General features: G+C 39.7%; 2 long non-coding RNA genes across 3 annotated transcripts; both read left to right on the top strand.

Annotated features, from left to right (window-relative positions):
• Positions 1-37,803: 37,803 nt before the first annotated feature.
• Positions 37,804-46,789, top strand: LOC148183596 (uncharacterized). Its single transcript, XR_015773424.1, has 3 exons — positions 37,804-37,866; positions 39,749-39,843; positions 46,671-46,789. It is a non-coding gene; the product is annotated as an uncharacterized LOC148183596 (long non-coding RNA).
• A 37,356-nt stretch (positions 46,790-84,145) lies between these two features.
• Positions 84,146-253,059, top strand: LOC148183595 (uncharacterized). 2 transcript variants are annotated; one of them, XR_015773453.1, is made up of 7 exons: positions 84,146-84,282; positions 129,075-129,243; positions 202,452-202,527; positions 226,545-226,662; positions 235,355-235,546; positions 252,375-252,546; positions 252,862-253,059. It is a non-coding gene; the product is annotated as an uncharacterized LOC148183595 (long non-coding RNA). The 2 variants fall into 2 exon arrangements; XR_015773454.1 differs by lacking the exon at positions 202,452-202,527.
• Positions 253,060-254,899: the final 1,840 nt, after the last annotated feature.

Here is a 254,899-nt window from a genome sequence, read left to right as displayed (position 1 = left end):
TTTTTAATGAAAGCTTGTATATATTTATTTGCAATGAAGTAACAACATAAGAACAACTCACCCTCAACTCCTGTGCCCAGTCTTCTCCATCTTAGTGAATTAAATTAAATGTTCACCGTGTTGATTTGGTTGCTAAATATTAGCCTGTGTTGATGTTTAAGTGCCTTGCATAGAAAAGCATTTAATGTCCGTTGTTCCAGGTAATTTGCAGAATCTGGCAATTACTAAAATCACAAGTTTGGAGGTGCTGGAAGTTACTCTTAAGGTTTAAAAGGCATCAGTAAGTTCATTTAACATTGGTAGGAATATTTCACAGTTATACCTCTGTGTGCAAATTTTGTTCACAAAACAAAATGAGTTCTACAAAAGTGTAGGAATTGACAGTGGTCATTAGGGATGGCAGGGGTGATGGTGCTGATCTGGTGGGTTTCCATTCATCTTAATGATAACACATGGGGGCAGAGAAAGAGCTTGTTAAAGATGTTAATGTGCATGGGATTTATGTTAATCATTATTTGTTCCTAAGTAAAATTAAAGATGCCTGTTCAGCAAATGTTTTGAAAAGACTTTTGCAACGAAGTGCATTCATAACCAAGCCTAAAACTTGATTATTGCATAGATTTTTATTCTTATGAATTACAAACTTTAATAAATAGATGATTATGAACTAAACCCTTTTAAATTAAAGCAAAAATGCCTCAAAAATACAGTCCTATATTATCTTATCTCTTTATGAATTCTTTTGCACTGTCTGCCACAGAACAGATTGTCATTTCTCTAAGTTTGAAAATGAGCACGTGGGATCTGTCCTAGATCAGCTGGTAACACTCAGATGCTCGGGAGTTTATTTTGCTTTTAATTTTTTTCAAATGGATGTTTCGGGTTATTATTTAAGTTCCTTTCTGGCTCTGTTACTGGCACAGCTTCAGTGTCAAAAACTCTCTACTGAATGCATTTTATTAGTGCTATTGGTTGAAAATGAGAGGGGTTGGAAAAGCCATTTGAAGCAGTCTCCAGGAACACAAGGAGCATTAACACACTTGGGTTTTGGCGAAGATTGCTATGTTCAAGTTCAGTTTGATTCTGAGTTGATGTATATGTTGTGGAACTCTTAATAAATTTTTGTCCTTCTAGTATTTGATACTAACCTCTTTACTTAGTATTTAAAATATCATGTCTTCCATAAGTATTGTTTGGGTGGGGTTTTTTTTCGGTAAAAGTACAAATTCAGAAAGCAAAACGAGAGCTCAGGCCATGTTTTATAAGCATGTTCTGGTGCTGTAGCGTTACTTTGTGCATATTTAAGAACCAAGCACTGTGTCCGTCTTGCTAGCAGCTGACTTTCAGCTGAAGCTGTTTCACTCCAGGGCTGGGTTGTGCCGGAGTGTTTGAGCTGTGTAACTGGGGCACAACGGAGCCTCAACGGGTGTTTCTGCAGGGATTAGCTGACTCCAGTATTTAGGAGCAGCTTGAGTACAGCATTTGACTGCCCACTGAACCAATCTGGGGAGATGCTGGAGCACTTGTTCTGCAGCTTCATTCACCTAGGCTAGTGCAGTTTAAAGAAACAATACTGAAAATAAAGAAGTCGTGGCAAATTCTTGCCCATCTCCTCTATGGCCTCCAAGCCATCTTTGGGTGCAGATTTTGGGGGCCTTTTTTGTTTGTCTGATTTTTTCAACCTGCAGACTTTGAGGCTAGTTCAGTGGTGATGGGGAAGTGTAAATACTGTAAAGTGACAGTATTCACCCTTGTCCAGTTCACCGTGTATTTATCTGCCTGTCAGTATTTGCAATGAGATGTGAATTTGAAGATACTGTAAATAAGTTTGTGAACTTAGCAGATCCCCATTAAAAAAAAAAAGAAAAAGTGAAAGTGGAAAAAAGTTCAGGACTTTCAGTTTGGAGAAAAACTTATTGGAGAAAAAAATGAAGTGCTCATTTAATTTGAGGAAAATTACCTCACTGTAGAACATGCTTTACAGTGTTTGTAGAAGATAGAGCATTGCAAGGAAAAAGCATTAGAGCAGCAATGCTGCTACAGAATTAATAAAAAATGATAATGTCTTTGATATTTTTACCAGTAATTTTTGAAGAGAAGTTGTGACTTACAGCTCTGCTCCTATCTGTCCATCCAAAGGCTTGTGGCATTGAATATGACTGTCACAATCTGTGCCTTTCTTTTTTATTTTTTTAATTTCAAAATCAGTCTGGCAACATTTGGCTGTTGGATGTCATGGCTGAGCTCTCCTGGAACGTCAGCAGGGAGAAAGTTCCTCCTGCTGCACATGGTTCTGCTCATGGGGCTTTTCCCAGTGTCCACCTCAGACTGGGAAGTTAGAGCTCTTTCTCCTCTTGTTTGCTTGTGTTTGGTTGTTTTAATTGCAATAACAAATTGTTAGTTAGATTGAATAAAATACCAGTTTTGTTGTGAATTATTTGCTGTCAGTAAATTACAATAAAGCTGAAATGTCAGGGGTTTTCTCCTCAGCTTATTCTGGACATGGCTACTGTCCTGCTGAGTGTGGTCATTGCAGTGATAGTGCTTTGTTCTTATGCCTTTTTGAAGATGGACTGAAAGAAGAAATGATAATTTTAACTATCTATCAATTTACTGTTTTACCTTTAGCTTGTGAATTTAAAACAGCAGTTTTTTTTTTTTTTTTAAACTGTTTAGAAATTTGATTAGGGAAGGAGTTTGAGAGCAAAACAAACCCAAATTTCTCTGATTCTGCAGTCAGCTGAGCTGGGTGCAAGGCAAACTTGTCACTGTTTCTTCCTCAGTAATCTGTATCTCTTGAAGTCCAGGTTGGCTTTTGTTTTTAAAAGGCTGATGGAAATTAGGTGAGTTGTGGTTGTGGTCTCAGTCCAAAACATGCATTTGAGCCCATGCAGGGCCAAACAGTCATTATTTGTCCTTTAACTGACTAACTTCAGGGAAAAACTTGTCTTTTAACACTAAAGTGGTGTCTTCAGACACCTCTGTGTTTTCAGTGCAGCAGGGCTTGGTTTTGTTTCCTCCAGAGCAGCCCCAAGGCCTGCCCTGGCTCTGGGTGCTTCGCTCCCCTCAGCAGTCACTGCCCTCCTGCCCAGCCGCCCTTTTCCCACAAGGTCTGGCTTTCCTCAGCCACCTGGCAGCGATGTGGCTCCTCCTGACAGCCTGCCCTTATCAGTAGCATTTTTTGCATTAATTTCAGCCTCCTCACAGCGTGCTGTGGGAACGTGGCCCACTGGTGGAGAGTGTCCATCTCCTTCAGCCACACGTCGCTGCCGCCTCAGCGGGATCAGGGAAAGGTAAACTGAAATTCTCTTTCTGCCAGGAGGCAATTTGCCTGGATTTCTTCCCTGTTAGGCTGTGTGAAGTGGTTTGGTAATCTGTTGGCTCATCACCAGTCTCCCAGTCACGTGGGTAATCTTGAGGGTTGTCATCTGAAGTGAAAGATAAGGAGAAGGGCCTGAACGTGACACATGGATGTGAAAGATCAAGAGACTTCTGCCTGCTGTGTTATTTTTAAAATTAGAGCTGTTTAGTTTTGCCTCTTCCAAAGCATTATAAGAATGTGAATAAATAATTTGGTATTATTACATTAGTTTTCTGTATGCAAAGCAAAACTGATTTCTACTTTCTTCATTGAGGTGTTAGGAGAATTAAGTAATGAGTAAGAAGTACTTAACTCCTGTAGTGTTGGGTAACAAAGAAATGCTGCTAAGGAAGCTACGTAAACTGGGTCCTTGTAGAACAGTAGTACTGTCCAGCCTTTTTGTCCCTCCAGATTTCAGTTTCCACTTCAGTGCTTCCTCTGTTCTGTTTAATGCCATCTTGCTTGCTCAGAAAACTCAGTTGCTGGAAAGTTTCCTTCTGTGTTTAGTCCATTCCAGTCCTCAGTTTCATTTCTAACTGTTGTACAGCCAAGGTATTCTCACCAGAAGATCTCAGCTGCAGTTCTCAACCCCCTTCTTTGCAATCTATTAGTGGGAGTCACACTTATCCCTGACTCAGGAGGCTGCTGCGATTCTGGAGGACCAGTTCAATGCCTGCTAAAGGTTCACCAAAGTGATCTCTACTAAACAAAGCCTATAAGCTAAACACAGAAGCTTAAAGCAAGTGTATCCTTAAATTAAGAATGGTTCTACAGACACATAAGTGCTTTGGGGAGCCTGTGTTTGTTATTCCAGCAGTGTCATTGTGAGAGCTGGAGCTCTATGAAATGCAGATCTTCAAAGATGCCTTGAAGATATGATGCCTCTGATTCTCCCTGTCAAAACAGAAGTCTCTTTTAAGGTCACAGTCAGCAAGTTTTCTTCCTCCTAATACCTCCTCCCTTGGATGCTTCAAGAAGGGAACTTCTTATTGTTGAGCTCCTCACCTCTTCACCTTACCAGTGAGCTCCTAGTGCCTTTCTGAGCTTTTCCTTTGCTTTCCTCTTTTCTGTGAAGCACTTTTAGCACCTGAATGTTCTTTGACTGCCATATGCTGACTCTGGGGACAGTGCTGCCTTAGTGAAACAACAAGCCAGCAGAACTTTCTGGAGACATCCTGTGAGCAGCACTGGCTTGGACTTAAATGACCCAAGAATAGGGGAAAGTGTGAAATCCTTAACTTGAAACTGCCATAGTAGGCAGTGGGTCCTGCAGGCACCAGTTTTACTGTGAGTAAATGGGCTTACAGCCTAAACATGGGAGAGGGGGAGGAGAGGTTTAGGAGGGAGAAATAAGATTGTTTTTCCACGTAATAGAATTATTTTGATTTTAAAAATTTGATCTTCTCTGGTATCTTCAGCTGGAAATGAAGGCTTGATAGAATACTGTGAGGGTTTTACCTGCTTGAGTAATTTTGATCCTGACTAGATATGTGGAATGATTTAACTTGAAATAAAGAGAATTCACTGTTTGTTTGGGATTTTTTTTAAACATCATTAAATAAACACAATTTAGAACATGGTTACACAGATAATAACGTTGCTCAAAAGGCAGAACTTTCCAGTGTGAGGTAGCATCCTATTAAGCTTATCCTGGCTTTGGAGTAAGAGAAACAAGAAACCAGAAGACCAATGGCTCAGAGAACATTTGTTTCTCTTTTTGATGGGATCCCAAATGAGCTTGGTGTGCAGATCAGAGGCACTTTCCCACAGTACGTGTTACACACCTTGCTGTCTAGCAGTGCAGTGGAAGTGTTTCCTAATGAAACTTCCATCACTGTAAAATAATCACATATCCTTGCTAAGCAAATAATGTCATAACTGTGATGTGGGTTTGCAAGTCCATTTGTTTAACAGCCTTGCTATTTAAGCAGGATGTTTGGCAAATGTAACAGTAATATAAATTGATGCTGAATAGGTGAGATTTTTTGAGAAGAGCTGTGCTCTAACCTGTAAGAATTTAATGGCTTTTTGAGGTGTTTTTTTCTTTGTTTTCTTGAGGTTCTTTTGCTGCTTATTAGGTTTGTGTTTCTGCAGAGTAGATGTGACTTTCAGTGAAGGCTTGTCAGTGAAGAATCAGTGACTGATTGTGTTGTAACAGACATTGAGATAGGTGCTCTCTGATAAATTTATATTTGATCTTTGTGTAGACATTGCAAGTGTCACTTTCCAGCACGCAACATCTCTTCTAGCTCCAGTGATCGCCAAATGTTATTTTGGGAAGTTACAGGAAGTACGTGCTTAGTCTGAAAATAGTTAAGGCCAGTTCTTAAAAAGAGGAGTTAAGCCATCTATGACTTACAATTGACATAGATAACTGTCATTATATTATAATTATTCCCTAAGAATATTTCAGGAGCTATAATTAGAAGGAAACAAGAAGTGAAGTTCAGAGGAAACAAACTGCAATTCCAATGTGCTTAAATTCTCCCTTTTTCATCTTTGCATATTTTGTTGTTTTCAGTATTTCCACATATTTATTCAAAGCAAACTTTACCCAGCAAACAAGTCAGATTTCTCATCCCTAACATTTGCATTCCATGGTTTCTTCTCTGTTGTTCTCAAAGGTTGACAAAGATGAATTTAGACTGACTTTGCTTGGTTAAATAGCCGTGGTATTATAGCCTAATTCCACCTGTAGTGCAGCTTTTTGGTGTCATTGCAGTACTGTTATCTGTCTAGGTATAATGTTGAATGCATTTTCTTTTGTTATAAGGGAAAATAATTCAAAAACAAACTTGTGAGAACTCTTAAGGCAGTGCCTTCAGAAACAGGTTTTACCTCCCGTGCTCCTTCACAGGAAATGAAAGGTCAGGAGAGTTAAACAGGAGTGTTGATTTTGCTGCAGGAAAATGCAGTGCCTCTGTATGATCACGATTTTAAATTACTTCTCCAGCTTTGTCACTGCCAGAATTAATCAGGGTAATGTATGGCAGAGTGAACTGAAATACATAAACACAATAAGGTACCCTGACTTCCTAAGACAAGAAAAAAAAAGCATTAATTTCTGAGAGATGGCTGAATTAGCAAGAAAATTCTTTACCATATGAAGCAGTCCATAAGATATTGTTTTGTGCTGTGTTTTGTTTTAATGGTGAGACTTAAAATGAGGCTGCTTTATAAGGAAGTTCATATCATAAAGATTCTTTGGGGGTGGGGGGAAAAAATTCATGATTCCCTGCCAGGTTTTTTATCTGAAAACAGGGTTGGTGTGAGAGTGTGTTGAGCACAGGCTTCCATAAACCAGTGTCCTGAGGCACACAGCAAATAAACACATTGGAGGTTGTAATTATTGCTGAGCTGATGCCCTGTTTTAGATCCAGTTTAGAGAGCAGAGAATAGACATCACCATTCCTCCCACGTGCAGAATTTGAAGCTGGGTGCAAGGCTCAAGCTTGAACACGTGTTTATGGAGGGATGCAGTGGGGTAAAAACAGACAACAAGGATTGGAAAAAGCCTAACAATGTCCTCAAATGCCATCTTTGCCCAGGGAGATGATATGATCCGAGTGGAGCTTGGATGCTGAATTTGACTTTGCTGATATGGTTCTGGCCTTACCTGGTCTCTGCTAAGCAGAAGTGGCCTCAGAGGAGGGTTGAGCCAGAGGTCAGTGCTGTCCTGCCCCTGCCCATGGCCCTCCCCCTGGAGCAGGAGTGTTTGCAAGGGCTCTGCCAGGCCCAGGCAGTGGCTGCACCCTGCCCAGCTTGGTGGGAAATCTCAGTGCTGACGATCACTCATCCCTGACACACTGAGTTCAGTGGCACTGTTCAGGTGCACCGTGGTTATAGACCCGAACAAAACAAGTGGGAATTAGGCTGGTTGCAGAGCAGTCAGAACATGTCACAATGAAGTAATTTCCTGCAGTCCACACAGTTAAAGTGGTCCTCCTTCAGTTTTATAATTTATGAATATGTTTCTAGGAATAAACACAGGACTTGTGTGCTCGAGGCAATTGTTTAAAGCTCTAGCTTGCTCTTGTTTCACTGCATAACAAAATCCCGATCATAGATGGTAGTCAGGCCAGAGACAAAGCTTATAATGAACTGATGCTAATTTGGTTTTTTTCTATCACATACCGTTGGACTTCCGTAAACATTTCTTTATTATTACCTTCTTGTGCACAGAGTATTCCCACCTGCATGGAAAGTCTGCCACTGCTACGAGAATGACTTGACCTAGATTTTAAAACAAAAACTGGACCCAGGAGGTTTCCGGCTGTAGGCTTACATTTTCACTGGAACTGAACTTTCCCAAAAGTACATTGGCCTTGATCAAGGTCTGGAACGGGTGAGCTGAGAAGGGAATTCTTGCAACTCAACCCTGACTTTCTGATCCAGCCAGCATAATTATAGTTTAGCTACCGGCCAGTAGCACTGCTCTGGATAGCATCAAAGCATTCTTGTGAAGCGTTTTGAACTACTCCCAAGGACCACTTTTGTGGTCGCTGTGCAGAAGCTTCTGAGCACACCCTGAGCCTCTCTGCCCAGAGAGCTGCAGCTTCTGCACACAGAGCCCAGCTCGGAGTGGTGTGAAGGGCTCATCTACCAAAGGCTCCCTTGTAAAGGCCTGATAATTTGCCTGCTCGGGCATTGTGGCATCCATTGCATAACTGCACTTCAAACGCTGTCTGGAGTCCGTGGCAGCTTCCCAAGCAGGATCTATGGGATTGGATAATGCATCCGGAACGGGCTCTATCAAAAGCTTTAGCAAATCAATGCCTACAGAAATGAAATTTGTCTTTAATCAATTTTATTGTTAAGAGTAAAAGAGGAAATCATAGATAAAAGCTTTAGGAATACAGAAAGGAAAAAATTAATTTGCAGGAAGCTAATTTCATTTGTTTTTAAGATGTGTTTTTCCAGTCCTTTGCTGGTGTGCAGCTTGTTGAAGGAAACTGACATGCTGGACGGAAAAGACAATGTCCATAGCAATGTTTTTGTCTGTGCAAAGAGTAGTGCAAATTATCTGTGCTTGTTTCTTCTTTCTTGAAGGACCTAAAATACACTATTGTATAGGTGTGTTCTGATTCAAGAGAAAAAAAAGGAAAAAGGGAATTAGGTGAAACTGTAGAAGATAAAGAGGGAGAAAATGGGGAAACCATCAGAGTGACTGTCAGAGAAAGTCTGTGTATGAATGTATATGTGTAAAACCAGTAAATGCTCCAACAGCACTGACTGCAGCTTAACCAAAAGTCACAAATTGCCCTTGAAAGTCAGTTCTATTTTTATCCCACAACAGCGTTAACATCTGTATTTCATAGGTATTTTTTTATTAGTGCATTATGTGACGTGACGGGTTTTCTGTGGGCTTCAAGTTATGATTTGGTTTCTGTTAAGATGCACATGTCTTATGGGATGTGTTTAAAGCTGGATATTCATCTGTTGGAGGAAATTTTGAACTGTTTGTGTTTCAGAGGATGTTGAATATTCACCCAGGACTCAATAGCCCACCCCTGTAAGGTGGGCTGTGGTTCAACAGTTTCTGTTGGCCAAGGTAACTTTGGAGTTGCTTTTCTGCAGGTGAAAGCTCACCTGGACCTCTGCCCATGTGAGAGAGGCCTGTGTATAGTTTTTGCTTTTGTAGCAGGCTGCTCAGGAAATTAGATAATCCTCTTCTATTGCTGTTTGATTTGAGGGATGTCTTCTGGGAAAGAAAAATATATATAAATCTGCCTACCTGTTTAGATGATATCTGAAGAACGCCTATGAAATTAAGAGGCCATATATTTACATTTAACTGTAGTCATTGTTTAATACTTCCTGTTCCATGTGCAGTGAAAGAAATGAAATAATGAAATTTCCTATAGATGTATCTAAGATTAGCTGTCAGTCAGGCTATCCTGATAATTCTGTGAACCCAAGCATTAATTTTCACATGTTCTCCTTTTCCCAGTTTTCTATCAGCTTGCTGCTGCTATTCTTAACTCCTGAGCAGTCAGCGTTTGGGTTGGGGGAAGGTGGAAAGTTGGGATTTCATATCTGTATTTCTTATTGAGGACAGCTTAAAGCTGGAGCGGTGAATCTGAGCATTTGTGGGGAAGAACTGTGTGAATAGAAATCGGAACTAAGAACTATGAACTTTTTCTATTTATTGTTTTAAAAGCAAGTGACATATATAAAGTCATTGGAAATTACTTTAATGGAACAGACATAGGAAGTATCTTTATTTGCAGCTTTTGGACTTGGCCTGATTTCCACAAGTGCAAGGCACTGACAGATGCTGTCTTTTACATTGGGTTCTGAGGTTATGGCACATTTCTGAGAACTTAGCTTCTTAAAGGTGTTCTTAAGCTCTACAAAAAGTGATTTGCATCATTTGCAAACATTGTAAATAATTTGAAAAAACAAAAGTTGTATTTGAAGGGAAAACACTGCAATTGTTACAGCACCATTAAAGAGAAGCAAACCTATCAAGAACACCACAAGGAAAGCATGTTTGCATCATGCATCATTTCAGGACTTAAATATCTTTTCATTTTATTGCCATTTGCAGTGCTTTTTTCTGTTTTGTTCTGTTGAAGGAGATAGTGCTGATAAAGAAACAACTCTCTCCTCCTCCTGCTTGATGTGAACTCTCACCTTTAAGTTAATAATCCACATATTTAAAAGTGTGTGTCTGTGCACATACATGTGCATGTGCATAAATAACAGTTTACAAAGAGAGAGAGGGGGAATGCTGTGACAACTGCCTCAGTAACTTTATGAACTTGAGTGCTGACTGCTCTTCAGAGTTATGATCCTTCTGTTCTAGGGTGAGCATTGCTGGAGGGTCATATTACTATTCTTTGTGCTGTATATATTTCCTTGACTTCTTGCAATAAAAAGAACCCTTGCTTTTACTGTAAGCATTTCTAATTCGTAACAGATCAGCAACCCAGTGTTGTTTCTTTGGCAGGATGAGGCCATTAAGACCTGTCCTTTATGGGTCTTTGCAGGTGATTTACTAGCTATGACTTTCCCATCATATCACACTTGAAGTTTCATCAAAATAATTTGGAATGTACTGGGACCAAATAAATGGCATAGGCTAAAGCGTCTGTTTGCCAAGATAACCACACTACAACTTGCCAAACCAAACATTATTGTTAGAAACATGGCTTGACCATAATGCCTATCTCTGAACTGGAGTGGGAATGGTTTCATGGGAAAAAGTTTACTCAACAATATATGGGCTCATAGAGCCTATGCTGGAAAAGAGACGGCATATTTTAGTTTAAATAAGTTGAAACTGCAGCCAGTACTATGGCTTGTGGCTGATCTTTATTACGTGCTATGTTTTCAAATTCTACTTTTTTTGCTTTTAAAATGTTATCTCAATATCTTCCCCCATTGCTATTTTTGAGGATTCATTAGAGAAAGCAAACTGTATCCTCAAATATTCTTCTTTCATTTTGCTTTTGAATTTTGTGACTGTTCTGCCTCAAGGAACATGCTGCTGATTCTTGACTTTACAGTGTTTGGGTGCTTTATCTTGAAACATCAAGCATGCATACAGCATTGGAAGCTGGTAAAACATAAAGGTTTCATGATGAGATTATGGGAAAGGAAATGGAAGGAGATGCACTGGATGTTGTGCCAAGTTTTGCATTCAGTACTGGTGGGAGATTCCCAAGTTTAGTAGCATTGCCTAAGAATGGCTCATTTCTCTGACGTAGCTTAAGGGTTGAGGCTCTGGAAGGCAGTTTCCACACTTTCATAACCTACCTGAAGTAATACAGTTACATCAATTGTGGATAGGAACAACAGAGCAGGATAGATTCCTCAGCACCCAAACCTTGCCGGCCACACAGAGAGAAACCAGCACAAGTTGATGGAGCAAGCTGCAAATTCAGCTGAAAAGTCTTTTCCCTTGATTTTTGTGCATGGATCACTCAGGTGATGCAGTGCTGTGACAGTGCAGCAGCAAAACCATGTGAACTGTTCATCACGCAGGGGCTGGACTGAACTAGAGCAGGGCAGAGCACCAGATTAGCAGGATGAAAGGCGATTAAGTAATCAGGGTAAATTCTTTTTGCTGGAGAACTTGGAAACTTGGCAGTTGTTTCTCCTTGCTCTTTAGAGAGGAGACCCATGGCTGAGCAGCAATGCTGAGGTTGTATCTTGCCTGTACAGAGTTTGTTCCAGTAGGTTCTGAAGAGGGGAAAGGGATGATGGAGCACTCAACTGCCATGCTCTCAGCTGGTCTTTCCCTTTCCCTTAGAAAGCTTTTCTATTGAGGATCATCCAAATATGTGCCATCTTGCCTTGTGAATTTGTCTAGTGTTTCATTTTGACCTTGGTTCAAATTCTCAAGTGGTTTGAGGTTTTTTTTTTTCCAAGCACCAATGCAGCTCATGTTTTGTTCTTCCCATATTTTCCATCACACTTTGACAAATTTTAACTAATCCTTTCACCAGCTTTATTGTCACTCGTCTCTGTGTTACTGTTTCTCAGCTTGTCATTTAATAACTGAAATACTAGGATGTATAAGAACACGGGAAATGCCATATATCACCCAGCTGTCATGTTTGGAATTGTAGCAGCTCTGTTTCACATGATACAGTTATAAATTAAAATTTTCCATTGACCTGGAGCTTAGAAGGATATTTTCAGTGCAGTATTTACTTAGTTTTGTTGATCTTGATATATTTATATCTATTTATCTTTTATGTATCTATTTGTATTTCTTCTTATGTTACTATTTCTTATTTCATTTTGCTATTCCTAGTAAAAATCCATTTTTCTGGCATGTCCTTGTCTCTATTGAGGTGATGTTTGCAACCATTCCTGAGATGGCGTGAAAGTTTTTGATTGTAAATGGATTGGCAAAATATACAAAATCCTGCATGTCTTATCTATGCAGGGAACTAGGAAAGCTGACTTTTCTTAATATCAAAGGAGAAAGGAGAAAATTATGTCTTTCAAAAATGGCTGTCTCTGAAATAATTCAGGATAGGAAGTTTTTATGAGACCTGTCTTTATAAATTCTGGAGCATATCCATTTGTCTCTTTAAAATTTAACTGTAGTCGAGAGAAAAATTAAAGATTGTGTCATTTTGATAACATAGTACAAAGCTATTTTTGGTAACTAAAAGAGCTTGTTGAAAGCATTTGCTTTCCACCAGGACTAGCACACTGAAGCCAACACGGGACTTGAATCCAACTCATGTTTGAATCACGACAGGCCCAAGACATTAAAAATGTTGAGATTGCAAATGCTGTCTGATTCGGTTCAGACTTTACAGGTAAATTCTACCTTGGCACAAGGCTGTGAAATTCCCAGTATGCTGGTGTTACTTTGCAGGAGCTGGGACTGCTCACAGTCGCCTCTGGGAGGGAAGGCTTGTTGCAGGTCCCTTGGGAGAGGCCATTGTCTCCTCGGGATAAAGTGAGAGGTATTTCAGAAGTGCTTTGAAGCCGTGCCAGCCTCCTCACAGGGCTGTGAAATCTGATACCTCCGCTTCTGAGCTGTTGGGGAAAGTACAAACTGTAGTACTTGTGGAATTCATTCACTGACTTCCAAACTCGAGTCTGGCCCGGGAATGGAAGAAAGAGTTTAAGAAGAAGGCGGAAAAAAAAGACTTCAGTAGTATGTGGCAGTTAACTGTCAACTTTGGCATCTTTTCAGATTTGCAGCTTCATGCTTTCTAGAGATAAACTGTGACTTTTCCCTAAGGACTGGAGGATTTCATTTTCCTTCCCACTGAAGCTGCTAGGATTGTATGACTGTAGGAGCTATGAGAAGTGCAGAACTACCAGCAAGATGCCTGTCATGCTCTTAGGTAGTTAATTTAAAGTTACAGAACATTTATTGCAGCTTGTTCCTATTTACATTAGCTTCTCAGTATTTTCCATGTGTAAAGCAGATCAATAGGCTCCTTCTGGCTGTATTACTGTGCCTTGTCGTGTTTCATCTGGGTTTCTCTGAAACCTTTTGTCTCATTAAGAGGTGGATTGAAGATTTTCTATGAGCTCAGAGCATTCCTGTGCACCCTGTATGACAAAGGAACTTGTGTAAAAGCAGAGAAGGAGCAACCAAATCTTCAAAGAGTCAAACTTTGTTACCCTTTTTGTTCTCAGTGGAGCTCAAATGCGAGCGGGCAGCAAGGCCTGTACTTGTGCTGTGTCTCCTGTTGCTTTCGTTTCATTTTGGCCGAGTTGAAGGGAAGCATTCACCTCTCTCCTGGTGCTCTCTGGGCTTGGCCAGGCAGCACCTGCGGGGTGTAGGTTCTGTTGGGAAAGCAGAAGCCGTTCAGGTGGGGATGTTTCACTGAACACAGCGGCTGGACAGCAGGGCCAGGCTGGAACCAGCACGGTTTGCCAGCCGCTAGCGCGGTCATTCCGTGCGGTAATCAATCCCCGTGTGCCATGCCAGGGGCAGCGTGCAGCTGCTCTGGGATAACAATCCCAGAGAGAGGGCAGGGTGAGACATGAGCGTGGCTTATCGCACTGAGCGGAGCAGGAAAAGTTGGCAAAGGTGTGTTTCTCCTCAGGGGACTGGTATGAGAGATTCCAGGGACACGTAAGGGAGAGTTGGAAAGCTCGCGCTGAAACTGAACTGCAAGTGCCGAAGAAGGAAGAATAGCAAGAAAATACTTAAGTAACCAAAGTGGAGGAAAGTAGAAGTTTATTGCTTAATAAGGAAATGAACAAATGATAGGTCATCTCTTTGATGTGTTTCTCCTTTCAACCACCACAGAAAAGGTGAATTATGACCAGATGTTTAAACCAGTTAATTTTAATAAAAACAGAACTAAAAAGGAACAGGTCAGGTGTACTTGATAGATAAGAAAGATTATGCAAGTCATCAGGACTTGATACAATATCCTATAATATGAAAAACTTGACAGTGCTTACTTATCTGCCATTCTCTGTAAGAAACATGGAGTTTCCTGATGATGTCAAGAAGACAAATGTTTTACCTGTGTTTGAAAATGCAAGGACAGCTGAGAAGAAGGAAGCCATGGAGAATTTAGAGAACCTTAATGCTTATTTAGTATTAAAAATCAATAATGGCATAAATCATTAGATGATACTTTAAAAATCTTTCTTGTCCTTACAAATGTGATAAATAATTGTCATGATGCCACTCCGTACTTGTGCATAGTAGATCTGGTTGAACCTTATTGCAAAGACAAGCTAGGACACCATCCCACATGACATTGTTGAAGGCAAACTGTGCTGGGTTTATGTGGTAAGGTGGGCACACAGTTGACTGAGGCAGTTGTGGGTAGATGGGTCTTCGGGGATTTGGATTTTTTTATGTGAAGATAGCCCTAGGAGGTCATGATGACTTTGCTGCTGGAGTGTTTCAAAAAGACTGTAGATATATTGTACTTGATTTTGCCTCAGAGGTGGGATATGGATGAGATGATTTCCTGTGATTCCTTTCCCTTCTCTGTTCCTGGGACTCTGATGTGAGGCTGACTGGGGAGGTATTAACTCAAGTGCAAATAACTCAAGTTAACTGTGCACTGAAGACACAACCCTCAGCTTAATAGACATCATTTTAAAACCTGGCTGGGAAAACATGGTTTCATATGTAGTAATAATGTCCCAAGAGGACATCCCAAGATGATTGGTAGATTTGAGAATAATGTGGGCTGATTGGAGAGATTCCAAAGTGGGAATGATCAAGCAAATAGGAAACAAACCTAGAAGGCAACCTGAAACAATCTGGATTGTGTAGGGAATAAAAGACCAGAAGAAAAATTACAGAAGTCTTCAAATACAGAAAAGGCTGCTGTAAAGAAGAGCAGTATGATGCTTAGAGAGAGTCCAATCCCTGCAGAAGATGGAACAGGAATTAATGAACTATATTGCAACAGAAAATTTCCAAAAAAGGCATTAAAATAAAGGGAAAAAACCCCAAAACAACAACTATCTAAATCAGAGATGGCAAGTAGTGTAAAAGATTGTTTGGGTGATTATGAAATCTGTGATAATGTTAAAGGGCAGGTGAGTGAAATACCTCTCAGAAAGGACATGGAGATGGTCTTACTTTGGGACCTTTCAATGTCCCTATCTGATTTCTTCAAAGATCTTTTTTCTCCTGAGAAGGAATGCTTTGCCTTGACATTTGAGGATTAAATTTATTCATTTATTTATTCATTTATTTAATAAATATGTTTATTTATTTATTTATTTATTTACTGCTCAAAATAGAATTGCTACTCTCTATTCTTACCAAAACTGTCTGCCTAGCAAGTAGGGAAAGTAGCCAGCCCTGCATCTGCGGTTTTCACCTTTCTGTTCTCTTTTGCCTGTGAGCTGACCTTTAGCCCATTGCAGCTCGTGGATGGGGAGGCAGAGATTTCTTTGCAGGAGATGCTAGGTCTCTTCACAGAGAGGCCATCCTGAATATCCAGACATGCCAGTGAAACTGCTGTGTGCAGTTCTGAATGCAGCTTCCTAATTAGCGTTTGCATGGTCCTTCAAATAGCACTTATGCTTGTGTTCATTGCACATATTTGAATTTTGTTTCAAGTAAAATCCTCACACAGCTAGAGTTTAGGTCTGAATTGTCTTTGTCTTTTGAGTATTAAGCTGGAGAATGTGTTCTAAGTTAAAACCAAACCTAGATGCCAAAGGCAGCTCCTATTTAGGCAATGTCAGATAGGTTTTCTGAGGCTAGATCTGTTAAAAACTACAAACGGATCTGTCATTTCTGTTTAGAAGTTCAGAAGGAAGCAGACAGTTTGGATCAGGCAACAGTCTGCAGTGATGTGGCCAAAACAAGAGCTTTTGTTCCAAGCGGGGCTGATGCAGGCCACCAAATATGCCAAGAATGCGGGGCCGTTTGTGGTGCTGCACAGATACCATCACCGGCGAGCACCCACATTCCTGCTCAAATAACAGCGCGGGGAGGCCACTGAAACAGGGCAAACCCAGAGCAGAACCTTGTCACTACCTACATCTACACTAATGCCAAAGATGAAATGATCTCTGTCTTTGTTTGAAATCCACCGTTTCCAGACCCCTCCCTCAAAGAGGCAGTTAGCTGTTAAATCTCTCAGGGTCAAACGGTCAAGGTTAGTTACAAGAAAGAGATTAAGAATTTTTTTTATCAGCTGCTGTGATTTCAGTGAAATATCTATGAATTATTTAATTGAAAAATCTATGAAGCCTGAGTCCTTTACATCAGGAAATGACATAATTTCCGAAATCAAGCATAGCCATATGTGTGAAAGCTCTGTGTGTAAACATGTATGAATTGGAGGAGTTGTTGCTCTCTCTGGCTTATGAAAGTGCTCTACCAATTGCTCTGAGCGATTTTCATACCCATTTCAGTGGTATTTTTGTAATGCCATGACAATTAACTGCTAAGATTGTATTCATACTTTTAAAGTAAAGAGGGGTTTATTTCTTGTTATTAGATATGAAAATGCTGGTTGAAATAACAAAAATAAATAGTGTTTTTAGGGAAAAGAGTTGTTTTTCTAGAAAATTATATGGAAATGTACTACAGAGTACAAAATTCAAAGACGTTAAAATAAGTGGTCTATGAATTTTACAAGTTCTGTGTAACATTTGAACTGTCAGGACAACATAGTGGTTGAAGCTTTAGGGAGGCATTGATTACAATCCATTCCAATAGCTTGTCTATCTTGAAAATAATTTAAATGAACCATGACACCTCATTAATAGTGGCTAAAGGAGCTAAAGAATTAAAAACCCCAAAGCCACAGTGCTCCAAATCTGCCATATGGCACATCTGAACCCTGACATTGCCAGTTTTGGAATTAGCTCTTTTGAGGACCTGGTAGAGTTCATCTTTAGTAAAGCAAATATTTTGCAGAATCAAGTTTACTTTCACCCCAGGATGTGGGGTGCAACAGGGAGCTGTGCTTTGCAGGACCTGGACTCTGAGAGCTTGCTCTGTGTCAGGATCACCATCTCCTGATGTGTGGTGTGCTGCAGGGGAGGTATTTTCATCATCCACAGGGGTGAGCTGAAGTAAATCTGCTTGCTGTGGGTAACCCTTAATAAGCCCATCTAAGCACATCTGGAGAACAGGAGCTCATAACCATGAAACACCACGGCCTCAGCTGGTTAAGAGCTGATTGCAAGCTCTCCTCCTGCTGCAGGGAGGCTGGAGGGGCCCTTGGCCTGACCAAAGCTGGCACTTCTCATGCTGGAAATTGGAGTGTTAGGAGTCCATGTGCCTGGAGGTTACCTGGGTGGTATAGCAGAAAAAATGGCTTGGAAAATACTGATTAATAAGTAAAACCAGGCTGCTACTGCAGCAGTGTGGGCTGACACCAGTGGTGAAAAGGGAAGCAAAGCAGATTAAACTATCTCTGGAAAGATCAGTTGGTGAAGGCAATGATTTGGATCCCAACCTGCCAATTAACCCATCTAGAGGAGTCACTGTGAGGATTCCCTCAGCCAGTGTTTTCATGAAGTAGTTGAATGGTATAAAATCACAAATCCAACACAACTGGTATTTCGCTCTCTTTCATTACAACAATTTTTCAATTACACTTCTTTTCATTAAGCTCATAATGCAGATTAACAGATTTCCCTGCCTTTTTAAAGGGAAACTCTGGTAATACTAAGTAAAAAATTTAGAGAAGAGGGACAATTTATTTTCAGTATCTTTATTGTGTGTTAATGACAAGATGGATAATCAAATCTTCTCTGTCTTTTCAGAATGGAGTTTATGTTTAAATGGGTGGGTCTAATCAAAGCTAAAAGGAAGTTTCACAATATATTTTTTGTAGAGAAGGCTCCCAATGCTAATGAGCAGCCGAATCTGTCTCGGGGAAACAGTTTGTTACTAAAAATAAATTGCAGCCTAACTGTAACTAAAATCAGATTGCAGAAACCTAGCTACTCCAATTTCTGATTTCTGCTACAGAAGGAGATGAATCTATTACAAACAGCTCTGATTATTATATATTTTTAAATGTACCAACTGAGACCTGTTTTGAAATTAATCCACTTGTGAGCTTCTATCTAAATATGCTTACAGCATTCTCCAGAGATTTTCTTCAGACTCTGCAAAGCCAGTGAGGAACCAGTTCATAGTTATGAGGCCAAAAGGAAAAACAGTGCACATGAGCTATTTATAGAATATGAAGCAAAACAGTGTGATAAAGGGCAAATGAAAGCTTTCAACGAGAGGCTTTTCGTTCCCAGTCACATGGTCTTTACATGCAATTTGTTTTTTACTATACAATTTAGCAGGGAAATTAAAGCACTTGACAGCAGCCTTTTTCTGGTTAGAAAAGAACTGTTCAGTGTTCCTTTACCATTTATAATATGCTCACTTGCGGCTGTTGCTGTTTGAGAGAGTTTGTTTGCAGAAGTTTCTGCAGGGCTGATAATTTCCTGGCAGGTGGAAGCAGAAATGGTGGCCAGAGGTTGCCCTGGGAAGATTTCAGTGTGGAGCATGGAAAAACACCCTGCTGCTGAACACAACATGCAGAGTTATTAGTCATGAGCTCCAGATGTTTGGGAAAACAGGACAAGGATCCCCCTTCTCTGAAACCCTGACAGTTACAGGCAGTAGTAGGAGCAAGTAAAGGTAAATCCAACCTTTCTAATTGCTTTTGTGTCCCCACCATATATAAATGTCCTTGTTATGTTCCTGCCTTTTTGTTCTTAATGCAAAGAGCAAAGGAGTCCTGGGAGTTCATCAACTACTTCATTCATTTTGAATATATTTCTTCCAGAGATAGTTTGTTCAAGTCATGTATTTGTGCTCCATCTCTGGGGGCTGCCTTTATGAAATTCTGACCTTGAAAAAAACCCCAACTTGACCCGGGTGCCAGATGGGGACTTAGCCTAACACCGTATTCGACTCTTTCAGAAATACAGGAGTTGCCAATTTTTTGACAATTCCTAAAATTAGATATTTTACTGCCTAAGTGTGATGACTCCAAGAAGGGGAATGGTGCAGAGGAGAAATTCCATGAACTGTGTCCCAGAGGTCCAGGCTGAAAAAAATAAATATCTTCTCAGATAGATTTCCTTCTGTTATCTTTCCTTTTTCTTTGTGTCTGTGATAAAGTTTGAGGGAGGCTAAAGAAAGTGGATAGTTTGTCTCTCAAATATAGAGGCTGGTGCTGTCATTTCAGAATATTTTCACAGACAAGGTGATTTATGGCAGCAGCCTTTTCTCCTTGGACATTAGCAGCACGTTTGCAGGTTCGCAATGTTCACTACCTGAGCTTCTCACCACTGAGGCCATCACCCAAACTGCCTTGTCTTGTCTGTGCCAGATTCTTCCTTAGCCCTGGGAGCTCCTGTGCTTGTGCAAAAATATTAATACTTCACAGACTCATTCTGCATTGGGACTAATGAACGAGTGGATAAAATGCTGAGGCTTTAGAAGCAGTGGTGTTGTATGGGAGCTGAGTGCTGCAGCTGGGGAGCAGGGGAGCAAGGACCAGTGAACATGGTACATCTATCTGTAGTCCCACATGTCAGTCCCTCAGACAATTTTACAGATTTGCTAATGGGAATAAGGCTTTTTAGTGAAGCTTCTCCAGGCCCTTACAAAGATGTGAATGTACTCCAGAACCCTGATGAATGATAAGCAGAAACACTGAAAGACAAATTTCCACTGCTGTTCTCAGACACATGAACTCCTTCAGAAGTCAGGAGTTACTCTGAATTTAAAGAAATCAATGTTGGCTTCCTCCCAAGATGTAAACTCTTTTTAAGAGCTCTGTTTTATGTGTCTGTGTGTATGTGTGTATATACATATATAATGTTGTTTTCAAATGCCCAATTTAATGGAGTTGCAGGAACAGCAAAATGGAAGAGAACTAGGTCTATATCCAGCACATAACCCAAACAGTGCTGCTGAATTGATCCCCAAGAGGAAGGCAGGGCAGTAACGCAAAACTAGAGTTGAGAGGTTTGGGGCTGCTCAGTCCTGTTGAACAGTGAGAAAAATCCCCACCTTCTCTGCTCCTCTAGTGTTCTTGCTGGACACTAAAACCAGCCTAAAAATAAAATCAAGCAAAACTGGAAGAAAAAAAGATATTGGAAAGAGTGGAGGAAAAAAAAGTTAATTTCAGCAATGTATTCTGTGCAAGCTTTACTTTGCTGGGCAAGAATTAAAATGGCATTTTTGAGCCATCATGGCTCATTGCAGTTGTTCAGAAGACATGGTGCTCCCATTCCCCTCTACGTCTGGAACTTCCCAGTCAGACTGGCAGTGTCTCTGGGGGATGCTGCCTTCCCATCCAACAGCTGTGCAGGGGTGAGGCAGAGGGTGAGGAGGTGCTGTCACCCTGCCTTGTGAGCTGAAGGGTGTCCCCTCTGTCACACCCTGGGCAGAAGCAGCAGGGCCCAGGCAGCATGGCTGCAAGGGGAGGTGACAGGAGTGCAGAGAGAGGGGCTTTGGAGCTGACTGAGCTTGGCTTCACATCCCTCAGATGCTTCTGGGTGCGTTATGAAGCCTCAGCTCATCTGTTTGTGTCTACTGTGGCATCACTGATATTTTTTACTTGTAGTCACTTGTGTGTGAAGCCAGCACAGGTCTGTCTTCCTAAGCTGACCAGAGCTACAGTCAGTAGATTTTAGACTGGAAACCAAGACAAACCTCACATGCAAGTTTCCTTACCAACCACCTAGAGAGAGGGTGAGTTGAGAGAAAAGCCTTGAAACCATGGTGCTGGAGCACAAATGGACACAAATCTGCCTTGCTGCACTGCCTGTGCCAGTCTGAGGCTCAGCCCCTGAAAGTGAGAAACAGGCTGATCCCATTTGTTACTGTCACCTTCAAATGTAAACCTGCTGGAACAGAGAGCTCTTCTCAAAGCCATCCCATACTCTATGTGGTAACAAACACAACCGTGCTTGTGAGAGCACACAATGAAGTGGCAGAGTGTTCCTATTATTTTTTTATTCAAGCTGATCAAGAAGGGCAAGTGACACAGGAGAGTGGCTTAAGGCTGTTCAGATCACAAGACTTTTTGATGAAGAGAACATGCAGCTGGCTGCATATGCTATTCCAGAAAAATAAACACCACTTGTAAATATCCAGCCCTCTTGCCATCTCTGAAGAATTTCTGCCAGCTGATGTAAGTAGCTGAGGAAGAGGTTGGAAAGCTGTCACTCCCAGGCTGCCACCCTTGTGTGTTGGCAGGGTGAGACAAGCAGCCTGCAAAATCTGGGACAGGCAAAGATAAGCAGAAGGGACTGTCCTTCTCCTGGATGAGGTGTTGTGAGCCTGGAATTCTGCTGAAGCACACACCAGAAGAGTATGCACTGCAGTTTACACTAAAGACCTAAAGGGTGAACCTTACCTGGCACAGGCCTTTTTTAAGGAGTTGTTGAAATGATCTCTTAAAAGTATGGCACTACATCACATGCTCAGCTGTCTAAAACTGGCTTTTATCCTGCCACTCCAGATGCAGGGAAGTCCTTTGGAACAGATGGGATCCTCTGGCATAGCTCAGGGGGGCTGAGTACCAGGCAGAGCAGGGGCTTGGCTGGAAGGGCAGCCAGTCACAGATACTGAGCTGAGCTTTCAGCCCTAGGAACTCTGTACATGCTATGAAGTGAACCAGCCCTTACTCAGAGAGACTTTTCTGGCACAAAGGCAGCACTGAAACAAGATCTCCCATGTTTTGAGGGAAGCATTGGTTTGCAAAGTATCATGTAATATGATAAGCTTCCTTCCTGAAGAGTGGCTTCAGAACAAAACATTATGCCTTCTATATATTTCTCTTTTCTTTGCTGTTACAGTTTACCTTTACACAGTTATAGAGACTACTGCAAGAAGTTTTAGTCTTAGTACAAGAATTCATCTCCTTCTGCCCCTCCATCATATGAAGTCAGTGATGTGGAAGTTCAGGTAGTATCTGGGTGTGCTCACTCAATTTCAAGAGCAAAGATTTCCAAAATACATCAGGATTGCTGGCTTTGGACTCCAGCCCACAGACACATGCAATTTCGATACAACATGCCTGATTCCCTGCATTGTTACCTTGTCTTTCAACATTTTACTTACACTGCAGTAAGATTAAATGAACTTTCTTATGAGTCATACATGAGCATACATGCAGGTCTGTATGTACACAGAAACAGGGAGAAGGGAAATACACTAGGATATTTTGAGTGCTTAATATCTATATATTTGCACAACAAAATCTAGCCTATTCTGTTTCCATTTTTACACAGACTTGTCTGATTACTTAATCCAAAGCCACATCCTCCACTCGCTGGCTGCCAAAGTGAGCCACAGGCAAGAGGTGAGCTGAGTTGTGTTCAGTCAGTCCTCAGTCAAGTTGTCCTTTCCCTTTTTTCTTCTCCTGCTCTGTGGTTTGCTTGCTCTTCTTTTTTTGGTTGCTTTTTTTTTCCATGATCTTTTTTTTTATGGTCATCATTTTACATGTGATCCTCTTGGTTTAGGATGTTCTTTACCTACATGTTTATGTTGCACCTTATTACTTTGGGCTGTGAGCCCAAATTTGGGTCTGTGTGATACTGGTATATAAATAATTATGTCTTGTTGCTTTGGTATGCAGTCAGATTGGAATCTGCAACTCTACTCTGCTTGTGGGCACTACCCATTGCAAGACTGCTTTCTTAATTTTTGCCTGAAAGTGATACTATGTATAGCACCAAATACCCCAGCACAGCAAAATAATGAACAGTGGTAGCATAGAAAAAAATTTCAGCTGTGTCAATGGTAAAAGCATTTTCTTGTAGGAGTGAAATTGTGCTGTAAGTACTTGTTGGTTTTTTAGAAATCTTAGGATGTGTAAATGTTACTGATCCCATCTAGGTTATCATTAAAGGAGTTTATTGGTGAGTTTGAGGTTAAAAAGCCCCTAAAGCTCAAAGAATAAGGGAAACAGGTGTTTTCCCAGAGCCTTGGAAGTTATGCTACAATCAGTGTCTTCCTTCCCTTTGGGCTTCATGATATAGTAAAGTTGGTACATTATAGATATGGTAACATTTATAATAAGAAAATGTGCAAATACAGCAGCAAGATGATTTTTCCAGACTGCTTAGCAAATAAATGGTTGTGTACAGAATAGCCTTCAATCCTGTGAGCATCTTTCTGTCAGAGGCAGCTCCTGTTATTGATGATAGCAATAAAACTACTGATTATTATTGGACAAATTTTTCAGACATGAAAAAAAACCTTCAGACATTTTACTTCCAAATCTTTCAGTATGTAAAAAGGTTTGAGGTTTCAGAAGTTTAGTCCCTGAGGATAAACAAATAAAGTTGTAAAGAGCACACCTTGCTAATATGATTGTTCCTTATTAGCATAATAGTTTTCAAATAAACAACCTGCTAATGTCTCTAATAAGCAATTACTCTATGATGAAAACTGCAAATGGAGCCCACTGGTGGGTAACAGATAACAGTAAAATCTGTCAATAAAACAAATATTGTTCTGCATGAACAGCTCTCCACTCCAAGAGAAGAACAGAGCTGCCTGGGTATTTTTATAGGCTGATGGTTGACAGCCAGATATGTTACAACACTGCTCCTCTGATGCTTTGCTGTGATGTTACGTGGAGTCTTTGCTCTTTACAGTGTTAGTGTTACAACAAAATAAGGCAGAGATCTTTACTTATTTGGAGCTACCTACTCTTGAGTCCAATAAAACCACAGTAGGGTGAATGTTTGTCCAGGAATAGGGATTTGACAGATTAATAGAGTTTGCTTTCTTTCATAAAAGGAAAATGATAATTAAAAATTTGGAGTCCATTCTATCTCTGAAACATGCAAATAAATGGAAGTAGCGTCTCGACACTTTTTTCTTCTTGTTATTTTAAATCATTTGCAGTGGTGAAAAAGATGTTAAATGCATTCAACAATCTCACTTTCCCAAACATTGAAAAGTGTGAAAAAAGTCATAATTTTTCAAGCATGGTTGGTGAACTATTTTCAAAACATTTGCAGTGCAATTTACATACTTGCCTAGTTGCTCTACCATTGATTACAATGTGTTGTTCTTGCTTTGGTCCCTGGACTTCTGCACTCATTTTTCCAAAATAATTTCGCATTTAGTTTTCAAGAATAAGGATACAGAATATGAGAAAATCACAAATCCCCAAGCCTGGTCCTTTCCAAATTCCATGGTGAGTATGAGGGTTTTATTTTATATATAGCTTTGTAGAAATGGGATCGTTTGAAGGAAAATCTTGAGCAATTCTTATCTTTGTTCCATTCTGTACTGACATCATGGTACAAAAACGCAAGGAATGTACAGTAAAGCCTGGTGTGGGAAGAAGATCTTGACAGAGGGATGATTAATGGTGTCTGAAAGAGGGAAAACAGTTATGTAAGAAATACAGCCCATGAGGTTGAAACTGAAGAAACCATCACAGGTGCAGACTGTAAACAGGCCCCAGAGGGAAGAATATTGGTCTTTTAAAGGTGGACTCTGTAAACAAACAGACGAGGCATAGGAAATATCCTTCCATATAAATTTTTATGGTACAAATAAGTACATGGAGCACATAAGCACTGTAAGTGTTTATAAACTCAAAGAACATCCATATTGCTGTAAAGCTGCACAAATAGTACCACGGTGTAAATTTATATAGCGTGAGGCAGATGTGTGGTCTGATGGCTTAGTTTGTTTTTTTGACTTTAGCAGATGACATGATTTCTGCATCTCTGGTTTTGTTTTGTTCCATTTAGCTGCTCTCAGCTACATAATTGTTCTTTCAGCTTGTAAATATTATGGTCAACCTCCAGCAAAGTTTAGATGAGGCCAATCAAATGTAAACAAGATTGTCTGCACCAATGATGTAAGTAAGCAAAGTCATCTCTTGTGATGTTTCCTCCCCCTTTTCTTACTCCCCTGGTACTGCAAGAGCTTTGTGGAGCCTGCTGTGGTACTGCACAGCCTGGGGTTCAGTTTAACTGTCTGTCTGGGATTATTTTTCTTTTTTTTTCCTGGCTATTTGGTGTTGAATTTATCCAGTGAAATGAGAATAATGGACGAGGATCACCTCTGGGGAGTGTCCTCACATCTGTCCTTCTGCCCCTGCCCTAGGGGTGGCAGCCTGCAATCTCAGCACAAAGTTAATACAGGTGTGAGGTGCAGCAGAGGGGCCCAGAAGGGCTGAGGGTGAGCAGAGATGCCTGAGGAGCTGCAGGCTGTTGCAGTGCTGTGGCACAGATGCTGTCAGACCTTCTGTGCAGTTTCCCAGCAGGGCTCAGCCCCCTGGGCTGCTGTGCCCTGCAGCAGGTGACAGCCAGAAGCACAGGGCCTGGTGTCTCTGGCAGAGCTGTTACTGTGCCCCAGGTGCTGCAGTCACCAAACCCTCTGGGTTTAATGCCTTTGCACTAAAAAGGTGCACATGGAACAGTTTTTACCCTTGAATGTGGTAGGGTTTCATTAAGCTCTACTGTCTAAGGGTTTCACATTGCTCTACTGTCACTGTGCAGCCCCAAACCCGCAGGATATGCTGGCAACACAGTGAATGCACCCCATGAGTTTCCTGCTGCAAACATGAGCAAGAAGGTGGGTTTTCCTTGCATGCAACCTCCTCCCCTTGCTTTGGAGCCTCTCACTGTTGTGCACTGAACACAGGCCCTACCTGCTCCCCTGCATCCAATCTTTACCTGTCTCCCACCCCAGTTTTGTGTCTCCAAGTGCCCAAACCCTGCTGTAGCTTTTTGCAGCTGTAGCAGTTCAGCATTACTGGCAGCCAGACATTCCACACCTCATGCTCCCATAAGTAGTGAGCTGTTGGGTCACAATTTTTGGTTAGATATGAATTAACCTTTGAGGAAAAAACCCACCAAAGTAATGACTGCAATGCTATTGATCTCCTGGGAATGGAGCCTGGGAGGTGTCTGACATTTTACGTTGTTATCTATGGGAGAGGAAGGAGCTGGGCTGTTTTTTCCCACAAGAAATGTATCTATTTTTGAGAGCAAAGTACTTTCTTTGCCATGGGACCCAAAACAGTTTTTGTTCACTGACTCACAGTCTCTGGAGGCTTTTTCCCTGAGCTTAGGAGGCAAATGCTTAGTGGTCTGCAGATGGAAAAGTGACAGCCCAATTAGCTAAAATTGTTAGTTTAAAGGTAAAGATGTTACCTGTTTAAAGCTATCTTGGCTTTGAGAACCAAACAGCCTCTACCAGCCTCATTCCTCTGTTTTTACATATTGATTTGCTGTGGATTTGGTCATAATAACTATTGGGTGAGAATCTGAAAGCAATATATCAACAGCATATGATTTATTCTGTGGTTCTCGTGCAGAAAGCCAGAATATGATTTCATGCTTTCCTGTTTCTCTTTTTGTCTTCTTATGGTATGAGAATCATTATTAGTTATTTGCTATTAAATTTTTCCAATAGCCTATTTGCTTAATTATGGATGAATGCTTATTGATGAATCTTTCTATCCCAAGAGACAATCTCACCAAGACCCAGGCAGAAACTACATGAAATGTATTGGATAATGTTCACATTGTATCTGTTCTTGTGGTGTATGGCAGAGCCAGTATGGGTCAGCTTGGCAGCTCATGGCCTCAGATTGATCCACAGGACGTTCCATGTGTGTTGCTATTTATTCTTTGAATGATGAGGAACGTCTGTAATAGCATTAGCGGTCCAAACAGCTGAAAACTCTCTGCTGCATCTCTGCAGGGTCTGAGGGTGGATCCACGTCTGCCTTGTCCACATGGAAGGACAGGACTTGGTGGCAAATGTACTCTGGGAGCTGCCAGTGTCCACACAGGCTGGAAGTTTGGCAGGTATGGGACACTGGCAATTGGGACCAGACATCTAAGCATGCTTTTCTGTTTCATTCAGAGATTGCATAGGGGCTGTTTAACCTTTAGATAAAGCCTTTCCAAATAAAATTATTTACCAAAGGAACAAAGTATCAGGGAAAGGGGTATAACAATATTTAGAATTCTTCCACATTGCAAAATCTGTGCAAGGAACTTCAGAAGAGTTACTACCAACTATGCCTAGTAGCATTTCTTAATATTTGTAGTTGTTCTTTAATCTATATACCTAATCAGCTCCTTAAACTGTGCTCCAGGCATAGTGAAGTGGAAATAAATATTTAAAAAATTGCCTGAAGGGACGAAGTCTCTTGGTATTTATGGTAAATGCACTGCTTTGCTCTTGTTAGGAGCTTTCATTAGTTTGAATTGTCTGTCTTAATGCAACTTGTAAATTACTGTGAAGGAGATTCCAAAATGGAATATGTTACCATGGAATATTTTTACTGTTAATATATAATAAAGATGTAACCCTCATATATCCTGAAGTCAAAAAGCAACTTCAGATTTCTTATTTAGAAGAGGATATCTTAAAAGTACATGTGATGTTTTTGCTTAAGGTGTGTCGATCAGGTGCAGTTGGTTGTTTTGAAAAATGTAGTAAAGAATTTCAGTGCAGTGAAACCATTTTGCTGTCTGTTCACACAGGTCATGTTTTCTGTTGGCTTTCTGGAGCTCGTTGTGACTGAGGTTGTGCCACTGTAGGGCAGAGGGTCCATGAGCTTCTGTATCTCGAGGCACAGAGGCAACAGAGCTACAGGACAACACTCTGGAGTGGGATCCTGGCTGGGTTGTAACCTACCTTATCAAACAACTGAGACCTCCTTGCACCACATTTTTGACACTGGTGAGCAGGTTATGTGCACTGAAAGTGTGGACTGGACTGGCAGTCAGTACCCTGTGTCTTTAGGGAAGGATTCCAGTCTGTAAAGGACCTGCTGCAGCTGATTTTGTTTTTTCATCCTATTCTTTTGAATCAGCCTTATGTGCAGAATGTCTGCTCAAAATCCTTCTTACTGATGTTTCATGGTCTCTTATTTCCATTATTTGACAATTACTAAAAGGAGATCTTTTAACTGATGCAGCATTAAGAGCAGATCTTAGAATAATCAGTAGTTTTAACAGCTCTTTCTAGTCTCCCTGCTTTTGTGGCATATTATAAAAGTGTCAATCTCTCACTGCTATCTAACAAACAAACTTCTGCCCTGGATCCATTTCCTCTTGGGCAGTTTGCCAGGAATAACAAATTAAACTCCAGCTCTCAGTTTAAGAAGTTTCACTTCACTGAGTAGAGTTCAAGTACAGTCTATTATCCTGACTAAGTGATAGAGGAGTCCTTTGATGTTTGCTTCTTGAGTGGTTTATACAAGCCAGGGCTTCCTGTAGGAAAAAGAGCTGCAGCTGAAGGAAATACTTGATTGATCAGGTAATCTCTTCCTCTCACTCTTTCTTTAGAGTGTCTGAGTGCCCAATGACAGAATCTCACAGGGATACAAAGAGAGACCCAGTATAGTCTCCACCAGAAGAAGTCACAGAGTTCGATGATGTTTCTCAATTTTTCAGGTAAGAGGGACCAATCCTGCTCCTTCCATCTTCCTGTTCCCCGCTGCTTTCCCCACAGGCTCTGGTGGTCCACCATGTCTTGTTCAACCTGCTTAATTTGTAAGACTTCACAGCTGAAATTAAGTGTTCTGCCTTGCCCGTGAGCTGAACTGGATAATTAGTAGTGCTGAAGGGGGTGGGCTGCATCTGGGCACCTGGAGCAGGAGGCACAGGGGATAGAGGAATAACATTATGTAGGAACAGAAGTCCTCCATCTGTACCTGCCAGCAGATCAGCCTGGCTGTGTCACTGAACCATGCACTCAGGGCTCCTCCAGAGCCCTCTGACCTTCAGCTGGGTCCCACTCTGAACTCTTCTGGAAGATGCTGATTCTCTCCTTTGATCACCAGAGGCTGTGTTTATTTTATCACATAAATGGTTTAGCGCTGTTGTTTTTTGCTCTCTGTAAGAAGGTAGAGCGATGCTCTCCTCCCAGTAATTCTGGCCTGGAAGTCTGAGGGAAAAACAGAAGTTGGCTAGAATATATAGAGGAAAAACAAGGAGTGTGCAGTGCAATGTGATGAGAACATAGGGATCAACTAAGAATAAAAAGGAAAGAGGTACCAGCAAACCTTGCATTGTCTGAGTTGTTTCAAGATACTCACTGTTCTGTTGTTAGTGGTAGTGAACTGCTGTGCTTGATTTCTGAATCTGAATATTTAACTCCCTTTGTTTGCTTGTCACACACAGATAATTGGGGTAATTTTTTCTGTGCCAATGAATGTTCACAACAACTGCTTCTCCCTGATTCTTTAGAGCCATGGCCACATGTGGTGGGATGCAGCATTGATTTCCTGTCCAAGCTGGAGCACCTGGGCACAGAAGTGACTTGCTGAACTCTTGCCTCTAACCAAGGGGACAGTGGAACAGCCCGTGAGCAGCACTGCAGGGCCAGAAGACACAGTGCTAATAGTTCAGTATTACAGGGGAGTCTTGGTCCCCTTCTTAGCTCATGGCCTTGCAATTGTGCTACTTTCTTTGACTTGGGTGTGTTGGGTGCCTGTCAGATGGCCACTGAGCTGATTCAGCTCACTAACCCAAGAGAAAATAATCTCCATGTAACACTGTCACTGTTGGCTGGAAGGAGACTGTGAGGAGATTTGGAGGCAAACAGCCTTTATTTTGCAATTAAGATGTTGCAATACCTGTGGATATTGCATGCTCCACAGTGTTGCAAGAGTCCCTTGAGCAGAACTCATTGAATTTGGTTTGTAAAAGCTTGTCCAAAGTATGGGTATTGGAAGTTATGAAATTACCTGTTATTTAGTACAAAGCAATCCTATATATTTTATTACAACTTATTTTGGGTTGTATAGAAGCAGCTTTCCTTTCAGCTATATCCATGACTGAAACACTTTTAATCCCAAACACACAGCTTCTCTTGGCCTCCTTTGTTATATAGAGAAGCACTTTGGTAAGGTCTGATTACTTGTTGAAATGCACATGTTGGAGATCTCAGTATTTCCTTGCTTTGGAGCCCGGTGTAACAGGCGGTTTCAGGGTACCTCCTGGATGACTGAATAAACCTGGGAGTTGCCTCTTTCCCACAAATTATTTGCTGTTGCTATCCACCTTTCAAGATCTAGACTCCCGTCACAGAGAACTTTGGAAACATTTTTGTGTAGCCCCAGGAGTTTGTCCCATGTAATGGACACTGATGTTTTCCAATCAGCAATGTTATTTTTAATCTCTGCCATGTCACGTTATCTTATTGCTTCACAGACCCCGTGACTGCTTGTGCCTGCAGACAAATCTAGCACAGGCCAGGGGGAGGGTAATTCTTCCTTTTTGGTCTGCCCCCTCCCCTCTTACATCTCAGAGGTCTATTTCTATCTGGGAGTGGAGACTGGGAGGCCAGTTGTCTATATGTGACTTTATGTGACAGTGCCTCTGTGAATCCAGGCAGCCTGGCTGCCTTCTCTGAATCTCTCTTGTAACCCACAGTGCTTCTTCTTCCCCCAGTGAGACTTTTTCCTCTAAACAGCTATAAGTTTTCTTGGGAATCATTTCTAAAGCAGTTATAATTTTCGTTTTGTATGCCCAAAATGTGTACACCATTTCAAAGAAACCAAAATGTTTCTTTTAAACCCTCCTCTTCCTGCCTTCCCATAGAAATGCTGCTCATCAGCTAGTTCAACGTTTGTGCATTCCTCTTCTTGTCCTAGAGCTCAATGCTACTCCTTTCTCAGTCTGAGGATGGACAAAGTATGGTCCCCTACTAAATGGAAACATATTTTTCCTCTCAGGAGATTTGCTTTTATGCAAGTTGACTATTGAAGAAAGACAAAAATGCCAGAAAGAGAGATGTGAGCTGAAGCAATTTGTTTGTCTGCCTGCAGGCTCACCCTTACATCAAAGTCCAGTGGAGTTGTGTGGTCAGATTGTCAGGTGTGTGTCCTGAGTGTGAGGAAATAAAGTTTACAATGACTGCAAAGGGATAAGCTTTTAGAAAGGTTGAATTGGCCAAGTCTCAGTCACCTTTCTCTTGTTTCTACTCATTAAAAGACATGTTCTTACTTTCTCTTGAACTCTCTTCTGGATGGAGCATTAGAATGAGTTCCATTATGCCCATCCCACACAGGTAGTAAATCCTCTGGAAAAAAACAAGTGATAAAATTCTGCTATCTTTGCCAAGATTCTCATTTTTGCATTCAACGAAACATGTTCCAAGATGGGTGTAAAACAGAGTTCCTCAGCTGTAGAAAATGTTATTGTTGGTGCTTTTAAATTTGGTTTTGAATTTCAGTTTTTAGGATCATCAGCTTTGAAGTGGTAATCCAGGCTGGATCCAGGTTCTGACCTGCAGAAGATTTAGAACAAGGTGTTTCAAATAAACAGCATCTTCTTGGGATAAATTCTGGCGATTTGAAATGTCTAATACTTCATACTGCTCGTCAGTTTGATTTGTTGTGCAGAAGAACCAAACTCCGTCCTAGCTGCCCAAAACCCTCGGATTGTCCCTTGGTGTGGTCATGGAGACACAAGAGCAGGCACCTCAGCATCCCCTCCAGAAAGTCGCCTCTGTGAAGGCTGTGATGGTATCTGTGGTATCTCCCCTTGCAGCTGCAAGGCTGGAACTGCAGCTTCTGTGACTGACTGTGGCTCTGATGGTAAACATAAACCAGAAATACACTGACTGCTTGCACTGAGAGACAAATCAGCCCTATGGCAATGGGACTCATAACTGCCAGCATTTCTTGCCTGCCAATTTACTTCTGTAGTAACTGGGATAAGGCCTTAGGGGGGAAAAACCATGACAACGAACATGGCAAAATATGAAGCCCTTTTTCTTTAGTAGCAACTGCTCTCTTCCCAAAGCTGGCAGTGAGGGAGAAGACATGAAGAGAGCTTGAAGCTCCTTTTTACCCAGTGTGTATCTTAGAGATTGATTTCTTCTGCTAGCAAAGGACACATAAGAAACTAATGCTCCAACAGATTGTTCCTGTCACACAGTTTCAAGCTGGCATGTCACAAGGCCAGGGCACACTGCCCCACAAGCAGCTGCCCCTGTGTCCCTGGTATAGTGAGCTGCCGGTGGAGTAGCCATGAGCATGAAGCAACATTCACAGCACACCTTGGGCAGCCAGTGCAGCCCAAGGGAAGGGATCCTTCCCACCTGCTGGCCAAGCAGCACTACATGTGCTGTGTAGCTCTTTTGCAGGTGGTTGCAGTTGGAATGCTGAAGGGTTGGACACTTCTCTTTATTGAGAGGAAAGACGACAGTGACATAATCATTTGGTTGAAAAACATGCAAGGAAGGACAGAAGGAAGAAAAGCAAACCTTGACATCTCTCCAGCAAGAATGAAAGAGGAAGGCTATGATAGGTCCTTTTTAGGAAAGCTTTTCTGCTTCCTTATGAGTCACTCCCATTCAGCTGGAGGGCCTTGCGTTGTCTTTTGCACACCATGGGAATAGCCCAAGCAGCTCCCACAGAAATTGCAGGAGTCACAAGCCCATGTCCATTGAGTTCAGCTTGGGGAACATCATGTTTGTTGTGCCAGAGGCTCAATGTGCCTCTGTATGTGCTACTGGTAAAGGCATTCCTTGCAAATTGGTTTTGAGGCTTTTTGGCTTTCACTTTTGTGGTAAAACACCCCTCCTAAAACTTTGGGGAAAGGATGGGAGAAGAGGAAAACTGCATGCAACTGACATTTTTATATCATTATTAAACTATTCTGATGAGAGAGAATCCTAGAAGTTTTTTAGTGATTTGAAACATTTCCATTTCTTTGGAAAAGTCTTTGCAGAAGCAGATTCTGGGATTTTGGCTGGCATTTTGTAGCAGCTGTTGCCAGCTTTCCTACAGGTCTGGTATAAAGTGCATAGACTCTGGTGTGCTATGAGACTGTGTGTTCCTGGATGTTTTGTCTCTGTGACAGTCCCCAGTCCTCATTTCAAATTTTAGAAGTCTGCACAACGATAAAGGCTTGAGCATCCCACTGCGCAAGTGCAAATGAAAACTGCCTTTGCTTGACCCCCTAAGGCCCACCGTCTTTGCTAATAAAGATTCACTGTGTAACTCCCCATTAAAAGTGGCAGTTGGAGGCCAGGAAAAAATCAGTTATCCAGTGTTTGAAATATCCATTTAGCTGCTGGGAGCTACCATTTGATCTTAAGCAGGATACTTAGATGTGTTCATTTTTAAGTGTCAGGTAGTTCAATGACTTCACTCAGCATTTGCATTTTATGGGGGTTACATGTAACCTGAAGAATGAAAGGAAAGTTTGCCATTTCCTGTAAACATTTTTGTATAAAAGTGTCACATGAAAGGCTGTTGGATGAAAAAATTATTGTATTGTGGAGTGCCTGGAAAAAGTCACTTAGGCATTATTTCAATCCTTGGCAGTAACTATTTCAATGTATATTGTTTGTTTAAGGAACCTAGAACACTGCTCCTGAAATGACTTTCTTACGACTCTGGGTACAGAGCCAAGTGCAGGGAACCTGTGTTTGGGCGAGCAGATAGAGGCTGTCCCCTTTGGGACAGTCAGACCATGTAAGGATGCAGAAGGATTCTGACTGTTTCACCTGGAATTTAATTCAGACCACATTGGCTCAGCATTGGCATAAGCCTGTAACCAAAGCAAGTAAGCCTAAAGGTCGACAGTCATTAGATGATTTTTTTTATACCCCAACAAAAAGCATTGATAATGAGTTCTCTCCGTCTTCTCAGGCTCTTCTGATTGGTTGAAAGGTGTTAAACATGCCTCTTAGGGCTTTCATCTTTATGGCAACAGTGTCAAGTTGCTCTCCTTGAGTAATTATAGGATAAAAAAGAAAAGGGAAAGAACCTGGAAAAGCCTGGAGATATCCAGATGAGACAAGTGGAAAACACATTTTGTGACCATGTGGTGTAAATCAAAGATCTTATATATTCAATAGGAAATTTTGTCCTTTCAAGCAGCAAAAGTATTTTGGTGATTAATTTTATGTTTAATCTTGTATCCCACCACAGAAACAGAAGTTTAAAAAGTGATCTAGTGACTGACAACAGAAATAGATTGAGAATTTCAAGCCTTGATATGTCTTCAGCAGAAAACAAGTACCAGTAAGAAACAAAACCATCCTTTTAATAGAGAAATTGGTGGCCAGGTCACCACCTACTTTGACAAGTCCTTTTCTCTTGTGTCATTTGTTGGTTTTGCTGTTACCTGTAGGAATGATCAAGGACACTGTCTCCTGTCAGCAGGAGAGAGGTCACACACAAAACTTGTCTCCTGTACTGTCTTTAATTGAACTTCCCCTTTTGTTTCTCCAGGCTGGTGGCTTTTCTGCACAGATTTAGATGCAGGCAGTGCCTCCAGGGAAGCCGGGTTAACATGATAGCTTGGTCACAGCAAAAGTCTTGAAAGATTGCAGGAGACCTGCAAACATTGATGGAGGAAGAATTTTTGGTAATGGTAAATGGCAAACAGATGCATACAAATAGAGGAAGGCAACTGTAAAAGGTCAGGAAAACACAAATGAAGTAGGACAGGACACAATCTTAGAATGTTTAAAAGATGTTCATCCAGAACATGTGGCAATTCTGGACACTTGAGCTGGTGTCATACAGATACTTTTCCCAGGAAACCTTTAAGCAATTTGAATGATATTTATTTTTTGGTGCTTAGGCAGCCTGTGAGTGATGGTATTGAGGAAATATGAAGTGGCTGACAAAATTGCTAAGCAGTAAACTGTATTGTGTTTATCAGGACCTAACCTGTCCTGCTCTGGTTTTAATTCAAGAATATTTAGTTATCAGTTGCTATAGTGAAGGCACATAAATCTGAGGAGGAATCAGTCTCTTTCCTATCTGCTGGTGTCATTGTCCCTGAGGGAGGAGGGAGAGAATACAGAGGCCCTTATTTCAAATATCCCTCTTCTGGGGCAGTCCTCTCAAAGGATTTTAAAGTCCCAATAATTCTGTGCTCTTTGCTCTACCTGAATGGAGGTTTCTCTAGGAAGTCTTTAGAGGCTGCTTGTCTGCTGTACCAGAGGAGTTGGGGAAAAAGCTCCCTCACCCTTTCTCTCCTGCTCATCAGAAATAGCCACCTGATATTTTGCAAATTGTGGTCTCTTTGGAGGCAGGTCAGGTACATGTTGTCCTCATAAATTTGTAGATAAAAGTGACGCTGAAAAAGGTGAACATGTTTAAGAGGTTAATTGGCCCCCAGGAGATACTTCCTCTATTGTACTTTCCTTAAATGTGTAAATAAAATGCTAAACTTGTTCAGTGGAAGCTTGAGCCCTGTTCTGGCCCCCATGCCCTGCTACAGTGTAACTTGCAGTACTTCCCTCTGAATTGCAGAGCTGCCCTTGTCAGTCCATTATCTGTGAAGGGAAAGGAGGAACCCTTAGTGCCAGCCATAGGAAAAGTCCCAGAAATTTCAGGCCAGGTTATTTATTCTCCTGATGTTGCATTTTGTGCTGTACCATTCAGGACAGAGCCAAAGTCATGGAGGCAGGTGGGTGAAAAGCAGTTCTAGGCTTTTCCCCATCACAGCAACTTTCAGGGAATCTCTAACAGCTGTTTTCTTTCTTGCATTGATTGAGTAAGAGCCATTTGATTCAGAACTGCTGCCCTGACATTTGAACCTTTCAGGCAGACTGCTCTGGCAGCACCTTATTTTTCTGTTGGAAAAGGAGAGAAAAAAATCGTTGACATGTAATTAATGGAGCCAGATAGAATCTGAAATCTGAGCAACACCCATTATTGAATAATGAGATATAAATTCTTCGTTATAAATCACTTTAACATCACAATGGCATGGGAGGATTCAGAGGAGATAGTGACTTGTTTTGCTTAAGCAGTGATCTTGTACACATACAAATGCTCATGAGAGATGTTCTGTTAAAGACAAATCTTTACAGGGCAAACAGAATCATGGACCAAAATGGCAAAATGGAGCAGGTAGGAAAGGTGGAAGGAGAGGCAGAAGGAGATCAAGATCTTACTTGGCCTTTTTCAACCTGCTGAGCCCTGTCTAATTTTGTTTTAGAATCAGGACTGTAGAGTTCTAGACAGGTGAACTCTGTCTTACATCAACTTTTCTGAGGTATCCATCCACAAATGTGTTTCTGTCTGTGTAACTGTTGTCTCTCTGAATGCAAAATATTACTAATGCATAGCTTTTAATTGATTACTAAGCTATAATTAATTGTTCTTTTTAACTAAGAGGGAGCTTCAATGCTTTAAGATCTCCTAATTTTGAAAGTAATTAATTGCAGATTAAATCAGAAGCCACTTGTTAGGTTTAACAAAAGCAAATTCAAATTTGAAAAAACGGCTTTATGCTGTGAGAAATAAGTGTTACATGGTTATAATTATAATTTGAATTATCTTTTTATCTGTCTGAAAGTATAAAATATATTTATTACATGAAACCTAGATAAGTTTTGGAGGCATATTATATAGTACTGTGGGATTCTGCAGAGACAGGTAGAGGTGTCAGACTGACACTGGATAGAAGCAAATGTAGGTTAGCTGAAATTCTAGGGCACCTCAGAGATGCTTTAAGAAACGGTGATTTTACAGTGTTTTTATGAAGATGAGAAAGAAAAACACAAACAAATGTTTACCTGGTTTAATAATATAGTCTGCAAAGATTTTGACATCTGTTTTTAGTGGTAACTGAAAGCTGAGGGATTTGGGGAAATTGAGCTGTCTGTGTGGGTAGAATCAGAGGAATGTTCTTTAATGCCACATCCCAGGATGTGAGCTGACAAAGCTGCTTTCTATGTAAAATGCATAAGACACAAGCTTTTTTCTGCCATATGGAAAAAATAACTGAATCACTGGCAAATGTTCCAAACGTTCCAAAAGTTCAAAAATTTGTTCTATTTAGGCTCCCTGCAATTCAGAAAAGTATTGAAATTTTCCTTTGTTATCTCTGGACAAATCCCATTTCCTGAATGCAGGCTTGCCCCATGCTCTCTTGCTTTGGCTCATTCCTGATCTGAATCAGCTCCACTCAAGCTCTTCTGTAGTGCTTGGAGGACATCTGTCCATCTCCCCTGGCAGGCTGCTGCCATGGATCAGGCATGCTCAGAGACTTTCCTCAGGATTAGAAAGGTACAAAATCTGTTCAGTACCTCTCCCTGTGAGGAAGCCCATTGGCAAGCTGGATTTGGAGACAACCTAGGTAAGCATTACTGAGTCTGCTGAGACACAGAATAAAAGTGCGTATTCCACGAAGCATCAGCAAAGGGATCCCCCCACACCTTTTGCAAAAGAAATGGCTGGGTGATTTTATGCTGGATTATATCCAGGTGGATCTAGCTCTGGAAAATGTTATTTGGTTTATGCTGTTGAGAAAAGTCAGGCTCCAAGACAGTTTTATCAGTGTATTCATGATTCTCTGATCATTACCCCTGGCACTACCTACCCTTCTTCTTAGATCTTGTTTTTACAGGTACACTGAAGACCAAGAGTTTGGAGCCTAACTCAAGTAGGACATAGCACAATGCAGTGACATAGTGCTACAGAATGTCTGAGTATCCTACATGTCCTGGGGACAGATCAGTACCAAGTTGCCTGGAGAAGCCCCTGTGTGCCTCAGCTGGTGCAGCAGGTGTCAACTCAAGCAAGAGGCAAAGGAAAGCAGCTACAATGTAAAAGTTAACTTGTAAGAACTGTTTCTGGAAGAGTCAAACAGTAAGAACTTTTAATACAGTCTTGCTTTAATACCTGACAAATTAAAAATGCTCCTTCTTTTACATATGCTTTTTATATAAGCATGCAGTTTCCAACTAAAATGTTTTTATATCTGATGCAACCTCTTCATGGGAACAGGTTTTCTTCTAAAACAAAACAAGGCATAAATATCTAATATAGAGTCTTTATTAGTGCTTTGTCACTTAATTAGTGCTTAAAACATTGATCAATAGTTCCATGTACTTCTTGCAATTGCAAATGGTGTGCCCATGCTAATACTGCAAATGTTTTGGGCAGTACAGATTAAGAAGTGTGTCACCAATGAAATGTACATTAGACAGTTGTGTTGTGACATTAGGTTATTGCAGTTTATTTCTGTTATCTGGTCAGTTGTAGTATTCTGATGGGACTGGGGAAGATAAGGTTACAGGAAGAGGCTGATATGAGAAAACCTCATGTGCTGCGTTAGACTGAGTGGGTCAAATGCATGGCACTGTATATAGATAAAGAAGTCTCTTCTTGTTGGTTAGCAGCCTCTGTTATGGAGCAGAGGAAAAGATAATGCTGCTTCATCCCTGTTTCAATCCAGTAGAAGTCCATTTTTCATCTAAGCTTTAGTGATTTTGACATGAGGTCTTTAGGAAGAGCGACATAAAAGAGAGGAAATGACGTTTGGAGAGGAAAATGCCACTTGACCTCAGAGGCTTGTCCCCCCTTAAGTTTTTCATAACCCCCACTTTTCTGTTTTGTCACTAGATCCTTTAATCCTTTCTCTCTCCATAAAAGTGCCAAGATGTCTCCAAACCACTTAGACTGCAGTGTTTCCATGTTCTTAGTTGGCAACTAATTCCATTAGTTCAGTATTCTGACCCAGAGTGAAATAGTTTGAATTTCCGGTATACACAATTATTTTGGGTTATGACTTCTGACTTTTGAACCCCTCACCAGAATGCACCATTTAAATCTCTTCATCAGCTCTGAGTGCTGTCACTGGGTCAACTCAGTGTCAATATTCCTCTAACAGCATTATGCTACTCGGAATTTCTTCTTATGTCTTCTCTTAGAACAGCTGCAGCAAATTCTTCAATCTTCTGTTCAGAAGGCGTGATTCTTTCACTATTATTCATGTTCTCCAGGAGTCATGGGATTGTTTACAGCATATGGGACAGTTAGGTGCTTTCTGAAAAGTAAATTTGAGTTAGTAACTAATAGTCCTTGCTGCATATTTCACGTTCTCTGCAGCTGTGCTGGGCTGCATTCTGGTCTCATCTGCAGCAATACAAGCAATAAGCAGCACAAGTAATTTTACTACATGATCTGAGTGCAAAAAGAGGTATAACTTCAGAAAACTGATCTGCTGACATTCCTCTGTGTAGTAAATATATTCTATATGCATTTTGTTTTCAGTTTAAAACCATGTTCATTTTCAAAAATATAATTAAAAATTAGCAGATATTAAATACCCAATCACTGCACATGGAAAAAGATAATCTGATTTATCTTACTGTTTCTTTTACATGTTTTGCTCTGTAGCTGTAGGAAGTAATATGATATTAAAGAGTAATTTTCCATCCAGTTGCTTCATCCATTTAATGTATTGATACTGTCAAGTGCTCCTGTAAAATAAACTAGCAGCCCAGATTCACTTAATTCAGCCAAATACTAACCTACCAGTATATATCTTTAGTAAAGCCTGATTTGGTGGAAGGGAGTTCAATTGAGGGTGCAAAATGGACATACAGACGGATTCTCAGATGGAACTGTTTTGAAGTTTGTGTAAAAGCAGGTAATAAACTCCTGAAATGCAGTCTCAGCCAAAAAAGAGCAGAAAAGGACTTACACCATTGAAGTGGTATTTACTATTTTTTATTTCCTTCCTTAGCCTGCTATCAGCCATGGGAATTTACAAGCTTTCCAACAAGACTGAAGAAATCCAGGAAACCACAATGACAGATCCACTTGAAACAACCATTTCATGTGAGTGAGTTGAAAATATACAAAATATTTTTTATCAGTGGCTGAAAATGTCTAGTGGAAACATCACTAATACTACAAAGTTCAGTGTAATTAAGAGTGTTTCTCATGCACAGCTGGCAGGCATTTGTTGGCATCAGTATTTTTTTTAAGTGAAGGTCACTGTAAGCAATACACTTCTCTCAGAAATGAGTGTAAGATTAAAAGTTTTGGACACTTTCTTTAAGTAAGTGATTTGTTTTTCTCTTTAAACACTAATTTATAAACAAGAGATTTGCTAAGAAAATAAGACCTCCCTTTCACCAAGAATACACCTTCCTTTTTCAATAATCCATCCAAGTATCCTTTCTTTGTATGGTAAATTTGCTGAAACTTAGGATGGTGACATTTCTACTACTTACTAATTTAACAGGAAGTGTTCAGAGCCTGGCTTTGAGGAAGTGTGGTATTCACTTCTTCATTCACTTCTGATACAAAATTCTGGGGCAGAGAACCTGTCAGTGCCTTTATTTGTCTCACAAACTGTTACTATGGGTTGAGATAGAGAAAGCCATTTGCCAGAGTGAATCTCAGATCCCAAGCCAAGATTCCAAAGCAATCAAAGTAAAATAAATTGAGCACAATTTAGGTGTAAATCAGTAAGATACAAGCAGTGTGGAATCTCAAATGCAGTACTGGTGGGAATAGGCAAACTACTGTATTTAATGAGGTACTACTGTATATCTGAGCACGTGGGCTTGAGATTGCTTTTGGAAAATACTCTTTGTCAGCTGTGCTATCCTTTTTGTTGTTCTTTTTTTCATGCTTTGCTGAGTCTTCTGCTTAGTCTACTTTAGGTCTCATGAGTGGAAGTTTCCTTGACTGCTGTCTGCAGGTGATAACAGTATCACACAAAGCCGACACAGTTATGCCCATCACAAGTATGTTTTTTGGTGTAGAGGTTCATTTAGAATAAGTTTTTGGTACAAATGAAGGCAAATGGGCTCACACTCTCTGGGTTTTTCAAGAGGCTTTTTTGCTGGTTTCCACGCCATGGTTTGTACATGCTCACCACCAAGAGCTATTATTTCAGTAGGACTGAGATTGTTTCCTGTAACACAGAACTCCATTGCTTCCTTGTTAAAAATAATCATGTGGGTTTTTTGTAGGTTACAAGCAGTCCTTGGAATTTTGTAATTTCATTGTAAGATGCCTACAATTACCAATTAACTTCAGGCTTAATTGGCTTACTAGCTTGTCTGCCTGCCCTTTAAATTTTCAGCATTTTTCCCAGATGTTCAGCAGAGTGTCATTTTGCCCTTATTTCATTTTTGTGGATGCTTGGTGATAAATTCTTCTTGGTTTTGATTCTAGTTTAAATAACTATGCCCATACAGAACCTAGATTTCCCTGTATAAAATTTTGTACTGGCACCAATGTAAACAGAGCTGAAATGGCTAGCAGGCCACAACATAATAAATCAGAATGATTAGTCAGCCTCCCGGGACACAGATGAGTCAGCTCAGGTCAAGACACTTCTGGGAAAACTAGATAGCTGGTAAATGTATTACCAGCTGACTATCAAAGTCCCTGTGCCATACCAGGAAATATCCCTGCCTTGGGCAATTCTTCCTCTCCTGCAATGACAGAAACAGTTGTTAAGAATGCTCTCCTTTCTATTCCTTGCTACCTACTCTGGCAAGTCAAACAAATTGCTGCTCCATGCTGTCCTCTGTATTTGTGGGATAACAACACCGCTTTTTGTTAGATGAAGTACTATTTGCAGTGTAACATGCAGCTTTTTTTTCTTCTAGTAGAGGTAGAGGTACCTCATGATCTTTTAAAATTTCTTTATTTAATAATCTTTTCCTCTTACATCAAATGGGGTCCAGACTGTGATTTCAGAATAATGCAGGAATGTTCTCTTTTACTGCATTACATTCTACTGTGATGTACAGAATTAAAGTCTGTGCTCCCACCTGAGTAAGGATTATATAGTTTGCTCCATAATGGGATGTGAAACCAACCCCCCATCTGTTCTCATCATTATCTCTTACTTTTCATACTGGCAATTAAGGGGCACTTGAAATGCCCTTTTGGGGCTAAACACTGATGTCTCAAGGTAAAGATGTTTCTTAAACTCATCTGGAAACACCCTCAGCTCCTTTTTAATTTGACAGGCAGAGCTGATTAGCAGATGCACAAGGCCCTTTGCCTGATTATTTTGTTTTTAGAAGTACCTACTCTCCACTACTCTCCAGATAAAATATAAACTCTTTCTACCTTAGCCTTTTCCATATTATCTTATTTTAGATGTCTCTAGATATGCCACAAACAGGGAGGGCCTTGGTATTTTGTCCATGACCTCACCAGGGCTGAATTTACTAAGCAGTCTCTTAGTTACCTCTTCTCCTTCCCTTTGCTTTTGCCTATTATCATTTCTCAGCAGAATGGGTCAGCCAGGACCCATTGAACACCATAGGTGAATCCAAGTCTGATCTAATAATTTGCATCCATTTTTTACGCCCCTGAAGCTTTGGATAGTAATCTCACTCCAATGTGTTCTCTTTATCTCATGTGTACCTATGTGTCAGAGGCGTAGCACCATCCAGAGATTCAGAACAAATGGAGCTGATGGGAGTGGAACTGTCTGGAAATGTTCCAGTGATGCCAAAGTCTGCAAACACAGATCTGTTGAGGCTGAAATATTAGGAATTACATGCATTTTTGCTGAATTGCTGAAGCCTTGCTAGAGAATATAATCTTGCATCTGGCATATGGCTGCCTTGGGAACATGATCCCAATGTCTCTTGGATCTCAGGCTGACCGTTTATGGGCTGCCCTGCATGAGGAGACTTTGAGAACTCCACAGAGGAGCAGCCCGCCCAGGCAATGTGTTCTGGAAGGGGTTCCTTGTGTTTGGTGCCTTTTCCAGCTTTGGAGACAGATATCTCAGAATCCAGATACTCAGCCTCATGTGTGAGTATATTCTTTGTTAGAGTCCTAGACAAGGAACTGAACACATTTCTATTCCTACAGGGTGTTACCTTCCTTGTGTTTGCTTCTTCAGATTCCACCAGGACAGACATTTATATAAAGAGTAATTGTGACCTGGAATTTTACCAGTTAATACATATATTTCAGAATTTGTGTTCTGTGAGCCATTTTGTAATGTTTGTTTTTGAATTAAAGGCTTGTTTATCTTAGCAACCCAATGTGAGTGCACCTATTGTCTCTTACAGTGAAGAAGTTGCAGTTGAAGACACATATATGATAATAATTTTGACTTTTTGCTCTTTGACATGTAGGCCTATAAGGTCTTTCATGATGCATCTGAGAATTTTGCAATGCATGGAAAACGGCAAACAGAGAAAAAAAAAGAGTCAAATTATTTTCTTAGAGCAAATTTGTACATGCCAGTGACATTAAGCTAATAAATAACTTAGTGCAAATAGATAAAATTATCTACAAAGCAATATATTTGTTTATTTAGCCACTCATTGCTGTTTTGGTCACTTACCTGCTTTGGCCAGAACCACACCTTCTAAACCTATGAAAAACTTGAATTTGTTTCAGAAGAGAAAAAAAAGATTTTATTACAAGAGAGTTTATTTATTTCACTCTGGTAGACATCATTAAGGATTTGATATTGCTGGATCAGATAAATGTAATTCTTAGGCTTTTCTGGCTAATCTTTTTGAAGCCAAATATTCAGAGAGCTTGGCAATGGGTATTTAATAAACCTCACGGTAAGATAAATGTCCGGTGGCCTGTCCAAGGTTCTGTTTTGTAGGCTGGATGGGATTCTAAGCCTTCAGACAGATAAATCATGTATATGGCTCCTGGGAGATTCAGATGTTAAACTGATCCTCTCCTGATGATAAAGCTCAGTTAAGTATCCCTTAAAGATTTTAAAATGTAGGCCTCAGTCCCACAGGATAAGGCACATTGATTCACTGGCTTCTGCTAAGGATTTACTTGAAAACAGGTGTTCTCTAGTGTGTAAACAGGGCAGGATTAAAGCAGATTCCACCTTATTTTGGTTTCTGGGAAGCTTTTACCAGAGAGTATGGAAAACTGGTGTTACAGCCATATGGATACTGTTCTCAATGGCATAAAATCCCAGTGGTCTACAGAAACTGAACCTGACTGGTACTTTTGTCTGACTGAACAGACCTCGCCATTATTAGGTTTTTTCTATTGCTGCAGTTGTGAATGGGACTTAAAAATATAGGCAACAACATCAATGCCACAGTAGATGCCTGAAATTGAAATGCTCTCTCGGTCCTGTGGATTTCAATCTGTAACCTGGATCTTAACTCTACTAAAAATCCAGGTAGAAATATCGTTCTGGTTTCACACATCTCTTTTGGACTAATTTCTTGCAAACAGAACTGCTTGATTAGAAGGCCCTTCCACAGGACTGTAAGCAAGCTGTGACAGAAATGCCAGCTGTAGCATAGGATTGTGTCAGTGCTGTGGGAAGATGGCAGAAGAGCTTAGTCCCTGTGCAGCACTTCTCATTCATAGATTCTTTGAGTGTCCTTTTACAGTAATATCCCAAGGTTACTCAGCAGATAAGTGACACAGATGGAAGTAAGTCCAGGTGTCCTGAGCCCTAGACCACTGTTCCCAAAGAACATCCTAGACCATCCTGCCTCCAAAGAAGCAATGTTTGCAAAGAGCTGTAGGAAATTCCCAGTTTGCATTGTGTTTCACCCCGGGAAAGGAATGTTAGGTCAGCACTTTTTATTTTCTTATCTTGATCTCACTAATTTTTACTTTTTAAAGCGCTCTCTCTGTAATGGAGCTTCTTGCAAACTCAAAACATGTCATTGGTGGAGCCTGAAAAATTTCTTGCAAGTTATTAACACTTGTAAAATGGTGATTCCCAAACTTTGCCTGTGGAGCCTGGAAAATGGTAGTGGGAGGAAGTGATCTCCTGGCAGCATGTCAGCTGTGGTCTCATGTGCTGTTCTGATGCCACAGATGACTGGATTTGAGACTAAAGCATGGGTGGTTCTATCACTGCCCTGTCTTGGATTCCATCCCTTTGCCCTTGCTCTGAAATGAATGGGTTTAGAGGTACAAACTCGCTGTCTGTTTCTTGGTCTGGAGCTGAACAGACTGCCGGACTTAAAAGCCCCACCACCCATTGCTACAAATCCATTAAATATCTCCAGTTAACCATAGAGCCTCCAGCTTCAGCGGCTGAGCATGTAAATTCCTATGACCAAATAACTGCACAGTTAACTGCTTTCACATGTGCTCCCAACGTGCCCATCTCAAAAGGTGAAATCCTAGCCTGGCTGCACCCCATGGGCAGCTGGACGGTGACCAGGACACGGCTCTTTGGGAGGCTGCATGGGGACCCCACAGCCTGGCAACTGCCTGTGCATGGGCAGAGGGTGTGCGGGCAAAGGCAGCCCGGTGACAGCGGCGCTTCTGCCTGTCCCTCATCCTCCTCTCCCCCCGCTCTGTAAGAGTCAGCGGCTGCTGTGGGAGGCTTTCCCAGGATCTCATCCTGATGGAGTTGGGCAATAGAGCTGATGGTGGCTCCCGTGGCGTGGCCCGGTTCTGGGGTGATCCCCCCACAGCCCCACCACACCTATGCGAGAGCAAACTGCTTTTATTTTCATTTATTTATAATTTTATTTTTCCGAGGCTGCGGGCAGGTTTTGTTCCAAGCGAAACAATGCTCTGAGGGGCGAGGAGTTTCCCCCGGCCCCGGCTGGCACGCAGGGGCTGTGAGGAGCCGGCCGCGCTCGGCACAGAAGGGCCGCGTCCCCCCGGGCCGGGAGCCCGCGGCTGAGGCGGCGCAAGCGGAGCGTGTTTGCCTCGGCCGCTGGCCGCCCGCCAGGCCCTGATGTTTCCTCTCGCCCTTGTTCGCAGAGGCATTCAGGAAAACAATCAGGAGCGATGAGGGCTTTCCCGTTCCGGCGGCGCCTGCCAGCGCAGCTCGGCCTGGGGACCTGCCACCAGCCAGCTCCGCGCTGGGGCTGGGGGACGGGAGGTGCTCAGGGGATTACTTTGAGATAAAAAAGCCCTCACCGCGGTGGGGCGATGGGTATATAGTCTGTGCATGAAGCAGGCTGCAGGCTGTCCAAGGTGTCATCTGTGCCGAGGAAATCCTGTGGAACACAAACTAATAAGGACAGAAATGCTCCAATTACCTGCCGTTTGCATTACCTGGGGCACGGCAGCAATAAACGTGAACACAAGGAAATTTGGAAAGTCCCTCCTTGTACAGATAGAACCACACCAATTGTAATGGAGCCAGCCAGGTGCTGGGAATGCGCCTTCACAGCACTGGTACTGCCTGAGACCTTGCAGGATGCTGATTTCCCTGTAGTCTGAGCCTGTGAGCCGAACCGGGCACAAACGGGCAAGGACATGCTCCTGATGGCGGGGTTATTCCGTGTCACCAGGACAGACTCCAGAGGAGTTCACCAGCCCTCGCTAATGACAACTGGGGAGAAGTGCCCACCTTGAGTCACTACAGCCCCGAGAAGCTGAGAAGCAGCTGCCAAGGCTGGTATATAATAGTAAAAATGAACTCTGGCTGCAAAGTATTTGCTGGCCCCTTGCTACTTCCCCGAACCACAGCTTGTACCCGTTCTCCTGCTCTCAGGAAAGAGCTGCTTGTTGGGTGAAGCCTTGCATGTGCATATGAGGCACTTTCAATATTACAGCTTGAGTTCTTAAGTTTCTGGGTCAAATTCAAAGGTGTTTCCTTGTTCAGTAGGCAGGAATGCTGAAACTAACGTTGAATCTTTAAGCAGTGTCTCTCATCAGAAGCCTGTACACAAACGGCCATTGTTACTAGAACAAGCTTTTTTTTTCTTTTTCAGGTAATGATCGCCTGACATCTAACTACAGGAACCTGTTTTGGAAGAATTATAGCCTTAAGGGCAGGTGCGCTGGTTATACAGGAGTTCATCCATTTTTCCACTGTAGATGTGAAAGCCTTTGACATATGTGAGCCTAAACAAATTTTTATTTCAATGACATTTGAAAAGCACCTGAATTGTTTTTAAATGGGTTTCTTTCTAAAATAGTCTCAAGAGCACAAGCTGCAATTTTCAGCTGCACTCTTCGTCCACATCAAAAGCAAGTTGCAGGTAGAAGCTACCTTGAGCTAAAAATGGCACAGTTCTTGTTGCTGTTCAGCTGGAGAGATATGCACGGCATGTTTCTCTTTAAGGCTGAACAGTTGTATCTCCCATCCAGCAACACCAACAGGGAGTTTTAAAAAGCAGTCTACCCTGAGTGTTATGCCTTTTCATGCTCGAAGAAACACTAGGAACTCTGTCTCAGTTACAGTGAGTTTGTAATGTTCCTTTATCTCTGTGAAGTCTTATGTTTTTCTAGAAATTGTGGCAGCCCATGAAATGGACTTCATTTTGGAATTACAAACTCTGAATTCAAATTTTATCACTTCTTGGAGCTTAACAGAGCACTAGGTTTGTGATTTTATTCACAAAGCCATGGATTATTGCAAATTGCTTCCTACTATTTGACAGCTTCCTTTTTAGAAATTTCAACACTCCAGCTATCTGCCTTCAGCAGTGTATGATTCTAATCACTGATATGATTTCATAATCCTTTAATTCAGCAAACATTCCAGATTATCAACATATGCGATTTTGTATTTTGGGAGAGCACAGTGTAGCAAAATTTTCCTGTTGTCAAGCTTTGGGCTTTGTAGCTGAAATGCACACATTGTTAAGCAGGGGTAATTTCTTAGATGGAGTTTATGAATATGTGTAACTATTCTGGGTTGTAGAGATGACATTCCCTTCAATGAATGTAAGACATAAAGCTGCAGAGTTTAAAGCCAAATTCAGCAGGAAGAAAGAAAATTACTTCCATATATCTTCTGTATGTCATTAAATGGAAAATTAGATAATTCTCCCATACATCTGAAAACTAAATAAAAAGGTCTATTCTCCTCAGTTTCTGCGGATAACTTCAGCTAATTTTTGTGGCAGTTATACACACTGATGGGAAAAAAGATGCCTCAAGTAGGATGATATGATATACATATATTACTAAATAAAATACTCATTTTACTAAGGATAATCCCTCTTTGTTCCAGATAGATGTAGGCATTCTTCTTAAAGCAAGTGTTTCAGTTGACAGGATGACTTGATACATTTGTTCTTTGATGTCAAATTCAGTTGCATCACTGTGGAATGGTTGCTACAGAAACCCCAGCCCAATTTTTAAAAGTATTGAGTTCACTCCTTATTACATAGAAAAGCTGGATTTGATTTCTTTCCTCTAAAAAAGTTCATAATAAAATGGGTGAAATCTCTAAAACTGCAGCAATAAGCATGGAAAAAGTTGTCAGATAGTGAGATCAGAGACAATAAGGAAAAAAACAATTTAGAGTCCAACAAACAAAATCTATCTCTTGATAAAATGCTCCCTGTTGTAATTGAAACCAGAGTTAAATTAGATCAATACCAAAATATTAAAGTGTGCCAAACCTGTTTTCTGTAGGCTTTGCTATAATTGGATTCTGATGCAAGAGATAGCTTAAGTAGGCAAAGTCTGTTGACTCGAGACCATGATTATCTATAGAAAAAGAGCTTCCTGCTAAGGTATACAGTACATTTACTGAGTGTTTCTTGAAGAATTCATACATTTCTATCCTGCCCTTCCATGCTGATGCATTTGAAGTCTATGTCTTGCCTACAGTAAATCTCTGTCTTGCTTAAAAAGAAACTATTTCACTGTATAAGCGAGGCATAGTGACAACAGATTTAACCCAGACAACTCAGCTTTATTCAATCAGAAGAATGCTGGCCTGGTTTCAGGTTTCTGGGATACAGGCACAAATGGACATGCCCCAAGTAGAATCCATTTGTTTTCCCATGAATGCACCTAGTAGGAGGTCAAATAAAAACAAATATTTTGGCTCTTCAGAGTAAGATAGATTTCTGGAGTATTTGTGATTTTGACTGGAAATGTGATTACAACAAGCAGAGGTAGCATCTAAAATATGTTCTGTTGAGAGTGAAAAAATACATTGTTTTCTCTCTCTCTCTCTCTGTTTTAAGCTGTGGTTATGCCTTGTCTTCACTAATCAGGTTTATGAGAATAACAACATATATCTTTATGTTGCTCAGCTCTTTGTAGAAGCTCAGGAGTTAAGGAAAAATAGCCATTTTTTTAGTCTTTTAGGATTTTTTTTTAAATGTCGGTATAACTTACGCCTAGGAGTAGTTTATTGACTTCCCCTGTGATAGTAAGAATAAATCAATTTAGATCCAGTATACTAGGGGCCTCAGATTCTCTGTGGAGTTGCACCAAACAATGGAATAAATTGTGCAAGGGCAATTTGTCCCTAATGTTTTTGGCTATTTGATTTTTTTGAGGTTTTGCCGGTATTATTTAGATATTCACTGTAATTTATATGGCCGTGTAAAAAAACCCTGCATATTTGCCTGCAGGGGAGTGAGTGCTTTCTGAAACAGTCCTTTGAACATAATAAAAGTGAAATCCCCAGGTAATAAAAAAAATCCCTGGCTTTTATGAATAATTCATTTGTGGAACAGGGGGGAGAGGAAGTGCTTTTTAGATTTATTCCCCCCCTCTGCTCCCCACTCAACCTGTTGGCAGAAATAAAGTCGAGGTTGGGAGTGGGTTCCTACATTGTGGATGTGCTCTCAGACACTTTTTTAAAGTCCTGGCCTAAAAGCTGCAATACAAACAGACACTAAATACCGGTAATTCTGATTTATTTGTTTGTTTGTTTTTAAAGCCTGTGGGTGTCTTCCCCTGTGTATTGACCATCTGGTTGTGGGTTAGGCTGTTTGGGATATGCCTGGCATGCTGAAAAGCAACACAAAATTGCAAAGTGATTGGAGGCCCATTGAGGATGGTTTGTTTGGGGTCCTTAGTGAGCTTTGACAGAGAGCAGGTGTTGTGATGATAAATTCAGAAAGGGGTTGAGGATTTTTCTCTTCAGCTGGTAAGTGTGTGGGAAATGCTGGAGGCGCGCTGTAAAAATAAATTATTCTTATTCAGGAGATACTGAAATGGAAACACTTTTGTGTCACAATCTCAATGGGAAAGCTGTTGGAGGATTTTACCATTTTCACCCCATAGCAGTGGTTTGGGTTCAGCACAGGAGGGTCCAAACTCAGAGCTGAATTATGGCTGTTGCGCCTAAGTGAGACTTAAAAACAGAGTTTCAGTAGGGTTCCCATGAACAAGTGTCCCAGCCATGAACATTGCAACAATACCTATTGCTGTATCTTTGGCTTTTGAAATAAAGCTGCCAGTTTCCAAAGAGAGGATATTGGAGGAAATTTTCATAAGGTGTGAGGGATGTACACCAGGCAGTAGAGAATCAGTTCTCTCTGATTCTCTGAGAGTTTCAGTGGATGTGATGCTCTTACAGCCTGTTAAACTTTGAATAATCCTTTTAGGAATAAAATATATTTTCTGTGACTGTGATTGTGCCAAATCATTTTAACTTGCCAAAAAGCTGCTTTGGAAAGACTTGTGGAAACCACAGCTGGGAATTGTGTCACAGATATAAAATGAGATTTATTTACTCTTCTACATCCAACACTGAAATAATAAGGAAGTCAGGAACAGATGAAAGAAACACTTGCTTTTTAGAGATTTTTTTTAAAAATTTGATTTACTTTTTATAGAGCTCCTGTAGCAAATCTGCATTTTCAACAGGGACTTAATGCTCTTCTTACTGAGGTTGTTGGCCAAATGAATACTTGGAATGCGTCTGTTTTGGGGGTAGGGAGTAAAGTGCATGTGCTTCATGCCTCAGCAGCATCTTGAGGATTTGAAAGCACCATGCTTAGTGTGCAGAGCCTGTTCCCAAGCCCATATTCATTGATGCTCTTCTCTGCATGCTTGTTTCACCTGTGGACCCTGCTTATCTTACTGTTCAACATCAGAATTCAAGTGGTGCCCAGGGACCGACTTACACAAATTAAGCATTTTATCACTATGATTTTTAAATGCTATAAAATGCTTCTGCATTTTGTGGGTCGCAAGGACCCTTGTTTGTGCTAGGAACATTTGTGGACAGCTTCTATTTCAACATTTTCTCTTGGACATTGTATATATCTATATAGAAAACTTGCAGTTTTTGCTTGGGTGTATATATCCAAATATAGACTGACCCCTGCAGATATATCTCCATGAATCCTAGTGCTTTCAGTGTAAATTAAAAAGAAAGAGACCTGCTGATGATAATTCTTCTGAAGTCTTTATTTTTTGGTGTTACTTGTATTTGCATAACTGACCAAGTTATGCAAGAGTGAGGGGTAATTGTTATGCTTTTCCTCATCTAATATACTGAGAGATGCATTAGCAAGAAATCTGTCTTCTACCCTGGTGCAGACAGGAACTTTCATTTATCAGAGATGATAAGGACTGTTGTAATAATGGGAATATGAAAATACAATACACCTAAGTACATGTACGTGTATGTACATCTTATCTCATTGAATGCATGTTTCTAAAGGTATTAGGCCAGTAAATTTTGTGTTCTGTTGATATGAATTATTTATTAAAATGCTCTTGTTTCGAAAATGCACCAAATGAAATATGTTAGAATGCAATGATTTTATTGCCGCTCAAATGAATGCCCATTAAAAATAGTACTTAATTATTTTTGAGTAACTGTTTTAATCATTGGACAGGTATCTACTTTATAAGCAGCAGCTGGCAGGGAGCGGAGTAAAGAATGAGGCAGAGCAGAGACAATCAGAAACTGCTAATTGTTGCAGGTTTCACACCACTAGCAGAGGAGTAGAGAGTGGTTCCCTACTGGAATGTAGAAACAGCATGGTAAAGAAGCTGGGATTTGACAAAAGGTTATTTTAAACAATGAAAACGTTTTAAGGACTCCGTAAGAAGTAGTAGAATTCTTAAAGCATAGAGCATGGAGTCCTTTGTAGGTTCAAACCCTTAGGATTGTATAGTTTGAAACATTGAGATTGGGATTTGAAGAACATACTTCTTACCAAAAAGGCCTATTTGTATTCTACAGGTATTAAAAAATGCCTAAACTTGACAAATTTGAGAGAAAGGAGCCAAAATTAAGCAGAGGAAGACTGGCATGATTGAAATGAAATTATCTAGTTCACCTTGTATCTTTACAACCCATTCAAATGTTTATGGTAAGATTTGTATGAGCAAATGTATAAACCCTGAGGCAAAATGTGCTGTAAGTGCTGTGTAAGATGCACTTGCCACCATTTCAGTTAAGTTCCATCTGCTTCTGCTTGGGGTGGTTTTGTACTGTTTTATGGACAGCTATTCCAACCGTTCTGAATGAGCTTTTTGGGGATGTAGGTGGTGTTATAAACACTTTTATTGAACTTTTTAAGAAAAAAAAAATATTTCACTGACAGACTAGCACTTTTTTCACTTTACTGTGCTGCACGTTCACATATTTTCAAGGCTCAACTGTCCAGTTCATCATCCCGGAATTGATGCATGTTTACTCCAGCTGATCCTCTGACATGGGAAAGGTGTGTATGTAACCTCAACTTTTGAAAAGCAAATAAATCTGTGGTTTTAATTCATACTGCATGTACAGCACCTTTAGGCACTGCAGGATTTGGGACCCTCACTGGGCATTTCCACTGAGTATGATTAGTTCAGCTTTTCCTTTGTTTTGCACAACTTTGAGTGTGACTGAGTGCTTCACTGCTATTACTGGGAAGTGGATGAAGCACTTTCTACCAAAGTTGTTTTTTCAACCAAATATCAGTTCTTAGAATATTTACTGCTTTTTTAAGCACTTGATCCTCATGGACAGTCTTGCTTTAGCTTTGGAAAACAGAACTTTATAAAACTAGAGCCTAAGCTATGATGATGCTCTTCTGGGAAAAACGGCCAGTGTTTCCTAAGAAGGTTTGCTACAAGGCCAGGTTTGTTTGCAATCCCTGCCTTATGCCCACAGAAACTGTTAAGAAATGCCTTGTGTTTTCTTTGAAAGAAATGAAGGTTAAAAGTGTCTTAAACTATTTTATTGCTACTTTGGCAATCTCAGCAGACCCCGTTTAACACCTTGCTGTTTAGCACATGCTTGCAGCAGAGGTGCGGAAGAGACATTATTGTTTTGAAATACTGCGTAAAAAATCTCTTTCATACATGCAAAATGTGTGAAAAATAAAAACTCCATTGTATCTAAGGCTAAATACTTGTCAGTTTTTAGGTTTTGGAATGAAACAAATTTTGTTGCTAAGAAAGCATGCCAAAAACATCGAAACTACTAACTTCCACTCTTTATTTGATGTATCTGCATTATGAATCAGTGTTACTTGGCAATTTTTAGACTAAAACATTTGCATCTACGCTAGCAATTTGACATGATGCTTCAGCTGAGTATGTCTTAAATGGTGAACTAATAAAGTGGTTTTAAATGGAAATTGAAATTATGTCTTTAAATAAAATTATAGTGATTATCTTTAATACTTTAGTCAGTTAAATAAATATTTGCTTAGGGAAATATGTACAGGATGGAAGACAGTTCTAAACAGTTTTAGAAATACCTGTCTGCCTTGCAATATATTCAGAAGGGATTTGGGTTGTTTTTATCCCATAGAAGATTCAGCCTTGCTCAGAGGTCCAAAACAGGTCAGTGTTGCAAAAGATAACAAGCAACAGTCCTTGTGATGATACGAAGAGAAACTGTCTTGGAGAGTGAAAAAAATGGCAGAATAATTGTGATTTCTAAGCTCTGGAAGCCTGAAAAAACAAATCCCAATGGAGCTTAATTTGACATTTAGTAAATCAACAGTACAACTGTATTTATGTTATGTATTTATTCAAGTATAGAAACTGTGGCATACTCTGATATGTTGTTACTTTGTTAGGGTGAGAAATCATGGCTAGCAGTTTTCAGGGGTTTTCCTCTATGGCTCATTGCTTAAAAGGGTAAGAAAGTGTGCAGAAAACACTGCAAGTATCTTCAAAAAAACCCCTAATCAAACTTGTTCTTAAAGGTCTTTTCCAACCCAAATAGTTCTATGATTCTGTGATTCATTATCAAAACAGAAACTGCACAGTGCTCTTCCTGAAGCCCTTCTGTGCTATTATCTGTGGAGGTGCCATCCTCAGTTTGCAGTAGCAGCTTTTGCCCAGGTCTGTGTTGATGTGCAGTCTGTGTGGAATAGCAGTTCTCAGTGGCTGGAGGTCCTTTCCACCCCAGTTGCTGGCACAAAGCTGGTATGAGACTGCAGTGAGGTAGCCAGCAAAACAGTGAAGGGTCACAAAGGGTGGGATGTGTCAATTCTGAAACTGCAGCTTACAGCACATTTTCATGGAGGAAGTATGCCAGAGGTGTGGAGGCCTTTGTCCTGGGGGGATGCTGTTCACCACCTCTGTAGTGCTGACAGCAGGAGCTTTTCTCACTGTTCTCAGGCTGCAACAACATTGTGCCTTTTCACTAGAAACTGTGCCAAAGTGTTGGTAATTTTTTTGGGCTTTTTTTTTGCAAAACTTAAGTGATTTGCATAATTTTAACTGAAGTAAAATCCTGGTTATAAATGGCCACCATAACTTGAAGAGGCCTTTTGATGGAAAAGACCATTAGAGCAGAATCACAGCTAGCAAAGGCTCTTTCTCTCTCTAGTGCCCTAAATCTGACCCAATCTGCCTCTTTGGCTTTTGGGGAAAGTGAGTCTGAAAGCTTGTCTGTGATATGACAGCCCAGTGAGAGGTTAGGCAGTGTCCCAAGTGAACAAAGTTGTGCCCAGTTTAACACAGGGTTGTTTCATATAGAAATGTTGTGGATGGAGAAATGTTTTCCTTCATACGGTAGCAAAAGTCAAAAGGTACATGTCTGAAAGGGGAATTCCTCTGTCTGGTGTAGTACTTAGAGGGATGGGGAAAACAGAACTTGGGCACTCTGGAATACAACAGGAACAATGCTATATTCCAGGGAAGAGGGAGATTTCTGGATGGAGGGGCAGGAAGAGACAGCAGCCAGGGTGGGGGTTAAGGAAGGTGCAGGTTTGCAAGAGAGGGATTCTGGAAGTGTCCAGTGTGGGAGGGCTTAGGAGAGGCATATAAATGGATGGAGAAGGAAATCACAATATAATGAGGAAGAGGTGCATGCACAATGGTTTGTGTTGATTACAACTTCAGCACATATTTTCTATGTTTCAGATTTGTTTCTCTGAATTAAAAACTGTTTGTGGCCTGATTGCTGGCCTGTTCAGCAGTTTTTTTTCTTGCAAGCAAGGGAGAAATTACAGATTTTACAGAATCTGAATTACAAATTACAGAAATTACTGCAGAATGCAATGGATGTATTTGAGCTTCCTAAATGCTAGCTTACTCAAGTCCTGGAAGCAGTCTTTCCACAGGAAAGTTTGAAGATCAGTCCAGTTCAATTTATTTAGCAGGCAGGTTGTTAGTGTTTTGCAGCCTTTGTATAAAACTTCGTGCTGCTGCGGACAGCCAACCAAACTGGGTGGTTGGATTTAACTGCCTAACAGTCATGGCTTTGCAGAAGTGTTTTGAGTGGAGTATCTTATGCAGAGCCAGATTCTATGCAAGGAAATGAGGACCTGCTTTCTCAGTAAAACTGAAGAAGTTGAGGAGCAGAGGAGTAAGATTTCCAAAAATATCTATGGAGTTGAACAGATTTCAAGGAGTCTTCTTGGCGAACATTAATATATTGTGGCAACCCTGAGTCCTAAGCAGGGACATTCTCATTCTGGGTTTTGGTACAATGTCTAGCATCAAGAGCTTTGTATTTCATTGAGTCTTAAGCATTAGTTTAAGAAAATCATGGTGATTTATAGCTTAATATTCAGGCAAGACCTTCAAGACTACCAGCTCATGCTTATTGAATAACTGTGGTAGGTATGCTGGTTGATACATGCTCTGTTTGGGCAGCAGGAGAAAGTGAAATATTACCTTCCCCTGCCACCTCTGAGAAGGTTCAAGTATAGAAAGCATCCTTGGGAAACTCAGCAGTGGCAGTAGGGAATTATGAACCTGGAGAAAACAAAGTCATACCAGGGAATGCTTGTCATGCTGCTATCCATGGTTCCCTGGCATGCCTGGTGCAGGTTAGCACCCTGGCCAGTCCTCCTCTGTCCTGCTCCCACCTGCCAGGGCTCTGCTGGCCATACTGGAGAGGAGGCCCTGGTCCCAGCAAGGGGCTGGGATGCCTGTGCTGTCTGGCACAGGTGTGTGAGTGTGTGGAATGTGGTGGGAAGGTGGGGATGGAAGGTGCTCATCTCAGTATTCCCTCTCCCTTGTGTATGGGAGTGTAGAGCCTGCTAATTCTTACACCTGATAAAACTTTGGAGGGATAAGATCAGCTGATTGTAGTTGCAAACATGTGGAATTTACAGTAAGTAGTGAGCTTGTTTAACCAAGCAGGAAACAACTGGCTCATAAGAGTGCACAGTACACTGGTTATAAGAGAGCTGGAAAATCCTGGTTGTGGAAAACCTGCATAATTCTAAATAAATAGTGAGACTGGTGAATTCCAGTGCTCCTGCAGAACCTAGGCTCTTCAGAAAATTTGTAGCTGAAGTTTCCCATTTACTTTTGCATCTAATTGACCTGTCTGATCTTGCTTACTCTCCTCCCATTGTACAGCTGTTAATGTGGCTCCCAGCTCCCAAAAGAGTGCACAAAGGGCACTTCTCTTTTTGTACACTCAGCTTTCTGGACACATGCTTTACTACACGAACACCTGTGTATATTGGGGTGCTGTCTTCCCTCTCCTGCAAGCACAGATGTCATGCTCAGAAAGTGCACTTGCTGACATTGTGCTGCAGAACAGCATGGAACCAAATGAAGGCAGCTTCTGAGAAGCTTGATGCAAGAGTATCTCCCTACAGTTCTGACGTGCCTTGGAAAGTGGATGGAGTTCACTGTATTGCTGAGGGCCCACTGTGCCAAACTTGATAAAATCATTGGCAGTTTTTTGTTGGCCTTACCAGACTGGATGTCCTTCTTGCTCCTATCCCTCACTTTGGTCTCCCAGAAACTGAGGGGATGTCATGTGTGTGCCTGTTACAGCTACTGTTTGTGCCAACATTGTGCCCACCCATCAGAATACTGTGAAACAGCACAAAACTGATCCCACATTTCCAGAACATGTGGAAGTGCAAAGTAAGGCCCTCCTCTTCAGAGGGTGTCTCTTGTCTCCATGTTAGAAATAGGAGGTGTTTATTTTTCAGACCTCTGCTTTTCTGGCAAAGTTGGTTAAAATTGGCCAATGGCTTCAGAAGTTACTGGAGGAGAGGGAATTTATAATCAGACACAGACAAGTTGGCTTTATGTGACTGTGTGAGCCTCATTTTTTAGGAAACCATGGTAAAATATGTGGATAAAGTTGCAGTAACATTTAGGTTAGAGTTCATGCTGGCCTGTATTTCTCTCTCAATTTTTCTAGCATGACGGTGTTAGTCAGCCTGAGCTTTGGAAACTTTTTATTCCATATGCTGAAATTTTTTGAACTCAGATTCTCTATCTTCCCTCATTTTTCCTTGCTGAGTTTAATCATTAGGTGGGAAATTGAACGCTTTAAAAATAGAGGAGCGAGTTTAGAAATGTTGCTGGCTAGATTTATTTGTTTTCTTTCATAAAAAACTCAGTGTTGGCAGAACATTTTGATTCATTATGGTCCAAAACGAGCATTAAAGCCTTCTAGCTAGATAGATTCCCTTGTGGCCTGCTAGGAGTCCCAATCACCACGATGATCTTACTTGAGAAAGAAAAAACATGCTCTGCATCTGGGACCAGGGCTGTGTCCTGTTAAGGACACATGGTCAGGGAGCATGTTAACTGTGTTCTCTCAATCTTATTTTTCACTTGAACCCAGTCTGATGAATTATAAGGTGGCTATAAGATCTATAAAGATCTAAGCATAAGAGAAAGACAGGGAAGTGTTTCAAGGTGGAGCATTGTCTGAGATTGGTGGATTTTGTTTGCAAGGCTGGAAAAGGCAGAACTGCCCACACAGGAATCAATTCCCAGCTTTTTGCTTGTCCCAGCATATCAGACAGGTACAGAAGGGTTGAATGGTGAGGTACGTATCTGGTCATGATTTTCTCATCAGGTTCAGTGAGTGTGGGAAAAGGCAATCCTGTTGTGTGAAGTGTAACCTTTAGCAGCCTATTGAATAAGGGGATGATAGCAGATGTGGCAGGAGACATTCGGGCTTATTTGCTCCTACAAATGAAACAGCTCTAGCAGGGAAAAAAAAAGCCCTTAAGAGAATTAGCTAAAACCAACGTGTCAGACAAAATTGTGCTTTGAATGCATTATAAGCACTTACTCTCTTGCAGTGAGAAAAGACAGTCAGGTGTTGATAGCATGTAGGAGGCAAGAGCTGTTATTAGTGAGTGGGAAGAAACACATTGAGTGTGGTGTGGGAGTAGGGCAGATGGGAATGAATCTAGAGGCTCTTTTGGAATCACTCATTCTGAATCATCTTACTCTCAAAGCCTCCAGTGCAGAACACCATCATTCTCCAAGGTCCGATGGCACTGCCTTGCCGAGTGTGGCATTGAGAGCGATGTTGGGTCAGCTCTGTGTGCAGTTGTAGTAGGAGATGTTCAGTGAGGGGTTTAGGTAACTATTTCAGCCAAGTAGATAGTGACTACAATACAGAGGTGGGATGCATATTCATTTATTCGAGCCCTCTGTGAGATAAAAAAATGGTAGTATTTTTTTATTGAGGTAGTTTGGTGTGTCTGTGCAGAGCCATTAATGAAACAATTTCCATGCTCATTCACTTGTGAATGCAAGGGCTTTGTTGCCAAGAACCTGGCTCTGCAGGATACTTGGTGGGAACCATAAGAGCATGTCCAAATGGCCTAAGAGGAGCCTGAAAATGTCTAACGAGAGAACTCTTCCTTGGACTTGACATCCATGCTATGTGCTCTGACAGAAGACATATGGTGATAGTGTTAGAAATATGGTCCTGGCCCTGCAGATCATGGTGTTGCCTACACAGTGTTTTGAGAGGCACTGCAAGCTGTCTGTCCAGGCCCCCAACAGCCACAAAATGAAGGAGGCAACAACAGATGGACTCAGTCCAGCAAGTTTGGTACTGGAGGTGTGGGCATCCCCACAGTGACACAAATGGGAGCTTGCCACAGTCTAGAAGTGAGTGCCCTGTGAAAAGTGTCAGAGCTGTGACACAAAGGCTTGTGCCTCTGACCATTTGGTGACAATTTCATGGCTCAGCAGCTTGGAAAAAGCAGGAACAGTAGGATTTCCGCAGGCCTCTCTAACCTCCAGGCCTGTGCTGGGTGTTTGTACACTGAAGGCATCTGGTGGTTTATCACTGAGGCATAGGGTCCTGTGACATGAGGACCTCCTGGTTTGCAGCTCTGGCAGTACCTCTTACCAGCTGCCACCTTAACATGTCACTCCACAATAGGAAAGTTGTAGAAGAAAACTTATTTAGACACAGGTCTGTAGAGCAAGTTTATGACTTTCACCAATTACACTGTGCTGTGTATGCTCAGCTGTATCTTAAGACATGGACATGCCTTGCAATATGGAGAAAACAGTAAAAGCTGTGAAGGTGTGTTTCCTTTTTCTTTTGGCCTCTTAAGGAAGAGCACTAAGAGCTGGTGGGTTAATGCCTGACTTCTGACACTACATTGAAGCTGCACTGGGCCAGCTAGAGTCTCCCTTTGGATATTGAAGGTAGGCACATTCTTGGGGAATAGAAAATACAATCAGCAGAAGCAGATTGATAGAGAGCTTAACACAATGAAGCCTGTTCTCTAGGATTGTCACAAATCCATTAACTTATTCACTAATGGATTTTAATTATGAACTTTTTGCTTATATTTGAAAAAAAAGAGAATATTTAATTTTACTAGACTATTGCTTGCAACACACACCTTCCTGTTTGTTGCCTTTATTTGTTGCTGAATATGCTTGTAGCTGTATTTTTACTTCTCCTGTTTTGTCTCCTAATCTAGTTTACCCCAAAGGACAAAAGAAGATTTATTTCACAAATTTACACTTGAACTTCATAGCACTAAGTGGTGGTTTTGCTCTCAGGTTTCAGGAGTGATGATGAAAGGTATTTCCCACAACACTTGTGAAATTTAAATGAAAATTAGTCCCTACATTAAATTTTTATTATACTTCAAATGTGTTATTACAATAATTGGATACTCTTTCTGGGGCTTATTATAGGTGATATTTTTTGACCTTTGTCGTTAATTTTGCCTCAGATTCACACATCTACTTAATATTTATCTGTATACATGGATGGGCAGCTAGCTAGCTAAATATTAATATATTTTTAGTTAATTTCTGGACAATTGTTTTATCTGAATAGTCATGAAAAAGAAATAGAAAGAAAGATAACAGAAAAATATATTTTCAATTCCAAACTATCATGTGGATGAAAAGTGGGGACGGGAGTCAGGGAGTCAGGCAGGCAGGCAGGCAGGAAGGGAGGAAGGCAGGCAGGCAGGCAGGCAGGAAGGCAGGCAGGCAGGCAGGAAGGCAGGAAGGAAGGCAGGAAGGAAGGCAGGAAGGAAGGCAGGAAGGAAGGCAGGAAGGAAGGCAGGCAGGAAGGAAGGCAGGAAGGCAGGAAGGCAGGAAGGCAGGAAGGCAGGAAGGCAGGAAGGCAGGAAGGCAGGAAGGCAGGAAGGAAGGAAGGAAGGAAGGAAGGAAGGAAGGAAGGAAGTGGCGGAAGGAAGGAAGTGGCGGAAGGAAGGAAGGAAGGAAGGAAGGAAGGAAGGAAGGAAGTGGCGGAAGGAAGGAAGTGGCGGAAGGAAGGAAGTGGCGGAAGGAAGGAAGTGGCGGAAGGAAGGAAGGAAGTGGCGGAAGGAAGTGGCGGAAGGAAGGAAGTGGCGGAAGGAAGGAAGTGGCGGAAGGAAGGAAGTGGCGGAAGGAAGGAAGTGGCGGAAGGAAGGAAGTGGCGGAAGGAAGGAAGGAAGGAAGGAAGGAAGGAAGGAAGGAAGGAAGGAAGGAAGGAAGGAAGGAAGGAAGGAAGGGAGGAATAGTCATAACAGAGAGGTGAAAACACACATCTTAAAAAAAAACAGTAAAAGCTGTAGATTCCTTCTGTGTTATTCTGGAGCCTTGAAACAATTTAAAATATGAAAAACTTAGACTGATTGAGAACATTATATTGATTGGCACTGATTTTCTTTTTTTCTTTGTTTTCAATCCAGCCTCTCTCATTATAGCCTTTTAAAATAAATAAATAAAAACTCTTTCTATAAATATCTGAGGGAGTCATTCTTATATAATAGCCCTTTCTTGCAGCAAAATTTATCATTATAACAATACTGTAGTAGTTTTGCTGGCAGAATCACAGCCAATCAAAGCTATTACAATAATGGAACATTTCATGGTTTGGAAAATTAAATGTGTAACCATGGAACTGAAATGTCTCTTAAATCATATTTGGAGATGTATCTTTCACCAAGTGATTTGCACATTATTTCATTCCATCTGAATTTTATTTTCATCAATATTTCACCATTGATTTTTTTTCCTTTTTTGTTTCTGCAGTAATTTTGCAACAGAACTTCCCATCTGCTTTCACTTTTTGCAAGCTTGATCATATTTGTTCAGGAAGCAGATCTAAGCCTTCTTTTATCACAAGGCATAATTTAACAGCTGACTAATGGTCAAGCTGTAAATTGTGCTGTAAATAACTAGTATGCTCAGTTTCAGGAGTGAGTAATACTGTTCTCAAAATTAGTAGCTGTATTTGTTTCCATACATAAGAAAGTGGCTGATGCAGTCATTGTTCCAAGACCTGAAATCAGCTCAGGGCACATGAATCCTCAGAAATTTTACCTGTTGGAGAATCAAGGAAGCCAGGCACTTTTGAGTAATGGAGGTAGAAATCTGGAGGTGTTTGTTCTCTGTACATACACCAAGTGTTTCCTGAGGTGTTTATATGTACCTGGAGCCACTTTTGGAACTGAACTAACATGCAATCTCCTCTTTCCTAGGAACAGTGTCTGTCTCTTCACAGGAACTTCATAAGGTTTGTTAGTAGAACTCCCTGGACAACTGGAAGGAAAGATAAAATAGAAATTGAAACACACAGAGAAAATAAAAATATGCAGAGAGAATAAAAACATGTCTGTAGCATGGCCATGGACTGTATTTTATCTTGTACGGCTCAGATGGGACATCTTTCCACTGGAGAACAGAGAATTCACATAGTCAGCGCCTGCAAGGTATTTACATGTATATATGGGTTTGAACAAAATGTTGAATGAGGAAATGAAGTAAAACCTCATCTTGGTTTTCTTTTTCAGTCATGAGAAAATGTTTTCTTCAGCTTTATAATTTTTGTTTATATGGATTTGAATGAATTTTTTTGTGGATAAGCGACTATATGAATATAATTTGCATTTTAGTTACATCTCAAAATGAAGTGACAAAATTTAAACAAAAATTTTAGTGATATTAAGATGTGTGGATTTTTCTGGACCTATAGATTACCCATGACATTGGCAGTGGCTTGGGTGTGATTTGGATACAGACTGTAGGTAGTTCCTCCTGGAAGGTGCAGAGGCAGTAGACAGGGTTGGTGTGAGTCTTTTTTTGTGAAAGTGGTCCAGCTACATCAGAAGAGCAGCTGGGTTTATTAACTTGGGTGCAGAATGAAGCTCTCTGGGCTGGTGCATGTACAGACTGCTATGTGAGGTCAGGTAGACTCACTGTCCAGGGTCACTGTTAACCTGGGATTCCCTCACCTTTGGTGCAGGCATTGCGGTGCTATTCAGGGCACTGGTCTAGTGACAGGGATGTTGGCTGCTCTTGGGACATGATTTCTCTGATCAGAAATGCCATTTTGTACCTGAGAAAATGTTCCAGACAAACTTAGTGTGTATATTCCTGCCAAAAGCTTTGGTTTCAACTAATTGACATTTTCTTTTGAAAAACAACTTAGAAAATGATCAACAAGCTCTGGTTTCACACCCTCTGATCTGTCATCTCTGACCTGCTTAATGAAATCACAGTTCCAGTAGTTCTGGATGCTGAACTTCTAAAAATCTTTTAAGCTGCCTTCTGCTTTTGTCTACATTTCTCTCTTACTCGACTCATCTGCAGCTATTTTCCTCTCCTTAGGGAGAACCCTGTTTCAGTCTCTTTCACAAAGGCTGCCTGCTGGTTTTCTGGCTTTTCCCTCTGCTCTTTTTTCCCCCAGAACTGCCCATAACTAAAGTGTAATGGGAAAATAATCATCCCAACCTATTTGCAAACTCAAATCAGGATTATGCTGATATTTGGCAAAGGTTCAGATCACGTTTTCATATGAGACTCTGTCTGGTTGGTTCTTGCAGTACTGTACTCACAAGCAGTTCTAGCAAGCAAGCCATTCATTACTCTGACTCATCATATGCTAAGATTTTGCACATTGTGATTCCTACAATTTTTTTTTTTTTTTTTTTTTTTGATAACTTATCTTGGCTTTAAACTTAATAAAAAATTAGTAACTTTTACCCTGGTTGTCACAGCGTCCTAATCCCAGAAATAACCAGAATGTATTCTAGACTTTGTTTGTAACTGCCAAAGGTAATTTCTTTATACAGTATTTCATGTTGAAAAGGAATAATGCCACATGATGGGGAAGGGAAATACAGGGGTAGCTCTGGATGTGTTGTGCTTCAGTGAACAAAAGCATTTGCAAACGTCCTTGCTGTGATATAGTAGATTGCAAGAATGCTTTACACATATCTTTCTCAATGTGCCCATAAGTTACACAGGGTAAAAAAACCTCCTCTAACTAAAACTGGCAAGTGTTCAGAAACCACAACTATTCAGTGTATTGCCTGGCCATTTTTAAAATGTATTTTGCACTTTTGGTAGATGTTGTAATGCATTCAGCACAGTGTGAAGTCTTGGCATAGATACTAGATTCTAAAATAAGATGAGCTCTGCCTTTTAAAAAAGAAATGTTTGCCTGTGAAATAACTTTGCTATTAAGGGTTTTGGGAAGGGGGATAGGAAATGATTATGATGCTGTTACCACTGAGAAAATAGATTTTGAATTTTGATAAATAATCAAAGCAATGGACAAAGCCCTTCTCAGTGAACACTGAGTGGGCAGAATTTTATCATCTTTATATGTTAGTCTCCTTCCCCAAAAACCTCTTAACAGTCAAATGTGCTCTTGTGTTGTGAATGTGAAGGTGGCATGTGATTTGGCAGAGTGGGCAGAGGTCTGTCCCACAACACACAGTTTCTGAGATTGTTTCCTCCTCTGCAAATTGCACATCAGCAGCTCCTTTCATGGGGACTGGTTTAGCCACTAGCTGGGGGCAGCCTTCAGAAATGCCGATGGGTTGGCTGACTCTGTCAGACTCCTTTCAGTGAGCACAGACCTAGATAAAGGTGCAGAGCAAGAGAAGCTGTGGCTAACAGCAGTGGGATTTGCTCACCTTCAGCAGGGCTGCAGCCTTGGTGTAGGAATGTAGACAGTGTGGTTGTTGTGTGGATGACACACCTGAGAGGTGCAGTGTAGTGTGCTGGACAGGTCCTTAGTGCCTGCAGAATATAAAGGCTATGCAGATGATAAGCTTTTGTTAAAGGTGGGAATGTTTTATGAGTAGAAAGGAAGGAGGGGGATTAAGTATGCCCACAGAAAATCTACACTGAGCTCCATATATGTGAAATTCCTGCTGTGACAGTGTGAAGAAAATAAATGAATTCCACTGAAGAGGACTGAGCAATCTGCCATACAACAGATACTCTTTCCAGCTTGTGTCAAGCTGGAGATCTCTTGCTCCCCCCCAGGTTCTCCTGTGATGTGTTTTGTACTTCAGGTTTAGTGGTCCTTCAAAGTGCCTATGGAACATCCCCATCCTTTCTAGAGGAATGAACAGTGGAACAAGCTCTTTATCAAAGCCCTGGAGTGGCTGCCCTCCAGACTGTGCCAATGCTGCAGTGCAGGAGGAACAGGTGGGCATTTTACAGCTGTGGTGTGAGGTGCTGGTTCGTGCCTGCACACTGCACACTGCAGTGGCTGTTAGAGTGTAACAAGGAACAGTGTGTGCTAGCCCTGCTCTGCTTTAGATGTGAAATACAGTGTTCCTGAAGCAGTCCCATGAGAAAGAGAAAGAATCTGGAGACTAGCTGTAGCTGGAGGGGCTCTGTAGTCTCTTCTGCAACAGAGACTTGTTGCATCAAGTAACTTGGCCTCAGCCACTTGACGGTGCCGAGAATAATGTGGTTGGTGAAATCAGTGTTAAAATTATGGCAGAGGTACAGGGTGTCTTTGTTCTCTTACTGTGAGCATTGACTCTGAGATTCTGTTCTAATCTTAAAGTAGTATCTCTGTTATGTGCCATGAAAACAAAATAAAACGAGAAAACACAATCAACAACATAAAATGTTGTAGCCCTTTCTACCTTTTCCTTTCTTTTTCTCAATATTTTGATTTCTTTCTAAGTCAGGTTGGAGCTGATTGGTGTAAGAAATCTTTCTCCGTCTGAGAGCTGATCACATTTGTACTTTGACCAGAGCGCTTCTGGTGGTCCTGCAGGGCCCCAGGAGTCACCAGGGCTCGCCGCAGAGGCGCTGGCTCTGGCAGGCTCTGCCCGGGGCGCAGCTGTGTCGCCTTGCAGTGCCATGTGATGTGCTGAGGGGCTGCTGCTCCTGCCCGCTCCGGGCAGTGCCGTGTGATGTGCTGAGGGGCTGCTGCTCCTGCCTGCTCCGGGCAGTGCCATGTGATGTGCTGAGGGGCTGCTGCTCCTGCCCGCTCCAGGCAGTGCCGTGTGATGTGCTGAGGGGCTGCTGCTCCTGCCCGCTCCGGGCAGTGCCATGCTCTGGGCACTCCTGCCAAGGGCTGGCCTTGTTGCTGTGCTCCAGGGTGCTCTCCTCATTAACATGGTTTGACCCCGTTACCCGTGTTGTTCGCTTCCATCCATGATCCCTCACGTGTGCTCCGCCACCATTACTGAAGGGCTGGCTCTGGGAGCCGGGGAGCCTTGCAGAGCACCTTTGTCACTGCAGCCAAGCTGTGGTGGGAGGGGGGTGTCCCCCGGCTCCGAGCCCCTTTTGCTCCTGTCAGCCCTGCAGTGTGCTGCCGCTTCTGCAGCTGCGCCCTGGAGCAGGATAAACCTAAATTGGTTTGTTTATTAGGGCTCCAGGGAGCTGTTTCGCAGCCCTGGAAGCTCTTCTCGTGTGTTTCCCTTGCAAGTGCCGTCCCTGTCTCGCAGGGTATGCCTCTGAAGTGCTTCCAGCTGCACCTCTGAAGTGTCCTGCTGGGAACCTGCAGCCCATTCCCGGGCAGCATGGCAGGCAGCAGCCGCTGCTGCTTCGGGAGCTCAGGTTATTGTCCTCCCTTGGCACAGCCCGTCAGGCTCTGCCGTGGCTCGGTGTTTGTTCCTGGAGTAAGGACTGGCACTGGAGATGTAGCCGGGCAGCGGCTGCCTGCAGCATGCAGGGATGATATCAGCGCTTCCGAGGGGATGGATTGTGGCCCTGGGATGTGCTAAGCACTGCAGTGAGGGTGGAGGTGCCCTGCCACAGGGCCGTGCATTGGAGGGAACTTTTGCCCCCGCTGCCATCCCCGCTGGGGGCTGCTGCCCGGGCTGCCAGAGCTCCAGGCACTCCCCTGGGCACTGCGCTGAGGCTGGCCCCTACCCAGGTGTGCTGGGGAGGGGAAGAGGGCTCCATCTGGCCTCTTTGTCTTGTGCACCCCTGGGAAAGGAAAGCATGATTTAGCTCCAAAGCATTAAACAAAAAAACCCTGAAAAACTATCCCTCCAGAATTGTCTAACCCTTTACGGCTTAATATAAGCTTGCCTGAGGATTGATGAGGAAAGGATGTTGCTCGTGTTGGTAATTACAAGTTTGCTCCTTTCAGTGTTTTTTATTCTGATCCATTTCAGCATTTAGCCTTTGTCGTAGGTGTGTGCAAATGCATTCTGCTGTGTCAGGAGCTTTACTTAGCTATTCATGTGCTCATACCCTTTGTAAGATACTTATCCTTTCAGGCAGATCAAAGACATATGTTTGATCGTTTGGAATAGGTAAGCAGGAAGAAAGAAATCTCTTAAGAGTGATGACATGGTATAACTGCTAAGTAACCAATACAGTTGCATACATATATGTGCACGTCCCTCTAATCATTCCTGTTGCCCATGACACAGAAATACTGTGAAATTCAACTGCAGTTGAAATCTTGTAGTTAATTGCAATGGCTGTCAGTCAACCTGTCTTACCAATGATGTTTTTTTTCTATTTCAGTGATCTACTCTCTTCTATTCAAGAGATAAGCTTCTGCCAACAGAGAGAGAAAATGTAAGTTTTGGTTTAAGAAGCAATGTTTAGACCTGGGTGATGAAAGTAAAATGCAGAATTCTTCCCTCTCCACACAAAACTAAAGGCAAAAGAGCTAACAGATGATTACTGGGATTCATTTAAAACTCCATGTTTCAGTCACAATATGAGCACGTGATGTAGTCAGTGTTGAATAGGAAATGTGTCAAGATGCAGGTGCTCTGTTTATTTGTAGATTGCAGTGTGTGGATAGATAAATAAGTTTCAGTTTAGGAACAGACATTTTTGCATACTGGAGTGTTTAGAATTCAGACAGCCACGGCACTCAGACAGCAGTGGGTCTGCAGGAACAGGCCTGTGATGTGTGGAACAGATAACATTCAGCAGTGCAGAGACAAGCAAGCTCTGTGCAGTGAGGGGCTGTGTGAGCTGCAGAGGAGCTCGTTCTGGATCAAAGCAGTATAATGCAGAGCTAGCCTGAGCTCATTAGCCTGGGCGTAATGCCATGCTAATATATCTATACTACTCCCAGGACCCAGGCTAATGGCTCAGCATGGTGCTATGCTGGGTACTCACACCAGCTGGTGCAGGGATTTCTGCATTGTATAGTGTAGACATGCCATAAGGTTTTCACACCAGCTCTGTAAGCAAAGAGAAATGGATTAAGGGAAAGATATAGCCCAAGACTTTAAAGGGCAGAGATGTTTAAATTTGGGTTCCTAAATCCTTGCCCATGAGGAATCCAGTGTAAATGTTACAGAAGTCAAGGACAGTCTTTGGACCAAACTCAAAAACTCCGAAGTCCAAAGTACCTAGTAATTCCTACTGATGTGATTTTTCAACACCATTTAATTGCATCTCTGGAAAACAGGTTTGTTGAGCTAGTCAGTCAGATGCTGTTCTTTCTTTTGAATTTATCAGGAATGAAAAATGACTGAAAGCTTCTACCCTTGTTCAAGGAACATTTATACGAAATGTGAAAATAATACCCTGTTGTCTCTCCCTCAAATACAAGGAACAAGTAGTACATGAATAAGAAGTGGTTGGACTGGGTTATTAGTTAATAATGATAGTAATGATCTAACTGTCCATCTCTGGCTGAAGATTTTTTTTAAAAAAAAGTAAAAAAAGAAGTACTAATGTTTGAATTATATTTTTATTGATATTTTCAATGACTTGATTATATGCAGTAACCTGTACTTACTAAGGCTGTAACTCTAGGTGTAAAAAAAAACAAAAGCAAAAACCCAAACCAAACAAACTCAAACTACAAAAGAGATAATTATGTAATTGTGGTCCAGATGTACCTAGGAAGTACAGCAAATTGCAGAACTTAACCTGCTGTCGTATCCAGTAGAGTTTTAGATTGCTCAGTGAAGAGTTTAGGCCCAGCAGACTCAGTGCACAATTAATTCCCAACATGGGAGCTGGTATCAACCAACTGACATACATAGGAAATGCAAAATCTTCCAGTGGGAGTTCTGCCCAGGAGCTACAAGTTCTGGCCTCAAACGAGCAGGAGGTAGACAGTTTGTCTGAAAAGCAGTTATATATTATTTCAGAAAATGCCATACTGACACTACAATTCTACATACAGGCACCAGAACTAGCACAAGAGATTATTGTCACTGAGTGACAATAATAAAATGTTTATAATGTCCAGTTCAAATATAAACTATTCTAAAATGTAATCTGGTGGGATTTCAGTGAATGAGTAAGGAGACAGAAGTGTGAGGGTCAGAACTGGGTAGAGTTATCTGTCAGAGAAAGAGGAATTAAATAGTTTTTCTTTGCTAAGACTCATGTCATTTTTCTTCTTTTAGCATTACTGAACACATTCTGGAGATAGATAAGAAATACCTATTTTGCTAACTTCACAGCTGAGGAAACTGAAGAAGAGTGATTAAATGTTGCATTTTCCATGTAAGTAACTTGTGTCCCACAGAAAGTCTAACCTGGGATTGTTGTGTCTGTAATAATGCCCCAGAACTTCTCTGTCATCAAGGTCATTGATACTGCAGTGATAAAAACCCCAGTAAAAATCAAGGCTGATGTGTTTCTGATTCTCACTCTTTTCACTCCAGCAGTAGTATACTTGACTTTAATACCTGTTTTTTTGATTCCTTGGATGCTTTTCTATTTCTTGAAAATTATTGCGTATGCTTGTGCTTTGAACTAAATGAAAACATATATGACAACTATAACTGACATCTTAAAATACACTGATTTAAAATTGACAGTTATATCTTCCAGTAGCATTTCTATGATTTTGGAAACATTGTATGGTAAATTTCTCTTAGAAAAGTCAGTTCTCTAACACTGTTCATGACTGAAGCAGGATGCATGGAAATAGTATCTGCTGCAGAATGCCAGGAGGTGCTAAGGTCAAATCTCTCTTGGGAAATGGTAATAAATGGTAGCTCAGCTGCTGTGTTCTGAAAATATTTGTCAGATAAAACTGTTACCTACCCAAGAAAGATTAGAATCTTCTGTGGCACAGATGGGAGCGTGTAACTGTCTGATCTAACATGTGATTAAGTATGTGCCAGTACCCAGAAAGCTGTAGCTTTAAAATGCAGCTCATGCAGCATCAACAAAATTGTATTTGCAGTCTAAACAGGGAGCTATAAAGTGGTGTTGTAACAGTGGTAAATGCTTGTACTCTAGTGTGCCCCAAAGGTTGTCAGGGCGTGTTCTAGGGGACTGTAAAAAGGATTAGAGAACATGGAAAGATGTTTCTGTCAAAACAGGATTCACAGTAAATATTAATCTTCCATGTGATTCTAAACTGCATTTCTGGTGGAATCTTGGTTATGGCTCTCTGGTGCTTTAGAGCTCCCAAGAAGTACTTATTGAAAGTAGTATTTTTAAAAATCCCTGACTGCTTGGACAATTTCTTTGTATTCCTACCAGGCCACCTGTCCTTGTTTCCACCCTCTGTAGGCTTCCTTTGTGTTTGAGTTTTTCCAGGAGCTCCTTGGTTATCCACACAGACCTGGCATTTTTACCTGACTTCCTTTTTGTTGGGATGCCTCCCTCCTGAATTTGGAAGAGGTAATTCCTGAATATTACCCAACTTTCTTGGGCCTCTTTCCTTTCAGGGCTTTTTTCAATGGTATTCTTATTAAGTAAGTATTCTTACTAAGATCCCTGAAGAGTGCAAAGTTTGCTCTCCTAAAGTCCAGGACCGGGAACTTGTGTGCTCTCCTCACTTCCCCAGGGATCTTGAATCCCACCATTTCATGGATCCCTTAAATTTTTTTTAAATTTAAACTTTTCAATATAGTTTAATTTCCTTAATTTTTTTTTTTTTTTTTTTTTTTTAAGTTTCTCACTTGCAGGAATTTGTGGTGGGACTTGTTGGGGAAGGTGACTCCTGCATCAATTTCCTTTTATAGGTTTGAAAATCATTTAGAGTTGTTTCTCATGGGGCAACAGAGCCCTGGAGTCATGTGATTAAAAGCGGCCTCTTTTTGCCAATGAGCAGGCCTGTTAGAAGGTGTGTTGAGGGCAGAGCAAAGCTGTTTGTTGGCTTCTTTGGAAAAAGCAGTTTAAGGAATCAATTTGCAACTTTTCCAGTTTCAGCATACAGTCTTGTAGTGTCCTTTCCCTCAAATTTCCAGTATTTTTTGTGTGTGTTAACTGATGACTCTGTGCTTTCTAACAGCAAAGATGGGTTCTAGAGTTTGCCATGTGCCCAGGCAGTCTGTGCACACTAAAGCCCTTTTGTAACACAAAATTATACTTTGTAAAGCCAAGAAAATGAGAGGGTGCTGCTGCTGCCCTCCTGAGAGGCACCATTGCCTCATTGAGACCAGAGTCTGGGGGGGTGTGACCAGCTGGCTGAGATGGCCAAAGGGTTGCGTTGTTCATGTGCTTCAGGCAAAGCTGAATCCCATTAGTCAGCCCTGGCACTGTGGACAGGCTCCTTTGGGGCAGAGCAGTCCTTCAGTGTCCTGGGAAGTTACGTGCAGTGACCTCATCTGTCATACAGCAGAGACCTGGCTAGCAAAGGGCAGAAAGAGCAGGATCTCTTTCTGGGAAAGGGGACATGGCACCTTTTTGCTTCACGCTTCCACCTCTTTGCTGGGAGGTATGAAAAGAGTTACTTCTTTTTGCTCTTCAGTAGCTTTGTTTAATATTAAGAGCATTGTTTACTGCTAACACAAAGTGTCCTTTGGAAAGGACATGTGTCTCCTTCTCCTTTGTTTGATTCTAAACAACATGGAGAAGGAGGTTTTGTACCACGTTTTGCTGACTCAGTGTGTTCACGCTCACAGAATTAGAGTCACTGCTGTTTCTGCTTGTGAAAAATTTGCTGAGGTTTGGGAGAAGGTAAGCAGGGGAATGATGAGAACAGCAGATGCAAATATTTATCCTCCTTTCAATCATGGTTTCTCATTTAAAAATTACTAAGCAGCAAGTGGTTTGCCATTTCCTTTATTTTGCTTATTGGCACATGAGTCTTAACAGTCATGGATCAATCTTGTGAGAAGATCTCTCTAAAGTATCTGGGATGAGCTACACTGCATGACATACTCCAAAGAGCAGTGGATCTTAGAGGCAATGGCTTTTGTCTGCTGTTTAGGTAACCAGCTTAGAAATAAAAATAATGAAAAGACTGTATCTGGATCATTTTGACTCCAGAATGACTGATTTCAGAATGGCTTTAGAAGTGTTATAAGAGTGGTAAAGAAGGGATCCCTTAGATGGCCCATCTGAAAAGCAGCAGTAAAGGAATGAGATGCAGGAGAAAACAAAACAAAGCTGTTGGTGTTGTAAGGGGTGCCAGCAAATAAGCCTGTGGCAGATGTGTGTGGGATTTTCACAGAATGAGAGCAGTGGTGTCTTCCCCTAAGTATTAGACAATTTCTGAACTGCATCTTTCCTCTGCTAGCAGGACATCATGTCGGCCATGAGCAAGCCTTGGTAATTCCTGTGCTCTTAGCTGGGTTACCTTATCCCCCTGGCAACCAAAAGAACGAACTTAATGAGCAATATTGTAAAAACACACCATATAATAAATTAATATTTCATTTTTCTTCTAAAAGACAAGAAATTCCTTAAATAATGTAAAACTTGTTACTGATATCAGTGCAGTGATCATCCTGGCACTGAAAAAAGTGTTTGTGGGGTTGTATCACTAGAAATAATGCTCACTATTTGGAGATGGCACTAGTTCATGTTTTTCCCGTGCCATGGGGAACTGTTATTATAGGGGAATCTGGCAACTATATTTTGTTTTCTATCCATTCTGCTGGATCACATCTATTCAACCTCAGCTGTATTTGTGTAAATATGTATATATACATTTGCATACATTTGAATCTCTTTATCCTGTATGCTATTCTTAGATGTCTCAATGAATTAGAGAGAAAGAACTAATACAGAATTAAGAACGAGTTTTAAGATTGTTTTCTATGTATATATTTAGGCCATGAAGAGTTGCTTACTTGAACATACCCAGTTCTAAGCTGTGTAGGGATTACTGTAAACTATGGATATGTCTCTGCTGATATATCAATATAGATGAGGTAACATATGTGATGAGGGACATTTAAAAAAATTATAGCACAGGTAGCATTATAAAATATTGTTTGAAGATCTGAAGATCTTAAATGAGATAAAAAAGTCTGGTTTTCATACTCTAAACTTCTTAACCTCCTTACTGATATTTTTAATGTTTGATTTTTTTTTAAATTAAAAATTAAATTTGGAGATTTTATGAATCCCTCTTCTTCCCTGTTGTCATGTCTTCAAAATGAATTTTTTTTTATGTCCACAACTACTTACTAGCAGAATCTGGAGACTTAGGCCTCTTTTTCATAGTTCTCAGTGAGAAAGAATGGGCAATGGTAATTTAAAAAAAAAGAAAAGTAAAATATTTTTCATTTGGGTGCTTGGAAAATCATTAGCATTGTGGCAGTACTGAAGGATTTATACTGGCTGAACTTTCACTGAAATTTCCTTTATATGTCTAAAATACTGACAAAGAATATGTCTGCATATGAGAGTTAACCCCAAAATGTTTGGGGTTTGGATATTTCCACTTTTTCCCCCCCTTACAATAATATTTCAGTTGCATTCTCTTGAACTGCAGTCTTTATTTCTGTGCACCTCAGATAAAGGTGCCCTTTATCTTAACAGTTTTCTTCTCACTTCCTTAAATGCTATAATGAGAATTTTTTGTACCTACCTGTAGATCTGCTAAGTTACTGTAGGAGTATGAGAAATCAAATCCTCAAAGGCAGAGATTTGCACAAATTCTGAACCTTCACTTTTCTCTCAGCAGGGCCTTGCTGCTACAGCAGGGTCTGCTGTTAGTGAAAGAAAAGACAATTGGATCTGGTTTGTGCTCAGCTCACTAAAAGGAGGATCTAGAGCTGGAAATAAAATAGACTTTTTTTCTTTTTCTGAGCTCAAAGTTTCAGGTTATTTGGATGCAAAGGGCTTGGCTTGGCTGCTTCCAAACTTTATAAACAATATTAGCATCTCTGTTTGGTTGCTTCCCCAGAGGCCACTGATACCCTCAAAAGGAGAATTAGCAGAGGCAACAATTGCTATTTTGGCAGCAGTTAGTGGTCAGCAACTTTACCTGTGCTTAAAATACAAAGTTTATGTTGGGGATTTCGGAGGGGTCTAAATGAGTTAGGCAATAAATGAAATTTGATGAGAGCTTTGTGCCAATGCTCCTTATGCTTCCTTGAAAGTTCCAGATTAGTTTACATCATTCTGGCCTCCTGGGCCAGCATGGTGATGAATCACTGTGAGAAACCAGACAGAGTTGCTGATAGGATTTCCACAGAAACCCATGTTGAGGAAATACATGCATAGTTTCATTGCCCAGCCCTCTCTGTGGCTATGTTGCTCACTTTTTAAAAAGAAAAAAATCTGGGGCACATTTCTACTTGATAGTGAGCATACGCTGGCATGGTTGGAGATGTTTTTATATCTGTGATGCTAAATAAAGATGCTCACTTGAGAGTTTTGTTTTGGCTGAGTCTGCCCTTTCAAAATGCCTGTGTAACCTCTTTGTGAATTACTGAAATAAAGGTATTGCCTAATGCAAAAGAGAAATTCCACAAATATGAAACTCTTGGAGTGTTTTCTACATCAGCCATTTCCTTTTTCTCTTGTGCAATGTGTATGGATTGTCAGCATGATGCGGTGTGTGGTAACCAGTGTGTGCAGGAGGCTATTAATCTTCTTACTTTATTTAATTTAATTTTATTTAATTATTAATCTTCTGTGTTCATGTAAGATTTGGGAGAGAAGTGGAATTCTGTTCAAACACTCTCATCTGCCCATATGGATCTTCAGCATGCACTCACAAATGTGAATCTACTTTCTGTATGTGTCAGCATGTTCATCCTTCCCTTACACTCTGTGTAATCAGTCAGCTCATTGATCTTGATAGGCTTTATTGATCTATTCCCTTTATGGGGAAGGGGATTCATATTGTCCCATGTGCTCAGGGTAAAGAGTATGGTGGAAACAATTAGGTCTGACCTACCACCTATGGGATTTAAATGCCTTTGAGCATGTGCTGTACTTTTAGATATGTAGATTTTGAGATAATTTATAGATCAAGATTTGATTCTTCAACAACTTGCCAGACAGTGACACTTGCAGATTTGTTATACTGCAGCTGAAGTTAAATAAGGGCTTAGCTGAAAAGGAGGAAACTCTTAAAGGCAAAAACATTGGAGGAAAAGTGATTTATTGAACTTTTTATTTTTATTATCTTTGCAATTATAAACTATCACATTGTATAGTTTTTTCCCTACAATGCTAATATTCCCTCTGGTATATGTAGGGTATTTTTTTCTGTGGTGTTTAAAGTCTGAGGCTTTTAGCAGTTTAATCCAAACCAAAGCACCTATATGATGGGACTTGCCTTTAATTCTCTCTTAGATGTTTTTTTTCCCTGTATGCAAAATTAGATATAATTCTGAAGGCATTCTTAATTAACATTTTTTTAATCAATGGCTGGATTCTCTGGAGGATTTTTTTTTTTTTTCTATGCATCATTATTTTTTTCTTTCCACAGCAACTTCACAAGCAAATTAAGTAAACAGAAAGAAACACTTTGTGGATTTTTCTTGTGACAGCCTGCAAACCTGTGAACTTTTTTTTTTTTATTTTTAAGTTGAAGCTGCTAATTGTAGAACTGTATAATTAATGCATTATCCACGACAACAAGGTTACACGGTTTGTGTTTAGCAAACATGCTTTTTCTGGAGGGTGGAAAAATACATAGTGAAAACTTATGGAAACACTAGGCTGTTTGTTACCACTTTGCATGACAGCCAGTCTCTCAGCCATCATTAGAGCTTTGTGCCTAATCAGACTCTGAAAAGATACCCTGAAAATCGTCTGGAGCCCTGGTGTCACTGAGTCCACAGCTCAAAGCTGCTGTTTTCACCTTCCGAGATAGGCCATTGCAGGCAGATATTCTCAGAACTGGAATGTTTGCTCTGCTAATTGGCACATTCCTACTTAGATTTGGTAGGACATGCTGATTTGTAACATGACTCAAGAATTTACTTCTTAATGGGTAATTGCCTCAACTTTCCTAAATCTTTCTGTTTACCAGTCTCCTTTCTTTATTGTGCCTGTCTACTACTCTTTCAGCATTTGTAATCTTCTTTTATTAACTAGACATTCTTCTGATTATTTCACGTATTTTTCACTGGTTTGAGAATTTCTTTGCTCCTTGGCCTTTTCATAAATCAACTATATGTTGGTGTGTGCTGGAAGTGATGGAATGATTTCCTTTAAGCTTGCAGCAAATGATGTTGTATCAATGCTGACTTTATTACTGCAGTTGTAAAAACATTTTTAACAAATTGGATGATGCGTTCTGTATTCAGAGTTCAAATGCAGTTGTCGAGGGACTTCTCTGTGAACTGCATGCTTGAGAGCCCCAGAAACAGTGTGACCTCTTCCACTATGAAAATTAGGAGCTTACTCATGATTTACACAAGTCTTAATGCATTTCCCAGATCAAAAAATTGTTGTAAATACCATAGATTTCACTTATTTGGTCTTTTTGGCAACTTCTGTTCATGTAATTTTTTCCCCTTTAAGTCTAATAATTTAATTCTCTTGATTTTAAAATTGTAGTGAAAGGAAAACCATACTGCAATTCTTGGATGAGTTTTGCAGTTATTGCTATTGTCCTTACATGATTATTGATGTCTGAGGGCTTCTTGGTGAAACAATTATGTCACTATTCCAGATGGAAATACCTGCAGGAAAACACTTCTGCTCTCAGGCAGTATTTACACTGAGTTTGCTCTTTCCATGCCTCTGTGAAAGTGCTGGAAATTCTACAGGTGGCTTTGAGAGCAGAGAGATTTTTGTCCTGTCCCGACAATTTTCTAATACTTAATTTGGTTGGTTTTTCCCAGAACGACTTACCTGGTGTGTCTGCGTTCATCAGCATTTAGAGTGTGTGCAGGGAGCCACTGAGCAGCACTGTGGGAGAAGGGAAAGCTTGCTCTGCTCCCTGCATAAGCTTGTGTGCCTATAATTCATTGCCTTTGAAAACCGTCTTATCACAGCATCAACTCCTTAGCTCTTTAATACAGGATAAGCTTATTAGAGATAATCTGTTTACTGAATGTCCTTAGCACAAAGCAATGTAGTTAACAGCATCTTTTGAAGCTTTGTCTTCTGGATATATCTTTTAAACTCATCCCTGATTATCTATCTATATCTTTATCTGTATCTTTAGATCCTTTTCTTTAGACTTGTATCTGCTTTGGCATGAAATTACAGTGTCTGGTGAATACACTGATAAACATAATACTCTCGTGGGGAAATAAGGCAAATCAACACTAAAATGATCTAGGGCAAATAATCTGTTCATGTTTCTTTAGGCTACAAAATAATTTTCTTCTCTAAAGACCTACATTGCTAGCAGACATTTCCACAGTCTCCACAGTGTTCCTCACACAGCAGCTTGTATGTCCAGATGTTTCCCATCCAGCACAATGTCCTCCTTAACAGTGGAGGACCACTGCTTAAGATGGACAGAAGAGGAAAGGAAACCTGGCAATTCGTCCTCAAATGGCTAGGCATTTTTAGAAAATACAGGTCATTGTATTAAAAAAGACAAGATGAGGAAAGAGCATTAGAAAAGAAGTGCTGAAGAATGAAAGGTGACAGCAGTGAGAAGTGTAATATAGTGAGCCCACTTTACCTTTGGATCTTCCTGACCATTGGAAACTGCTCAATAAAATTCTGCCTTGATAGTTCAAAATACTTTACATGTCTCTCCTGACACAGGAGCAACTGCAGCAGTTACTGATGAAGGCAATGTTAATGTGATTAGTGCATGTCTCTTTGTGCTCCCTCTTTTCTCATGGAGTTTATATGAGTTAAACAGAATTACAAATTATCAAGCAGCCCTTTCTCTTCATAGGAAAGACAGTCACAAACTTTCCAATTAAAATAGTGTCTGAGCATCTTAAGAAATTGTTTTCTCTAAAAGGCCCAAATTTGGGACACAAAGATAACTGATGACAGTTTTCCTGTGATGAATTTCTAAAGTGACTGTTTTAAAACCTGTATTATGCACTCTGTATCTCTTCCTTAACTGATCCTTTAATTGCTCAGGAGGCCTGGATGCCAAGGACATAACCATCCTGTCTGAAACCTCCTGAGGCAATCACAGATTTTTATGCTGCACTCAGGCTAATTTTGCTTTGGTGATTATTGTATCTGGTCAGGTCTTAGCATGTGATAAGCAATGAAAGTGCTGCAGTTGGAGGGAATTACATCTCAGGTGCAAGGCATACTAGATAATGCAAACTTGAATAGTGTCTTGTAGGCAAAAATCTTATGGTGTCTTGACAAGGCAAAACAAGCACCTTGTCAAAGAGAGTTTTTATTTTGGATCTTCTTTAATCTTCTTTCCTTTTTCTTGGCATTATTAGATACATGCACAAAAGTAGGTACAAGAGAGATTAGGCTGGCATTGATATTTGTGCACCAATGTGATATTATTTCAGATAGTGTTCAAAAGGCTTTCAGTAGGAGTGTTACTTACTTGGTAACATCATAGGCAAATTCCACAAAGTTTATTCTTTATAGTGGAAAATATAATCATTGCAAGGGTGGAAAAACTTTTGTGTACATCAAGGGGAAAAAAAGAAAAAGAAAATAAACACTTCTTTGCCAATGTTTTTAGAAATGTAATAGCCATTCTTGCTGCTGTGGACTGAACATTGCTACCCAGTTAGAATACGGTTGCTACATGCTGCAGGAAAGTGAAGTGTTTCTTTGCAAGCACTTTAAAGCTACTATTGAATTTCTGTAAGTCCAGAGAAATCTAGTACCTCCAGCCTGTAAAACAAGCTTCTCTATTTGGCCTCATTAATGTTTAGTCTGTTTTTTCTTGGCAAAATTACTTCAGTGACAGTCTCCACCAGATTGACACTAAAGTGTTTTCTTGCCATCTGTCTGGACTGATTGGAAAAAGTAAAGTGGGGCTTGTTTAGAAAAATATATAAGCAATTCACTTGGCACAAAGTTTGTTATAGATCTATGAAAAGCAGCTGGGTCCAGCTCAGGAGGTTAAAAAAAGTGTTTTATTGCAGAGGGATGGCTTTTCATGTACAAGTTCGTGCACTAGACGTGTTCTTTCATTTAGCTTGCAAGAAGTGACTAAATAAATTAGCTATGACATTTAATTAGTTTTATTTGTGTTTTACCAGGTGACATACAATATTATGTGTGAAAAGGGATTTGATGTTTCAAATGCCAGTCAGTTGCAAGTACAACATGTAAAAGTAGCAGCTTAGAGCTGAAATCTTCATAAGCACTTTCTTCCACCTCAATTCGGCAAAGCACTTGAAAACATCAAAGTTAGATGTTTTACTGTATTGATTCTGGCTTTTTTTACAGGTTTCTCTGACAGATTTGCAGCTTCTTAGCTGTTTTTTTTTTGTTGCTTTGTTTTGTTTTGTCTTTGGTGTTCTTTTTTTTTTTTGTTAACATTGAGAAAATTTGGCTAAAGATGGCTTAGAACATTAATGAAATCCTGTTCACGTGAATGTTTTCTCTAGATATTGGTATGTGTGCCTTTAAGTATCTGTATGTGGAGAGAGCATAAGCATGGTCACATAATGCTGTTTCTCCAGCTGTGTGCATTGCTTAGCTTCACCCTTATTAGTATTCAAAATCTATTATGGTTAGAGGTCAGAATCAGTCTTTAAAACAGCCATGTTTGCCTTTTCCCCCCTCCTCCTCTGAGCCATCCATAGTTGTCTTCTGCTGTATTCTTACTCTGAGACTTTCTGCGTTTATTGGCTGAGTCTCTTCCTGAGTGCTGAATGTAAAGCTGAGCGAAAGACATTTTTCTGTGGTTTCTGAACAAGGGAGGAGGGCTGAATTCTAATAGCAGAAAAAATAGGAAATAAAAAATTATTTCTACTTCCTGAGGAATGTTAATTCCTGGTGGGAATTCTCTACTGTGTATATTCTGCTTCTGCTTGATCACAATTCTTTCATTATTGTTTCTTATAACAGTTTTAGGATAGAAATTATTTTTCAGACTCTCAGGTAGGAGGGGTCAGACCTCAGTTTTCTGTATTTCTGTTTGTGGGGATTTTGTTAATTGTAGTATAGGGTACATAATCATTAGAGCGGAATTATCAAAATGAGAATTTATTTCCCTCAGGTTAAAATTCTAGTGTGGCATCAGTGCTAAAGGCTAGTCCAATTTCTGGTTCCAGAAATAAAAGAAACTGAGTTAGCCCTGCTGAACTACAATTTTACTTTCTCTGTGTTTCATAATCATAGACAACTATAGCTTATAGATAACTATAAGCATCTGAATGTGTTTTTAAATTTCAGGCCCTCTGAAATTTCATATTTATATGAAATATACATATTTAAATGTATACACACTTGTTAACATCTTTAACTGAACTGGGAATATTTTGCACTGTTCTAATGTTTTTGTCTTCTGAGACTCCATTTTTGGAGGCATTACTCATGTTGAGTGGTAATTCCTGATTTAAATATGTACTACTCAGGCCTCATGGATTAGGTCTCATCTATTACTGGACAAGAATTTTCCTCTGGTTGTGCATGTTTAAAATTGCTAACCTCTTCTAATACTTGAAGATTGAAGACTGACTGTCTTAGGCAGCTAACTTTGGAACTATACTTTAGGAAGTATAGAGTGGTAAGGTGAAGTTCATCAGTCCCCTTCTGATACAAAGATTGGCAGAAAAGATGCATCTGGAAATTATTTACAAATAGGTGAATGTTTTCATTCATGAATTCAAATACTCAACTGTGTTAGACACTAACAGTCAGCAAGCTAGAGATATCTGTATAGGAATTATTGGCATAGGTTCTACCTGCATTTCCTCCATGGCTGGATTTACAGGTGGGGTTTTTGCAAATTCTGTTGTTCAAAACCAGATGCAGCTGTTTTGATGCTTACCAATATATTGATTTTTTTTTTTCTCTTGAGACTTTGATTAACATATAAGTGTTTTTGCCATTGTGCTTATTTTGCAGCATCTGTTCTACATGACATGTTTACTTTGTCTCATCTTGGTCTCTGTGGCATGTTCCCACTCAGTATTTTTCAAATATTTTCTCTTGGGTTGGATGATTCATGTTTTTGCTGGACTTTATTGGCTCAATTTACTGCTTTCATTACTGTTTGTTTTCACTTCTAATGTAAAGGCTTATTCCTTCTTTCTTCATTAAAATTATTACTTTCAGTACATAATGTCTTTACGGATGAATCAGTTATCTTGTCTAGATGGAGAGGCTAATTTTCTTTGAAATCTCATGTGCCCATATGGCACTAGATTTGTCTTTGTTATGCTTGTTTTCTGCTGTCATAGTTCTGCTAATGGCAGTAGAAATATATTTATATAAAATTTACATAATAGTCCTTTAGTACTGATGGCACATATAGGAGCATCTTTTATGCACATAGTAGGACAGGGAGGTGTATATAGAAAACCTATGGCCTGTTCTGTGTGCCAAGAACCCCCATACTATGAACTGGAATAATTTCAGCAAACTCTCTGACATACCAATTCAGAAGATCTTATGACTGTAGTTTCATGTTTGTAAATCTAGCTAGTTTCATGGAGGAATTTGTAGGAATCTGCACCTTGTTCACTCACAGTTACTGGTCACTGAGCAGTAATAACATTGCCCCTCTTTACACAAGCTATTGATTGTTTTGTGCGTTGATGAACTGGTTTTGACCATACATGGGAGCCTGAATTCTTTATAATGAAAAGAATATCACACAAACACAAACCACACCAAACTAGATAAAAACAAGAGACATGATTAATTAGACTGGTAATCATGTGTGCTTTCATTTCAGAGCAGAGGCAGATGAGTTTCTTCCTACACATAGCTTTGAAGAATGAACTCAGTTTCATGTTGTACATCTACCAAAAGGTAAGGGACACTCTTTGTGATTTTTCCTTTTTGCATGAATAATTTGGTATAAACATAAAGTTATGGCATGATAATATTTTTGACAGGTGTAGTGTGGGTAGAGGTGTTACAATTGTTCTTCGTAGTGGGCTGCTATTGAGTTTTAGGCTGGTCAGGCAATGTTGAATTAAACTTGAATGTCTTTTTGGTAGAGAAGGAAATTTTTGCTAAGTTTTCACATGATAGTTTATGAACTGAACAGACAAAGATTAGAGATTTTTGTCCAGTTCACCCTTATAATTGTGTATTCCTGGAAAATTAAGCCTAGTCTCTTACAGGGTGCAGTAAAAAAGGTAGTAGAATAACACAGGAAAAGGAGTCACTGTTGTGTGTTTCAGGAGACTGTATTGAGCATGTGGCTCCAACTTAGCTCTCATTGTGTGGCATTAGATGGTTCAGTAGTGATAGGAAATACCCTGCAGAGGATCTCAGATTATGTACACTGTACTGTTTTAACTCACACAAAGAATGTCAGTAAGGACATCAGGTATGAATTTGCCAGGTTTCCTTATACTGCTCTAATCAAGCAAGTGTCTGGGCTTAGAAAAGATTGGCTGAACCAAAACTATTTGGGAGCTGAGGCAGTCAAGGAAAAATTCTTTTTTTCTGAAATACTCTCTCAAGCAAGGACAATCTCCTTGGGTGGTAAATTTGCCTTACTCAGTTCTGGCACAGTGTTCTTGGTTCCTGAACTAATTTTGTCATCTATGTTCAGCTGTGAATGACCAGGAGCAGGAACCCAAGAAGCAGAATGGAGGCAGTGGATGGTATGGCCCCATGCCTTTATCTCATAACGTTCATGTTGGTCAAAACTAGTTTATATTCTAGTTTTTTAGAGTAAAGAGTTTTTTAGCTCTGGAAAATATAGAGTGGAGAAATCTCCCTTTGGCTTACAGAAAGATGTTCTGGTTTTCTTCCCATGCAGCTTTGAAAATCCAGCTGCAATTTCTTGCAGTTCATCCAGATCTCACTGTGTAATTTGTGTCATGACAAAAACCCTGCAGCTGGTTTTGTGTACTGATGCCGACCGAGGTGGTTGGTAGACACACTGTCTGTAGTGAGTGGTGAATGAGCAGGGCTGGGTGCTGCAAACTCAGTACAAAATTTACCCTGGTGTTTCAGTTCTGGTAAGGGTTGTGGTTGCTGGAGATGTTTAGTACTTAGGGAAACTAAATGCTGGTTCTTGTCTCCCCTAAACCAGTCTGTCGGTGTCATACCAGCCTAGGACAGTGGTGCTGAAATTTGCACCAAGAGTGATTCCAAATGAGGTATTCCACTCACAGCCCAGATACCACTTACATCAGTGCTCATGTGCGGGATGGAGAGAGAAAGGTAACAGTCCATCATTTGCCATTTTTCATTCTCCTGCTTACTTCCCATTCAACACTGCAATATTAGCACCTCTCTACAGACTTTTGACAGACCTTCTTCCATGAGTTTGGGAAGTGTTTTGCTTCTTCCTCATCAAGTGAGAATGATAACATTTTTAATTCCTTCAGTATTTGAATTGCATATGTGATCCATAAGCTGATGCTTTTAGGGATCAAGGCATTTTGGGCTTTCTGCTATCCTTTTCCCCCCAAAATTTTGCTTGCCCCAAGGCTGAAGTCTGAGACTCATAAGAAAAACTAAGAGGGGAAAAAATGAACCCAAATTCCCATCAATACATTTTATAAACAGGGGAACAAAGGCACAGGAGACCACACAGTAGTTTCATGTCCAAGCCAGGAGGCTCTTCAGATGATCTAACGTGTGCTCTAGTTATGAGAAAACACTATCTTCCTCCTCAATTCCTTAGCTGGTTAAAGCTCCTTCTCTCTCCTGGAGTGAGATTTCCACGTACAGAGCTTCTGAGAATCACCACTCTGGGGATTACTGTTAACTCCAAAATGTGTTATTTGCACAGTGAAGTACTTAACTAAGGAGCTTTTCTTTTTCCAGTTGCAGTCACTGGAGGCTTGATGGTAATAGAGCTGTCTTCTGCTCTCTGCCAAGTTTATTTTCCAAAAGAAATATCTGAATGAGGAAACAATGACTAAAGAGGATATGTGAACTGTCTAGCATACTGCAAAGGCCCTCATATTAAGAAGAGAGAGGAGTTTTGAATGGCTGAAAAGTTCATTATTATGACTAAATTTATCCTTTGTGAAATTGAGAAAAAAAAAAAAAAAGAGAAGTTGGCTATCAGGAAACACTTTGAGAAGGGATTTGGTGAAAGTCTTATGACCTGAATGGTTCCAAAGGACAGAAGATCTTGGGAGCAACTCTCCATTGATGTGGGATGCACTTTATAACCAAAGAAGTATTTTCCACTTCCCCACTTTTTTTTTAACTGATTTTGTGTTCAGCATCAAATTAATATGTTAGTGCCAGGCTGAAAACAATGCCTACAAAATTTGGCCTAATTGCAAGGCTATTGGAAAAAAGAGGCAAAAAATGTTTTAAAACTGGGGGTGGTGGGAAGCTCTGAGGGGAGAGCTGAAGGTGGGGATCAGCCCATGTTTCACACCTGCTTTCTCAGGTCCTGCTAACAGTTTGCAAAGGATGGGGTCTGAGAGCCTTGATTGCCCTGATGAGCCCCACCTGGGGTCTCCCACAGTGCCCTGGGCTCAGGAGCCCTGTTTGAACCTAAAATATTCCTCTTCTTACACAGTGTCTCTGCAGTGCTTTGCCTACTGTATTCCTGTTGCTGGGGCAGGAAACAACTTTTTTGTGAGGAGAAAATTAGTGGTGAGTCAACTTTAGTACTGTTTTTGTATCATTCTTTTAATTTGAAGCTGTTTGTTTTTGTAATTTGTCTTGTTAAATTAGTTCATGTCCATATAGCAGAGTAGACTTTAGGCCAAACTGTTTGCTCAGGAAGAAAATGGGATGCTGCATAGATGAGAGAAAGAAGATTATGTTATCTGCCAAGTTCCAGGCTTAGATGTAGAGTTAAAATGTCAGCCAACTGGGCCAAACCACAGCCTGTGATAAACTCTGCCCTTCCATGCAGATTGCTCTGTTTTGCTTAGTTTGGTAAGAAATCACCTCAAAAGTAGCTTGGAGTTAAGCTTTTGTATCTTCTCCTTTTCTTCTGCGTAATGCTTACTACACCTTGGGGCTGGGAAGTTTTTGTTTTGGTTGAACAATATGCAGAGTGAAAATAGCCTTCTAAAGTGAATGTCTTTCCTTGTTCCTTCAAAAGCCTTTTCCTAGTCCTTAGTACTTTTAACAGCCATCCCTGGGACCAGTGGCAGTGTTTGAAACCCACACAGGTTGTAATGTTTGAAACAGTTTTGCTGTAGTGCCTCAAGCTTCACCTGTGTTCTAATTAGGGGATTGAAGGCAGCTGTGAGAGCTGCTCTGGTGTGCTGCAACCAGGGGGGCTGGAGGAGCTTGACTCTAAGAGCTGCTGTGGCAAAGAGATGCTTTCAAAACTGTGCTGGAACTTGGACCTTGCTTTACAAGGTAGCAGTTTTTCCACTAAACATGCACGTTGAACTGTAGGTGACTGTGCAGAACTACACTTTCTAACAGCACTGGCAAAGGTGTTGAACCATTTGTTGGGATTTTGGTTTGTTATTCACAGATATTGTTGGTTAATTTAATAGCCTTTACAGGTTGTCAAAATCAGTTTGAAAATTCTCAGATTTCCATGAGATTTGCTGTCAATAAAGGTACCAGAACCTGGTTTTTAGCCAATATTTTACAAGGATTAGAGCAGTAAAAATGAAAGGAATCCTGTTAATCTGCCTAAACGGTTACTGCAGATATTTGAGTCATGGGGAATAGAGGTGGATTTATTTGTTAGTTGTTTTTGGGAGAGAAATATTTGAGAAAAGGCACTTTTGTATTCTATACAGCTTGTTGCAAATGTCAATTATATAATAATTCTACATTACACCACTAACCAAATGTTGATAGAATATACTGACAATTTCTAGTGGAGAATTTCACTGGCCACAGGGAGGTAAGAATGATTATTATAACACATAAGGGGAAGATTGAGAAATGGAATAAATTAGTGAAAACATGGCCTGGTGATGTTCTTGGGGGAGAGGCAGTGGGTTAAGTGCATCATGCAAAGGGGACCACATGCAACTGCAAGCCCCAGGACATTAATGGAGTCTTACCAGGTCAAGACCCACCTAGTACAAATGCATTTGAAGTCTTTGAACACACAAGGGTTTTTTTCTGCCATCTTAACTATTTCTTCTATTAGTATCAGCATAACTGGAATTCCTCATAGTATTTGTTCAGCGCTCATTTCATCCTTTAATAAAAGGATCTGTCTTTCTAAAGATAAGCTTATTTTTCCACCCCAAAGAAAAAAGCAAGAATGCTTGACAGCTCCTTTCTTTCTTTCCTCTACTCACTATGCAGCAAATAATCAATCTTGGCTGAATGACATTTTAGAGGAATTACAGTCGTAAATGTGTCAGAAAAGTGTAAAATGCCCCTTGCATTTGCATGGGTGGGAAATCAGAATTTAGCTAAATATACATGTGGCTGAGGAAAGCATAGAAATAAAAAGGATCTTTTAACAAGAAAATTACAAGGCAGCTTTTTGAAGAAAATTGCATGAATGGTCACCACTGTGAAGATTTAAATGGGTGGCTCCCAAATAAATCCTTGAGAAGAGTGAGGGTGCCTAATTCTGGGTGGTGCTGAGTGCCCTTGGCATCAGGCCCCTTCTTAGAAAAGTGTCTTCTTGTGCTCTCTTTGCTGCTATGAGATCAGACATCATGTATCAAATATTCCTCTTTTGTGGGCTGGTCTGCAACTGTTTTTCTGTTCCTTTTGCCTAATTTTTTTGGTACAATGTATTTACCATTATTTCAATAATAATGTAATAACATGCATTGATCCTTTAAGCACATACAGTTTAAAGCTTTTTCCCAGTGGCACCTCAGCAGGCTTTGCAAACAGTGATCAATCAATAACCTTCACAAAGCCCTCTGCAGCCCTCTTAGTTACGCAGTTCGGGATCTGAAGGATAAGGGTGTTGAAATACTTGGCCAAGGTCACACAAAGAGTTGGTAGCTGACTTTTTAAATCCCAGACTCCTATTTCAGACTTCAGACCACACGTCCTCCACATAAGCATGTTTATATTTCGGGCAGGGTATAGGGAACAGTCTTGCCACAGTGACTTTCCAGGTCAGTGACTATTCCTTCATAAATTCTAACCTTTCCAAAGCCAAATGTCTGAAAATAAAAAATATGAGGGATGCTTCAAGAGTGAGAAAGCTGATGTTGCAAGGATGTAGATTTCTCACCAAGGGAAACCACTGATGTGTTCCAACATAATTTGGTTTGCTACCAACCAACAGGCTGGTGATGGTGACACTGTCTTTTAGTCAGTCTGTGTGAGGTGTTGGTTTATATTGCTACAACAGATATTCATTATAACCTACAGTTACCCACAGTTTATTCTGGTTATGCTACCATTTAGTGGTTATTCATTAAAAATAAAATTTATGTATGGTTATTGGATGTGTATTTTGGCAGGGAAGTGACCTTGGCAGAAACATGTCTGGATCAACATTCAGCTAGCAGTCACTCTTTATGTTGTCATATAAAACCTTGTTAAATAATATTTTGTTTCTATCTTCAATTGCTGTTATATAAGACCAGTAATGAAAGTCTCCCAAAGGATTGGTAAATGGAGTGAGTTTTTCTGTACATTTTCTCTATAAAATAAAGAGCTAAGCCAATGACTGTCAACATTATTGCCTAGTTGAAGTGCTTGCTATAAACTCTGATAGTAAATTGTTTACTTTTAGATTTTTGCAGGTTTAAAAGTTCTCTACATTTAAATACAATTTGAATGGCTTTTGGAGAACTAAGGATAATTCACATTCAGAAAGTATTTAACTTTCATTTCAGTGAGACTCACATGCTTAGTGTTAAGTGGTTGGTTGAATTGTTTAATGCTCAGAAAAGACACTAAAAATAAAGCCAGGGAGAAACTGGCTTCAGACAGAGGACCAGTGCCAAAACTGATTGTAACGGTGATATTTTAAAAAGACACCTTAATGTATGATGTCATTGTGTTTTACTAATTTTCATTTACTTGATGTCATTCCAATATAGCTTCAATTTCACCATGCTTTTCCCTGTTTTTTGTGATTTATTTTTGACTCCTTAAAACAAAACCTTTGCACAAAAATTGGTGGATGGAAAGCTGCTATAAAGCTAAGAAGGAATGTTGATTCCTGTATGGATTATATTTAAATATACTGGTACAAGTTATTGGTGGCTTGAAGACAGAAGAAGGCTAACTGTGAAGTCAGTTCATCAACATTATCAATAAGGTCTGATGGGTGCATTTGTGCTTCTAGAGGCAGACATGTTATGTGGACAGAAGGAAATGGCTCATCAGCTTGTGGGCTGCTGAAAGCAGGGGTGGTGCAGAGACCTGCTGTTCTTTGTTGGCTGTGATCACAGGACAGGGGCAGGAGAGCTGCAGCCTGTAGCTTCACTGGCTGGCTGCATGGACTCTCTGGGGAGCACTTAGAAAGCTTCCTCATGTATCTAAGGGTTTGGGCAGTTGATAAGGTGAAGAACAGACAAGAAAGGGTCCCTACCACTGCTGGCTACTCTGACAAACGAGGGTAAAATTCTATCCTCAAACGTTTTCCAAAACTAGGGGATATCTCCCTCTGGGGCACACCTAAAGCTGTCTCCCTTTGCTGAAGTAGCTAAGTAATTTATTTCTTGAGTCAGGAAAACCTGCCATAGAGCTTTGGTTGTCAGGGGAATGCAAAACAAACCTGCTCCTGGCTTCCAGAACAAAAGCTAGTTGTCAAAAAAATCAATAAAAAACTCAGGTTTGGGGTAAAAACAAACCAAGAAGTAGAACCAAGAAGTTAGACTTCACCCACACTTGCCACATGGCAAGAATTATCTTCTCTATGCTCACATGGATATCTCTGTCAGGTGGGGAAGTGGCTACATTGTGACTTCTAACTTGTGGCCAATGCTGCCGAGTGTGCCTCAGCCCAGCACAGGCTGTGGCCATTTCTTGTTGTTTGATAGGAGGCCAGGGCAGATTCAGTTTCTCCCTCCTAGGGGGGACAAAAATAAAAAAGGAGGAATGCAAGTTTGCTTTAATTATGTTTCTTTTGAGAGAGACTATGACTGGCTTTTGCAGGACTCTGTGTATTTTTTAGGCTATAGACCTCGCCTACCTGAGTGGTTAGTAACACCAGTTTCCATGATTGATTTGCTTGATCTGCTGTCTTTGAGCTGAGATCTTCTTTCTCAAGAAGAAGAATTGTGAATTGTGCTTATCTGGTGGACAGAACAGTGTTTGTAGTCCTAACAGAAATTCAAAATTGCTTTTGCCTCCTGGCTCCTTAGCACTCCCCAAGATGTGCTGCCTCCAAGTCCTTGCTCAGGGCTCTCCCCTGACGCTGCGGATGTGGACACTAAGGAGGGTCTGCCTGCCTGGCCTCAAGCTGTTGTAGCACCTGGCTGTGTGTGTGCTGAAAGCCAGCACTGTTAAATGTGGCATTTCATCTTCCCACAGTGGCAGCACATCTACCTCTACCCCATCTTTTCTCTTTGCAAGGGAGAAGTGTCTTTGTCCCTCAGAGCAACAGTACTGGGAGGCGTTTCTGAGTGGTTCAGTGTGTGAGGACTCCAGATCACTTCTGTTGCTTTCCCTATCACAGCATTTTTGTGAGAATCCATCATATTTCCAGTCAGTCTGTAAGAATCTCTCAGGAAAATCTTGCAGCATTGTAATGTAAGGGAATTATCAATACAGGTAAAGGATATAATGCAGTAAAGAGAAAGTTTTTTATCACTTTCAGAGCTGGAATTTGAAGCATTTCAGAAAGGTTTTGTAAAATTGCAATTACTTTCCTGTTTATAGCTCTTTTTCTGTGATGGATTTTCTCTGTACCTCATAATGTTGTACAGGATGTTTCTTATATCTAAAGAGAGACCTATTATGCCATGCTACAAATAGAATGGTGAAATGGCCTTTATCCACAGGCCATCAGGAGCCGTTGAGTGAGCACTGCTCTTCACAGCAAAACAAGGCATACATACAGTTAGGAGTTAGAGTCCAGAGCCACACTTCTCATTTGTTCAGCTTCAAGGGATCCTAAAGATCCTTTGAATATGAGAGAAAAATATATCAAACTAACAACTACAGGGTAAATATATATAACAATAAAGGGGTCATTTCATGTGACTAGATACATTGTTTCTACTACACAACCATGGCTCTGTTTTTGGGATATGGGTGTTCATCTACCAGAGCCTAAACATGCATTTCTCCCACCCTTTCAGTTTTTTGTTTTTGTTTTTTTTTTTCCCCTCTACTGTAGAACAGCTTAGGAGCTGTTGAGTAAGCTGTATCCTGGAAAAACACATTGCAGGAAATGGTATTTACCCTTTGATCTTTAGATCCTTGCTCTGCTGTGATATACAGTAACTTGTTTTGTTTTTGCTCAGTGAACAGACTTTCTCCATCTAGATTTATGGCAATGGCTCATTGCTGTTAGAGGAGGCTTTACTGCCTTTCATAAAATAAGGGAAAAAAGGCTGTGTTTTCCACATATCTTACAACTTTCCATACTGTCTGGAGACCAAGGAATTTTGAAGTATGTATTTGTTTGATTGCAAGGTATTCATTGCACTGGATTGGCTGCTACTGTCCTGACTTTAAAGTGTCCCTCCATGCACAGCCCCATTAAACTCAAAAGAAGCCTTTGTAGAATAACTTGGCTAAATCAAAGTAAAAGTTTGCAGCACTTATCCCAGAATAAGAGTATTTATATACCAAGTTAAATGCTTGGAGAGCAAGGTAGTATCCACTGAGGCTGCATATTCACCTCAAGGTGTATTACACTGAATTCTTTCTGTGGACATAGCCAGGGATGCTATACAGTACCTGCAAGGGGATCAGAATCTGGACTGCATATATTATTGTATCATGATAAAGAGGAAGAGCTGAAACCAGTGTGGGGAGTTGCTACATGCCTCTAGCACATACTTGAAGCCCTTCTGTTTAACTGTAAGAAAGAGAGTTCCACTTCCCATTTCTCTATGCACATTCCACTGAATCCTTCTGGGGTACTTCCAGGATAGGATTTGCTTTCTCTGCCTTTGCTCTGTGTTTCTTTAAACTCCACCTGCCTTTTGTTATGTTGGAGACATGCACTGATTTACTGATTTAACTGACTGAGTTATAGCCTCAGTCTCCTCCTGGCAGGGTTCAGATTCTATCCCAAACTGCCTCTGTTGCCTTGGAAATGCCAGGTCAGTATGCTGAGGTACTTGATTGTTGGCAGTGGCCTTCTGGACACCAAAGCTGTCTCTCTGTAATGTTTCTCTTATGTGTTAGTGTTTGAAACGTGTGTGTGAGAACCTCCCAGGGACTCAAGGGATAAGGACCTTCAACAGTAAAGTGGGAGTTGGTAGGGGAAGCATAGTTTGCCTTCAACTCTTTTTCAACCCTTACTAATAACTTAAAATTAACAGAAAAGTGAAAATCCAGGGTGTAAAATTGCAGAAGGAGAAATCAAAAATTGAGTGAAGCTTGTGGAAAAGTTCTATAACTTTCATCTGTATACAGTTAAAAGCCTTTGTATTTGTTATATTTAAGGACTTTTAGACACTTACTATAGTAGTGTTTTTGGAATATAAAGGATATAACAATGAAGGGAATACTGACAAGATGTAGATTTTTTTGCCCAAACTGACTATTATAAAAGCTGTAGGTAAGCATGTTTGAGAATTTTCTACTGGTTTACTATTTTATAATGCCACTCAATAATACAATGGATGAAATTTTATTTCTGATCCAGAATTATATTCATATGTAAATATAACCTTTGTACTGAAAGAAACAAGTAACAAATAAGTAAAAATGTCTTTCCATAAACTTTCCATGTTTTGATTGTTTTATGTGCTAGCCCTGATGATCTTTAATCTCCAAGATCTACAGTCATGCAACTGCTTTCATTTTTAATAACTTACACTTGAATTTTTCTAAGGAAAAAAGGCTCTTTATACAGCTGTATGCTTTCATGAGGAATTAATGACTTGATAAACATTAGACTGTTATTGTTTATGCAAATGCAGTCAGCTCCCTGAAAAGAAGGCCAGGTCGCATAGTGTGTGCATGATTTAATGCAAGAAAGGGAAAACATTTTTTTTAGGAAAACAATGAGTAGGATCCATAGCAGAAACACCAGTAATTTCATACATGGAAAAATTCTGCTCTCTTAGAGGACTTCCTGCTCCTCAATCACAGTTCCCTTTTCTCTTGGCAAAGGATGGCAAAGAACCAAGTCCAAGTAGTTGAGTGAAGGTTTCTGTAGCTGTTCATTGGTCTCTAATCAATTAACAAATTATGTCTATTAAAAGATACTAAAATAATAGCAAAAGCTAATAGAAATGGCCATGCCTTGGCCACTGAAGTTACTTTGTTTTCAAAGACTTGCCTGATAGACACCATTTATTTGGTGTGGGGATCTTAAGAAAGCAAGAAAGAAGAGTTTTAGCCATGAGGCAGTAAAGCATTTAATGTGTAACAATTTTGTTGATTGCCTGTGGAAGGATAGATAATAGAGCCATTTTTTTTCTTAAGAGTGCAGGAGATGATTCTGAAGTTCACATTTTCAGGAATGTCTTTATGAGGAGTCTTTATACTCTTTATGATAGAAACAAAATGACAGCCAAGGATTGCAAATAGATTCCTTGAGGTTGTTTGTAAAAACCTCCACCAGGGCCCCAGTTTTTGGTATAGGTTTTATTTATATGGGCTGCTGTCTGGGGACATGGAGTGCAGTGTTCTGTGCCCTACAAATTATTACTTCTTTCCAAGTTTCAAATGTTGCTGTTTTAGCTCTAAATGCCTAAGTGTAGCACAGGTGTACATTTTAACATTTTGCACCCAGTAGTTAATGTACACCTGGGAAAGGGCTGAATTCAGGCTGCTGGAGGTTGCATAGCGTGTATTGCCTTCAGAATGCGATTTGGTCCAAGGGTCAAAACCTGTCAGTTCTGTCTGGCCTGGTGGAACTAGGGAAGAACTGCTGTCTGGGGGACAGGTGAAGCAATGGGAATATAGGGGTAGGTGCCTCTGGGATCCCTCAGCCTGGTTTACCGCTGCAAGGTCTCCCAGGGCAGCAGCAGGAGGGTGAAGGTGGAAGCAGGCACAGAGCAATAATGTCAGCAGCATCTTTGCTTCTTATCAAACAGGGATGTTTTTACTGTGACTTTGCCAGCCCCAGGAAGCCACTGCTTTGTGGCTACAGCTGGCTGTAGCTAATTTTAATCTCAATCTGGGATTTGCAGTTTTTATAGAGCCAGAACTGGGGTTATCCCAGAATGGGTTGGGTTGGAAGGGACCTTAGCAGGTCACCTGATCCAATCACCCTGCTCAAGCAGGGTTATTATTGAGCCCATGGCACAGGATTTCATCCAGACAGTTCTGGAATGTGTCCAGTGAGGGAGTTGTCTGTTCCTCTTTACACAGACCTTGCAATAGAAATTATCCTATAATGAGCTGAGTTACTAAATGAATCTAGCATCAATTGCTGTAGTAATTAATGGGCCTAACTAGAGTGGATAGTTCTCTTGTATATTATAGAAATGGAATAGGTTGGTCTGCAGTCTTGTACCAGCAAAAGGATTTTAACTTTGACCTAGAACAGGTTGTCAGGAGTTGACTTTAAAATGTAACATGAAGCTTAAACCAACTGAAAGTTTGCTGATGACTTCAGTGGGTCTTGCCAAAGAGATCCGTATCTTCTTTCACTGGTGCCAATGACAGTTTCCATTGTGTGGGAGAAAGCCAGAATGGTCCTCCAGCATGAATAATGCTTAAGCAATAGGGACATTAATTTAGTCATGCTTTTTTTTGGCTGTGTGATAGTAAAACTTCTTTTCAGACAATTCCAGTTGTTGTCATCATTTTCTGCTTTGAAAATAAGCAACATATGAAGCAGCTTGAAGTATCAAATATACATAGAAATTGTTTCCCAAGAAAGCAGCCTGAAGTTTTGATTATGGATGTGACTGAGGAGCAGTATGGTTGAAAAGTCAAGCTTGTAATTTTTAGAGGGGAGAGGTTCCAGGATGTGATTTTTTTTTTTTTTTTGGTCATGGTTGGCAATGTTGATAACCTGCATAGATCTATGTTCTTTTACAGAAGCTTTCATGTCGGAGTGCAGAATCAAGCACCATACAATGATGCAGAATACTCAACTTTTGACTAATCTGAAAACTAATAAATATGTTAATGGGTAGGAATTGAGGTGAAGGAATATACAGTTTTATGTGACCATGGCCATTTTGATTTTAAAGATCCACAGAGTAGAGAAGCTTGCACTAGACTGTTACAGAACAATTGTTGAGGGTTTTCTGCTTGTCATATGGAATTACATGTAGAGTTTTATGGAGTAGTCCCTGTTTAGGCCTCCTAACCCAGAATAATATTTTACTGAAATTAAATATTCTGTAGTAGATGTATGTCTAACAATAAATAATCACCAGCAGCCTGAAGTATTTACAGAAGTATAGCTGTGAAATGTCAACAAGATGTTGTAAGTGCACTTGCCAGAAATTATGCATGAGAAATGTCTTAAATCCTGGCTTTGAAGATGGGATCTAAATTAAAAAAAAAAAAAGCACAAGTAAAAAAGCCCTATCTCTCCTGTCTTTTTTGTTTTCTATGTGCTTTTTACATTTTCTCACATATGGTTCATAAATAATAGGTTTGAGGCTGTGCTTCCATTGTACCAATGCTGGACATGTAAAATGCTTCCTACTGACCCATGTTTCTTAAACTCAGCATATTTATGGCTGGATTCCACCAATTTTAGCTGAGGTGCCAGAAAATGTCTAGTCACAGCAGGACTGAGTTTAGCACTGGCGAATTTTCCTGGCCTCCTGGCCACTCACTAATTTACTGTGGGCATGAACTCTATGCTGAAGCTCACACTGATGAATTTCTGCAGCTCTCCTTGATCATGCACAGTAAAATATTGGTACAATAGCCTGCACTACAATGATGCTGCTGTAAGGACATAAACGGAATAGTTATACAGCTTTAGACTAAAGGTTCACCTTGCCTACTTACTTGTCTGCAGCAGTGACCAGAAGTGGATGCCTAAAGAATTTATGAATAGGGCAGGTACATGGGAGTACTTTGCCCACACTCTTTACAGCTTTTCAGTAGCTTGCAGCTCAGAGATGATCAAAGCTGAGATGGCTTCTACTATTTAATTACCTTTTGGGGTTTCTCTTTCATTGAGTTGTACAGTCTCTCCTCAAACTTACATTTGGAATCTGCTGCATCCTTTGTCAAGGTACTCATGTTTTGGGTTGCCATGAGTCCAACACATGACTAATGTTTCTTTAGATGGAAAAAACTTGGTATAAAATCAATTCATGCTTAGTATTGCTTTGTATATTTCTGGTCTCCTCAACTATGATTTATTTGCACATGACTTATACCTGTAATCAGTTAATGATGTTCAAATATATATGATACATTCATAAAAGTTTTTTCTTCCTGTTCTAGTATATTCCATTGGCCAATGGAAAACAATGAAAATAAATAGAAAACAAATGCAACTTAATTTTCCTAGTTCTTTAGTCTCTTGATACAGGATGGCCAGAGTGTTTTCACTTTTCTGTTTAGGAGGGAAATTATGGTTGATATGTTAAATGACAATTCAAAAAAAGTGAAACATTTGCAATTGCTGAATGAAAGTACCTGAAGATGTGTCTGGTAGCAGTTGGAATGATGTAATGGGAGAGAGGAGAATTTGTGCCTAACCAGAGCTCAAAATAAGCTTGAGCAAGCTGAATTTTTTTTCACATCTGAAAGTGAGATTATTATTTTGGTTGTAAATCATGGGAGAGAGCCAAGAAACCTATTGCTGCTGTCAAAACCAATTGTGTGTGTTATTGTGGCCACTGTATTGGCAAAGTAAATATATTTACACATATAATGGAGAATATGATTATGAGTCAGCGACAGGAGAACTATGTCAAGAATTTCTCAGGACAACTTTTTATTCAGTGCTTTTGTGTTGGTATTTGTAGCCATTTCTCATTACTCTGGCTTCCCTTTGTTTTTTTGCATGCCTACTATATATCATTACTCTATAATGATTTTAAAAATCAATGTGAAAAGTATCCAATAATCAAATACCAGTTCTGTGATTCTGATGAAAAAATCTGTGATAAAATGTCCACAGGTCAGTTTCTTTTTTGCATTCACAGAGTTTATTCCTGACTATATTCCTCAAAGCCATTGAGGTATCAGAGCGCAGAATTCCACTTGCACACAAGAAACTGTCCTGAAGAGTTATCACCTGTATAAATGTGAAAACAATTAAAAGAGAAGGATGTTCTCTAGGTTTTATGTTGGAGCTATTAGTTCATGCATGGTAAAGCACTGGAGCATGGACTCGGGGAATGGTTTCTGTTGGAAGGAGCCTTAAAGACCGTGTGGTTTCAGTCTCCCTGCCATGGACAGGGACCTTTCACAAGGACAGGCTGCTCACAGCCCCATCCAACCCAGCCTTGGACATGTATTAATAATTAGGCGGTATCAAAGGATTTCTGGGATCTATTAAAATTTCTCACTCCAAATATATTTTCTATAAGCAATTAATCCACAACTATTTTGAGATTCTTCTAGAACTCCAAGAGTATTTCTAGGTGCTGATTAGCTCCAAATTACTGCTCTGATGGGATGGTCTGGGTTGTTTTTCTGCTACTGGATGCCTTTCTTTATGCTATTCCCCGATGAGCTGTGTAGAAGGGTTGCAGCCAATTCTGGGATGCAGAATGTAGTGAAATGGAAGATATTTTTGCAGTGGCTCCATGACGGGTTTGACTGTGTGCCCGAAGCTTGGCTGACTCTGTGGGCTTGAGCTATGTACTCCATGAGAAATGAATGCTGGGGGAGAAACAAAAATCATAGAAGATGTTGTATATTGGGTGAAGAACAATGGGTAAAAGGCTTATCTGTCATATCACAGCAATGAATATTTTGAATGTCATCTGAATTAGTCTTGTAGAGTACTGAGCATTATGAAATCTGGAGGTATTTTCTTCTGCAATATCGGAAGTACAAAGGTCATCTTGAGTGCACATCAACTTGAATGTGTCGAGAGTGGCATAACACGAGCTAAGCACTTAAATATGCAAATTGCTAAGATGAGCTCAGTTTGACGTGCTGTTTTCCAGGTGCAGCTCAGGTTGACAGGATGTTTCCTTGGGTGGGTGTGAGATCATGGTTGAGATTTTCCACTTTATTCCCTTTAGGTGTGGGAAGGGGCAAGGGACATCAATAAAAGGGCCACAGACACCTATAGTCTGATTAAGGAAGGGTTTTTCTAGTACCAGCAGTGTGAAATGCCTGTTTAAACATTCATAGAACAGCTTCATAGCAGACACTGGAGCATTCACCTGAAAGTTGTAGATTCAAATCTATTCAGGCAGTAGAGGTCGTTTCACATATGGGTTCAAGACTGACTAATGTGCAGTCTCATGAAAAAGATGGGGGAAGTAACAATATCATGGCAATATGGCCAGTATTTCCAAAAACTTGCTGAAAAATAAATTCTCAAAAGTCTGTCCCTATATATATATATAGACAAGGTCTTTAAGACTAATTTCTATTTTACTTGAGTACTGAATTTAGTTTGCAACCCTTAAATACGCTATCAAGTAATTGTCTAAAAATTGAAAAATTGAACTTAACTTTTTAAAAAGATTTTAATTCCCACCACTCTTTTTCTTCTATGTGTCAAAAGAGGCCTCTGTTTGAAACGTGAGTATCAATCAAGGAGCAGAACAAATATTAGCTTCCTTTTCTGCTTTGTTTTGCATGTTGTAAGGAATTGCCTTCCAAACTGCAGCATATAAACACGGTAGAGATGACTGTTCCTCAGGGATTCAATATAATACAGAATATATGTATGTATATATAAAGGTAATACATAACACATTGAGCATGGGCTGGTTTTGCACTTGTGGACTTCATGCCTTGCGAAATGATGGAAGGTGCCAGGAGTGCTCAGACTGCTGTGGAATTCACACAAGGTGCTTTTCTAAACTGGCTGCTTCACTACACTGGTAGACAGAGACTAACAAGGATTTTTTTCCTACTACAGTAAGACTATCTATAATAAACTTCTCTCCCATCCCTATACATCCACTGTCATGGTAGCCTCCATTCAAGTCATTAAAAAAATTAATGGTATATATAAATGTTGTTTTGTAAAATCTTTGTTGGCTCAAAGACATGGTGCCAAAACAATTGCTGCAGATGTATTAGGTGACTGAAGCTGTAGTTCATTTACAATATTATGTCCCTTCACTTCTCTGTGTGGCCTTGGAAGTGAGCCCACTCCACTTTGAGGGGCGCCCTTGGTAGATTCTTCAGTTATTCTGGTTCTATATATTCTCTCAGATCTATTATGAGAGAGAATTGAAAGCAATGTAGACATTTAAGAGATGAAACATAACATGGAATTTACTGATTAGGCCCCTGTAATTACAGTTTATGCAGGAAGAAGCACTCCCAGGAGATTCCTGTAGATAAGCAGCAGGAATGATGGTGCCTTTCTACTGCATTGCTGAAATGTGGTTTTTCCCTTGATGCTTCTAGCTTTCAGATGAAGACTCTGGAGGCTGCTCCTGCCTTGGCTACTGCAGGGTAGCTCCAGGGGGCTCCAATCATCTGTCTGTTAGCAACTCTTTCCATTCCTGCAGTTCCCAAAGCTCCCTGCCTTAGGCAGGGGGTCTGCTGTCATGGTGGGTGGCAGTTTGGCATTTCCCAAGGGCCTGTTTGGTCCCATGACTTTACCTGGGGTTGGTCTTGGTTTTTACTACTTTGACATGAGAGTGACTCAGGTGAATTAATGCCCATGTGCAGACCAGCTAATGTACAACTTCAACATGCTCATTACTCTGAAGTGTGATGTGCCAGTCTCACCTGAGGAAAATGTCTTTAGTAAATCTTCGTCTTTATTAATAACCCTGAAATCTGTGTAAAATTCTAAGGTGAAATGAAATCAGAGGTGAAATCCTGCTTCTTTGTGTTGATTTTTCCAGTGGTACATCAGCTGTGAAACCAATGGGGACTGTAACAGGGACCTGCCTGCCAGTGAGTAGGAGCTTCTCTGCTTAACCTTCTTACAGGGAGGAAGAGACAGGGATAATGGAAAAGCCAAAGTCATTTTATCTTCACATAGGTCGTACAATAGGTCTTGATTAATTTAAAAAAAATTCCATAATGAATTTTTTGCTGTTAGGTTATCTGTTTTTGCGATAAATCACATTTTTCTGCTTACTCTGGCCTACAATGCTGAAGATCCAAAAGTGGAAAATGCAAGAGTATTCCAGAATCTTTTTTGCTAGTGCTTAATCTCTAGGCTTGATCTTTTTTGTATTTCAAATGCTACAATTTTGTCAAAAGAGTAAATTTTTTGGGGGGTATTATCAGATTCCTGTTCATCTTTGCCTGTATAATAATTCTTTACAAGGATCCTTTTTTCCATCATTTTTTGAGACTTCTTTAATTTGAAAGACAGGCAACTCTAGTGCCACCCTGTCCATATTACAGCTGCTGGCTAAATCTTCTCTTCCTCCCCTTACCTAATGAACATTTTTTGTATTCTGCCATCACAAAAACAATTACACTTTGCTGTTGCTTTGCAAGAAATATTTAATTTGTGAACTGATTTTCCACTGAACCAAAGGGAAAACAGCTGGGCTTATTTCATTTGGAATGATCTGCATATTGGGGGCAGTGGGGTTTAGCTTTTCACCTGTAAGCGTTGTTTGGCTTGCAGAAGCTGGAAGCCTTGTACAAAATCAGTGCTCATGCAGCAATAATTAAACCATCCAGCTGTTCTATAGCTTTGATTTTTCCCCTCCTTCCAGGAAATCGAAAATTCATCTTGTAAAGGCTTGAATGTGTAAGCTTGGGTCTTTAACTGAAGTGGTTGAAGTATATTTAGTAACTGGTATGATCAGTACAGTGTTTTGTTCTAATTTTTTGGTTGTTGGAGACAGTTTACTTAGCCATGTTTTTGTGTTAGGCCTTGAAGCTGGAGTAGGACTGTGTAACTAGTAGTGCTAGTTCCTTTGTTCCTGATGTTCCCAGAAGCTTCTCTGAGGAAGAAACTATTAGCATACAGAACTTTTGTTCTGCTGCTAGTGGTTGTCTCTGCCCAGGTGTTTGTGGAAAGAATAAAACCCCTTCTAAGCATGACTGAGCATGACAGCCTCTGTCAAGAATGAGTTTTCAGTTGTCTGAAAGGAAGTATGAATTTGGTTATAAAGGAAGTTTCCAGTGATGTAGATGTTAAATATAATCTCTATGAACATCTTCCTATGTCCATTTAATTAAGCTAGATGCATTCCTGTGAACAGATTGGATGTGGATCTGGTTGTGAGGAGCATGGCAGATGAAGCAAGGCTGCTGTGACAGGTGCCTGAGGTGTAATGTGTGAGGAAGCATATGCTTCTTCTGACATGGATCTGTTCTCACCTTCTCACCTGTTTGGTTCCCTGGGTGTGCTAATGGGAGTGAAATTGATGAAGTGTTCCTTATTTGTGCCCTAGTTTAAAAAGTGGAGATTTGTTTCTACAGTTGGTGGGGGAACCTCACTTGCAACACTGGTCTTCACTGGGATTGAGGGGTTTTCTTTGTGGTGAATCCACTCTTCTGGAATCAGACAAATGAATCACATGGAAAGGAAGCTGTGGCTGTTCACAGGTTATTTTAATTGAACTTTGCTGCATAACTGTGCTGTGAAGAAAAGTAGAAATTGTGAGCTAATTTTGGACTTCAATTTCTTTTTTATCGAGGGCTATATATAGACTTGAGAGTTGTCATTTAGTGCATTAGTACATGGCATTTCAGCTGTAGTGCACTTCTGTCTAGATCCACGTGTTCTTTTCTGTTCTAGTAAGTTTCTGTTCTGTTTATTTTCCTTTTTCCTTTGTGTAGTTTTATGCCAGGTATTTAACTCATGATATTTCTATGCAATAGCAGGCTGGCCCTGCACTACCCTCGTTCTGTGTTTTTACATACAACAATTTGCCCTTGAAAAATGCAATTTTAAAACATCTCGTGCTCAAGTAGCCTTCTACTTAACATGATTGCTGAAAAGTAACATCGATATGCAGCATTTCCACTACACATACAGCAACAGAGAAATCTATTTGCTTTTGTAGTGGTTCCTGCCCCTCTTATTTGTTGCCAGAAATAAATCAACAGTTGGTGTTGGGCCATCTGATGCTCACTATGTATTGCAGGCCATGTATCTGGCCTTTTCTTTTAAACTAGCAGTCCAAAATATTTGTACTTCAATGCTAGTTGTGCATTCATCATAGTTTAACTTGTGGCTTTTTGGTTAAGTGAATTCTGCTTCCAGGGTTGAGACTTGTGCTTATTGCTCAGCATAGTAAAGGTTCAAGGGAGGTGAGGTAGCTTACAGTGAGATGAGCTAGTGCAATCAGATGTAGTATTCTGGACTTCTTGAAATCATTCCTAGCGACTTGTGATCAAAACCCAATGTCACCCTTTTTTGGTTGGTCCCAGAAATTAATTTAGAGCAGGAGAATCTTACAGATTAGAATTTTGGCGAACTTGTGATACATGTTTGAATGTAAAATGTGATCAAAGATTCTCTAACAGAAAAAAAGCCTGCGGAATCCACACTTATAATTGAAGGACAAGTTACGGAATATTCTATGAAAATATAATTAACTTAAAACTTAGGTAGAGGAAGCCTTCAAAAATAAAATGAAAATTTTAAGTGCATTGAAACAAGTTTTATGGAGGAAAACCAAAAAGGTATTTTGCATTTCAAAAGCCAATAAAATGAAAATTCTCTTTATAGAAGCTCAGAGGGCTCTAAGATAGGACTTAGAATACCATGTACGCCATACTATTAAAATTAAAACATTGCTGATCACATTCCCTCTACCTGTAGTCTGGTAATAGTAATGTATATTAAAATGGCTTGAGCAATGTGTACAGTTAAGGCTGAAATACACAGCCCAATATACCCAAATTCTTGATTCCTGTGGATGAAAAGCTGTTAGTGCTACTGTGTTTTTCACCTCTATCCAGTAAAATGTGATGTTATTCCTGGAAGGGGAGGTATTGGAATAGATCTGAATGCCAACAGGCCAGTATTTTGGCAGTCTGATTTTACTTCCTAGAAGTACTGAGCTTTGGAACTTCTACTTTTTTTTTTTTTTTAACTTTTGGGCTTTCTCATACTCATGCTTTTCCACCCCTTTCTGGCAGCAGTGCTGCAACTGGTGAAAACTCTCTCTCTCTCCTGCATGGTTTCCAATCCTATCAGCTCTTGGGACTCTCTCCTATATGGTTTCCAATCCTATCAGCTCTTGGGAATGGGGTGAATCCCAGTTCTGTTGTTTCACTTGATTCCAGTGGGCAGGGATTTGGCTGGGGTTTGGCTGTGTCTCTGCTAACAGCTGTAGTCTTCAGCTACATACAGTGTCTGTGTAGTCAGACCCTTTATGATTTCTGTAGGTTCCCTCAGAAATTAAACTGTATTCAAGTTGAAAATGTCATTGTAGGCTTTGGAGGAAATTCCTTCAGTCCTCTCTTTGGGTTTGTCTCCAGTGCTGCTGAGGGATGAGTGCAAGTGAGCATCTATGTGTTCCCCATCTCCCTTGTGTTGTGTGCTAGGAACAGCCAGCAGCAGCAGCTCTGGGACTGCCTGTCTGGCTATAGTTTATTGCCTGGTGGGCTCAGCTATGGCATGGCATGGTCAGCTCTCCATGTGCCTGCCCAGTGTGGGCAATCCAGCTCTGCCCCTGCAGTCGAGGGAGCTGGGGCTGTTGGGGCTTGTGATATTTTTCCCCTGTTCCATGGTGGAGAGCTTTGATCTGCTTCATTAGAATATTGGAAAATGTCATGACTGCCCTTTCTACTTGAGTTGAAAGTTTTCCCTTTCCTACTAAAAAGTTAACTTGGAATATTTTTATTTGTAAAGTCATGGTTTGTCAGCCAGGCCTTTTGGTTTTGTGTGAAAGGCTGCCTGGGACACCAGCAGGCATATATTATATGCCTTCAGATCATTGTACATTGTGGGTTAATTTAAGAGCCTCACTGTGTTAACATATTTCTATGCGGAGAGGATAAAAATGCCTCTGAATTTCCTTTGAGTCACTCAGCCTGTTTGACTAGAGAAGGATTTCCCTCCTCTGTTTATTGTGACTCCACTGCTGGCTTGGGAGCCTTAGTTCCGTGCACAGCACCTCTCTAGAGACCTTCAGAGGTGGGAAAATGTGCACTTGTGGTGAGTGTGGGTCATTGACCAGAGCAGACTGAACTGTAAAGCCTACCAAAGGAGCATTGAGAGGGAGTGTGGTGTCTGTGGTAGGCAACCTGATAGGACTAGAAAAAAGGGATTTTTCTGCTGGGAAATACAACATTTATCAGGTATTTGAAAAACAAGGATTTTTTTTAGTGGATGAGCAACTAGAATTCAGATGCTAGATGCTATCCCATAGGGAAAGGTGTTTTACCTTAGATTTTAGAGTAACAAAATGTAAGCTATTTGCTAACAACAATAACTAAGGGAAAGAATTATGTTTAGGCTTATTCTGACTTTTTAGAAAGCATGTTTGGTGAACTGTGCCTCCCTGTGACCCCTTAGTCATGGGACTGGAATCTCTCTGCACTGCTCCCCCTCTGTCTTACACTCCAGCCATGGAAAGGAGATATTTAACTATAAATGGGATTTAAAAAAAATGAATGGCTTTAAAATGGCACTGAATGGTTTTGAAATTTTGCCAATAATGGCATTCCTCAATAATATTCTTACTGCTTCAGAAAACATAAGTACGAGAGTGCCAGCAGATACTTTTTAATTTCTCTGTGACTGACAGAAGCTGTTTTAAATAGGTAGAATGTAGTCAGGAATCACTGCTGCATCCAAAATGTTTTTTTGACCTGAATAGCGTTATGTTGGTGAACAACAAAGTCTGTACCTTGAATTAACTGTGGCACTTCAAGTAGCCATAGTCTTGCTTCGGTTGGTGTCTGTTGTGCATCCTGCAGGTCCTGGGAGTGCTCTTTGGGGGTGATGATACAGTAGCACTGTAATTGTTTTAACAAGTAGCTGTCCAGGCACAGAGGAGCAGGTGCAAGCTGCCGGGATTTTGGTACCTGATACAGAGGGAAGGTGTCTTGTGAGAGCAAGTTTCTTGAATGCTCCCCTGTTCAGTTGCACCATCATGCTTGGTATGGTCTATTCTGTCCTAAAATATCCATAAAAAAAAAATCGTCTCTTATTCCACTAATGTTGCTTCTGAAGTTGTGCCCAGAAGTTTGAGAATTACAGCTTTAGTTTCATACTAGGTCAATTAATGTGTTCATTAGAAAAATCAGAATTGGTTCACATGAAATTATCCTTAGACTGTTCTAATCCAGGAAGTGGTTGCAGTTGAAGTAAAGCAAGTCAGGACTGGAGTGCTGATTAGAGAGCCAGCTCAGATGGTGTGAGATACTGCTAATGTGTCCTTGCATCCTTAGGAATTGTGGACTCCTGGATGAAATCCTGGAATATGATACAGGATACTTGGACTCAGCTTGTTCTGTGCTTGCTTGAGCATGGGAATGTGAACTTGGATTTCCTGTGACAACTGTGATGGTTTCAACCAGTGGCAAATTGAGTTTTTTTTTTAAGAATTTAGTTCTTTAGCTTTTATTAAAAATCCCCTGACTGCTGTAACTTTCATCCCTCTCTCCCTCCCCCCAATCCAGCAAAAATCCCTAATCCCAAATCAATAAATAAATTTATATGTAGGAAAAGGGGTAGGGTCTCTTGAGCTGAAGCAAATGTTTTCATCTTGCATGACATTTAGGTTAAATGAAGTTTTGGGACTGATGTGAAATACTTCTGGTTCTTCATCCGGTGAGCCATGACATCAATTATTCACACTGGGGTTTTTATTTCTGCTGTTTTAGAAGGCAGGCATTTTATGGGAAGTTTTATGTTAACTTTTGGCTTCTGAGAACTGTGGACAAGAATGGAGTCTACCTGATATGTCTCTGGCAGAGACCAGGAATAATTTATACATGGTAAAATGCCATAGGAAATATAAGTGCCACCCTTACCCAACCTGTCTGTGCCGTGCCTGTCTGTCAGTAGATGTTGGTATGGGCTGACTGAAGTTTGAGAAGGGGTCTTTCCTTTATGTTTATGCACAAGAGAGCAGTGAACAGCCCTGTAAGAGCAGGCACTTTAGAAGACATGAATGGCCCCTGGGAATGGTAGTTGTGCATCCATCAAGTTCCCAAGGTGAAAGTAGGAAAGGAGGAGGAAACACTTGAAAAACTTGGCAGTTGCAGCAGTCAGAGGGCAGCTGAGTTTTACTTCTTGAAGTGTATTTAAATTATATCCAGAAAGCCCTTCCCTCACCCTGGTAGTTTTGCATATTTGGAGGAAAATTTGCTCATATTTTAATCAACTTTAGACTCCCTTTTGTGTCCTTAGAAAGCTGATGTATGGTTTCAGAGCAAAAATAGGGTATTTTCTTTAATGTGTGTGTGAGATTAATTATTTGAATTTCAGATTTTTCTCCAGATTGGAACAGTTTTCCAGAACTCGTTTTGGTCAGGTGGCAAGTCCTACTGCTCATGCAGTTTTTCTTGCTGAATCCTATGATGTGACCTATGTCCTATTATATGTACAGAACAGGCTGTTCTGTACATATAATATAACAATAATCATATAATTATAATATAATATAACAACTTTGCTGCTGTATTTTATAAACCTTTCTTGTTCAGCTCCTCAGACAGGCTAGGAAAGTGCCTGTTAATATGGTGATCTGATTCCCATGCCTCCTTACCTCAGTACATTTCCAGCAGCTATGTAGCAAGCAGGAAACTTTAGCTGTGTACAGCCTTCCTGTCAAGGGGCCACCGAGGGGGGATGCCAAAAACATTTTCTCTGCTTTCCATGTGAATGCAGGGTCTCTTACTGAATTCCACAGCAGTCCTGTGTGTTATTCTCCATGAAATTGCTGAATTACAGGTCTGACAAGACAGACTTCCATCTGTGACTGTGTGTTGAGAAGCTGGATGATGTACTGGATACTGTAACATAGGAAACACTCCTATAAATGGGCTTACTGAGATGGTGAGAACATAGCAAACACTGCCTTTTTCTTTTTTTTTTTTTGATGTTTGACACTTAACTTTGCCATTCTAGATGCAGTTTTTTATCTAATCCACAGAAGTTTGCTGGAAGACATTAAGTTGAATGTTTGTGATAGGTTTCTAAGTGATCAGCCCTGCTGAATTTTCCATGATACATATGATGGATTTTTATGCAATTCCCATGAATAATTTTCCAGTTAGCATGTGTTTTTGTTGTGTTTATCTACATGCTTGGAAAGTTATGCATAATTTATAATTGTTATACTAAGAGAAGCTTAGTAGGCTTCGAAAAAGGGTTAAGCATTTATAAGTATAATAAGATAACCTAGAGTTAAGTTAGGCAGGATTAAAAACATGAGATATAAATCCCTATGCCTCAGAGTATAATTGATGGAGTTTAAAGGAGAATTTCCTGATGGGTAAATTAGTCTGTAATTGCCCCCATAGGGACTCCCTCCTTAAACATCTGATACTGGTGTCAGTCAATACCATGCTTGATGGACCTTCAAACTAATTCAGGATGGCAACTCTCACAGTAACTAACACAGTACTGTGGTGTAGATCACGTTCCTTCCTGGCAGTGTAAACCAATATTAACTGTTTAGCAGTAGTGTGCTATGCATTGCAGCTCATGTGATATATTACAGTATGTAATAGTAAATGTAATTGCTGGTACTATGTATTGGCTCTTTGATTTGCACTTTAGTGAAGTGAAATCTCTCTTCTACAGTGGTATTAATTGATGTATTTCAGAAGAAAACTCTTTCTATTTTAGAGTTTTAAGCAGTAGTGAAGGGGCTCTGAGTCCTAACCACCTGTAGAGACAGTGAAAAGACAAACTAAGGACATCATTCCTGTTGTTCCCACTCTCACTCACATGAAGCTTCTGTGAATTTTGTGACAGAAAGGGCCTCAGGCAGAAAAGCAAGTTAAATATGTAGGTAGGCAGGGACTGAACACCTCACGCACGTCTGAGGCATTTTGGAATTGTTGGAGAAGGGGAATCATAGGTCTGAGGCTCCATGGATTAAACCCAAGCCGCTTCTCAGGAGACTTGTCTAACTCCAGAAGAGTGACAGTGGCAGCTGAGTAAAATATTTAGAGAACAGAAGATTTTTTCCTTTGTGTTCACTGATCTAAGAAGTCATCTGCTAGAAGCTCCTCTTGCTTCTTTTGAGAAATGACTGTCAGTGTGGAAAAACCGTTGCCTTTTGAAAATGTGATATTAGTGAGAGTTATGGTACTGCACTGGAGGTACTCATAAGTAATAAATCCTCAGATTTGATGTGCTTTAATGACAAACCAAAACTACCACTAAAAAACCGCAAACCAACCAACCACTCACAGCAACCGAAAGAAAAGAAATCACTCAAACTTTCCCTGCCTACAGATTCAGGTCCCCATACAGTACATGGAGTCATCTTATTGCTGGAGTTTTGGCTAATTTTCATGCTAATTGTGTATTGCTCATTTGGGAGTCCAAGTCTCTCTCTGTGGGCTGAGAGCCCTGTTAAATGTGAATCTGCAGGGGCTGTGTGCCCAGATTCAACAATGATGTAAAGAATGAGAGTAGAAGACTCACCCTAGTAAGAGTCTGGGTTGAGACAGCTAAGTACAAACACTGCTCCTAAAAATGTTCTGATTTCACACTAAATAGTTCCCTTCTTTGCTCTGTGGGAGTAATTCAAGAGACCTTTGGATTCATCCTCAGAAGAGATAATTATATAAATAAAAACACTGTAGTGGAATGAGTCAGTTGAAATTAAGAGAATGGGTGTATCTACAGCTGGTCTGGTACTTTATGCTTTTGCTCCATTTCCTCCATTTCTCTACTTCCATCAATCATGACTGTTTCATATGAGATAAGTTGTTGAAGATGACCTTCAAAGTTAATACACCTAGGCTGCTCCTACTAATGAGCATTTGGTATTTGACAAGGAAGAACATGAAGCTGAACATCAAACTGGATTGCTACATCTCCCCTATAAAGCCACAGTCACCTGGTAGCAATGCCAGAGTTATGGGCTACAACCATCTCTAGGTTCCACTGTCCCTGTTCTGTGTAGAATTGGCATTTCCCAAGCAAAACTATAAAATTGATGTAACATCTAAAATTTGGGTAAAAGTGGTGAAAGAAGAGTTTTTTGGAGTGTCCTTGAACGATAATCTTGGTAATGTGGGGCAAGAATGGAGCCCCCTCTCAAATACTCATTGCCTATCTTGACTAGCCTGCAGGTCTAGCAAATGAGAGCAGGCCTCTACACAACTAATCTTGCCACAGTAAATAACTCGGTGCATTAGAATGCAATAATGGTATAAACATCTGCTCACGGATAGGAGAATCTTATCCTTCCTACAGGGGAAGCCAAGAAACTTGGAGCAATGGTCTCTAGGCAAATTTTCTTGAAAAAAAAACTGTTTGTGTTACCCTTCCCCTTTGCCCTCATGCATTAAAAAAATCATAAAATATGAAAGGTGTTAAGGGTTATTGAGCACTGTGGGTTTTAGTCATTTACCACAGGTGTTGCTGTAACTGTGATTGATGGGGTGAAGTCAGACTGTTCAATGGCCATCAGGCTCTGGCTTTGTGGAGAGAGGGTCTTGTGCTACTGCTCTGGGTTGCAACACAAATCATATTGTTTGACTTAGGGATGTTGTATTTTTCTCTTATATTGCTCTGGGCTCACATTTGGTTTTGACTGTACTTGTAGCTTTCCAGTTTTGCTTTTCAGAGACCTGTACTGGGCAGTTACTGTATGACTGCACTTCAGAAGCCAAAGGGAGGTGGGATGCAGTTTGTCACTGCCTGTGAGGACTGGAGCACCTACAGGAGCCAGTGGCTTGGGAGATGGTGAGGGAAAGGATGTATGGACTCGTGCATTCTGTTTGTCTGCCAAGGGATGTATGGATTGTTCTGATTAAGATTGAGAGAACTGACCTGTGTTGTATTTGAGTGGTGTTGGTTTCTCAGGCTGTGTTCATCAGCTTGTCAGCCAGACAAATGGTGATCTGCCAGACTCAGTTCTAAATTCTCCTGGACTTGCTGTTCTTTTCATACTTATGTACCTATGGAAGACCCATAAGACTAGATTGGTCTAGTTGTCTTGAAATTTCCCACTGATTCCATTGGTAAAATAGGATCAAACTTTGTTTTTGTAAGTCTTGACTGAAGTGGTAAGTCTTTAAGAAGTAAATACAATAGCTATATTAGCATGTTTGGGGCAACAAAATGTTGAAAATAAGCTCAATTATTTAGTGTGTCTGGTAGCTTTCACATCTGGCACCTAAACAGTTCCTTTGGCTGCAGTCATATTTTTAGTAGATACGAAAGCTGTCTCTGATGTAGTCAGTGATTTTGAGCAGATTATTTAGGGTTTGACATGGTAACAGTGGTGTCAGGCAGAACTTTAATCTTATTTCTGATATGAAAATCCCCCAGTGGCCTCTGTAGTGAGCACCAATGAAAAGGCTATCATTTTCTTCTGCTTCAGTGTTATCTTAAATACTTTGACTGTGATCATCTGATGACCTTGCCAAGTATTTGACGAGAATTCCTGCTTCCAGTATTTCACTGGAGGAATAAAAACCCTAAACCAAACCAAAATCAGCTTCTGTTAGTTGATATGCATGTAGCTTCTCAAAGCAGTGTGGCCCTCAGTGTAGCATGTTAGCCTGTGTGTTGTTTTCTACAGGTCAAAATGTCTTTTGAGCAATCTTTTTACTTTTGCATGAAGATGGGTTTAATTCCTCTACCCAAATGGTTTTAATCTTTTTTTAAAATCTTTGTTGCAGATTATTTATTCTGAGCCCTATCATGTTTTATCTATTCTAGCTTGTGTTTTCTGCATACAAGTTTAGTGTCTGTTTTGTTGGTTTCTTTTTTTAAAGCTGAACTTGTTGCATGTCCTTTTATTTATATCTTTGTTTTTCCATAGTTGATTATCCCCTTTGTCATCCAGCATGGATAATTCCAGAGCCCACAGGAAACTGCCTTCCCCAGGCCTCTGCATTCCCGTTGTCTGGGGAATTACATGAGCACGAGGGAAGGGTGAATTTGGTACCTGATGTGGGTGAATACTCAACTCACTAAGTATCTAGGTGGGAATTTATGCAGCATCAAACCTGCTGTGCTCTCGATTAAGTAAATCAAAGAGTGTTTTCTGGTTAGGACAGTCTGGCCTAGAGCCTTAAAAAGAAAGATGTGGTAAGGTTCAAGTATTTACTTTTCACAGGGTAGATTAGTACTTTTTAAAGTGGGATACTTTACCAATGTAATAAAGGAAACTCAAACACAGGCTGCTAGATTTTGATGAGAATGTAAATTGACTTGTTCTGCTTGGTGGAAAAGCCCCCTGACCCAAAACATGTCATTCCATCTGTCAGCATGTAAGCACCAGAAGAAAAGGAAAATGAATTCTGTGACTTTAGAGGAGTTACTTTTGGAATTGTTTATGTAGCACCTGATCTGTACCCTGGTTTAAAAGATAAACAGTTTTTTACTTTACATCAGACATAAATAATTTAAGTCAAAAGCAGGTAAATAAAATGTTATGTAAAACTGTGCCATGATTCTACTTTTACTCCTATTCTGTTAATCATCAAATAAAGGCAGAATAACAAAATGGTGTTACACTTGGATTCATCATACACCACTGTCTTGCTTGAAGGCATCTTTCAATGGAACTGATATGGACCGGCTTTATGGTGCTCTTTCCAGTGTTTTGTGATGATGTTCAGTGTTGACTGTTTACCTGATGCATCCTACCACTTGTTCCAGGGATTTTATTCATTTTAAATGCATGGAAAAAATCAGGAAAAAAAGACCATTTAAGAAATACTTCAAATATATTCTACTGCATTTAGCAAAAACATTGAACAAACACTTGGATAAAATATTACCTCTATCATGGATACTTTCTTTTTACTGAAATGAGATAATTTTAATTCATTATTTGTAAAATGTATAAACATTTTTCTTGGGTTTTTTTTGGTGACAAACTTCCACAAAAGAGAGAATAACGTGTTCAGTTCTGGTGAAGCTTCTCAAAACAGCTGAATCTCAATGTGCATGATTTCCTCTGTTAATTCCTGTTTTTGCACAAAAATAGTCATACAAAATGTTTTTACTTAACCACTTTGTACAAACATTTATCTTGGTGGGATTTTGTCCTGCAGATTATGTAATATCACAGGCATTTGTGGCCCTTTACAGGACAAACATGGTGTCATTCTGTCCTTGGAGGCTAAACCCCAGTATTTATCTGAACTGTGCTGGAATAATGAATACAGGTATAGCTCACTTTTCAGAAGAATAGCATACCAGCTGTGGCCATGAGATTTACAGCTTAATCCTGCCATCTTTTTACAGTTAAACTCCAGTTTAAATCAGAGTACATCTTCTAAATGATTGTTTGGAAGGAGATTCAGGCTTGAATTACCAAGCTACAAGCCTGGAAGTGTGTTAGTGAGTAGATTGTGCAGGTTATCTTAGCTGGTGTTCAGTACTAGGATAAAATACTGTCATTTTGCAGCCTTGGCAGGGCTTTTGTTTTGGCCTGCCTGCAGCTACCTAGAATTCTGTAAATTTTTATCTTACAAGCCCTACAGGATGCATCTTCAGATATACTTCAGGATAGCACTTCTGTGTGGAGGCGTTGTTTAAAAACTTCATTGGATTTTGACAGTTGCTTAGTGGCTTCCAGTAGAAGCATTGGTGTGTCCTTCCACTTTTCTTAACTCAGTATCACAATTTTAGCAGCACCTGGTGGAGAGACATTATGAAAACAGAATTCAAGGGAGGAAGTGTAACTGCTGGTTTAACAGGTGGTTCTAAGTGGAAAAACATGTAGCTCTAATCTATGTTCATATCCCATAAGCTGTGCAGCAAGGACATGTTATTGAAGTTGGATGGAGGGATTTTACTGTTGTCTCTAAAGAGGTCTGGATAAAACTTTTATTCCAGAGCTTTTTAAACAGTTACAGGAGGTTCTGTTACTTGTTATAACTCTTTCAAAGACTTGACGCATCTCATCTTATTCCAAGGCATAATACACTCATTCAACAACATCCCTTTACAAATGAATAAAAAAGTTCACTGGGTATTTGTGTAAAGTGTTATAGTTTAAAGGGCTTTCATGGTCAGTTCTAATATTCCTTTAGTTCTTCTCTTAATGCATCAAGCTGGCGGCATTTCTGAAATACAATCACATGCTTTTCTGAAGAATGTTCTCAACTGTTTCTAAAACCTGATTGCATTTAAGTATGTCCATGTGAATGTATGAGCATTCATTGAAAATTTTATACCCTCATATTACTAAGACTTCTTTCCTCCAATGAATTAACTTCAGAATTTTGCCTGGATAACTTCATAGGTTATATTCACGGAACTTTGATTTAAAATCTTAGACTAAGCTAGGAATTTGAAAGTAATCTGTTCAGTAGCAATGCTTCTCTTGTTGCATGCTTAACATTTACTTTTTTCTATTGCTTGTGCAGGTTTTTGCTATTCAGTGAAGCATGTTGAGCATGCTAAAGGTTAACCCCAGGAATAAATGTGTTGCTGAATAAGGGAGATGATCTGAACTGCTGCCAGAATTTTGTAATTTTCAAATCCACCCTTTACCTGTGGTGCTGATTTTATCATATGATAGAACTAAAAATATCTCCCTCAGAAGGGAATATCCACTCTTTCATCTGCTCTAATGTAAGTGCTTCAAGAACAAGTACTTCTTTCTGCAAGCTGATGACCATCCCATAGGTAATGAATTGATAGTGACTTCAATCCCTACTGGGCACCTAAGGCTTCTCTGCAAGTACCACAGAATATTCTAATGGACACCCAGAGGGCACTATTCTCTGGGCACTAGAAAGAAACTCTGAAATGGTTTGATCCTTTCTCTCCGTGTTTTTAGGCAGCTTGTGATGATTTTGTGATGATTTGATGGCAAGTACCGTTTCTTATACAATTTAGAGTTAGAACCTGTTATTAAAAGGATAGAAAAGAAAACATGACTTCTAAGGCCATAGTTATTCCCTGTCTATTACAGCAAACTAACATATTTCCATCCTCTTTGGAACGTGCTGTTCAGGTGGATTTTTTTTGTTTGTTTGAGTTTTTTTTTTGTGTTTTTGCCTTGTGAAATAATTATTTTCATGAGTATGCAAAATTTGATCTGTAACTCCTGAGGCCCCATTACAAAGTTCAGATACCTTTTCATCCTAAATATCAATTTTGCTTGTCAACATCTTGTATGCAGTTTTTCAGTTCATATTCATCAACCAAATTTGCATACGATATTAGTTTATAAAGCCCATGACAAGAAGTCTCCTAGGATCCTCACATGAATGTTCAAGCAAAAGTGATGCATCAGAGAGGATGCATTTTTAAGTGGTGAAGTCTAATTTTAGTTACAGTGAGTCTCAATCCTGTTATTTTTCCCCACTTGGACTTGATATGTGTTTATAAAACGTGAAATATAGGTTTAAATTAGGCATGTAGGTTTCCACCTTCACAAAATAAGGTTAAATATAGTTATTCCATGTGTGCAGACACCTCTATGAAACAGGAAATTTCTTCCTTGTGCTTGGAAGTTGTCTTAAATTATTTCTGATACATGCTGGGAATTCTTTTCTGAAGATGGAGCAAAACTAGATCTGCCTTGGTGACCCAGCAACATTTTAAGCAAAATAGTGGAAGGAGCTTATCCTAGACTCCCTACAGGCAGCAGCCTGGTTCTTGAAGCTGTTTTCTCTGTGAGTAGTGAGATCAAATATTATTTGTGACCTTCCACAAAGACCAAAAAGCAGTATGTGTCTGGCAACATCAATGTCAAACAGGCTCAAACTGAAGTTCAAAAAGTAAGATGGAACCCTATCTGTAGTGATCTGGTCTGGTAGGTGATCTGGTAGGAGAGGAAGAAGCTGAAAAATTGTTCTGTTCTTGCTTCCTGTGTAGGAAAGCAGGTGTAGGAAACCTGGGGTAGAACTCAGTGAGGAGTTTTCCTTTCTTACAAATAGCAGAAAGAAAGGGCTAAATAGCTTTCTAACCCTTGCAGTCAGTGACCTTAAGATTTATTTAACATGGTTATCATAGGTTCATGTGAATTCTCTTCTGTCCATGTCAGGTATATCTTTCTAGAGCTGTTTTTGTGATACTGAGTTTTGTTTGGTCTAGAATCCTTACGAACAAAGGAATAATGTAACAAATACTTGGAATATTTGTCCCTGCTGTTTACTAGATTAATTTTTTATTGGGTCTCCAGACACATCTGTCTAGCTCTGCTACAGTGCAGTGTTTATAGTATGGCTGCAGTTCTCATATTTTTGTGGCTTCTGTTTTGCAAATCGGGTGACACTGGTAACTCTTATGCAGTTTTCAAGTAATATTGTTACTCTGTGTGCATTCCAGCAAGTCTGGCCAAGTGTATTTCCTCCCTGAGATCAGACTACTGTGCACAGCCTTCACTTCCTCATTCAAATTGCTTTTATTTCTTTATCTCTCCTATTTTAAATAAACTACTTTGTGAGCTGTATTTAATTTCTTAGTTACTGATCACCACTGTTTTTCTCATGTGACCCTCATGAGACCCTTCTGTACTATCCCTGTTTTTTTCTGCTGTAGACAAAACTAAATATCAATTGCTGCAGATGTTGCTTCTTTCTGGAATGACTTTCAGTAGTGGCTGTCTCTTTACTGCCCTAGATGTATGGGCCAAAAGCTGACAGTTATGAAAGATGCTTTTTTTTCCTCTGGATAAAAGTATTCTACCAGTATCAAATTGAAAAGCAAAAATGATTGATCAACACTGTTTTGTTGATCAATGAAATTTCCATAACATTCTAGTACTTGTGGCTTTGGACAAAAACATTTGACTTCTGTTTCTTGATAGCCAGATACTTTTTTCTCTCATTTATTTCACTTAAGTGGTGTGTGTTGGGAGGGAGAGTGGCATATTGTCATTATTCAGGAGAATTCCTAACATGTCCTGCTTTCAATTTTGCAGAAATAATTTAAATTTTGCATTTTTTTTCACTGGAAGCCCATTTTCTCTATGTATGAAAGCATTGTAAAGTGTCCTTGTTATGTGAAGTTAAAAAAGGAAGTATTTTCACCAACATTGAAAGATACCATGGTTTTATACAAGAGTTTAGGAGGTGTATAATCTAGTATTTAAGAACTGGCTGAAGATTTGAGATAAGGTGGATCAATTTACCACTTGAGTGTGGATATCCTGTTTAGATGAGGGCTGCTTCTGCTTCATTTCCTTACTGCAATGTGTTTACAGTTACACAGGGTGCTGTGATTAATGTTTGCCAGGTGCTCTAATACTGCTGTGAAGGGAGACATCTAAATATTAGCAGTATCCAACAGAGTACCAGTATGTCTGAGAAGCAGAGAATCTGATTGTAGAAACGTCTGAAGACTGAGCATGAATGTACAACTGGGCCAGCAAAAGAATCATCTCCACATTCGATAAACTTATACCCCCCCCAAAATGAGATTTTATTATATTTAAAAGGATAATGGCAGCTGTGTTTATCTACATAATCTCTGTCATCATAATTCCCAATAATCTCTTGGTTGAGTGTTCCCCAGGTTGATCTGCATATGGCAAAAAAAGATACACCTCAGTCTAGGTGAACAGTGGCCATGAGAATACATCCTTCACTCATCTTTATGCCTCTCTCACATCTTCTGTTCTTTTGTGTAGTCACACCAGATCAAGTCCCCAGCTGTATGTAGGGCCTGGTGATATTGGCCTCAGGTAAATGATGAAAGTCAAGGTCATTCACCTGCTCTAATCTCAGAATCCTCTATGTACAGACACCAGTAAATAGGAGACCCTTTTTCCAACCTGGAACATGTCATTGCTTTAGAGCACAGATTTTCTTAGGTTTGTTACATGTTGTAGAAATTATCAGAGTGCATTTCTAATAAAGAATGCATTTTTTTTCTATGTAGAGTCTACCTTCTGGATCAGGAAATCTGACTTTGATCAAAGAAGACTTTGATGAGGAAGCAAAATGAGCTCCTAGTATGTGTTTAAAAAAAGCCCCAAAAGATGGATTGATAATTCTGGCAATATCCGTGTCTCAGTAATTAGCTTAGAAAATATTCCTGTGAATATTAGCTGTAGCAGAGACTTGCCGAATTAAATCTGAATTGTTAAAATGTCCTGGAAAATAGAGGAAAAAGTCTGTTGTCTTAACATGCCCTTGGATGTATTTAATAGCTTTTACTGTTGTGAATTGCTTCTAGAAGGCCAAATGACATGCCCAGGTATTTCCTTAAGAACTTTTTCAGTTTCCTGAGTCTGGCATTTTGCAGTAGCATTGCTCCAGGCATTTAATTGTTCTCCCTTGTATATCTGGAAATTCTCTCCATAAGTTCAAACTTTGTTTGTATTACCTCCCATTCTCAGCAACATGAGATGTATACCTGCAAATGCTTTCATTTTTTAATTTTATTTTTGTTTTTAGTCCATTCTTGCATGTTAAATTACTTGTTAAGCTCCAGAGCCAGTCAGGCCATTTCTACACCCCGGTGCTTAGCTAATCTTGTGCTCTTTAGCTGTGAAAATTTCACGTTTGGGCAGAATAACTTGGCAGAATTGTCAAGCATTTTGACTGTGCTCATATTCAGCTGTGGAAGTATTCTCACACAGGGAGCATGGTTTCATGTCTGCTCTGGAACCTGGACCTATCAGCACCTGTTTATGGAAAAACTTGTTAAAGTCTGCACCGTTCTTCATGGGCTCAGTGTTAAATCCTGTGGTGGCAATGCCCAAAGCTGCAACTTTGAACGCTACCTTCTCTCTGAAAATGCTTCTCAGATTTGTTCTTAATGAATATCTTCAAAGCTTAGGTTTGTCACTTTCTCAGCGAGCTCATTTTGCTTGTGAGACTGCCGCTTAGCTCAGTAACATTAAACGCTGCTGTCAAAAGCTGATTGATTGCTGCTTTCCATGACGCTGGATACAGGCCACACAGTGGGTGATACTTTTCATTTGGTGTACTTTTCCATGTTTCTCTATTTCTGGCTCCTTGATGATAATTACTTGCTTTCTTGTCTACTTCCCTAGGTCTTTGTAGAGCTACTGGAGCTACCCAGTTTAAGCCCTCATTATTGCCTCCCTTATATTCCTCACTTCTGGATCCTTCTAAACTTTTTTGTACTCTGCCTTCCTAAAGGTTTCCTTTTCTCCTTGTTACTTCAGCCACAGTATTTTTCAAAACTTTACAACAGAAAAGAAATATACTGTCAAGTGGAAGGCAATGCTCTGTTGATGACACAGAACATGGGAATTGGGACATCTCCTGTGCCTTTCTGCAGAACAGCAACAGGAGCAATCAGAAATGTCCTGCAGTTTATTCCAGCTTCTCTGGGGATGGTCTCTACCAGCTTTCCATCTCAAAGGTTGTTTTATTTTTTCAAGGTTTCTTCCTTTTCTGTTACAGTTTCCTCAAACAATATAAAGTGAATGATAAAAAAGAGGATGACTGGCTTTTACCTCTCATGGAGCTGTTTACAAAGGAACAACTTTCTGCCTGTAGGGGGAATGTGCCATCTGGATGGTGGGAGCAGTTGGAGATTGTTCATTTGCATGCTAGAAATCAGTTTCACTAACTATTTTGCTGTCCATCCATGTTCTAGCAAGAGTAGGACATATATAAAGGTTCTGTCTCTGTGTGTGAACAAGCTGGATGTCACATGGATGTTGCTTCAAAAGTATCTTCAAAGACTTCAAATGAAAACTTAGATTATTTACCCTGAGTTCCAAAGGCCATGTCTTTTATTAGAAGGCCCAGAGGAGGCTCCAGTCACTAGAGGCAAGGCAGTGAATTTAACAAATATATTCAGGCGTTCATAGGAACAAAACAGCACCAAAAAGCTTTAAATTAATCAGTTTACAGAACTCACTACAATAAGGGTAGAAGTGATCATGGTAAACTACATCAGAGTGCAGTATTCTGTTTCTACTCCTTTAAATTGACTTAGCAAAGATATGTGATATTCACTATTAGGATAAAATTATGTGAAGCAGCTGCACAGACAGAAGATTAATTATCCTTTACACTGCTGACATTAACCCTACCTGTCATCAGGGCGATGGGAAAAGTTGCCCACTCATCATGTCATTTTGTGAACACATTTACTACCACTATGTTATTTTAAATTATCATAAAACATTAGTGAAAATGGAGACTGTCACTTGTGGTTTTCTATCAACACTTTATGATGATCAAATGTCTTAGATTGTTAAAACACAGGGAAAATGCTAGTAGTCATCAGTTAGACTCTGGGGTTCCCACAGGGCATATGTGGGCTTTGATACCCTTGTAAGTGACTTACTGTGGTGAATCTGAGATTGTCATAAAAAAAATCCCAAGACCAGAAAGCTTATTCTGATTTCTATAGAAATAGAAATAGCCAGTTTGCCTTAAGGGAGTAGGGTGTCTCACTGGTTTAATTGGAAAGGCTACTCCAGTTTAATTTCTCTATTTATCTGTTCCAATAATTATGATGAGGTAAATTCTTACCCCAAGGGCTGGACTGCACTAACAGAAACCAGGACCTGGCCCAAGGTGATGCACAGAGCCTGCCCAGTGGGTCTGTTGTCATGCACTCAGGTGAGATGTGACTGTCGCTCTCTGGCTGTGCTGTCTGGCTCTGGACCTCTGAGATGTGTGGGTTGTAGGAGCTCTGCTAGTTAAAGGTGTCATTCTGGCAGCCTGGGGATGGAGAGTCCTGGGCCTCTGCCAGCCTGGTGACATAATATATTGAGGGATGTTGCTCTGATTCTTCCTGTGCTGTGGGGAGAGTCTCCAGGGCATATCTCCATGTACAGGGAGTGGGGAGGCCAAAAAGGGCTCTCCAGGCTTTGTTGAGACCTCCATTACAGGACATGGTGTCTTTGCTTCTAAGAATTGAACACAAATTTCTAGAGGTCAACACACTGGAAGGGTGAAATTCCATCCAGAGGGACTTGGGTTTGAGTGATGGGTCTGTGCAAACCTCCTCAAGTTTAACAAGGCCCAGAGCAAGGTCTGGCACCTGGGTGGAGGCAGTCCCAAGTACACATAGAGGCTGGGTAGAATGTGAATTGAGAACAGCCCTGAGGGAAGAACTTGAGGGTGTTGATTGATGAGAAAGTCAAGATGACCTGGCAGTGTGCCCTTGCAGCCCAGAAACTCAACAGCATCCTGGGCTTCATCAAAAACAGTGTAACCAGCAGATCAGGGGAGGGGATTCTATTGCTTTTGTCTTGGGAGCCACAACCTGGAGTTCTGCATCTAGCTGTGGTGGGGAGAAGATGGGTAAGAAGGATGGGGACCTGTTAGAGTGGGTCCAGAGGAGGACCAGGAAGATGCTCAAAGGGCTGGAGCACATCTCCTATGAAGGCAGGCTGGGGGAGTTGAAATTGTTCAGCCTGGAGAAGGTGAGGCTCTGGGAGAACTTAGAGGACCTTCCAGTATCTGAAGGGGCTTCCAAGAGAGCTGGAGAGGGACTTTTCCTACAGCCATGTAGTGACAGGACAAGGTCTAATGGGCTTAAGCTGATAGAGGGTAGATTTAGGTTAGATATTAGCTAGAAATCCTTTACTGTGAAGATAGAGACACTGGCACAAGTTACCCAGACAAACTGTGGATGCCCCATCCCTGGAAGTGTTCAAGGCCAGGTTGGCTGGTGTTTTGAACATCTTAGTCTAGTGCAAAAAGTGACCCTTCCATTAGCAAGGGGTTTGGAACTAGCTGATCTTTGAGTCCCCTTCCAACCCAAACCATTCTATGAACTTCTTGTAATCCCACAGAATTCCTGGCAGCAAGTGGGAAAATGGCAGTGTTTAGTATAACATGAACACATAAACTCTCTATATAAAAGTAATGCTAAATTTTCATCCACTCTGTCAATTTTAACATGAGCTTGGGGCATTTTTCAATGTTAAGTCTTCACATGGGGTGTTAGAAAAGTCACAGCTTTTCTGACTTGTACACTGAAACATGTAAAGAGAAGAAAAATGTCAGTGTTTGTAGCATTTGTAACTTCTAACAAGCCCATTCCCTGGTTTGCAGCAGAGAGCTAATCAGAGTATGGAAACCATGAAGAAATATAAAGTGTTAACTTGATTAAATTGCAAATGTGTCTACCCACCTGTTCGTCTAAATATAAGTGACTCTGCAACATGACCCAATAGTCATCAGAAGTGGGTAAAGCCAGGAGAAGCTTCCACTGAGCCCTGGCTTGGGCTCGGCTCTCTGTCCATGAATGAGGGCAAGCCAAGGAAGGGAGAAGCCTGCAAGAATGTCTTGGCACTGCTTCCTGGCTCCCACAGTGACCTTAGATACGTATCACTTTATGTAATACTTTTTCCAAATGTGTGTAGTCAGCTCTAACAGCTTGTTGATCCCAGCTAAACTCCTTGGCTTGGTTCTGCTGTCAAGTGTTCATGTTTGCCTGGGTCTAGTAAGCTGTGTGGCTTGAAGCTGTGGGAGCTTCCTAAATATTATGGAAATAAACTCAAAAGCTCCATTGTGATCACTTGTTGAAACAGCTCTTAGTGCACCAAGGTTCCCTGATGCGGAGGAGCTAAATGACTTTGTGCAAAACCTTGCCAAGCAAATCTGCCTCCAGATCTTATCCAGTGCGAAGGAGGTGTCTTACAGAAGTTACTCTAAACAACTTCACACCATCCTTCTCGATTGAGTTGAAGCTGCATAATCCACATGAATCTCTTGACTTGGACATTGAATCTCAGTCCTTCTCTTAGTGGGTGACAGTCACCATCCCAGTGCTACTAATTAGCTCTTTATTTAAATGAGTCCCTGCACTAAAATTCTGTGGATAGCATATCTGCCAGTTACATCTCAAAGCAAAGCTTTGAAGTGCTCTTATTAATTCCACACATTCCTTTCAGCCATATCTACTGTGTTGCTGTCCTGCAGGTATCTTCCTCTGCTCTGCTGCTTGTTCCATAAAATACAGGCTCATTTCTTCTTCTGCCTAACATATACATTTTTTTGTAGGGCTACCAAGTATTAAATATCTGTTTTGGTAAGGTAACGTTATGTTCCTGCTGCAACTCTGCCGCACTGCAGTGATCCTCCCTTGGTTGATCTTAAACCCATTAGGGTGCTCTGGCCAGCAGCTTCTTTTTTGAATATGTGTTATTTCCTTTCCCAGGAGTACTAATTTGAAGAAGCAGCCCACCTCCTAATGATAATATAGAGCTTGACTGTTACTTGCAGTTTAATGGTGTGTTGACATTGAAAATCTATCTTCACTCCAATTTTATCCATTTTATTTATATACATTGTATATTGTATTTGTTGCTGAATTAAAAACTGTATTCCTAATGACTTCCATGGCAATTTTGAAATAGCTGTCTATATTGCATAAATAACAAGCTTTTCAGCTCAGAAGTGATTTACATCTTCTCAAGTTGCATGATTTCTTTGTTAGGCTTATTAAAAATTCTCTAAGGGCACTTTATTTTTACCTCCCTTCCCTTCCCCTGCTATTGTATCTGTAATTCAGTGTTCTCAGAAGCCACGGGGGAATGGCAACCCTTCACAAGCAGCCAGGCTGACAGTATGTAATGCTGGTTCCAAGTCCTACCCCTGTGCCTTTGCTACAATTACACCTTCCCTCTGCTCTGCAGTATCCTGCTTGTTTGTTCCTGGGCCTCTTCTAAACAGGAATTAAGGGCATAAAAATGAATTGTGCAAGAAGTCTCCTTTATACTGATCTTACCCTGTGGGGAATTCTGTTAGAGATTAGCTTTTTTGGGCCATAAAACTTTAAAATCTCTTTTAAGCTGGACGTGAATTCCAGTTTCCTGAGGTAAATAAATGCAACTTTCCAATCCTGTTCCATCCACCTGCCAAAATTTGGTCTACAAGGGCAGCCAAAATCTATTATTGGTTTACACTGGTGTGAGCCTTCTGACGTTAAAGGTGGAATCTGTGTAACTGAGAGTGGAATTTGGCTTGTGGCCTTGGTATCTTACATGGCATGGGTGAAAGCATACAGTTCAGACCAGATATAACAAGGGGGGCTAGGGGGGGGAAGTTATGGGGGGAAAAAAAAGGTACTAAAAAAGGCTGTATACGGGCACGTGAGCATAGGAGTTTGTGTAAATGTTCTGATTGCTTATTTCTTCTTTGTTTATTAATAAACCTGCATAAACTCCTTATATTAAATAAAAGAAATTTGCATTTTTAGCTTTTGAGTTATCACTTCCTTCCAGCAGGAGAACAATATTTTTTGCAAGTTTTTCTTTGACATTATGTGCATGAAAGTGAGCATGTTAATGGTTTTCTGTAACACGGTGAATGTTTGGGTGTCAACCTTGCCAGTTTGTGCAGCATGAATTCCCATTTAGTAGTGGTTAGAACTGAAGCTCTATTATTACAGAGAATCGTGAGAAGTAACTGTTGCTTTTTTCTTTCTCGCTGATTTTTGTTTCTATGTTCCATTTTTTTCCTTTTTACTATGATATCTTTAGATGCTGTCATCATATTTTCAGTAGAATGTTTCTGTTCCATCAAGAAAATCTAGTAGCTTTTTTCTTTTTAGGTAGTTTTAGATACTATTAGAAGCTATGAGTTTGAAAGTCTCAATTAAGTAAAAATTATAATAATGGCTTCTTAGAGAAAAAAATATTTTGATTCTGGAAAGAACATTTGTGTATAGAAACAATTCAAAATAATAATACTGCTTTATTCTGTAGAAAATAGAGACTAATAGAAATAGCCACTTAATTTTGGAGCAGTAGATTCAGTTTTCACTTGCACTGTTTTAAGTATGAAGCAACTCCATTGAACCAAAAGGAATTGAGATTTATATGCTGTCTCTTTGCTGCTGCCTTTCTTTACACATGTTTATTCGTGATTTTGTCACAGAGCTCAGCAATTTTAAATAATGTCCATGGGAAGAGAGAGGGTTCTTTTAAACTGAGAATATAAGAGGGCATCCAGGGCCAAAGTGATTATCTGTGTGTTGAGTGAGTACTGTTTGTCAGAGCACCGAAGTTCTATGATAGGCAGGAGAGTGATACCTAATATAGTAACTAGAGCAGGTTCTTGGCCCAGGGGAGGAAGGGCTGCATTGTACATGTGGAAGTCACTTAAAATCTGTGGAGTCCTTCACAAGTGTGACTGAAAACAATTTCTCTCGCCCTCTTTGTCCAGCACTGAAGGTTGGAGTCAGTCTCAAGGTGTTACAAATATGACTTGTGATTTCACATGGTGTCCTGGTGTGCTTAAAACTCAGTGGATCAACTCATGCTTTTGTTTTGGCCTTGAATTTTTGTTTTTTGGTATTTGAGAAGTAGTTGCTTTCATTAAGGTATTTTTCTGAATCTTGTGCTGGTGCAAACTCTGCCTTCAAGTCTGAAATTAATTTCCTTGCAAATGTTATTAAGGTGTTTCTGGATTTGTGGATGTTTACATCAGATTGTTAATAAATTTTGCCTTAGAGGCTGTTTTACATTCCTTTGGGACTTCAGAATTTGGGATTGTTATTAGATATTTCCTGTCTGACTCTGAAAGAGGAAAGGAAACTGAAAACAGAAGGGTACTTCTTGAGGGAACAGCTGTCCTGATAGTCCCAAGGGATTTCCTCTGAAAACCTGGCTGTCTGGGCTCTGAGATGGATGAACGTCTTCTGTCATCTGAGCCTGCCAAACTAATATGGTGAATTGTGCTGGGAAACAGCAAAATGTGTTAATTCTGCTAGGAATAAGGAAGAAAAAGAACAAGGCCAGGTCAGAGCACCAAAACGAGCTTCACCTCTGCTTGTCAATGGCTACTGTGCAAAGACTTTCTAAAGCTCTGCCTCCAGTCCCTGGTGTGTTACAGGAGATGTGGAAGAAGAGTGGCTTTTTCTGTTGGTTTGGGGTGTTTTTGTTCTTGTGGTTTTTTTTTTTTTTTCCTGAACTTCTCTGCAAATTTTATGCAGTGCCAAAGTCCTGTGCTTTGTGAGGAGAAAGTTCACATTTCAATGGACACAAATCTACTGGCTAAGCAAAGGCCTGACGGCATTAAAGATTAAATTATTGGAGCCTTGATTTAATTTCTTGATAGACATAAAAAATTAAAACAACACAAAAGTGACTTCTGCATGTGTTGTCCCTCTCCTTATCTGTGAAGCTTATGTCAAGACCTAACCATTCTGTAGTGTTGCATAGCATACTTGGACTTTTTTCCTTCTGTTTTTTTCATCAGCATGAGCTTGGTCTTAGGTGAGTAGTGAGGATATGAAATAAGGAGATATGAGGTGTGATGTGCATTTCATCAGTATGTGGCAAGTAACACAATTCTGGCTTATGCTATGGAGCAGGGTGACAAAATGGCCCTAATTGGCATGAAAAATCCTATCCTGGGGAGAGCTGGTGTCTCTGCAGCTCAAAGTTCCAGCCCAGGCAAACTGAGGGGCAGTGGCCAGTGGGGTAAGAAGGTGGTGTGAGAAGGTGCTGTCCTGGAGCTTATGGCACACAGCAGTAACTTGATCTCTGGGGTGGGGGGCTTCTTTGAGATCTGGCACAATTGAAAACTTACATGCTACTTTAGCTGGAAAAATAGAGCATCAAGACACACAGCAATGATTACTAGAGAAGCTTTACATTCACCCATTTACTGGTTTATGCAGAAGATTTGATATTCTGACAATACCAATTGTTTTGGAGAGGTATCAGATTTAAAAGGCAAGAGAGGGGACATGGGAGATATTGTTTCAAAATCTACTAAATAGTCATCACCCTATAACTTACCGTGGGAGTTAAAAAAACCTATGATTATGGAGTTGAAGAGCAGCAGAGGTAGTATGAAGTGTGATGATGTTTTGAATTGTCTATCTAGCATAGAATTTTAGTTTTATATTCTGAAGTGATGATTTCTTTGGTATTAAGGCTCAATTTAAATATGGTGTGGTGTCTACTACGTAATTTAAGAAAATCATGAGATTTATATAACCTCTTAGTTTATATAGGAGAAAGTGAAAAACAAAGTATGACTGATTATACCCTGAGGATACTGGTGTGTATTAAATGATGAGTAGGACAACATGAGAATCCGAAGAATGAACTCCAAGTAGCCTGTGATCTTAATGGAAAAACTGTGGGGCATGTGCAACACTACTCACAGGTTTCCTTTGTTACACTTTGTATTGTAATGGATACCTGGTGCCAAGGAAACTCGTTGCTGCTGCCTCCACAGTATCAACCAACTCTCAGCAAATAAATGGGCCCCTTCTTTTTCCTTATGTGGGGTTTTATTTTTTTCTTCCAGCTGTCTGTTCTCTCCTTGTATTTTCCTTTTTTCTCAGGTGAGAAATAAGAGCATGAACTATGCAGACAGAGTATACCAAGCAGACATTAAACTTCTGTAATAACTGTTTGCAGGGTCAGACTCTGCCTTCATGTACAACTCATACTCGGGTATGAAATGCTAAGTGGCTTTGTGTAAGAATCCTACTATTGCTAAAAGCAGGGAAAACTTTGCAATGTCTTCTTTGGTTATAAAATTGTCTTGTCTTTCTTCTCATCATTCTGGTAGGTTCAGTAAAGTGTTCACCAGGTAACACAGGTGTAGGGAAAGCCCTCCTAGGCTTGTGAAGTTGATAACTTGTCTTTTAGAAAAGTATTATGACAAATGATAAGGTAAGTTCCATGTCACTGCTTGCAAAATTGCTGCAAGCAAAGCATCCAGCAGAGCTGCTGAACAGGATGGTGTAAGACTTGGCACTGCTGGTTTTTGCAACTTTTGCCAGGCTCTTTCATGACTTTTCTTCCTATGATATGAGTTTTGTGGTTTGCAACTCTGTTAGAAATAAGTAGGAAATTAAGTAGTGTGCAGTGTTGTTTTAGCTGCCTTTAGGCTGCTGAGCCACTGTTTTTGATGTAATCCCTTCTTTAAAATAATCTCAAATATTGAAACTTTTTTGTCCTGTTTTAGATTTAGGGATGAGGCAAGGAGGAAGAGAGAGAATCTAAGCCTCTTCTCACAACCATATCATATCTGCATTTGCTACTTTCTTTTATAAAAGGGGACTATGGCACTGCCTTGGACAAAACATCTAAGTACTTGAGTGTGAAATGGTTTGGTGAGACTAATATTTCATTTAATTCATTGTATAGAAGCAGTTATCACATACAAAGAACCATGACCCATGATGGTAGTTCTGGTACTAGGCTTAAATCTCCATTACCAAAAGAGTCATCTCTTGAACAGGTATTTTCTTCCTGTATATTGGCATGATGTAATTAAGCCGTAAATCATGAGCATTTTTAATTGAGTTGAGAAATGGAAATGGAAAAATTTCTAATGGAAAAAGCTTTTTGGATATATTTTGCAGTTGAGATTGAGTTTGGTAGTTGAGATCAAAAAATTTTAGTGGCAAATTGAGATTTAAGTGCCCAGGAGTTAAAAATAATAAATTAATTATTCTTAAGCAGATATACTTTAATTTTTCATAAACTCTTCAACATGAATGCAATTGCACATAGATAAATTTGTACATTCAGTACAACTTGTCATTCAGTGTAAAAGATTATGCTGCTGGCAAGGTAACTTTTCCCTGCAGCTGGAATACTACAGTAAGGGTTTTTATTTGCTTGTAACATGAATTTTGACTGATTCCAGGGACCCAGTTTAATGACTGAATTCTGAACCTCTTGGTACTGTAAAAAGTCTGACCTGTAACAGCCCCTGTGAAACAAAACCAAGGTTAAGAATAGGAAGCTTTCTAACTCTTTTCTGTTTTAGGTCAGTATCCTAAATATCTAGTTGGCTTAGGGAATTGTTAGTAAATTGCTTTTGTCTGTAAGACACCAGTGTGAATATTACTGAGCTTGACAGCATCTAAAAACTTATGACATGTGTGGAGTAAGTTTGGAAATCTCAGCTTTTCGTGGACAGATACGTGTGGTGCGGGAGCTGTTTTCACAACTGGCAGTTCTGTTGCTGTTTGTGATGCAGTGTGTGGATAAAAATAAGCATCCTGCTGGCCTCTGGATGTCATTCCTTGAGGCAGGCCTTAAAGGCTTCAGTGAGGGAGTAGTGTGGGCTCCCCCTGTTTTGTACCCATTTGGGAATCTCTGCCTCTAAGGCCCTGATTAGACATATGTCACATGATACCTAAACCAGGGATTCCCTTTCCCTGTTGGAGTATTCCAGCAAGGGAATCATATGGATTTAGGAGGTCAAATACTTAAAGCAAATGCCAGAGCTTTTGTAAGGTTTGTTTTTTTTTTTCAAGGGTAGCTAATTTTGCTTCCTTCCTGGTCCTTACGGTTGGCTCACACTGCTCTTTAGGAGCAGTAACGTCAAGTAGACACTCCTGTGCTTTTAGATCCCGTGTCCATCAAAGACAGTAGCACTGGCAATTAAGGCACTTTGTTTGTCAGCCTGATAGTATTTTTAGGAAGCTGATGGAATTTGGCTTGTCCTCTAATGCGTTGATCCTTTGCCAAATGTCAGGTGCCCTGACCAGCCGCCCAAGTCCCTCTACCAACTGTCACCCTGCCCTGCAGAAAGTGGAGTGCCATGGAGTTGGCAACTCAATGAAGGATTAACAGCCTCTGCCAGCATGCTCTAATTAAACAGCTATATAGACAACAGCTGGGAAAAATTCATCAATCACAGAATGTTTATTATTGAAATTGAAGCACCTCATAACTAATGCATAGATTTGCATTGAATATCGTCTCCTGGAAGGAACAAGTGGTGCCAGCTCCGTGTGTCTGTGTATTCTGAATGTTTGTATCACTTGTACTGTCACCTATTTGCCTCTGGTTTGTTAGCCGTAGTTAAAGGGTTCATCACCTTTGCAGCTAGTCAGGGTCAACATCTGTAGAACTGTAAAGCTGAACACTATAAGGAATTCTAAATTTGCTTTGTCTTGTGGTCTGTGGAATATTTGTTTGTTAATCTTCCAGTCCGTGGATGGGACTCTTGATTTATTCACACTTGAGCAAATCAGTAGCAATGCAGCAAATACTAGATTAGTTGCATAGACTTATAACCATGCATAGTTCATAAACATGCTCAGGGTGAGTTGCTCAATTTGTTTCTCTGAGCATTATGCTGTCTAATGTGGTAGTAGTGCAGTGGTGTGTGTCCTTTCATAATATGAGGTATGAGTGGCAGTCAAACCACTGGAAAACTTAATATATTAAATACTTTCTAAGTTTTTCAAGATGAGCATAAAAATATGCTCATGTGCACTCAGATTTTCGAAGCCATATATGTTTTTTTTCTAAGAGCAGTGTCTTTGCCTGATTCAGAAGCAAACGTTAAAATTTCTGTCAACATTTACAAGGAAGGGCTTCAGTAATATGACTACAGATAGAGTTCTGAAGCACGTAATCCATATGTTCATAGCTCCTACACGGTCTGAGCTCTCACTTCAGCCCTCCAAACTTATGGTGTTCTTCCTAGAACCATTATATCCAAACTAAATGGATCAAACTTTAATGTTAGAGCTCTAATACAATATCCTTCTCCAAGGCATGAAACTGAAGATGCAGAAAAGAGCAAGCAAGAAGTCAGCTTCAAGGTCCTGAATCTCATGGTCTTCAGTGCTTATGAAATGGTACTTACAGAATCATGTGCTTGGCAAGCTCATGGTAGTAATTGTTTTTCCCATAAAAAAAAAAAAAAAGCTTGGAAATATTGAGTGGCACTGATAGTTTGAAAAATATGTTGGTAGGTAGGCTGACAGAAATCATGTTACTTGTGAATGAGAAAAATTGTATTGCTTTAATTAAATTAAAGAAAATGATATCTGGTTGTGGAATGTTTTTATGACACAATAAGCACTGGTATTTGTATTTCTCTTTGGTAGAATCTCATTCTGACTTTCAGCACAGCAAAAATGTTGTTTTCATGGAGGAAATCCACTGTATCGCTTCAAAATCATGAAATTAAAACCAAATATAGGGTGCGGGGATTTGCACCTCAACATCTGACTCCAGGAAGATAAGATTATAAGCCAATGTTTCATGGCTGTAATAGAAACTGGTTTGGTTAGTATTTTAAATTAACTTTTAGGTCAAACCTTGAATATCGCCCGCAGTGTGCAGACATTTGACAAGGCATTGCAACAAATTCTTGCTGCTATATAATTGAGATAAATGATAGTTTTGATTAATAACTCTGATCTCTCATTCAAGATGTGAAGACAATAAGTGCGTCCAGAAAAAAGCAAAGCAGAATTTATTTTTTATCTCGACAACTGACTGAGCTGGTATTTATGAGGGAATTTAGGAAGGTGAGGAACCCTCCCTCAAAGGGGCATGGGGAACAGAGTTTATTGACCATGTTGCTCTATCTTTTGACAGGTCCTTTGCTGCCCTTTGAGCACAGCCCAGACCTTTGAATATTTGAGAATATTCTGTTTCCCAAGATGAAGAAAAATTATTATTCAATGTGTATTTGAGGTTCTGCTGTCAGAGGCTTTTCTGCTTTCACTCAGGCTCAATCCTGAGATGGCTGTTAACTTCAGTAAAGGTAAGATGATATACTTGTTGCTTTGTTGTGTTTTCCTCACGAGAACAACCTGGATGTGTCCTTAGATTTGCCACAGAGTACTACTGGGATCGGCAGCAGCAAGACAAGGTAAAATCCACAAAACAGTAAAATGTTTATTGATGCACATTGTAAATGCTTCATGTACTTTGTGACAGCTGATGGAGATGTAGTCATAGCCAAGCTGAATTTCCACTTCCATGGACAGATGTGCTGGGACAATGTGCCCTGGTATTTAGGTGTTTTTACTTTCTTGCCTTGGACCAGGAGGGACTTGCTTGATTATGGGTGAGGCAGGTCTACTAACAGCTGTTCTTAGGTTTTGTGCTCAAGCCATGGTAATTTATTTCTGACATTTCCTCCTTAAACTGCGGTGACATGTTCCTGCCTAGTGGAGGTGTCAGTACTGAACCAAGTGCATGTAGCTCCAAAAGCTCCATATGCTGTAGAGGGTGAGAGAGGTTCTAAAATGTGTCAGCCTTTGCTGCACTGAAGGGTTTGACTTTAATGCCATACTTGCAATATTTCTTCTAATTAAGAAGAGTGAGGAATACTAATAATTCAACAGTAAAGTTAATTAGCAAGACTATAAATGTTTATTTGTTTTTTAATAGCAACAAATGTGTTATAAATTACTCCCATGTTTGTCTATTGTAAAATCCTGCTGTTAGAGTAATCTGTAGCTTTTTCTTACAATAGATGTTGGCATTGCAAAAGCATGGATATGATTTTGGCATGGATTGTGAAATAACCATGTTAAGTGTTAAACCTGTTAAATTTTTGAATAGGACTTGTCATGTGAAAAAGATTAAATGTCATGTATATTGATGTATATTGAACTGCTTAATGTAATCTGTATTTACAATCAGAAACCTGCTTTTGCAGGCATTTCAAATCTGAAAGGGGTATGTTTTTCTGCAACACAAATTTACTGCAATAAAACTCTAAGAACTTTTTGATAATTCTTGGCTTTTGAAATAAGTGTGGAAGTAGAACTTCTAGTTTCATCTGTTAGATTGACTGGAATTTCACAGATGCTTATGAAAACTTGAAGCAAACTTTAATCTTTAAGTAATTTATAGGATTTTATAATATTTTTTGGTAGCAAGTACTGTTTTTATAGCATTGATGTACTTAATAGCTTCAAAGTGAATATTTGTCAACATCTGAACTAAAAGATTGAAATATTTTAATTTTCCTCTTAATGCAGTTTTTCCTTTCTGAAATAGCACAATCCTGGAATGAAAAGATGTCTTGTAGTCCTGATTCATGCAGGACAAACACTTTGTACTGCACTTAATCCCCTCTGAAATGAGGGGAGCTTTAGGAGATTCAGGTTTAAGACATAAGTAATGAAGAGGGAAAATAGTAAGGTGCAATTTCTGCTATGAAGTGATTTTCTTAGAGAAGTAATCTTTTAGAGGAAGATTGAGAACTAAGAGCCAGTTTGGATTTCTAGAGTGGGAGCCTTCAGTAGGTGTGGAAGACAAAGTATTTTAAAAATGACTAAAAGAGGGCTGCTTTAGGGGAATGGAGGTGCTATAGGCAGACAAAAAGGTTATACATATCTAATTTAGCCAACACTAGAAAACTGAGAAATTGCCATCTCATGCTTTTTTTTTTTCCTTTTGTTTTAAGTATATTTTCCCCTTGGGTGTTACGAGAGAGAAATCTTGACTCTTAGTACCTTAATCAATTCTATCATCTTTTCTGCAACTCCCGTCTTTTCATAGTCTTTTCAGTCTTGATGCTGGTCAAACTATATTGAGCCACTTGAATTGATTCAAGGTTTTTCCAATTCTGCAATATCATCTCTAATGCAATGAATCTGGTGACCTAACCATCTTCTCAGTGTTATTTCTGACTCTGGAAGAGAAGTTTGGAAGATTAACCAGCTGTTGATATGGCAGTTTCTGTATTGGTATATTCCCATGGAGAAGCAAATAGTGTATGGAAAACAGTGAACTCTTTATTTTTTGGGAACAAGAGGAACAAAAACCTTATTTGCACATTCAGATATACTGTTTGATACACTCAAATATCATCATAAAGCCTGAATAATATTTACTTGCACAGCTAAAGCTCCACTTCTGGAAAGCTGTGACTTTGGTAAGGAAATCAGAGCATCTGCTACACATTTTCAGAATATTATCTGCATAAAGCATGTATTTTCTGAGAATTTGAGTAAATATGTTTTTTCTGTAATAAGTGTGTTTCTAACACAGATGATTATTTTTGAACTTGAATCTTGGCTTCTGAATGTACTATGTATAACTTCAGTTTCTGCAATAGTTCCCAGAAAGCAGTAGTTACTTGGTTGTTGAGGAAATAGTGTCTTGATGAGGTTTTCTTTTATTAGCCATTGCCTGATTTATACTTTTCACAAAGATATTTGCAAATGTCTCATTATAACAACTGATCCAAAAGAGTGGAAAGGTGGTGTCTGATCTAACCCTCAGTGAAAAACCCTGGACTGCACAGACTCATTATGAATTAATTCCAACTGGTGTAGAATAATCTGTAAAGCTATGGGTTATGTTTTCTTAGATTTAGAAGATTAGATGCAGATCTGACAAAGGCATGGTTGCTTTCCATTTTCTTGGTTGTTAAAAAAAGAAAAAAAAATATCTCTGGAGTTTGGGCTGCATTTAGTTTGAATATTGACATTGAACTGCTGGAAGGGATTAGGGGCAGAGGAGCAGAACACAGTGACAGGCAATTTTATCCTGGCTTTCAGACTCCTACCAAAGGCTGATTTCCTTTCCTCCAGCCTTAAGTGAATATCTGCATCCTTGGGAAAAAGGCTTGATTTTATGAAGAAGAAAAAGTACTGATTTTAAAAGTCAGTGCATGTTATTGAGGAAAGCTTGGGGCAGTAATTAAGTTTGAGGTGGACTTCTAAAAATTAGTGTGCTATGAGCTTGCTTTGCTCTTCATGAGGTTATCTCTGCATTTAGTCCTGTTTGCAATCACTTAAGAGTCTTTACTAATCAATGTATTGATGGCAAAGTCAGTTTAATTTCTGTGTTCTGGGCTGTCTGTGTTGCTGGACCCTAAACTTGCAGGAATTGTTGCTCTTTCTTGTCTTTCATGTAGAATGCTTGGCTCTTAAGTCTGCTCACTCTTCACAGTGTTAGAATGGTGGCTAATAATCATCATATACACCTTGGGTATAAGATATGTGTATCCAGATATTTGTCCTCCATCTTTGCTAGATTCTGTTTCCTTTAGCTGTAGTTCCCTTGAAACAAGTTGGTCATCAAAACTTATTCAATCTATTGCGAATTTTCTTGAAAATTCCATTCTAAAATTTCAGTTTTATAAATTGAAAAGGTTGAATTATTTGACACACAAATTGGAAATACTGTTTTAAATAATAGCATAATTTCATTACTCAATGTGTTATTACCTGCCTTTAAGCTTAGAAAAACAGAAATTTGGCACAAGTGAGGATAATCATAAACCTATTGTTATTAAAATGCCTTAATACATTTTCAGAGGGGAATCCCCATTCATGTGTAGGTATGGTTGTACCTTTCAAATCTTGATAAAAACAGCATTGAGAGAAAAGTATTTTTAGTACTATTATAAAGGGGAATATATTAGCAAAACTTTAAGTGCATGTGTCTATTGCTTTTTCAGACTCCTACATCTCACTCAGCCTCAGTGCAGCTGGTTTAAATACTCATTCTTTGGCTGTATTTAAGGTCAGCATTGCTGTGAGTTAAAATGAAGGAATAATATACTGCTCAGACTGCAAATTCCAGAGACTTTTCACCTATGGAAATGTTTGTATTTTATTTCTGCTTAAATTCTAATGAAAAAAATTCAATATGTTGTTCAAAAAATTAAGAGCTAAATTAGTGAAGCCCTGGTGGGCTGGTGATGGTCGAACCCCTGGATGGCTAATGAAAGGGAAAGTACTGCCTTCAGTGGTAAAAAGTTTTATCTCCTGTTTGAGAACTCCATAGACACATCCATCAAGTAGTCTTACAGGGAAATAAATTGGGTTACAGCACTGCAAGAAATCCAGATTATGTTCCTGCTGAGCAGTAACAAATCGTGGTGAACTTTTTATAAAGTTTCTTTCTATTTTTCACAAAATAATGCAGTATAGAGGCAGTCAGTGGTCACAAGAGACACTGGGGAAACCTCTGGAAAAGTTTTGCTGTTCTTTAATAAGCAAAAGGCATGAAATTATAGATGTGGCTTTCTTTTATTATAGAACCACTTGTGTTCTCTGTTGCTTTATAAGCACACTAAATGTACCTAAGGTGAAATTTGCTTTATTTGCTGCAAAATGAAAACAAACTAGTGTCCTGACTGTAAGATAATATACTTGGGCCCCAGTTGTGATGGGTCACCATTGACTTCCACTGAACATGGTAACAGTTGCGGCTAATTCTTCTGGGGCTCACTAGGGAGCCCTAATTTTCCTCCAATAATAAAATAGAGTATTTTCATTCCCCTCACCCCATGTATGCATTACAACTAGACTGAGAGTCCAGTAGGCTTTCTTATCTTTGATTTATTTAAAAAGGAGCTCCTATACACAGTTAGGATCCAAGTGCTTTTTAATGCAGCTATATTCAGATTTAGAACCTCAATGTATTGCTGACCCTCTCTCTTATCATTCCACCCTGAATATCCTTCAACTCGACAAAACTTCAGACTCATCTCTAATGCCAGTGGGAAACTATGAATGTTTGGAAACAGGTCCAGAGTTGTTTTCAAGCTTTGTGAACTTCAGCCAGCCATTCCATTAAGGTATCATTTTCTTCAACCAAATATGAAAGAGGGAAAGGTTTCTGGTGTCACATTTCTTTGCATCCTTCTGAAAATCTTTGCTTTCATATGGAAAATTAACATCCGTTATATCTTTGCATGTATCTAGGTATAGACAAATGAAACCTTAAGCATGTGTGAGATCCTAGATGTTTTAACAAACAAGAAAGAATTTATTTTGCTAATTCTTTGGCATCTCTTTCAAACCAGTTGCTTTTAACTATACAGCCTGGAGTAATTTTGAAAAAGAGCTACTCCTTCTTAGACTCCAAAGAAAAATAAGAACGGGGAGAGCTATTTCCTTCCGGTTGGATGTTTCTCTCATGGTGTAAGCATTGAGAGTCATTGGCCACCTAATATCTTGTTTGTATGGCAGCTGAGCTACCTTTTTAAAACAGCTACAAATGAATGCAATAGAAAAATAAAGGAGAAAGTTTATTAGATAAGGAAGGCTGGTGTTTAATGAAGTGTGACTTTCTGATCTGTTTTTAAAAGCCTTGTTCCTTCTTGGTAAGAAATAGGGGTAAAATGTTTCTCTTATGGGCTTCTGCTTTACACATTGCATGCTTGCCTTGAGGGATTCAAAAGATAAATAAATTTTAACTTGCGAAAGATTTAAGTATGAGACATCTCATCCTTTTTCTGGAATGGCTTGGGGGCTGATTGTTTATTTAACAAGCTGGTGCCCTGATTTTGCCACTGACACGCTTCAACAAAAATCCCCTCACAGGCATTTAAAGCTGCAGAAGGGAAGAAAATTGAAAAGAAAGATGTGAGTCAATGCACAAAGCCACAAAGGTTTGCCAGCCTGGGTGTTTTCAGTATTTACGAACGATATCCAAAGTTGCAGCTCTCGACTGGTCTGAGAGAGAGGAGTCAGCGATGCTCTGTTGTCGTCAGACCAAATGAGGTCTTCCTGTGAGTTGTTGGTTGCTTGAGTTATGTACAGGAACTCACTCAAGAAGAGGAAAATGTCAATGGAAAGACCCAGGAGAGTCCTTGCAAAAATCCTAGCAGAGTAAAGTGAAATTTAACTGGTGCATGACCTTTGTGCCCGTTCATAAAAGGTGAATGTGTTTTATCCTTAGATGTCAAGACTGCTGAGTGGCTGAATTTGGGAACTGGGTTTTGTTCTCTTCACTGAAGCAGCTGGGAGTTGTTCCAAAAGGCAGGTGCAGATGTAAATGTAGCATCCCTACAATTAGCATTTCCTAGAAGACTGAAATGCCAAACCCAGCTATGAGAGCCAGGGCACGAATGGGTTTGTGAGGTTTTTTTTAATTTTGTTTTGTTTGTTGTTGGTTTTTTGTTTGTGTGTGTGTGGTGGTTTTTTTTTGTTTTTGGGGTTTTTTGGTAGGAAAAATACTTTTGAATGCTTTGAAACACTGATATAAAACTTGTCATAGCTGCAAGATTCTCTTCCCACTAACTGGATTTTTTTTGGAAACAAAACTTTATTCCCTTTTAAAAACTTCTAACTAAGAAGCATTGGCTATTCATTAGGGAAGAGGGTTTTTTTCACTTGTCTAGTTCCTTTCTCATTTTTATTTCCACTTTTTATACCAAGATTCAGGAAGAGGTGGTATGGTATGAACTGAGGAATGGGGAAATGGGTGGAAAAAAACCCTAATTATATAATTTGTAACCAAAAAGGAAAGAATGAAAATAGTGGTTTTCCCACTAATTTACATTGCTGTACAGTTAGATGGAAAGGGCAAAAAAGGAGGTAAAGGTTTCCTTTCATGTTGTGAATATTCTAATTTTTGAGTTTCTCAAACTTTCTATAGGGCTAAACTATCACATTTTCCAGATGACATTTCCTAAAGTCACTTCATTCCAAGTCACAACAGGCTCTTCAGCATTTGCTTTTCTAGTTCCTGTTTTTGACACTGTAAGACTTTGATTCTGCTATAATTATTATATTAAAATGCAAAACCCAAGTCTTCAAATAACCAGAATTTTCAGTTTCTTTTAATGTACTTGGGCTATTTATGGGTTTTAGGAGCCACTGTTTCAATGTGATTTCACCTTGTGACCAGACACATCATTGAAGTTTGTGACAAGGTTAGAAAACCTTTGGATCAAAAAGGAAATTGAGCATGAGTCTGAAATGTGCAAACAGATTATATTTGTAATTGGTATGCATTTCATCTTAAATGGTTCATTTTCTTAAATCTTTAAATTTTTTAAGGAATTATTTATTCATGGGAATACACATTTAAAGCATAATTTAATAAGATTCATCGAAAAAGTGACATACAGGTGTATGTTAAGTTGCAAAAAACCCCAGAATCTCAAATGGTCCTCAGTAAATAGCATAATTGTCCTTACTCCACGTGTAGAGAAGAATGGACTTGAAGTAGTTCAAGGGACTTGATTAAGAACAATTTTACTTTAATTTTTTTTTAGAACAAATAGTAGTATCTTTTTCCATTCAAGTAGTTTTGACTGGAAAATAAAATAGTTTGTATAATTTCAAATGATATAATTTTCTTTAGATAACTTTTTATAAACAGCTTTTTCTCTAGTGTTTTTCTAGTTTGCTGAGAGGCTTGTGAGGGAATCAGGCAGGAGAATAGGACAGACACCTGTTTTAATGAAAGCTTTCCAACCAGTTCTGCTCTGTATGTAGTTTTTAATAAATTTGATTTTTTTTAATCAGTGAATAAAGGATTCTCTCTTATTATCTACATTTGTAATTTCATTGTGCTTGACCGATTAAATACAGCACACAGTACAGCAAATCTTTAATTTTCAATACTAGGTGGCTAAAGATGAAAATTGGTCTTGTAGAGTAACTGCAAAATGAGCTTTAAATTCTAATTAAAAATCATCTTATCAGCACTACATTTCACATTGTATAGTTATGGGTCTGATATATTCTGAATTGGTTATGCCAGATTACTTTATAGTACATTGTGATTGAGAGGGAGCATGACTTTTTTGAACAATTTCTTTTGCACAGCAGGGTGACTTAAAGTAGTGTGACTGACATCCTCCTAATATGCTTACAAATCTTTGGAACAAATGATTTGAAACTTGAGCATTTTTGTTCTGAGTGGATAACAGCACAGGGAAAGAAGTTGGATATGCAAGCAAATTCACAGAGCTGTTTCCCTTAAATCCCAATCCAAGGTATATCTAAGCATATGTGTAAACTGAGCTTATGAATATTGCTAAAGCAATTGGAAAAACTCAGGCCCAGAAGAAACTGTCACACCTCGTAGGAACAAAAATGAAGCCAGGACTTTACCAATGAGTAAATTTACAAAATGCAGGTGCTTAAATGTTTTAGAGAAATACATAAAAGAGGTGAGGAGAAAAATATTGCCGTGTTTGAAATTCTCCCAGGTGAAGGATCTAGCATATGTAAAAAATCCCAATTAATGTCAAAGGTGCTTTCTCTGGACTAAAGCCTGAAAATTTCCCTGGACTAATACCTTAAAAAGGATTTTCCTTAGCCATGTTGCTGTTAATGTCCAACATGTAATACATTGCTTACTGGAGCAGGGATTCCCTTGTATGGAATACCACTGCTATCCCCCTCCCCAGTGTCAGGCATGAACTTCTTTAATGCATTTTGTGTAATTTTTTTTGCTTAAAGATCTCTAATCACCTGTCCTTTGTATCTGGCCAGTAGAATAGTGCTATCATTATAAAAGAATTTGGGAAATAGTAGCCAGTGGAAAGTACGGACAAATGAGTTGAATCCTTGTAAAGAGCCATGTCCTTCCTGCTGCTGTGTGTGCACCTATGCTGAGAGCCAGCTCACCTTGCAGCGTGGTGAAGGATGTATATGGGATTAGGACTGCAGAACAAGTCAAACACTCATCTAAATGAGCATGTCCTGAACTCCAAAAACTGGATCTATCTGCAAACTGTACAGCAATTTATACAATAGCTTGCTTTTTGAAAGACAGTCAAAGGCAATAGAAACAAATTTTGGGTGGAAACGTACACATGTGTCCTATAAAATACCTGTGTGACTAGTGGTGTGGCCAGTCTCAAATGAAGTCACCAAGGTTTGTGTTTATCTGTCTGGGAGGTGAGCATGGTGCTTCCTGATAGCACCCAGGTCACAGCTTCAATCCCTCTATGGGCCATTCACATTAAAGCTGGGCTGATGATCCTTGTGGGTCCCTTCCAACTTAGAATATTCTGTGATTCTCTGATTCTGCTTTCATGGTTAATTGTTGATGTAGTGAAATTTATTCTAGACAGTTATTAGACTTGCTCAACAGCATTCTTTCAATTTAATTCCTTGCATTACTCTGAGTGTACTTGTTTTTTCTTGGAGATATCTTAAAGCTTTTTAATTTAGCAATAGATCATCACTATGAATTTCAAGTTACTCAGAAAGTACCATTGCGTGTGGAATATTTGAAGTATGATGCACTATTGCAGCTGAAACATTTCTAGTGACAACATGAGTATCTCTGAATATCTCTGAATTTTGCACTTGACTTACCAGATTTTAGGAATGCTTTTGCATTGACTCTCATGATATCACTATGGCAGTGCTAAAGAAAGGTACAGTCCTTTCCCCTTAATCTACTTGTTTTGCCTTTTTCTCCTGTGACACGAATGCTGTCTAGCTGGAGCTAATGTGGATTGAAGGGGAAGTCATGTTAGCAAAGGTTTGTGAGTTGACTGAGCATGTGCCTGTCCTTTGGTACCCCCCAATCTGTGGGGTTGTTCAGTCAGCTGAGAACAGAGGCCTGGAGTTCAGTTGGCATTTAGCACAAATGATGTCACCACCCCCACAGGGTGCACTTACAGGGCAGAGCTCAAGAGCTGTTGCTGATCACATATTGATGTGTAGTTTGTTCTGCCATGCATTAAGCTAGTGCATTGTTACTGGTAGGTTTGCTAATGATGCATTTTGCATCAGTAACCATACCACATCTTGGTTTAAGATATTTACAGATATGTAAAGTGTGGTGAGTTTCCAAGAGACCTAGAGATGGGTATATGAATGCAGTTTATGTGACATTCTTCTGAGATCCTCACCTGCTAATATTCTTCATTTGTAGAAAACTAGAGAAAAACTCTTTATGTGCCTGGATGGTTCAGCCTGTGCTCCTCTAAGTGCTGCCAAGCTGGTCCAGAGGGTGCAATAATTGCTATTCCATAGGGATAGTCAGTGCTGATTTCAACATCACTGTCATGTGGCACCCACTCACACTGAGGCATTAAACCAGAACTGCCAAAGACCATCTCTTGCAACAAGCATGTACACACGGCTCCAAGCAGTAGCTCACTTGCTTTGCTATTTCCTTCAGTTCCTGTGTTTATGGCCTCCTTCATATGCTCACAAAACAACAAATCAGAAGGTAAGACAGATCTGCCAAACCCCACTTTTCAGAAAGCATGGTACACGAAGCTCTGATTCTGCCCTGGAACCCAAGGAGGGTAAAAATTGCAGTGCATGGAAGGAGTACTGGAAGGAGTTGAAAAGCATATCCTAGTGCTAATTTGGAGCCATTTACCCCTTTCAAGGTCACAGATTTGTGCCACCTTAAAACTGGATCCCAGAAACAGCTACAAACCTGAAATTCCTCTGAACCTTAGCCCGTGGGAGTGTGGCATGTTTGTGGCATATAGGCATCCCTGGCAGTGGCTAGAGAAGTGGGTGTGCACCTGTTTTCTAGGTGGTGGGGGTTTGTTTCGTTTTGGTCTACATATGGAAGCTGTGTCTTTTCCCCCACTCTTCCTCAGTTATTTGGTATCAATCTTTTGAGATTTAAGTGGTAAAAATTCCTGTTCTTCTACGTTTATGGTGATTGCAGAGAGTGGGGTCTTTTGGGCTGGTTTCTATATGGAACCTGTACTGCCAGGGTTGGCATATCAATCCACCATACTGACCCTTGAAGGTCCTGCTCAGTTTTCATCTAGTCCTAGAGCCATTGCTTTTCATACCACCTGTACATTGTGTCCTGGCATGGTGTGGAGCTTGAGGAGTGCACTGTGCCTCTTTGAGCAGGTGTTTCTACAGCACACATGTGGCTATGGGCAGCCTAATGGTTCTCTCTTACCAAACAGCTCGGGGTTTAGTCTATGTTCATGCTGTGTTAGGTATCTTACTTCACAAAATCTAGAGCAGCCTAACTGGTCACTAAAGGAAAACCAATCCAACCTCTTCATTTTTAGAAAAAAAAAATCTCTTGAAGTATGGAAAATTTGACATGTAATAAAATAATGCTGAATCATGTGAATACGTTGCAGTCTGTGAAGGATTGGAACTGGGATGCTGACAGCTCTGAAATTTATTTTAAAAGTTGGTCACAGTTCAAATCTCATCAGCTTCTGAGATTTCATCTGTTTCTTTGGGAGGGTGGGATAAATGTCTCTGGACATGATGCCAAGATTGAATCTTCTGGAGGAGGACTTGGATTAAAATCCATTTCTTCTTCTGACCTGATCTCTTCTTACCCATTGTGATATTATACAAATTGAATTTCAGGACTAGCAAGCTAAGGATTCTGCAGTGGTCGGCAGAAGTGTCTTTCCATCTGATTACCCTTGAGGTCAGAATCATGTAATATATTCAGGGGGGTTTCTAATCGAACGAAACTCCGAATATGTGAGGGTTGTAGACAGCAGCTGGCCCCAGCAGAGACTAACAGATTTGCTGAGAACCTGCAAAGATCTTGGCAGGATGTCAACAAAGATACTGCAGGGTTGCTAGATGCCAGGAAAAAGAGATCTTTGGTTTGCAGCAAGGAAAATGGTATTTAGGGAGTATGGGATGTAATAAATTACAGTAATAGCACTGCAAATAAGTCTCATCCCAAAGTATCAGAGACTGACTATTGCTGGAAAGCTGTGTACTTATTTTCATTGGTGAAGAAGCTGAAGTGGAAGCAGGTGAAAAGATACGCTTTCTTACAGTGTCAGAATGTTATTATTAGAGCCAGAGAAAGTAGTAGCTGGCTTCTGTTTTGGAATTGGTTTTTAAATTTAGTGAAGGATGACAGGAATAAAAGCAGTGATGGAGAAAGGGATGTAACTGATGTAAAACAATGGGAAATAGAACAATGGAATCCAGATGGATAAAATAGAGGCATTTGTGAAGATCACAGAAGAATTTGCAAGGACCTTACTGTCTTTCTGGGATGATAAGAGGTTGAATCTCTACAGCATCAGGAGTTTCTAGCTAGCAGTATCCAACTATCAATCTAAGTTTACTCTGCATTTGCTTAGTGAATTGCTCTGGCAAAATGCGTAGGCATTCCTCTGAAAGCTTTGGCAACTGTAAATATTGGCTGGCCACCTACATGATTGAGTGTAACAGTGCATGGCACCCCCACACCTGACCCTTAGATGCTTTCAGAGGATCAGAAACAGACTTTTAAGTCAGTCTGCAGGAATTTTTTTTATCTGTTGTGCTAAGGTGTTCTCCCTGCTTCTTCAGGAGAATTTTAGTGAAAAAGGTGATCTCCAAAGAGCCTGTCCAGGGTAAGTATTTTACTTGAAGCAAAATCCTGGCTTTTAAAAAGGCAGCTTCACAAAGAGAGAAAAGAAAACAGGTTCTCATCTAACTGGCACATTGAACATGGCACAGAGAATAGCAGCTCTTGTGGGAATGCCTACATGGAAAATTTCTACTACAGGATAGGTTTTTCTCAAAGTTTCAGGAATTTGATTTATATTATTTCAGGGGGATTTCCTCTTAATTTACCCAGTAAAGCAATCCCTGTTTACTCATCATTGTTCTTAGGACTTGCTTTTGTGATTACCTCATCAGGTTAAAGTCTGTTACTGACAATCTGTCTTAACTAGATGGCTTTGTTTTCCTGGCAGGATGCCAGGAGAGGGGGAAAAGCAGCTGTTCCTTGAGACGTGAATAATCAAAAATGCCAACTGGTAAAACCTTGCTGACTTTTGCTGAACTGAAAAAGGCCATTAACAGCTCTTGGAATTCTTTGGTTTCTTGCATCCTTGAGTTCCAAGAGAAATAATGTGGCAAACAGGATACCATTGAAAAAGTAGTGCAAGTGGTACTGGCCTGAAATGTGCACACTGAAAATGCCAGATTGTGGGGGCTCAGGAGAAATTCAAACTTCAGGCTATTAGTAAAATAAGGATGACAATCAATTCTTTACCTGTATATGGGTCTATTTTGAAGTAGGAGACAATGTGGGCTGGTTTTAAAACTTCCCAAAATCCAACTTCTTACAATGTTATCTGCCTGCTCAGAAAATAGTGGCTTCAAATAGCATTATAAAATTCATTAGTTTTGTGATAGCTATCCAAGCCTTACAGAAACTTTCAACTACTTGTGCTTTCTCCCTTTAGCACAAGTATTAAACAGGTAATAGAGCAGAGGATGTGTTTCTGTTGATGGTCTGTGAGTAGTCTGATGTAGAAAAGAGAAAATCCTGAAAATCTCTGAACCCTTGAGATCAACTTGTGTTTTCAAGATCCTGCTAGAGCAGGGAGGCCATGGCAGCAGACTGGTCAGTGTGGCTTCGAAAGCTGTGGGGAGCTTTCAACAGCAGCTGCTGTGTGTCAGAAGTCTATAAATTGACTTCCTGCCACAGGAGGCCTCCAGCAAGTTCATCTGGAGAGTTACTGGGGGAAATCCTCGCCTTTCATCTTACCAGCAGAGCAAATCTATCCAGGGCTGTGCCCAGGGCTGGGAAGGGGTTTGAACTGGTACAGTTCTTATGCCAGCCAGCATGGTATTGAATAAAACTGCTGTGGACTTCAGTGTTTTGTTGAGGGAGAGAAGGCACTCTCCTTTGAGTAGTATATACACAAATCCATCATATTTGTTTTTAAAAACTCTCAGATGACAACACGCTTCTTTGATCATGTCTCAGATAACGTCCAACTATATATTTTCTTTTTTCCCACCTCTTCCTTTGTTTTCAAGGCAGATATGTGCTATCCCTTCTTTTCAGGGTAGATTCATGTTCCCTTTCTGATGTTCAATTCCCTTTACAATAATCCTTATCTAACAGTTTTGGGATTGTCCTTCTCCAACAGGATTTAATTTCCTTTAAAAATTGCACTCTCACTGAATCAATAATTCAACAAGGATCTCTGGCAAAGGATGGATTTTGGTCTGGTAGGTGTCTCAAGAGTTAGTAGCTAATATCATCTTTGTTGGACCTCATTGTTTAATTGAAGTTTAACTCCTGAACTGCTGAGTTCAAGCTTCTTGCATTTCCTTTGGGTCCCTGAGGAATCAGCCTGTTTTCTGCCAAGCAGAGGTGTATAATCTCAAATATAATATGCATTGTCTGTATTGCTAAAGATTTTCTGTACTCATTCGGTGTATTAGGTAGGTTTGAACTCCTTTAGGTTAAAAACTGAACCTGAATATGCCGTTTCATACCAAGAAAAGTCATTCTTTTGCATATCTGTGGTTTTCAAATACAGTCATGAATTCTGAAATGAGGAGGAAAAATCCACAATGTGATACTTTGAAAGTTTGTCCTGGCCTATATCCATCCTTTATTCCTTTGGTGTGCAGGATAAGGCTATGTTTATAGTGAAATACAAAGAAAGCTAAAGGTTCAAAAGCCTGGAGATGTTTTGAGCCTTGTGGAAATTGGTAAAGTGGAGAAAATGTAACTTGATTTAGAAAAGTGAAGTGCAATGCTTGAGTTCTCAAAAGTTAGGCTTAGATTGTTCCTGCATAATATATTCTAGAAATTCCATTTAAATGCAGTTTAGAAAACCTACTCAATAAAGCTTTCTGACCTTGTTTATTTTTGGGGTTGGAAGGGTGAGGCATAAATAATAGCAAGGGGGGAAGAAAAGTAAACAGGAGTTCAGTAATTCTACATTGCTGAACCATGCTTTATTAGTATTGTGATCAGTTTTGGTCACTGCAATATAAGAAAGATACAAAGCTCTCAGAGAGCATCCAAAGGAGGGAAATGAGGATGGTGAAGGGCCTTGAGAGAAAGCCACTTGAGGAGCAGCTGAGGACATTTGGTCTGTTCAAGCTGGAGAAGAGGCTGAGGGGAGACCTCATTGCAGTTACATCTTCCTTGTGAGGGGAAGAGGAGGGGCAAGCACAGATTTCCTCTTTGTGGTGACCAGTGCCAGGACCCAAGAGAAAGGCCTGCAGTTGTGTCAGGGGAGGTTTAGGCCAGGTATTAAGAAAGGTTCTTCACCCAGAGGGTGTTTGAGCACTGAACAGGCTCCCTGGGGAAGTGGTCATAGCACCAAACCTGGCAGAGTTCAAGAGCCAGTACTCTCAGGTACATGCTGTGATTCTTGAGGTGTCATGTGCCGTGATGGGAGTTGAACTCAACCATTGTGAGTCCTTTCCAAGTCAGCATATCGGCATATTCTGTGATCCTGTAATTTAGGCACCCCTGGCTTTAACTGCTTACTGGAAGACTCTCTCAAGCACTGAAAACTGCTTTCCCACTGAGTTAAAATCCCAGATATATATATATATATATCTATAGGTTTAAATACTGTGAGTCATAGACACTAGCTAATATTTTGCAGTAATAGACTTTCACCCTGTAAAGCCAATTCATGTATCTGGGTATGGGGTTTCTCCTGCCCTTTTCTGCTTAGGGCAACAGGGTCCAAACACAATCTGCCTCACTTGTCCGCAAATCAGCCAGCAGTCAAATAACACTATTAAGGAAAAAATTCCCATGAAATCCTACCCCCCTTTAATTAGTTTCATTTCAGAGTAAGGTAGAAGATGGGCAGAGCTTAATTATACAACTCCTGTGACATGCTGTGTCAATTTGGTCTGTGAGACTTAATTGTCTGTCTGTGCATGCATATTTTGGAGGGATAATATTGGGTAGGAACCCTGAACCCATGAGGTAAACAGTCCAGGGTTCCTACACAAGCTCTCTCAGAACTCCCTTGTGCCTTTCTGTACAATTACCTGATACATGCATCGGAGTGGTTTGTGCATATGTAAATACAGAACACTCATAGGAAGTGTATGGATATCATTTAGAAAGCACTGTTGAGTTTTTGGCTTATGTAGGCACATTCTGTGGCCTGACAAGATTACTCCCTTTGGAGTAATAACTGGAAGTTTTGCTTATTTAGGGCCTGTTCCTACTCCCTTTGAAGCCAATGGCATAATTCCCAGTAACGTTTAATGGTGCTGGGTCAAGTCTTTAAGGATGACAGAGTTTGATGTTGGAGGGATCAGCCAATGCTTACTGAAGTACACAGGGGTTTCCTCAGTTATTTCAGTGAGCAAATTGCCATAATGTAATGAAAATAATTATTTTCAAAACAACCAATGCAGAAATGGTGTTAGTGTTAAACTTCAAAAAGAAGAAATTAAATTAAGCGACTTTTTTCTGGCTGATACGACGTAATTTTTACAACACTAAAACTTTCACTTCAAGTAAGTTCCCAGAAGCTGGAATGGCTGTATCTAAAAGCAATGAGCTTGTTCAATTGAAAAGGACATGTTGTGTTGCTGCCACATCTCTTGTGACTTCTGAATGCATTTCACTACTCCTGTTGCAAGAACATGCATTCTCATGGCATCTCAGCCTTCATGCTTCTGGTCTCAGTTGCTCTGACACCATGTCATCTGCAGGGAAAGGGAGATGATGAAGAGAAATGATGCAGCTGCTTGAGAGAAACGCTGGCTTTTGCTAATCAAAAAGGCCAGTACCATTTGCAGGTATTAAAAAAAAAAGGATAAAACATTCCTTCCTCTTTCAATGTGTTTGAAATATGTAGACTTGGGTATTTCAGGTTTGTTAAGCTGGGTCTTTAAGGCGATGAAGTAAAAATACAGCAGACTGAGGAGAAGCACAGAAAGCTGCTAGAGGGTGTTGGAATTTTCTTTTTCTTTGTTTCAACAAATCTATTGATTTGTAGAGGGAGTGCAGGAGGGTCCATCTGTTTTCCCGCAGGTCTAAAAGGGAAGCAGAGAAGGACATGGAATTTACTGTGTATTAATATTTGGATACTGCTGTTCTACTGGGTTGCTTTAACTGAAGGACAGAAAACACTTTTCATGTCTTCTCTTCTGCTTGGATCTGCTCACATACAATTACAATGGACCCAAGTACATGGAGCAATCTAAATCACCACCAGACTGCCACAGTGCTTGGCTGGATGCTGTTGGGCCTTTTTAATGTACACATAACCTCATCTGTGTGATTTAAGCTCCTTTAGGTCTGTACATCTGCAGCCCTGTGTATCACCTGGAATATCTGCTAGCCTTTCACAGAAGTCAGGCCCAATGGTCCAGGTGTCTTTCTCCTTTCAATGGCAGCATCAACAGTTCAGAACTTACTGTATTTTAAAGGCACATCCCAGAGCCCCAGCATTTGGTGTGGGCCACCCTGTGTAGGGGAGGTATGAGATTCCACTTCAGATATGAAAAACACTGAGCTCTTGAAGTTAATGAACCAAATAAGTGTTTGCCTGTCTCTTTCATTACTGCCCTGAAGTGTCTTCTAGGCTTAGGACTGTAGGGTGGCTACTTTCTGGGGAATTCAGCACATTAAAGAAAATACAGCAACATAAAACTAACATGGTTTTAAAGCCTTGTCACTGGAAACGGAGATTCTGTCTGTTAGTGTTACACTTAGGACCTGTGCTTATGATTTATGATACTTCCTGCCCTTTTCCTTCTGTTTTCCTTCTGTTCTCTTACGCAATTGCAAATTTTACAGCTGTTTGAATGATTGTCTTGTCTACTACAGAAGATGGCCATAAATTGTAATGAGTAACTGCACCAATTCAACAAGACCCAGGTGAGTATCTTTGGATACGATGCTTGCTGGAGTCCAGCTCAACATTGTTTTGGTCGTGGTGTTCACAGACAGTATGTGTGAAACCCAGGGAGCTCTAGGTAATCTGAATGCTTGTCTTCGGAAAGAAGTGAACCAGGGAGAGTTGTTGAGATCATCAGTATTGCTGGGCTGTTCTGGGACTGAACTGCGTGTCCAGCCCACCACCATCCTGCAGTGAGATGATGGATCTTCTGGGAAATCTGCAAACCACTCCTGCGGCTTCTCATCTTCTTATCTCTCAGGCGCGGCTATCTGTGTGTGGCTTTCAGCTGTGGGAATTGCAGAGTTAGGAAGGCTGGTTGCTATTTCAGACTCTGCTTAGAAAATGATTAATTTAATTTTCACATGTGTATGTGATCATAAATATGAAAGTGTGTTAATAGTGAAAGTATGTATATCTATAATGAGTGTGTGTTAGTATTTAAGTCTGCAGCAGAATCCCCATTAAGAAGTGAAGGAAATGGAGTGTAGACATGATGGTAAGAGTGGCTACAAAAAATGCATGGTGTGTATTTATAAAAGGAAGTTCTTTGTCCAGATGTCCCCCTGCACTCCTTAGGGAATGTTTCTGATTGCTCTCTGAAATTTATATTGCTTCAAATGAAATATGTGATACAAACCCCTCCCCCCAGGGCCAGGAAAATTAGCGAAGGCACTTAAACTGTACAACAGCATCACTTAACTGCTCTTGTTGATTTATATTATAAATGAGCCATCACAGAAGCCTCTGGGGAGCTTCTGGTTGAACACTTCAATGTGAAAGAAAGCTGCTTTTCTGGGTGTTGTTTTCAAATTTATTTTTATATTTACACCAAAGAAGAGAGGAAGCAAAAAAGTAGTGTCACAATATTAGTCACAGAAATCTGCCCCAGTATCTGCACCAATGATGGATGTTGAATTTTAGTATAATTCTGAAAGTTCATAGTGTTCGTCAAAACTGATGGGGCTGATTTCCTTTGTGGGTTTTTTGCTTGATTTTTGCTACCTTATACCTGTAAAATATTTCCAAGGGAATGTAAGTTCTAATTTTTAAGCCTTCATACTCCTACTTTGCACAGGTGTGAATTGCTGTAAAAGTAAAGAAATAGCAAATCAAGCCAAACTGAAACACATAGAATTCCACATTTCCTAGGCATCAGATAAAAAAGGCAAAAATATTTTAAGTGTTCTAACCTAGGATTTCAACATGAATGAGTCTTTCTGCTACTGATGTTTGTTCATGGTCAGATTTGTGGGCAGGAACAAATCAGAGAATGGTTTTTACCTCCCTCTGACCTAGGGCTGCCCAAAGACATTGCGTGCAGGAGATGACCTTGAGTTGTTAACTCGGGGTAGCTAACAGGAAACAATTCCCTGAGCTCAAATAGTAGTGGCTCTTTAAAACCTTTGTAAAATTTTCATATTTTTCTTTGGAACCCCTTGGAAACACTCTGCCTGTCATAGAGCAAAATAGAAGTGTTATCTATAGATTTAAAAACTTTTAAAATGTGGTCTAATACAACATCATAAGATGTCAACTTCGTATAGATTCACTCCCTGTGTAATTACAAAACCTGGAAAAAAAATGGAGTCTTAAACAGCACAGACATAGAAGTTGAGTGGATCAAAAAATTAATTTTTGACTTTAAGTTAACTTAAGTTACAATTGGTCTCCTCATGGCAGTGTTTGATTCAGACATTGCTGGCACCAGCTGAGAGATTGAGTTTTAGGATAGACCCAAACTGATGTAGAAAAGAAGAGTATCTCCTTGGTGCAAAATTTTCATTCAACGCGAGTGAAAAACCAGGAAGGATGGAAGTTTGAAGTAGCTATTAATAGTTCTGTGAATTTTTCAGTGGGCAAAAATACACAAGAGATTCTTCAATGAATAAGTGAAATACAGATTTGCTGTTTCTTGAAAATTGCTCGTTTGCACTGCTGTGGTGTCTCATGCTGATGGCTCTTTTGCAAAGTGGCTTGGCTTCAGAAGCTCTTCACAGGTGCATGTTTTAGTTTTTATTTGGTAGGTACTGGGTTTCATACTTCTTTCCCTTATTTTAATGAAAAATAGCATTTCTCTCTCATCTGCTCCCAACGAGGAGAGAACAGAAGTTAAATAAGAGCAGCCTCAAACTTCCTATTGCAGAGCTGTAACAGCAGCCGTGCTTCAGTCTGAGACTGTGTAAGAATTTATAATGCTTTCCATAGGATAACATTACAGACTATGGTTTTCCTTTTTCTCAAAATATAAGCTAATGTTATTGTCTTGAACACAGAATTGCATCAATTAGAGATAAAGATTGATTTATTATTGTACTATAAAATTTTATAGACCAAAAAATGAATTACACCAAGTAACCAATGGGAAGCTGATCCAATCTAAGCAAAATCAACTTCATGAAAACAACCCGCCACATTTTTCATTGATTAATGTAATTCATAGCCTTTGACAGTTGCCCAGGAAATGCTGCAGAAATTTGCATCAAGCGAGTACTAATTTAAAATGAAAGATCTCCAGCATCTACTTAGTATGGAGAGTAAAATCTCCACTGTTTTCTCTCTTCCTGCTACTAACTGGGAATCCAAGGTTAATTCAGAAGGAACTGAGGCCTGAGAATCTTGCTGTTACTTTGAGTTGTATCTGTCTTCTAAAACTTATATATAGCTTGTTTTCTTTGTATGTATGTATATCTTCAAGTAGCAAAATACAGATGCCAGCACACTCACAAATCTATACACAGGAGTTCTCACTTTTCCAAAGGTAACTGTTTTTTCAAGTTTTTCAAAATACTTATTCAAGTTTTGTGAGTGATGCATATGAATCTTATAGGTACATTACAAAGCTGGTAGCCAGCTTTAAGCTGTAAAGAAAATAACTAAATCTTAACCAATTAACATTGCCTATGAAAGTTTATTGCATTTGTGTTACAATTAATGGTGCATTTTACTTATTCCACAGTGTTTATTAACAAATATGTCAGGAAAATGGAAAACATTGTTATTAAAAAAGAACACAGTTCCATTTATGGAAACAATCTGTTGCAGTGGTTCTCCAGATGTACCTGGACACTGTGCAAGTCAAATGAATAGGCATCAGTATTCTACTCATTTCTCATTTGCATACGATTTATATTTATAAACAGTAACATGATTATAAAAGTCTGCTGGAAAAAGTAATTTACTTTTTTCTTTATGATTTCTCTGTCTAAGGCTGAAGAACACCCCTGGGGAGTGTAAATTTACTCATCTAACACTGTTTTTTCCCCCCCAAGCACTCCTCTCCTGTATTAACATCGATTTTAATAACTGTAGCTGTTCACAAGACCACAGTAGTGTGTTTTCTTGGCTATTGGGAGTAGTAGAAAAACCCAGCAAACCTCAGGTTTTGGCTCTGTTTTGAACATCATGGGCACAAACCAGTCACAGACGGGATTGAGAAACCTCTGTGGTGGCATTGTTTCAGAGGCTTCTTATGTGAGCAGAATTCAGAAATTTAATTGGTTATGCAACCTATTACTGCAGCACTTCATGTTGAGTGGCACTAAGTAATTACACTGTAACTGCTGCACAACTGTTGTAATTTTTCATGCAGCTCTGTTACATGATAACACGATAACACTGATGCTAATGCTAACGTTGGGTTAGGCAGCTAAAGAGGGGATTACAACCCAGAAGTGCTAATAGCATGTTGTTAGGAAACAGAATGCCATGGAGTCATTATAAATGAGAGTAAAAGAATAAAATGAAAACTACAGTGGGAAGTCGGAAAAGATTTATTTAAGGCAAACTGCAGGCAGAGGGTGTTGTGCTGTTTTCAGTGTATTTAAATCCTTGTTAAAGGGTATAGACTAAGAGGTCAAAAAAATCATGATGTGAAAAGCAGTGGGAAGTGATGGGCTTTGGAGTAGTCACCTCATTTAATGACTGCAAGGTGTCTTCACATAATGCATCTTCTGGGTTTGTGGAGTGTTTCTTTGGCATGTTTCCATAGGTATTTTTCTGAAAAAGAGTAAATTGATATCCCTAAAAATACCAGAGGTAGTACCTGGGTAACACAAAAAGAAGAAAAGGGCTCCAGATGATGCTGACAGGGATGAGATAGCAGACTCTTGCAGTTTTGTGACATCTGTGGCAGAGAAGGTCAAAAAGTGGTGTAGTTCTGCATGGACAAAGGGCCTCTGTACCCAGTGCACTGGAACCTCTCCTTGGTAATTAAATTGGCTTCCTTGAAATGTTATATGCACAAATGCCAGCATGCAGAGATTGGGATTTTCACAAGTACATTCCGAATGTGCTAAGTTTCCTGCCACGCTATCATCACAGTGACATACACACAAGTGTCAGCAAGCTTGCTTTATTCTGCACCCATATGTGGCAATGGGAACAGCACACGGATCTGAGGGAGAGGACAGGCAGAGGCTGAGGAGGCAGCGGGGGCTGCTCCCTCCAGAGCCCCCAGGCTGAGCCAGACACACCCAGGGTAGATGAGGACACGGGAGTCTTGAGGGCTTGGGACACTTGCAGAACAAGGAGCCCATGGAGAGCTGTGGCTGTGTTTGTGGCCCGAGATACTGTAGGGCAAGGATGAAGCCATACTTGCAGTCTAGCACTGAACTACAGCTGCTTTTGCATGTTTTCCCTCCCTAAAGAATACAAACTATTTTTATATGAAATATTTAGGTCTCTTCAATTAACTGGTTAGACCAACATTTGCTGACTTCATTGTACCAACCACTTGCCTACATTTGAGGAACGAAGGTGTTAGTTTTAGCCACACATGCAAAGGAGTTTTGTGCACACAAGCATATGGGCATTAGACTCTCTGGTCCTTTCTAGGTTAAACTATGTGTAACAATAAGTACTGCTACACTTGATATATATCAGCTTCTCAGTCCAAATTTCAGCTTATGAGCAGGAAATCCTAAAAGGAACAAGCCATTTTAAAACCTAAACTGAGCATTTGTGAAGTTTCTTCCCCGCAAATTATGATATGTGGATGGGAGTCAGGGGGCTCAAGAAAATTGTGGACTAATTATTGCACAGTAAATAGTAGGTGTTTCAAATACAGAGGCACGAATAGCTTTCTTATGAACAAACAAAACAAAATGTCTCTGATTAGAAGATAATTTTTCAAACACAACAGTGTACTCAATTTTTAGCTATTTTCCCTCCTGGAGGGAGGAAAATAACATCTGGTTCCCATTCATTTTGTCTGAAAAACATCATGAATATTAAACCTGCTCTTTGCTAGTGAGGGGTTTAGGTCTTGTAACATGCCTATTATGGTTTCTTACACCTTAGCTAAATGTTTAATGAGTGTTTTCTCTCTGAAATACTAATTAATTGTTTTAAATTAATTTAATGGTAATATAAGTGTATCTGATTTCTTCTCAGCTTTTTTTTTTATGGTCATGCCTCAGGGGTTTTCACCTTTCTGCTAATTCTTACAAGGTCTCTGCTCTTTCAATAACTAACATTTGGGCATAACCTCTCTATCTCCAGGAAACACTCAGCTGTTTGTCAGACATAAAGAGGCAATGGACAAACCCAGTGGTTTTCTTTTGAACCTGACCCTTTCCAAGGAGTGAGGCAGTTATGACCCATTGCTTAATGCTGAATTCCAGAGTGAATATCAGTTATTTGGACTAAGGCCAAAAAACCCCTTCAGGTTTGTTCCCACCTTGATCAGCGTGTCTGCATTTTTGCATACTGCTCAAAAAGCATTGGTGGTCTTAGGTAGTATCTGTTTCCATTCTTGCATTTTCAGTTTTTTCTTCTGTATCTTTTTGTCAGACTTGATGGCAAGAGAGGTATTTGAGATTATTTAACACTGTCATAGCTCTCTTTCAAGTAGAGTATTAAATTATGAGGGTAAAATTTTTGTGCTGCATGTTTGCTATACATTAAATATTGTGGAGAAATGAAAAGGCATCAAGTCTGATTTCTAGGCAAAGCCATTGGGAAAGTACATCTTATAATTCTTTATTCCAAGATGTGGGGAGCTTGGGGAATCTTGAAACAACTTAGAAGTTGTTCTTAAAACTGATTCTCTGAGAGAAAATCTCTGATTCTGACGTAAACATGTTCTTTACAAGTTAATAATGTGTATGTGAAGAGTGTTCCTTTTCTATATTGTATTTCACCTGAAATACCTTCCTAATATTTACTCACTTCAGTAAAGGGAATTTTCCCATTTTCTCTTCTACTGGTATGCTTTTGTGTTTCCAGGAGAACTTCAAGTCAAAGGTGGTTCTGGGATCAGAGACGCTTTTGCTGTTCTTTCAAGACATTAACCTAGGATGGATTTGATCAAATCCAAATATCAAACCATTTTGGTTCAGAATTGCTCAGTAGAAGCAGATGACCTCACCTAAGGTTGAGTGCTGCTCTAAGCATCACCCCAGGGCATCCAGCTGCTCTGTGTGTTCTCCTTGTGATCACCTCTGCTGGCTGTGCACATGTGGGACAAATCAGATAGAAAATAGATATTCCCTGGTGCAGAGGTGATAAAACATAAGGAGAGCTTAGGACAAGGGTGAGACAAACAGTCTTTAAGGGCTGTGCAAGGCAAGAGAAAGTTGAGGCTGGATCATTAGGCAAGTTTTCTTCTGATGAAGTGAGGCTGAGACTGCAAATGGGAACCTGTGAGTGTGGGGGTAAACTGGAATAAAAGGACATGGTCAGGAAGACTGTGAATAAGGGATAAGTAGAACAAGCAAGGAGCTAGAGAGCTCAGGCAGAGGTTTATAAGCTAAAAATAGTGGAGTGAGACAAGACTTCAGGTAAATGGAGTGGTACCTGGGTCAAGAATAAACCAGGAACTATGACAAAATACTAGGAGTCATCATAGAAAAAGTCATGTCCTGCCAAGTGACGTAGATTTTTTGTGAAAGTTAAATTTGTTGTTCTTTTCACAAAAATGTTGAGATCCATTGTCAAAGCACTTGATATCTTCCCTCCAGTGGCTGGTGAATAAAGAAGACATCCAATGTACTTTCTATGGCCATGCTCTCCCTGCTCTGGGCTCAGTTTAGTGCTCCTGTGTTGCTCTCCCTGTCCTTTGGAACTGTGTGATCGTTCCTGTTGTTTCTTTCATGTAAACTTGCTTCCTGGGGAAACTCATTTCAGGCATTTTCTACCTTTTGGTAGATTGAATTTGCAGATGTGACAAGTTTAACATATCTGTAATAACTACTAGGTTTACCCACTCTTCTGTAGCACTCAGTGGTGACATTAGTTTAGCACCAGACAATTTTTAACCATCACTATTTGCTAGGACTATTCTGCACAACAGAAAGGGAGCTCATGCTTCTGAGAGTTGAGGACTGAACTAAGTCTAAATTAAATCTAAATTTAGACTCAAAGTCTAAATTAATTGCTGATAACAAGGCTGAGCTGACTCCTTTTGTTGAATGTGGAAAAGGACAGCACTGGTGGAATGGTTCAAGTTCCAGGTCAGGCTGTGCTGAATTCCAGCAGCAAAGGGCTCTTTAACTATAGGCATTGCTGAGATTGCTGGGTTAGTCTAATCCCAACTGGATTGGATTGGACCAGTGCTATTAAGTCTTCCTGACATGACAGATTGTGTTGTGTGGTGTGGGTTCACTAGTGGGAGTCTATGCAATTTCAGACAGCTTGGCACTATGCTCTTTCTGTGTATTAACATATATTTAAGTATGCAGCCCAAATCCTGCTTTTAATGTCAGCTCAACATAGAGCAAGTTAACTGAGTAAATAAGAGTAGCTTTTTTTGTAGCTGTCTTAGAATTTGGCTTCATAACACTAACACTGTTTTCCTCCAAAGTACTTATTATATTAGAAAACACTTTAAGTATGTCAGCCAGCCCAAAGGCTGCAGCTGCAGTCTGATAATAAATACAAGCTAATGAACAGAATTGCACTATCTGTAGCACATCTCTTTATTCCAATAGAACATAAACACATCTCAAATAGGGCATAGGATCTCATTTTCTACACCAAGTGCTCCAATTTATTGGTTTCCTGAGGAGCTAACAAAAATGCTCCAAGACCACAGGGAGCTTCTGCTTTGGAAGCATCTTAGAAAACACTAATGTGAGTTGTAGAATACCACAAGAAAATTATAAAATTGCTGTGTTAGTGAATAAGTATCACCATAACATCTTTTAGGACAAGGTTTTAGTGCTCAACGGTGAAGGACTGTCTTTGGGATGTTGTCCTTATTGGAGAATGAGCATTTCATTTCTCATAACAGGGCACTTCTGACAGCAAAATCACCCTTAGTGTTTCTGAAAGTCAGTTGTCAGAAACAGAAAGTAAATAAATGTAGTTACCTAGAGCCAGGCTTAGTGACCTTTAATGTTCCAGGTTTTAGAATAATTAGGTTTATAATCATTGTTTTGGCTAATATTATTACATGGTTCAAAAATACTTGCTCAACATGCCAGCAGATGATTCTTTCAGCAATAAAATAATATATTACAGTGAAGTTATTAAATCTGTCAAACTTGCTGAATAATATAATTAAATATGTCATAGGGTGCTCCACCAGGTGTGATTGTCACCTGAATTTTGAGTTGGAAGTTTCAGATTTTCATTTTTGCTGCTGCAACTGTGTGACTGGCTTGATAATACAGTGACAACCCATGGCTTAAAGTGTACATTCCCCAAGGACTTGAGCTGCTTTTATGTGTGTAAAATACTAAGGAGCAAAAATACTTCCTGTACTACATTCCACTCTTGGGAAAGTCTTTATGAAAGTTCTCATCATCATTTTTATCCTCCCTCTTCAACCAAAAGCTTTGATGTGACACTGACACTGTGTTTGAGGGTGTCTTTCAAACAGGGATGAGTGCTTTTACGTTGCCAAAAATGAGCTGCAACTGAGCCCAAAGCTGTTCTGACTGTGGTTCTGGGATGGACTTGTTGATTTGTGATAAGTAATCCTCTGAGGCTTCTGTGGTGCAGACAGCTATGTGTATTTCTCTGTAGAATGCTAGAAAATTTGCTTGTCTTTCCTATGGGATGTTGGAGGCTCAGCTGCAGTCTAGCTTTTGACACACTGACCTCAGCTTCACTGTCTGCTCTGATGCTTGCCAGGATCCCTGGAGAAGGAGCCTGTGCTGATTCAGTGGGGCAGTGGCTGTGCTGTGTTTCTCCTTGTGCCAGACAGGTGAGCACAGAGTGGGCCAGAGAGCCTCTCAGCTTGCTCCTGTGGCTCTGTCCCTGCTAAATCCTGGAGCTAGTAGCCTGCAATGAATCTGAATCAGCTGAAAAGCTAAAATTGGAAGGCTTCCAAACATCAACAGAAACATCCTATTTCTGCTTCCTCTTCTTTATTCCCAAAGACTTTTCAGGTGTTGTTTGAAGCAGAGGAGCTCATGAATGCATTGTCTCTCATTGCCTGGGCTTTGCATCCTGCAGGTTGGCTCTCTTACAATTTCCCAGTGCAAGGGGATCCCTGCAGTTTCCTCCCCTGAAAATGATGTGCGTGAGTGTTAAAGAATGGAGTGGCAAAGAAATAATATAGTAATGGCTCTTGTATTTGACAGGGCATAATCCTGTGAGTTGCTCAGAGCCCTTAATCTGTTGATAAAAGCCAGTAGTATCTCCATATTTTTCAGAAGTCCCAAAAGATGTGAGGCCAAGAATGGATATCAATGAAGTGGAGCAGGATGTCCAGAGATGTCATGGTCCTATCCCTCTCAGGATATCACTCTTGAGTAATGCTCACATAGAGGGTACTGCATCTTACCTGGCCTCTGTCTTCACCTTGGTCTGTGTGATCCAGAAAACAAATAGCAGCTCTGTTCACTGCTAAAGAAATACTGGAAAGAGAACTACTCAAAGCAGCTCATAGGAGAAAGTATGGCCACGGCATTCCTTAACTATGTCTCTGGTCTTAACGAAATCTTGGCTGCTGGTGCATACCAAAAAGAATTTGAGTCTCATTCATCACTTCCTATTTGTCTTAAAGTGAATGCTGTAGATGGGATCCGATTACAATGGCACAAAACTCTTTTGTATTATTTTTCAGTGACACAGTTTTGCACCAAGATTTTATGGATCCTGTTTTCCCAAGAGCAGCCTGTGGCAGCTGGGATTTCAAAAGCTTTAGGATGCTTTCCAGCACAAATGGCATGTTCCTCAGCAGCCCTGCAGCTCCCACAATCCAGGGAGCAGTGGTAGACCAGAGGCAGCTGTGGAAAAGCCCCTCCTCAGCTGAGGCAGAAGGGCATGCCCTGGTAGTGGGGGGAGGTGACAGAGCTAATTCCTCCATGCTGCATGCTTTTTTTACCTAGGTAGCTGAAGAAATGCTAGTAGTGTGTTTAGAAGATAGATGCACAGAAAAAGAGTGAAAACTAACTTTTTGTAACTTTGTTGTTTAACTGTTTACAGAACAATTTTGGGAAATAAGTTCCCAGATTGCTGCTTACATTGGCTTAATTCTCTGTTTGTGTGTAGTGTTGGTCACAGAAATCATAGGCTGTTATTTGCTTGATAAAATTGTTTTACAAGAAGAATAATGATTGGTTTGGGTTGGAAAAGACCTTAAAGATCATCTCATTCCAACCCCCCTGCTGTGGGCAGAGACACCTCTCACTAGACCTTTATTATTAACCCTTATCTCTCCTTGTGAAAAGTCCCACTCCAACATTTTTGTAGGCCCCCTTTGTGCCCTTTAAGGTGCTATGTGATGTCCCCAAAGCCTCATCTTCTCTAGCCTGAACAACCCAAACTCTCTCACCCTGTCTTTATGGGAGAGGAGCTCCAGCCCTCTGAGCATTTTCATGGCCTCCTCTGGACTCACTCCAGCAGATTCACATCCCCCATTTGTCAGGGACACCAGGGCTGGGTGCAGTATTTAAGGTGGGGGTCACACTGTGGGTGTGTCTGCCCAGCCAATTCCTTACCCACCATCAGCAATCCATCCACCAAATCTGTGTCTTCAGTTGAGACAAGGATTGTGCAGAATGGTGTCAAACACTCTGCACAAGTCTAGGCAGATGTCAGCTGTTCTTCCCTTACTCACCAGAACCTAAATGAACACCAAGCAAAGAACAATGAATAACTATAAATGGTCTTATTTATGCATGCATTGTCTTTCCAGCATTTAATATTAGCATTTGTATGAAGGAGAGTAATTCCCACAATATTGTGAAACTAAACTTTTGAACGGATATTTGTGTGTTGAATATGATGAGAATATTTAAACATCTGGTATTTGACTGAATATGAAGTAAAAGCATGCATTTGCTTTTATGATTTCATCAGAGAGAGCTCAGGGGGTGATTTTCAAAGACACTGAAGACAGAAGAACTAGCTGAGACTCAGAAGTTTTATGATGGGGAGCTGTGCTTGAAGAGGCATGAATTCCAGTATGTTTTTGAACTGAACTGCAACAAAAAGTGACATTTCAAAATTTTCCACTCAAAGGAAAATGAGAAAACTTTAAGTTCAGAAGAATGGGAAAACATGGTTTAAGCTTTCCTAAATGAAAGATGTGTCATAACTTCTGACTCCTGGCTCTGCCATGCTTCCTTGGGAAGCTCCAAACCTGTTGGAAGCAGCTTGGGAAGCTCCCTGAAGTGCAAAGAGCTGCTCAGGTTGGAGCCATGGTGGTCATCAGGCTCCAAAATGAGTCCAGGAAATCAGGAAGCCCTGAATATGTCAGCTCTGATATGTGGGTTCAAAGAACCAGCATCCTGCTGGTTTGCTCTGGCAGTCATTGTGGCAAGGGTGCTGTCCAGTGCAGGATCTGGGAAGGTGGGTTTGTGGCAGCAAATCAGGCTAAGTGGAAGGAAACACAACTGTGCTTCCAACAGGAATCTGCCTTGGGCAGATATCACACCCTTTTTGTGAGATATTCATACATCACTATTCCCCATAAGCTCTTTCACCAAGAGATTCACCAAGTGCCTGTTGGAAAGACAATGAAGTTTGGATGCCAAATTGTTACAGTGTTTTGGAAAATTTCACTTGAATATAAAAATTACTCCATTAAAAATAATTTCAGCTACTCAGTCTTCTCCTCCCTGCTCCATTACCAGACAGAAATGAAGAAATATGGCTTGATTCAATTTGTGGTTTTCTTTTGTAGATTATCTATTCTCACTCTCAATATACCTATAAGCTTTAAGATATAGCTATTGCACGTGAAAACATTTGGAAAATGATTTTTGATAAGCTATGCCAGTTTGTACCAATTTGGGGTCTATTTGCTTATTTATTAGGGGATAAACACAGCCTTGTGAAGTGTTGGCATTGTTAAGGGGGCAGCAAAAGGAAGTATGATAGGCAACATTTAGGCAACTTGTAATCTAATTTCTTTTTTTAAATTAATAGGGAAAATTATTTTAAGCCATTGTTGACATTGGGAACCAACTTGTCTACTGAGTAATGGTGTAAAAAGTAGCAATCCAGGCTCCTGTATTAGAACATGGAAAAAGTATCCATTACAGAAAAATAACAAGGGCACGTGAGGGTTAAGCTGAAGAATGTACCAGCACAGTTCAGTAGAAAAAGGAGTCCAGGAAGGCATGCAGGGAAAGCTACTGCTGACATTTATTTGTTTCTTTCAAGTATTTTACCTTGAAAATTTGAGCTATTTTTCATTTTTATTTTCTCATAAAATAGGCCAAACATTCAACGGAGAAGGAGAATTGGTGGACTTGTTGTTTTAATAATGAACATATGCCAGCATGTGTGTGATTTCTTTTTTATGCTTTATAATTGGCATAAACTCCTCATGTGACATGTCTTCAACTTTAACTACTGAACTTGTGCAGACATCAAAAGTCATTGTGGAATTTCAGACCTTTGATGTTTGTTTTAACAGAAGAGCTGATGGCTGCTAAGGAGTAGCTACCAGGAACAAACAGATTTTCTAGGTCTTGTCACACACAACTTATTTTCTCCCCATTTTTGACATTTCTCAAAGTTGCACAAATGTTCATGGTGCCTAGTTGTATGTACTTCTGTTGTTTCTGCTGTTCATAATGAGAATTTGGCCTAGAAAAAAAAGTCTGATATTAAAACTAGCCAGTCCCACCCTCCCCACAAGATTTCACAATATTGTGCAGTGACTTTAATAGACGTTTAGCTTATGTCTTGCATGTCCTATTTTGCCTAAATTGTATCTTTCTAACTCTTACTTTCTCATGGATGTGGATTCATTTGTTTTCACTAATATTAAAACCCACCCTTCCCTGTAAAAAAGGAATCCAAACCAAAATCCAAACCCAACAAACAAACCATATTTATTATCTTGAGTCTTGCAGACAGGTTTTGTCTCGCTTTTTCTTCCCATTATAACTCAATAATCCTGATTGCTATTTTAGTGCAAATACAAGCAGATTCTATCACCTAAGAGCCTCCAATTTATGTGGCACTAACTACACACAGCTCTGTAGTGTGTATAAACTATTCTTGAGTAGCACTGTTAGGAAAGAGGAGTTACAGACTGCAGTGGAAATGAAAGTACAAAAAGGAGGAAAAATAAAATGGTCTAAGAATGAGGGTGAAAGACAAAAGGAGAACAAAAGAGGTAAGAAAAGGAAAAGAATGGGAGAGAAGGAACCAGAGGTATAGTGCTTTTTGTCCTTGCTTAGGCTGCTGTTTAAGTTGCTCTGGAAAACAGTGATGAATTGGGTGGATCCAGCTGCTTTTGTGCAGCAGAGACTGCAAACAGAAATTCTGCTGGGTTCAGACAACCATTTTGAGAAACAGAACAAAAGAATGAAAGGAAGCTTCCTTTTAGTTTAGAATCTACTTCATAGGATGATCTCCTTCCACACTGCGGCTCTCAAGTGGGTTTGCCAGGAAAGGCCAGCCTAGCACTGCACACGAGACCCCAGTGCCCTGGGGAATCTGAAATCTGGGCAGTGTACGAGCCTCCTGGGCATGTCCAGCTCCTGTCAGAGAGCAGGCAGGATGCCTGTGACCCTGTGCTGATCTGCTCTGTGCCTGCAGTCTGCTGACCCAGGCCATGAACTTTCCCTGCTCACGGCTGCAGGCATGTCTGCTCAGTTCCCTTTCCCTTCCCCTTGCACAGGCATGGATTGTTTCTGTCCAATACAGTGCTAAGCACCTTAGGAGATTTCTGTGCTTGTGCGTATTTAAGTAAGAGGATTAAAAACAATAGCTCAGTGTCTGGGACACTCCCAAAACAGTGTCCTTATTTGGCTTCTTGCTGAGGTGTGAATACTTTTTGGATGATGGAAAGTGATTTTCATCAGTGTTTCTAAGAGGTTTTCAGGCTGAGACATGACTGTCAGTGTTTTCTGAGTAAGGAATATGAGGACATGTTCCTGCAGCTTAATGTAGGAGCACCATGCACACACTGGTTAATTTCTGTAGCAAGTAGCCATCACTGCATAGCCTCTTGAAGACTTTATTTTCCAAGGAGCATCTGCAATCTGCTGGATTCAACTGACTGCTCATATTTGTGTTTGGTTTTAATAGATCTATAAGTGCATGAACTGTCCTGTGTGTCCAGCAGCAACTGCTGATCATCATTCTATCTGCAGAGACTACTGAGCAGCACTTAATCAAGCTGATGGAAATTCTTTGCAAGATAGAGCCCTGACTTCATAGGTGTTATGGTGGTGCATCTGTATCAGCAGTGTGATGGTATGAAGAGATTCCCCTGCAACCAGCTTGTCATTTCATGAAGAGTTAACAAATGCAGCTATGTAGTTCTCCATGAGAGACACATGTGAACAGCATTCACTTCACCAATTTCAGATAAAATGGTTTATTCTTTGCTTATCTCAGCTCATCCCCCTGAGTATCACAGACCCATGAAGCCTACTGTTTGAATCCAAGTTATTCTTTGGAACAACAGGCAGTATTTTCAATTGACTGTGCAATAAACTCAGCAATACAGATGTTTCAGACAAAATGTAGTTCCCTAAGGACAAAACTCCACAAAAGGATTAGAAAAGGTCTGTAACCACCATGCAGGGGTTAGGGGCAGCTGCAAGCGGGGTTTTCCTGAGTTCAAAGAACCACCCTAGGACAGGTGACCCATCCTGGCTAACACAACCCAGAACAATGATATGTGGTACCTGTAATAACCAGGTATCAACTGAGATTAGCCTTTCAGGTGAGAAGACCTTTAACAGAGATTGGAGCAAAGCTTTTGGGACCACAGCCAGATACATTGCACCTCTGTCACAGAGCATGTCTTTAATTTAGTCCGATTGGTGGGTGGAAATGCTTACACAGCAGCTTCAGGAAAAGGAGGTGGAAGAGGCACAACAAACAGTTATAGCCTGCTGGTAAAGATGCCTGCCTGCCAGGACAAATAGAAGGGTGTGAATTCTTTTTGGGATAAGATGCAAATTGGCTCAGGTAGAATAACTGTAGTATAGTGGATAGGTCACTTCTGGCTTGTTTGGGACTATTTCACAAAGTCAGGGCCTAAGTTTCCACTAGCTTGAAGGGGATCCATCCCTTTGAACACTAAATTAACTTCCTAAACCACAAAATGCAATTCTCCAAACTCCATGCTAGTTCCTGTGCATCAGGGAGGTGCATAACTCTCTTTTCTCTCTGATGTTCAGAAACATCTCTGACATTCACTGTTCTGCTACGCCATCACATTGAGCTCTGCTGCTGATGGGTACCAGAAATTTGTCTGGTGCTTACACTTTGACAGAAGTGAAACATCTGATGATGTGCAAGAGCCCAGCTCACCTGCCTGCTGAAAATTCAGCAAACTGAAGGCTCTGCACAAAACACAGTGGATCTGTAAATCCTTCCCTGCAATCAGCTACCCCTGTAATTGCAGTGGGAAAGATACATTCTCAGTGACACATGTGAGGGGAAACAAACTGCACAGCTGCTGCAAGCTCCAGAGGCAGGAGAGGAAAATGGTAGTAAGGAGATCACCTGTTTAGTTTTCCGTGTAAAGCTGTCCTGGATGGAGCCCTTGCCCTGTGTTGCAAACTGTGAAATTGGATCCCAAGAGGGTTCAAAGTTTGGCTCAGCTGCTCTGTCCAGCAGGCTCAAATCTATTTTGGTACACGGAGATTGAGGATCAGCAGCCTCTTTCCTCCTCTCTTTTCAGAACTCTCCTGCTTCATACTCCTTAGGTCAGAGAGAAATAACAACTCTTACTCTGCTCCAGATAATTTGTGTGCTTTCATAGGAAGAGGCAGGTCTGTTGCTCCAAAATCAATTTCAGCTTTTTTTTTGCACAAAAACACAGAAAACTATTTGCAGAAAAGAAAGAATACCTTTTAAACCATGAACTGAAATGTGGGGATTCCACCAAACCAGAGGCTGCTTACTCTAGTGTTCTCCTTCCCTCTCTTGAGCCATAGAGAGACTGTGATGTTGTGCTGGTTTCTTTTTCCTGGGATAAAAGGGTTTTGTGCTCACCCAAAATGGTGCAAATGCTACCCTGGTCAGCGAAGTCATTATTCATAAAATGTACCTAAAGCAGATGTTCCTTTTTATTAGTTTTAAAGGCCAGAATTTGAGCTCCTGAACTTTGTTTTAATTTTTCACAATGAGTAATTAATACTTTTACCTGCTGTTCAGTTCTTTTATAGACTAAATAAACAGCTGGTTTAAATCATCACTGTTCTGTTAAGCCTGGCAGAATGATGCCAGTGTAAACCATTGAACAACTTGGCCCCATTTACTTTTTCAAGTATTCAGAAAAAAAATATTGCACTTGCTGAAATACAAATTAACGAGACATGGCGCATATCTTTGAGGAATCTACCTATAACAAATCAGGTTCATAGACAAGTGAGATGTGGAGCAAACAGAAAATTTGTCAGGAAACAGATTTTATTCCAAGCTGACAGCTGCTCATATGGAAAACTGCAAAAAATATATATACTATACCAGGTGTATGGGTACTTTACTAAGTACCCTTGATGGAATAATATGAACATGCTCATACACAGCACAGGAAATCATTTGGATTTGCAAAGATCCTTTCTGCAGGAAATATCACCAAAGGAAATGCACACACGCAGAAGGTTTCTGCAGCAGGAATGATAAATTCTAGAACATTTCAGCTTTTCAGGTTGCTTTGCTTATAGCAAGGCATTCCCTTCCAGCCAGCCAAAAGCAGCAGCAGCAAGAGGGAAACTTGGGCTGTGGGGCACAATCCACTTTAGTACCCAGGCCGTGAATGTCCACGGTCCCAGCCACTCCAGACCCATCGAGCTGTTATGTGCTTACTGTAACTGGCTTGTTTAATAAACTTTCACTCTAAGTAAAAATTAGACCTTGCTAAAACAGAGACTGAATGCCTTCCTATTCCTGATCATTCATATTTCAGTTATTCAGAATCTCAAAAAGCTTGCACCTTCCTTTGTAGATAATGCTTATTTACCTTTAGCGCAGTGCAGCCAGTAATCTGTATCTGCAGTGCAGGTGGGGTTTTCAGGGAGCTGGGATGCAGCTAATGATATCATAATCCTTTTTTCATAAGCACTTAGGGTTTTGAGTCTTGAAGCTCTATTTCAATATGTATAAGCAAATCAAGATGGAGAAGTTACACATCTTTAATTTTTGCATCAGGAAATGGATGGGAATTATAAGTTGAATACAACAGAGAGCATGTAACTGTTGTACTTAAATAGTTAGAAAGCAATTTACAGTACTGAAATAACATATGTCCCAAGTATGACAGCCTTCGTATTTATCACTCTCTATCCCTCTTTATTCCTACATGCAAGTAAAAAAAGCTGACCTGCCAGTGATATTACTGATGGTACTTTTCTTTACTAGACAAACAAAGACTTAAAGTTGCTATGGAAATACACTGATCTCACAGTTCATGCATTTATCAAAGGAGGATCATCATCATCACGTAACATTGATAGAGTGCACACTGTCTCCTGCATGCTTGTCACAAGACTCTTAATGTTGAACAGAAAAATGAGCAACATTATTTCACTGATGTTGTGTCTATTGATGAGTGCCTGCGTGACCAATTTCTCATTTTAATGGTGTTTAAGGTGAAACTCACACTCCTCAAACCCCAAATGTACAGGTGTTATTTCAGAGTGATCTTATTACAGAAGTGTGGTGATTTTGAAGGCCACGGCTTTCCAGAAAGCCAACTCATGACACAACCAATCTCTGAGTTTTTAATATTTTCACACATTTGTTTTTATTAATGAACATTTCTTTGATTGAGTTTGATTTTATTTCCCATCCTCCTCCCTCTGTAAACACAGAAAAGGAGGCAGTAATTTCTTTTCTATGGCAATTTGAGAGGTGGTAGCTTATTGCACCAGCTGTTCTAGTGCTGCTGTAGAAGCTCCCAATATCTTTAGTCTTTCTGCTTTCTAACTTTGCATTTCCTTTGATCTATAGAGGCTTCTGGGGCAAATGGGTGAGGTTAGACTAAACTGGATCCCATATTTGTACATGTGGGTGCTGATGAACTAAAGACCACCAAAGTTTTCTGTGTTTATGTAGCATGGATACAAACATGTCCTCAACCCTTGCCTTGGTTCCAGTTCTCAGATTTATTTCTGAATGGCTTTTCCATGAGCTTTTCTGTCACGTATTTCAGTTTTGCAGATTACCAGTACCATTGGAGCAAATAATTTGAGCACTTGATAATTGTAAGCAAAACTGTTGTATACAACATTTGTATTTGTGTAAAGGCAAATACATTTAAAAAAAATAAAGTCAAAATGAGCAAATCCCTAAGCAAAACTATGGAGTTGATAGCCTGGAAGAAGAAAAAAAAAAAAGCACAAATATAAAATAGTTGTGAATTTGCAATGTAGGAGTGGCACCAATCCAGAAATATACTGGGATGTTTTGGTAGTGGAGTTTTTAGTGCTATCATTTCAAATATTTGCTTTGTTTCACAGTGCTGTGTTTTCATTGGTATTAATGAAACTGTGAAGTTTCTGAGTTTGTGATATGATCATAACCCCAAGCCCTTGGTTTTGAGGGGAATATTCCTATGCCTATGTTGGCAGGAATGAACTGAGAAGCCTGACACATGAATGGAGTGAGAATTTCAGAAGCAGGTGAATCAAGACACTTCTTTGCCTGATTTCCTAAGGAAATACAGCTTGCATGATTGTACTTTGTGGTTAATTTCAGTTTCACAGGGATGAGTTATCAGAAAGACATTATTCTCTCAGAACTTTGAGTAATGAATGAGAGGAGTATATGTAAAGGAGATCCTATAATTCTGTCCTGTATGTTTTCTACCAATGCAGAAGGCTACATGCTGAGTTCATACGTTATTTGGCATTGATGTGTACATGGAAGGAATACATTATAAATGCTCCAAACTGTGGAAAATCTTCTGCCAGAGTTTGCAGGAGCCTGATTTTAGTAGTTTTGATGTCATGGTAGTATTTAGTTTCTCCCTTTGTCCCTCACCTGCAGAGAACATTTTCACTGAGTAGATGGTCAGTCTTAAAGTAGAGCCAGTGTGGCAAGAGAAACCCTCATGGTATAACTTGTTTCATGTTAATCAGCTCAACAGGTGTGAGGCATGATAAAAGGCATATTGGCTAATAACAGCTGACTGAATTTCAACCAGATACAGGTCTTTTGACCATCATCCTTCCTTGCAGTCTGCTCTGGGCGAAGGAATTCTGAACACAATTGCTGGCCTCAAGCTATAGGATTTTTGTTCTTATTTTTAAAACGCTCTTGATCCATAATGTCTGTAGCAGTCACTGGGGCTGTTGAAAAAGCCAGGGAATTACAGAATTGTTTATGTTGGAAAAGACAGCAGAGATAGTAGAGTCTAACATGTACTTTTTTGTGGATTTAGTGTATATTTCTTTTGATAAGGATTTCTATTTTCTGTACTCTTTTTAGCCAAAGCGTTGTCTCTTCTTTTGCAGGCCAGTGATTGGCTTAGATATTGGTTGGACAGACAGCTGATGATACAATTATTTATAATTAAAAGACAAGATCTAATTTCATTGTGCAACTCGGCTACTTGTCTTTTCTTAATTAATTGTATTTCAGGGTAGACACGCTATAAACTAATCAGTCTATTGTCACATGCCTGCTAATTTTGTAATTAATTATTATTGCTAAAGTTGAGAGAATAATTTCTAAAAAATAACTTACTTGATGACTTTTGCCTTTTTTCTATTCATTAATCCTGTACAAACATAATGATTTTCTGAAATTGGCTTGTTATTTTACTGTTACTCACTGAGTTATTCTTGATCAGTACCCAACACACAGTTCATCACATCCTTTAAAGACTGAAATAAGTTGCATTTTGATCAGAATCAAATGAGCGTGTTACTTATCAATCCCCTTTTCTAACACTATGTTCCTTGCAGCTCTTGATGTTTTGATGTTGGTGTTATTGTGTGGTTTTTCTTTGGTATTTTTTTTGTTTTTTTATGGTTATAATCACTAATCTGACATTTACTTTGTATCACCATTCTTCCAACAGTTAATTATTGTTCTTTTTTTTTTTTAATTGGGAACATTCTTGCCTGCTAACTTGTTTGGGAGCCCATGAAAAGGTGTAAGTCAAATGAAGCAAGAGGCTGGAGAGGTTTGTTTTGGAAGTCTGTAAGATCTGCAGTTTAGCTGCTGCATACAATTCCCTATTAAATAGTTTGTGGAATCAGTCAATGCAAATCCAGTTCTGGATTAATTCATCCTGGCATGAATGGCACCTCTGCACCCAACCAGTGTTTCATGATTTGAGGGTTTTTTGTAGGCTGCCTCAGTACTACCTCCATTGTGGCAGTAATGGTGTGTTATAGACATGTCCTTTTGTTTAGCTGTGCTTTTCCACTGTCAGTTCATCCGTCTTTAATTTCTGCTCTGCTTTCTTGGCAGAGTAAAATAACTGGTAAGCTGGGCCCCACTCAGGCCAGGTTTGCGTTCTGTGTTTGACTTGGGCCTGAATCAATGTTTATGTCGCCATTTACCAACCATCCACACCATTAAATAAACAGTGTCATTGACCTCAGCCTGGTCAGTGACACTGAGGTTTCTCTTCTGAGAAGCAAAGATCCAGCTTTCCTGGACTTGAGGTGTGCTCAGATGTTTTGATGCAATGTCAACACAGGAATCTGCATTAATAACAGAAAGCAGAGGCTGAGAGGTGGCACAGCCCAGCTCCTTGGTGCCTCTCAGCTCTTAGGCAGTGCAAGGAAAGCTCTCCCTCGGTCCTGCCATGGGCCACAGGGGTTTGGGCTATCTCATACTGACTGCTCTGCAGCAGAGGAGGAGCACTCATACTCTTGAGCTCCAAACCCAGCTGAGAAGTGGGTTCAGAAGTTTTCTTTTTCTGCTTCTGGGCTCTCAGTTGCCTTCTCTCAGCAGGGAGGCATATTGGTTGTGTGCTAATTTGGACTCTAGCAGCAACCAGTCAGGAGACTGGCCAGGCCAAAGCCCCTGAGCTCAGGCTTTAGGCCAAATATACAACACAGACATGTCCTAAGAGATGGGAGTGAAACTGTGAGCCTGGATTTCACTGGCAGAACCCACAGAGTCATTCTAGTCCCCGTATGCAATAACTCATTTTGGACAAAGCTGCTTCTCTGTTGGACTGCGTGTGCCCTCCAGTGTGACATTCCTGGTGAGCCCCCAGCTCTGGCCTCTGTTGCCATGGCTCTGTTTTGCTGCTGTTTGCCATTCCTAGCTAGATAACCTTCTGAGGTTCCCATTACTTCACACTCCCAGTGGGTGCCCAGAATCCAGTTCAATTGTTTCCCATCTTTTTCGGTGCATGCTTCCAGCCCCTGAGCTCTCCTGCTGCCTTGTCAGATAACACTCCACCTCAGCAGCTCCCCTGAGGCTCCTCAGTTTCCAGGCTACCTATGGTGTTTGTTTTTCTTGATCTCCTCATTCCCAGGCAGGCAAAGCTATTATGGACATGTCTCATGGAAAAGACCAAACCATCCGAATTTTGCTTTTCTATCATCTTCCTCTCTAGTGAACTTTTTAGGGGTGAAATCAGATTCCTGTTTTAGGGCACAGAGTTTCTTACAAATGCCTTCAGCAACCGTCCAATGGCACCAAATCTGTGCACTACAGCATTTTACAGGACAGAATTTATTTTGGAGAATGTAGTTTATTTTCTGACAAAATGGCTGTTGTTTTCAGCAAGGTGGATCCAACACAACTGCTTTGGATGCAACTAGGAAAGACATGAAATGAGGAGCCTCTACACCCTCCTGATGTGGAACTAAGTATCACAGCGGCTCTGCATGAGCATTAGGGTAGGTTTGGATAAACATGACAGAGATCTGAAAATTTTCTAGAAGGAAGACTGCAGGTGAAACCCTTACTTACCTTATTCTACTACAGAAACAAACTGGAGAGGCAGCAATCTCATGCTCTGAGCAGAGTCAGAGAGAAGGATTCACTCTATCCTTGGGAAGTGGGTGGTGGATTTGAGAACACCAGGCAGGATTTCACCTTCCCTGAATAATTTTGTAGTAGTTCTGAAGTGAAATTTTATTCACAGATTTCTGTCTTTCAAGTCTACATTTCCTCCTGCCATGTATGATACACTTGAAATATGCTTATGGTATTTTGTTACAGTTTTTATAATTAAAGGTTCTTCTTTTCTATACTTCCAAAAGTAATCAGCATTGTATGGACCTGAAGTTCTTCTCACATCAGCTTCACGCTGGTGTATCACAATTTATTGTAGTGATGTCCAAACTGCTCTTCCCTCGATAGTTCATTTATTTTCTAACAGCACTTTCTTTGCATTATGCTCCTTTTTGTCTTATGCCATCCTTCTAGTAACTTCTGTTTTGCCATTGGAGGCTGGGTTTTCTAGAAGCATTTGTCTATTTGCCAGCTGTATATTGGCCTGTAAGCTATTGTTAGTCAGGAAGGCAAATGGAATCCTGGCCTGTAGCAGCAAAGGTGAGGCCAGTGGGGTCAGGGCAGTGACTGTCCCCCTGTGCTGGGCACTGGTGAGGCCACACTTCAAATCCTGTGTCCAGTTCAGGGCCTCACAGCACAAGGACATTGAGGAACTTGGAAAGGCGTTGGGGAAGGGTCTGGAGCTGGTGCCTGGTGAGGAGCAGCTGAGGGAACTGGGGGTATTTAGTCTGGAGAAAAGAAGGCTCAGGGGAGACCTTATTGCTCTCTCCAACTCCCTGAAAGGAGGCTGTAGCCAGGTGGGAGTTGGACTCTTCTATGATAGGACAAGAGGAAATTGCCTTAAGTTGCACCAGGGGAGGTTTAGATTGGATATTAGTAAAAATCTCTTCACTGAAATGTCATTAGGCATCAGAACATGTTCTTCGTGGGTGTGGTGCCTGGGGATATGCTTTAGTGCTGGACTTGGCAGTACTGGGTTAACAGTTGGACTTGATCTTAATGTCTTTTCCAACCTAAAAGTTTCAATGACTCTGTAGTTCAGCTAGGTATTGCTAAACTAGAACCCTTTATATGTGTTTCTTTCTTTCTCTCGCTTTCTCTCTCTCTTTCTCTCTCTCTTTCTCTCTCTCTTTCTCTCTCCCTTTCTCTCTCCCTTTCTCTCTCCCTTTCTCTCTCCCTTTCTCTCTCCCTTTCTCTCTCCCTTTCTCTCTCCCTTTCTCTCTCCCTTTCTCTCTCCCTTTCTCTCTCCCTTTCTCTCTCCCTTTCTCTCTCCCTTTCTCTCTCCCTTTCTCTCTCCCTCTCTCTCTCCCTTTCTCTCTCTTTCTCTCTCTCTCTCTCTCTTTCTCTCTCTCTTTCTCTCTCTCTTTCTCTCTCTCTTTCTCTCTCTCTTTCTCTCTCTCTTTCTCTCTTTCTCTCTTTCTCTCTTTCTCTCTTTCTCTCTTTCTCTCTTTCTCTCTTTCTCTCTTTCTCTCTTTCTCTCTTTCTCTCTTTCTTCTCTCTTTCTTTCTTTCTCTCTTTCTCTCTTTCTTTCTCTCTCTTTCTCTCTCTCTCTCTCTCTTTCTTTCTTTCTCTCTTTCTCTCTTTCTCTCTCTTTCTCTCTTTCTTTCTTTCTCTCTCTTTCTCTCTTTCTTTCTTTCTCTCTCTTTCTCTCTTTCTTTCTTTCTCTCTCTTTCTCTCTTTCTTTCTCTCTCTTTCTCTCTTTCTTTCTCTCTCTTTCTCTCTTTCTTTCTCTCTCTTTCTTTCTTTCTCTTTCTCTCTTTCTTTCTTTCTCTCTCTTTCTCTCTCTTTCTCTCTTTCTTTCTCTCTCTTTCTCTCTCTTTCTCTCTCTTTCTCTCTCTTTCTCTCTCTTTCTCTCTCTTTCTCTCTCTTTCTCTCTCTTTCTCTCTCTTTCTCTCTCTTTCTCTCTCTTTCTCTCTCTTTCTCTCTCTTTCTCTCTCTTTCTCTCTCTTTCTCTCTCTTTCTCTCTTTCTCTCTTTCTCTCTTTCTCTCTTTCTCTCTTTCTCTCTTTCTCTCTTTCTCTCTTTCTCTCTTTCTCTCTTTCTCTCTTTCTCTCTTTCTCTCTTTCTCTCTTTCTCTCTTTCTCTCTTTCTCTCTTTCTCTCTTTCTCCCTTATCACAGGAGCTTGCTTCAATTTTGTGCAATAAAGGTTCCCTTCTCAGAGGCACAAGGGGAAGATGTTTCCTCCTATGCTTACACCTCCCAGCTGTCCATGATTTATCTTGTGCCTCCAGTCAGTCCCTCTCTTGCTCCAGAGTCTTCCAGCCATTACTGACACCTCAGTGCTTTCCTCAGAGATTCTCAGAATTTTTCATCTCTTTGTGTAGGACAGCAGCTCATAGGTTCTGAGTGGATTTGATGCTGCTTCATACCCTTCCATGGTTACAAATTTTCTGAGTGCAGTGATAACTTCTGGGACTAAATATTAGGAGTATTTTGCTTTATGAATATCTGGTAGTAGTAACACTTCTCATTAGTAGTCCAGGTTAAAGCAGTCAGAGCCAGAATTATTGTTTAGGCCATCATAAACCATTAGTTTTATTTTGCTTTAAAAATAATTTTCTGAAACTCAGGTTTGGCTCTTTCCTTTTTGTGTTATGCTATAATAAGCTTTTCAAATACTTCAATGGAAAGTTGTCTTAGACTTGAGCCAAATTGAAATCTGGATAGAACACAAATGCAGGTTTGCAGTTTGTAAATCAAGATAATGGATGCAGGATAGTATGGTGTCACATCTTAGAAATTTATTAATATTTATAACCCATACCTATTTTGGTTTTATTCAAAAGTTTGATGGAATTACAGGATATTTCTGTTTGGTTTCTGGCCTGGAAATGTTTCTGGGTTGACTTGAAACATTTAATTTGTCATGAAACTAAATGTTTCATTCCATCTTCCTATTGCTTTGCCCTTTTAATTTTTTTTTTTTCGTTAGAAAGGTCATTTGAAACAAAAAGCCTAAATGGTTTATTTTGTATTCCCTTTTTACAGTTGGAAAAATTTGCTAAATTGAGTTTTCATTTACAAACTATTTTTTACAGTATACTATTTGCCAAAATAACCACACTAGTCATCTTGGAATAATCTTTTCCTTACATTGGTATCTAAGAAAATTTTTAATGGAAGACTTGCCATATGCCCTTTGCAATTAAAATAAGTGATAGATACACTGTCTTAAAAAAACCCAAACAAACAAAAAAATCCTCACAAGCCAATAAATAACCCCCTTCCTGCCCAAATGAACAAACAAAACCCCCAGGCTTCAATATGCCTTTTAATATTTCAAATATTCAGGGCCTGCTATTGATACATGTGTAATAAATTTTAGTCTGCTTTGTGGAAGGTGCTGATGATCTTCAGAATCTGACTGTGGTGTCCTGACAAGCAAAACCTGGAGTGGCTTTGTGGCACTTGGAGTAAAATTTACTCTGTAAATAATAAACAACAAAAAGTTGTTTACATTGATGTGCTAAGCCCAGGGAAACTGCTATGGACCGTGTCAGCTATCCCACCTTTTTCCCTATTATGAAAATAGCAATAAAAGGAAGTGATTAAATGCAAACAAAAAGGCTCTGAGAGGACTGTAGGGCTGAGTGAAATGAACAAAATCTGATGGCTAGAATGTCATCAAGCTGCAGGTTTGCTCCTGGGCTAGAATTCAGATGTTATTTCCCTCATGGTTGGGAAAGGTTGCAATTCCTCCTGGAAGCAGGGTGGGCCGAGAGGAGACACAATAGCTGTCTCCAGTGTGCTAGGCCTGGCTTTACTCACTTTTATCTCCAGTGTTTTGCTTCTGGTAATTTAGATTTAGTCATCTAATTTCACTTTTTTAGGATTTCTTATGTGTCTGGTAACCCTCACCAAAGGGTTTTCCCATTCATGATATGCATATATGCACACACACACTTTATTATAAAGAGGAGATTATGGAGGACTGTATAAAGAAGTCTGTTCTTTGAAAAACGTGTTGACTTAGCATTTTTATCAAAAGCAGTTGTTATAGTCTGGTGAGAAAGCCTCCATCTTATGGTGGTCATACATGGGTTTTTCCTTGAAGGTGGAGGTTAGGATCCAGGTTTGCTTTGATCAGCAGGAGCTTTTCAGTTGTCACCAGTCTTGTCACAGATTGTGCCCTGGAGGTGATTGTATGGATGTGACAAACTGCACCCTGGAACTCCCTGTGTTATAAACTGCTGGTCCGAGCTGAACGAGCACCCCTGCCCAAGGCAAAGAAACAGAGATGTGGTGTAGAGAGGGAATGGGTGCATTAATGGACAGCAGGAAATTTGTATTGAGACTCAGAAATGCCTCAGTGTGTGCCTCCCAAAATGTGGCAGCATCAGTTGGGTGTGGGCTGCACCTGAGTGACAACGTGTGTAGCTGAACCAGATAGTAGCGCTCAGCTTACACAGCCCTGTGACTTGAGCCAGGATTTGTTATCGAGCTTGAGTCCCACATCTTTCGGATTGTACCTTCCACCCCTAGGAACATGCCATGCTGAAACTGAGTTGTTTTGTTTTCTGCAAGTGTGTGGAAAATGTTTGTTTGGGTGTTGCAAAATGCTTCTTTCTTTACCAGAGACCCAGTTGCATACAAACAGATACCGAAGCACACGCTTGCAAACACATTTCTTTTCATAACACAGGCTGCAGGAAAGAATGTTTTCTATCAATAAAAGTGTTTATTTGCTACCTTTTCACAGTTGGAAGATTTAAGAAAGGAATATGAAGTACCTGTGAAAACAGACACTGGCTGAGAACTCTGTGATTTAGCTGAAGCTGAAAATACTTCTGCGCTATTGTTTGTGTGGTATCAGATATACACCTGAACTCGGGTCCCTGGTGCTCATCAATAGCTGATTAAAAAGAATAGTTTCAAAATTATTTCACCTTCCCAGGGTCAGAAGTGGGGCTGCCTTCATCTGTGCCTGAGACATATGTGGTGTAAACCAGGTACAACAACTCAAGAGGAGAGCACAGACAACTAAAGGCAGAGAATTAAAAAAGAAGTAGTTACTTCTGGTCTACATGGGCTTCTCTTTATCAAAAGGCCTTTTCTAGAACATATTTTTACACATCCCTTTTATACAAGGTGTCTTTTTTTTTAGCTTGAAAGTTATGCTTGTATTTCATGATATTTTAAAATAGCTGTATTTTATTTGGAATCTGACTACTAATAAGTTACCACTGGTACGGCATCACTTTGGTTTTATAAAGGTGTTACATGTAAAATATTGTACCATGGCTGCTATCAGAGAGGCTTCCCTCTGTTTTTATAAGCATAATGTGTAGTCAGATTTCTGGAGGTTTTATCTTATGGTTGATATATTTATGTTTTTGTTCACATATAAGTGTATATATTTATACGTACATATTCATTAAGCGTATCTATGAACACATTTTTTTTTTTTTTGCATGAAATGCCAAGTGGTAGCTTTTTGAGAAATGGTTCCTATTTAAGGTGTAATTTTTCACTTAAGTGTTCCTGGATGAGTCTGTATAATTGGCTTGTACATGTTTCTGAACTGGATGAAGCCTTTTGAGGTTTAACAAGCTAGACACTAAGGAGCAACAAGAGATTCACAGCCATGCTCTGTTGTATGTGATAGTGTTCTTTGTTTGTGTAAGAGGTTTTTCTATCAAATAACAGGATTAAAAGACCTGGTATATCATCAGTTGTTCAGGATCATAGAGTTAATTGATTCTGAGGTATTTATCATGAAACTCAGTGGGAATAAGACTGAACCTGATGAGAAGCATGATGAGCAGCGTTTTGAAATCTGCACAGCTAATTTGCAAGGTCTGAGTCTAACCAAGTAATCTGATTTTCAGAGGTAGGCAGCAGTGTCAGTTCACAGCAAATGTAATGGGATCTCCAAATGAACTGGTACTTAACATATCTTTCACTTCAGTGACTAAACAGCTATGTGGGCATTGAACAACAGCAGCCCTGAAGTCTCAAAATGATATGCAGTGTGTATCAGTTTGGGACTCAAGTGTTTGATGCCTAATGACATTAATGGGATTATGAGGAAGATATCTGATAATAATCAAGATCTCTTAGTAACAGAGATAGCAAGGGAGATTTTAATATTTCTAATATTCTTAGGTTGCTGTTTTGCTTGCCCAGAACTGCCCCAGCCTGGCTCAGGAGTCACAACTTTCATTGTGATCCATTTTCATTGTATGGGCTCTTCAGCGCATGTGCATCTTCACTTAAAAGCTGTTGGCCTGAGCACTCTGTTGTGAGGTAGCAAATATGGATTTCTCCTTCCTTGGCTGAATCAGATGGCAGAAGTCAGTGGTAGAAAGAAGGTTCTGATTAAAGGAGGCATGACTTCTTCCAAAGGCAGAAGATTGTGTTTAAGTAGGGCCATATTTTTTTAATGTTATCTGTAAGGACTGATGTTAGCACCCAAAAGCAAATCTTCAGTGTGGGGATCCTGGTAAAAGCCAGTTGTTTCCTTTATAGTCTAGAGTCAAGTGCATCAGATTTTGAAAGGAGCAGTTGTATCCTAATTAGTGCAGGGGATTATTTTGTCATTTTCTTGCTTTTTCCATGAACAGTTTAGGGATTGTAGGCACCCTGTGTAGCAGACTTGATTGAATTTTGGACTAGGGTCTGAAAGATAATGGGTGACAACTGACACAGAGGAATCGATTGCTATTGTCAGTTCTAGCCCTTCACATACACACCTTGACACATCATTACAGCTGCATTGCAGTCTCACAGACTTACACCTCATTGTAAAATGTTAGGGGTTTTATTAATATTTGAGCTATTTGCATTCATGAAGCATAACTCTGGAAGCTGTAATTGATCACCTATCTAACCTTTTAATACTTATTTTTTAGAGGCTCTCCTTGGAATCATGAATCTCTGTAGGACAGGGTGGTGTATGCTCACTTGGATAATGTAATTGAGAAATAAGAAAAGCCTGAGTACAGACGGTTCTAGTCTGGTGTGGGAGTTCTGGCACAGGCTTTGTGCTGCAGCCTCTCAGTGCCCTGGCGTGGGATCAGCACTTGAGCTCATGTCAGAGAGGCTGGCAAGTGATAAAGAAAAGGCTAATGTGAGGAACAGATGCACCTCAGATCCAGATTTGGGAGGCAAGCATTTGTATTGAGTTTGCTTAGAATCAAATGCTTTTGCAGCAGGTTTGGTTGAGTCACACCCCCCCAGTATCCATCCAGCTACAGCACTCTGCACATGGTTCAGAGAGCTCAGAAACACACAAGTTATTGATATGCAGTTTATTCTACTCAGTCTAATTAGCTGAGGCTGTCTGAAGTGCATTTGCTCAGGGAAAAATGTTTGTCAGGCTTGGGCTTCTAGGTCTGTTGTTAGAAATGTGACCATTAGGAAATAATGGGAATGGCAACTTAATCTCATTGCATTGTTGAAACTCTGAGTTTTTTTCAAGTTTATTTGGAATCTGCAGATCCCATGCTGGTACTTTTCCTCACAATTGCTAGTCCATTATTCGGTCAGTGATGCCCATTTAAAACACATGATTTAATCTTTAAAACAATACCTTCTAGTCTACTGAATTTTTCTGCATGAAAATGGAGCTATGGAATAGAGATCTATGTGGTCTCTTAGCCAAGATTATTCATTCTTACTATTTTATTTTTATTTGTTGCATTTCCTAATTAAACTGCTCCTGGTTACAAAACTAGGGAAGGAAGAAAACCCAGGCAAAATCAGCCACGTTAAAGTAATAGAATTATTTATTAAGAGTAAACTGTTTTTTTACTAGATTTTCTGAGTTATTATACCTCCAAGGGACTTGAGGCACTAGAAATAGTCTATCAAATTCCAATCACAATCTTAAGCATTTGGATTTGTAATACCTCTGTTGTGAGTCAAATGTAAGAATTTATCACTTTTACAAGATATATTTTGCTCACCTCTGCAAATTAAAAATGGTTCATATGCTGAAAACTTATAAAGTTATAAGTGTAGTCCAGCAGGACAAGGATATTTCAGCACCTGACACTGGAAAAAATAAAAAATTCCCTCCACAGTTAAACATATTTTAAAGCTAGAGGAAATAAAAAAAATATCTCTTCCCTCTTAGGAGGATATTTTTGTTACAGTTTTTCAGAACTTACTCAAGCTCATATTCGTAGGAATATTCTGTAGTCCAGTTGACAGGTCTGCCAGGAAACATCTTTATGGCACTAATGGAAAGGGAAGCATGTGCTGCTTTGGTTTAAGAAAGACTGCTATTGAAAAAGTCCTGACTTTACACTCCAATTTTTTTTTATCAGTTGTGTTTGAAGGGATGGGGTCTGGAGAGTAATGTTAACATGATTCAGAGAAAATTAATCGTTAGTCAGCACTTGTCTCTCATGTACTTGGGGTCATGGCCTGTTCTAAACCAGCTTTCTTCTTATTCAGTGATGCAGGAAGGAAGATTTAAAACCAGCAGGAGGGTAATAATAGTATGACAGGAAGGAAAAGGTCACTGGGAACAATATGAAAGCTGATTAATAGGATCATCCTCATAGGTGAATTAGAATTCAGCAAATGACTTTTCTATTTCTCATTCTTTCCCTTCTCTATTTCTGGAGCAATGCACCTGAACAGGTGCATCTGAAAAATAAGCCTTAAAAGCTTTAAAGCCTGGAAGAATTTCTTTCCATTGAATTTCCTTTGTATTTTTCTTTGATCATTGGAGTGCACCAAACAAAATAGAGTTTCAAGTTGTGTATAGATTTTGAAGAGGAAACCAACAAAATATCCTGATACCAAAAATCCCCAGTAACGCCAAAGCACTCATGTCCATGCATGTGCTTGATCCAATGCAAGGAAAATGGCTCCTGCTGTTCAAAGGTCACGAAAAGTGGTTCTCAATATTAAGCAATAGCGTTTCTTATGTCATGCAGTTCATGATATGCTTGATCTCAGTAAAGTGAGGTTTAGGATGTAGCTTTATCATAATCAGTATGTCAGGGGGAGAATAAAATGCTAATAAGTAAATAGATAAAAACCATGAACCTGTAATGCAGTGTTGCTGTAAATAAGGTCTTTAGAAGGTTCTGAAGGTGGGATTTCTCTTCCTTACCTTTAACTATCTAAAAGCTGGTGTTCCAAGTTTTTTGTACACAAGGTTAAAACAGAAAAATACCTTCTGAGTGTATATATACCTTCAGAAAGATGCTTCTGCATTAAAGTTGCCTTCTTGAGGTCAGAACAAGTCTGCTAGCTTTAGAGGTACGACTCAGATGCAAACATCCTCTACAGGCTGGGCAATGGGAAAGTCTCCAGCTTCCTGTTCTGATCTCATTGTCCTGGCAGTGCAGAGCCAGAACTGCTCCCCAATACTTTCTGGTGAACCTGCAAGCTTGGCTGCACTTCCCATCAGTTTGCAATGTGCTGTTCAGCCTTAGGTTTTGAACTGAACTCTTCATGTACTGGGAGAATGCATTGTGAATGTGACTTCAGCTGTAAACTGGAGGACTAAAATCATAGAGCACTTTGGTATTTTACTTCTGATTTTCTGATTGCTCTAAGGAAGTGAAGTATGTGCTGATGAAATATTTTGTTGCACTGTTGATTTATGTTTTCAGTTGATTTATTTTCATGCCATTTTGATTAGTTATCTTTATTGCCTTTATTTTTTTCTGCTCCTTGACTGCTACCTCCCAAACAGGCTGAGGGCTCACGAGATTTCTACAGGTAGATACAGTGTTCACTGCAGGCACATCACCGTGTGTGAGCACAGACTTACATGCTCAAATAGGGTTTTCAAGCCTTCTTTGTATTTTTTTGTGGGCAAGTTGTACTTTAGACTGTAAAGTGAACATAAAGGCCAGCATCACTTAGGCTACATTATTGTTTTGTCCAAATATTATTTAGTAATTTCCAGGGTATGCATCAAGTTTGGTGACATGCACTTGATAGTTTTTTTCAGTGCTATATAAGGAACTGGAAATATAAAGTTCCATTAAAATGCAAAGTTTGAGTAAGAATGGATTTTATTCAAGTAATTTTAAAAGTGCTGTAACCAGACCCTTGAGGAAAAGACAAGGGAAGAAACTTAATTCTTTCATGCTCTAATTCCATATTCTGACCTTCATACACTGAAGTTTGGTTCTGACATGGCTTCTCAATATTTGTCCCATTCACTTGCTCACTATGATTAGGCCTAGCAAGTTGCATGGGATCTTGAGGTAATTGTTCTGTGAAAAATCTCTCCTGCACTAGAAATTTTTACTATTTATGACAACTGCCATCTGCCAATGTGAAGAGCTGAAATGTTTGTGATTTGAGGTTTCAAAAAGACTTTAACTTCTTTTTCTTGGTGGCAATAAATTAATTAGCCTTAGCAGAACAAATCAGCTAATTGGATTTATTTAGATAACTTCTAGTTATTTAAGGAAAAACTGCTGACATCCAGTTCCTGAAGATGATGTATTACATCAATGTACAGAGATGTCTGTATTCATTAGGAGGTGGCACTCATACTGTCAAAACAGTGAACGAGTTCCTGAACAGTTAATCCTGGACAGCATTAATGGTATGGTAGCAAGAAAAGACGAACACACAGTGAGACAACACTTCTCTTTAAATGGTAGAAAAAAAGGAGCTGGGGGAATGAAATCCGTATTCCATGAACTGAACTTGGAGTAGGCCTGCTGCAGAGCTCCTCTGTGGCTTACTGGGGCTGGGAATTGACACCAGAGCTGGAACCAGTGTCAGAACATCACCACTTACCCAGAGCCAGTCCCCATCTGGTTCACATCTTGCGAGATGACCAAACAGGCAACATGTTGAGAATATGGCTGTGATGATTTGGGGTTAGTTCATCCTGCAGCTTTTCAACATGGGGTGTCTCTGACTGCACTTGGAGTAAATCTCAACCTGAATCAACTAACTCTGAATTTAAACACGGAAAAATGGAAATCATAATCAGCATTGGCACAGAGATCACAGTGGCAGAAAACTGAGCCTAAAGATACTTAATAAAATACTTTTTGAAAAACATATTGTTCTCCTTTACAGCTTCATTTCCCTCTCCCTCTCTTTTATGACTTTTCACAGCTAATAATTTAATTTTAATTTTGAGATTTGCAAAATTTCCAGTTTTCCTTTTACACAGTTCAATGGAAAATACTTATTTTAAATGCACGTTAGAAGAGCTTGGTTCTGTGTTAAGGTATTAATTATCTTTGGTGCTCTCCACCTCCTTGTAACAAGAGAATAAGTCACCACGGCAGCTTGCCATAGAACCAGAGACAAGAAGAAACTACTTGATCTAAAAGGCGGTACTGGCACAGGAACAAGTATATGGATTGATCATAAATGCATTTAGGCTCCAAATAAGAAAAAATATATCTATGAATGCTTAAGCACTTTTATGGGGGAAGAAAATGTAATTGTCCATAGAAGGTAAATTTCTTCTGTGAGAAGAATTGTAAGATGTGGTGTCTGAAGACAACTGGGAGTGGTGACCCTTGGAAGGTTTGTAGATCACTTCTGTGAAACAGGCCATGACTAAAACCAACAAATGACACATTTGTGTCAAATACAAACTTGCATCTCCCACTGTCCCTGTGTTCCCAACCCACCTGCCCGAGACTGGAGTGAGATCTATGGCAGTCTAGTTACCATGTCATAGCAAAGTGCACCATCTGTTAGCCAGAGAAAAATATCCTGGCTTCCTGTAAAATATACATAGCAATTAACTGCTGCTACCTTGATTTCCACTGGGAGCTCTGCATAAGCGTAGGACGCCCCCCAGGCAGTGGGGACTTATTTGTCAAACTGCAGTTTGTGGTTATACAGAGAATACACCTGTGCACAAGTCATCTGTGTGAGGAGTGCTGGGTGGAGTTCTGGCCTGCATGGTACGTTTTTGTGTACAGAACTGAGTATTTCGGTCAGTTTTGATGCTCCTTTTTGCTATCCCTTCCATCTGTGGTGGCTGACATGCAAAGGGGCCCTTGACATGACAGTTTCTCAAATATATAGTTCTAAGCTGATTATCAGACCTCAGAATTGTACCCATCTCTGCAGGAAATAAATGGGTGTTGTAAAAGTCAATATGAATTTTACTTTGCCGATATACTAAGGAGGAGACTCTCAGGTGTAACTGTAATGCCAAGGAAGGCATGTGAAGAAAGCATCTGGGAAAAAAATGTTGGAAAAGACCCCTAGAAGTTAGAAAGAAGCATTCTGAGAATTGGCTCTTTGAACAGGAGGGTGCAGTAGGGACTGGATACCCTGAATTATGCCTGGTTTTTGGAGTTTGGTCTCCATGGAAAAGTAGCAGCACAGCTAAGATCTTTTGAGATAACTGGGAAATCTCTGAGTGTTCTAAATAGATTCCCAACTAACAGCTTGATCTGTGACACTTAATCCAAAGAAGACTGGAAAGTTGTACTTCAGGCTAGAAGTTGTGGTGAGTGACTATACATACCTTTAGGTGTGTATATAGAGGAGTTTGTTAGATTCATGTTTGCTAAGGTTTGTTTCAGAATTGTTCATAGACCTGTAACATAGAAATAGTAGAGTCCCCACTCTTTTCAGAAATTAACTGTGTAATTGTCCCTTAGATTCAGAACTGGGTTGAATATTTTTAAGATCAGTTTTTAAATCATCAGAGCATTTTTACCCAGACTGTTCTTATTACTTCTGATATCTTAGTGTAAAGGCAAAGCATGCAAGGATATTGTGCACTTGGTCAGCTGGTAATATCGTACATGTAAAGTTCTTTACTGGTATTTGGGCTGTTATAGAGGGTGAAATTTCATCACCCATGCCTCTGCATTCAAAGCTACAAATAGCATAATTCTCATAGAAGGAACCGTGGTACTATTTTGAAAAACTGAAGGAAGACACAATGGTGTCCACTGAAGTTCTGGAAGGGGGTGTAGGGCTGTCATTTTGGTTATCTCTGAAATGCAGTCTGTGTGCAGCACTGAGCAACTGTGAAAACCATTCTTTTGCTGCAGAAAAGTCACGTATGGGTACATATTTCTGCAAGACGAGAGTTTTCTTAAGTGCATTTCCTGATTGTTTTGATTAGAAGAAACAAGGCTGTCATATCCATATAGACAATTTCTCTTTTCTGCTGCAGCTTTAAAAATGGTATGATACCTCTGGAAAAACCTGCAAGAGCTGGTGAAGAAAATCTAATAGTTTTCCATCATGATTAGGACAGCAGTTTGCTGCCTATCTTTAATGATGCTGAGAGGCTTGTGACAAGCCCAGATGTCCTGTCTGAACTCATTCTTCTGATGAATGGTAAATGATTCTGTAACAACATTTCTCTGGGGGTGGTTGAGTAGTGGCAATATTGCACTTCCCTGAGCTTGCTCTCTTTTCCTTGGGGACTAGTTAAGGGACAGTTCTTAACTGTTTCTAAATGTCTAAATATCATATTCTTGCTAGGAGGGACAAACTGTTGCCACAAGAGTTGCCTTTTGATAAGGGAACACATTCTGCATAAAGCATTCACTCCTTAGCATATAGTGCACACTAATTATGACCCCTTCTTTCTCCATGTAATATAATATAACCCAGGCTTTGTCTGAGCCCGTGCCAATCCTGTATCTAGAATCAAGAGCACTCAGGATTTACTTGTGTTTGCAATTTTGTGTTGCAAAAACGTGCTGAACTCGTTACAAAAAGGGGGTTGCAGCGAAAATATTTTATAGTAAGCTGTACATTCCAGCTAATAATTCACATGGGGTGGATGGAGCCCTGGGACAACTGAAGGCCCTGTGAGGAGAGCCCTGTCGTGACATGCCTGTAGGACGGGGAAAGATGAAATGTTCAGTTCTCTTGCAGAACAGTTTTCTGTTTGTCATTTGGATCCTGCCTGAGTATATGGTCTCTGAAATCAAAAGTAGCAATACTGATAAATAAGAAAGGAACGCAGTTTCAGCCATGTCAAAACTACAAGGCTTGGATTATGGATAGAGGCAGTTAGTGTTCACAAGAAAATTAGGTGCTTTCAGCATGAGGTAGTAGATGAGTAGAATATATTAGGTTCTGAAACTTGAACTGAATTTTTAGGCTTACTAAAAGGTACATCCTTAGTACTTGAGAGTTCTATTGTCTGGCTCATTACCTTTTTAGTCTGAAATCTGACTGCCTCCAGGAAAAGATTAAGGAGCAGTTCACGCAGAGGGGTCCTATGAAAGACTATGTCTTAGAATAAAAGTCTTGTGGGCAGCTTGTCATTGGGAAAATGCAATCTGGAGCCTGCTTCTATTGTTTTAAATGGATATGAAGGGAAGTGGGTTGTAATGATGTAGAAAAATACCAATATTTTGCTTGGTGATTTATAATATTTATAATATTTTTAAGATGTTCTGTATAAAACTTCTGACTGTCTTTAATCTGATTGGATGGACAGTTCTTGGCTTAACAGGTTTCAGAGGAAAGCAAAATCATCGTGGTTTTTTCAGCAGTGGGTGAACTTTTGGAAAATTGAAAAAAGTTTACAAAAACAAAAATCTCTATTTTCTTTACTGTTTTAGTATTTTAGTGTTTGGAACCACTGTTGCCTTTGAAATTGAAGGTAATATAAGTAAAAACCAATAATTAAAAACCCCCACACCTTCAATACTTAAATGAAGTGTTTTCAAATTTGAAGTGCAAATGTTTTGATTGACCCAAACAAAATACTTTTCTTTGAGGACTGAATAGAAGAAAGAAATTAAAAGTGTTTCAGTTAAAGAGTTTGTTGTAATTTTTTTACACAATCTGCTTAGGGAAAATTTTGTCAAAACTCAAAAATCTTGGCTGATCTGAATTCAGTTTCTAATTCCTAATCTTTATGAAAATGTAATCAGAGGAACACTTGGTTTAATCAATTGTGGTGTGAAACTCTAAATGTTACTAAAACTCAACACATTGGTTTTACCAAAACATTTTGGTCAACTCCACAGACTTCTGTAGTTTAATGTCTCAAAGGATCCTGATAGAAAATATTCAGCAGCTGGTGCTGCTTTGATGGCATCTTTATATGTTAAAAATGCTGAGGGTTATGCTTTGATATGAAATAGGGTTCTTAGCTCACTAAAAGTGAAGTGAAAATTGTTCATCTCTACACTGCATTGTAGAATATTTGCTCCTGGGACTCATTCAGGGAATCAGTTAAAAATGCCAAAAAAACCAAGTAGACAGGAACTGTAAAAAAGGGCTGTGTGATCACCTCTTAAAAATCTGTAGAACAGATCCCCAGTTAATTTTTCATATCTTCATGGAAGCTGATGGCCCTGTAGGTCCAGATGATTTTATGGGAAAGGCCTATACATGGATGCATCTGACTGATTGTTGTTTCTTGTTCATCATTATCTGCATTTATTCATTATCTTTCCATAGACATAAAGATTTTTGCAAATGTTAATGTATCTAACTGTATAGTGAAATATATAGCTGAGAAAATTACTGCTACAATGCAGAGGACCAAGCTGGGAAAGAAATAATATAGATGACTGGAATAAAACTATGCAGGACATGAGTTAAAGGCTGGGAAAGTGTGCAGTTCTGACTATTGGTTTTGTCTGATAATTGCAACATTTTCTTTCACTAGCATCCTTGATGAGAATAATTTATCTTGTAAATATTTTAAAGTTTTCTACCATTTTTTTTGCTTCTTTTTAACAAGTAATTTCATATTATATGCATTTTCCCTATTTACTCCATGCATTTTTTATAAAGATTTTTTTAGTCCTCTTCTATTAATTTGCATGTTTTTTTAAGGCTTTCTACTACTGGTGTGAAATCTTTTCAAGTATGTTAAGAATTCTTTATCCTTTAAGGACTTTTATGCACTGCTTCCCTTATCTCCAAGCCTCTCCATGTTCTCTTCATTTAAATCTGTTGTCCAGTTCTAAGACTTGCCAAAGGAAAGTGTATTTCTCTTTTTATGTAAGCACACATCAATTTTTAATGCTAATGGAAATTAGGTGTGTGCTGAGAGTAGAACTGACCTGGTGGAGACCAATGTGAATATTAAAGAAAAAGAGATAAGTTGACTGAAGAAAGATAAACATCATCTTTTTTTTTTTGTCATATTGCTTCCCCTTCCTTTCTGGCTTTTACTTCCCCTAAAAAGTAACCTTTTCTTCTATTTGTATAACTCAAGAAGTTCTGGAATTATTGACAGTAAGAGAAAAAAGTGAAAAGGATAAATGAGCAATGCTTAACTTTTTAATGTAATTGTTTTTCCTGTATTTTCCAATAAAAACACAAAATCTAATATTTTCATTTTTTGGTATTAATTTCCATTATGTTCCTTAAAGAACAACAGAAGGGGATAGCAGCACACACCAAGATTTCTCAGGCTGGTTTTTTTGAGCAATTTTTTTTGTGTGCAGTAATTTCTGGGGTAAATACCAATAAATTGCTTAGTAAATACGGATATTATTATCTTTTTACTGTTCACCAGTGATCAGTTTGGCTCCAAAGATTGCATATCTCATTTCTCAGAAGCTAAAAATTCTTGGTTTGCTCTCAAATATCAGGCCATGTGTTTTAGTCAGCTAAAGTTTAGTCAGTAGAAGTTTTGTCTCATTTCTTTGGTACCAGAATGGTTTCACTGAGATTTATTGGTAAATTTGCTTAATGCTGCATTATCAGCTATATTTTGAAACAAGGGTTTTGTGTAATAAGATTTTTTTCATTTATATATGCAGACTCTCTTTGTGGTTAAGATGATTAAGGTTTTGCTGGTTAGGGGTATGTCCATTTGGTTTATGCGTAAATCCTTTCTCTGATTGTCCTGCAAAGTGGTGAGCATGGCCTCTTCAAAAATCAGGCCCACATCTCAAAAGATGTGCTCAAAGGAAGACACTTTTTAATGTTATGATAACAGAAGAATAAGAAATAAAGTAGCATACCTAGAGAATTGACTTGAAAGCAGAAGAAATGTGAGACTCACATGTTGTTTTCATTTAGAGTATGGTCCTGACTCTGAGGGAAAGTTCTTCCTATCCTAAGACCCATCTTCAATGTCATCTTGTCCTTCATCCCTCAGATTCAGCTGGTGGTATAAACGCCCTGGCCCTCCTAAAGGCAGTGAGAGCAGAGGCTCTGCTCTTGAACCTGGGATGAGGGAGCGTTGCTGGCAGACTTGTGCATGAGCTTTGCTGTTTTCATCTGCAGAGACCATTCCCACACAGAGCCCTGCTGGCCTGGCTGGATGCAGGGCTCTGCTCAAGGTCTCAGCACCGAGCAGGAAAGTCTCAGACTTTCAGTGCCATTGGTCAAGTTAGGGAGATGTGGCTGAAGATCTGATTGTGGTGCCTGCTGCATGGCAGAGGACTTCAAAATGCTAATGTTCTTCAATCCCAGGGTAACTAACATCCCAGGGTGCTCTTTGTTATGGGGCTCTTCACTGGATTTCTGCCACAGGAGAAATCACAGTGATTTTCTGTATCCAAGGAGCCCTGACTTTGTTGCAGCTGTTGTAGAAAGGAAAAAGGATCTTATTACAGGCTGGGCCATGTGTTTGCACAGCTGGTGCTTCCTCTGACTGTTGAGACGTGATCATACCTTCAGCTTCTACTTCGGTGGAGCTGCAGAGTGTGGGGAAAATGGTTCTGGTTTTTGCATCTGTGGTGAGGCATCATTTGATCTGTGGTGGATCTTTTGTGACCTGAAGTCAGTGATTGTTTGGAGGACTTGCTGGTAAAAATATCAGCAGTGGATCTTCATGGTAGGGAGGCAAACAAATCCTACTGGTGGAACAGCATTGCGATGTAAGTTCATTTAAAATGATGTCATGTGCTTTGTTTACACCAGTCTCTTTTAATATATGTGCTTAGTAAAATGAGGGAAGCAGGAAGTCTTTACAGTAAATGAAGCCAAGATATTGCACTTAGATAAATAGATGTCATATTTTAGGGCAGATATTGACTTACATGTATTATGCTTCACTGATCTTGCTCCTTAATCACACAATCTGTTCTAATTGACACAAATGTATTTCCTGTAAGTTAACTCAGAAAGCTTTTCTCATGGCTAAGTTCATGGTAACACACAACAGTTGGTAGGAGTAGCAGCCTAATGATTTCCACTTCGATAATGCAGTGGCATTGCATGTATATTTAATAATAGAATTTTGGTTCCTATCAAAAATAAATTTAGCAGATTTATTAGTTTGAAGAAGGATGTTAAATAATTTTCCTAGACTGCTCAGTACAAATCACTTGGAGGCTATGTAGAAGTCTCTCCTAGCACTGATAGCAACACGAAAAATCACACATTGTTTTGAAAAAGTGTTAAAATTCCCAGAAAATTCTGTGAATCTTTGGGTGAAGCAGTAAAAATATCTCGTATCTGTTAATCTTGTTCCCTCACTTACCCTGATGTAGCGAACTGTCGAAGGTTATGTAAGAACAAGACAACTTTCCTTAAAAAACCAGAACTTTTAGTGAACATACTGGAGACCAGAGCTTGCCTACTGAATCAGCTCTTCCGTTCAGGTTTTACAGACTGTGCTTTTTTCTTCTTATTTATTTGCTCCATGGGGAAATAAAATGAAGAGAAAGCAGCAGCACCTCTTTTGTGCTGTGTTGTTTCATGGTCCTGCCCATTTCTGGACACTTGGAGTTTATTTTCTGGTTGCTCTTGCACTAGCTTTGCAAATTAAAGGTTTATTAAAACCACTGGCATATAAACCTTCAGGGCAAACAGCTCAAGTGCAAATATGTTGCTACATTTTGGCATCCCAAAGGTTCCTAATCACAACAGAATTGTGTTTTTTCTGGTTTAGTAGCACACCTCTGCACAGCCCACCAGTGGGATCAGTCAGGGGGAAAAACTGGATTTATTTGTACTGTTGCACTTGTAAAAAATCCAGTGAACTAGAAACCACCACTGTATTTCCACTTGCCTGAGTTACATTATTCCAGAAAAAAGCAAGAGACAAGTGGACTTTTGTGTGTGTAGAATGTGGCAGGTTACAGTCACGTTTTCCTTGTAGGCATTTGCAGCTAAGATGAGCTGAGATTATCCACAAATCTCATTTTCCCTTGTCTCAGGCGATACCAAGAGCCTGCTAACAGGATTACAAGGACTTTGATCTGTCTGCTCTGCTGACTGCTGCCCATGTGGCACTGCTGCATGGAAAGAGGGATAAAGGAAGCTGCTGTGCCTGGCACAGCGCATGCCCTGGCCTTTCTCTCTCAGTGTTACTTTTACTTATCTTAGGTAACACTCCATGGGCAGAAAATTTATCAGCTGACATTTTTGTTGGCCAAACTCTTTCTTTCCCTATAAGAACTGATTTCAATAATTTTTCTAAAAGGACACCAAACTTGTCTTCCAGAGGAAGCTCTCCAGCTTTAAGTGTCAGTTAAGCAGTCCAGATCAAGATGGTAAAATCATGGTAAAATCTTCATCTAACAAAAGCTGTGGCAGCTGCATTGAACATCCTCTGGAACAACATAATCCCATTAATCCCCAGTAGACTTTAACTTCCCCCTGTAAAAATCAGATCTTCTTCTCTTCATAAAACCTTTAAAAGCTTTAGGAAGTGTCTGATAATAAAAGTGTTCTGTCACCATAACTGCACATCCTTTTCCAGACCAGAACCCATTTAGTCCCTGTCAGTGGATATGAGAAAAAGGAGAGGGAGTCTTGGAGATCCACAACAGCACATGGAAGATAACTGAGCATGTTCACTGTGGGACGTGAGCAAAAATAAGTGTGAGTACTTGAGAAAAGTATTAATGAATAGTGAATGTGTGAGAAATAAAAGGGAACAAGGGGAAATTGTCTGATGGTCATCAGTGTCTATTATCTTATCTTAGGAGTGAAATGATGTGGAGGAATTCTCTGGAGAGGATCTCTGTGCAGTGCAGACAGATTATCAAGCTTTAGCCAAAGCAGTGACTGCTTCTGCAGCAGCACCACAGATTTGGGTGTCGTGGTAAGATTCAGGCCCATGCTTAACCAGAGCACAGCTCTAGGTCCCATTTCCAGATGTAGGGAGATGATGTGGTGACTCAAAGATGTGTGTGTTGGTGCATTCACATTCTAATCCTCAACTCATTCTTTAATTGATTTTTTTTTTCTTGTATTAGGTCAGCTCTGTTACCCCAGCCCAGGATGCTCCTGGGGAGACAGCACTGTACTCAGATCCTTATGGTGTTACAGCCCAATGTCCCACCAGCCCCCAACACGCTGCTTCTCCTGCCCCAGGAGCTCTGTGATGGGCTGGCTTCTGAAGAGTAGGGGTGGGAGAGAAACCTCACATCCATGCTAGGGACTTCTTTTGTAGAGGGGCTGTGAGCTTCAGGACTTTCTTCTATATTTCTGAACTTCCATAAATTGGAATGAGCCAGAAAATGGTTGCAGTTCTCACTTAGATCATGCCGATAAATTAGAAGATTTTTATAAGTAACAAACATATATACCATTTCAACCTTTTTGATAAAAGAAGGGAGAAAGAATAACATCTCTTGTTTACTAAGTGTCAGTGATTTTATTTAGTTAGTACTATTCAATAATTCTTCAAATTTTCCTTTACAATGCTACAGAATTGTGATTTTCTTGGTTATTTTTATTCACCTGACTTCTGGCCAGGGACATGAGGATGTTTCAAGACATTGACCGTATGAATATTTCTCTAACTCACCCTGTAAATGAAGATAATTTCCAGAACTGATGGTAGATTGGTCCTGCAGAAAACTTGGAAGTGTTTTACCATTTGCAACCAGTGCAGTGGGGAGTAAAATGAGAGTTTAGCAGAGACTATATATTGATTCTATAATTTTGCATTGATGTAAATTAGGTATTTTCACTTTCCCTACTGAAACTTCACTACAGAGGGGGATTTGAACCTAAATTTTTAAAAGGCCCCACTATAAAATTTTAATTTGTGTCTGATTTCAAAGTTTTTTTTTTTTTTGAATTTGATGTTTTTTCATCTTTTATATATTCTGTGCTAAAGAAAATATTGTCTACATCCAAATATATTAATTATTGTAGTCCTGTTGTTATGTACTCTGTTGATCCCACTATTGTGTTTTTATGTACAAATTGTAACTTTTAACTTTTAGCAGCTTAAAAAATTCAGCTGCTTTCTAAAAATTAGCTCAAAATTTATCACAGAAAATCTAGCACTAAACAGACAGTCTGTGCTGTCAGATGGACTTGGAATGCATTAAAATCCAATATAATTTAAAAGTTTCAAATATTATACTCCTATGCTTCTACTTCACTGCATTTCTTGAGGAACTGAATGTGAAAACTATCCTTTAAGAATGGGAAAAGTTAATATTTCTGCTAAAAGGTTGTTTTATTAGGCTGTGCTGTTTTGCTCGTTGTGCCATTAGCTTATTAATAGCTATGTATTTTAAGAACAGTAAAATGCATGCCTCTGTACGGTACAAGATAATGTGAGAAATTAAAAACAGTGGATTCTGTGTCTTCCTAGCTCTAGGTAGCTGTAGCATGTGACCTAATTTTTGGTCCATGGCTATAAAAATACCCCATCCTTAAAACATAGAGGTTACCTCAAATAACCCATCCCTACACAGAGTTATATTGCTGGCTTTCCAAATCATACAAATTACTCTGAAGTGAAAACCGCAGTGGAAACAGTCCAAAATCACATTCTTGGCTCAGCTCATCATACCCTATGTTATTTGCCAGTTCCCGTTTCCATGAGCTTTTAGGATCATTTACAGCAATGTTACTGTGTGGCACATTGAACACTCAAACCAACGTTATCTTCTCCACATTCATTAATTGCTGATATCAAGATACAGTATCGAGAAGGAACAAATTATTGTAAATCAGATGGCACATATATAGCTTGAGCTTCATTATTATGTTAAAAGATGGCAGGTTTTATTGTGTTTATTCTCTCCTTGTAGTAAACATTATAATTCAATACTTGGAAAATAAATAAGGTAATCAAAAGATGGAAAACATCTTTGTGATATGCCGCAAGCTGTTGTCTTGTTGCTCAGAGCTTCAACCATTCACTCATGGATTTCTGGGTTGTTAAAGTGCCTTTGCAGGGGTGTTTCTCAAAAAGGGATTTCAATGCAAGACAACATATAAATAATCAGAATATCTGATCTGCACTGGGCATGTTCCAGGAGAAGGAATTTCAGGGAAAAAAGAGACGTAGTCCAAAATGTCCGCATGTGTGTAGCACTGGTAGGTGGGAATTCTGCAATGTACAGTCTGCAGTTTATGTTGTTCTGTTCAGTGCCCCATTACAAAGATTGATTGCTCCATGATGACTTGGGTAGAAGAATCTAGGCTCAGCACCTGCTATTTGATAGGGGAAGGCCAAGGTGGACAAAAATTACTCTATAAAAAAGAGAGGAAGGGAACATATACAGATATGCCTGAATATCAAGGAGAAACTTTCTGATGTGTTCAACTGAGAGGGTCCATACTGCTTAACAGACTTAGAAGAAGCTAAGGATCAGATTATGATATCATACTGTACCTGACACGTCCCATGAGTCTTCCAACAAAGCTATTAAAATCCAGTTGGATTAGGAAAAGAGGACATTATTCTGTAAAGGTAAGTGTATCGTAATATCACTATTAAATGGTTAATCCTCTGAAGAATTTTTCCTAGTGTACTTTGGAACAGATTATTAATATTACTGTTATTACTATTGTTCACTATACCCAGACAGAGTAGGGCTGAATTCTAAAGACAATTACTTCCCCCAGAAGAGGCAGGCAATATAATTCAAGATCCTGAAAAATGAAGCAGCTACATGTTTAATCCCAATGTTTGGGTTCCTCTTTATGTGTGGAAGGACAGATTAGTTGGTGATTTCAGCCTTGAGTGAGTGTATCAGCTTGCAGAGCAGTTTGTTCTGAGACTGCTCCTGCTTCAGACTAATGATCCATCGGTAGCTTCATGAATGGACTAAAACTATGCTGGCAAGTGCTCCCATGGCTCATCCCAGGCTTACTGCAGCCTTTTGGTATCAGCCACTCATGAATATTTGTACTGCCACAAACATTTGGATGATGACTGCTCTTCACAATTTTTTAGTCTAGTGTGAATATGGTTATTCATTCAGATGTAGAAAGTTGTGGCTATTAAATTATTAATTAAAAGATTTCAGATATGTAGCCTGGAAGGAAAAAAAAATAAAAACTGTATGATGTGAATGACCAATTATACAACATAAATAAAAAGTAGGAAAGAGTCCAAGTGAATATTTGACAGATTCTTTGCATAAAGTTTGTTCTCTACAACCCTTTCCCATAGCCCGGTGAAGTCAATGAGAGTTTGGGGCTTTGGCTCAGGCACTTCAATTGTCTGTCCTACAATTACAATAACAAACACAGCAGTGGTCTGTTTGCAAACAGCTGGTAATTGGAAAAAGGGCTGAAGTTGTCAGCAAATGTATTTTTCAGCACCGTTTTGACCACTTGTACACATTACCTTAAATGACATTTCTTCCCTTCCATGAGGAATGTGGAGTCTGTGTCCAACGAGTTTCCTCGGTGGCTGTCATGCAGTGAGCATGGCAATCTGTGGTGTGTACCCTTTGCATGTTAAATACCCTCCAGCACTTGTTGTTTATTATACAGGATGAATAGGCTGGTTTCCAATTCATTTGTCAAAAAACAGTCCTGGTAACACAGTAGACATATTTGTGACAAGTGGATTTAGGCAGCTCTGTCCAACTTCACATTTGCCTATTGATAACAGTTAAATGTTCCCTTTTGGCTGGAGAATGGTGACACTTCTAGAAGAAAAATATACCTTCATCCAAGCTAGGGTTTTGTTTTGTTTGGGTTTTTTGGGTTTTGGTTGGTAGGTTTTTTTTTTTGTTTTTTTTTGGTTTTATTAGGTTAAGAAACATCCTAGTGCACAGTTCTCTAAAACAAATCAAGCCTGTGTAGTAGTCACCAATGCTCACAGAGGATTGAATTCCCCAACTTTTTTACATCCTTTTTAGAGGCTCATATATCTCCCCTGAACTTATCTGCATTTCCAAAGGTCCCTCTGCCTGAGAACTTTGCTGAATCCCTGGCTACAGTAGAACCCTCTGGTGCGATAGCACAGACGGCTCTTTTGCCTGTGTGATGTAAGTGCTGCTGTTCTTGCACTTTCTCACATTTCCCTTTCAAGTTTACAGGAGCCAGCAGCTATCACATCAGCTCATGGTCATTCTCCTGTTTCCCACACTCTGTATGTGCATACCTTCCTTTTTTTTGAAAGTTTTTTCTAAGGAAGTAGATGAAAAACACAAACTCCAGTCACATTTGTCAGCTGAGACAAGGTTATTGTTCTGGTCTGAAGTTTTTATGTTCTTTCTTATTTATTGTTTGTGGCTGGTCCACCGGTACTGATAGCAGATGTTCATGGATGACTTGTTAATCAACTCAGTTTTTGTGGTTAGTTTGTTGTTTTGGGGTTTTCTCCTCCCTATATTGCCATCTACCCTGTCCGTGTTGTCTTCTGTTCTTTTTGCCTGCTTGCTGTATTAATCTCTGAGGTGTCTCTACAGCCTGGACATTCTGTATTAAAAAAATATGTCGGCATGGTATTCCTTCTAAAATTGCCTGCTTCTTTCTGTGTCCTACAGACAGGAGTGAAGGCAGGGGTCACAGGTGGGTGTGCCTCAGCCCTGGGCTGTGTCTCATGCTTCTGTTGCTCAGGCAATAAAATCAGGAAATACCATTGGTACTGTCATTGACAAATGAAGAAAAAGCAAACCATAACAGTGAATTAATAAAGTTTTTTGTGAAGCAAAGCAAAGAGCAGTTTTGTTGGAAATTATTTTTGTTCCCTGTAGCAGAGGGAAACACAGAGAGCAAAAGGCTGTTATTTCTCCTAATCTCAGACAGACCAGATATGGATTCCTTTGTTAGATAGGAAAAGGATGGAGAGACATTATGAATCTTGCTACTCTCCACTGCATTGATAGGGTGAAAACATACATAACAGGCTTCATGGGAGTGAATCCTCTCCTGTATTTCATACTTATTCTATTGTCACTTCCTGACTGTAGCAGCTACCATGGTTTATTGCATATCCTCTTTGCTATAATTCCTTTTCCCTGGCTTTTCAGATTGTGGCCATGCAGGTTGATAGGGAATTTTGCCTTTACAGCATTCCCATAATGGAATAATCTGCAAGCTCTCAAGGAAGTGGATGCCCTACATTAATGTATAGGCAAGGGTTCTGTAAGAACAGTACTGGTTTTGCAAGCATGCATTTTGCAGTCATCAGCAGTTGATTAAATTAAATGGTGAAGTGCAGAAATATCAGCAATTCATTATGATGCTTAACAATTAGAAAAATAGCCCATGGGATGCATATTTGATCAGTTGGGATGATGGCACTGTTGATGATATATTACAGTCTAGTGGAAGGGAATTCTGTCTCTTGTGTGTTTTTTTCTTTGCCCTAACGTGGTGTGTGCTTTCCTTCACGCTCTCTGTGTTTTGTTTGTAGGCTTCTCTTTAGGCTGTTAAGGATGATGTTTTACATTGGCAAACTTTTCATTGTCTTCAGCCACCAACCTGTGATCCAGAGCACACCCTGGCTCACCACAAACACCCTTACCAGCATCCTTAAAAGGCAAATCCTAAAGTGGGAAATGGAAAACCTGGAGTAGAAATTCACTCATCTCTTCATGTCCCATTATCACAAATGGAAGATGGTTGAATATTATTCTACCAATAATCATCATGTCAAGGCTAGAAATATTCTATCCACAGGGAGCCAGTGGATACTATGCTTTTTAAAATATTCTATATGCATGATAAGACTTTCTTCTCTGTTGGCTTGCTAATCGTTTTGACTATTTCTTTTGAAGTAAGAAACAGATGGCAGCATTCACTGTAATAAGTGCAGCAAAACATGCCAGCCAATTAGGGATGTTTCAACTGACTGAAAACCTGGATCCTTTTCCAATATTTTGGTGATTTTCCCCTCCCTCTGTATGTCTAGAGGAAATTTTTATTTATCATTTGTTGAACAGAATAATAAAATTAGAGATTAAAGGAATCTTACATAATGAAATCTCTAGTAATGAACCTAAGAACAAAGATCTGAAATACAATTTATGGATGCTTTTGTTTTCCAAAGGTTTATTATCTGCCAGAAGATAAAAAAAACCCCAAATCAAATACCCTTGTTAATGTGAACCCCATCCCTCGCTTGAAGGGCCAGTATCTGTATATGATCCTATAATATTTACTATTTTTTCAAACTCTGTTTCATTCAAGAAGTTAATTTTCAAATATTGAAGCATTTAAATACCTCTTTCATCAATTCTTAATGTTATGTTCCTGAAATGAATGAAATTATAATTCTAACAGTTCTCAGCAATATTTTGCAGGCAATATACACCCTTCTCACTTCCTCATCAGGGAAGGTTACTGTCTTCTCATTTCCTACCAAAATCAGGCAGAGTTTAAGATATTTTAGATCCCTCAGAAAAAAGGATTTTTCTTTGTCTTGTGCTATGAAACCGAAATTAGAGGTCACTGCTGAAAATGCAGGTCACTGCTGATCTGCTCCTTAAGCACCTGTTAATGCCTTTATTGCAGTCAGTATTATTGAGACTATAGGGAAAAGGACATTTTGGCTTCTAATATGTATTTTAGTTCCTCGTTATGTAGTGCTTTGGTCATTTTTTTTGTTAGATATTTTGCCATCCTGTCCTTCCTTTTCCACTGTTTCACTTCAGGAGTAGAACTATGCAGATTTCAATGCTTCAGGATTTTCAGTCTAACTTCTATTTTTAATTTTTTTTTAAATTTTATTCTACTGTTTTCTGTTGCAACATTTCTATTCTTAAGATTATGCCCTCTAAATGTCTACTTTTATACCATTATGTATATTTTTCTACTAAACTTTCGGAATCACTCTTCTTGAATGACTTCTCAATTGTAGTCAATGAGCTTCTAAGGATATAACTTGAAGCAAAACTGGTGCCACTTATTAGGTTCGATTTAGCCTATGAAAGATGAAATTTTGCTTCAGGCAGTAAAGCAATTTTCAAAGTAGCATATTGGCTTTTATCAGGCTTGGTCTGCTCTTCCTAAATGAAGACATTCAGTCTGTTTATGGGTGACTATGGTCACTCTGGGAAGCATTTGGTGGTAGTTAAGGGTAAAATACTGATTGTTCTTCAAAATTAGAAACAACTGCAGTGATGATTTAAATTTCTTTTCAAAATTCTTTCAAACCACAAAGCTGTGTGTTGTTCAGTGATTGAATGCATTTGAACTTATGGAACTTTTCATTTAATGCTGCTTTCCATTGTTTTTGGCTAAAGCCCAAGCCTCACATCTTCTAGCTGCAGGATTCCTTTCTGCAAACTCCATCCTTTGCTGAAGCCTCAGTGTAACATGAGACCATTCCTGTTTCCCAGCAGGCAGCACATTAAAGGTCTGCCTGGTGGCCAGCTGCAAAGACAGGTGTTTTCTGCTCTTATTTTTTCTTCTCCCTTTATTTGGTCTTATAGCTTCCCTAACGCACTGTCAAGTCCTGAGTGAAATGAATGATTAAACTTTATAAGCTCGAAAAAAGCTCTGATTCAGACAGTGTGGAGCTGGGGATTTTTGTCTAAAGTTTAGTATTAACTGCTTGTTTGCCACATTTTCTTTGGACCAGCAAGAGGCTGAACCAGACTGGAAATTCAGCTCATAAGGATACCTACAGGGATCCACAGGCATTGAGCATTTGTCTTTCCAGGGCACTTAGCACTGACAGCCCCAAAGTGCAGATGCTGCAGGAGCCTCAAGGTTTGGATGTGGCACACTCATACTCTGTACACAAGTGTTTCCATGTTAAAATCTGTGTGAGCCCTCAGTGCTCCCCTCACTGGTATCTATCCCACACCCATGCTGGGTCTGTCTCACTGCAGTCACAGGCTCTGTGAATCACAGACTACCACTGTAGTGCTCACAGATCTTCAAAAAGAATAAGGAAGGCCTGAGAATGATGTGCAGCAAGATCCACTCCAAAACTCAGTCCAGTTGCCTGCCTCATTATTGATGAAATGTAACTCTCCTTCCTGCTTTTTGCCATTATTGTACGCTCCCAATTTTCTGTTTAAAATCTCATTTAAACCACAGCTGCCTCTGCCACAGTCCATTTCTCATGCTTGTTTGGTACCATGTGCACCTCTGGCATCCTGCTGGCAACACAGAGTAACACATTTTAGGAACAGATTATTTCTCAGAAGACAGCAACTGCTCTAACAATGAAGAAATGACATCTGGAATTTAAACCAATCTACATCTTAAACTTTCTTTCTTACCAGTGAGATCAGCTCAATCCAGTAATACTCTGTCCATCACTTGACATAATTCTGGGTAAGATTTAACACTCTACGTCAGCTCTGTGGGCCTGTCTCAGCCACGATGACTCACTCTAGCCCTTGAAATTATCGCAGGTAAAACTAATACTAAGGCCCTTGGAAAGACATTTTCTTAATTTTTGCAGTGGTTATGACAGAGCATCCTGGCTTTATTATGTGCTAGAAGTGTTTGTTACTGTCTATTAGTAGTTAATGATCATCAGCACAGGGTGGAAAAGCTACACAGATATTTTTTAATCCTTTCTCTGACTCATGATTTTTTATAAAGCACTAGCAAATCAGAGAACTCTGTAACTTCAATGGAATTACAGTTTAGTGGTTGATATAATCTTTCTATTATTAATTTGGTTAACTTAGTAAATACTTAATATTAGATATGAGGACATTTTGAAGTTATAATTTTAAGTGAAACAAATTATGGCAATATTTCTTTAAAAACATTTATTGCAAGTAAGCAATTATCATTCAAATACTGTGAGGTGGCAGTGACCTCACACACTAAAATAATATAAAGTACTGAAGACACAAACATTAGTCATCTATAAAACTCTAACCACATTCACTTTTCAGCTTTTCATTGCATAGCCAAGAAGCATTAAGTGAACCATGAAGTATGTGAAAAAACTTGGCTGATAGGACAATTGTTTCATCCATCATCTATTAAAACTTCAATTCATACTAGTAGTGCTCTGTTCTAGAAGAGTTCAGGCAACCTTCTGAATATGTATCAGCATCTTTTATTAAGTTTTAAAAATTCTAGTGAGTTAGAACATGTAGAAATGCTGATAGTTCTAGGTTTTATTTCTTTTTCCTTTGCCTGTCTTAGGTAAAACCTAAATGATTCTCACTAGGATTTTCCCTAGGAGTTGAGTAGCTTTGAGTCAGACCTTATTCAAGGTATTTAAAGCAAACACCCATGCTCACAAAACTTTATCAGGATATCTCATGTGCTGAACACGAATAATGTTGTTGTGGCCAATCTGCTTAGATATTTCTACAACTCCTGACCAAAATTCTTTTCTTGACTTAGGAAAATACTATGCATCATTTGCTGCCTAAAATTGTATCAACCCTTAGATTTAATCAATGGTGGGAATCCTGCTGGTGTCACTGGAAAAAGTGCAATAGTTTTTGTTGAAAGTTGCTTTAGGTGCCTCATGTTATTTGCTTTTAAGCCAGAAGTGTATCTGGAGGCACTGTTGCTTGAGGCAAAACATATTTCTTGGAGTTTACTCTTACAGAAGGCAGGGATTGACAAGCTTACATTTTTTAGTATACCAATCAAGATATCATTGGACAGAGATATTTGTTTAAATCTTTGTAGATTATTTACCTTTGGTAATGCATAAAATAGTATAGCCTTACAGATCCTGTTTACTGGAAATGGCCTTCACAGGAAGAGTGTGATCTTGTAACAAAACCCTCTGTTCCCTCTTTTTCTTTGCTCTCACACGGGGTGTAGCTGAATTTCCATAACAACACCAATAAAGCTGCAGTGATATCTGGCAGTAGAGCTGTGGTGCTCCCTCCTTTCAGTTCAACCCCTGTTTTAAATGTACCACTGCTCTTGTATTTCTATCTCAGACTGCTCAGGCAAAGCAGGTTAGGAGTCATTCTTGTGAGAAACATATCCAACTGCCCAGGTGAAATGAGAGCATGATGCCCAAGGCCTAGAAGAATCAGACCCAAGCCCTGGTTCAGTGGTCCCCAGTTGTGTAGCTGCCACTGCACTGTCTTGGCACAAAAAGAGGTCAGGGCTTCTCCACTCTCTGCGTTCACACCAGCCAGCCAGTGGCTTCAGATTCACTACTGAGGAAATTCCTTGCCATGGGAAATAATCGAAATAGTATTTGCAAATATTACTGCCAGTGTAGTTTTTCAAAGTACTTTTTAAAAAAAGAAAATTCAGTGATTTTGTTCATTCAAGATCATGTTAAACATCAGCAAAAGATGAAGTGAAACTTTTAAAGCAGCAAGGATTTTTATTTTTATAATTAATATTTAGATGCTTTAAACTGGGCCTGCTACAGCTAAGTATTGCAAAGATCTGAACTGTGGTATTCTTATCAGATGAATATTTCCCTCTGAGCTGAAACGCCTTGCTCAGAATTCCTACGTGTCCATATTTTTCTAAGTCATATAACAAACCCCTTTAGAAAGTAGAGATGGATCTGCTGACAGCTGTGGAGTTGATTCTTCACAGCTGCTAATTATAGCATGACTGAGTTCTGCAATAGGGCATCACACAAAATATTTGTCTTATCTGGACAAGTCTGATAATGTTAAGAGGAGTAATTATTTTCTCCCCTGCTTATAATGGTCTGCAGATACCAGGAAAAAAGCAAACCTAGTGAGGGTAAGTGACTTCTTACATTTTTGAAGATCTGCCTGAAGACCAGGGGTCCTTCAGATGATTTGCTGTCCTTTTGTAGTTCTGAGGAAACCTTACTCTTTCTTTCTCCTCAAAGAGCAGGGAAACTGGATGGGCATTAAACAGCAAGTCTTTCTGGTTTCAGAAGAGAATGGTTGAGCTCTAGAACTGCAGAATTTGTCTAACCATTGATTAACCCCATTACAGTGAGTTAATTTAGTGGGATACAAAAAATGCAGGAATATGCAGTGCTTTGTTCTAAGTTGTTTTCAAATCAAAGGTTTATTTGGGATTCTGGCTATGGCTATGGCTTGAGACTTCTTTCCCTTAGGCTTCAGGATTTAAAAGTTTGATTCAGGGTCTGGAAGTATCTCTGCAATGTTGATGCTGACTTTGGGATGAGTTGCTGTACCACAGCAGCTGTACTACAAGAAGAAAGTCACCTCTCTGTGGCCATGTACTGAGGCTGGCCCACAAAAGGGTATCTGTAAGTCCAAACAGCCATTCATCTTAGGCGTCACATGCAAGAATATGCTCTTGCACAGAAAGATTTCATTTTCACTCTCTTGTGTTGATATGCTATTGATTTCAGTGATGTTTCATCCAGTGTTACTTTGCCTGTTACGTGCAGAATTCAGTTCTGATAGACATGGAAATACCCTAACCTGTAGGGCCTGACATACTTGGCTAAAGAACAGACAGAGAGAAGGTGAAACTTTAGAGACATAGCTAATAATGTCTGCACCTTTCTTCCCTCACTGGGATGTCCTTGAAGAGTCCAATGCAGCCTTGAATGGACTGGCAGAAATTTGTATAAACAAATGGATTTCTGGATTTGCCAGAAGGATAGAAAGTTGTTTCATAGCTCATGACTTATGAAACATATGGAAAACACTACAAAATTTCAAGTGTGTATGGCCACACTCTCTATACAGCAAGCCCTGTGAACCTCCTACCCTGCTGTGTTTGGAACTGAGAGCAATGCCAATCTTAAGGATTAGTTTTCAGCTTCTGCCTCCTTTTGAGCCTCTGATAGCATGAGAACATGGGCATGATCAGAAAGCACTGAGGCTGGTATATTCATGTGTTCCCTGTAGGCACATCCTGTGCTGCACCTACTGCAGTCCTGAGTTCTGCTCTAAAACAGGCCTGGTTTTGTTACAGATGCAAAGGTATTTATGGGTAAATCAGAACAGCCTCATCTCTGAAATACACAAGGATGTTTCTTAGTGAGTGAAACCCCTAAAAAAAATTGAAATAATCAATCTTCTCTAAAGTGCCATCACAGAATGCATTAGCTAGCAAAGACAGCAATGTCAGAAATAGTGACAGAAAATAGATAGCTTCAGAGAAATTGAAATGTGTTTAAGTTCTTTCAAGCAATAAGGGATTTGCTTTCAGCTCTGTGGGAAATACAAGACTTGTTAAACATCAGAAATGAGCTGAAGCTACAGTAGAATCTGTTTGCATTTCTGTATTTGGGTTTCAAACACAATTCCAAAGAATTTGTAACTAGGGACTTCTATCAACTTGTTGTCAATGCATGACACCTATATATAAACACAGGATCAGAAATAGAACTAAAAAATGAATTTAGGTTCTGCAGATTGACAAGATACCCTGCATCATCCAAGTTACAATATTTATTTCTGTATGTTTTAAGTAGTAGCAGCAAAGACAAGAGAATAAAAATTTGGATAACCCTCTTTAATAGCAGGCTAAGTTAAATTGAATTAAACTTGCAGTAGGCTGGTGAATATATCCAGGCAGCTACTGTGGCTCAGCCAATTTGCAGTAGCTTGAATTCCTTGCATCATCTGGCATGTATAACTTTTTTGTTTTGGGTAGCAGGAAGCTGTTGGCTGCACAAATCTCAGATATCTCAATTTTCACAGAATAATTGTATTTCTGGACTCCTCTCTACAAAAGATAGAATGAAATATTCCTTCATGGAGGTTTTGGTTAATAAAGATACAGCTGTAGAAGTAACACGTATACTTTCAGCTTAAAAGGACCTAATTCTGCAAATCATGTTCTGTTAGGACTTTTCCAAAATAGCTCATTGACATTTCTTGTGTTTTTCCACACAAACAATGCTACTCCAAATCTCAACCCTGCACTGCACAAAAGCTGTGCATTGAGCTGGCACCTCTTTCTTTTAAAAACATTTTTGGACTGTAAGGAACATTGCTGATATGAAAAACACCAGCTTCTCGAAATTCAGTTCTCACCACAGCATAATGACTATAATCCCATCATCAGATTTATCATGTTTTAATTTGACCAGATATGTCAGTAGTGTAGAGGGTTTTGCACTAATAAATTGCTTTAGGTTAATGTGAAGTACCTCCAAATCATTGGAGATTTCATTGTGGAAAATGTTTCCCAAAGCTGCATATCCTAAATGGCTGCACTCCAGAGTCTGGAATTCCAATCTCATTTACCGTAAATGACTGGCAACCAGAAGATGTAGAAGTTTTTTTTAACATAATAGAATACAGGGAAAAGGGGGCTGATTTTTCAATTCCTATGTAATGCAGATAGGTTTATTCAAGAGATTAGCTGTAAATAAAGGAAATACTTGTCAGATAGTAATTGTGATAATGTTTATAATATTTGAGAGCAGTGCTGTGATTTTTGACATGTTGTAAAGTAGTGGATATAGAGCTCATTTTGTTGCTTCTGTGTCATTTGGCAATCCCTTTCAGGTGTGATTGCTCTGTGCTGGTCTGAAACCTCAAGTTACAGAAGCCCAGTGGGAAGAGAGAAAGAGTTAAATGGATGGTGAGTGGTTTTCAAAGCCCCACATATGGGCCCCTAATGGGAGCTATGTGGATGTGGGTGGGCTCTAACCTAGGAGTCTAATGTTCAGCTGGCAAATCGATGCTCATTATCCATGGTCCTCCCTACCCTAAGTCACCACCTGGGAATCAAGCTAGTGCCTAAACAAAGAAATTTGGAGTCTAAATATGGACTCTTGTTTTCAAAACTATGTATTGACTTAGATAACATCTGAATGGACTAATAGACGCTGTTTAGATCTACACACTTTCAGTATGCAATTAAAAATACAGTAGCTTCCATCCTAATTTTGGTAACTGACAGTTACAATTATGAACATTGAGAGGAATAATATTTTGCAAAAAAGAAGCTTTTCTTTTTTGCTTTGGGGGGAGTTATTTTTCCATCTGCTACATCCCATAGCAGTCATTACTTCCCCCATTCATACAAAGGAACTCCTTCCAGTTTCCTCTAAAGAAAAGGTTTCTATTTTGAGGAGAAAGGAAGAAAGCAAAATAGAGCAGAGAACAAATGATGTCTCTAAATATTAATGAAGGACTTGTAGCAGATCTTGCCAAATACTGTGGACTAATCAGACTCTTGATGGGCCACATAGTTCCTGTTGCCGCAAGTAGTAGACTAAGAAACTCGCATTCTATTTCTGTCTTTGCCATTGACTGGCTGGTGTAACCCTTGGCCAGACATTTAATTCCCTTGTGGTTTTGTTTTCCCTATTACACATAGCCTGTTTTGTCTGTTTGGTTTGTAAGCATGCCTGGACAAGGATTGTCCCTGGTGATGTTTGTATAATGCCAAGCTGACAGGGCTTCAGTCTTGGCTGGACCTTTGATGTGCTACCTGGGTATAAAATTATTATCATGTTAGTACAGTTAGCAGTTATCCCAGTTTGTATTGCAGTGACAGTTTGCTTCTTTGACTCTTGGTATAGTGTGGATGAAATTAGAGTGGGTCTCTGTGTATTCCCACAGCAGGCATTGTTGAGCTATAGAAATAAAATAATCATAACAAAGAATTTGTTGGAGCTTTTTGTGCAATCCTGGCACCATTTGGGTTGTTGTAACAACTCCTCCTTTCTTTGGGCTGAATCAGTTTTGGGATAGAGATTGTCATGCTTTGAATGGGAGCCACAGTCTCTGCAAGACATCGAGTGACTGTGGCAGGTCACATCCCTTGGGTAAACACCTCTTTTCAGAGCCGTGGCACTTGCTGGCTCCCAGGGATATCGGGCTGTGTGTGCTCAGACACTGAATTTCCCTGGGCCTCACCCAGTTCCCCTCTGAGCACAAGAGGAATCTCCCTCCCTTTGCATAGGAATGCAAAGGGGGTGGAGATAAACCATGCCACACTGTTAGACTGGCTAAAGATAAGAGGTTTTTTAGATCAAAGACACTCATGGCAACTTTATGAATACAAGTAAAGTCAGAGGAATATTCCTAAAAAGACTATCAGTGTACTTAATTGTGTTCTAAATAACTTTGTCAATATGCCTCTCAGGTTTCCAAACATTGCCCTACATGTGATTGCTTTCATAGAGCCTCTGAAACCAGCCCTGCTGGTACTCACTTATACTGCTCCTGCTGTGTATTGTGGCAACCAAGCACGAGACCATCCTTTTGGGCTGTGAGCAGGAGATGTTCTGTTCTGCCCTCAGACATGAACAGGCAGATCTTTGCAGCCACTGTATTTTAAGGTGTGACTTTGAGGACTTTGAGACAGGGATGGGGATAAAACTTAACCCGTAAACGCAAACCCCCAAAGCTGTGGTCCATGGGAGAAGCTGGCACTGTTCATAAATAAAAGATTGTGAGGTGTGACTTTAGAGATTGGAGCAATGTCCGTGGTGTACTTTTCAACAAGGCGAGTGGTGAGCTGTGCTGGCTGTAGAAGAAGCAGTTCCACAGTACTCATGCAATAGGAATAGCACTGGAGGGAAGAGTGTAACAGGTAAGAAAAATTGCCTTTGTTTTTAAGTAAATCTCACTTTGGTAAATATGTTCTTGAGCAGCTCAGACCTTACATATGAAATAAATTATCATGATCAGTTTGGCATGTTCCAGCAAACAGGTACCATGCACTATTGATAAGAACAGTTGTAATCTGGGGAGTAATGAATCATGACTGAGTAAGATATTATTATGATCATCTCCTGGGAATATGTAAAATCAGGAAATTTGAGAAATGCTTAATTGTTCATACTGTTACAAATAGTGGCTTTTGCTAAGTATGAGGCAATTCCTGTTGCTGAAATGTGTATTTATACTTGAAGTTTTTCCACAGCAGTGTGGAGAATTAAATATCATGGATTATATTGATTTAAATTATGTGAATTTAGGTAAAAAATGTAGGCCTTTACTTGTTACATAAGGGTTTGAAACCTCTTGTAGCACCCCACGATATCCAGCACCACTCATGACACTTTCCTCTTTAACTCGGGACTGTGTGACTGCCGAGGACCAGAATCTATGATCACCTGTTTGCTTATGATGATTTCAGTTTTGATTATTTTTGGAGGTGTGTACAAAATGCCTCTTTTAGCTGGGATCACCACAGTGTCCCATGTTTGTACAGCACCCAGAACATTTGTTTCATGGCTGGGCCACTTGTCCTATTCAAAAAAGAGGGTGCAGTAAAGAAATAAATTGTTTTGTTGATGGATTTATTGTGGCTTTCAGTGCAAACATACACTAAGTAAAATCTGGGCAGATGTTTGGTTCTTTGCTCTTGCTATTAATTTCCAAATGTGCCAAAAACACCTGCTTAGGGCTTGACCTTGCAAGGTGCTCAGCACGTCTGGGAGCTCCAGATGTTGCCCAACACTGAAAACAGGTTCTTTTCTCTTAAAAGAAACTTGCACTTTAGACAGAGGCAGCTTGGAGTTCTCTGAAATGGCAAATGTTTTGGAAGAGACATAAATTACTGTTGGCTTTTGCAACAGTGGACTCTTTGGAAACATTCCTCTTGAATAATATTAAAAGCAATTCCAACTACTGTAATTTAGCTCATCCCTATCATCAGCATCAATAAAAAAAACCCAACATTTGCAGATTCCAGTCTCACCAGGATCTTTCCAAGAGCTGGCATACTCAGAGCCAAGTAACTTATAAACAATGACTATTGATCTCAACAAGTGTGTATGTTCTTGCAGGGTGTTTGTGTGCTGAGCTGGCACCAGAGGTGAAGAGCTTCAGTTGCTGCCATTATACTTGCATTGAAATCTATCAGAATCACTACCAAAGTTGTAGTGGCAGATAAAATCATGCAGTGTCTGAGAGGTTACCCAGGTGTGATGATCTGCTTCCTTGTGCTTTCTGTTTATTTAGAGCTTTGTTTATTAGACCTTGTTGATGTTGTTTCATTTCTGTGCAGTATGCAATACTCAGATGGCTGCAATCCCACTGCCTAATTAACAGCTAAATACCAAGAACATTCTGAATCAACCATTTTTCTGCATTGTTCTGTCATGTGACTGATTTCTCTTTGCAGACATGCATCGCTTGCAGGTAGGGGGTGAACATCACTCAGTTGTCGGTGATAGTGGGAGATGTTAGAGAGGTTTATAAATACCCTTAAGATTTAAACACCCTTAAGATGTAAACTCAAAGTAATTTTCTCATTTTCTGAAAGCTGAAGCTTCTGTGAAGCTTCTAAATCTCTGTTCTCCCTGGCAGAAGACAACAAATGCATTTTTTACACTGAGTACCATTTGCTGTATTCAGTGATGGTGTGCAGGGCTTTAAACTTGCAAGAGATTTGTTGCACTGTCTAAAACTACTTGGCTATGTGTAAAAAACTTCCCTGTACCCTTACTAGATTTCTCAAGTCTGGTAAAATTCTTCCTTAAAGACCGAACTACAAGAAGGAACAACTTCTGCAGCTATGGAGAAGGAAAAGAAAGGTACACAGCCTTTGTAATACCCATATGATATGAATTCATCCTGCTTCAGAAGGCTAAAAAACTGCAAGTGAGAGGAGAGCAAATATGCTTGTTCTGGGCTTTTAAGTTGATATTTACCCTTTTTGCATGTTTGCAGGATCACCATCTACATAATTGAATTGGCAAATGCATAAAGCTGTAGTCAAAGCCTTTGTTTTGTGTTGCACAATGAGATATTGTATTTCATTTCTCCTGTAAGATGCTTTATACTATTCCAGAGTGTCTTAGCCAGCCTTTTCTGGCTCGAAGCAAATACTTTTAATAACTGAGACTGACCAAAAGGATGTTGTCTTCTTCTGATGTAGTTTAGGCATGAGGTATGATAGATCACTTTGTTACTGTCAAAGAATGGATTTTTTCACTCCATTGGCAATGTGTTTAATTCTGGATCTTGTTATTCTGCTCTGCCTCTGCTGCCATTCACCAGGACAGAAAGATGAGAGGGAAGAGGAATTTTGCCTTTGAATGTTCTGCTGAAGTCACCCATTTTCATTGAGAGGCAAAAAATGTTTTGTCCTATTTGGAAATTAGCTCTGCAAATTGACTGACACATTGCTGGAAGAATAAATAGTAAAATACAGGGTTGTTTGTCTGTATCTGACAATGTGGATTTCTTGTGAAAAATTGAAGTACTGGATAGCACCCAAATTTAAAATCTTGTGCTGGCTAAAAACTGAAGTGTTCTTAAAATCAGCTTCATCTGATTTTGGCTGTAGGCTGAAAGGGCTGGAAGTTCAGTCTCGTTCTGACAATCACTTGGTGAGATTGCAACTCCTCACCTTTCTAGTGAAACCATCCTGTTAGATTAGGGCTTGATTATCTTTTCAAATCAGTTTTATGTGAGGAAAGTACCACAGATTTCATCCAGTGGTTCACCCAGGGGAGTGTCCTAATTCTCCTCTTTTTCCTGCTCTTGCAGGCAGGTTTTATGTGAGTGGCTTTTAGAAGGGCCCATGCTGAGAGTCAGTGCTGTAATTCACAGGCCTGGAGGATTTTGTCAATAGGTCCTGCTTTCCCTAAATACCTGTTGCACGGTGTATTCTGGGAGCACAGTGCTGACAGCTGCTTCGTGCTGCCCTTCCTGCCCCGCCATGCCGGGGGGCTGTGGCTGCCTCCTGCAGCACCAGGCCCTCACCACAGAGCTGCCACTGCATCCCTGGGGTCCTGCCTTCTCATTCAGGGCCTTGTTCCTTTGCATTCTGGCTGAAATGTCCTGAGCAATGTCTTCGGGAACATGGGGCTTGGAGTAGTCGTGGCTTTTCACTTGAGGTTTGTTTTTTGGAATGTGTCTCCTCTGTGGCTAAAGATGCGATGGCAGCTGTGGGGACAGAGCAGAGCTGCACCAAACTGTCTGGGGGTGATGACAGGGATGTATTCCAGGACACACAGGGATCACTGGAATTCTGCTAATGTGGGACTCTGTTAGACCCTCAGCTACAGCTCTTGCACCTTGTAAACTTCTGTGCTGTCACAGCTACAACGTGCCTGGGTTGGCTGGATATGCTCCTGTTCCTGGGAGAACTACAGCACCTCAGGCCATCAGAGCTCCCACCTGGAGATGTGAGCTCTCACACCAGCAAGGTGGGTGCTCATGTGATCAGGGCAGCACCCAGTACCTTTGGATAGGCTGCTGATTACCTAAATCCTATTATCAAGCAGGTTTAATGAAGTTTTAAGATAGGTTCAATCCAATTCATTTTATTTGGGAGTAATGCAATGATGCCTTTTGGTAGAAATAGTAATTTTCATGTAACTGTTTGGGAACGATGGACTTGTCCTGATGGCAGGTGTCACCAATTCCAGGGGCACTTGGACTCCAAAACCAAGCTTGGACTACATCCCTGAAGTTGCTGAAAAAGTCTCAGATCCAAACATATCCCACAGAGGAAGTGCTTGAAGACTAGGATGTGAATTTTCCAGTTCTGGCTTATTGAAATAAAATTTTGTAATAAATCCAGAGCAGGAATTGTTATATATTTTTTCAGATTCTGCCCAGACTGTATGCTTAGACTGCAGTGTGTCACTTTTCTAAATGGGAAGTCTACGATTCCACAATTTTTGGCTGTGTAAGCCACCTCCGTCTCTGTGCAACAGGATGGTGGGCTCTCTTTGGTGTGTTGATATGCACATATGGTACATAGACAGTTGGTGAATTCTAAAGGAATGACCTTCAGGACTGACATTCTTCTATATTTTCATGTTTTTGTCATGCTGTGGTGGGTTTGTTCATTCCTCTTTCATCTCCTCTGAGTGAAAAACTCTGCAGTCTTCCAGACAGCGTCTCTCTCTCTCTCTCTTTCTCTCACTCACTCAGACCATCTGTTCCCAGATTACAGATTTCTCTGCATGAGTACCAGGTAACAGACGTGACTTCGCCCAATAACTACAGCAAAAAAGGCTTTCACACACTCTCCACAATCTGTGAACATATGATCAGTCTAGGATAACATGTCGTGCCAAACACACACCAGAGACATTTATATGCAGTAACAGAATGAACCCTGAAATCAGGTACTTGGCAACCCCAAACCTGATGTTTCCTCTGTGTGTTTTGGAAAGAGGCCTCTGTGCCCACAAGAAAGTCTGTGTTCCTGCCCTGGTGCCTTTAACTCGGGGTGGAAGAATAAAATCCTTCCCTCAGGTTTTGTTTGAAGGGAAGCTGGTGATATCTCACTGGCCCATGTCACTCTTTGAGGCTGGTGTGGGAATGAGGTCTCTGTTCTCTACTGGCAGCTCCATAATGAGCATTTGCCAAGTGATGGGAGACATCAGAAAGGAAGCTTTTTATCATCTTCACTGGATACTTGCTCATTTTGGGAGTAGGATATAGAGACAGACTATGATATCCTATCCATAGGTTTGTGTACGTAATAAATCTTCAATTGTGTATCTGAGCTCTTTTATTCCCTCTCCCATTGTCACATCAGGGCTCAAAGGACTCTAATGAGACTTAATATTAAAGCAGGTTTTTTTTTTAACTTGAGGAAGTTGCTGCTCACTTCCTCAAGTGCCATTAAGCACTTGCCTGAACCCTGTACTGCTCTTTTTAAAATTCATTTTCTATAATGGTTGAAAAGTTAGGAAACTGACTTGAAGCAGAAGGAACCATGTGTGGGTACCAAAGATAGATGAAATACAAAGCAATGGTTTGTTGAGCTATCACATTATCTGTGGGCCAAGGTTAGTCTTTATCTCTGCTGCAGGGTATGTACTGCAACAGATTCCAACAAACTGGTAATATATTTATTTTTTGATAAGTAGATGTGTGTGTTAAATGTCTCATGTTAGTCTTGTCTACTCCAGTGACTTGAAATAAGAAAAAGATCTTAGACAAATTAGTACTCGAGAAAAACTGGCACAGAAGCTGGAAGAGAATCTGCTAGTAAATACTCCTTTTAAATGTCTTTTACAATATTATTTACTATCCCTTGTATTTCTGATGAGAAAAATAATAGGTCATCTGCTACAAAGTACTACATGAAAAAATACTTTCAGCAACTCAAGACCTGAGGGCAAAGATTTTTCCCAAAAGTGAGAGAACTTCAATAGATTGTATCTATGTGCACTAGCAACCGCATAAACAAAACGATTAAATAAGGTTTAGAGAGTTGGGATGCACATTATGTATCTATTTATTATTAACCTGCCTCACAGAGTGCTGCCTGAGTCTTGTTTCCCAAGAGCCAGCATCCAGTGTCACAGTTACAATATGAAAAACAAGAGTGCTAGAGCAGTATTTAAACAAGTCTCAGTTGGAAAAAGAATTCTTCCTTCTAAACATGGTGCAAACACAGGGCACAGAGGTGCTGTGAGTGTCTGATGGGTGTGATCCAGGACAAAAGACAGTGAGTGTGTACAATTTGCAAGCTCTAAGTGTGTGAGCTATTGCTGTGTGCTTACCTGGGACCCCATCCTTGCTGCTCTATGGTTAATTGAGGGGCATGCTGCTCTTGGGATGAGCATGCATGTCTTCTGCATGTCTACAAATGAATATACTCATTTAACAGACAGCATCATTTGCTGTGCTGTTTTGTGTCTCAAATACACAAATCTAATGATACTTTGTTGGTGCAAAGGCTTCATTTTATATTCCATAGTGCAGGTGACTTTTACTGTATGGTACATAAGTTGCCAGCAAGCTCCCAGGTAAAATATGATCTTGGTCTGATGCTTGAGAGACACTTGCTACACTGAAACAGTTTCTCTTCTGTTTTCTCCCTGTTTGCTGAGATGTTGGTTTTGTGCTAACAGCTCCTTTTGGGTCCCAAAGAGGATTTCATACATGTAGGAGAGCAGTAGGAGATGCAGTAGGGTGATTAAGTGGAGGTTGACCTCACATTTCCTCATGCTGTTACAATATTTTAGCCAATCAGTACTGCTTGGGCTTTACTGAGACATTGGAGAAGGATCCTCTCAGAGCTGGGCACACCTGGGCTGTGTCTGTGGGGCTGTGTGACAATGTCAGGGTGTGCAGGGCTGAGCCTGGGACACGGTAGGGCCCTGTCTCTCCTTGGGGTACACCAAAGGAAGGGCTTGCTCCACTTCCCTCTCTTCAAAGCAGGGATCATTTTCCCAGGGAGTTTGGAATTGTTTCTAGAGCCCAGGGGTAAAAGTGCAGTGTGTTTCTGGTACACAGCACAGGAAAACTTGTATATTTTGCCTTTTGGCTGAGGCAATTCCCTTGTACAGGCAGAGCAGCAAACAGTTGCTGAGCACAAAGACACACTCAAATATTTGAGAGTGAAATGTAGTTATAGACTAATACAAAAGAGAAGATTCTCACTGTAAACAAATCATTCATTGCTATTCTTTCCTGGAAGATTAGATCTCAATTTGGAAGAAATCTCCATTTATCCAAGGCACCCTCCTGTCTCTGCTTTGCAGAAAACAGGAAAAGCAGTTATTTAAGCTATGGAATGGTAATATCTTTGTCAGAAGAGTTGCTATGTTCTGAAAATCAAACTGATCTGGGTGTGATTACCTCTGTGAAGAGATTTATGTTTTCAGCAATAGGCAGAAGGTGTTAAATAAGTGTTGACTCAGGCTTCTGCCTTTTCTCTCTAATTTCCCACATATTAATTCTTTACTTTGGGCAACTGCTTCCAAAACTTGGAACTAAATCTTCATTTTAATGTTCTTTTTTGTGCTGCTTTCACTGCTTCATCCACATCTTTCTACTTTAATGCTACAATAGTGTGTGGGAGGATTAGTTACACTGATTAAAAAAATAAAAAATAGAGCAAGAATGAATTAATCTACAAGCCAGACACCTTCATTAAGCAAAGTAGGGAAAATAATATATATAATTAACAAGACTTCTGCTTACTGTATGCTCTAATGTAATATATTAACCATCTCATCATTTTAAAATATTAACTGCCTTGAAATTGGTAGCTACTGTTGTTAGTAGCCAATTAGGGCTACTCTTAAAAGAGAGCTATTTACTGATAATAATTAAATCTTAGAAAATTGGGGTACTTAGCCACATTTGCTTCATACTTTTTGTTTATTCCTTTTCAGAATCTGTAATTTATGTTTCTCCCTTAAAACAGAAGGGCAAAGAGAGACAAACCCGTGTTCTATAAAAGGTGTTTACATTGGTAAAAAATGGAGCAAAAGACCTTTTCTTTTTTCTCCTTTTTGTTAATATGAGTGTCCAAACACTCAGTAAAACACGTGGTGCAGTGGAAGCCCATCTGTTTACTGCTCTCTGTAGTGCTCTTTGCATTGTACCTGTGCTCCACAGCAACATGATTGATACCAGCACAGCCTCTGCCTTATTCCTGGAAGTATTTTTCTCATTTAATGTAAATGTTCTCAGAACAGAGATCACATTCCTGTTCACCAAGCTCCAGTTCTGCAAAATCTATTCTCCTGTTTCACTCAAAACCTTTGCATCCATTTCCTTCCATGTTATTATAAATTGTTATTTATTATAAAATAATAAAAGATATATGTTATATGTTATGCTATTACATATAGCTTATTGCATGGTGGGGCAGGAAGGGCTAGAAAAAGCTAATTTGTTTTTGGCATTTACTTCTGCTTTCTATTTTTATATCTATATCTACTTTCTCCTAGAGAAAGGGATATACAGAAATGCCTAACCATGACTGAAGGCTCTGGCAGCCATGAAGGGTGTAGATAGTTTTCTTTTCTGCTGTCATAACTGGACACTTACAGAACCTGCAGAGAGGACAGTGGCAAATATTCTTTGAATAACAGAAATATGGGTTGTTCAGTCATTTTTTCCCTTGCTGGTATGCTTGTCCTGAGCAGCAGGATGTGACATCTCCCTGAAACAAGGACATGATGAATACAGGAAATTCACCACTTCTCCAGTCCTCCATGTCAGTAGGATCCTAATTTAGTATCCAATATCTATAACTAGCCTGGCTGAGATTTCTAAGGAAACTTAGAGATTTAGGGGCTACTAATGAGCTTCTAACCCTCTATAGGCATTTTTCAGCCCCTTCACTCTCATTTCCGATGGCAGTCACTGTCACACAGTCAGCAGTGGCTCTCAGGGTCCCCAGTGAGCAAATCAGACTCAGAAGAAACCCATCAGCAGCTGGTACTTCAGTGGCACAGTCTTGCCTTGGTTGAAATAAGCCCCATCTGTTAAACAAACAGAGATGCTTCCACTTACATTTAGTCTGGCTGTGATCTATTGACTGTTACCTGATTAAGACTAAAATGAAAAGGAAAACTTTTCATACCAGGGCAGACTTTGATGGGACATGAACCGTGCTCTACAAGTCTATCAGAGGTCTTTGAAGAGGTTGATAAGAGAGTGAGCCTTTGCTGCTTGTTATACTTTTATTTCTGAAAGGCTTTTCATGAAGTTCTGTGCCAAAGACTTTTAAGGAAAACTAAGAAAATATGTAATGGATCTCAGTGATGGAGTTCTGCATAATTTATGCTGGGGTCTGTCCTGGTAAACACACCATAAACTGCTGGGACAGGGAGGTGAACAGAGAGGTGAGACAGTTTGAGGATGACAGGAAATCAGCTAGTCATAATATGGAGGCCACCTATTGGGAAGCACAGAAGTACGGCAGGAGACTGTGTGGGCAAATGAAATTTAACACACACAAATCTAAAGTGATGCCTGTGCGAAAAAGCAATGCTAAATTCACATTCAAAATTATAGACTCTGATCTGACCCTTATGACTCAGGATCACAATCCTGGGATTATAATAGTTCTGTTGAAAATGTCTCAGTGCTGTGAGGCAGCCAAAACGTTAACCAAGTGTTAAGTGAGGAGAAAACTAGAGAGTAGCTCTGTGAATCAGTGTTTATCCACGTGCTGAAGAGTGTACGTAATTCCAGTCCTTTCACCTCAAATGGAATGGAGTACAACTGGGACATGCTCACAGAAGTCCAAGCAGGGTGGAATTACTTTCACTGTAAGAATAGTCTGTGGATGCTTGGGCTGTTCAGTTTAAAACTGTGACAGACCTACAAATTGATGAGGACAATGGGCAAAGCTGTCTCTTCTAAAGCAAAAGAACTGTGGAATGAAGGTTGTAGGAGCCAAGTTCAAAGGAAACCAAATGAAGTTTGGTTTCTTCATGCAGCAGGCAATAGATGTATAACTTTTTCCAAAGGATGTGGGGGCTGCTCTAACTTTACATGAATTCAAGGAGAGACTACACAACCCTCTGGATGACAAATTAAGTAAGAACTATTAATTTGCAGAAACTGAAACCACTCAGAAAATCCCTGCAGCTAAGAAGAATTCTTCTGTGAGGCAACGTGTGGGAACTGCCATACATAAAACCCCTCTTCCTGCTTTTCCCAGTTTAGTTCCTTGGAAACCTGGCTGGAGCCAAACCCTCAGGGCTCAGTGGGCATTTGGTGTGATCCACTGTGGCTCTCAGTATTCTAACAACACTGATCTTGTGCCTTGGTGGTGTCAGGAGAGGCTTGGGCTGTAGAATGGCATTCTTTCTTTCCCATTATTGCATTCTGTGACAGATATCTGCTGTATAGCCAGCAGATGATCACCTGGTCCTTAGCTGACCAAACCTGCCTTGCCATAAAAAGCACAATTTTAAACTGTGCTCAAAATGAGACACCTCTGCTGAATTGGGCAAAGCTGCAGCAAGTAGCTGTAACAATTGACAGACCTGTGAGACACAGATACCCCAGAACAAATACAAAAGTCTTTCATATTGCCCATGAGAAAAAGCTATCAGAAACTGTGATAGTATTTCCTTCATTGTGAATTTATTTCTCGTATTTCATAGATAGACCAAAGCAGGATAGAATTCTGGCTTTTGCAGAAATCCTGTTACAAAATAAGTTGCACAAAGCCATAGGAAGACGAGCTCTGATTGCTCATTCCTAATTTATAGTAATATGCTGCTATAGCAGAATGAAAATGTACCTAATAAAATTGTACTTTTAAAGCACAAATCCAAAGGAAGGACAGTGTGCAAACTGTACCAATGTTGCAGGAACTGTGCATGCAGTGATGCTGTTGGGGCTCAGACAACCAGCCTAGATGTGGCTGTGCATTAGCAGCAAATTAAAACTTGTTTTAGAATCCAGAATGTTAACTTGGTGTGAAATAACATGAAAAATACAGCTATTATGTTCAATTTCATCATTAATTCAGTTTGAAAGATTTAGGTTTGACCAGATAATACAGAATTCATGTTTGTTAAATTCTCCCTTTTTAGTGGTTTAAAATCTCAACTTCAGCAATTTTAGTTATGCTGTAAATGTAAAGTCCATGGATAGAAATAAGGAAAGTCTTATGGTAAGACATACTAGTCTTTGGAAATGTTTGGAAAAAAAATTGGACACTTGAATCATAAAACCCCACCCATCAAATGGAATGAAATTATTTGAATTTCTAAGTGTGATTCTTTACATCTTGAAGACAGAAATGAAAATGTCCAAAACTTACCCAGTTGAAGAAACAAACAAACAAACCCAGACAACAAAAAAGAATTAAATTATACAAAATAAAGAAAAGCAATTGGACTTATGCCACTCCAGTTGCAAAATGTCTGTCTTGAGGGAAGACATATCTGCCATGATACAAAATACATTATTAGAGAGGGTGTTCTTTAAGAAAAGACAGAGGGAACTTCCATTAGGTTCTGATTGACATTGTGTTAGGAAAATTGCAGGTTACTGAGATATTTCATTGAAAAGAATTATGCCACTTGAAACATTGATTTCTTGGCTAGCTTAAGATTGTTCAGCTTTTGAGACAGAAGAGGTGACTATAATCATTTGCTCTGAAACTATGAATAAAATGGGCATATCAATTCACAAAATTATTCAAGCCATAGGCTGAAGTGTGGCTTTTGGAAAAGTGCCCAGTCCTGAAAAGTAGAGTGTCTTAAAATAGCAATGAAATAATGTCTGGACAATATTTGACACTTATATTTGAGGAATCAAGGAGAGGCTAAAAGGTCTTCAAGAGGCCAAATCTATTGTTCTTGTGGTTTTGATTCTTCTTTTTTTTAATGGTGGTGTCGGTTGGCTGTAGTTGATGTCAGTAAACTGTTAGCATAGAAGAAAAGTGCATAGAAGAAAACATTACAAACATCTTCCCAAAGTTTTCTTACCCCATTCCCTCCCCCAGTATTATCTGGAGTTGCCTTGGCCCTGGCATTTACCTTTTCTTTGAAATCTGCTTATTTGGTTTTTTTAAGTGCAGGGACCCACTGGAGAATGAACCTCAGACAATGCATCCCAAACCTGATATCCATTGTAGGGAAAGCTGGGACTCCCACAAAGTTCACTCTTGTGCTTAATTCAGAAGTCAAGAATGGATTTGACTAACTTAATAAAGGAGTTAAGGAAACTGAAATAGCACAGAGCTCTTATGAAACACTTAAATAAAGGTTTACATAATTTCTCTAGAGATAGGGCTGAGGCAGGCACTGTATTCCTATAGTGTTTGTTTATGGAGTGCCTCAAGGGATGAAACTGTAAAAACAGACTACGAACTCCTTCCACCCATACTCAAATATCCATGTGAAAAGGTGCACCAATAATTACAGTTCCTTCTTCCTTATTATGGTATTTATCTTGTCTATTTTATTACTTCTTTCCCCATAAAGTTGAATTTGGATATTAGTCTTCTTTAGGAAAATAAATCCTGTAGTTGTTGTTGTTATACCACCTCACAGGACAAATATGCAAATAAAGAGGAACCATCTTAAATGTCTTTGCTATACTCTGTGCTTTGTACTTTTGAGCAACAGGTAAAAATTTTTCTAGAGTTTGATTCTGTAATGGTCCATCTCCTGCTTTCCAGGCTTCTAAACTTGAGTATGTTTCTCTTTCTTGCCTTGCCCTAGTACCCACTAACTCACTTTGCAGCGCCTGCTGGGAAACAGGGGTGTTACTGTGGTAACAAAGTAGTAGGAGAAAGACTGAGTTACAACTAAAAAAACCCACATTCTCCAAGCTACCTGTAGCAAATAAAACCAGTCATTTTTTACAGAACTAGGACAGTGGAAACCACAAAACATTTCCATTCCCATTCAGCTCCAGCCCACAAACACACAGCTTAATGCAAGTTCTCAAGTGAATACGACTTACTACAAGAAAATACGTCTTAGCTTTTGAGCTTTTGTCACAAAACTGAATTTCCCAAATCATTACAGGGAAGGAAATGCTGTTTGTAAAAATTCAGCACTTGCCATTTTTTAATTAAGAATTGACAGATCTTTTACCTGGAGTTTCTTATTCACTCCAAAGTCAGTCTTGTTTTGCTTTGTATTTCCAAAGACATTTAGAGAGGGAAATCAAATTAAACTTCTGTATGTTATACATCTAGAAACATCCCCCACACAGAGAAATGTAGGTCCTTCAGCTCACTCAAAAGTAAAAACCTTTCTGAAGACCTGATGCAGTGCTGTTTGCTGTCTGCTATGGTTCATTGAGGACGTGCTCTTAGGCATGGCCCTGTTACACCTCTGTCATTGTTAGCAATAATTACAGATGAGCTGGGAACTGTGTGTAGGGAGCAGTGGTGTTTGTGAGTCAGACTTGCGGAATCAAGCATTGCATTTTTGCAGCTGTTTTCTAGATTTTGTTGGGAAGGAATGATACAACTTGCTGCATATTGTCCAGCCACAGGTCACTGTGTAGCTGAAGGTGAATATTTAAGTGGGTTACATGTATTGTCACTTCATCCTGTGGCAGCTGCTGCTGCAGTGAGAGGCTGTGAGGCCTTTCCTGGGGAGGGAGGGATGAACCTCTGCACAGGCTGCATCTGAGACAGAATGGTACTACCTGCTTCCAAAGGCATACCTTCTTCTTCTGACATTTAAGACTGGTTAAGCCCATGTCCAAGTGCATTATTTATTACTTAAAATTATATTCTGAGTGGCTTTTAAGCCCGTTACCAGTCCTAAAATTACAAATTATCTTGGCACCTAGTGCGTTATTACAATGTTTTGGTCTGTGAACAAAGCAAGTTGATTTCAAGTTAGCGTCAAAGACACGTGATTTTGAGATACCAGTTTTTTCATAGTCCTGCTGATGCAATGGATCAGATTTAGCCGTGGAAGGATTAATATAGATATCATGTGACATCTCTGTGACCACTTCTGAAGCACACTGCTTTGTCATGCCATCCCTCACCCATTTGTCAACCATACCTAATTGATTAGGCTACTGTAACATTTTTATTCTGCACGTGAATTTCCCTCCTCAGCAATCTCTCCCTCCCAAAATATACATTCATCATTAATTACAAAATCAATGGGAGAGATGGTTTGGACATATACAATTGATAGCTTCCCTCTTCAGATTAGCATAACCTCCCAATTCATTACGTGGAGTGAATAATACAGTTGCTGCCACCATGAAAACAGGCGGGTCACCTGCTGTAAATTTCTTAACAAAACATGGTGTCATGAGCCTTTTCATTTGCTGAGTGTTTACTGTGTGTTTGGAGGAGTCCATCTTCTTTCTGAGCCTCTCTCTTGGCAAAGAAACAATCATAAATTTAGACAAATAAATGCTTAAATGTTGAAACTCTGAGAAGTTCCATCTGAAAGCTCCAGTGCTTAAAGTGAATCCTGCAGAGTGCTGACACTGCAGCTGTGAATAAGATATTAAAAAAAGATGAAAGGATCAAAAAATTTGGTCCCTATAAACCCAGTGATGTTTCTTGCATGAGAAAGGTGATGGGAATTTAGGCCACAGTGTGCATACTTTCCTATGTTTTAGCATATTAAAACATTGAAATCTCCCAGATTTTTTTTTTTTTTTTTTTTTATTCTGTACTATATTTGGATTAGAGCCTTCCATTCCCCTTTTCTCAAAGAAAATATGCTTTTGGTCACATTTTCCAAAATAGCCTCTGTGGTCTTTTAGTAGCTACCCACTTATAACTTTACAAGTCAGGTCATTTATGAAATAGATGCAACATTTCCTGTAAGAGGCAGAAATGTAACTGACATTAAATAAGTCTTCCTTTTGTAGGAAGATAGAAAAATAACACCTTTTTTTTTTCTTTAAAATGACAATTGAGGATCAGGTTCTGATATTGTTCTCCATGTTGTACCTTACTCCAGTAGCTTCACAATTGGACACCTTGGGGAATAAGGAGGTGGAAAACAGACTTCTCCTGTCATTGCCAGGACACTGTAATCTTTATGCTGAGTAAAATTTATCAGAAGATATACATATATATGAATTATAAGAAAGATGGTATAGCCATTTAAGTAAAGGAATAGTATGCTTGCAATTCCCATAAACATTAACAGAGATTTTATTGGAGTTTTAGGGGAGAGTAAAACATCTTTCCAAATTAATTAACTGCAAGAGAGCCATTCACCTCAGCAGGATTTGGACCAGGTTTCAAGTGATTTAATGACTTCAATGGACATTATTCTAGGGATTATAAAATGATGCCTTGTAATGTTTAAATTGGAGTTATAAAACAAAAGGTAGGAACTGAACTGAAGCATTATTAGAAAAGTGTAATCTGTAATAAATAAATTAGGTACAATACCTGAAGCAAGGCTAATACTAGTATTTACAACAAAATCCAAGCCAGACTATGAATAAGAGTATTGATAATTGTCTTCCTTGTTATTAAATGGTAATGTAATTATCTGTGTGTTAGAGGTCAGTGGAATGTACAAATGGTTACAAACATGCCTTAAAGCAGACATGTCTTTATCTGGTTTGATATGAACAGAAATTTATGATCTGATTTTATTAGCTCTTCTGGATTGTCCCTTGAACTAATTTTGCAAAACTCCCAATGTGATTGCCATTCACAGTTTTTATTTAGATCTCAGTGAGGAAAATTACTGTAATCTCTTGCTCTTCAGATGTACATTCTGAGTCAGATACTCCTTTCCCAAAAACTTTCCAATAGGATTCACTGGTGAAAATCCAATTGCAAAATCAAAGTCTTTGTCTATTAAAATAGCAACATCTTTCAGCACACAAAGTAAGGGCAGAGTGTATGTAATGATTGAAGCCATTCTTTTAGTGGCACTTCCCTGTCAAATATATATTTCTGTTATTTGTTTCAGCATTACTCTCACGTTCCAAATCATGGGGCTTTCCTGTATTTGTCAGCTCCTCAGTTGGCTGGCAGGCTTTCCTAGCTGCTGTTTTCCAGTAACCAGAATTCCATGATATTACCAAAATCCTTGCCAGGACCCTTTGTATCACTTCACATAATTCTTGCTCAGCCTCCTGGGGGGCTCTGCAAACCTCAGCAGCCGTGTGTGGCACCTTTCCTGCCTTACCCAAACTGGATATCCAGCTCTGTCAGTGCAGCAGCACATGGAAAAGATGGGTGAACCCCATCTGATTATTTCTGCATTAATAAGGTTTTCTTTGTTAAATAGAGTCCTTTTTCATGTGAAAAAATCCCTTGCAGACTATTGGCATTTGTAACCTCATTTATGAAATTTTCTAAAAGCACATTACTGAATTGTTTGTGATGCACTGTTGCTACATTTTATTATGTAAAAATGTACTTAGGAGACTTTATAAAATGCAGATTATTGACCCAGTCCAATAACTATTTACTCAAAGTTTTAAAACTCTAATTATTTGACCTGGCTGTATGGCTATTCATTCTTAAAACAAAAAAAATAAAAAAATGCCCGTGTAGTATATTTGTATTGGGAATTAAATTTAAAAAAAAAAAGTTTAGAATTACCTCAAGAAGCTGTTAACAGTACTTTTGGAGTAATATCAAACTTCACACATTGTGTATTTCTCTTACAGGCTAATGGCTTGCAAAGTTTTGTGTTTAAAATATGAATTTCTTTTTTTTTTTTTAATAATAGGAAGAAAAAAAAAATATGTTTCAGTTCTAGAACTTGTTTTCTAAGTTTCAGCCCAGAGCAAAATTTTTATGCTTGAGTTACAAACCTCTGAAAATAGGGGTTTACAATGGAAACACTGACACCATTTTAACTATGGCAGCACTGGCAGAGCAGTGTAATATACACTAGAAATAGAAAGCAAGATTAGAGATGACATTTAGGACATGAGGCCTCTTCTCCAGGCTGTGGGAAAAATAACTGTGTTCTATTTTTTCCACAGCCTGAAAAAGGCCTCCTGGTCTAAGTGTCATCTCTAATCTTATTTCCCATTCGAATCGTGCATTTAACTAACTCCTTTTTTAATTATTATTGGCAGCAATTTGTTGCAGTTTTAAGTACAACCCATGTCCAAATCACAGCTTCCCTGGCTGGCACATGTCAAGGTGGTGGGGCGGGTACCGAGGAGACCGAGTGCTTTGCTGCTATTTTGTCGGAAGGAAGCGCAGTGCCACAGCTGGCTCTGCTGGCCCTGGCTGGGGCAGGGCAGAGCCCCTCACAGCTGTGCCAGAGCCATGTGCACACGTGCAAACTGCATTTCCTTAGGGCAGAGTGAAGCCTGACAGGCAAACACACCCTGGGGTGTCTGGAGCAGGAACCAGGACATGCAGGTACTCAGGTGCAGTGACTTCCACACCACCTCTGGAACAGGCCACGTTTCCCACCACTATTTAGCCTTGATCCAGGGTCCTGAATACTCCAAAGTGAGAATGTCCTGAACACTAAGAAATAATTTGGTAAGACATAACTCTGGACTAGGCTGCCCTCACCACAAAACTGTGTTAATATTGTCAGGAAGATCTGTGACCAGTGTGGCCCCCATGAAAGGAGGGACTCCAAAAGGTAGCTAAGCTCAAGGGATAAGTTTTAAATTTCTTCATGTTAAACCCTTTTTCCACACTTAGGCATCCTCTGACTCATAGCTGCTTCAGTTTCATATTCACTCCATTAAATGATAATTCCCTGTATACTTTTATGGCCTTTTAATGCCTACTGTGCCACAGCATTGCTGTGCAGCGATCTTACAATCTCCAATCTCAGTGTGGGGTAAAAAGGAGCAATAAGGAAGGAAAATGCCACTGCAGAACAAATGCAATTGTAATTACTTCTTGCTCCCACCCAGAAAAATGCCAGTAGGGGATCCATATCCTGAGGGTGATCAGACAGACAGAATACATCTATCCTGTCTGTATTGCTTGAACAGTCAAGGTAGAAACTTATTCTACATTTGAACTGCATTTTCAGTACTCATCTGATCAATTCTTTTTATTGCTATACTCACAGTAGACAAAGATACTGGCAGCTACTGCCCATTCTCCAAGAAATGTATCCTGAGAAGTAAATAATAGAGTCAAATTTATTGCTGAAGCAATTGCCCAGTGAAGGTGCTTCATTCCAGCACTGTGAAAGCTGGTATTAATGTAGGGATAAACACGACCTGTTCTGTGTGTACATGTAAGTAGGTGTAGAATTTTGTTTGTAAGCACAGTGTCTTCTTGGCAGGTACTCTGCAGCCAGCAATTGCCAGCTCCTAAATGTTCAAAGATACATGATGTGAATTGTTCTCCACATTGGGAGAGTGGCCAGGAAAATGCATTTAATATAACCAGTGGATCAAATTCTGACAGCAGAGATGTAGAAAAATTTGCTTACCTGTGAACATCTTCTGGATTTTAATTTTCAGAAAAAGCAGTTAATAATAACAAGTATTCTCTCTTGCACAAATGATGTATCATAAAGCTGGAAAAATTGAAATATGAATTATTTGGTAAAGTTGAGCTTTCATGTTCATTTTTCTATGAGATTTTGACATTGTTATTGGCACAATACTTCATTCTACTTCGTGTTGTTTATAGATCCAGGAAAATGTCATATACTTTCTTTAATCCTTACAAAATATAAACACTCTTTTAAAAATGTTCTTTTCTGTGGTTAGATCTCTGACTAAACAGTACTTTTTGCACAAGCCAAATGCATGATATAGTCATTTGTCAAAAAGTAGCATGACAATTTGAAATGCCATTAATTACTGAAGCACTGTAAAAGGCTGGTAACCACAGTACATGTGCACAGGCAACCACTGGGACACAGAATATTCTTCCAAAAGCACCTTCTTGGTCATACAGGGCTGTGAGTGTGGGACATGAAGAAGGGGTGGATCAAAAGTCTCTGTTGGGAAACCAAAGCCTGCAGTTGAGGCTGTAGCTGTGCAAATCCCTGAACATGGAGTGCTGTTCCTCTCAGAGCACTGTGTTACACCAGCCACTGTCTCACTTGTGACAGCCCCTAATGATATTTTTGGCCAGGAGAGCCAGACTAGAAGTTTCTAAGACAAGATTCTCTACCCACAGAAGCTATGAGGAATTAACTTGAAAGAACTTTGTTACAACAGTGCAGTGGAGTGAGTTGGCACTGATGATAATCTCACCTGGCCCAGCCCAGTGTGAACCAGCATAACTCTACTTTAAATGATTATGTGAGTTTCCATGCAAAAAACATTTTAACTAAGCACCTTCTGTTGCCCTGGCACAGGACCCTGTGTCCAAGTGATTCTATCCCACCCAACCTGAAACAAAAATTGGGGCCTGCTGTTTTGTAGAGGGAAGGAATATATTTACAAAACAAAGCTGATGGCTGGCAGGCATGGATCTGCCGCTTTCAAGATCACACTAGCCATGCAGGTCCTTGACCTAGAGAAAAAACTTATATTCTCTTTCTAGGGACAGTAAGTGACCTTGGAAGGACTGTGGCAATGGGTCACATCAAGTCAACACTAGGTCTTTTCTTCTATTTGCTCTTGAAACATTTTGTGTGTGATGATTCTGAATCTACATGGTACTACTGTTCCCCCACATTATCAGACAGCGTATTAAATCTGAGCTGATAACATGCAAGAGAAAAGAGAACATGGCAAAATTTGCCTAGGTTTAGCATAAGCTCTGTTTTTCCAGCACACAAAAATTCAAAATTCATTGTTGGGAAATTGAGCGAAGCAAACCAGCCTCATGGCACAATTTGCTGAAGCAAAACTAAAGTGAGCTTTACACAACTGGGTCCAGCTTATCCATTTCCAGCAAATCTGCATGGCTGCATGCTGCATTTCTTCCTCTGAATGTCAGTGCTGATATTTCCTGGTGGTTTATTTCCTTCCTGTCTACCATAGAGAGGTGCCAGTGAAAGCTTAGTTGCAGTGTGCATGCACAGCACAAGAGTTATCTCCTCCCAGCAGCAGATTGTGTTCTTCACTTTGGTTATAGGAAGCATTAGGAAGAATGTTAAAATGCTAAATTGTGAAGATTTACAGCAACATTTTTCTATTATAACCTTATATTTATGCTAATTGGAAAGTACTTGTAGTATCATGCTGGTCTTATAGCACTACTACACATAATCCATTTTCATCTTACAGCTTGGGAGGCATGTTGGCTGGAGTTGACTGAATAGATTTTTATTAGGTGCTGAAGATGTCTTCCTCTGGACTCACCTTGGTTGCCTCCCCTCCTCAATGAATCTTTTCCTTGAAGTCACTTTAGGAAGCAGTAGGAATTCTCCTGCAAGAGATGAGGATTCATGTCAGGATGACACTGCTGAGGGTTCACAGTACATCAACATAGGTAACACTGTCTCCTTTTTTTTATTGTGTGGTCCCTTTGGATCAGGCTTCAAAGATGACCATCAGCTCTCATTTCAAAGTGCCCTGCCTCGAGTCTGAAGGTCTGAGTGGCTGGAATTGGCCCCTCACTCCTTTACTTCCCTCTCATTTTCTGTGTCCCACACATTCTCTACTGCACTCTGGAACAGGGGTTTGAATCACAATTTCCCAGATGCCAGAGAGTGCCTTAGCCACTACCAAATTGGTTTGCAGTACTCCTTTGTCTGGTTCAGAGATCCTTTTTGCTATTCAGATGGGGCTGAAATGCCCTGGCAGGCGGAGAGCTTGGCTCTCAGTCCAGTCCAGTTACCAGGTGCTCTGGGCACTCAGCTGGCGAGGATGTTCTTGCTCTCACTGAGAAGAATCTGCCAATTATTCTGAAATCCTTTCCTATTGCATGGATGTGTTACTCCATGGGAAAGTTCACATCTGAGAAGTCTCTCAGAAAAAATACTGATGTGCCTAAAGCCCTTCTCCATCCACTGACATCTCATTTCTTTCTATTCTCCTTTGGTATGCTTTTCTGGAAATCTGATCCTCTGCACATGTTCTTGGGGAAACCTGCCTTTGGCAAAGACATTTAATGATCCAGAGTTTCTGATGCTGACCCTAAAACAGTTTTTGCAAATTGCTGATAAGCTTATCTTCTCTTGGTGCTGCTCACTGCAAACAGGACAGGTTTTCTCTTTGGTTTTAAGAAAATGCCTGATTTACAAGTTAAACAATTAAAAATAAAACTAAAAGCTTGATAAATAGCATCTTACAAAAACCCTTAATTATATCATGATTTTGCAATACTTTTATCAGAACTAAGTTAAAAATTCTTACATGGAAACATGTTTTACAGACAGAATATTGCTTAAAAAAGACACTGTTAACTTATGGTAGTGGGTAATGCCAATTTCTGCAGTCTGGTCCCAGTCTTCCTTTGAACATTTTTTAGGGAAAATATGTAAAATTGATTAATTTCTGAAGTATAATAATAGCAGCAATATTATACTGTGGTGAAGGTTATTTTGCATAACTTTAAAACATTTACAGAAGGCTCAACATTTGGTGCCTTAATACAGAAGTATCTTCCCAGTAACCATTAGTGGTTTGTGGTGCCTGCTGTAGTAGCTGCCACAGCCCTGAGGGTCTCAGTCCATGTTTGCCATGCACAGGGCACCCTGCAGTGCCCCCACCTCGGCTAGGGTCAGTCTGGGGGTGTTGGCTGAATAACTCAGAGCTCAGCTGTGACAAGTGGACATGCAGGGTGACAGTGTTCATGCTAATGTCTGCAGGAATTTGTGCAGGGGGAGCAGGGCGCTGATGAGAGCACAGAATAAATCAAAGTGTGAAAGCAACTGCAGTCAAATGTCACACCCAAGCACTCAGGGGCCTGGCATGCTGTTTGGAAATAGGTTGGGCTACCTGTCAATGTGGCATTTTCTTTCTGTTGCTGGAGAATAATGTTATCTGAGGATAAAACCTAAGGAGCACAGATGGTTGTTATACAGACCCGACCCTCTAAACTCTTGTCATAGCAAATTATTCCACTGACGCAAATGGGATTACTCCTATGTAAAAGATCTCAGTTATATTATCTAATTCTTCCATTATTGAAGTTATCTGTTGAATACAGTTTTGTTGCTTTGTGTGTGCGTGTGTATGTCTATACTCCTATAATTAATTAACATTATCCATGGGACAAACTCTGGCATAGCTTAACAGTGCTGCAGTCACAGACATTATGTAGAGCTGTAGGATATAAATTCTCACTTTATGAGAAATTAGAAACATTATTTCTGCACTTTCTAAGCAAAGAGATATAAACCCTCATTTGACTTTGGAATTTTCTTTGCTTGGGAACCATCAGCCCGGAGTCCAGCACCTGTCTAAAGTCTAATGCTTCCTTTTGTAAAAACATGGGCTTGTGGCTGTGGAGCAAGAAAAGTTCAAATTGTAAGCAAGAGTAAAACAGATTAAAATTTAGAATCAAACCTTATTTGTTTTTACCTATTGTATTACTTTACGTATTTGATGCAAATCTCTCAGCATTTCTTGAAATACTGATTGTTTAAATGTAAATCATTTTTTCAGCTGCTGTTTCTGTTGCCAGACAATCCTCTACACATTGTGAATCTGTCATGAGAAGAGGCCTTACCCCATTCATTGTCTTAGAAAACAGTTCTGCTGGCTTCAGAAACATCAAAATAAGGTAAGATGCCTTCAGATGGGAATCTTTCAGCCAAGAAATTGACTCAGTTGCTTAACTTTACCACATATCTCACAATGTGACTCCACAGTTTGGTTAGAAAACACATCTCACTTCTTTTTGTCTACTTGGAACTGAAGCCAAACCCCTGGAAATCCCTTATATCTAGAAAAAGATCAAGAGAAAATATTGAATCCATACCCTTCTTCAGTACTGAGAGGAAAAAATTACAATTTTTGCATAAAATCCATGCAGTTCAGCTCTGAGCCAGGCAACTTTCAGTGGCTGTAGTAGTTGGGCATTTTTTAGATCTTCTCATTTACAGTCTATTCAACTATCTTTAATTAGAGAGGATACTTTTTCCCTAGGAAAACCTGAAATTGGAGTAGAAAATATTCCTGTCTTGGGGTTTGAAGCCCTGGGTCACATGCCCACCCTTAATTTTTAAATCATGGTGGCACTGCTGGACCAGGTAGTGGCAGACTGGTTGCACAGAAACATGCCATAGTTTTGGAAAAGTGGATTCCTTCTAATTAAAAACACGTTGTGAATTCTCTTGAAGGAAAAAAAAAACCCCAACATATAGTATGGCTGATTTCTATGATAACTGTCACTGTCACACCATGGATTCAGCTAACTGAACCATTTTTTATGAATAACATTTATTTTTAATTCTGGCACTTTTGAGTAAGTATTTTTTCATTACTTTACCAGAGATGGATTGCAAGAAATCTGACCACAATGTTTCTGACCCATTTTTTTTTAAAAAACCAGAACCAATGTGATGACTACAAATGTTTTGCTTATTTTTGTTCTGTTGACTCCAGAATTCTCCTCTGATAGGAACATACTTCTTCACCAAAGATTGAAAAACATAATGGTATTAGTCCTAGGTTCTCACACACAAAAGCTATGAGGGAAAAAAAAACATGGAACCATTTTCACAAATAACAGACCAGCCCAGAACTCTTCTTAAAAAACAATACAAGGAGACTTTACACAGCTGTCCATGCAGAAAACAGACAATTCATGTGGTTTTATATCCTTTCACAGAAACATTTTTGCCTCTGTCAGAATGGAGCATTCACTAGTGCCCTTTATCTGAAGAAGCTAATCCACAGAAATTGTTTGGAGCTAATTTTCTGGAGTTCCACCTGACTCCTGGTGTTACAGACAGTAACTTGTCTGGTGACACGAGAGGAGAGCTCTGTATGTCAAAATGAACAGGCCTGACACTATAAATGTTAATACAACAGTGCCAGGGAAGCACAGTGCAAGCTAATTCTGACATTCATTTCAGAAGCTGCAATTTAATTCAGTCACAATTGAGCTTGGTGTAAGTATTAATTTGAAGTTGCTTTTATTTCTCATCTGCTGGCTAAAGCTTGCAAACAATAGGGGAAAGGTCTTGCTATACTGCTACAAATAAGTAAACAATCTTTTCTGCCAAGAAGACTCCAGTGTAAATGCAGAGTCAGGGAATAATTTTTCAACTAATTTATCCTGCATATGGATACTTGGAAACTACAGATGCTACGTAACGATCTCTATCTACAAATATTTCCCAAAGGACAAGAGAACTTCAATTACACCAAGTTTATAATAAATCATTGCCATGGACTGCTGCTAGCCCACATTAGAGAAGCACTGTGGACAGGGTGAGGTGTGGGTGGGCAGTCTGGCTCAGCCTTAGGAGCACAATTCCCACCTGAGGTTGAAGCAAAGCAAGGTCAGAAATTGGGAAGAGGACGTGAAGTGGATACAGAAGAGAATGTAAACCTCAATCCATCAGAATGCAGCTGCAAGAGATTCTCTGCAAATATTTTCCTGCCTTCCCTTCTCTCTTCCTCTCCCAGTGCTTTCTTCCTCTATGCTTTGACCTGTTCCTGGGGTTGTTTTCCCCCCTCTTCCATTATTCTGTGCCCAAAACTAACCCCTACCCTGGAGATAGCAGAGTGCAGGGAAAACAAGGCTGCAAAATGAGCTCTCTCTCTCTGTATTTGCATTGGTTTCCAGCTCTTTCTATGAACAGGCATATGGTGTTAATCTAAACTGTCCAACATATTAGTGGGAGGGAAGTAGCACCCAGAGGATTATTACAACATTTTACCTGGCAGATGCCACCATATTTATTGATATGAAAATTTCCTCCCTCCATATCAGCCACTGAAACCTCCCTCTGTGAATTCTCTTTATTTTAGGCATAGCTCTATTAAAATATTTTGTTAAACTCCTTAAGTTTTACTTAAGGATGTAAAATTCTAGAATGTACATTCGTTATTCAGGAAAAGTTATCGCAAAAGTCAATAGAATTTTAAAGTAATGAATGATGTGTTTATTGTAGTTGGCTGGTTGAGCACATTGCTTTTTTATGAATAATTTCTATGGGCTGCATATGTATGTGTCCATATGTATGCACAGGTATATATATGTATGTATAAGAATATATAGATTTGTACATGTGTATATATGTGTATTTTTGATTTTTATATCGAAGCCTGTGATTTTATGTCACATATTCCTGAAGAGAATACAAAAATCAATTTACAATGGTACATCAAAAGGCTAAAAAGGAGAGCCAAAGTAAAGTATCATTGAATTGAATTTCAGATAATCCTGAAATGTGTAATAGTGTCAAGCCAAATCTGGAAAGCATTTATAAAATAATGCAGGATATATTTGAAAAAAAAAATAAAAAATCAAAATATTCTTTTTTGTATTTTAAAAACAATATTTTAAAATAGATTTCCTACAGTTTTTATCAAATAACCAGAGCCAATATTAATATGAAGAAAACAGGTCAAAGACAATTTTAAAGACATCTTTTGAAAGGGCAAACTCTTTCAGTTTGATTTTACTTTCACAGAGAAAAACTATATTCAATTCCATCAAGCCCTGTGTTTTCAAATATTTTGTGGTTCTGGCTTAATTCCAGAGAGGGAAAAACTTCAAAGTTAAGGATCAAGCCTTCAATACAACAAAACTGGGTAAAATTAAGGATGGTAACCTGTTGTGATAGACAGTAGGGAGGGAGTGATCTCTGACCCTGGATTTCCTTCCTTTAGCTCAAATCATAACAAACCTCAAATATAGATGAATTTCTTTTGCTAGTGCAATAATGTGTCTTTTTATTTTGGAAGCAAATGAAGTCTAGAATGTCTGCATATGTGTGTTGGTAATAAAACATTTCATACCTCTGAGATAGCTACAAAACCTGACTCCCCTTTCATGGGGAACTGTTCTAGGTTCTTTGTGTCTACAGGGCCTTGCAAACACCCTTTCCTTCCCTTTGGTCAGTGTGGGAACGTGATCATTTTATCCAATGACACACAGTACAGTAGCATGTTGTTCTGCCTCCAATAGAAGTGGTACTTGAGAAAAGTCAAGGTCCACACACGGAAACATCATTGATAAATCCACTGATAGAGCTTGAGAAACTAGGCATCATTTTGGGCTCAAAGCCAATCACCTTCAGTGCAATTTTCTACAGCAAGGCAAGTCAATGGACATGCAGAAAAGATTGAGAAGGTTGTGTGGAAACCACACATGTTGCTACATCTTATAGGTTAAGAATTTTCCATCTCTATATGTTCCTTAAAGGGAAAGTTGGATTTTGTGAGCATATTTTTTCCACAAAAAAAAAAAAAAAAAATCTGCTTTCTGTAGAAAATTAGAGCTGTTCATCAGACAGCCAAACATCTGCAAGCCAAATATTTCTGGCTGAAAGTATTGATCCTCTCAGGAGGATGGGAGTTTGGTGCTTCATTTCCATGCTTTTTGTTAGGGGCTCACAAGTGCCACATTTTCAGTGTCTTGTGTGGCTGAGCTCGAGTGGGGACAGGAGCACACATGACAGCAGCACTGCCATGGAACAGAATTTGGGTGTGAGCTGATATCCCACTCCACTCCTGCAAGGCCAGGATCTGCCTGCAAGCAAGCCAGGGCAGTGGGGATGCTCAAGGATCTTGGGCTGGAAAAAAGCTCCAGGTTAAGCAGACAGTCACATCTTCAAGTACCTAATCCTACCATTTGCATGGTTAGTGTTTTTTACTATGAGTTTTCAGATGGAACCTTTGTTATTTTACTGTTATAAAAACAAATATTTTCAGATTTTCCAATTAAAAACAGATCAATAAGTTCAAATAGTTTTTTGGGAAGTAATGGGCCTGACTCTGCTCCATTAAACTTAGAGACATTAATTGGGCAGTGGATTACCTAGAACAGAAGCTTGGTAATGCTTGAATTTAGATTAGATATAAGAAAGAAGTTTTTTGTAACAAAGTAAAACAGTGGCATGGATTGCCCAGTGAGGTGCCCCATCCCTGGAAACATGCAAGGTCAGGTTGGATGGGGCTCTGAGCAGCCTGGTTTGTTGGAGAAGTCTCTGTGTATTGCAAGGGGGTTGGAAAAGATGTCCCTTAAAGGTCTCGTCCAGCCCAAACCACTCTCTGAGTCTACAGATATTTGTTAATGGTTCTCTCTAACAACTATTTATTTTTTCAGAAATTCATTTTAGTTTTTGTCAGATTGAGTTTTAAAATACAGCTGGGAAAATAAAAAGTAATCAAGAAAAGCATAATTTTTTTTCAACCAAAAATATTTAGTTTTGCTTCAAAAGAATGGCTTCATTTTTGGTTTCAGGCTGTTTCATGTGTTTAAAAGCTTTTTGTCTTTCCTTTTAAAATTTAGAGCAATTTAAAAATGGATAGATTAAAAGCTTGTTTTGAAAGTTTTGGAAAGTATTTTGGCAGTTCTAAAATGAACCACTCCATTTTGAAAATACTAAAATGAAGTGCTTTGACATTTTTATTTTTTTTTCTTCATTGTTTCATCTGGGACTATTTGCTAAATTCCATTCAAATTCATGAAGAGTCTCACTAACCCTGAAATTAATTTGTGTGGCGTATTTATTATTTGTCAGACAGCAGTGGTTCATTAAACTCTGCATCAGTTCAACCTTAAATAATGGGAGAGAATTCTTAATAGGGCCTTGTTCATATACAGCTAGCATTCTCCTCCCCTTATAATTACTGCCCAAAGGGGCACTCAGCTGTGCAGAGCCACATTTACCCCTCTGGAAGAAGAGGTGGCAGAACAGACCTCAGCCCCCTGAGCTGGTGTTGCTTCCTCCTCTCCAGCCAGGAGAATATGCTCCTCCTGGAGTGCCCATATCACCCTTACAGCTCACACACTGGTTCTGTAGCCTCTTGCTAAGCTCTGCCTTTCTGCCTCTGGCTGCTCCTGCCATCAAAGGAAGACCCTTTGCTGTTCATGTCTCTGTATGTGGTCATTGCACTTTTTATGCTTTAATAGCTTCTTTCTCACCTTTTTGCCATTAGTGAAGATTGGCCTGTTTTTACTGCAACTGGTTTAAATATTTCTAAAAGCCATTCACCTGCAGTAGCAGTCAACAGCTGGCATGCCAACATTTTTGTCTTTTCTGGCTGCTCAGCTTCACCAGGGCTATTCACAGCTTGCACTTTGCTAAGGTCGTTGGTATCACCCTTACACATTTCCTGTATTACATGAGGATCAGGTTCCAGTAGTTAACAAGTCAAAAAATATTCCTGGGGGAGGAGCGGAACTAGGTAGATAAGTACGTTCCACATGTGCACTTTATTTTGGGAATCGCTGCCTTCATCCATGTGAGAAATAATTGTGATCAAACATAGGTCTGAAACGTGGTGCTCCAGATCACACAGAAATGCCTTTGTACTCTGAATGTTCTAGTCCAGCAAGGCCAGAGAATGATGGGACTTCAACTGCTGGCCACTGCTCAGTGCCTGAATCTATAAATAGTCTCTGGGTCAAACTTTGCACTACTGTAATTGGGAATAGCTCCAGTAAAATCAATATCTCCACATTTATTCTCCTGAAATTTAAAGCCGGGTTTGGCCCACGATGTGGACAGGGTCCAACTGGCAACTAGGGCCAGCCTGACTTATGGGAGAGGAGATGAGAGCTAACTCTCCTGCAGTTAGTTAGCCTCAGTCCTCACGTGTCTCCCAGATATAACTGTTCTGACCTCAGTGGAATTGATCCTAATTTATGCCACTGTAACTGAGATTGTAGTGTGCATTGTTTGAATTCTGTTGGGTGCGCCTTCTTCCAGATGGAAACTATTTGCAAACTATAACAGCTTCTTTCCTAACGTTGAGGCTTGCCATATCTGAAATTTTTGGTGGGGCAGGGGTGGGGAGAAAAGGATATAATTCCAACTTTGTGCTTAGTGCTACCTAGTGACATTAAATTCTGCAGTGTTCTATTAAATTATCAGTGCCTAATTAGGGGATTAGAAGATTCCTGTCCTCTCATCCTAATTACAGAATGTGTTTCAAGATCACCTGAAAGAAGGGAGGAGGTAGGTTTAGGAAATTCCGAATGGCAATGTGGTGATTCTGTGCAGGCCTCTTTTCTTACATGGGCGTTCCTTCTAATTGATTTTTTTTGCATCTGCAGCTTCTGTTTTTTCCAGTTTTACATATTGCATTGCTGAAGCGTTTGATGAATGGGATGCTGTGCAGCTGAACGGTCACACGTCTCAAATGGCTCACTTGGCGCTCTCAGACCAAAATGACTGGCAGAGTTGCAGCTCTCTGACAGGGGGAGTGGCTGCTTTTCTCTCAGAAAAGCACTGTAACTCTTAAATGCAACATAAAAGCATATTAGCAAGATACTATACACACATATATAAGTGTGTCTGTCTCTATACACATGCATATGTATGTGGATATATATTTTTGGAGTGAAAAGCCACTCTGTCTTTCCCTAATTGCACTGGAAATGTTCAGTTTGTCAGCCTGACTTTTTTCCCTGTTAGTGATGAAATTTGGCCAGGAGTCCTAGCAAACCATAAGAAATCAAGCCGTGACCACATTAAGCATGAATGGCAGGGCAAGGTTACAGCTGGTAACACTATGCCGGGGTGACCTGTTGCAGAGTTAGAGGCTGAGGTGTGAGGCTGGGTCAGATAATTATTTGCAAGTGAAGCACAAAATGAAGCTCAAAGTTGCTTTGTCTATTTACTCTTTTAAGAGGCTTTTAGTGAGTATTTTTTATTTTTAAAGCATATTTAGAAAACTTCAGCTGCAGGGCTTGTAGCCAACCTTCAGAAATCAAATATTTCTTAATTTTACCTACAAATACACTCATGGCATATTCCTACTTATTCTACTTTTCAATGATTTGAAAAGCTTTTCTATAAACTCATGTACAGAGTGACTGCTGAAAAGCATCTGAAAAAGAGACGTTCAGCTGCAGTGAAATAAAACACGGGATCACCCAGCCAGTAACAGGAGTAGGTTGGTGGATCTTTCCTGTGGTCAGCTCTGGAGTTGTTCTACTCCAGCAGGCAGTTAGACATTCTCTTAAAGAAGTAAAAAGAGAGGTGCCAGGGAATTGTTTGCACCAGCTATAAACTTTCTGTCCTACATCTGTCTCCTGAAATACTGAATCAAATGCAGATGGGAAAAAAAACCCCAAAACAAAACCAAAGACATTTTTGATTTTGAAGCCTTCTTATTAATTTGTCTTTCCTTTTTTTTTCTGGTAATTTTTGATTTATTTTTCTTACTAGACCCTTTAGCCCAGGAGGTACATTTGAATGCAGCTTTGAAGGGAATTTGGCTCAGTGCTGTAAGGCAAGCTAGGGAAGAGCCTGGTCTTAAAATAGACACAAAGCACAACACATGAATTGGCTTTCTGGATCCCACAGAAGCACAACCTGAACTTTGCCTTGTGAAGTAGCAAACTTGAGGGGCACAATGAAAACTTTCACCAGAACCAGGGCTGCAAAGGATCTCCTGTGTCCCACCCTTTTACAGCAGGAAACAGGCTCTGGAGAAGGTCACCCACCTACACCAGCTTTGCCTCTGTCTAAGACTGCACACCTTTGTGTGGAGTCACTTATGAGTTATCTTTCTGTCAGGAGAGGACAATCTGGCTTTTTCATGCCTCAGTCAGTTGGACAACTATCCAAACTTTGTTGGATGTCACTAAAGCTGATAAAAAATAACATTTTGTATTTGTAGATGGTGGCTTGCACTTCATGGTAAGGTCTGCCTAGGATTGAGGTGTTTGGAAGGTTTGTACTAGAGCCCTGTTTAATAATATAATCTAGACCTGGATGCTGGACATAGGTGTGAGATTGATGGCAGCAGCCACTACCCAGGGAAGTGCCACAGTTCAGCAGACTCCTTAGGGAGCTGTGGATTGTCCCAACAAGAAAACCATCTCCTCTCACAGTGCAGAGCAGCAGAGCATTACAGAATGCCAGTTCTTGCAATAATTTCTAGATTAACAGCACCGTGAAGCACTTTCTGCATCCTAGAAAGCTTTAGATGCTGAGGAGGACATTAAAGGTCATTTAAGGACTGTCCCAGCATATGCCCAGCCACATCTGCTTCATTTCTGATTGGCATTAGTCCAGTCTGTTCTTAAAACCCTGTTGACAGAGCACCTCCGTAGCTTTGCAAAGAGCAAGCTGTGCTTGTTTACTAGTCTTTAGCATTACAAAGCTTTTCCTAATAATGTCCAGTACAATTCTTTCTTGCTGCCAATTATACTGTTTTCACTTCTTTCCTGGCAAGCTAATTCCTTCACTTTTATACCAGCCTTTTCTGTGTATGTGGACTGTTATCACAGGTATCTCTTCTGTATGCTAATTATCTCTAATTAGTCAATCTTACCTTTTCAGCTGTGTCTTCTAGATTTTTGGTTCTTCTCAGAACTCCATCTAGCAGCAATCTGTCCTGTCACTTAACTTTCTGGAAGTCATGTGCTCAACACTGGACCCTGGTACTTTAGCTGAAGCCTTAACCTGACTACTGATGGCTCTTGCAGGGCTGTTTTCACCAGACACAGCAATGACTGCTTTCAACATTTAATTGTAAGTAGCTGAGGCTATTTGTAATTAAATTAATTACTTGATATAATTAAATAATTACTTGAGGTTGAACTGATGCTAAGAGAAGCCAGACATTCATCTGGCATAAAATTGATGCAGTGTCTCAGTGTCTCTAAATAATACTGACTTACATTATCTGAGCACAGTGAACAGGTTTACAAATGCCCTGGCATGTCAACACCTGAGTCTCCTGTTTCACAGCAAGTGCTGCTTCTGCCAGCTGCATCTGTGTCTCAATCTGAAGCTGCTTCACTGTTGTAGTGGACATAAACCCCCAGTGCATGAATGATGCATGTTTGCATAATTAGCATCAATTGTTTAACCAGGAGCATTTGCTGCATGAAATGTTAAAATCATATTATATCCAAATACTGCTGTGTTTTTCTGGTTTATGGATACTAGTGTTTAATCAAAATATTCTAATTAATTATTTTAATTCTGTTAAAATGTACAAGCAGTATGTTATAGTCAAAATGCCATCAGGTCTGATCAACTCTAAAATTGAGAAATATATTTGACTGATTTGAGGCATCAGAAAGTGATCATAATGTTATTGCAATTAACAATGTAATTAAGATTTACAGGTTGCATAATTCATTTCACATGTGTAACAATTGAAGTTTAATTGATAAAATTTAAGTGTGTTTATTAGTGGTATTTTCAGAACCAAAAGTTACAACAATGAAATTTGGATAATATTTTTTTTATTTCTTACCATTCTTTGCTTGATTGTTATTCTGCTTCCATATTTTCAGATTTCCAGAACTTCTTTTTGGTTCTACTTTAATGTAGAGGGAAAGAATGACATTTTTAAAAACTGCAAATCATTAGCTGATAAACCATATTATTAAATTTTAAATTGTTCTTCTTTTACCCACAGTGGCTGTTGTACTTGCTGCTGCATGCTTATCTACACCTTGGTCATATATTCATTTAAGTCATTGTATAGTAGAAAGAGCATGTTATATTAATGGATTTGTAAGATTGAACAGTTGTGGGGACTGATTGCTGTAGTCTCATTTATGACAGTGTGACTTAGTTGGAGGCTCAGCTTAAACCTTTCAAATGGAATGGATCAAACAGTAATTCTTATTAGAGTATGTTTTACTTAAATCAGGCAATGGCCATTTGTGTTACTATTACTGGACATGTAGCAATAGCATGAAGCAATAGATCTCCATTGTTTTAATGATTTTCCAGTCTTATTTAAGTGTAATGGTAGATCCACTATCTTGATGTCATGATGAAAAAAGACAGCTTTGATAGATACTAATCCACAAGGGAGATGAAAGGGCTTAAAATTTAGTCCCTGTCTGAAAGGTGACAGGATAGATCATTTCATGTAATCAAAACAGATAAGAGATGGCAGTGATTATTGTAACTGCTCCATAGTCTCTCCTACTGCTGTGCCCAAAGTCCTTCAGTGGAATCACTATTCTGAACACTATTACTATTTTACACTGGGTTTGTTGCTAATACTGAATGCCAGAAAACAACATTGCAGATGTCTTTCAAGGTTGACATTTACTCATTGTCATGGAACTTCTGCAAGTCACACCTCACTGTGTGAGTGGTCTGAGGAACCACTGGAAAAATAGATGGGTTTTTTGCTGTTGAAAGAGTAATTAATGCATAAAAGGACACAGCTTACAGGACTGGACTGTCAGACATCAGCTCATGACTTGCATTATATTATATTGACAATGTCTTGGCAAATAAGACGCTGACAAATCATTTTGCAATGAAAGCATGAGCTATACAGAATATTGTGCAAGGCAGACAATATAAGGAGACACCCTCCAATCTCCAAGGACTTGCATTTTTTTATTGCTTACCACATTTTTACTAATATCTGTGCTGATGCAGTGTCTCATTTGGGAAGTGAGATTTTTTTTCTCTTCTTCCTCATGCAAAGCACCCATCAAGACTGAGCCCAACACCACTTGTGTTTGTCAGGTGATGCAAAGTGAACCCAGAGTGCTGTGTTACAGAGGCCAGAAGCTTTCATAGGGACTAACATCAGAGACTGAAAGATTCTAGGTATTCAAAGAGGTAATGTCAAGGAAGATTCAGGTTAGACCTTAGGTCTCCAGAAGTGCAGGTGGATACATTTTATATGGATGTTATGGAATACCCACCCTGGTCTTAACAAAAACTTAAAATTAAAAATAATAAATAATATTTCCTACAAAAACCCACCATCATTAAGTTAAAAGCAAAGGCAACATGCAAATTTGATTCATTGCTGAGAGTCCAGAGGGTCTCTTGCAGACCCTTCCACTACTACTTTTGGGGTCAGATCTTGAACTGGTGCTGAATGCCTCACATTTGGGTGGACTCAGCATGGTTCACTGGTACTGCTTTGTATTTGCCCCCCCTTTGTTAGGAGAGGGGATTTAACTACTTGACAGTCCTGATACTGAACAATGCTCTGTCAGTCTTTTGTTTATCAAAATTTCAGACAAAGTAATGTTTTTAAAATACAGTTAGAGGTAGATTAAAAACAATAATTATTAGGTGTAGCTGAGTTTCAGAGTTCAGCCATTCTGGAAAGATGTTTTTAAAGAGATAAAGTGTGTGGCACCAGTTTAATGTGCAGAGAAAGATGTGGGGTTTTTTTTATTTCTGTCTTTCAAAAAGAAGCAGAAAATAGGGAAAATGTATTTTCTTTAGCTTGTTAAAATCTGTAATTAAATAGCTTTTCACTAAGATAACATATGGAAAACACTGATTCCAAAGAAAAAATAAATCTAGAAAGGCCTGAATTAGTAAGAAAAGAATTAAAGACGAAAGTAGCCTATAAATAAATGTTATAGTAGAAATCATAGGAAGAAAATGTTATCCTTTCTGTCATATTTTTATGCTCTAATGAAGCTCTATTACATATTTCTGTGGCCCCCTCTGTGATGAGTTCTTCAGTATTCCCTGCTGCAATAAGCAGTCATCTGAAACTCCTGTGGGACTGGCCTCTCCCAAGACACCCAGTGTGGATTTTTCCCTAACTACCATTTCAATGGCAAAAAGGACTCTGTGTTTTGACAGGGAAATCCTTATAACTCTAAAAATGAATTAAATATTCATCCAATCTTAAAATGACATCATGAGAGCAGCTCTTTCGCTGATGTAGTGACTATAGAGTTGCTTGACATTATTCTGCTAACACAATTTGACTGGATATATGTTTTGACATCCAGACAACAGGGACACTGATGGAAAGTGATGGACCCAATGTCAAAAGAAGAAAAGCTGTCTCCAGGAGGACACACAGAAAATTAATAGGTGGATTGCAAAAAACCCTTTTCCCAAAGGGAAAAGTCAATAAAGTGAGGACTGAATAAAACCCCCAAAAAACAGAAAGAAAAGACACAGACAAACCAATTCTTATAAAAGTAGCAAAGAGATACTGAAGGGAGTTTTGGAGCTCAGTAGATGCAGGCTGAAGAATAGTTAATTTGAACCTAAATAGTTGACATTCAATATTCATATTTTTGTTTCTGCCACAGCCTTCAAAAATAACTGTGTTGATACTGTAGAGAACCTCATTATTAAGCATCCTTTATCTTGTTCACACTTTTAGTCTTTTCCTTAATTTCCACCATAAATATGTTCCAGAATACTGTAAAGAAAATGCCATCTGCAGGAGGACTAGCATTTTTAGACATTTTTTGGGGGGACATTTCAATTTAGAAGCCGAGACCTTTTCTTCCATCAAGAGCCTTTGTAAGTAGTTCTGCTTGCACATTTATAAAGTGTATTTATACATAATCTTCAAAATCTCCAAGATAAAAAAAAAAATCCAGTTTTAGAATCAGCCAGAAACATACTCCTTCATGTATTTTGCCCATTCTGAATTGAGCCTTTGTATCTATCATAGATTGGTCACACAGATTGAATGACATATGCCATAGGTAAAGGACTTGTGACAGAGCTCAAGGCAGAACTGTGTTAAATAATGCAGTGCAAAGAATCCAGTACTTGCACAGTCAACAAAGTCCTCCTCTCCAAGTAAATAGAGTAAATTTACATATTTTTCCACCTGCTGACATCATATCTCCCTTTGCACTGGCTCCAGTATCAGACTATTTCTCAAGCAAGTCAGAGACACTATATTATTCTGATTTTTTGGAGTCTCTGAAGTGCCTGGGCAGCAGATTTAGGAAGCTGTGAGACTGATATAACTAATTTAAATTATATATTTATTCTCATATATTCTCCTGTAGACCTCCATTGATGGCCACTGGCACAGGACACATATTTCCAAAATGGACTTTTTGCTTGCTCTAGAATGGCCATTTCTATTGTTCCATGCAAAAAAACCACACCAAACCAAAACAACCCTACAAAGAAGCCTTAATCAAACAGTCATCCAAGATACTAAATAATAAGAAGCTATTCTAATACCAAGAAATGATTCTCAGATCAAAATACTGAAAATCAATAAAGAGGAAAAAATAAGTTTTGTGAAAGTAACTTGGCTTCATTTTCTGTAATTCTTGGCTAGAACATTTCCATTGATAGAGTTGCTAAGTGCATTCTATTTACAAATATAAACACTTGATTTTGATCAGCAAAAATGCATCAGCACACTTGAACAGTGTCAATGATGACATAATTACACTCACAATTTCCTCTCTGTAATGATTTTTAAATGTCAGCAGTCATTTTTTGTCTAATTGTAGCTTGCATGTCAGCACTTCCTCTTAAAGCAGCATGTTCCTCTCTGCTGGAATTTCACACCTTTCCATTCACTCACTCACTCACTCACTCACTCACTCACTCACTCACTCACTCACTCACTCACTCTCACTTCACTAGTGAAGGTAATGAAGATGATAAAGGGCTCCAGGTTATTTTCACTTCTGTGCTGTTTTACCATTTAACATCAAGCAGGCAGAATGAGGACTTTATTTTTTTTTTTCTAAGCAGAGAATTTGATCAAACTATAAATAATTATTAGATTTTAATGAACAAATCAAATAGTAGTTTTCATTTTTCGGTCCCCCTGCTGGTGCTTTGCTAATAGCCTGTTAAAAATCTGGAGCTTGTGATAAAAACAGTCTCATACATCAAGACCTGAACTTACTGGAGGAGAAGGCTGACCCTGCAGTGCCTGCCCTTGATCACTTCAGTGTTTAGCACAGTGCAAAGCAGGTGACACTTGCTCTTCAAAGCCAGCCTGCTTAGAGATGTTATCACTACCATCTCTTGCTGTGACCTAGAAAGTGGCATTTCAAATGCTATTTTGCACAGCTCCAGGCCCCAGAGCCCACAGCTCAATAAATAGGTGCTCCTCAGAGCTCCCTTCCTCCTCCCACAGATCACAGACAACATCATCATCAACTGTATGGAAGTGGATCTCTTGTGCAATGAACTGGAAGCTCTGCACTGAGGTTAGCAGCAAACATTTTCTACTCATCTGAACATAAGCTGGAATTGAAAACAGGGGCCAAGGAGGCATCCTTCAATCCAATTTACTTACAACTCATCTTCACCTCTCTGATTATACTTAACTGTAGGGTTTAGGAGATAAATCTTACCATTTACTGGCCCATTTAGTATCAGAACAGGTGAAAAGCCAGAAAGATTTCACACAGTGAAATCAAATAATGAAATAAGGTTGAGATGTCTGATAAAAAAAAGAATTTGATTATTTCTAATCAAAAAAATAAAAATCTAATCAAATAAAGAATACACATATACAATGGCATATTGACTAGTTATTTGTCTGAAGAGGTCCTTGAAACCTAGAAGAATGAAAAAAGAATAAATGGAATAAACACAAGTGAGGGGAGGAGGAGTGTGTTTTCTACAGCCCATGATAACATTCATTATGACCCTCTGTGACATTGCCATCACATGGGACTCTACACACCCAAATGTCTACACACAGCTGTGTGGGGACCATGCAGAGATTCATACAACACAAATGCAGGCACAAATCTCTTTGTGGTTTATGCTGAATCTTGTGCCCTACATTTCGAACTTTCTTTTACAGAACACACAGAATCACTAGGTTGGCAGAGACCTTCATGATCACTGAGTCCAACCCAGCCCTAACACCTCAACTAGACCATGGCACTGAGTGCCACATCTTATCTGTTTTTAAACACATCCAGAGATGGTGACTCCACCACTCCCCATTTTTTGGCTGAATTGGTGCCTCAGAAATCTTCTGGAGCTCTTGGAAAGGGCAGCGTGTTTTTAACAACTGCATCTTGGAAAGGGCAGGGTGTTTTTAACAACTGCATCTTATGCACTTGTGAGATGTGTGGATGCGTAGAGACAATCTGAAATGAGAAGCTCCTGCACCCCACTGCAGAGGGATGTCCCCAAGGAAACAAAGCAAACTGAAGACACCAACAGCTAAGCAATCAAGAGCAAAAGAAACCAGTCTTTGAGTAGTCCTAGGAGAATATGAGTGCTCAAGACAGAGGAAGACCTGCCACTGGGAATGTGGTGTGTGCAGCTAGCTTGCCTGTGGCCACTCTTGAGAGAACAGGAATCAAAATCTAAAAATACTAAAAGCTGAACCTAGAACACAGAGGCAGTGCTCTAGAACTTTCTTTCTCCCCTACCCCTTCTTTCCCAATTTTATACCCCAACAAGAAAAGTAGACAATATTTAAATTAGTTTTAAATTAAGTGTAATATGTTCATAGGAAGTCAGCTGTATTGGAGTGTTGCCACAAAGCTACCTGTGAGCAGGCTCCTCCTTTGTGCACTACACCACAGAAATGATCAACATGTCCTTTCCTGGTTGCTCAGCTAAAGGTAAATTGAGAAAAGGGAAAGCAAGGTAAGAGCCATTTCTGGAGTCTTCAGCAGATCCAGGTGGCTTGCTGGAGGCCATGAAAAGATAGCCTTTTTCTTAAGACTAATATGGTAAAAAGGCTACTTTGAAGAGTAGGTTATTCTGTTTCCATAGAAAAGCAAAAAGGACATTTACCTGTCAGTTTGCCTCTGGGATTATGTGCAGAAGACAACAAAACCCCACACAGAGCTAATTAATGCTCAATTACCCTGGACAGGAGGTGTTTTGGGGGGTTTTTTGTTTGTCTGTTTATTTTGGGTTTTTTGGGGGGGGTGGAGGGGTTTAATTTTTTTTTTTTTTTTTTATTTTTTTAATTTATTCCTGAGTCTCGCTTTCAGCTGGAGCTGAAACCCCAGTTTTTTAATAAACTACCAAAGGCAAATTGAATATTACACCCACTCACCCCCAACAGTTGAACATGAGGAAATTTGCAAAGAGAAAGGGGACATGGAGTTTTCTGTTTCAATGGACCAAAGGTATTGGAATATTGATGTTACACATAGGAATTGAACTTATGTTTTATATTACATTCATTACATTGCAGTCAAGCATTCCTGTAGCTTCAGACAAATAAATAAAGGCTGCTGAGAGAATGACATGCTGTTCATTTAGTGTCTAACAGTGGTAGGTTTGGCCTGTAGGAGCACAGAAGCATTCCCTATACTACCTGAAGCAGGTTTATAGCCTTTTAAAAGAAGACTGTCACAGATTGTGCAGTTTAGCAGATTATTCATGACTCAGTCACTTCATACAGAGCATTGGCTTCTGCTGCCTCTGAGGGTGCTTGACGTCTCCTAAAGTCATGCCAAAAGTATTGCAAGTTGGCCTCTCAGAAAACGAGGCACATTAAGTAGAGACCACATCTGAAAACTTCAGTTGATTTGCTTCACATGAACTTGAATTGAACCTCAACCTTACAAAACAAGGCATATTAAAACATAAAGACAGCTGAATGGTAACCATGACAACACTACTTCCAAAAAACCCAGAGGTATAGCCAACATTTATACATATATACTGCAAGGGATAATACATTCTTTTGTACACTTATTAATACCTGTTCATGTTGTGTGCATGGCTTTTCATCAGCAAAACTGTATGTTACACAGGAATTTCCAGATATTAATTTACCTTTGATGTTTTTTGCTACTCTGATAAGACCCATGCAAAATGAAATTAGTCAAAATGTTCCAAGTTTTAGGCTTGGGTGCAATATGGTCTCAAAATATTGACTCAATTTTAAAAGTCTGTCTTGTAGCAAAATCTGTGCTGCAACTATGTGTTGCATTCCACTGAGCCATAATATTAGTTATTAAATTTTAATTTCTTTTCTAATTGTGACAAAAAGAGTGACTTTTTCTCAATGCTGTATTTTAGGAAGATGAATGCTAATTTTTAAATTAGATTATTATGTTAAATGAACCTTTATTCCATCTAGGAATGCTATTTTTCGGTCTTTGGACTAAAGGATGATTCTTTAGGTTGGGCTCTTGTCAGCACTGATGTAGAGTGGCGCTTTATGTCTCATTTTTAAAACCCATTTCATGCCAACTGGGGTGCATTTTTAATCCTTTTTCTCTAACTAAATTGAGGAATACAGCCCTTTCCGTCAATTTGGAGTGGAATATGTTTAGTTTATTTTGAAATACCCTGCCAAGGGACATTTTCCTAAATGAGTGTTTTCTAATCTTTAATTAGTATCGCAAATACTTTTGCTGCCTGCACATTTTTCCAGTGAAAGGTTGTATAGAACAGTCACTGCATTCTGTATATCCTGTGGGACTGTGTGAGGAGCTACACACTCCCCTTTCACACAGTGAACAAAAGATAAATTCTTGCCTTCTTAAAAGGTCTGAAATGCTAGAACTATAGGTGCAGTCCTGAGGGCTGAATGCTGATGCCCAGACCTTCTTGGGTGGTACCAGGTTAATGCTTGATGCAGGTCTGTGATTCATCTGCCATCTCTTCTTTTGCAATTACATTGCTTTTCTGACATTTTACATATTTACTTCATAGCATGGATACAGTGTTTACTACTTCTTTGGAGACATAATGAATTGCAAACACAATGTCCTTTCCCCCAACAATACTAGAGCATAAATAGTTCAGTCACTATCAACCAGGAGCACTACACATATGTAATTCCTTATATGTTTTTATATGTGTATATGTTTTTATAGATATATATAAGATGTAGAGCATTGACAATGTGCAAACTTAGGCCATTAATGAGTTGGGTACATGTCCTTGGCATCAGCCACTTCTATTACACAGCACACAGAAGCAATAGCTAAGGCAGCCTTAGAGTGCAAAATTTTCTGCTCTTATACTATTATTGCATATCATTCTTAGTTCCACTGTGACAAGCTATGTTAAAGTTTTGCTAACTAGAACTGCAATCAAACCTTTTAATCCGCTCTATGCTTTGGAAACGAGACCTGGCTTGTATCTGGGCTGTCCTCAATAGCTGTGCCTGCAGTCTCAGAACAGTGATTTCAGTGAGGTTTATCCATCCTGCAGGGAGAAACCTTACATATAACCCAGTGTTTGATTTGTCTTGACTTTCCCTGTTGGCTTCTTCCAGGCTAAAGCCAGAATGTAAGCTGACATGTAAGGAGTATGGATAAAATGGGTGCCAGGATTTGACTGTAAACTACTGCCCAAATTAGCATAATGGTATAGTTACTATTAAAACAAATTGCCCAGTGTTGTAAAGAGACCTCCAAAAGTTGAATTTGTGAAGTTCTCATGGTCTTAAGCACAGGGATCTGTTTTTTGCCTTTTCAAAATACAGTGCTTGAAAACAAAAACTTTCATTGCCCTTTCAACTTGCCTATTCCAGAGTTTATGTAGTTTAGGTTTAATTAATTCTGGGATAAAAGGTCTGGTATGTAAGCACCAGTTATGAGTGACAGCTGCAGTGATGATGGCATCGACCTCCCATTGGGTTTTTTTAGTCTGAACTTTCCTTTGCTTAGTGTGTGGAACTTTGTTCTCCTTTAGGGATAGCAGGAATATGTAATCCAAAACATCCCATCTCCATCTGGATGCTCCCCTCTCTTCATCCAGCACTTACTGCATGAATGCTACTGTAGAGGTACCATGAGACAGTCTAAGGGCACAAATGCAGTTCATTCATTGTTCTAGGAACGAGAAATGAAAGAGCAGTGGCCTGGAGGCATTAAGGACAGAAGAATAATGGCATGAGCAACAAAACTCTGTCAATCCCCTTGGTGCATCTGTCCCTCTGGCTTTTCATTCACCCTGGGCATTGCTCTCAGGACAGGAGCCCACACCATGGCAGCAACCCATGTCCATGCTGCTGGCACCATGTCCCCTGCCATCAGCTTCTGTGACCAATGGCCATTCAGGCTGCTCAGCAGGCAGAAGTCCAGCCTGGAACCAGCCATAGCACTGCTGCATCTTTGGGTGTCACCTGCACTAAATGAAATGGCAAGCAAGGCCCTTCCACAGCTATCCAGTGCCATCCTTCGCTCTTTAATGCAGGTGGCCTGAGAAAACTTGACATTGAAAGCAAGATTAGCTGGGATTGATGTGGCTGTGATGCAGTAAAATCTTTAGTGAAATGAGGTTTGTAGCTGCTAATACTCCCCCTTTGCTACCACGCAAAACACCACCACCACACTGCACAACCTGTGCTAAGAGCTACCAGCCCAGCTGTGCAAGGCTCTGCCCTGGGCTGTGCTGCTCACAGTGCCATGCCAGCCTGTCTGGGATCTACTCTAGCTGGGCTTGTGCAAAATCCCTGCTCTCTTCAGTAAGATTTAAATTCTGGTTTGTAGAGAATATGGAGAAATGTTCTGTCTCACAGTCTGCTGTGAAGAATTACTGCTTCCCCACACGATTAAGGTCTTAGTGAGACAATCAGCAAACTGACTTATTTCTCCTGTAAACGGGAAAAGCACATCCCTTACTGCTGCAGAGGTTCCTAAATGAGGCACAGCTGGATGGCTGCCAGTAAAGCCTTAGTATAGTAGTTGGCTGGGGAACAAGGATGCCCTGGCAACCACGTGTTTGTTAGTGAGGATGCTGCATAATTTTTAACAAAGGGTTGTGAGCTAAGGCTGGGGTGGGGGTATAGTGAGGAGGGAGGTCTGCTTCCCAGAGATTTACACGGGAGCTGCTGCAGAGAAGGTAAGCACTCTCCATGGAAAGCAGTGCTGGAACAATGGAACCTTAGATGTTTAAGGCTAAAGAGCCTTTGTTTTGCAGGTGTACTTAACTCTTTCTTCTGTCTGCTTGAAGCTACAAATGTGACAAGCTGCCTCATCATCACAGGACAGATCTAAGGGAAGATTACACTGGCTCCTTTTGAAAATAACAAAAATTAAAGCTCACAGAAAGGGTGAAAAAGCTGGGTTATGAACCAAATTGGTTTGGGCTGTACTAACATATGCTTGATCCCTGATTTACTTTTGTAGTTTCAATCTCTTTGTGTAAGTAAGGGTGTACTACTAGTTAAGGAATAGCTATAATTTTAATTTTTAATTTTAATTTTAATATAGCTACTGATGATTTTTCTTGCTCTCCTAAAAAGCTAGGTCAGGTCACTTCTTGTGTACTGAGAAAGAAAGGTAAGTTCAGACAATTGGTAAGCATCATTTGTTGCTCTCAGTCCGGGGCAAAGGTCTCCAGGGTAAAGGTTTTCATGTTTTTATAAATGCAAACTTCTGAGGAAAACAATAGTGCACAGACAAGTCTCTTAAATAAATCTGCAGAGTACTGTAAGAGTTGAAGCTATTAACTGAGGCCTTGCAAGCATGTTCATTAATTCTGTATACTAATGACAGCCCAAAGCCTACAGCAGATCTCTGTGAGGGCAGGTGAGTTCTGGGGACCTTGTGCAAGTATTCAGCTGGTGGTTCCTCTTCCAAATCTTTGCACAACAGGAACGGTCACTGCTAAGGAACAGATGTGTTTAACATCACAAAAGCTCCAGTTCATTGGGCTGGGGAACAAATTCAGGGGCATATCTCATGTATTTCACAAAGATGGTGTAAATCTTCTTATTTGATAATATTAGTTAATATTTACAAAGTATTTTAAATTCCCAGAGAAATCATTATGAAGTTGTTGTAGACATTATTATTCCTATTACTGTCAGGAACAATATTGTGTTTTATAATCTACACGAATGCTAATTTTGTTTTGTTTCTTAAGAGTACTTATGTGCTTTATAAAATATTGTTCTCTGTGTCCTCTGATCCACGGTAACTTCATAATGATATGAAACATTGACATTTGGGGATTGGTTTTTACTGTCTTTTTTTCATACAGACTTCCATGGAGGATTTGCTAATGGTATATGTGTGTGTTTGAATTAAACCCTTTAATGCTAGGGGAGGAGATCAGTTTGACACGGAATTCAACAGCTGTTGTTTCTTTAAAGAGAAAAGACCTGCTGGATTTAAGTGTGTTTGAGTATATCTGGTTGACTGAACAGTTTCCTCAAGGAAGTATTCATTCAGTCAATGTCCTGAAGGGTTAAGAAAACAGAAACCCATAGTGTTACTGAGTTGTTGTTATGTACGTTGCCAAGGGAACTGTAGCTGGAATGTTTAAATGTGTTGTTTCTCCCCAATCCTACAGGAGTGGAGCTTGAGTGTCTTGGTGTGCCCTAATCCTCACAATTAGTTTCTGTGTGGTGGGGGGCGTGCTTATGGGGCTGATCAGACTAAATACTTGTAGTGACACTGGGTAACATTCCCACCATGCTGGACAGAGTGACTTTAGCATCATATTCATCACTTAGAAGAATCACAACCAAAAGCAGAAAAGGGAGTATATTAAAAGCCTCCCTTTTTGCTTCTCCCTGAAGCCTGTGGATTCCTTTCAGTAATGCATATTATAGAAATTAATGATCTCCAAAGAGATCTTTTTAAGACCTTGGTAAGAGAGATCATGACACTGATTGAATCTTCACTCAGATCTTTAGTATTAGTATTGTTTTGTCCCACATGCTATTTAAGTTGCTTCACTGGTGTAAAGTGGTAGGAACTTTGTTGAAAATGACCATTTCAACAGAGGAAGCAAATTTTAGCCTTGTTTCCATGTAAAGGTTGGGGTCTTGCAATGCAGCAAATCAGTCTGCAGAAAGTCTAATCAAGCACTCTTTATTGACAGATAATTGCTGAAACAAAAATACCTAAATGTATCTGTAGAGGTCAACTGTGCCATAGATTTTTCAAGAAGCTGGGAACAACCCTTCCAAAGCCTTCCACTGAGCCATCACTCCAAAATGTTTGGCCTATTCTACCACCATGTTTTTTTCCTGGGTGGCTGGCAGCACTCAGTTGAGTCAAAACTAGCTGAGCAGCACTCCATCCCTTGTTAAGTCAAACATTTTTCCAAGTACAAACTGACCCACACTTTGGCTGATGTATTTCTTCTGGTATGTGGGAGGATTTGCATCCAGAGGAATGTTTTCACTTTTGTGCTTGTACCCCCTCCTATCACTCAACATGAGGTTTTTAATATGGTCCAAGATAATTCTGTCTTAATGTTCTTTGAACCAAGTCTAGTTGCAGTAGATGTGGAAAACGCAGATTACCTTCTCCTTGCAGCTGCCTCTCAAGTGCAAAAGCTCAGTGCTTTCCCCAAGGCACATTTTCTGAATGTCTTATAATTCTTCTTGCCTCCTAAGCAGGGCCCACATCTTCAGGTGGAGACATCCTGAGACATAGGAAGGTCTCCAGCTGGTCAGTGTTGGGGCAGATTACACACTTTTTATCCACAAAAATCATGTGTACACATCCTGTTGTGATGTTTCCTTTTTTTGTTGATGTTCTTTTCTCAGTATGAAACCATTGATCTATAAGCCAAGAGACCTTTCTTTCTGCATCCAGATAAAACAGTTAGATTAGGCTATGTCATATCCTGGAGTCCTCCTCCAGTTGTCCACACTGGAAGTCACCTGAACTGCAAAACACTGAGGAAGTCACAGTCAGGTCTTGTACTAGTTGATTTCAAAACTTCTTACAAGGTGTATAAAGATTTATAAAAGTTAGGAAACCAAACACAGTGATAGAATCCTGGGGAGTCAGTGCTTCCATCAGTGCTCAGATACCAAGTGTCCTATTTCCACTAGGATCAGAACGAGCGGACAGTGCTAAAGCTTGGGAATGCTGACACCACACATTTGCCAGCTGTGATGAAACCTTGTCATTTAAAATAAAAGAACAAAGAAATAAAAGCCAAAGCTTGATAAGTGATTTCTGTGTCTTTCACTCCGTGACTTTTGCTATTGTGATGCAAAGAAGGACAACTCTATCATTAATTTTTTTTTTATTTTACAATCTGTTTTTGTGCTTTCTGAAATTCCTGCACAAGTTAGTTTGACCAAGCCTTTCTGGACAGTTCTGAAAGTTTTAAGTAGGGCAGCACTGAGGTGCATTGGCAGGAGCTGAATGTGGTTTGCCTACAATCTTGTTGGCTCAGGTTTGTACTTCATCACCCAGGTACCCCTATGTTTTTATTTAAAATAGTCTCTTAGAAGTCTCTTTAGGTATTCTCAGGTCTTGTAAACTGAGTGAAAAACAGAAGCTATGATATGAGCTGTATCCACTATGTAAAAGACAAAGAACCTATTAAAAACCCTATAAAAAGCAATATAACCAAAGTCCTGCACGCCTCAGAAGAGTTAATCCTGCAATGGGTGCTAAACTCCAGAGCCCTAATGATGGGGCAACTCCTTACCTCTCTTCCTTTGCCATCTGCAACCACAAGGTGAGGATGAGCAAAAATCTGACTTTTTCCTTTTATTAGGTGTGGGAAACTTTTGTTTTGGCAGTGCTTTTTTTTGTCATTCACAAAGTTTGTTTTTCTCTTGATTTTTTTTATTTTTTATTTCCTGTCAGAGTGTGGAGGAGAAAGCTGTTCTAGTCTGTAAGTTATGCACCCCTTACAGTGCCCCTTAGTTACACAGCACAAGGAAAAGAGAAACAGAATCCATGGCACCATGCAGAAATGCTGCACTATAGTTTGTCCTGGTTAAACATTTCCAGAAAGGGAATAACACAACACTGTGGAGTTCCTGAATGTCTTTTGACCTTTGTGCTGCAGAAGTGCAGGCATTTAAAGTTAAACTGAAACAGTGCTGGATTCTGGGCAAATTGGTTTCCAGATCAGAGCTGCACAGATCAGAATTATTTCCTTTTCATATTACCACAACGCTATCTCCTCTATACCTGAAATAAGTGGCAACTGGAGCCTTGAAAATCAATATGCAACAGCTGTGTGAGAATTTAATTTGATATAGCTACATGCCCCCATCTTCAGCCAGCTTTCTAGGTCTTTCTTCAAACAACTTATAATATCTACAAATAATGCTGAAATTCTTGTATGTACAGATTTTTTGGTAGTATGTAATTCTGTCATTTTTTACCTTGTCTTCTCCACATGCAGGGAGATGTCAATGGTTATTTGCATTTTTCAAAGCCTGCAAGAGGCAAGAGTTGCATTTTTGGATTGAGTTTGGGACGCAAACTCAACTTCTGCACTTATCTTGTAATTCACTTTATCTTGCCCTGAAACATTTTGGTGAGGGAAAGTGAGCACTGAATCTAGTCAGCTCCTGATAGCTGCTGGGGGTTTCTGCACTCTCCCTCAGAGCATTCATGGCTAGTGGTGCCTAATGACAGAATGGATCAAACCATTAGACTTAAAAAGAAGCTTACATGAAATTTGAATGTGCACCTGTAGTTTGTGAATCTTGTGTCAGCTGCTTCTTCTTTCTTGCAAATATTTGAACCTTGCACATTCCTACATTCCTATGCATTATGATTTAAAGATGCAAGATCACACCGTTTATCTGTTTATGCTTGTCCTTAAAGCACCATGTAGACTTTAAAGCTGCAAGGACTGCTCAAAGCTAACTTTGTCTGTGAGAGGCTGAGTCCAACAAAAATGCTGGATGGTAAACAGGTTCTGGTTGTGCTCAAAATCAACTGCAAGTGGGAGACAACAGGATTTTAATAATGTAAACAAAGAAAAAAGAGTCTATCCACTACAAGTGTATGTTGGAATTACATGGTAGCCGAGAACAAGTTTCCACAGCAAATGTACTATTAACTAACAGAAAAGTTCTTTCTGATTTGTAAAAAATACTAATGTAAACTCTGAATTATGGTTTATCTGCTGTTCTACCTATTAATAACTTTCTATTATGTTCAATTAATTAGTTATTGGAAAAACACGGAGGCCAGCATTCGTACAACGAATCAAACCTTTCAGCACATTCAGATGCAGGGGACGCTGGCACACATCTGCCTTTTCTACCAACAACAGAACAACAACAACCCCAGCTGAACCATGGCCTTTGGTTAGCCCCTGCACTTTTACACTAGGATTTGTTCAGTTGATATAAAATGGTAACTCAGGCAGTCCAAGTCAGCACTACAGAGGGCCTCTATAGGGGAAAACACAGCCCCTAAACAGGCTTCCAGAGTCCCCCCTCAGGTTCCAAGAATGCTGTTTTTACCATCCCTAAGATGAACCCCCCACCAACTTTTACAGAGGCCACCCTCTGCTCACAAAACCTAGTCCCTTTCCCTGAAGGCATTCAGGATCCTTTGAAATGGAAAATTTATGCTGTACTGAAATAGTTCATACTATAACAAACAACTAGTGCCATCATTCTGCTGGTATTCAGAGCGCAATTAAACCTGAACCTCATGTGAGGACTCCATTTGGGGTGGAAGGTGGTGCTGTGGGGAGGACAGGCAGCTCACCCCAAGAATCTTTCCTACTGCAGCAGGTTTTAGTGCTTGTCCTCCCTGCCCCTGCAGTGAACAGCCCCCTTCTCCCTCCCCACATTTACACGAGGCATGGGGACTTGTGGGGGATTATATAACTTATAGGTCAATTTGTTGTTCGGGCAGAAGAATGTGCTATGTTGGCCGAAGCTGTTTATTTGCTTAAGTTCTCAGAGTTCAATGAGGTCATTTTCTCATCTTCCCTGTGTTTTCTGTATTTTCCACAGACCTGCCAGCCTCAAACAACACCCTCTTTCTTCGCATTAGAAATGGAAACACGTCCTCTGCAGGAATTTTCCACTTAATAGCTCCTGCTTTCCTACCGGGGGCCTCAGTGCACCACCACTGCAATGCTGTATTTCTTTCCACTGCAGTTTGACATTTTGCAGCCAGAACAAGGTACGGCATTCACTCCATCCTGATTTTTGAAAAACATATCTCTATAGGCCCACAGAATGCACCCAGCGCAGCAATCACCAGGGGAAAATGGCAAAGGTATTTAAACATCTTTACATGTCACCAAGACTATGACACTGTCTGGTAAAAACGCTCATTTATACAGTTGCTTTTCCTTACTCCCCATTCCTCCCCCCTCCAATCCTTTATAGACACACACAGACACCAAACCTCTGCCCTACTCTCCCATCCCCAGCCACTCTCTCATTTTACACTTGTAATTGTTTGCCTTTGTGAATTATTTCCTTTGCATTATAGCTGCAAACTGTGTATCAGGTCCTGACACTGTGAGGAGCAGAAATGCACATTGCAGGTAATCAGAGCAGTAAACAAGGAGCCTGCTTTAAAATGCACCAAGTGACCTGTCTGAAGGCAGCAATATTTGCAGATTGTTTACTGCTGAGATCCAGTGATGTCGCTGAAATGCAGCAGCTTGAAGACTGGAGCAAAATGGGATCTCAGGCACTCGGTCAAGCACAACCTGTAATTTTTTTATTTATTGTTCATGTTCTGCTTTTTTTTAAAGTTAGAGCTGTATTATAAATTATTAAAAGCTGTTTTCTAAAAATCTCTTTGCTGTGTCTATGAAAAAAAACCAAAAAACCCTAATTCCTTTAGAGGAAGAAAAATGAATGGAAGTAAACATGTTTATTGCTAGAAGGAAGGTTTCCCCTGTCTGCGCAGTGGTAGAGTCTCAGACAGCAAGGTCCCAGTAGGTCAGACTGGCACATTGAATTGCGTATCAAATGAAACTGGTATTCTGGAAAAAGGGTGGAAAGAGGAAGAGGGGTGTTAGTGAGGAGGTTGCTCAGGCCAGGAGGGTGGGCCACTGAAAAACAACAAGCTAAAAAATAGGCTTGATGATTTGCAGGACACCTAGGGTATTTCTTTCAGGGGGTATTACTTCCACTTTTAACCAGGAACAAGAGCTAGAAGAAAAAAAAGCGGCAGGAGCTGACAGCTTTGTGCTGATCAAAGGGACGGAGCATTGAATGCCTTCTTTTGCTAGCTATTTATTAGAGAGAGAGAGAAGGGCTCCTTTGCCATTCTACTTAGGAGAGAAGGGATTAAAGATCAAAAAAAAAAAGGAGGGGGACCAGCATGGGTTCTTTGTTCAGAAAATATTTCTCTCTTTTTTTTACGGTGTGTCGTGCTGTCCACTACAAGACAAAAACACCTTTTTTTTTTTTTCTAGTCTTATTCTCTTTTCTCACTGACCAAAATTTCTAGTGATAAACAATTCCAGTAGCTTTTTTTTTTTTTTTTTTAATAATGTAAAGAAGGTCCCCTTTGGGAAACTTAGTTAACTGTCTTTTAGCCTGATTAACCTAGGAAATAAAGTTTAAATGCACTGCTGGGGTTCTATTAGGATCATCAGTTCATACAGATAACAGCAAAAGGTGTTAAAATGCACTTCACTGGTGCAAGTGATCTCATGTTATAAAAATGATTATCCCCAGCAGAACAGGGAAGGATTAAGGGGCCACGTCTACATCTGGGAAACTCCATAAGTGTTTTATTAGCATTAGTACATGTATTAATCACACAGGCACAAAAAAAGACCCTTCAGGATGGTGGCAAATGGCACAGTGCATTAAACATACTCCCTTAAGTCAGTGGAATGTGAGCATCTTTATTCCTAGAGTTGCAATAAAGCTGTTAAGTAGTATGAATGAAGTTGGGGAAAGCCTGCTTGTATAATTGTGGATCACTGTGGATTACCTAAAAAAAGAGACTGCGTCCAAAGTAAGGCACTCCCATTGCAGAGACTTTGAGGAAATGTGGGGTAAATTTAATGTTCCAGCCTCAAATCAGTTGAACTACACTGTACTGATGTTTGATCGCAGTGACCTAGCTGCTCATTTATATTCTGATTTCTGTTACATAGGACAGAAAGGAATAGTCTGTCCATGTCCCATGCTTCTGCTCCATCCTCTGCTCCTTAGTTCAGGTTGCTGCTTCCCAGCATGAGTGAGAGTCAGGCTAAACGGCCCTGCAAGCAAGGCTGAGGTAACACTGATAAAAACAAATGCTGTTGACCAGACCTGTGAATAATTCAGCAGATGATCACCGTGGGGTTTGAGATGAGCAGCATTTTCCACACTTTCATTCCATTTCCATTTGCAGCTCCTAAATTTTGTTTCATCTTGATAGCAACCACAAATAGAAAATGAAGCATTGCCAAATGTGGTGATTTTACAGCCAGGTTTTTATAGGGCCTGTTGCCAGCATTAGGTTAGCAAAACAGATATATGGTGGTGATATTTAGGGTTCTTTTTGCTCTCCAGCCTTCACC

This window comes from Pseudopodoces humilis, chromosome 11 (assembly GCF_049639895.1).
Source record: "Pseudopodoces humilis isolate 2021_Gansu_Grassland_sample_001 chromosome 11, ASM4963989v1, whole genome shotgun sequence".
Classification (NCBI taxonomy): Eukaryota; Metazoa; Chordata; class Aves; order Passeriformes; family Paridae; genus Pseudopodoces; species Pseudopodoces humilis.
The sequence above is the reverse complement of the archived record's forward strand: the minus strand, read 5'-3'. Positions and strand labels throughout refer to the sequence as shown.